The sequence below is a fragment of the Homo sapiens genome, chromosome 15 (assembly GCF_000001405.40).
Source record: "Homo sapiens chromosome 15, GRCh38.p14 Primary Assembly".
Classification (NCBI taxonomy): domain Eukaryota; kingdom Metazoa; phylum Chordata; class Mammalia; order Primates; family Hominidae; genus Homo; species Homo sapiens.
The window spans coordinates 68,901,229-69,147,618 of record NC_000015.10 but is presented as its reverse complement, the minus strand read 5'-3'; the positions used below and the strand labels follow the sequence as shown (position 1 = coordinate 69,147,618).

Below are 246,390 nucleotides of genomic sequence, written 5' to 3'. Positions count from 1 at the left end.
TCCCCTGTCTGTTTCCTCATCTTTCACATGAAGAGGGCTTGGCAGATTGTATATTCTCAAGATAATAACACTATCTCCCGTTCTACATGCTCTTCCTCCACTGTGACATTGATTCTTCTCCCATCTTGTCCCTCCTTTGATCCTGGGTGAAATTTTGGGACTGCCTCAACCAACAGGGCATGGCAGAAGCAACAATATGTAACTTCTGAGTTCAGATGATAAAAATAAAGTGCAATTCTGCCTTGTTCTTGGGACATTAGCCCTTGGAGTTCAGCTGCCATTGTGTGAAGAAGCCCAAACTAGCCCATGTGACAACCCCAGAGAAAGGCTGTGTGTCAGTGTTCCAGTCAATAGCTCAGCTGACGTGAGTAAGGACACATCCAGATGAATCTAGCCCCCGGCTGTTTAGTCACTACCAGCCTTTGGTCTTTCCAGCTGAGGTCTCAGACATTATGGAACAGAGAAGAGCATTTCGTGTTGTGCCCACCCAAATTCCGGAGTCAAAGAATCCGTGAACATAATAAAATGGTTGTCTTGTGCCATAGAGTCTTGAGGTGGTTTTAACACAGCAATAGTTACTGGAATAGTTGGTCATATCTGTCCTAATTACCTTACAAATTGTGAGGACCAAATGAAATTAGAATGTAAGACCATGTTCTGCACAAAATGTGACACATATACACCATGGAATACTATGCAACCATCAAAAAGGATGAGTTCATGTCCTTTGCAGGGACATGGATGAAGCTGGAAACCATCATTCTCAGCAAACTATCACAAGATCAGAAAACCAAACGCCGCATGTGCTCACTCATAAGTGGGAGTTGAACAATGAGAACACATGGACACGGGGATGGGAACATCACACACTAGGGCCTGTCGGGGGATTGGGGGCTATGGGAGGGATAGCATTAGGAGAAATACCTAATGTAAATGATGGGTTGAGGGGTGCAGCAAACCACCATGGCACGTGTAAACCTATGTGACAAACCTGCACGTTCTGCGCATGTACCCTAGAACTTAAAGTATAATAAAAGAAAAATAAAGTAGTCTACTAATAAAATTCAATGAGCCAACATGGAGCAGCTGTGCCTGGAATTTACTAACCTCCTCACCTCTGCCCTTGCAGGAAGCATGCCCTTGCAGGGTCTGAGGTGCCCCTATGAACCCTAACACTCTGAGGAACCTGGTTTGAAAATCACTGTTCTTATCCACTCCTTCATTCTATGGATGAGAAAACTAAGACCCAGAGTGACTTGCCCAAAATCACACAGCTGGCTATGTGCTTGCTCCAATTTGTCATGCTGCCTCCAAAAAGAGAACTATTTAAGGTAGGACCATCCTTGTCTGAGAGCCAAAAAGTTGAAAGCAGGAACAAGCAAGATCATTATGCGATATTTCTCTTCAAGTCTCAAACAGACACTTTGAGCTGTTGCCCAACCATGCCAAAGACAAGCCTATTTCATTTCCCTCGTTCCCTCCCCTGCTCCTCTCCCACTCAGTCCTGGTAGCATAGATCATTTCACTGGGTAAAACAAAGACAGAGCCGCATACTCAACATTGAGCTCTGCAAGCTGTCAGCTCAGTGATGAATGGAGAGCTGAGCTAATGCAAAAGTGCGCCTGGTTTGGGTGAAGCTCTGTTTGATCACCAGTCATTGGCATTCATGGAGAGTTCCTAATTGTCACTTGGTGATGGGGTGCTGCACTGTGGTTAAGTGCGTGGGGGCCTCTCTCAGTTATTAACCTTTATGTTGCCCCTATTGCAGTGAGGGCAAAGACAGCCTGGGATTCTGATCAAGTTATATTTAATGCACTGCCTCTCTTACTCAGCTCATATCCCAGCTATTTCAGTGGAAGAAAGAAAAATAAATAAACCCCCAACGCAAAGCAAGCAGGACGGATAAAGGTGAAAGCTATTGACCCAAGTACAGTAATGTCTTTCCATCAGATGTGGTATGTTCCTATACCTGGGAAGGCCCTGTGGATATTGATGAAGGACCCCTGACATTCTGCAAGCCACAGATACATAAATCATCAAGTTTGAAAGAGGCTTTGGTACCTGTCCCCTGAAATAAGGGTGTCATTCATTTAGGATTTATAGCTCTGGGGAAGACAATTTATCTAAATGGCTCCAGAGAACATTAATGGGAGACTTTAATGTTTCCAGTCCCTTGGGAGCCATGGAGCTGGGAGCGTTACATGGGAACCCAGGAAAACCCAGTTTAAATGAACTTTCAAAAAAATCTATGGATTCAGCAATTACTGAATAATCATTTGGTTGGAATATTTGTGTCTGCATACTGAAGGCAGAGACAATGAATTTTCTTTGAAGACAAAGCAAGAGGTTTATAAATATTGCTTTATGGCAGAGGATGAGCATTTTAAATTTAAAAAATTTTAAATGAACATTTTTATTACTATAAAAGTGTGTGCTCACTGAACATAACTTAGTAAATATAGAAAAGGAAAACTCTAAAGCAAAACTTACCCACATTCTTACTCTGTGATGATAACCATGGTAAATATGCTGTCTTTCCTTCAGTCTTTTTTTCTGTGTGTGTATACTCACATATGATTTTACATAATATATACATACATATAATTTAAAATGACGAACTGTGGTACTATACTTTTTTGCATTCTGCTTCTTTGTTTTGTTTTGGTTGGGGGAGGGTTGTTTTGTTTCGTTTTTGAGACAGGGACTCCCTCTGTCACCCAGGCTGGAGTGCAGTGGTGTGATCACGACTTACCCCAGCCTCAACCTCCCAGGATCAAGCGATCCTCCAGTTCAGCCTCTCAAGTACTGGGACTACAGGCATATACCATCACACTGGCTAATTTCTGTGGGGTTTTTTGTTTGTTTGTTTTTTGTAGAGACAGGTCTTCACCACGTTGCCCAGGCTGGTCTCAAACTCCTGGGCTCAGGTGATCCACCTTCTTTGGCCTCCCAAAGTGCTGGGATTACAGGTGTGAACCACTCACTGCGCCTGGACCACATTCTGCTTCTTGACATTATGTGACATCATTACACATTTTTCAAAAGTACGTTCTGTAAAAGCTACATAACATTTGACCATGTATATGTGTGATAATATATTCAAGAATTCTCCTATTATTTAGACATTTGTTTTCAGTTTTCACTCTGTCTCTGAAATTTTTGTTAGTTTAAACCCTAGAAGAGAGATTACTGGATGAAAAGATACTTTTTTTTTTGTAAGTCACTTGACACAATTGCCTTTAGAGTTTTTCAGTCATTTTCTTTCCTCTTTTCTTTTGTAGCAGGCCACATGTGAGCTATGGGACTTCAGTTGACCTTTTATCCCTTTTCCAAGAATGATCATTGGGTGTTTCATTGCCCCCACCACTCCCTAGCCCCACAATTCCACAGCTTGGATGTTTGCCCTTGGATTTAATTACTCTCATGCTTTACTTGGGAATTTTTTAACTCAGTGTCCCCTGTACCTGTGTTGCCTTTGCCATCTACACTCACTTTCCCTCTTTCTCACCTCCTTCACATCCCACCTACCCTCAGAATCCTGTTTAACTCTCCTCCTTCACAGAGCTTTCCCAGACCACTCCATCCTCAGGCTTCTCTCTTTCTGAACTGCGCCATAATTTATGTTCTTCACACCACTCCTCTGACAATTAATCACCACTTACCAGCTGTATGACCTTCAGTAATCCCAGAGGCTTGTCGTGAGGATTTAATGAGATCAAGCCTATAAAACAAACACCTATCACAGTGTGGGGCACACATTGCAGTTGAGCAATAAATTGAAGCTGTTATTATTATTACAGCCAGTTTGCCTTGTGACGTTTCTTCTGTTTAATGTTACATACGCCCTCCTCTACTGCTATTTAACTGTGTGTGACCTGGATTCCAAATTCCCTGAGGGCAGCTGCTCCACAACACCTGGAGCTGTGTCATCTCCTAAGAAGCTCACAGGGAATATTACTGCTTGTGACCAGAGAGTGGGGTCACCCAAGTATCTCTTCTTTGCTTTCTCCACCCAGTTTACTTCTTAGATGACCCTGGAACCCAAAGCACTGAACTGAACCTCTTGAGTGTCCATCTAACCTGCTGAAGTACATAGCAAGATCCAGCAGGATGCAGTGGTTGAGTGCTTGGAAATTATCCCACTTTTATACTTAATTTGAGCAAGGGGTACAAATGTGACTGCATATGTGGCTCAGAGTTTCTGAATTGGAAGGAAGCTTAAAGATAACATTGTCCCTTGTACTTATTTTCTGGATATGGGAAGACACCTTAGTGCTGTCCTTGGGTTGGTTTCTAGGAGACCTGGTCTCTGGCTCTTCTATTTATAAAGCTTTGTGTCCTGGACAGGTCACTATTCTTTCTGGTTTTCAGCTTCCTCATCTACAAAATGAGAGGATGGCACTAGATAATATCGAAGGTGACTTTCAACTAAATTTTATGATTCTATGAAACTAAAGCCCAGAGAGGTTAAGAAACTTGTGCTAAATTGTAGAAAACAAGGACTAAAATAAAAGTTAAATTCCAGAGCTTTGTCAATCACTCTAGTCTATCTTGCCAACCAGTGGTACTGATCTAGTGCCTTCCTAGAAGGATCACAAACAGGTGTAAGTCAGGGGCCTAGTTCTCACAGAGCTTTTATAGTCTAGCTGGAAACACAGACACAAAGAGAAAATTACAATCCCAAGTAGAAGTTAAGCCTGCTAGGTTGTTCCCCAATACCCATTCTCCCCAACCAGTAGCACAATTAACAGAACCCTCCATTTTTACTAGGCATGTAGTGATGCAAAATAAAGTTAAATCTCTCAACCTTGGTTGCAGCTAAGGGTGGCTATGTGATCAAGTTCTGGACAGTGGAAGGTGATCCTAATTGTTGTGTGCAATTCTTTGTCGTTGCTCTTCCTTACTCCATTTTCCCTTTTTCCAGTGTCTGGTTATGGGCATGGTGATGAGCCGTTTTGGGCTATGAGAACAAAGGCACCACGCTAGGGATGAGCGACAAGATTGCAGGAGCCTGGGTCCCTGATGGACTGATTATTCTGTACCGTGAGAGAAGACAGGGATGTATTTATAGGTGTTAAATGAGGCAAAACTGCTATTTTGGGTCTCTCGGACAGCTTCTAAACTCACATCCTGACTAATATATATCAGTTTAGAGCCAAAGGTGTTAATGGAATACAGATGATGGAGCATTTCTGGAAGCTCTGGGAGCCAAGATCCTTACAGAGGTGATGGAGTGTGAGCTGGATGAGAACAATGGGTGGGAGTAGAAAAAAGCCAATTTAAGTGAAGTCCATGGAATTGAGCAAAGTCACACAAATGGGAATATGGATGGGAATTTGGAAGTGACTTTCTGCACATAACATGATAGTTTCCAAACCAACTGATGATCACAATCACTTGGAAGCCTTAAAAATACAAATAATTGATTCCAGTACCAATTATTTGGATTACAGTAAACCAAGGATGGATTCCAACAATCTGTATTTTAAAGCTTCCAGGTGATTCTGATGATGAAAAACATTGTGTCTGATAAGAAGAATCCAGAATGAGATCAGATCACAAAGGGCCCTAAAGACCATACAAAGAATCCATTGTGCCCTGAGACTGGGCCTGGCACCATCTGCACTTCCCAGATTATGCTTTTAAATGTAATTGTCAGGAAAGAGGAATTCTAAAAGAAATAGCACATGGTATCTTAGAAATGTCAGACCTGGATCTCGTTCCAGCTCTATGCTTTGCCAACTGTATAACCTGAAACATAAGCTTCACTTTCTTTATCAGGAAAAATATGAAAAATAAAAATTGTTTTAGAGATGAAATGGGAAATTGTATGCACAAATAGCTAGCTTGGTGTAAACACCCAATAATGTCACTGAAATGTTAGTTGCCCTCCAGGCACTGTGCTAGAGCTGTGCCTGCTGTACATGGGGTGGGATGATGGCAGGGTGGGGGGGTGGGGGGTGTGTGCACTGGTGCTCTAGAGGCCAGGACTGCAGTCCTCCCTCTGGTGGCCACTCACCTTAGACTTGGGACCCTGGCACTCTTCTAGAAGTGGACCATGCCTCATGAGTCATTGGCCTCTGTATAAATAATTCAACCCTATTATTATTTAGCACTCTGTGGTCACTGCTGGAGACCTGCCAAAGTCAGGCCAGGCCTCTGTGGCACTGAGGGGCTCTTGTGGGCTCCCCGGCAGGCTCAGCCTTCAGCCTTGATTTCCATTAGTTCAGGATGGAGGAGAAAGGGCACATCCTCGAAGCTCCCAGGGTTTTGCATTGTGACTTCGAGAAAATCAAAGGGCATAATTAGTTTGGGCTAAAGTACACAGGCATTTGACATTTTGAAAAATAGTTTTATGACATTTCTTTGATAGGTCTGGACCGAAGGCAGCTGCTTATACTTTAGGGAGGTGACAGAAAAGAAGAAGGAGAGACAAAGCAAGTGAGGAACCTAAGTATTTTAACAATTCTCCCTTATGTTTACAGAGTGCTTTACACTTTTCAAAGAAGCTTTACATTCATTACTAAATTATTTGATTTTTATAGTAACTCAGCAAGGGAGGGCAGAGGGTAAAGAAACTCTGCCACTTACTAACTGGATAAGCCTTGGCAAATTAACTTCTCTGAGGTCAGTTTTCTCTTCTTTGAAATGGGGATATCATCTGCAGGCTTGTGTTGACAGTTAAAAGTAAACGTAAAGGCAAACGTAAATGAAGCCCCTGGCATAGCTGCTAGCACAGAGTAGATGCTTACTAGTCCTGAGTTTCTGTCTCCTCCCATTATATAGATGAGAAAACTAAGGAGAGAATCGTAATGTGAGTCCATAAAGGGATAGGAAACATGTCTGAGTATGCTTGGTTCAGGGATTTTTTTTTTTTTTCTGCAACAGGTAGATTCTCAAGAAAGGCTATTTCACAAAATAAAACAAAACCCTGCTTGGCACATTTGCCCCTAAGTTCCACGCTGGTGGTACAGTTGGGATGGATTGTGGGGCTCCTACCTAACAAGCAGGGCAGGAGGCAAGTGGGAGGAGAGAGACTCACGTGGAAGACATCCGCCAGGCAGACAGGCGAGGGGAGAAGGAAGCGCGCGGTGCGTCTGGCTTCAGACAGTGCGTCTCCTCTGCCAGGTTTGCGGTGGAACACTCTGGCACAGGGCACAGAATGAAAAGCATCCAGAGCTGGAGAAAATTCCATACGTCAGCCCGACACAAGCCTGGGAGGACCTGCCACAGCAATGCCTCACAAAATCAGGCTGGAAATTATCTCGACAGATTGCATGAAATGAATAAGATGAAATCCCAAAGGGCTAAACCCAGGGTCATGCGTTGGGTTCCAACATCCAACAGCATAAAGCACTGCATGAGAAAGACTGACATGAAAGTAGAAGACGCGTTCTATTTACCCTCGAAATGGCTGCCAATCAGGAGGCAGCCTGGTGTTTTAGAAAGAGCACTGGATCAGGAGTTAGGAGTCCCCGCTGTGCCCTACTCCACACAAGCTATGAGCCTTTTCACAGTCCCTTGATCTCTCTGGGCCTCAGTTTCCTTTCCTGTAAAATTAGTAGATTGGACTAGCAGATAATCCTAGTGGGTTATTTTAACCTTAACATATAACGCTATTTTATTTTATTCATGTCAAGAAGACTTGGTAGTTTTATTTGGCTCTAAGTTCAATAAGAGCTAGCAGTATGTAAATCGTAGTTAATGAAAACTTAGGGTGCACAAGTAGGAATAGAGTGGTCACTTAAAACCAGGCAATAACCCAGCTGACCTCAATTGCTGGGCAGCTCTCTTTGTAGTAGTCAGTTTGGGGGAATGGGGCACATTTTGAGGGGTCTCTAGAAAAACTAGAGGCTGTCCAGAGAAACATCTTCAGGATTGTGAGAGGTCAAATTTGAATTTGGAAAAGCTGAGAAACTGGAAATATTTATCCTCAAGAAAATCCTGAAAAGGAACATAATAGCCATAATTCTAAAATCTGAAAGGCTGCAGCTCAAAAGATGAATCAGGATTATTCCAGGCTCTAACTTATGCAGTCCAGACAACGTGGGTCAACTTGAGCTGAACATATGAACGTGCCTTCGTGGGGCAGGACAGGAGGCTCATGAAGCAGAGAGAGCAGGCTGTTGCTGGAGGTGAGGGCCACGGTGAGGGACCAGCTTCTGAGACGCTGTGGATGGGACACCCATGCTGGGCTCTGGATAACCAGAAGCACCCCAAGATCTCTTCTAATTCTGCATTCTGAGGATTCAGATGAGGAAGGAGCAGGGGAGACTGAAGATGAAGCAAGAAGCAGGGCGAAGGGAGGTAGCGAGCAGAGAGTGCCTGTCTCTGCAAATGCCATATTAATTATGTGGCCACTGCAGGCAACCTGTTAGACCAATTAACAAAGAACAAGAGGCAAAACAACATGGGGTTTGGAGGTGGGTTGACCTTCACAACCTGAAGATGGGGCTACTGATCAGGATGGGAGCAACGGGTCAGCAGAGCTCAGTGTTTGCTGGCTTCTGTCCACTTTGTCATTTAGATGTTGGACCCCAGAGAGCAGGGATCTTGCTTAGATCTTTGTGTTTCCCCATCAGTTAGCTTCTGGCACCACATCAGACACACCACCGGTGCTCAATAAGCATCTTGTCAAGTGACTGCATCAATGGACAAAGGAACAGCTGGAGCTCAATAAACAGTTATTGACTCAATTAATTAATGAATTAATTAATGGAAAATTGACCCAGCTTTTCATTCTGATCTCAAGAGAGTGAAATTATGAGAAAGGAACCTCACAATGGAGCCAAAGATGGGGTTGATGAGAACTAAGGAAGAAAAAATATTTGAAGGAAGGAAAAGAGAGAGGGTGGGGAGGAAACAAAATGCAAATAGTAATCAGTATTACAGGACCATCAATGCTGGCTTGCAGGGTGGCACACCATCCATCCATTCATTTACCCACCTATCCATCTGTCCCTCCTTCCTTCTGTTAATTCATTCTTTTGACCAAACTTTTTTGAGGAACTACCATCATACCAGCCTGTACTAGAGACCATGGAGGACACAATGAGACATAAAATCCACGTACTGCTTCTAGGGTCTATACCTTCTAGCTATAGAGGAGAAACCAAAGTGTGTTTTTCCTATTCTCTGCTCACCACAACACAGCACAGAATACTTCTGTGACCCCAGATGTGTGGAGGTATTTCTCCATACACCAAGCCATCTGTAGCAGACGCCAGCTGGGTGTCCTCTAATTCAATTCAGTGCCACACTATTACCTGGAGAGAGTGCCAGATCCCATAAGACTGCCCCCCATTTCAGATACCAGTCACAAGCCCCAGGCTGTTTGCCTGTGCTTCTGACGAACCTACTATAAATCCAGGTTCCCATGACTCCCTCCTTGGGTTTGATTAATTTGCTAAAGAGGATCATAGAACTCAGGGAAAGACTTTACTTACATTTATCAATTTATTATAAAGGATGTTACAAAGCCAGATGGAAGAGATGCTTAGGGAGAGGTATGGCTGAAGGGGCATGAACTTTCTATGCCTTTTCTGGGTAGACCACCCCTCAGGAGCCTCCACATGTTCAGCTCTCTGGAAGTTTCCTGAACCCTGTCCTTTTGGGCTTGTATGGAAGTTTCATTACACAGGCATGAATGATTACATCACCGGCCATTGATGATCAATTTAACCTTCAGCTCCTCTCCCCTCATGGAGGTTGGGGGATGGGGCTGAAAATCCTAACCAGAGGGACTTCCCTGTGACCAGTCCCCATTCTGAAGCCATCTAGGGGCTGCCAGCCACCAGTCATCTCATTAGCGTACAAAAGACACTCTTCTCACTTCAGAGATTCCGGAGGTGACTTATAAATATTTGAAAAATGACATAAGATGCAAAATGGCTCAAGATCATATACTAACTCTGGTTTCCTAGGCCACCAGGGGCTGGATTAGAGGGAGCTCAAGGAATACTATTTTAAAATCTTTCTCTGGCTGCTTCCTACCCATTCTTTGACACTTTAAATTCCCTCCCAGGTTGCTCTGGGGGCTCCCAATGGGTGACTTACTGTGCTTGTGGAGGATTCAGAGCACCTGACACCAGCCCGCTCATTTGTTCTGCCTCACTGCACTGAAATCTTTGGTCACCACCAATAGCACAAGAAGCAGCCACAGAGGGTATCTGCCAATGCCTGGTGCATTGGGGGTGCCACGAAGGGTCCTTCTGTGGCTGGTGCTCTCTGGTGCGTATGCTGAAGCTGCCCATGCTCAACACCTGCCCATGCCCACCACTTGCCGAGTCCAACACCTGGCATGGGAATCTAGGCTGGACGTACTATGTCTGCTCCCATAGTGGAAGCAGTTGCTGGCCCCAAAGCAGCAGCTGTGCTAGACCATCACTATCTATGACCACTATTGAGAAACTACTCCTTTATAATTTTTTTGTAGCCCTTCCTCTAAAAAAGGGCTCAGGCATCTGTCCGGTAGGGATAGGCAGAGGTCATCCTGAGTGGCAGATTCTACATCCCCACCTCCTGCACCATGGACTATTACCTTGAACCTTACTTCTTTGGCTCTCTTCTCTTAGGATAAATTCTTCTCCAGGAGGCTCCTTGGTTCCTGGGAAATAGACCCTAGTGGGCCTGCCCCAACAGTCTATAGAACATTCTGGATCCTACTGGGATCATAGCTTAGGTTCAACTGAGATTCCGCCACCACGAAGGGATGAACTGAAAGAGCTCTGCAGACACTCGTATAGGTCCTAGCAGGTTGTGCAGCCTGGAACACCATGTTGAAGATTTTGGGGCCTCGTTTAAGCTTAGCAGAACAGAGTAGAGTGCAGTGATTGATTACTGATGCCTACCACAGGCACTGGAAGAGAGAGGAGCAGCATGTGTGCCACATCTATGCCCTCCCTTGTCTAGGTTACTGTTTGCCTTTGGAGACTGATATGGTTTGGCTGCGTCCCTACCCAAATCTCATCTTGAATTGCAGCTCCCATAATTCTCATGTGTTGTGGGAGAGACCCAGTGGGAGATAACTGAATCATGGGGGCATTTTCCCCCATACTGTTCTCATGGTAGTGAATAAGATCTGATGATTTTATAAGTGAATGAGATCTGATGGTTTTATAAGTGGAAACCTTTTCAGTTGGCTCTCATTTTCTCTCTTGCCTGCTCCCATATAAGACGTGCCTTTTGCCTTCCACCATGATTGTGAGGCCTCCTCATGTGGAACTGTGGGTCCATTAAACCTCTTTTTCCTGACATATTAACCCAGTCTTGAGTATGTCTTTATTAGCAGCATGAAAATGGACTAATACAGAGACTAATGGTGGACAGGAAGGGAAGGGACTTAAAATTTGCTTATAAAAATATTTAATAGTGGCTATCACATTATATTTCACAACAACACTGAGAAAGAGGTATTATTAGCAATCCTTTTTATAGATGAAAATCGGAGACTCAGAGAAGGTGAGTAATTTGCTTAAGACTAGACAGCTACTAAGTGGCAGAGTCAGGATCCAGACCTAGGTTCCAGATTCCAGAGGCCATGCTTTGTTCTACCACCTCACCCAGTCTCCTAGTGCATAGACTGGAATGGGTTGGATCACAAGACTATTGAGGGCAGCAGTGAGGCTTGTCCTAGACACAGCTTTATCTAAGTACCATACGTAAGCAGGCTTTTCAGGAACCTATGCTGGCAACCATGAAGGCTGATAATGATGATAAACCCTGTGGTAATGATGCCTAGGAGCCCCTTCTCATAAGGGTTTGAACTTCACAGGAGCAAAGAAAGGGTTAGTTGCTCCCAAAGGCATCTTTACATGTGATGGATTATCAGGCTGACTCCTGATCATTTCAAAATGCACATATTCATCAGCATTATCCAAGCCCCACAGGAGCACTCAGCCAGGAGATTCACCTAAATGCTTTTTCTAAAAGCAGACAGTGTCTTTATCCTCCTTGCTAACACCAACCACAGAGGGCCAGTCACCTCTGACTGCTGGCTGCTCTTGATCATCGAGATAACTGTATGCAGATCTACAGCTTTCCCGTGGCATTTTCCAACCTAACAAAATAAGACACATATATGCTTCATTTCCATATGTATCCATCTCCAAATCCAACCTCTTTAATTAAGGAGTGTCAAGGTTTTCAAGGGAGACAAATAGGCTAGGTTCCATGGCCTTCCTACTCCATGGACACATACCTGACAACCTCCGCCCCCCGCATCCTTTCCATGCCCCTCTGGGTGAAGGAAGCGAAGTTACAGCCTAAGTGAGTTACTTTCTTTCAATCAACGATGAATCATCACCGATACACTGAGCATTCAGCCCTGTGGGGAAGACAGAAAAAAATGGAATTCACCGACCTTGCCCTCAAAAAATGAGAAGACCACTGAGGCATAACAACACCATGTAGCGTATAATTAAGTGCTGGATTTCAAAGTCAAAAAAAATTGGAAAAGTCAGAGGTAAATGTAGACTTTCATTCTCAGGGAAGACTTCATGAAAGGTGATAGGGATCAGGGGATTAAACCTGGGTCTTAAAGGAGGTTAGGATTAGAACTTGGAGATAAATCTGGATTTGGGTGTGGGCTCTGCTCTTCACTAACTGGGTGACCTCGGCCATATGCCTGCTCTGAGTCTCAGTTTCCTAATCTACCAAATAGATCATCACACCCCCTCAGAGGACTGTAGTTCCTCTGCTCCAGTGCCCAATAAAGCGTCAGTATGACAACACAGTTCCTTAGCAACAATTCTGATAGCCCTAATGCTCTGAGATCCAAAACTGACTTTCACAACTCATTTTGCAGCCACATCTGACCTGACATGAACACATTAGGTGGTAGAGCCTGGCTTGCATTGATGGGAACATATCTGTGGTCTTATTTATCTTATGTAGAGGGAATAGTTCTACATTTCACTATAGAAAAATGAATGTATTTGATTATGGCATGTTGTCCCAGGCCCTACCATGGGTGATGTCTAATAGAACCATATATGCAGTGCACGTACACTGAAATCCAAGCAGTTCTGAGCTCTGAAACACACCTGGCCACAAGAGACGTGTATTATTACACAGCCTTGGCTAAAAGGAGAGCAGCAGGCAATTCCATAACCCCTATGACTGTGAGAATAGCTATGAAGAGCAGGGCTGAGTAGGCTTTTTCAGTAATGGGCCAGATAGTAAATATTTTAGGTTTTGTGGGCCACATACGGTCTCTGTTGTAACTATTCAACGCTGTAGCATGAAAGCAGCTACAACAAACGGGCATGGCAGTGTTCCAATAAAACTTTATTGGCTAGATTTGGCCTGTGGGCTGTGGTGTGTCAACCTGATGTACAGGAATAGGTTTAAGATCTGAAAAGACCACCCAGAGGTGACCTACTCCATTCCACCTCTATTTCCTAATCTGATCTCTAAGAGAGGTAGGAAAAAGCAGAACCAGGTTCGGAGTCCGAGCCTGTGACTATCTCAATACCCACCTCTTGCTAGATCTCCCTGGCTCCCTGAAGTGGATTCCACCCTGCAGCATAGACCTTCTGACTAGTGGGAGCAGGGCAGAGGGCCAGTGAGCCTCTTTTGACCCTGATCCAGGGTCAGAGAGCATTGGAAGCAGATGAGGATCTGAATTTCCTCATCCAGCAAAATGAAATTGCCAACCCTGAAAACAAAAGCAATGAGAAGTAAAAAACCAAGTCTCACAGCTCCTTGTCTGTACAGGCCATTTGGCTGACTAGCTGGGCTGCAGGGTGGGTGCTGCCAACCAAGCAAGACTGCAGCCAGAGTGAGGGTGGCAGGTGATGGGCCCCCCGGGTCTAGGGCAAGGACAGTTCTGCTCACCATCTGCCACACTCCTTCCCTGTCCTCAGCCAGATGGGGAAGAACCTGGCCTTTTGGCCAGGCCCCACAGGGTGCCACTCTTCCCCCAAACTTCACAACAAGAAGCAGGAAGAAATGACAGATGCTCACTGAAGGCCCTGGGGCAAGTTGGGAAGGCAAAGCTTTGGATGGAAGCCATAGCCTGTGCCTGCTAGTAAAGGGACAGCTGGGGGCAGGAGCTGAGCAGCCAGGCTGGGTCCAGGAAGCCAATGAAAATATGAGGTCCTGGGAACAGTACTGGAATCCTAGAGCCTTAGCAGAAAGGAACTTTAGTGATTCTGCACTCCAACCCCGCTCCTATTTTACAGATGAGAAGACTGAGACCCATCACACACTTGTAAGCTGCAAAGTAGGAGTTACAAGCCATGTGTCCTGATTCTCAGCCCAGGCTCTTTCCACCAACAAATGTTTATCTTATCTTAAAGACTTTTGTCCACAGGGAATGTGTCAATGTGTAAAAATGACCATAATAATAGTATCTACCTCATGGGGTTATTTTGAAGGTTAAATGAATAACTACACAGTATAAGCTTTCTTAGAAGTGGGTTTCATCAGTTGGGCCATCCTGTTGTTCCTCTTTGTTGGTTCAGACTGACTAATTGATTTTTGTGTGTGTGTATGAAAAGAATGCCCTGACTGGGCATTGATCAGCTCAGCATAAAGACTTCTGCCTGTGTATTAGCCAAGAGAGAATGGATGATATGCTGCCGACTCTGTGTGTGTGTGTGTGTGTGTGTGTGTGTGTACATTTTAATATATATTTAACCTTGTCCTGGAGACCAGCTCACTGACAAACAAAACAAAATGCCCTCTCTGCCCTACCCAAGGACAGGAAGAGTATGGGCAGGTATCATAGCATTCTCAAGCACCCCACCCTCTGTGGTAGCCCTTGCTCTCAATTGCCTGGTAGATGCATCCACCTCAAAGCAACAAGTCCCAAATAGCAAGCATCACCTTCCTCATGCTCTGGCTCCCTTTCCTGATAATCCTGATGGAGACAGGATAGCCTAGTGGCTGAGGATACAAGGCCTGCGACGCAGACTGCTGGGTTCACGTTCCAGTTCTACCATTTACTTGCTGGGTGACCTTGGGCTAGTTACTTAAGTCTCTCTGTACCTCAGTTTGCCTATCTGCCTAATGGGGAGAATAGTGGTACCTGCCTCATGGAACTATTCTGAGGATTACATTCGTTAATACACTGTATATACAGATTAAGCACCATACAAATATGAGCTATTAGCATTTCCATGGTTCTGCACACAGGGCCCTTCTGACTCTTCCCAGGCCCAAAATGTGGGGCAGGCTTGGCTCCAGTCACACTAGTTCATGACTCTGGGCCCCAACTACGCTTTATACTTCTGGTCTTGCCTTTGCTTATGCCATAGCCTCTTCTGAGACTGTTTCCCACCCCTTCCCCTATCCTTCATCTTCTCTTCCATTCTGCCTCTCCCTGAGTGGCCCCCGTGGACCCCTGCTGAGGGGGGCTTTCCCTCTTCAGAAATCTTAAAGCAACACCTCCTCCGTCTTTTGCAGGGTTCACTCCCAGGCATGGCCTTGCACTGCCGATTGCCTTCTGTTTTTCATGAAGAAGAAGGGTTCACTTTTCAAAAGTTTAATTTTAGGAGCCTTGAATTTAGCTTCCTACCACTGGGTCGGCTCTCCTAATAGAGTCAGTCGCCACAGATAGTAACACCCTGTTCCTCTTTCCTTCCTTCAATGTTTAAAGTTACTGATTCACTTTCAAGAGTGGCTCTTTTTAAACTGTGTGATGACATTTTCTCCCTAGCAAAGGCCTTGAGGGCATTGTTCAAGCACCTCCCCAGGGTACCTTGAGAACTGCTCAATAAAGATGGCTCTATTGGTTAATCGAGTGACTGGCTGATCAAAAGACCTTCCAACAATCTGTGTGCAGGGCTGTAGAGCCAGCTCAGGGAGCAGGAAGCCTGGTCACAGGGCTGCAGTATCCTGGTCCCAGAGAGGAAGTGAATCTCAACTTCTGTAAGCCCTCCACCCTAGTGTCTCTCATCTTACTGCAGTTTCCCCTTTCCCTGGGGCACACTTAGGTCCCAACTGGCTCCTGCAAGCAACCTGCTGGGCTCCTGCTCCATCAGGGCCAAAAAACCCATCTCCTATAAGTGCTGGTGCTGCCTTGATGAATTCTGCCTGGCAGGAGGACTGTGGCCCGGTTGTCCAATCGATAATGCCCAGCAGAGGCCTTTTGAGAACAGAGCCAAAGAAAAATAGCAAGCGTTGTTTGCTTAGTAAATGAAACTTTGCTAGGGACAGTATTTTCCTTCTTTCTCTTTTTTATCTTAGCAACTTGTCAGTTATTCTTGCTTCTCTTTCCTCTTCTTTTGCCCCTCCTCTGCCTCTTCTCTCTCTCTCAACTCTGTCCTACAGCAGCAAGGCAATAGCTTTTAGCATTGTTACTTGTGCCTCAAATAATTCTTGGAAGATGAAATATAAAATAAATGAATGGATGAGGCCAGGTGTGGTGTCTCACGCCTGTAATCCCAGCACTTTGGGAGGCCGAGGCAGGTGGATTACCTGAGGTCAGGAGTTCAAGACCAGCCTGGTCAATATGGCAAAACCCTGTCTCTACTAAAAATACAAAAATTAGCAAGGCATGGTGGCAGGTGCCTATAATCCCAGCTACTCAGGAGGCTGAGGCAGGAAAATCACTTGAACCCAGGAGGCGGAGGTTGTGGTGAGCCAAGATCGCAACACTGTACTCTTGCCTAGGTGACAGAGCAAGTGTTAAAAAACAAAAAAGAAAAGAAAGAAAAAAAGAGAAAAGAATGGATGAATGGATGGATTAATGCATCACAGTAAGCTGAGCACATGTCACTTGAACTTGTCTGCCCATTTTTTAAAGGGATTCTTTTTTCACCTAGTTTTCCAAAGTCATAAGGATAGAGACAAATTAAATGCTGGACAAACCTTCCTAACAATGCTGTTTTCTTTAAATTAGGGATTTCCTCACTCGTGTTTGTGGGTTGAGTTTGTCAGGCTATTGTGTCCTTCCTGGGTAATTTATCTGTAATCTAGGTATGCTGTCACCAGGAGGTGGGTAGGTGGTGCTCCCCTGTGGCCTGCTATCCAAATGTCTAGGGTTTCCATAGTCAACGTTAAGAAACACAAAGTTAACTTACTTTGTTCAATTCCCTTGTTTAACAGTTGGGGAAACTAAGAGTTAGTGGGATTAGGGGACTGGCCCACAGTCATGCAGTGAGTTAGCAAGAGCCAAGGCTAAGGAAGACAAACAGCATGAGTTTCCTGGAGCCTGGAGCAGGGTTATTTGGGATTGGAATCCATCGAGGGCTGTCTTTGCCTGGAAGGGTAAAGAAAATTCCGATGATCAAAATCTCAAAGGAGCCCCCACACTTAAGCCACCTTCCTCTTCTAATGTCTAATTTCTAGTTTGCTAACATTTGGTTGAACAGGAGAGTGGAGGTTTCTCCTCCTTCAGATGCATTTTTTAAAGGCAAAAGGAAAAATAAAAGAAACAGAAGAGAAAAGGGGCAGTGAAAATCTTCAGACACTGTCTAGAGGGAAAAGAAGCTGGTTTGTAGAAACTGGAAGAAAAAGAGGCTGACATTGTTGAACAGCCCAGCCAACCACTGGCTAAGAAAGGGTCTAAGTCTGAGTTGCTAAGGAATGAGACTAGGTGCTGCTCTGGGCCTAAGCCATGGGCCTTCCTGGCTCCACAGTAACTACTTCCTCCAGTAGAAGGCACCTATGTGTGGCCTCAGTTCCTTCTGTTCATCTTAGTAGCCCTCTGCTTGCCCAGCCCCTAAATGATCTCCCAGAGCATGACACGCTGTTTGAGGAGTCACAGAAAAGAACATCCCTAAAGCTGCCGTGAGTTCTGAAAATTGCCCCATTAGAGGTTCAATCTTTTGCCTAAAGCAAACTTTAGGGCGCATGGGAATCACCTGGATTCCTGTTAAAATGCACATTGCTGCCCCCTCTCCCCTGTCTAGGTGGGAGCCTGAGAATTTGCATTTCTAAGAAGTTCACAGATGATGCGGATGCTGGAAGTCCTCATGCTGAAAATCCCTGGACTGAAGTATTGTCCTTCTCACGGGCCGCATCCTTCAGGAGAAGGGGTGTGCTTAGAAGGGAAGAAGATTCAGTGTGGAATTAGACACGCGAGATTTCTCTCTGGTTAGGTGTCCTTGGGCAAGTCATTTCACCCTCTAGTCTCAGTTTTCTCAGCTGTAAAATGAATACATTGAATATTCTTTCTGAATTTTGTCTTAGACACATTGTGAAATTGATGTGGATTTTTTTCAGTGCTCCTATCCCCCTGAATTGGACTCCGCCAGGCGCTTATTAGAAATACATAATCTTTATTCAACCATCATTTTGACTAGAGACTCATAGTTTTTCTTCCAAAACCCATTCTCCCCATTTCCTTTACTAGCAGACTTGCTGAACTTGCCTGGTCACATAGCACTCAGAATAAAGCCTGTGTCCTTTGCAGTCAAATGTGACCATGTGACTAATTTTGGCTACCAAGATGTGAGTGGATACAATGTTTGCAGCTTCCGGGTTATAGCCATACAGGGAAAGAGTGCGGGCTACATTGTGGCTTTGCCCTGTGCCTGCCAGTACAAAAAGTAGTGAGACAACTTCATTCAATCAATCTCTTTCTCTCTTTCTGTGTCTCTCTCTCTCTCTTGATTGTGTGCCCAGCCAGTCAGCCAAATGGCCTGTACAGACAAGGAGCTCTGAGACTTGGTTTTCTACTTCTCATCACTTTTGATTTCAGAGTTGGCATTTTCATTTTGTTGGATGAGGAAATTCAGATTCTCTTCTGCTTCCAATGCTCTCTGGCCCTGGATCAGGGTCAAAAGAGGCTCACTGGCCCTCTGCCCTGCTCCCATTAGTCAGAAGGGCTGTGCTGCAGGGTGGAATCCACTTCAGGGGGCAGGGGAGATCTAGCAAGAAGTAGGTAGTAAGAGAGTCACAGGCCTGGACTCTGAACCTGGTTCTGCCTTTTCCTGTCCCTCTCAGAGATCAGATTAGGAAATAGAGGTGGAATGGAGGGGGGGCAGAGAGAGAGAAAAAGAGAGAGAGAAAGAGAGAGAGGGTCTGGCTCACCCAGGCTAGAGTGCAGTGGCACGATTATAGCTCACTACAGCCTTGAGCTCCTGGGCTCAAGCCTCTTGAGTAGCTGGAACTACAGGTGTGGGCCACCACACTTGGCTAATTTTTAATTTTATTTATTTATTTATTTATTTATTTATTTATTTATTTATTTATTGAGGCAGAGTCTCGGTCTCTCACCCAGGCTGGAGTGCAATGGTGCAATCTTGGCCCACTGCAACCGGCTCCTGGGTTCAAGTGATTCTCCTGCCTCAGCCTCCCCAGTAGCTGGGATTACAGGTGCCCACCACTGAGCCCAGCTAATTTTTGTATTTTTAGTAGAGACGGGGTTTCACCATGTTGGCTGTGGTTGGCCAGGCTGCTCTCAAACTCCTGAGCTCAGGTGATCTGCCTGCCTCGGCCTCCCAAAGTGCTGAGATTACAGGCGTGAGCCACTGCGCCTGGCCTTATTTTTAAAAAGAAATGTTTTTTTAAAACATTTTTAAATGGGGTCTCATTATGTTACCCAGGCTGGTCTCAAACTCCTTGCCTCAAGCTATCTTCCCTCCTCAGCATCTCAAAGCAAAAAAAAAATTATTATTGCACATCAGGCATTTGCCTGGAACTATTCTAGGCACTTGGGATACACTAGTGAATAAGCAAGACAAAAATCCCTGCCCCAGTGGAGTTTACAGCCCAACAGGTGGAGACATATAATAAACAATAAACATGATACAAACAACCTATATTGTACATTAAAAGATGTGCTATGGGGAAAAAGAAAGAGCTGGGGCACAGATACAGTGCAGGGGGCAGGGGAGGGGCAGGTTGCTATATTAAATCAGTCAACCACAAGGTTGACCTTCATTTGAGGTGACGGTGGAGGCCAGGTCCCTGACACCTGGGAGCCACCTTATCAGCCCTCACTGCTTATGCTCAGACTCTTACATGAGATAGAAATAAACTTCCATTGTGTTTAAGCTGTCTATTGCTATCTGGGGTCTTTGCTGTAGCAGCGGCTCCTGTATCCTAACTCATCCTTGTTTACTGAGTCTGAGCCAATAAGCATGTTAGGCTCTGTATTAGTTTTCTGTGGCTGATGTAACAAATTACTACAATCTTGGTGACTTAAAACAACAAAAATTGATTCTCTCACAGCTCTAAAAGCCAGAAGTCTGAAATCTAGGTGTCCAGAGGGCACATTTCCTCTGGAGGCTCTAGGGGTAAATACTTCCTTGCCTCTTCTAGCTTCTAGCAGCTGTCAGCATTCCTTGTAGCTGTGCTATTCCAATCTCAGCCTCCATTAGCACATGGCCTTTTCTCTGTGTCTTTCCTACTTTTCTTTTCTTTCTTTCTTTTCTTTTTTCCTTTTTCTTTTCTTTTCTTTTTTTTTTTTTTTTTTTGAGACAGGGTCTATCTAGCTCTATTACCCAGGCTGAAGTGCAGTGGTGCAACCTCTGCCTCACTGCAACCTCTGACTCCCAGGCTCAGGTGGTCCTCTCAACTCAGCCTCCCAAGTAGCTGGAACTGCAGGCACACACCACCATGCCTGGCTAATTTTTGCTTTTCTTTTTTTTTGTACAGATGGGGTTTCACCATGTCGCCCAGGCTGCTCTCGAACTCCTGAGCTCAAGTGATCCGCCCTCCTTGGCCTCCCAAAGTGTTGGGATTTCAGGGGTGAGCCACCATGCTGGGCCCTGTGTTTCTCTTTTAATGGTAACAGTTATTGGATTTAGGGCCCACAAAAAAAATCCAGGATGACCTTATCTTGAGATCCTAAACTTAATAACATCTGCAAAGAACCTGCTTCCAAATAAGGTCACATTAATAGGTCCTGGGGGTTAGGACATGGACATACCTTTTAGGGCCCACCATTCAGCCAGCGACAGGCACCGAGAAGCATGGAGTATATAACTTCAAAGTGTGTACTTGGCCACAGTGCTCAGCAAGTCAAATAAAGAGCTGATTCTCTCAGTCTGCAGGGTGGGCTTCTGTGAAATGGGCCAGCCAGTTTTGACTGCTTAACGTACAATGGGGGATGAACCCCAGGGCTGTGTGTGCGCCAGTGTAGACAAATGGCTAGGAATAGCCCCTCCTGCACCGCTCACTTCTTTACAAAATGGGCTCACCTCTTTTCACCTTACCACTTCTGAAGTCAGCCCACAAACAAAATAGGCATAAAACCACATGGAAACCTAAGAACATTTAGAAAGCACACACAAACCAGGTCCCAACCTCAATATCTCAGCTCTCAGTAAAGGAAACAAGGGGTGAAATGGAAAGGTGAAGGAGGATAAATCGCAGCTGGACTTTAACAGGAAAACAAACATGGGAGGCCCCATGCTGTGAAGTATGAGGATTATGAAAGTTATTCTTCCTCTGGTGTTCCAGGAACTGAAGTGCTGGGTGCCTCATGTACGTAATCTTGCATCACCATGGTCAAGGGTAATACTACAGTATTTAACAACCAGTGAGGCCTAGACACCAACCTGTCAGAACTGACCTTGGTTATAGCACTAGAGCTGGATCTGCAGGTTCCTCCCGGGTCAGGCATGACCTGTAGGCTGCTGATTCTGTGGATGTCTGTGGGCCTCAGAGGGGGAAGCTGGAGTGTTTGGGGTGAGGGAAACCCAGGGGCTTAGAGTCCTGGCTTTTCACCAACCAGTATGGATGTATTTGAATACTGTAGCAACTGGAATACCTACACGGATGTGGACGGGCTGAATAGTAGGTGTTGATATCCGCGATTTAGAGATGAGGGTGCCAAGGCTCAGATGGGTGAGATTACCCTGAAGTCCATGGCTAGCAAGTGCAATACTGGGTTGGGAAGAAAACGATATCAGGGTTGCTGAGAGGGTGTGGGAGTGTCTGGGCCACAGTCGTGGAGGGAGTAAAGGATTTGAGCCAGGAAATCTCCCCTGACAGTTTTCATCCAAGGAGCTCAGGGAAAGGCAGCCACTCATCGGAGAGCTTATGAGGGGGATCTCAAAGCAGCTTCTTCCTCCCTAGGGCGCCCCAAGTCTCGTATTAAATATGAGTGAAAACTCATCAGCAGTGCCCAGGTGCTGGGCCTCCCTCCCCTTGGGGGACAGTGCAGTATTCCCAAGCTGGGCAGCCCCGTGTGCAAAAAACGGAGTGCAATGGAATGTCCAGATACCGCCAGGTGGAGGGACATGGAACAGAGCATTTCAACGTGGCGGCAGGAAAGGCCTGGCAGAAATTAAAACAATTGGCTGGTCCTGACTGTTTATGAAATGCATGGCATGTGGAGCATTCAAGGACAGAAGGGTCAGCGGGGAGTCCTTTCAACGGGCTTCAAATCATGCAGCCAGAGGAGAAGGAGGAGGCTGAGGCTCCTTCTGCTTCTGCCACTGCACTCTCTTTCATCTGGTTTATCTATTAGGGTGCTGATTCTAATCGAAGAAAAGGAAAAAGAAAAAATGGCATATCACTGGCTTCATTCACTTGCTACATTTTATGAATGAGGAAACTGAGGCACAGAATGGGAGTGACTGTCACACAGTGAAAGTGGACATGGTCTCTCAACGAACAATCCAATACTCTGTGTTCACTTGGCCTCCCACCTGCTTACCATGTGCCCAGCACTCTGCTAGGCAACGGGTGGGAGAATAAAAAGAAAAACTATATATATATATATATTTGTTATACAGCAACAGATAACTGATATGCTTATTTCTTTTTTCTTTTCTTTTTTTCTTTTCCTTATCCTGTGTTAGGATCATAACATAGATAATGTTCAGAAACCAGCTTTTTTCACTTAAGCAGTATATCATGAACATCTTCCATGTCAGTAAATCCATATCTATAATCATTTTTAACTAGCATTCAGAATTTCATTGAATAAATGTACCACTTTTTTTTTTCTTTGAGACTGAATCTTGCTCTGTCACTCAGACTGGAGTGCAGTGGTGCGATCTCGGCCCACTGCAACCTCCACCTCCTGGGTTCAAGCCATCCTTGTGCCTAAGCCTCCAGAGTAGCTGGGATTACAGGTGTGCACCACCATGGCTGGCTAATTTTTTTTTTTTTTCCAGTAGAGACGGAGTTTCACCATGTTTCCCAGGCTGGTTTATATATATATATATAAAATATGAGCATGGTTGTGAGATATAAATATATGGCCACCAGGATTGCTTGTGTAGTCATCCAAGCCATGGCCACTAGAGTACTTTTATAAACTCCAAACTGGCCTCTATTTCAACATTTGTCCCTGAATTCATTCTCCACATTGAGCCATAGTGATCTTTTAAACATATAACTCAGATCACGTCGTTGTTCTGCTTGAGACTCTTCAGTGGCTCCCTATCATCCTTAGGATAACATCTAAACTCTCTGCATGGCCTGCAAGGTTCCTTGTCACCCAGCCCCTGCCTGCTCCTCTGACATCACCTTCCTCATGCTACCCTTCAGTTACTGACCGCTGTTTACAATTCTTACCTCTTTAGTGTCTCTCCCCTCCCACTGCCCTGGAAGGTAATCTCCAGGAGAAGAGGGATCTTGTCTCTCTTTTTATGGATGTACCCCGAGTAGGGTACCATGAGGATCTGATGCTTGCTTGGTAGGTGCTCAAACACTGTTTATTGAAGGAATGAATACAAACATTCCAGTAGACAGCCTCCAAGATGACCCTCAAGGATCCCTGGCTCCTAGTATTCATGCTGTGGTATAGTCCCCTCCCACACTGAGTAGGGCCAATTTGTATAATCAATAGAATCAAATATTGCAGAAGTGATAGAGTGTGACTTCTGAGGCTAGGTCACGGAAGACATTGCAATCTTTGTCTTGTTTTCTGGGATCACTGGCTCTACGGGAAGCCAGCTGCCAAGCCCCAAGAATACTCACGTAGTTCTACCAAGAGGTCCATGTGGTGAGAAACTGAGGCCTCCTGCCCGCAGCCATGTGAGTGAGCCATCTTGGAAGCAGCCCCTCCAGCCCAGGCAAGCTTCAGGAGACTGCAGCCACAGCTGACATTTTAACGACGACCTCAGGACGGTCCATGAGCCAGAAGCCACTTCTGAATTCCTGACTCACAGAAACTATAAGGTAACATTTGTTATTTTAAGGTGAAAAGTTTGGGGGTAATTTGTTATACAGCAACAGATAACTGATATGCTTATTTCTTTTCTCTTTTCTTTTTTTCTTTTCCTTATCCTGTGTTAGGATCATAACATAGGTAATGTTCAGAAACCAGCTTTTTTCACTTTAGCAGTATATCATGAACATCTTCCATGTCAGTAAATCCATATCTATAATCATTTTTAACTAGCATTCAGAATTTCATTGAATAAATGTACCACTTTTTTTTTCTTTGAGACTGAATCTTGCTCTGTCACTCAGACTGGAGTGCAGTGGTGCAATCTCGGCCCACTGCAACCTCCACCTCCTGGGTTCAAGCCATCCTTGTGCCTAAGCCTCCAGAGTAGCTGGGATTACAGGCGTGCACCACCATGGCTGGCTAATTTTTTTTTTTTTTTTTTTCCAGTAGAGACGGAGTTTCACCATGTTTCCCAGGCTGGTTTAAAACTCCTGGCCTCAAGAGATCCACCCGCCTCAGCCTCTCAAAGTGCTGGGATTACAAACATGAGCCACTACACCTGGCCAAATGTACCACAATTTAGTTAACCACTTCTCTAAGTCTCAAACTTTTCACTATTATAACCAAAATTACAATTTTAGTTGTAATAATTCTGGTATTATTTTGGTGGGTAATTCTGAATGGCATGTGTGATTTCTTAGGATAAATTCTCAAAAGTGGAATTGCTGGGTCCGAGAATATATTTTGGGTTATGTATTTCCAAATTGTGTCTTCAGAAAGTTGGTGTGATTTTTTTCCAGTAGGATTTGAGAGCACCTGTTTAGTAGCCAACTCTTCAAAACCTTTTACTATTTTGCCCATCTGATAAGGTTAAAAAATGGTCTTCGATTATTTGAAGGTGCATTTCTTTGATTCTTAATTACGGCAGCTTTGAGGTCTGGGGTGGGGAGGTCTGAGAGGTAGAGAGGGCTCGGCCAGCCCTTTCTTTTATCCAGCCCACCACTCCACCCTAGTCTTAGATTTCCTTTCCTTTCCTTTTCTTTTCTTTTCCTTTCTTTTCTTTTCTTTTTCTTTTTGTGAGATAGAGTCTTGCTCTATGGCCCAGGGTGGAGTGCAGTGGTGCCATCTTGGCTCACCATGACCTCTGCCTCCCGGGTTCAAGCGATTCTCCTGCCTCAGCCTCCCGAGTAGCTGGGATTATAGGCACCTGCCACCATGCCCAGCCAATTTTTGTATTTTTAGTAGAGACAGGCTTTTACCATGTCGGCCAGGCTGGTTTCGAACTCCTGCCCTCAAGTGATCTGCCTGCCTCAGCCTCCCAAAGTGCTGGGATTACAGCGGTGAGCCACTGCGCCCAGCCTGTTTTCCTCTTTCTAGACCACTCCCTTCTTTTTCTCTCCCAGCAGCATGGGCAGAGTAGGGGTCAGGAGTTTTCTTTCTGAGGCCAGGCCAGGTCCTTGGTTTGTCCCTACAGATGAAGGTGCTGGTATTGGCAGGCCTCAGCCTGCTGTCCCTCCCCTGTAGGCTGGCAGGGTAGGGTCCCGCTGTCTGACTGCTCCACAGCTGGGTGGGGATGGCCACCTAGATCCCAGTCCTCGCAGACTGAGGGAAAGCACTGCCTCCATTGCTCTACACCTAGTCCATCCTATAGAAGCACAAGGAAAAGAAAAGCAATGATATTTAAATCACTGATGCCACTGGCAAAATCTGGGTTGCATCACAGTCAGACTAAGCCATTTAGAGCTCCATTCATCAAAAAGATGATGGATGGTGATGCAGCTGTCCTCAGGAGGCTTCCAAACCCTGTGAGCTTGGGGTCCCCACAGTTGGGAAACCTCCAATGGACGCACTTTTCTCCACTTTCCAGAGGTGAAGAGGAAGAAGAGGAAAAGAGAGGGAAGGGGAGAGGGAAGGTGAGAGAGAGAGAAAGAGGGAAAGGAGGGAGAGAGGGAGAGGGGAAGAGGAGAAAGAGGAAAGGCCAGAGGGGGAGAAAAAAGGGAAAGGGAAATTGAAGGGAGAGAGGAGGGAAGGAGAAGAGAAGTAAAGAAGGAGGAAGCGGAAGAGCATGAGGCAGGTGGGTTATCAGCACACATGCCAGACTTGCTGGCTGTTAGCGGCATCTCCAAAACATGAACTCAACTCCCAAGAGCTGTGGTGATGTTCATTTTATGGCGATGCCTTGGGGAGATGGAGGCAGTTGCATCACACCGCAGACCAGCAGATTATAATCAAACTTTCCTTTGTCCTATTCCCTAACTCTCCCATAGCCTATTTTTGAAAAGTCCCTTAATTTCCAGATTGTTTCAGTTCTTCAACTCAGCTTAGGTACTCACTGAGTAGAACAAGCTCCTGGTCATGCAGGTTGGCCATGTCTCTCACACCTAGTGTCTCTCTGGCCCCCCTCTCCCTCCCTCCCCCGGGTCATTCTAGAAGCCTGCTCAGCACTCTGGCCAGAGCTGTGTGATTCTCTGAAGGCTCCAGTTTCCCTGGAGCCCCCGTAACCCCCCAAAGGCCCAGTTCACTCATCCAGCCTCTTCCTAACTGATTTTTTTCTTAGGAATGGGACAGATGGTGGTTGCCTGGTAGATGTTAGTGTGTCATGGCAACATTCACCCCCGCTCTGGAGCCATCCATTCCTGGAGTATACGGGTCTCCATCTTCCCTCCAGATAATAAGGATTCTGAAGATTCTGACCTTTATTATACCTGTTGCATGTTTACACATGTTCAAGCACTTTACAGCTATTATCTCCTTAGAGCCTAGGACTGAGAAAAGGAGGGGAGGGAAGAACTCAGTCCTCTCCTGCAGTTGTAGGACACTGGACCACAGAGAAAACTGCAACCCCAAATGGATGATTTGCCCAAAGTCATGGGGTCAGTAGGGCCTGAGGTAGAACCGCAGCTTTGTCTTCAGACCCCATTCAAATCTTTTCCAATCCCATGCTTAGGACTGACTGCATTATGACTTCCCTCAGCCCTAGGCACTTTTGCCTTTGGGGGCCCCTTCTGCCATAACAAAATATTAAAAGTTATATTTTATGATTGCATTGGTACAAAGACAAGTATAATGTAGGCTGGATTTATTCTTCTATATCATTATTATTATATTCATTTTTTTCTTCTGATTTTAAAAGAAACCACAATTAAAACAAATTCATGGCCCCTGAAAGTCCTATGGGCCCCAGGCACAAAGCCTGCTGTGCTTAATGGAAACGTGGGCCCTGCCCTGCCCCTTCCATTAAACACTGAATGTATGCACTGCTGCCTGTTTTTCAAAGGGCTTTCACAGGTATGGAAGGAGGCTAGATTATTAGGAAGAAAAAAGATCTAGCTGATTAATAATGTAAAACACCTGCAAGCCTCACAGACGTCCAGCTGGGAAACACACAAAAGCAGCAATTGATATCCAAAATAGCCACGGAGTTAGAGCTCAGGCTCCCCTGGGGTGCTCGATTCCTTTAAGTCCCACCCACCCCTGGGTTCCCAACACTCACCCCACCCTGATGAAACCATCTTCAAGATCTTTCTGGTTCACAGTGTGTCACTGCACTGTGTCTGGTGCTACTACAGAGGGAGTTCTCTTCTCCCTCCTGGAGAGTACACTATTATCAGATTAAGAAGGCTGTGCCTTGTGACTGGGGACAGCTCCAACGTTCCAGAATGATACTGGGAGGCTGTGTTCAATTAAGAGGCTAAGTTACTCTCTCTGTGGGAGCCTTTGAAGATCCCAGGTAATGGCTTCTATAATTCTACTCAGGTAATTGCAAGAGTCACAGCCTGTCTTTTTGCCTTCAGGCAGGAAGCAACTAGAGCAGAGATGGCAAATGTGGCTTGCACATGCTTTCAGGACCCTGCCCACATTGGAGCAGACATTTCCACACTGTCACATGCTGTCTGCCAAGACTGCAGTCAGCTGCCTTGGGATTCTTCACAAACTGACAATGCAGTGTACCTGGGGCACCTCTGAATCCACCCACATTCGTAGGTGAGACCTATTAGCCATCCCCGATCTCAACCATTCCCTTCAGTCTTTACTCCTCCCACTCTTTTTGTAGCTTTAAAGAAATATATTCATAAGAAATCCAAATAGCACTGTACATGTTTAACCCTTGAAATAACGAGCATATATATGTATATGTGTGTCTGTGCGTGTGTGTGTGTATAAAACGCTGTCCCTATTTTACAAAGGCAGAAAGTGAGGCTCGAAGAGTTTAAATATTTAACCCAGAATATAACAACTAACAAATGGTAGAGCTGGGATTTGAATCCAGACTGACTAACCCAAGCCCAGAACACAGCTTAATGGAGATGAAAATTCTCATAGGGATTAAGCCCTTACATAAATGATGAAACACTGACTCTGAAATTCCTGGCAATGGAGAGATAGGGAAATGGGGGTAGAATTGCCCCAGAGCCATATGATGTGAGCCTTCCTAGTGAGACTGAGATCTTAATTTGCTCTGCCATCAAAGGCTCAAGACATCATGTGAAGGCTTTAAAAGAAAGGGAAGCATGCTGTTCTGGGGCACACACATCTGTTTCTCCTTCTCTTAAGACGCTCTCTGCTTCCTGCCTGTTGGCTGTGTCTGAGCAAGGGTCAGGTCACCATGGTGGCCTCTGTACCAACTGTCAGCTCTCTTCTTAACCCTAAAGATCCTGAGTTGCCATAAAGCTCACCATTTGCATATTTCCACCAGTCATCTCCCTGCAGGGAAACTTCAGACCTTTAAGTCATGCACCTGAAAAGGTTAGAATGAGGTAGGAGGAAGGTAAGCAAAGAATCAGCCCTACCCACCATCTGGAAAGGGTGGTGGTGAGACTGGGCCACAGGTTATGAGACCCTGGTCTTAGGACCACCCCCTGCAAAATGGAAGAAACCAGATGAGTTGAGTCTAGGGGAGCTCCTTATTCTCATTTCTCCTCCCCTTTCTGTGTCTTGACATCTCATCCACTTCTAGCCCCTTTCTTTCCTGGTCCATGCCTTTATGATACATGAATCCCCACCTCTGGTACCTTCCCTTCTACCATATGCCAATCAGCATAGACCTCTTCTCTATCAGAGAGGATGTAGGGGTGAGTTGGAGAGAGCAACTGCTCACTCTTTAAGCGCCTATTATGTGCAAAGTACTTTCTATATCTCATTTCATCTTCAGCCCTGTGAGTTGGTTGCACAAGCTGAATTTTGCAGTGGAGCAAAGGAAAGCTGAAAAGATGAAGTAATTTGCCCAGGGCCACAGAGGGAGAAGGAGGAGCTAGGAGTCGATGCCAGGTTGTCTGACTGCTCTACACCAGACAAGACATTCCCTCCCCTCCCCTGTCCCTGTCCCTTTCTGCACCTCCTCACAGTCCATCAAGCTGAGCAGTAAATCAGAGCTATAATGCTGATGAGTACCCCCCTCCTGGGTGACGTGCCCTTCTGTGGGGTTACTAAGGCGTCAGAATCACCCACAGGGCCAGTTAAACACAGATACTCCCTCCTCCAGATTCTGATTCAGGGGGTCTGCGGTGGGGGCCCAAGAATTTGCATTTCTAATAAACTCCCAAGTCATGCAGATGCTGCTGGGGATGGGATGGGGCAGAGACAGACCTCACTTTGAGAACCACTGCTCCAAATGTAAAAAGATTGAGTCTCCAATGATGGCATTCTCAGGTTTATAGCAGGAAAATATTTGGAGCTCAAGAGATTTTTCCAGAGACCCTGAAATTACATCAAGCAGGCAGCCGCCTCCTCATCCCCAGGCAGGCTGCTTTTCTCAAGTCTTTGTTCTTCAAGGTGAGCCAGAGAATGTGTTCTGTAACTTGATCTTTGGAGAAGGGAACCTCAGTGCTTGTGTCTCTAGTGCTGGTCTTGCTGTGCCGAGGGCCAGAACTGCCAAGCACAAAGGAAAAGGAAAAAGAAAACAGAGACAGCAGCTGCGGAGCTACCCCAGAGGCTGTGGCTCTAGGCTTTTCATTAGCTGGGACCCTATCTGCCCTCAGGGTCGAGTCTGACACAGGCTGACAAGCCACAGCAGATGCGTCCACTCACAGCAACTGCCCCCACCTGCCCAGTCATCAACACGGAACAGGGAGGGGGTTAAAAGGCAGAGTGACTGCTCATCTCGCAGCACCCCGCCCAGGATGGGGAAGCTGCCTCCCTGTCTGACACATTCAGGGTGCAAGAGGCAGCATCAGGCTCATGCGGAGTTCCCAGGAACACTATCCTACAGAGAGTGGCAAACCCAGGCAGGTATGCAAAGAGTTAGGTAAGGAGGGCTCTGTCAGAACAACCGTGAAAACTCAAGTCCCAGCCACTGTTCATGCTAATAAGAGCCCACATATTAGTGTTGAGGACTGTAGTTTATGGTTGGCTCCTCACAAGGGACTTGGTGCATATCACAAAGACTTGGAAGAACCTTTTCAATAAAATAATGGTAGCAACAACAATGACCATTTTTGAGCTCCCACTAAGTGCTGGGCCAGGCCAAACATGACTCCTTTAATCCTCACACCAAATTCAAGAGGAAAGCATTATTATTTCAATTTAATGGTGAGGAAATAGAGGCCCAGAGAGGCTACCCAGCCAATAATGGGCAGAACCAGGATTTGAACCCACATTCCAAAGTTTTTTCCACCGGATGAACAGCTTCTACTGAGTATAAGAAGGGAGTCACTGACATGGTAAAGAGAACTTTAGCCTAAAATTCAAGGGGGATGAAAGGAGGCCAGATAAAATGGCCAAACCAGATTCAGTGGAAGCATCCTTTGCTCTTCCACTAATTTTTCTATTTGATCATTAAATGTGTTAAATAACACCTCCCATCTTTAAAGAGCCCTCCCTTGACTCCACTACTCCCTTCAATTACTGCTCCATTTCTCTGCAAACCTCCACAAAGTTGTCTGTACTAGTGTAAGATGTACGCAAAGTGAGCTGAGGAGGAGGGGAGAGGCAACCTCCGCGGTGTCCTTAAAGGCAGAAGCATAGTGGGTGGGGCTAGTCTTGCTTCCCTCTCCCATTTGTCTCTCTGCCTCCTTAGGAAGGGCGCTGTCTACCCTGAGCCTGAGTAAGAGCTCTAGTAATAGGAAAATGAGCTAAGAGCTGATAGAGGGGCCTGGGTCCTGCTCACCTGGAGGTTGGGCATGCAGTCTGAGGTGTGTGTGTTGTTCAGACTTTATTCTCCAGTTCCAGTTATACTCATGGTTATTTCTTTGGGATCTGAAAGAAACAAACATTTGTGGAAAACCCACAGTATGCTAGATATTGTGTTAGATGTTTAATATTCTTTATCTCATTTGCTTCTCAGATAATGTAATAGGCTGTCTTTATTCTACAGAGGAGAAAACTGAGGCACAAAGAGTTTAAGTCCTTTACTAAGGCACCCAGCATGTGTGAAGCCAGAACTTAAATCCAAGAAAGGGACTGGGAAGAGCTTGCCCTGCTGACTTTATCTCAAAGGTATCCCAAAGAGTATATGGGATGGGGGAAAGGCAACACAGCACCCACAATGACCTAAAACCCACCTAGACCCTCATTTTAAGTCTTGACACCCTGAAGAGAGTCTAGCCAGCCAGGCTTGGAGGTGGACAACCTGATTCCTGCCCAAATACTTAGTTCATGGGAAACATGGCATGGTGATCCCGGATCCACACATTTTCATAGCCCACATGTCAGGAGAAGCACCTGATGCCATCATTTTATAACAGGCCAGAAAGAAACGAGTGATGGATGTTGGCAGCAATCCCATGATTTAGGCAACCTGAAGGTGGGGGCCTTCCCAGAGGAGATGGGATTCTGGACCTGTTGGGTTAGGAGGCAGGTTGTGTGGTGGTTGAAAGAGGGGATCTGGCCCAGGCGCAGTGGCTCACGCCTGTAATCCCAGCACTTTGGGAGCCCAAGGCAGGAGGATTGTTTGAGCCCACGAGTTCGCCTTTGGAGCGGCTGCCCATTCTTTGTGTCTTCCAGCAGTGGCGACAGCTCTGAAGAAGTAATGGGGTGGTCTGTAACAGTCAGGGATGTAGTTCAGGCTACCATGCCTGGGCAACATGATGAGACCCTACCTCTACAAAAAAATTAAAAAATTAGCTGGGCATGGTGGCATGTGCCTGTAGTCCTGGCTACTTAGGAGGCTGAGGTGGGAAGATCAAGTAAACCCAAGAAGTCAAGGCTGCAGTGGGCTGTGTTCATGCCACTGCACTTCCAGCCGGGGCAACAGAGAGAGACCCTGTCTCAAAAAAAGAAAGAGGAAATCTGGACTCAGCTCTGCTGACCAGCTGTGTTTGCTAACTGCCCCCAGCCTAAGGAATCCCATCTCTAAAATGAGAACTTTTCTTTGTAGGGTGCTATGAAAATTCGACGAGATAAAATATGTGACGCACTTGGCATGGCTCCTGGCACACAAACGATGGCTTCATAAATGGCAGCTAGCTAGTACCAAGGAGAACTGAGTTGGCTTTTGGAAGCTAAGGGAAGGGAGCTACCGCTCAGAGAGGAGTGAGGCTGTTTCTTTCTATTCTCAGACCTAAGAAGGAACAGGTTCAACATCCGGGCCACATCCCCATGGGGTTCTTAGGGATGAATCCCAATAATTCATGGAGATTCTCCTCAGACCCATAAAGAATTCTGCTGCCAGGCTGCTGAAGGATGGAGGCCTCTTAATGTCTAAGTGTGACTTATTTCCCTGCAGCTCCTCGTGAAGACGGGATAAGAAACTGCCTCTATCTGCAGACCCCTGGCACAGCTAAACACTCCTGTGTCTCCCAGCAGTGGCGGCAGCTCTGGAGAGATAATGGGTGATCTGGAACAGGCAGGGATGTGGTTCAGAACCAAGATTATCTCAGCCAGTGCAGCTGACAAGAGACAGTTTTACCGTGTCCACATGTTGTAATTGCTCCTTGAGGCTGCCTGCCTCACCGTAACCCCGGCCAGCCCACCCACCACACCCTGCTCCAATGCATAGGCTTCCTGGTTCTCACCACAGCTGAGCTGTCCCCCTCAAGACAGTCCTGAACACAGTAGATGAGAGAGATTGGTGCCGTCCTTTTTCAAAAAAGGCTTAGAAAAGCCATTGCCCATTAAGCAAGACTGTCGGCAAGAAGCAGGAACCACAAGGCGTGTCCCTACCTTCAAAGAATGTACAATTCAGCTGAGAGTGCAGAGGAAAATCACAAAGCGTGTTATTAAAGATCAAAAGGAATGTCCCAGGCAATAAGTTCTTGAACCGTTTGAAGCTGACGGATCACTGGAGCCTGGGGTGTGGCAGGGAAGGCTTCCTGGCAGATGTGAGGTTTGAGCTGGGCATTGGGTAAGAAGGATTTTACTAAGAAAGAGAAATGGAAGGTGTTTTCTTTCCAGGTGAGAAGCTGGCAAGAACAAAGGTGTGAGGGCAGGAAAGTGCACAACACGTTTTGGGCTAAGGAGGAGGCTAATTTGAAGTGGGCAACCTGTACTCGAGGGGCACAGAGGCAGAGGAAGTGGGGGAGCCCACGCCCCACAGGTGGTGAGGGGTGGCCTTTGAAGGGAGGCTTGGGCTCAGTCGCAGAGGCAGCAGGGAGCGGCGGCGGGGTCTTGAGTCTGGGAGTGCTCTGTTAAAGCTTGGCAGAAGTGTGCAGGGTGGATTGTGGGGTAGAGGTGAGGTTGCCACAATGCAATGCTGCAACAAAGCAAGTGGCGATGAGGACCCAGACCACTGTGGCCACCACAGACACAAGCAGGAAGAGAGTGGCCGAGTTCGACTGGAAGAAGACTTGAAGAGGTGGCACTGTCTGTGGGAGCTGAGAAGGAGCTGGAGTCTGATGGGACACTCCAGCTCTCCAGCCAGACCAATTGAATAAAAGGTGTCAGAGAATCACGAAAGGAAATAAGGTAGTGAGAGAAGGGGCCGAGTTTTCTGGGAAGTTGACAGGAAATGTAGAATACAAACCATTTTGTGTGAAATAGGGAGCAAGAAATCTGGAGCAGGAGATGGTCTTGAGAAGGTTTCTCCAAGAATCTAGAGACAATAGCAGCAATACCGGACACCCGTGGGGGAAGCCTCAGCTCAAACAACATCCATTTCCCGCTCCTGGGCTCCTCTTATTCCCCAGCCCTTCAGTCATGAGGAGAAGCCCCACTCCACTGCCCTCATCCTGACTCATCATTTAATCCTTTCACTCCCCAGCAATAGGAGCCATGTAACAATGATATTGTTGCACCCAACAGCAATTTAACAGTAAAAAGGTTAATTACATTTTTTTAAAAATCAATGCAAAAGGAAGACATTCAAACAGTTGGGCAGACTAATTGAAAGCTAACGTTGTCACTAAATTGAATTTCAAATGAATTTTACATTCATAGTTCATTTTGCTAATTTCATTCTCTGCATCCTGTAATTTGTTGACAGTGATTGATTATTTAAGTGAATAATCTGTGTACTAGGATCATTTAGTAATAGAAAATGCCACACATGATCACAATGTTAATGAATACTATTTACTTAAATTTCCACTGCCTATTTAGTTTGTAGGACATATTGGACCAACAGACATAGCCCCAAGATTCAGGGGATGAGAATGATCCATAGCCATTGGGGTCACTTTCACAGCATGGGGGTGGATTGGGTCCCTGTACCTTTAAGACAATAGGCCACATTTGTACTTTATTCATGGATCAACTATCATTATTTTTTTTGTTTTTGTTCTTTCAGCAAAGAGAAAACAGAAACACAATATCACCCCCCGCCCATATTTCCGGGATTTGAGATCCAGGAATCTCTTTTGGAGAGATTATTGATTATGTCAGTCTTGAGAAAAACATGACTTGTGTCAGGGGAATAAGGAGGAAGGGTGAAAAGAAGCTTATGATGGAGCTAAAGTAGTGCTACAGTTAACAATTTTAAATATATATATATATTTTCTAGAGCCTACATTTCCGAAATTTCAATGCGTATCAGAATGGCCATTCTGAGTGGCATTGTCAGCTTCTCTTCACTTCAGCAGTCTTTAATCTCCATTCTTATTTGTTGAAAGATAAGAAAACAAATATATTGGCAGGTTGTCATGAAATATTTTCTTCCCAAATCCAATATACTATGTGTGATTCAAATCTATTTATACTCTTAAAAAATGAAAATCAATGCTTCTATTTGAAGCATGGGCATTTGTTGTTATCAAGTTTGCCTTCACAGTGAAGAGTCTGGTGAGAGCTTTCTCTGTTTAGGAAGGTTGTATGTTCTCGCAGGTGGCTGATGGGGCCAAGGTCCTGGCATAGGCAGCGGTGGTCAGTATGAGCAAAGCCAAGGTCAAGAGTGTCAGACTTTTTTGGATTGTCAATTTCATTATATTTTAATGGCCACAGAATATAAGTCCTTGAAATTATGCTTTGGTGGGTATAGAAAGGCAGGAATTTGCCTGCACTACTGGAGTTTTCATTGGTACAGTAAATTCATACATCATTTAAAATGTGCATATCCTCCAACCCAGTCATTCCTTGTATGGGAACAGAACCTACAAATATCCTCACATATGTACACAAAGTATATTGCAAAGATATTACTTGAAGCACTCTTAGTAATAAGCATAAAACTGGAAAAAACATAAGAGTCCACAACACATTTTATGTACCATCTATAAAATGGAATACTCTGGTTCTTAAGAAAGGATGGATGCATTTGCTTGCTAGGGATGCCATAACAAATACCATAAACTGGGTGGCATACACATCAGAAATTTACTTCCTCACAGCTCTGGAGTCTACAAGTCCAAGATCAAGGTATCAGCAGGGTTGGTTTCCTCTGAGGGCCCTCTCCTTGGCTTGCATATGGCAGCCTTCCCACTGTGTCTTCACATAGTCATCTTCTGTGTGGGCATGTCTGGTGTTTCTTTCTATTTGTGTCCTGATCTCCTCTCTTTTTTTTGAGGCAGAGTCTTGCTCTGTCACCCAGGCTGGAGTGTAGTGGCATGATCTCGGCTCACTGCAACCTACACCTCCCGGGTTCAAGCAATTCTCCTGCCTCAGCCTCCTGAGTAGTTGTGATTACGGGTGCCTGCCACCACGCCCAGCTAATTTTTTGTAATTTTAGTAGAGATGGGGTTTCGCCATGTTGTCCAGGCTGGTCTTGAACTCCTGACCTCAAGTGATCACCTGCCTCAGCCTCCTAAAGTGCTGGGATTACAGGTGTGAGCCACTGCACCCGGTCCTGATCTCCTTTTCTTATATGGACATTGGTCATACTGGATTAGGGTCCACCCTAATAATCCCATTTTAACTTAATTACCTCTTTAAAGGTCCTATTTCCACACAGAGTTGCATGCTAAAGTACTGTGGGATTAGGGCTTCAACATCTGAATTTGTGGGTGGGACACAATTCAGCCCATAGCAATGGATTAGCTCCATGTACTCTCACTTGGAAAAGTGGCCATGACACCTGCTTTGAGAAAGAAGCAAGGTGCAGAACAATATGCATAGTATGATCCCAATGTTGCTTTAAAATTGTGTGTGTGTGTGTGTGTGTTTGTGTAGGAAAACATCAGCAAGGGCATGAACCGAACAGTTAACGTGGCTCTTTCTGAAGAGTAGAATGGGAGTGAGGAGGACTCCAACTTTTATTTTAGTTTATAAATGCCTGTATTGTGTTTGCTTTTAAAAATAATGACCATGCAATAAGTTTGTAATTTAATTTTTGCAAATCTGACAGGACAAAAAAAGGAAGGCTGCTTTTGCTCACTGGGAAGATTCACTGACAATACATGTGTCTGGGTATTTTCATCATCACCACTATCATCATTACTATATCAAGTGCCTACTATGTGCCAGGTGTTTTACTCTCAATCTCATTTGGCTCTCACCATAATTCTGTAAGCTATATATTAGTATTTCCTTTTTGTGGATGAAGAACTTGGGCCCAGAGAGGTTAAGCAATTGATCCAAAGCCACAGGGTAAGGTAATTGACCATGCTGGGTCTTCCATTGGCCATCCATTGGGCCACACAGATGGCTTGAACCAAATCTTTCCCTTTGACAGAAAAACAACTTGGAGTGCCTGCTGCTGAGCTTGTTGATGGTAGGAGATTGGTGACATTTCCTTATAAAGAGGTGTTCCCTCTGGCTACTGGGGGCTAGTCCAGGAGATGACCATGACTAGTTCTTCAACTGCTTCTCCTTCAAGCTAACATTCATGAGTGCCCACTACATACCCAGTTCTGTTACAACTGCCTAATATCTACTAATGGGCCCCTCACAACAACCTCATTTATCAATGAAAATAATGAGGCACAAAGAGCTCAAAAAAGGGAGGGAATTTGAGTGAGCATGTGCTGCTGTCTTTATGCAAGCTGCTAAACAGCTTGGTGCTCTGCTCTCAGTTACAATAACAGGGAGGCAGGAAGAGCATCAATGATACAAGTTCCTTGATAAATCAAAGGCTCAACTGAAAAACGTGGGCCAGATGGCAGTGGAAGTAAATGTGTAAATGGGTTCATCATTAAGTGAAACAATGAATGTTGCAGTGCCATGGACAGTGCCTGGCACAGTGTATATCCTCCTGGACAAGCAGGAGCTGTCTCAGACCACAGGCAAATGGCTAGCTGCCTGGGCTGGACACTGGGCAGGGGCCAGTGATCCTGGGGCTGCAGAGTGTGGGCCTATACCCAGGGGTGAACCTGAGACCTAGAACCAAATATACAGTTCAATCAGGAATCATTCTTGGAATTCCAGACCAGAGTGGAGATTTCAGACTTATCTGGAGGACAGCCTGGGGTTTCTTCCTTGGTCACTGGGGCAGAGCTGCTGGAAGGGTCTCTGCATTAGATGGGAAGTGAGAATGAGGGAACTGGGCAGTCTTGAGCTCGTGGCAGGTGCTGAACATAGGCTAGTTTCTTTTTACTCTGAAGGCAAGGGGTGTTCATTAGTGCATTGGTGACATTTGGGGTACCTTGGAGCATCACATTTCTAGCCAAGTTTTTTTGAGACTAGGTTTTAGCTCTGTTGCCCAGGCTGGAGTGCAGTGGCATGATCATAGCTCACTGTAGCCTCAAACTTCTGGGCTCAGGTGATCCTCCCACCTCAGCTTCTCGAGTAGCTGGGACTACAGGCACGTGCCACTCTGCCCTGCTAATTTTAAAAAAATGTTTTTGTAGAGATCAGGGTCTCACTATGTTGTCCAGGCTTAATCAAAAATTGTATTAATGCCTTTAGGACTTGTCAGACTTCACTGAGTTACTGAATCCAGCTGGTGATTTCATGTAAGAAGTAATGTTCAAAGCTGTGCCAAAAGCAGGTTGGGGAAAAATAGCACAAACTCTGTAAGACAGAATGGGGACCAACAGAGATAAATGCAAAGCCATGCAGGTAGGTTCAACGTATCATTGCACAAGATGGTTTGAGAGGTCAGGCTGGACAACACTCACATGAAGACTTGCAGGTCCTTAGCCACCAGTTTCGTGTGAATTTAAAGTATAATATGACACAACTGCTGGAAAAATGATTGCAAATTTAGTCTGCATTCCTAGAAGCGTGGTGTGTAGGTTTAGTGAAGGGTGAGTTCCACTGGCCTTAGACTTCATCAGGGGAGTGAGTCCAGCTGGTGACCAGCAACATCAGTTGTCAAACAGCAGCCCAGGAGCTGGATCCAGCCTGTAGAATATTGTTTCGGCCACACGATACTGTAAAAAAATGAAAAATTGAAAAAAAATCTGATAAAGATGAAAAGTTTTCAAATGAAAACCCAGAGTTCCAGTAGCTTTGGAAAAGCTCAGAGAAGCTGTCACCCTCCTTTACTATAAACACCTGGCAGGCTCTGAGTAGCACCTGTGTCCTTTAGATCAAGCATCTGCTGCCAGTTTGCCAAAGTGCTCACCACTCCCTCTTGTCCCACAGTAGCAAGGTTGAGTGCTCGTTGCCTTTTATCACTGGGTTTGTAGAGGAAAGCATCTCTATATCCATGTCTCTAAGAAAAGTGGGAGAATGAAAGAGTGAGGCAGCCATATGATTTTACCATACCTACCCTGCTCTATTTGTTTTCATTACTATCCTGGTGTCTGTAGAACTTTGAATTTGCGGTCCTTGAATACAGTACACATAGAAGAAGAAACACAGCATTTAAGAAGGGAACGGTTAGTATGGCTGTAGACGTTTAGCATAGAGAAGAAAAAGCTCAGAGGATGCATTATTGGAAGGACTATCGTAGGTCAGAGGAATCAGCCTGTGTTGCTCCAGAGGGTAGACCAGATGATGAGAGATTCAGAAAAGCGGACTTCAACTTAATAGGATGGGTTTTTCAAATAGGAATGAGTTGTCTAGAGGAATGGAGACCTGGAAGAGGTGAGCAGAGATTGTTATGGGATGGGGTCAAAAGAAGTAAGGAGAGGCAATACACATAGCCAGGAAATCTGGTACCCCCATTTATTTACCATGGCCTTGAACAAGTTATTTAACTTGATGTCTGTAAAGTGGACATTAAAATCATACTACCCTTTAGAGATGGGGTGCAGGTAAAATCAAAGATTGCCAGTAAATTATTTTGCATAACACTTAGCATGTGATAAACACTCAATAAATTCTAGCTACTATTATTTGCAATTCAGTGAAAGGCTGGATAATTCATCTCTGAGAGCATTGCCAAGTCTAAGTTCTGTGATATTATGTCTCATTCATCTCCTTTTCCTCTCTCCAAGAAGTTGCTAAAAAGAAAGAAAATGAGTGAATTTCAATCTCATTTTCTTTTATTGCTTCTCCCCCCACTCCCGCCAAGGCGCTTCTAACTCTTGAAATGGCCACAGGCTAACTATGAGAACTGCAAACTTTATATTTAGCTTCTTCTATGACCTCTTCTCTTGTACCAACCATCCTGGAAGTCTGCTAAGTTTTGCAGAAGATATGCTCATTTGAAAATGTTTGCTCATCTCCATTGCTTCCAATTTAAAGTTGATTGCCCTGAAACCTTTTATTAGTAGTGATGGTATCAATGGGCTGCATCAAGTTCAAGATCAATCAGCTCTTTATGAAATGAACCTGGAAGAAGCAGGCAGACAAATACAAAATGCTGAGCCATTAAATCAAGATGAGACCTCTTCCTTCAAACATGGGATAAATGTGTGCTGGCTGTATGGGTTGCTGGGCTTGTGGTTTTATGACTAAATTTGGTACAGAAGGGAAAAATCATGAGAGAAACACGTTTGTTCTTTTTTTAGTAAGACGGCTGTGGCAGACACTGCAAAATATACACCTATTCCTCCCTCTTCCTTACTAGTCAAAAACCCTGTTTTGTTCAGAATACCAATGTGCCCAGTTAATCACACTTCCTCAGTCCCCCTTGGTGCAGCTGGTTCTGACCAATGAAACAAAAGCAGACTTCTTGTTGCCTGAGAATAAGCCTCTTACTTGCTCAAGTCACTATTTATCAGGTGTTCTGTTACGTCTAACCAAACAAGATCCTATCTGATTCATAGGCCAGCTACGTACTAAGTGTTTCTGTTAGTTTTCACTGCTTAACACCAAAGCTTAGGGACTTAAGGCAATCTTTTTATTATGATGATTCTATGGGTTGACTGAGGCTGGGCTAGAGAATTCTTCTGCTGGTCTCTCTTGGGTTGTCATGTAGTTACAACCAGGATCCAAGCTGGCTTTGCTCACATGCCTGGCACCTTTTTTTTTTTTTTTTTTTTTTTTGACATGGAGTTTCACTCTTGTCACCCAGGCTGGAGGGCAATGGTGCGATCTCGGCTCACCGCAACCTCCACCTCCCAGGTTCAAGCGATTCTCCTGCCTCAGCTGAGTAGCTGGGATTACAGGCATGCGCCATCATGCCCGGCTAATTTTGTATTTTTACTAGAGATGGGGTTTCTCCATGTTGGTCAGGCTGGTCTCGAACTCCTGACCTCAGGTGATCCGCCTGCCTTGGCCCCTCCCAAAGTGCTGGGATTACAGGCATGAGCCACCGTGCCCAGCCACATGCCTGGCACTTTGACAGGTATAGTTGAAAGGCTGGGACCTCTCTTTCCTCCATACGTTTCCTCATGGCATTTCCACACAGCAGCTGGATCCCAAGTGAGATGTCCAACAGCGTGCATTTCAGGGTGCAAGTCTTTGACAAGCTTTGCGGGCATCATACCTGCTAATGTCCTGCTGGCCAAGCCCAGTCATTGCGAGAGGGGACTCCACAATGGTCACCAAACTAATAGTGTGGTACACCAGGGATGTTGCAGAGTGATATATTCTTTATACAGAGGAGAAGAGAGCACTGTGTAAACCTCCAAGCTCCGCCTGAGTAGTGAAGTCTTTTCCACCATGTTTTCCATGATTTCATCCTCCTTCCCCATCTTACTCATTTTTTTTCCCTCTCCTTATAAACTACCTGCCCTTCCCTCCTTAAAAAAAAGGGAAAAAATATTGGTCTATTCCCAGTTCCAAAATAACATCCCTATGAATTAGGATTTAAAACTTCTAAACTATTATTGTAAACTGATAGCCTACAGGCATGTTATGATTGGGGCAAAGGTTTTTAAAATAGGGAAATTTTATCTTAGAATCCACATTCCAAGCTTCTTTTGAAAATAAGGAAGGGCAAGCACTCCTGGGCCCACATTCTTTCATGGCAACAACTGGCAAGAGCTGACTTGAGGCCTCCGCTTGTTAGAGGGCCCAGGACTGTCCAGTTTACCACAGTCCTCACCATTCCATATAGTCTCATTCAGATTGGAGCCATGGGTTTTAATGGTGGTCTGGCTTGTCTGCCTGATGCATTTCTGTGATCTGCCTAGCCTTTGAGTTACAACCCCTTCTTTACACTTACTCTGAATTTTCTCCCTTTCACCATTCCCCGCACCCACAATTCACCACAATTCATCTCCTCTCCATCAAATGTGCTTATTGTTATTCTCCACTCACCATAATTCTATCATTGTGTATTATCTAAAGCCTTTCCCAGCTTGAGGCCAGCTCATCAAATAATGCTTTGCCCTTTGTTTAAGTGGTGCCTGAAATCCCATGTCCTTTTAAAATCCTTGCTTTACTTAATAAGGGTAAAATGGCAGTGGATTTATCTGCATTTAACTGTGTTTAAAAACAAAACCCCAGGCTCTACTCCGCCTTCATAATATCTCAAGTCAAAGCTTGATTGATGACAAATGCCACTGTTTCTGGATTATAGAAAGATGCTCAAGACACAAGGATGGAGTCTTCACGTAGAGCAGTGTTGTAATGCGAGGACTGAGAAACACAACTGAGTCCTTTTCAAAGAGTCACATTTGGTCCAGATTTCAGATTTGGAGAATCACCAAAGGCGATGGTTCTCAAAGTGTGGTCCTTAGAGCAGCACCACCTGCAAGCTTGTTAGAAATGCAAAGTCTTAGGCCCTACCCTTGACCTAAGGAATTAGAGACTGTGGGGAGTAGGGCCCAGCAACCTGTGTTTTAGCAAGTTCTCCAGGGCATTCTGATGCACACTTCTATTTGAAAAGCACTGACTTAGAGCCATCTCATATCATTAGGCCTTGTGGCTCCAGTTTGAGCTAAGCTGAGTAGGTGGACCCCTCCCCAAGAAGCAGCTCGTTCTGCTGTCTTTTTTACATTGCCGAAGCCCCTTCTTTCCACAGGTAAGGGATTCCCAAAGTGGCTCAGCATAAGTGCGCCACCTGAGGAGTGACTTCCAGCCTCCCTCCCTACTCTGAATCCGTAGGTCTGGGCTGGAGCCTGGAAATGTGCAGCTCTAACAAACTCCCCAGGTAATACTAGTGATCAGTTGGGTTTGGAAACCATTTGTGGAAAGTACCTGCTAATGGGTTCACTTCTTTCCACCTCCCACTAAGCACAAGTTGGGCAATTTGGTGTGTTCCTGGAAAATGCCTTGAAAGCCTGTCAATTCTACTGCAGGTTTTGGAGGTCCACTGAGAGGCCACTGGGTGTCTAAGGAGTGACACAACTTTTTGCACACTGACCCACTTCCACGTGCAAAGTGCAGCTCTCCCCACCGAACCTCCCCCACCCTAATGCCCACACGGCCACACTCTTTGGTCTTCCAGCCCTTTGGGGCTTTCTGTAATGGCATTTGACCTATAATATGCTTTCCGCCTGGCCACAGGGGATGTTTGCAGACCTTCTGGTGGGTTAATAAATAAATGATGGGCTTCTTTCTGGCCACAGGAAACCATCTCAAGGTCAATGATATTGCAGAGTAGGGTTTTACAGGGCTTGCTAAGATTAAAACATCATCAGTTCCCACTAACCACATCCCCTCTCTTCTGAAACTTTGAAGCTTCGCCGCAGCAAAAAGGAGCACAATTAAGCCTCGATAAAATTTTAATAGCAGGAATTATGCACTCTGCAACCAGCCTACAATTAGCCGTTGCTATGCTACGGGCAGAACCTAATCATGATAATGAGGCAAACAAAGGGAGGGAATTAATCAGGGCTATAAGGTTAGTGCACAGCCGGTTCCATCTCAGAGCTCTGATTTCTGAAACACAGCAGTTGGGCCCCTGGGAAATCTCAGTCCTATGCAAGGTTAGATTAGCTGGTGTGTGTATGCAGTGTGTGTGTGATCTTCCGAGCAAAGAAGGCTATGTGCAATACCATCCCTACCATCATCAAGACGATGCATTCATTTAAAAAAATGGTGGTGTCCCTACTCTGTGCAGGAAACCATGCTAGATCCTGCAAGAGAGATATTGCTACACTAGACATGAGCCTTGCTCTTTAGGACTTTGCTATTCCAAGTGTAATCCTTGGACCAGCAGCATCAGCACCACCTGGGAGCTTGTTGGAAATGCAGAATCTCAGGCCCACCCCAGACCTCCTGAATCACATTGGATTTTAACCAGATCCCCAGGTGATTTGTGTGCACACTAAAGTTGAGGCACCCTCCTCTAGGAGACTTCAACCTAGCAATGATAACTATTCTTATTGTAATTATAATAACTATTATATCCGCCACATTCTGTGCAAGGCATTCAACACATGTGATTATCTCATGTACTTCTCGCCATAACCCTATCAGGCTCCCCTCATTGTGAATGAGAAGTTGAGGTTCAAAAATGTTAAGAGACTTGCCCAAGGTCACTGAACTAGTTAACAGGAGGGAATAGGATTACAATCCCAGGGTTTCCTGATTCCGAAGCCTAGATTCTTAACCTACTGGTATGGAATGGCTCCCATCCCACATAGATCAAAGGTGAATAAAGATAGTCACAATTCAGGTTAACATGTGATAAAGGGTCACAAGTGAGTTTTTTGTTTGTTGTTTGTTTGTTTTTTAAAGAGGATAGTTTTAGATCATAAAGGGGCAGCAGTCCCTTTTAGTATGGGCAATGAGGGATGGAGGAAGTAGCATTGGAGCTGGCATTTGAATGGTGAGCAGGCTTTATACAGACATAATGATGGGAGGGCATTTCATGTAGCAGGCCCAGCACAAGCAAAGCACAATAATTTGAGGGCATGAAGGATGTCCATGGGGCTACTAGGTATAACCTTTAAGTATGATACATGCGTGAGGTAGGGCTGGATTATGGAAGGCCTTAAATGTCAAGACAAGGGTTTGGACTTTATTAGGGGGTGATGAGGATCCATGAGGGGTATCTGAGCCAGAGGCATGACATGGTCAAGCCAATATCTAGACAGATCTGTTCTGGCCATGGTGAGCTGCACAGAGAAGACCACAGAGCCTCAAGCTACTAAGTGGAATCAGAAAGGAAGGGGTGCCAAGAGGTCCTGCCTGAAGAGGGAAGCAGGGCCTGGGGCTGATGGGAGACATGGTCAGGGCGATGGGATGAATCAGAGCCTCCAGTGCCATGAGAACACTGGAGCCAGGGGAAAAATAGTTTGGGGAGAAAATGGCAGCATGGTTTGAGACCTATTACATTTTTCATTCAACAAAAGCTTATTGAGAGGGACAGCAGAGTGAATAAGTCACAGAAGCCAACAACAATGACTGGGCACCATGGGCCAGGTCCCGAACTCAGTGATTTAGAGGCATTGCCCTCTGACCCTCACCAGAGACTCTTAAAGCAACTTGTTCCCCACCAACTCCCAACCCAGGTTGCCTTTTAAAATTACCTACAGAGCTTTAAAACATACCAGTGCCTGAGGCCCGCCCCTCCACGATATGTGAACTGTTACTGAGTCAGGGTCCTGGTTAAAGCTATGAAAGTCTCAGGTGAATCTTGGTGGGACCTCCAATTTTGCCAGTGTCCTGTAATTTACCAAAGACTGCCAGGAACACAGTTAAACCAGTTGGGTTTATCGCTTACTGCAGAGAGGGAGAAGGCACAGCATGGGAAACCATGGGGTGTGTTCTCTCCAAGAGAGGATATTAGAATTGATTATAGAATCTTGGCTTTGATGGGACAACTTGGGAAGGGGTCCAAGGAAGTGAAGGTTACTCTAGATTGGATGCTGTCAGTAAGCAGGGGCAATTCTATGATTGGGTATCTCAATAAATCTCATCTCTAGGGACTATGGGAAAGACTAGAATGAAGATAAAGTTGAAATAGAAAAGAAGTAGCAGTCATTCATCTTGGCCAAGAGAGGGGCTACTTGGTATTTTGTGGGTGGCAGAGTGACCTCATTCTTGTCTGACCTTAGGTAAAATTATGAAGTCACCTTGCTTCATTTCATTTTATCTTGGCCTCGGAGTTAATCTGTCTGAGGCTGGTATGCTGTGAGATTGTTTAGATCCAAGAGGAGAATAGCATGGCTTAGCTGCAAGGGTCAGGCCAGCTTCTAAATGACAGGGGCTGCTTTTCTTTTTTCCCATCACCCATAGTCCCCTCATCATCCCCATTCCTCCCCGCACCAAAGGAAAGAGAAGATGGAGTAGAGGAGAAAGAGAAGAGTGAATGGAGGTTGAAAATTGAGAAAGTGAAAAGAAGAGGGAAAATAAAAAGGTATGAGAGAGTAAACCTTACAGACTTTGCTTCTCAGCTCCAAGCTGAACTATCTTTCAGCTCAATCTGTGGCAGAAAAGTGACGAGAGGGAAGTGATCCATTGATTTTTCACTGCCCTGCAGCCCAGCCCCTCACGCATCAGCAGTGACCTTGCCGCCATCCCCACTCAGAGCAAGAACTCTTTCCCGCCATCTGTTTGGCATCAGGTGATTGGTGGTGCTCAGTTTGGTGTGAAGGGGAACCTGCTCATGGAAGGGCAGGAGGGTGGCAGTGAGATGGTCCAGGGAGCTGTGCCCACAGCTTCTGTGTGTGTATGTGTTTTTGTGTGTGTATACGTGCGTGCATTCGCATCCTTACTTTTGGCCAGACTATGCTAGAAGTAGGTTGTCATCCAAGATGTGTGTGCCAAGGGCACTCCCTGAATCTGGAATGCTGGCCTCAGTCCAGGTGTCTTGTGGCCTCCCCACCTCCACTCCAACCTAACTAGAAGTGGAGGGGCATGTGTCCGAGCCCTTGAGCGCTCCCATCTGGCTCAAGGGGCTGACATCTGAGGGGGTAGAGCCATCCTCCCCTTTGGGGCTGGCTCTATGAAACTCTGATGATTCGAGGGCCCTGGAAGCAGCAGGGCCCAGGTGGCATGGAACATGCCATGTCTTTTGTGCCTTTCTTTACTTGGCTTAGGCTTTTCCCGTACCTGGAATCACTGTGCCTACCCTGCCCTATTCAGCCTTCAAGACTGAATGCAAATGCCTGCCTCTCCCAGCTGAATCAGTATTCCCTCCTCCCTGCTCCCAGAGAGAAGTCTTTGCTCCTCCATCTATGGAAAAACTTCTCACATTGTATTTATTACTATATGTTTCTTACTGGAGTGTCTCTCCTACTGGACAGGGAGCAGGTTTATTTATTGCTCAGTCCTCAGCCCCTGGACTTAGGCAGACTCATAGTAGACATTTGGGAAATGCTTGGGAAAGAAAGGAGGGGAGGAGAGAGGAAGGACTCCATGGCCATGTCTAAATGCCCAGCAATGTCATAGAGGTTATGGGGGTGCAGGAGAAGACACAGCCCTCCCTCTGGCAGCTAGGATAGAGCCTAGCTGCTGTTAAAGACAGGCAGCTCATTCCTCACCTGGGCCAAGCTGCAGCTGGTCATCTCTGCCCCTTTCTCCTTCCATCTTATGGGAGCTTTTATGGAGTCAGAAGTGAGTGAGGCAGACCTGGGAGAGCCCTACACTCAGGAAGAATGTAGGCTGCAGAAAGGAACAGGTGTCCTGGAGTTAGCTCAGGAAGGTCTTGAAGGAAGGGGTTAACTAGCAGATGGCAACCCAGTGACTTTTGTTGCTCTCTGAAGCCACAGAGGAAAACAGTAGCAACAAAATAAAATAAAATAAAATAAAAAATAATAAAAAAGCAAAGTTCCCAAGGAAATAAGATGGGGGAATTGGGAATTTAGAAACATATTACTCACTGCCTGAGCTCCCCTGGGCAAAAGCAGAACTACTTCAGCACTCATTTGGTGTGGCTGGGTTCTCGGGCAGATGCAGGCTGTCACCTCCTGGCTGCTGTCTAGGCCCCAGCAGGGGAGACCTGCACACTGTGACGTTCAGAGGAGCTGAGCCTCCTCTTTGCAAACTTAAATCGTGGAGCTTTTCAATTATGCACTTCAGCACCTGGAGCTTCGGTGGAGATGCTAAATGAAAGTGATGATCCACACATGCATAATGATTCATAGCATTTGTAATTGGTGAAACGCATAAAGAGAATAGGGAGAGGCAATTAAGGTAGGAGAGATTTTTTATTTTATTATTTCAGCTTGAGATGAGCATGTTGGTCAGCACCTCGGGACTTGACAACTTGTCAAATCCTACCTCAAGGCCACAACAGGAACCACAGACAGGCCTTGTTTCAGAAGTTCAGGGATTCAGCCAAGGGGAGCAGGGAGAGATTTGGGAATAACATCTGAAATGTTGCCCTGAGTCCACCCTCATGGGGGCATCAAAATGCACAAGGGGCAAGATCTTGACAGTTGCAATTTCAAAGCATCTCAGCATAGGGGAGTGGCCTATTGGAAGCCACATAGACCAGGGTTCAAATCCCAGCTCCACCAGCTCCACCACCTGCTAATTATGTGATCTTAGACAAGGTTCTTGAGCTCTCCAAACTTCTATTCCATCACTGCAATGAAGAGATCGTGGTTGTTGTGTGAGGCTGGTGGGATCTGGATTAAATTAAAGGATATGCCATATGGAAAGGGAGGGAGCACAAGGCCTGGCATATTAGAGGTGCCCACAAATGGAAGTCCCCTTCCTCCACCCCCATCCCCCTTCACAGGACAAGAACGTGCCTTCCTGGACCCTCCCTGCCAACATACCCAGACCTCACGGTTTCTCATCAAAATGAATTATTCAGGTCTTCACCTGTATCTAGACACTCAGTGAGTGTGTCCTTGGCAAAGGGGAAGCACTTGGCTGGAAGTGGTTGTTGGTGGGTTCTAAATATTGACTTTCTTATGTGTGAAGCAGAACTTCTTCTAATTTGTCCCAAAGAATATCTGCCCAACTGTGGGTTGGGCCTCAAGCTGGAGCAGGCCGGTATTGGATATGAGTCTCTCCTTCCCCATCACGATTTTATCATCTCTAATCGCCTCTCTGTCCAGACTTCCAGGCTCCAAGTTTCCAGCTTCAAGTGATTCATCTTAAAGCCCACCCCCACGGGCCCCTCATCTGCTGTTTAATTGGAGAAGGGGGTGCTAGAGGCCCAGGCGCCTTAATTGCATTTGTTAATGGGTAGGTGCAATTATCCCTGCCACACTCCTGCACGCTGCCAGGCAGACAGAGATGATTAAGGGGGTCTTTACAATTCCAGCTCCCTGCAGCTCTCTCCACTAATTGAGCAGTGGAGGAAGCGATATTGAGCTCCCCTACTCCTTTCTTTAAATTAACTCCTGCCTCCAAAGTCTTCCTTGGAACAGTGCATTGGCCACATGGCTCAGAGCGTTTAGTTCCAACCCCATCCGTCACCTGTCATTTAGGCCCAGGGCCTAGCCAGACCATGAGTTGGTCTATCCATCACCCACAGGCTGGGAGTGGGCTGGTAAGGGGGGGTGCCTTTGTGGCCCCTGGAGGGTGATACCATCCAGCCTGATGATAGCACCTGTCATGGAGACTATAACTGAGAAGTGACTCAAAAGTTTCCACTGTCCTCTGAGCCTTGGCCACCTGAGTTCAGCCCCAGTCTGGACCACCACAGTTGCCTACGAACTGGTCCCCCACTCCCTAGCTCCATGCATTCTCCACCCAGTAGCCAGAATGATCAGCTTGAAATGCAAATGGGGTCAAGCACGAATGTTAAAAACCATTTGATAGCTTCCCAATGTATCCAGAATGCCATCCAAGCTCCATGCCATCGCCTGTAAGGGGCTGTCAACCCAGCGCCTGGCACACTCTCCATCCTCAGCCTGTAGGCCTCTAGCCCTTGCTTACTAAGCTCCAACCACACTGGCCTTCACAGTCCAGCTCCTCAGACATACCAAGTTATTTCCAGCCTCAGGGCCTTTGTACATACTCTTTCCTCTGCCTGGAAGAAGCGGCCCTCACACTTTTTGTGGTCAGCACCTTCTCACCCTTCAGGTCTCCATTTAAAAGTTGCTTGAGAGAGGCCTTCTTTCCTTCTGTGACTGCCATATCTTAAGTAGTTTCCTACCCTCTTAGTTCTGTTTTTTAAAACCTTTGTGTGTTTCCTTCAAAATATATTTCACAATTTTTCATTATTTTAGTTTTGTTCTTTTGCTACATGTTTTTGTAATTGTTTCTGTCTCACTAAAGTCATGGAAGCTATAAATTCCATGAGGTCAGGATCTGTCTTCTGGTTCATCATTGCATCCCAAATGCCTGTTGAAGAGATTGGTACCTCCTCATTCATTCAGCAAATATTTATTGAGCACCTGCTCTGTGCCAGTCACTTCTTTTAGGCATTGGGGAGACAGCAGTGAACAAACAGGAGAAAATCACTGCCCTCCTGGATCTTACACTCTAAAGGGGACAGGGGACAGGGGAGTCATGCAATAAACAACATGGGCTAGGTATGGTGGCTCATACCTTGAATGCCAGCACTTTGGGAAGCTGGGGTAGGAGGATCGCTTGAGAACAGGAGTTTGAGATCAGCCTGGGCAACATAGTGAGACCCGTCTATACAAAAAAAGAACAATTAACAAAAGTAAATCATATAGAATATTAGAAGGTGACTAGGACTCTTTCTACCAATCAAGGCTGGTGACTAATAATTCTCTGGGATCCTGGGAATTCAATACTGGGTAAAGAGAAAAAGAGAGAGATAGTATTGGGATGTGAGAGGTCAGTTAACAGGGTGGTTAACATTGAGATGTAAATGCATTTTGTTCCCATAAAAACGAAGACCATCACTTCCAGCTTCCTTCTTCCCAGTACCCATCTTCTAACCACTGCTGCCTCCTGAGTGGGTCTAGTTCCGTTAGAGAGAGCCATAGAAACTGTCCCACCCTGCAGCCCATCACAGCATGGTGCAGTCAGGTGAGCTTGGGATTCCGCCTGCCTAGGATTCATTCCCCTTTCTTCTGGAAACAGCATCCCAATTTGGAGGGAGGGGCAGTCCCTATCCCATTGAATATAGGCTTGGTAGGACTGTCAATTACAGTAGTCTGTCCTCTTCCAGCCAACAAGTGGCACTGGGCCCAGCTTCCTCCCCAAACCTGAATCCTAAATGGAGAGACAAAAGAATTTAAAAATAGAAGTTTATTTATTCCAATGAAATGATGGTCCGTTCCTGGCACCCAGATCCTGACGCTGCCCTTCTTCCTGTCCTTTCCAATCATGTGTCTTCAGCTTTTCCTTTCCTTCTGGTGTGGCACCACAGTCCTTCAGCAATTTTTTTGCTTGTGATAGTGGGAGTTGGTTTCTGTGGCTTGCAACCAGAGATCCCTGGCTGGTACTGACTGATACTGTGTCAGTACAAACTGATAAGGTGGCAGACCAGTTCTCTTGTTTGTTACCTGGGTGAACTTGGGTTAGATGTCTTTGGGCCTCAATTTCCTTGTCAGTACCACAAGGATAACAATAGCATATTTCTTAGAGTTATTGTGAGGATTAAGAGACTGGGTGTTTGTGTATGAAAGTGCCTGGCAGTCCTGTCCTTTCCCCTCCCCTCCTCCTCCTAACCTCTCTCACGAGTCCAAAAGGAGATGTGGGGAAGCAGGGATGGCAGGTCTCCACAGAGGTTCCTATGGGAACCCTAGCCACATGTGCAGCATCCCTGGGGGTGTCTGGGAGGGGCTAGGCAGCTGCTGGGTGGCTGGCTGAAATGACTCTGCCTTTTGGAGCAGAAAGGCTCAGCTGTTCCTGTCCCCCCAGGTCCTAACTCAGCTCAGTGCATAGAACTCCAAACGGAGCAGATGTTCAGCTTCTGGAGCCTGGAAGAGGAGTGATCTCTGTATGGCTCTCAGCTTTCAGTCTCAGGGGAGGCTGGGAGGGAGGAAGAACAGTACTCAGCTCAGAGTTCTCAGGTTGGAAACAAGCCTTAAGAAGCCATTCAGCTGATCAATCCGACAATGCACCTTCAATGAGCTGGTTCCAGGAGTCCAGCACTGAACTGGATAGGCAGTGAGGGAGATGGAGAATTAAGAAACATGAGTGGAAAGACTTCACTGGAAATAAAAGTAGAAGTTAAAGACAGTAACTATGGCTGTCATCTGTGGAGCGCCCACCATGTTAGCCGTTCAGCTCAGTTATTTATATACATCTCCATGGTCTGAACCATAGATTCTGCCAGGAGATAGAGAGCCCTTTTTTACCTATGTGGAGGCTGAGATCATAGGAGTTACATATAGGACATGCCCAGGTTCTGTAGCCAGAACAATCACCTAGTGTGATCCTGTCTTACAGACTAATTCATTCATTCACTCATACCCAGAAATTTGTTGAGTATCCGATATGTTTTGAGCTCTTTATTTGATGTGCTTGGAGTTGAGTGGCAGAGGCTCATGAGCACACAGGTGACAATGATACCATTGAGAGCCCAAGAAAGGGCTGTGACAGCCATGGGACAGGTCAGTGGCTGTGCCTGGGTTGTCAGGAGGAAGTGGGGAGGTGTTGGCTTAGCTGGCCATGGAGGATGGAGGAGTGGCAGTTCAGCATAGGGAAGGTGGAAGGAGGGAGGAGGGAATTTCACACAGTGAGCCCAGCAACAGCAAAAGTGTGAGGCTTTGCACAGGGTATCTTCATCCTGGAGGCCCTCAGCCAGAGCACTGAGTCCAGGGGACTCCATGCCAGGGCCTGAGGCCAGACTATGGCTGATGCCAGACAGTCAAGGGCCTTATATGGGATGTCAAGTGATTTCAACTTCATCCTGTAGGAAAGGGTTTTAAGCAGTGGGGAGGTGATGTGGTCAGATTTGCTTGATACCCAGATAACTCCTGCTCTTGCATGTAGGATGGGCTTAAGGGTGGGGTAGAGGCGGAGCAGGAATCCTGTGCAGACTTTGCTATTGCCCAGGGGTCTCGGTGGGAGTTTCAGGGACTAGGGATGTGGTGCAGGTGGAGAAGAGGGACAATAAGTAGAGACATTTCAGAGATGGAGTCAGTAGACTCTCACTGGCAGAAAATTGAGGACAAAATAGTGTTCCTTGCCAGACACTTCTGTGTCTCTGCAGTGTTTGTGGGCATAGACATGTGTCCATCTATGTACACATCACATGTGTGCATGCGTGTGCATGCATGTGGGGCTGTCTGGATGCACACTGGCGATCATGCACGTATTTGTGCATGTGAGAGTCTGTGCTCTCAGGCATCCTGCAATCTGCATGACTGTCTTTATATGTCTGTGCCTACGGCCTGTATGTCTGCTGCTCCCAGTCCAGCTGTGAACCCACCCCGCCAGCCCGCTCCCATTGTGCTCCGGGCTCAGCACAAGATTCTGTGTGCCAGGCACCCTCCAGGGCTTCAGCTGCTTTCCAGGCTCCTGCTGCTAAAGCAAGATGCATCTTCCATCCCTGTTTGATGCTGCAACATGAACCCCAAGGCAGTTCTTCAAAGGGAGCCACTAGGAATGGAAAGAAAGAAAGTAAACATCAGGATTAAAACTGTGAACTAAGCCTGCCCCTGCTCTAGATCTGGCCCATGAACCTGCTCCCACAGGCAGGCTTTGATTTGAGGACTGCATTTCCCCAGGCCAGGATCCCAGGGAGAGCAAGAGGTTCTGGAAACACAGAGATGGGCGGGGCTCAGGGAGGGGCTGGGGGACTGCCCTCTCCCACTCAGCAGCTTGCCATAGTTTCATGAGTCCCTCTTCAAATGTGAAACAGCTTCCAATGGGCCTGAGGACTCTGATAGTCCTCAGGGCCATGGATGGAAAGCCCTACCTCCTTTCCTTCCTTCTTTCCTTCCTTCCTTTCTTCCTTCTTTCCTTCCTTCTTTCCCTCCCTCCCTCCCTTCCTTTCTCTCTTCTTCTCTCGCTCCTTCTTCCTTCCTTTTTCCCTCTCTTTCCTTCCCCACCCCTCCCTTCCCTTTTCTCCCCTCCTTCCCCGACCACCATTTCCAGAGGATACCAGGACTTCAAACTGACTCCCACGTGTGTGCTAACTCTGATAGTTAGTGGCTGTGTGATTGTGGGCAATCATGCCTGCTTTATAAGGTAGCTACTCTGACCTCACAGGGTTGGTTGGTTGTTGGGATTTAGTAAATTCAGGCATGGATGTGCACAGCAAATGCCAGCCTGGCTGGAAAAGCTCAGTACATGGCAGCCATCAGAATTGTTGTCACTGTTGTGCAGTGTCAGTGATCAGGAGTGACAAGGCATCTCTTGATCTCAGTCTACTTCTACCAGCAGGTAAACAAAGAGTGTGATGAGAGTTTTATAAAAGGCAGGGTGCTAGGGTGCTTGGAGGGGACTCAGAAGAGCAAGGGCCCAGCCTTCCTGGTAGAAGGGGCAAGATCTGGGAGAGCTTCCTGGAGGAGGTGACTCTCAAGTCTTACAGGATAGCTGGATTTCACCAAATGAGTCCAGGCCAAGGAGAGGCTTTGGCTGAGGTGTGAGAGGCAAACTGCAAAGACCTCTGGTGTGTCCAGGCATTGGATCCTGTGTGGGAAGCCTGTCTGCAGGCTATGATGCAAAGCAGGTCCTATGAGTGCTGGGCACCGCTGGACGAGTTTAACCAGACTAGGAATGCTGGGACTGAGGGATCTGAAAAAAAATCTTTACAGGCCACCAAATCTTCTAAACTCAGGTGGCAGGCTTCCTGTGGTGGTCGCCCAGATCCACTTCAAGGAGGGACATGCTGGGAGAGCTATAGTCAGGCCAGCCCCTTTCAGACGGCCTCAGCTGCAGAGCGCAGCCAGGCCTGAGATCCCTCCTCTTCCTGGGCAGTGCACATTCAGTGACTGACCAATGCTGGGGTATAAAGGTGTGGCCATCACAGCCCAAGTCATGATGACTCTGAGGAACTCATCTAGCTGCAGGACTCCTACAAGGGATTGAGGGATTGGAGAGGCTGTGGCTGGCCTGCACTGAAACCCCACCTCTCCCTCTGCCCCACCTGCTTCCTTCCCTTCCATTCCCTCCCAGAGACTGTCTCTAAATTCCAGTAAACACAGTCGCAGAGTCCCCTACTCACCCCTTTGGGCTGAGCATTGTCTTTCCATACTGCTTTCCCCCTACTGTCCTCTTTTTATTTTTAATTTAATTTCTTTTAAAGACAGGGTCTCCATCTGTCGCCCAGGCTGGAGGCAGCAGTGCGATCACAGCTCACTGCACCCTCTACCTGGGCTCCAGCGATCCTCTCACCTCAGCCTCTGACTAGCTGGGACTAGAGGTGCACACTACTGTACACAGGTAATTTTCTTTAAAAAAATATTTTTATGTTGCCCAGACTAGTCTCAAACTCCTGGGCTCAAGTGATCCTCCTGCCTCAGCCTCCCAAAGTGTTAGGATTACAGGTGTGAGCCACAATGCCCAGCTCTACTTGCCTCCTTTTCAAGTAAACTTCTTTTTTGTTGAAGTATAACATGCATACAGAAAGATGCAAAACTTAACCAATTATGTACAACATAAATCTCTGCAAAGTGAACATAGCCTATAACTGTCACCAGATCAGGAAACAGAATTTTACCAGCACTCCCAGAGTCCCTTTTTGCCCCACTCCTTCTCAAAGGCAACCCCTGTCCTGACTTCTTAACACCACAGACTTAAGGCTTACATGTTTTCAAACTTGAAATTAATGGCGTCAGAGCGTGCTGTCTTACGTATCTGGCTTCTTTCACTCAACATCACCTTCGTGAGATTTGTTCATGTTGTTGCAGGTGACAGTGCTCTATTCATTCTCATTGCTATACACATTTTCATTGTCTAAATTACCCCCACTTTATTTATCTACTCACCACTGATGGGCATTTGGGTGGTTTCCAGTTTATGACTAATACAAACGGCTCTACTATGAACATTCTTGTATCTTGTGTAATTGACTTTTGGTGCCTTTATAAACAAACTTCTGTTAGATATATACCTGGGCTCAGGATTTCCGGAGTAGGCATGAATATATTCAGCTTTAGTGATGCTTCTAAACTGTTCTTCCAAAGGGGCGGTATTAATTTACCCCTTCCGCAGTGCATAGGAGAGTTCCAGTTGTTCTGCATCCCCACCAGCCCTTGATATTGTCAGTCTTTGCACTTTCAGCCATCCTGGTGTAGTTCTAATTTGAATTCCCTGTTGGCTAATGAGATTGAACATATTTTCATATGCTTCTTGGCCATTTGGAGGTGCTCCTTTGTGATGTGGCTCTTCTGAGGTTTTTGCCTATGTATCTAATGAGGTTTTTGCCTTGTTGATTTGGAGGAGTTCTTTATACATGCAAGTGCTTTGTCAGATTCCCATGCTCCCTTTTTGAGATTCAAATATCCCCAGGGTAGGGTGAGGCCTGGCATCACCAATACTTGGGTGGTTCCAAATTACTTTCTCCCTTCTCTGGGCCTGGGAAGCCCTTCCAGAATGGAGGCCTCCTTACTGAGGCTGCATTTCCCTTCCTCTTACCAGTTTTATTCTTTCGGCTGGGAGAAGCTGAAATACAAAAGGGTACACACTAAAAAAAAATCAGGAGCAAAGATCTGGAGTTTTCACAGAGGAGAAAGGAGGCCATGGGAAGAGTTTGACCTCTCCCCTCCACCTGGGCAATCACAAGTGTGAGTATCTCAGTCTGGGCTGTAAGTGAGGAGGTAACTGCAGACAATGCTCTGAGGAGCTCTCAGGCTCAGGATACCTGGCAGGGGACTGGAGGAGGTTGGAAACTCCTCTCTGCTTCCAGAGGGACAGTGCAGAGGAGGTGCCCCAGCCCAGGGGGGATTGGAGGAGGAGATGAGAAGAAAGAAACAGGGGGGTCAGAACGTTTTATGGAAAGATGTGAACCCCTCAGTGGACAGGACTGTCTTCATCTCCAGGTCCCTGGTCCTTAGCATGGTACGTGCCCATGAATGTGCCTACCAGAAAGTAAGGGACACGTGGAACTTTCTGAAGGTAAGCCCTGTGGAAGGAGGGCCTGTGGCTGCTCATCGGTATGGGTTGAATGAATGAAGTTCAAATTATGATGTAAATAATAATAGCTCCATTTCTTGAGCAGCAACTAGGCAAGTGTACTTACTAGCATCACATTTAATCCAACAAGCACTAAATGGAAATTCATATCCAGTTCCATCTGATTCCAGAGCTCACAGGCTTTTTCCCTAAGCTGCACACCTTCTCATGACAGGAACCACAAAGAGTTTACCAAGGTGTTCTCTAGGCAGGAAGTCCACTCTTCTCCCTTCCAGGTGAGGAATCGCAGGCCCAAGAAGAGGGGCTCTGAGAAAAGGAGGCGGAGAAAGGTGAAATTACAGATGCTCCTCTTATCCTGCCCATCACCTCCTTCAAACTGTTTCACTTCCCTTCCTCCCCTCCCTCCCTCCCTCTCTCCTTCCCTTCCCCTCACTTCCCCTCCCCTTCTCTCCCTTCCCTTCCTTTCCCTTCCCTTCCCTTCTTCCTTCCTTCCTTTCTTCCCTCCCTCGCTCCCTCCTCCACAAACATTTCTTGAGCACCTACTGTGTGCTGGACTCTGTACTAAGGCCACAGTGACCAGAACAGACACAAAACCCTGTCTTTATACAGTTTACACTCAGTGGTGAATGCAGAAGACAGTCATTAATCAAATGAAGATGTCATTACACATGGGATGGGGAAACCTGGAGGCAATTGCATGCAGTTTGCTCTTCCAGCTGCAGACACTCCCCTCCCCAGTGTGGGAGAGAGCCCAGCCTCTGTGAGTTCTGTTCTCAGAGGATTTTGTGTTGCTGGGTGAGCCACATCATCCAGCCAAGCCGCTGGCTGCACAGGCTGCTGTTGCCAAGCACCCCAGAACACACCTCCTCCCCTTCCTGGCTTTTGTTTTGTAAAAACACGTTTTCAGGGGAATTATGCTGAATTGTCTGAGAGAGGGAGGGCTTGGAGCAGGTGAGAGGGAAGTAGCTGAAGAAGGGATTTGGGGAGCTTCTCCTCACCAGAAAAAGGGGCAGACAGGCAATAGGGATGGGCGGCGGTGGGGAGACCTTAGAGGGAAGTGGGCAGTGAGGACCCTAGGGTGGTCACGCCTACTTGGCACACAAGGTTCCCAACCTCAACAAAGGTGCAAATAATCCCCCCTATAAACACACACACACACACACACACACACAAACACACACACACTCTCAGGTAAGCCTGGCAGGGACATGGCAGAGCCTCCAGTCTTCAGGGACTAGGAAATCCTGGACAACAGCCATTATCTATGGTGTCCAGGGCAGCTCGCAGTCCAGAGGACCTAGCCTGAGCTATGTGGGTTCCTTAAGCCCTCAGACCCTTGCTTGCGTGGGGAGGAGCCCCAATGTCAACCAAGATGGAGCTGCCCAGTCTTGCAACGCAGCCCCAGTTCATCACCTAGTTTTCCTCCCTTCATCTTCAAACCCCTTCCTGGCCTCTAGACTATCATATTTCCTCTGACCTTTTTCATTTGATCCTTCATTCCCTAACTCCGGTGGGAGACCTCAACCCAGAACTCCTATGTGCTTCTCTAGCATATTCCCCCAAATCTGAGTTGTTTAGCCGAGTGACACTGTGGCAGGGTGGAGGGGTTAATACCAGCGCTACCTCATTAGGAAGTTGTGAGGATTAAACAAGATAATCCACCTGCAGCCTCCAGTGGAGCACCTGAAACACAGGATGTGCCCCGTCAGTGTGAGCTATTGTTGTGAATTACCTTTCCAAGCAGAGGGGAGATAGGAACGCAGGCCCAGAGACCTGGGGGGGCATGGCACAATCGCACAGCTGGAGTTCACACAGCAGTGCTGTCTGAGGATCATAGGAGGGTTGCTGATGCAGGAAGGCCACCCAGGATCTAGAACATGTGTGTGATTATATATGCCATCCTAAGGGGTCTGTGATCTCTTCCTGCAGGCCATGGGAAGTATAAGTGGTTTTTTTTTAATTTTTATTTTTTTTTTAGTTTTTGGAGACAGGGTCTCACTCTGTTGCCTGGGCTGGAGTACAGTGGCTCAATCACAGCTTACTGCAGCCTCCATTTCCTGAGCTCAGGTGATCCTCCCACCTCAGCCTCCCAAGTAGCTGGGACTACAGGTGTGCACCACTATGCCTGGCTCAGTTTTGTAAGTATGAGTGTTTTTTAAGCAGAGATGTGCATTTTAGAGAGCCCACTTGGCCATGGTATGGAAGATGGATCTGAATAGGGAGAGACACACCATTACATACCATTGACCCTGGTGTATAAAGACAGCCCTTCAGCATCTGGGCAGGCAACATAAGGAGAAGGGGAGGATAACCTATTTTCCAACTACATCTCATTTTTAGTGAGTAAGCAACTTTGGAATCATGTTAATTGTATTGCCAGAGAAGTGATACCGCAGGAGAAGAAAAACACTGTAAAGAGATTGCAAAATCGAAAACCTGTTGTGGCTCTGCAGGTGACAGTGATTCAGGGACACAGATGTGTCAAAGTTTCTTAAATCCTGACACCTCCCCTCCCACCCCATTCTGCCCACTGACCCCAGGAGGTCTCTTCTTCAGGTTGTGCATTTATTAGGACTCTGTATTGCGAGTAGCAAAACAAACAAAACCTCAGCTGAGACCGTTTAAACGGGAAAGGGAAGTTATTGACTTGCATAACTGAAAAGCCCAGAGGGAGGTTTGGCTCAGGTGAAGCTTGATCTTGTGGCTCAAACAATGTTATCTACGACCTGATTTCTCTCCGTCCTGCCGTCTACAATACCGGCCTCACCTGCAGGCTTCACTTAGCGGACCCCCAGTAACTCCAAGCTTTCCCTCACAATTGTAAATGGCTGTGTTGGTGCCTGACTTCACATCTCTACCTTACTCTCTCCCACCTGAGGGGGAGTCTCTCCTTCCCACAATAGCCTGCCTTTCCTCCCCTCACTCACATCCATGCCTCCTCGCTGCACATTGGCTCTGAGGGGTCATACAGCCATCCCAAAACCAATGAAGGGGGCGTGGGGCTGGGATCCACAACTGGCTAAGGATCCACCATCCTCATCCACACGGAAGGCAAGGGAGGAAGGCTGCTTTCCCAGAGGAAATTGCCCTGAGAACATGGGATCTGGATAAGGGTGAATCCGATGCCACACTGTGTGTGCATTCTCCTTACTCTCTAGGATTCGTCCTCTAGATTTGGAGGCTCCTCTGTCCCCATCCTTTGAGGATAGGGCCTTCACAGTGCTGTCCTGGTCTCCCTCCTGAGCCATCATCTCACCCTCTTCTGCCCTCCTTGACCACTCATGCATTGCTGACTCCTGAACTCATGTCTCCAGTTCCGATATTTCTCTTGTACCATGAAACCATATATCCACTGCCTGCAGGACTTTCCATTCTGACCTCCCACAGGGGCCTGACACCCAACATGTCTAAAGCCTGATTCATTCTCACTCCTCCCAATGACCCTGCTCCAAAATTCCTTCCCCTTCTATATTGTCACTGTTGCCCCTGAGCTGGAAATCTGATCACCCTTGATCCCTTCCTCTCTCACTCCCTCAAATTTAATCAAGCCCCAGGCCATAAATCCCTGGAATCCATCTACTTCTTTCTCTTCCTTCCCCCAGCCTCTGTTAGGTGCTCCGTGAAGTTCTGCTTGACTGATGCTTTCTATTTTAGCCAAAGCCCCCTCCCCTGTGCTGCGGAGCCTCTTAACTGCTCCCCTGGCCACCAGAGTGGCCTGGCCCTGAGGGCAGGGTCGATATCCTCATCACTGCCACACTGACAAGAGCTCAGGACAGCGCCTGGTGCTTAAAGACTCCCACAGAAATGTGCAGATGAACAAATCAACCTGTGAATGAGAGGGGAAAGGGCAAGAAGATTCTTCTTGGGAAAAAGTCAGTATCTCCAAAGGCCTAGGGAAGCAGGAGCTTCCTCAGACAACTGGCGCTGGCCTGGCAGAGACTGGTCCTTCCTCATTCAAAGCTCATCGGGCAGAGGGCTGCCCAGCTCCGGCCAGGGGTGCAGGACAGCTCCTGACAGGCACTGTCCATCAGAGGAAAGGATTCTTAAAGAGCCTTTGAATCTCCACATTTTGGGATTCCAAATGTTCAGCTTTTCCCTTAAGCTCAGTGCATTTGACCCCAGTTACCACCTGGAGCAACTAAAAGTCCAACTGCTCTCAGAAAACCAGCACGTCGCAACCGGTGCTTCGGGAACAAAGCGTGCTTGTTCTTCCCCCACCCTGGTCATGGGAGGTAGGCACGTGGGTTAACGACACCTAAGACTTCAGCTACTGCAGTGACATTAAAATGTCCGTCGGGGAGAAGGAAAAATGTGCCTGTTTGGCTTTAAAGGGCTCACAAACTTTAATATTCTTCTGTGACTCGGTAGAGAGGGCAAACCGGTGGCAAACACACATATGTGGGAATAGACCTGTGGCTGTGTGTTTTTGCTCTTCTGTATCAGGCTTCTGGGTTTTTATAGACAAAGACTTGCTCTTACCTCTCTTCTGCTGAACAAGGGCCTCCTTCAGTCCTCGACAGGCTTAGAAATAAACATAAGAAAGGAGGAGAAGACTTGGTTTTGTCATGTTCTGGCTTGGGCCCGTGGCCATGCTGGGCATCCCACAGCATGATCTTATTTAAGCCTCATAGTAACCCTGAGAACAAACACCCTCACCACTCCCATTTTGCCAGATGCAGACAAAAGCCTAGAAAAGTCCCTACTTACCCAACGTTGAATGGTTAGTGAGTGACAAACCCCTTTTCCCCTCCTGATGCAGATCTGTTCTCCCCAAAGCCCTAGAGGTACCAGGCTGGTGACACAATCATCTTTAGCTCCGAGGGCCTTGGTAACCATCCTGAGAGAAACCAGGACTATAGAGGGCTGGGGATTTGTCATACTTCTTTTGACACTGGCCCCCCGTTAAAGCTTGAATAGTAACCTCACAGGACAGCCCAGTCTTCCTGTTTGCAAGAATTTTAGTGCATATAGTATATGCCATGGTAGACTCTGGAAGATTTCTCCCTGTGTGACCCACCTTATATAATGCTAATTGGATTTTTTTTTTTTTTAAAGACAAAGAGGCACCAAGAAAAACACAAAAAAAAATGAGTCAAAATCTCCCTGGTCAGATAGCTTTTGTTGACATTAACAAACCCAAGTATAAGGTTAAAAAATTCAAACATCAGGAAAGTTTTAAAAATTAAATACCATTCCCCTCTATTCCTCTCCCAAAGGCAATCTTTGCTAATATTTTCTTGTGATTCTTTCCAGCAAAAACGAGCGTGTAAAATCCTATAGATATGACTCTATTTTGTTTTTGACATGAATGGAGAGAGTACCCCCTGGGTATTCTGCAGCTCACTCCTTTCACTCTAACATGTGTGAGAGAAGCTTCCCATTTTAGCACAAAGCAATCCACTGTTCTTTTCCTGAACTCTACGTGTTCATATTCTTTGCTCATTTAAAAATTTGGCATTTGGTTGTTTTCTTATCAAACTTTTTGTAAATTAATAAGTTTGTGGTCAAGTTTATATGTTAGAAATACGTTTTCTCTGTTTTTCACTGCTGTAACTTCTAATAAATATTAGCATTTCTCCTTTTTAGCCACACAAGGATCACAGAGAGGAGAAGAGAAGACTGTATGAGCTACCTACTGCTACTGTGACAAATTACCACAAACTTAGTGGCTTTAAACAACTCATTTATTGTCTTACAGTTCAGGAGGTCAGAGCTCTAAAGTGGGTGGGCAGGGCTGCATTCCCCTGGTGGCTCTGGGGAGCCTTTTCCAGCTTATACAGACCACCTTGGTTTGTGGTCACCTCCTCCGTCTTCAAAAGCAGCAGCAAAGTGGCCTTTTCTTCCCTGTGTGACCTCTGTTTACACCCTCATGTCTTCTCTGAGCCTCCTAGCTCCCTCTTATAAGGACCCTTGTGATTACACTGGGCCCACCCAGATAATCCAGGGCAACCTCCCCATCTCAACACCTTTAATTTAATCACAATAGCAAAGACACTTTTGGCATGTAAGTTATCATATTCATAAATTCCAGGGATTAGGACATGGACATATTTGGGGATCATTTTTCAGGGAAGAAGGGGAGAAGGGTATGTTGGGGGAAGGGTTGGTAGTATTGCTGCAAATTGTAGCTGTCCCCTCACCTCTGAAAGTCTGGAACCTTCTACACTTGGTGTGATTTAAGCCTCCTAAAAAGTGACATCCCTGCTCTTCAAGGTTATCACATCACAAGGTTTGTTTCTTATCCTCTCCCTGCCCCCAACACATATATCTGGCATGAGGGCAATTTATGAAAATCAAGTACCTGTGCCAGAAAATTAACTCTCGCAGCTGGGTGGTACCTCCTCACCAGGCTATAGGCTCCTGGAAGCCAGAGACCACATCTCAAGCTTTGTTGTTGTTTTATCTTACACAATCTGCCTGGCACAGCACTTCATATGTGATTAGAGAGGGAAAGAGGAAGGAAGGAAGGAAGGAAGGAAGGAAGGAAAGAAGGAAGGAAGGAAGGAAGGAAGGAGAAAGGAAGGAAGGAAGGAGGGAGGGAAGGAAGGAACGGGAAAGAAGGAAGGAAGGGGAAAGAAGGAAGGAAGGAAGGAAGGAAGGAAAAAAGAAGACAAGGAGTCAGTGCTTCTCTGCAGGCCCCAGCTCTCCTTGCACATTCCTGTAGAAATGCTCTCCTGTTCTTCCTCTTCCCTGAGGTCCTCTTCCCCAAGGTCTCCCCCTCCCTGGGACTCAGCTTGACTTCTCTTTCCTTGGATGACTGGGCTTTCCAAGAGGACACTGGCTATAGGCAGGTGGTTGAGCAAAGACTTTGTGGGAAGATCATGCCCTATTTTCCATCCAGCCATTAGTGCCCTATTTTCTATTTAGCAGAACACTGAAAGCAGGAAAGAAGTAAGAATAATTAGCACGAAGTCAAACCTCTTTTGGCATTCTGCTGGGAGTGGAAGGGCAAGGAAGGCAAGGAGCAGTTCTGACATGGTGGGGGGAGAGGGTTCAGATATTGGTCTTATTCAGATACATCCGGAAGGCAGGAGGATGGGCTAGATGACCTCTCAAGGTCCCGTCCAGTCTGAGATGTTCACTGCCACTGTGTCCTCACCCCTGTGAATCTGCCTCTGGCCTCTTACTCCGAAACCTCCAGCCTTATGTCCTCCCTGAGTTGGCCAGGGAACCTTTTCCCCTCCTGATTATAAAAATAGCTCATACTTCCTATTACTGAAAGTTTGACAATTTAAAGAAGCAAGAAAATATGATATCCACAATTCAGCTACCCAGAGGGAAGCATGCTTAATATTTTAGACTATTTTTCTCCTAGTCTTTATTCTATGCATATATATTTGCAACTCCTGCAGTAGGCTTCTTTCTGCAGTTTTCTAGGGAGGGTGCGTTAGGAGATCAGCCTCCCTACCTCCAGGTAGCTTGTCCCTTAATGGATGGCTGCTTCCCATACCCAGTGGCTGCCAATGACGGAGCTGCTTTGGCTCACCCCAACCAAGGAGGCAGCCGGAAAGCCTTCCTCTGCAGTAACTCAGACCTTAAGGGAGGTTTCACTTTGTCATTGAATGAAAACAAGAGAGTGGGCCAGGTGTGGTAGCTCATACCTGTAATCTCAGCACTTTGGGAGGCCAAGGTGGGCAGATCACTTGAGGCCAGGAGTTTGAGACCAGCCTGGTCAATATGGTGAAACCCTGTTTCTACTAAAAATACAAAAATTAGCTGGGTGTGGTGGTGGGTGCCTGTAATCCCAGCTACTTGAGAGTCTGAGGCAGGAGAATCGCTTGAACCCAGGAGGCGGAGGTTGCAGTGAGTCGAGATTGTGCCACTGCACTCTAGCCTGGGCAACAAAGTGAGACTCCGTCAAAAAAAAAAAAAGAACAAGAAGAAGAAGAAAGAAAAGAAAGGAAAGGAAAGAAAGAGAAAAAGAAAAGGAGACTGTCTTCAGGCCTCACAGAATTGGAGTCCTATTGGGGGAAATGGGAGGGTGGAGGCAGGTATCTCATGAAGTCCCACGGACCCACACAAGGTCTCCTGCATGGATCTCTTCCCCATCTCCCCTCTTCCTGTTGCCTCTCTAGCTTTTCACCTCTTTCTCCTCAGTAGCTACTGCTTCAGGAGAGAAGAGGTGAGATCTCTGAGAAGAAAGGTGTGGGGAGAAGGGGCTCCCTGAGGTGCAAGGCAGGAGGTGGGGAAAGGAGGACTTCTGCTTAAACTGTAGCTGCTTCACTCAATGAAGCACTCGTCTAAAATAAAACATATCTCATCCTCTAAAAACTAATCTTTTCCAGGAAAGAAAATACAACTACAGAAATAATATTTGGCCCACATAAGAAATTGATATTCCTCCTATTACTCTACTCATAACTCTATTTCCTGTGAGCAAACACTCTGACCTTATTAGCCCAAGAGAACATTTACATCCTCTCTGTCCAAGGTCAGATGACAAGATATCCTTTATTAACTTGACAAAACAGCATATTGTACTCAAGTTACCGACTCTTGTAATCACTCAGAAAGGAAATAGTGGTGGGTGTGGAATCCTGGGGAAGGCAGGGTAAGAAGTCTCTTTTCACTTGATCACATATTTTTAACGTACACGAAATTACAGTTTTTGTGTTTGTTTTTCACAATATCATAAGCACTGCCCCCCAAGTTTTTTTAAAACTCCCTAAAGACTCTATCTTATCTGAGCACGCTTGCAAATGAATTCATACTATTACATTGTAGAGCACAGCCGTGGTTCTGTGATTTTAGGAACAGAGGTCCTTACAGACCAGAAGACCTCATATTATTCTTGCTAAAATAAATCCTTAAGATTTCCCAATAGCTAGCTTAGTAATTGCTGGTAACTTTCCAAAGACATCACTGATAAGGAGCAGCTTCTGTTAGATGATTGGAAATATTGCCCTGGTTTTCAAAACTGTGTGTAGAAGGCACTGAGGCCAGGTTTGGCAGTAACCACATAAGCGGAGTCAAGAAACATATCCTAGGAGGAGACACAGTATCTGGGTCATTGTTTCCACAGCTGTCAGTCTATCCCAGGGAACAGAACTGAAGACATTTCATCCTGGACACAGGCAGGCAGCTGTGTTACTGCACAAGAGTGGACAGACGTGGAGCCAGCACATTCCTAACTTTGAATTCTGATCATCTCTGAGATTGTGTAGCCCTCAGTTCTCAACCCTGGTTGTACATTAAGGGGGGGAAAAAGCCAGTACTCAGGACTTATTACAGACTGATTAAAGAAAAGAATCTGAGTCTCCCCCCTCTGGAGAATCTGAGAGAGAAAGCTCTCTGTTCAATTTTCGTAGTTTGGATGACCTGGAAAGCCTCTATGGAGGCAGAGAGTGGGTTCTATGACCTCTGTTAGGTCCCCTTTCCCTCCCTGTGTTCCTTAGCCAGGACTTGGCAGGAAACCCTGGGATATCAACAGTTCCACAGAGCATTTTGCGCCCAGTTTTCTTGTTTTTATCTTGAGATCTCATCATCAGGGAGACTTGGAGAATAGGCCGGTAATTTTGAAACCACAACTTGGCTTCTGACTGCCTCAGGCCTTCTTGAAAGTTTCCACCAGCCAAGAGTTTCATCCAGATATCTGCAAGGGACCTTCAAGGGAACGGCTGGGAAGCTCATTGTCCCATTAGGACTCCCTATGACCTTCCCAGAGGGCCCAGCCACACAGATGCAGCCTGGAATGTGGCAGGAAGCTGCAGAACAGGCAGGAAGCCCAGCTCCACGTTACATCGCAAGCAGCCTCCAGCAGCCAGCCCTGAAATATCCCGTTTCTTCCTGATCCACCCCCACTCCCAAACACACATCTAACCAGCCAGTAAGATTCAGCAGTTACCTCTGAAACGCGTCTTGGATCTTCTGTCCTAACACCAACTCCCCAGCGCAGGAGCAATCTCCTAACTGGACTTCCAACCTCCAGTCTCTCCACCTCCAGCCCATTCTCCATGCCATGGCCAACATGATCTTACTAATCTAAGATCTTCTGGTTTGAAGATGGCATAAAGTTAGTAACCCTCCCTTCATTTTCTGGAAGTAATCCAAAAGCAAAAAGGACTTGAGCGATAAAAACACAAATTCCATTTTTAGTAAAAGTAGGAGACACCTAAACCACAAAATAGACGGAAGAGTTGCCAAAAGCAATAGAGCTTCAGCAGAGATGTTGCAGGAAGAAATAGAGCAAGGATGCTGTGCTGCAAAGTCTCTGGGACAGCCTGAAAAAGAATCCTCCAGAAGAGGAGGGGCACACCTGGATGCGGAATGCACAGAGCCCTTGTGTGCAGCAGCAGAAAACGGGTGCAGGTGCTGTGGCCTGAGCTCTGCTGGCTCAGGACTCAGACAAGCCATAGTTGTAGGAAATGGTCTGTTTCTGTGGCAACAGGGGAGGAGAGACTTTGCCTCGGGGAATCTTTGCCATTGGTTGGAAAGAATTCAAGGCTCAGTGAATTTACATCAACCCTGGGTCATAAGGAAAATTTAGCCAACCTGGAAGACAATCTTGGCCTCTCTCACACCTGAGGTCCACGGGGAAGAAAAAACATTACCTTCTTCAATAATGAGTAATATATACAAAGTTTTGACAAGAAACAAAGGAGGAAAAAAGAAAAAGCAAACAGCAAACAGCAGGTAAAGAAGATTCATCAAAAAACATTGTCATGGAGCAGATGACAATTTTAACGAGAAAATTAAGAAAACATAGCAAAGTAATTTCCCCCACAAAGAAAACACGCACATGAGAGATGAGGGAAGAGGTAATGAAACAGTGGGAGGAAATGAATCCTGAGCTGCCAGAGCTTGGGGAAGAAGTGAAAGAAAAAAAGAAAACTATCCAACCTTCACTCTTAAAAAATGAAGCCTCAAATCTGAAGCAGTAAAAGGGGAACACATACTGTGGAAACTCAATGAGAGATAGTGAGAGGAATAAGAAAAGGAGGCAAACTAAATGAAAATAAAGAATTAGAAAACAATAGGTACATTTGAAAGGCAAAGAAGAATTAATTTTATATGCATTAAATATGTCTGAAAGGGGCCGGGCATGGTGGCTCACGCCTGTATTCCCAGCACTTTGGGAGGCCGAGGCAGGCGGATCGCTAGAAGTCAGGAGTTCAAGACCAGCCTGGCCAACATGGTGAAACCCCGTCTCTATTAAAAATACAAAAATTAGCTGGCGCGCTGACACACACCTGTAGTCCCAGCTACGGGGAGGCTGAGGCAGGAAAATGACTTGAATCTGGGAGGTGGAGGTTGCAGTGAGCCGAAATCGCGCCACTGTACTCCAGCTTAGGAAACAGAGTGAGACTCCATCTCAAAGAAAAGGAAAACAAAATTCTGAAAGGGCACACAAGAAATTGATAGTATCAGTTGCTTTTAGGGAAGAAAATTGGGTTGGCCGTGAGGTAGGGTGGAAGGGGTGGAAGGAGGGCCAGGGTGGAAGGGAGATTTTTCACTTTTGTGTTTTTTAAAGTTTTGACTTGTATGAACATATTAGCTCATCAAAAACATTCAAATTAAGCAATACACACCCTGCCTCCAACACACACACACTTTCACAATCTGATTTTGTTACTGTCTGTTTAAAACCCTTCCATTGTTCTCATTTCTCTTAAGATAAAAAGCACATATCTAAAAATGGCTTATTAGTAGGGTGATCATATAATTTATTGTCCAACAGGGCACTTAAGATCAAAAAGATGCACTACAGATGTAAACTGGGACTAAGGCCATCTACTTATGAGGCAGGCCATGATCTGGCCCTTGTTTCCATCTCCAGCCTCATCTGTCACCTTCCAGCCCACAGGCTCTAACTGCAGTCTTACTGAGCTATAAGCAGCCACCCTCTTCCCTCCAGACCTCTCAGCACAAGCTGTCCCCTCTTCACAGTACTTTCCTTCTTCCAAGTCTCCCTACACCCTACACCCTACTCTTTGGCTTATTCTGTATATCCTTCGTGTCTGATTTACCTTACTTATTTAATCAGTTCTAAAATGCATGTTCTGGCCAGGCGCAGTAGCTCATGCCTGTAATTGCAGCATTTTGGTAGGTCAGAGTGGGAGGACTGCATGAGCCCAAGAGTTCGAGACTAGCCTGGGCAACATAGTGAGACATCGTCTTTACAAAAAGTTTAAAAAAAATTATGGTTGAGTGCAGTGGCTTATGTCTGTAATCCTAGCACTTTGGGAGGCTGAGGCAGGTGGATCGCTTGAGCTCAGGAGTTTGAGGCCAGCCCGGGCAACATGGCGAAACCCTGTCTCTACCAAAAAAAAAAAAAAAAAAATTAGCTGGGCGTGGTGGCATGTACCTGTAGTCCCAGCTACTAGGGAGGTTGAGATAAGAGGATTGCCTGAGCCTGGCAGGCAAAGGTTGCAGTGAGCTGAGATCGAGCCACTGCACTCCAGCCTGGGCAGCAACAGAATGAGACCTTGTCTCAACAACAACAAAAAAAAAAGTTAAAAAAAAAAATCCGGGCATGGTGGCTCATGCCTATAGTCCCATCTACTCAGGAGGTGGGAGGATCACTTGAGCCCACGAGGTTGAGGCCGCAGTGAGCTGAGATTGCACCACTACACTCCAGCCTGTGTGAGTGACAAAGACAGACCCTGTCTCTCAAAATAAATAAATAAAATAAAATGCACATTCCTCACCTCCCTACCACCCCGTTACATTTTCACATCTCTGAAATTAGAACAGATCTTGATAAAATCCACAACACGTCACGGTTCAATTGGCAGCATTTTTCTTAGTGGTGCATAAATTAATGATGCATCTTTTTTTTTTTTTTTTTTGAGACAGAGTCTCGCTCTGTTGCCCAGGCTGGAGTGCAGTGGCGCGATCTCAGCTCACTGCAACCTCTGCCTCCTGGGTTCACGCCATTCTCCTGCCTCAGCCTCCAGAGTAACCAGGACTACAGGTGCCCGCCACCACGCCCGGCTAATTTTTTGTATTTTTAGTACAGACGGGGTTTCACTGTGTTAGCCAGGATGGTCTCGATCTCCTGACCTCGTGATCCACCCGCCTTGGCCTCCCAAAGTTTTGGGATTACAGGCGTGAGCCACTGCGCCTGGCCAATGATGCATCTTACAACAGAAGGCATCTTGGGTTTGATGACCGGTGTTATCACACTGTACTGTAACTGCCTAGTTCCATAGCTAGCTTTCCACTTGCTGGGAAAGCTAGTCGTTGAGGGCAGGACTGTGTGTTATTTTTCATTGGGCTCCCACTGGCACTTACTGGAAAAATGGTAGTTCCACGATAAACATTTTCTGAATGTGCATGAATAAATGGATGCAGTTTCATCAACTTTTCTGAAAATACTTTGTATCTTTTTCTGCCTAGGCCCTACTTAACTGGTGACATAAAACTTACAATGAAGCAGAAAATTTCAGAAGAAAAATTTGTTTAAGGACAGGGGGTTTACTCTCAGACATTTCTGCACATTTTTCCCCGTCAACATTTCTGGTTTGCTCTGGGTCTTCAGATCTCCTGAAGACTCTCAATGACTGAATGAAGGCAATCAAGTTCCATATAGAAGAAATCTTTGTGTTTTTAAAAGCAGGACTTTAGATCTATAAAAGTGAAATAAAATTATTGTATACATTTGTATTTTCTTTCAAAGTTTCAATCTCACTCTTTTTTTTTTTTTTTTTGAGACAGAGTCTCACTCTGTCCCCCAGGCTGGAGTGCAGTGGCGCAATCTCGGCTCACTGCAAGCTCCGCCTCCCTGGTTCACGCCATTCTCCTGCCTCAGCCTCCCGAATAGCTGGGACTACAGGCGCCCGCCACCGCGCCCGGCTAATTTTTTGTATTTTTTAGTAGAGACAGGGTTTCACCGTGTTAGCCAGGATGGTCTCGATCTCCTGACCTCATGATCCACCCGCCTCGGCCTCCCAAAGTGCTGGGATTACAGGCTTGAGCCACTGCGCCCGGCCCTCAATCTCACTCTTAACTTGGTTCACAAAGCGGAAGTGACAAATACAAAACAGAAATTCATTTATTTATTCAACAAATATCTGCAGAATCCCCACCACTTGCTTGCATTCTTTTCCATACTGAGAACATCCCAGTGAATGAGACAAGGTCCTTTCCCTCTTGGAGCTTACAATCGAATGATGGTTGAGATACAATGATGTACATACAAATTAAAAACATAATATTTCAGAAGCTGTGACTGCAATGATGATATGTGAATATACCATTTTATTACACTTGTGGGTCCCCAGGCTTATCTGATCATAACAACTGCCAGGGAGCTTGTTCAAAATACAGATTCTTGGGCCCCTGCCAGCTCCACTGAATTAAGATCTACAGCAGAGAGGCTGGGGCAAAACTATTCTAGGGAGTGCTCCAGTAATTCTTGTGATCACCTAGGCTGTGTCAGAACTTTTGAACTTTGGCTGCAAGCTAGAATCACATGGAGAGCTGTGAAGATATGTGACACTGGATCCCTTTCCCATCACTTCTGATTTCACCCATCTGGGATGAGTCCTGCATCTGTATTTCAAAGCTCACCAGATGATGCTAGTGGGCAGCCAGGGTTGAGAATGGAGGGCTACACTGCCTCAGGGATGGTTGGAGGTCAGAATTAACAACTTGCTGCCCACTCCTGCTCAGGAATCAGGAATCAGGATCTTGTATGCAGCTGCTTGCCTGTGTCCAAGATTAAATGTCTTTAGCCTACACCCAGGGACAGATGGGCAGCTAACCCAGGTACTGTGTCTTCTGCGTCTGGCTTTATACCTTTGCCTTGGATGTAGCTCCTCCTTGGATGTGTTTCCTGTACAGAGCCAAGTCTGAGAGGTGACCCCTGCTGTAACATTTCAGCTGGGCCTGGCCTCAATACCCAGCTGTGATAACCTGATGCAACACTTCCACTCACCTAGCACAAGCCATTCTCTCTTAGCAGTTTCTTTGGAATGTCCTCAGTGTATAATTTCCATTAGTAACTTCATTTTGAAATCCCATCAAGCCTACCAGCTGCTATGCCAGGAACCCAAAATGCAAACACTCCAACAGTTCCCCTTTTAAGAAAAGAAGAAAATGTTTTCCTTTTTCAGCTCAAAAATTTCCAAAATCATTATGTCACTACACCTGGCCTCTGAGGGGAGAAGGAGAGGAAAACAAGAAGATGAAAACCCCAGAAAACCCTGGCGTGAGAAGCATTGTCATTCTCTTTTCCTACAACCAGCCCCTGAAGTCCCTACCACTCTAATACATTGTATCCTAACTGGGCACAATAGTAGTTTTTTTTTCCCCCCCAGAGGTAGTAGAGTGCTATGGAAAAAACTCAAGTTCAGGCCTTAGTTGGAGATGTGTGACTTCTGTAAGCCTCAGTTTCCCCATTTGTCAGTTTTGTTGTGAGGATTGGAGGAAGCATAACTAAAGCAGTAAGCATGACACCTGCACATAGTAGGTAGCTATGATTGTTATTGCATCCTCTCTGACTTTCGGTATTTTTCTCCTAGAGAAATGATTATGCTGGGATTTTTTTATGTCATTGCTCAATGAGCTGGAAAAGGCAGCCCTGCTGATTAGAATGCTGGTTTGCAGGAAACAGAGTGGTAGTGTTGACATTTGCAAAAAGCTTTCTTGCTAAACTTTAAACACTTGGCAGATCTAATCCTGCTGGCATTGCCTGTTAGTGATATTTCTATGGCTATAACGGACATGCCGATCAGACACCCAGGGAAAGGGCAGGATAATTGGTTTCCCTCAAGTTTCCAGCAAAGTTACGTGGACGCAAAGTCTATTTTAGCATGGAGGGAACTAATGTGTATTGAGTATTACCTGTCTAGCACATTTGGAGGTGCTCAATAAATGCTGAGAAGCTGAAACTGCATAGGCCAGAATGGACTATGCATTTTTATTCTGTGCTATGTGTTTTGCTATGGATAAATGGTTAATTTCAAATATTGATGTATTTTTTTGAGCAAAGGGTGTGTCAGTCCACATGCTAGGTTCTGGGACCATACCTGTAAGCAAAACAGAAAAGGTGTCTCTGCCTTCTGAGCCCTCAGCACAGAGAGGGTGACAGGGAAGAAACGGGAATATTCTCCTACTCTGTGTGCTAAGTCCTGTGATGGAGAAAGCACTGAAGGCATCTAACACAGCCTGGACTGAAAGCTAGGGAAGTGGAAATATATGCTGGCTCTGGAGGGCAATGGGAAACTCAGGGAAGGACTGAGCCTCGGAGGAACTGGAAACAGGTTAGCCGGCCGGTGCAGGAAGAGGAGAGAGGCAAGGTGAGGAGATCCCAACTGGTTTTGCAAACCTTACTGGATCTTCTGTTGGGCAGGCCAGTGTGCTGCAAGGCAAGGGCTTGTCGTTGCTATTAAAATAATTTCACAGAGGAAAATCGGCTTTTTGGTAAAGTTCCATTTAAAGTTGTTTTTTTTTTAATTACATTGATGGAGATAGTGGGTCTTATAATTTTAGGGCCTCCAAAGGTCTTAATCAGGCTCTGATGGTGAGCTCATTAGGGCAATGGGGAGTTATTGAAGCATTAGCAAGAGGGTGGCGAAAACGCCCTCCTTTCTCTTTGTCTCACCACGTTCCTGAGGACCTCTGTTCAGTAAGCGCAAACGGGCAGGCGTGGCTGCGGAGGTGGAGTCCATCCATTTCCTGGTTTTCTGCTCAGCCTGCGGGAAGGGCAGGGAAAGAGTTGGGGACTTGGTTGCTCCCTGGGCTTGGCACACCAGTTCAGCCTTGGCTTCGGGTCCAGGGTCCCCCACCCAAGCTCCCGTCTCTGGGGAAGCCCAGGCAGGGCGAGGACTAGCGCGGTGATCGGGAGGCTGGATCCTGGAGAGACAGGAGCCTGCTTTCCTGCCCCGAGCGGCCACGACCTCGTAGGGTTGCAAACCGAATCAATCCTCTCCGTGCCACCACCTCCAGTATCTTGTTTGTTCTCTGGACTCGATTCCTCCCTTTATGCAAAATCTGCTGGGACCTCCCGCGCCTGGAGACTCCCGGGGCGGCGTGCTGTCCCCACTGGGCGCGCAGCGCAGAGCGCCCCGGGCAGCGAGAGCGCTCCCTGCACCCAGCCCTGCTCCGGGCTCCCCACCGCGGCCCTTTTCTTAGGTTGTAGACACTCCCGCCCCTGCACGTTCCGAAAGCTGCACATCCAGCGGGAAAAGGCGAGAATGGGGTCGGGCAGTTCCCAACGTCCCCCTCCACAGCCCATCTCCGAGCACCCTAGGGGCAATGCCAAGCAAGCGAAAGACCACAGCGAGGCGGTTCCTCGCTGTTACTTTAAAACAAAGTGTGTGTTTTCTATGTTGGGATGTTAAGGAAAAACAAACAGGTAAAATAAGATGCTTGTAGTCACGACTCAGTGGGTAAAATGCTGTTTCTATTTATCTCCTCTTCCTTCCATCTCTGCTATCTGCCTGCCTCTCTCTCTTTTTATGATTTTCTTTGTTTTATCACACAGGGAATATGCAAATGCATTTTCATTGTAAGAAGTTGAAACAATGCAGGAGATTACAAAGTAAAATGTGAACACCATATTGCAACTCGCCACCCCCATTCCACTTTCCTCCACCCTGGTAAAACCACTGCCTGCCATTTGGTATGCGACATTCACTCCTATTCCACGCATTTACAAGTATGTGAAAGTACACATTCGGATATACACAAATATAACATTATTGCATATATGCACATATGTACATGCACACATAACTTTTTTGCAGTTTTATGTCATGGAGACCATACAGTAAGTGTTCTTCAGATTGTCATTTTCATGTACTAATATGTCTTAAGGAGCTGTCAATGACAGAACATACAGGTCTTTTACGCCATAGCTCTCTTTCTAATAGCTGCAAATTCCAAACTGTGGATTTCTCATGGATTATTTAACCTCCCATTATTTACATTTCTGGTGTTTCTTTTTTTAAATTTTTTATTTTCTTTCTCTTTTTTGTCATTACAAACAGGAAGCAATGATTATTGTATTAGTTATTTACTGCTGCCTAACACAATACTCCAAAAAGTAGTGGCTTAAAAGTATAATAAATATTTATAATCACTCACATTTTTTGCCAGTCAGGAATTCACAGCTTCTTGGGTGGGTGGTTTCTGGCTCAGTGTTTTGCATGGGCTTGCAGTCAAGATGTTGACTGAGGCGTCAGTCAAATGAGGCTTGACTAGGCCTGCAGGATCTATTTGCTCTCAGAGCTGGCAAGTGGATGTGGGCTGTTGGTGGCAGCCCTTAGTTTCTCACCCATGTGGGTCTCTCCACAAGGCTAATTGAGTGTCCTCACAACATGGTGGCTGTTTCCATCATAGCCAGTCATTCGAGAGAGCAAAGTAGAAGCATAGGGCCTTTTATGACCTAGCCTCCGAAGTCACACATTGTCACTTTGGCCACATTCTATTCATTAGGAGTAAGTCATTAAGTGTAGCCCTTTTGTGAAGGGAAGGGTATCAAAGAATTTGTGAACATATTTTAAAACCACTAGTATTACCCTTATACATAATCTTTGTGTAGTTGTGTGACTATTTCCTTAGAATACATTTCTAGAACTGGAATTGCTGGGTCTAGCAATATATGCACTTTTAACTTTGATAATTCCTCCTGTTTGTATTAGAAACTGTTCACTGTCCCCCTACTATCCATTTTCTCTTTTCTTCCTTTTAGCAATGAATCTCCTGAGTTTCAGGTGGGTATGAGTTGAGAATATATTTTCCACCCCCCTTGCTACTACATGGGGACGTGTAACTAAGTTATGACTGATGAGAAGCATTGTGTGCAATTTCTGAATCAGGTCCTTAAAATACGCTGTTTGTTGTACTTCTGCTTTCCCCAGGGAGAAATCTATTCAGAGAACAGATGTGGTAGTGGGAGTCAGCTTCCAGCAGGTGATGCAGGTAACACCCCTGGGGATGGTGGTACAATGTACAGAAAGAACCTGTGTCCTTGTATAACCTTGTGGAGCCGAGCCAGCCTTCTTTCCAGGACTTTCTACTAGCTTAGACTTTTGTATGAGAAAAAAATAAAATAAAGCTTTTATCTTGTTTCAGCCACTGTTACTTACTGATGATTTGCCTCCTCGAAAGCCTCCCCAACAATGTATGAGTATCCATTTCCTCCATCCTTGCCCACACTAGATATTATCAATCTTCAAAAAGCTATCAATCTGATGCCCCCCTAACTTATGACTTCATAATCTCCTTCACGTGCTATTGCTAGGGGCAGGGTGAAGGATATTGATATAAAATTCAAGAAAAAAACCTACCACAATCATATTAATAGAAAACACAAAGATATAATCTTGCTTTTGAGAAAGAAACTGCAATTTCAAAAGGACTCATACATCCCCCCATAGACTCTGCATGGATGCTGTGCCTTCCCTCAAAGGCATTACAGACTAACTGGGAAAAGGTATCTGGACATAGAAAACTAGCAGTACAGAGTGGAACAGTCTGGCTGGCTAATTCCTGGTACTGACCCAGGGAGATTGAGAAGGGAGCTGTGATGGAGGACATTTAGCCTCCCAAAGTCAGTGGTTCATGAATTTCGTATGCTATTCGGGTGAGAAGCAGGGAGAACGGAGTGGACTATCTGGGAGAAAGTTGTGGCAAATGCTAAGGGTACAGGCTCTGGAGTTAGACTGTCTACATTCATGTCCCATCCCTGCCACTTCACTCTGTTGGCACATACTTACTGAGTGCCTTCTGCAAGCAAGATACTATTGGTGAGGCTGGGCATTCCACGAGAAACTCTGCTGTAACTGGATCTTCCTTTCAGAGTGCTGAGACAGATGACGACAGGCTGGGCTTCAGTTCCCTCACCTGGAGAGTGATGAGAACACCAGCGCAAAATTCCAGGGCCATTGGGAAGATGGAATGAAATAGTACATGTAATGGCTCGCATCCATAGTGCCTGGAACATAACAAATGCTCGTAAAGGTAGGTGTTATCATTAAGAAAAGCCATGAAGGAGAAAGTCCCTAGAGCCCCCAAGGTTCCTTTCTGTGCCTTCACTGGTGACTCCCATAAACTTTGTTTTAATGCCCCCGATATAGTGTGGATATTTCTCCCCTCCAAATCTCATGTTGAAGTGTGATCCCAGTGTTGGAGGCGGGGGCTGGTGAGAAGTGTTAGGTCACGGGAGTGGGTCCCTCATAAATGGCTTGGTGCCCTCCCTGTGGTAATGAGTGAGTTTTTGCTCTATTAGTTAGAGTGAGATCTGATTGTATAAAAGAGCCTGGCACCTCTTCCTCCCTCTCTTGCTCCCTCTCCTGCCATGTGACCTGCCTACTCCCCCTTTGCCTTCTGCCATGAGTAAAAGCTTCCTGAGGCCTCACCAGAAGCCGAGCAGATGCCAGTGTCATGCTATCCAGCCTGCAGAACCATGAGCCAAATAAACCTCTTTTCTTTATAAACTACCCAGTCTCAGGTATTCCTTTATAGCAATGCAAAATGGACTAATACAACCCCCCCATAGAAAAACTCCTGCTTTCATAAAAGATATCAGTTCTTTCTCACTGAGGTGAAAATGATTGATGTAGTTTGATGCACTACTTCTGTTGCATTTACACTTTAGTGGAGAACATACTGTGTTTGGTTAAATCACAGGGACGAAAGTCTAATTATGAAATTTCAGGCATCAGCAAAGCTAAACCACAGGCATTTGGGCCAATTGAGGGTGCTTCACTGATGCTGCTGAAATAAACATTTTTAGGGAGCTGGCCCAGTCTTCTCTTCCCTTCCCTTCCCTTCCCTCTCTTCCAGTCCCTTCTTATCTCTCCTCTTCTGTCTCTGCTCCCCTGCCTCCCTTTTCTTTCTCTCCCTCCTCTTCCTCCTCTCCTCTGTCTCCTCTCTGTCTTTCCCTTGCTTAAATGGCTATCTAAGTCCCTGATGATTCAATGTGATTACGTTTCCATAGGCAGGTGTGTGTCTTGTTTAGTCACATTAAAAATAAATCACTTGGCCACACGCAGTCGATGCATCAATCTGTTACTTTCCTCTGCTTTCCAGGAACAGATTGCTCAAAAATCAGACGACTGTTGGGTGAAATGCGAGTGGGGAAAGGAGTGAGATGAAGGGAACAGAGCCCTTCCAAACTCGCCCTTCAGCCTTCCTACCCAATCAGAAAGGAAATCAGTCATGCCCACAATCCTGCCAATAACACAGTGTAGCGGCTGCATTCTTTGGACCAATGACAGTGAGCTGTAGAAGAAATCTCATTTGGAGAAGAGATGGGGGCTTGTGTTTACTGAACATCTACTACGAATCAGGCCCTGTGCTTTTTTTTGCATCTGTTCTCTTCTAAAGGGGAATCAGGATCCTGGCTGAGGGACCCTGGACTATTTCACCTTTCAGGATCTCAGTTTCTTTAGACCAAAAACACTAACTCTTATTTTTTTGTTGCACTTTTTTAAAAAAAATTAAACTTTAAGTTCTGGGGTACATGTGCAGAATGTGCAGGTTTGTTACATAGGTATACAAGTGCCATGGTGGTTTGCTGCACCCATCAACCCATCATCTACACTAGATATTTCAACTGATGCTATCCCTCCCCTAGCCCCCCAACCCCAAGACAGGCCCCAGTGTGTGATGTTCCCTTCCCTGTGTCCATGTGTTCTCATTGTTCAGCTCCCACTTATGAGTGAGAACATGTGGTGTTTGGTTTTCTGTTCTTGTGTTAATTTGCTGAGAAAGATGGTTTCCAGCTTCATCCATGTCCCTGCAAAGGACATGAACTCATCCTTTTTAATGGCTGCATAGTATTCCATGGTGCATATCTGCCACATTTTCTTTATCCAGTCTATCATTGATAGGCATAATTCCTATTCTTTAAAAAATTTTTTTTTGTAGAGATGGGGTCTTGGTATGTTTCCCAGGCTGGTCTCAAACTCCTGGGCTCAAGTGATCCTCCCACCTTGGCCTCCCAAAGTTCTGGGATTATAGGTATGAGCCACCACACTAATTCATATTCTAATAATTCTTTCTGGCATCAGGGACAAGTCTTGGGGTTATTCAGACCTAGCTCCACCCTTTTGGGTAAATTACTTATTATCTCTGAGCCTCAGTTTCTTCATCTCTAAAATGGGGATGGGAATCAAGATCAAATGAAAAAATGTATTTAAGACATCTTTTTAAAATGGACAGCTAATAGTGATGGTGTTTAATCTTTCCTTCATAATATGCACATTTTCACCCTCTTAGAGATTTTTTTATATTTTTTACAGGTTGGAATGGTGGTTTTCCAGGTGGTATGAGTATGTGTGAGTGTGAGTGTGTGTGTGTGTGTGTGTGTGTGTGTGTGTGTGTGTGTGTGTGTGTGTGTTCTTTTTATTCTTGATGAAAATAGTCTGAGGAAGAGACAGCTGAGGTTTTTTATAGTAATCTCGTCACTAATGACAACCAGACCCTGGCCTCCATAAATGCTACTGGGCATTCAGTCAAGGGGTAGCTAGTATCCCAAGATGTTCCCTAGCAAATCAGACCTCCCCTAGTGAATCACATCACCCTTGTGTGATCCCCTCCCACACTGAATCTGAGCTGGCCTGTGACTTGCTTTAACCAATAAAGTGTGTTGGAAGTGACACTAAGCTGTTTGTGGTCTAAGTTTTAAAAATCCTCAAATCTTATACTTTTGTGCTTTGGGGATCCTCAAGTCACTATGTAAGAAGTGTGGTCTCTCTGTGCTGGAGAGATCACATAGAACAAGTGGAGAAGGAGAGACCTTGAGAATATATGGATAGAGGAAGACAGGGAGGAAGGGAGGTCCAACTGTCCCAGCTTCACAACTGAGCCAGGCCTCCATCCACCCCCTCAAGGCACCAGCGAAGTGAGTGACTTATCCTGGATACTTCAGCCCAGTAGTCCCCAGATGACCGCAGCCCCAGCTGCTATCATGTGCAACAGAAGAACCACCCAGCTGATCCCAGTCAACCTTTGGACTCATGAGAGATGACAGAATGGTTGTCTTAAGCCATTCACTTTTGCATTGGTGTATTAAAAAGCAACAGATTATTGAAAAAGTCAGCAATATTTTTGAGCTTTCACTATGTACCAAATCATGGATTCTCATTAGGAGATATATAGAGGAACTGCCCGCAACTTCCCTCAGGAACTTAGTTTGGGCAAGAAGATTGTACAAAGGCAAGTATAAAGATTCTAGACATTTACTAATCCACACACACGTGTGTGTTTGGAAGTATGATGTAAACAGACTGTTTAGTGATGGGGTCATTAGGGTTCAGTTAGGGTCAGGAACACTCCTACAGGGAGAGAGTCTTGAGCTGGATTTTGAAGGAAAGGGCAGGTGCCAGTTCAGACAATGGCTGGGGTTGGAAATGGGGGGCATTGACAGCAACATAGCAATAAAATAGGAGCATGTGGAGTGGGAGCTGAGAAACTCAAGTTTGATATCAGCTGGACATAAAAATAATGGGTCTCAAAGGGGATCTTGCCAAGTCAGGTTCTAGGCCTGCAGCAGGGACCTCAGGAAAGCTGGTTATTTCATGATCTTCATTTTCTTCATTCCGTTTGGTAAAAACATAATTTGTGAATGGCAGCATAATCCCTTTATAAATGCCCCTGATTGTGGAGTCTCCTGGGGGAAACTTCCTCTTCAGCACCCATTGGAGGGGGCTCAGAAAGATGTGTTTAAGCTGTTTATAGAGGACCCTTTTAGGCCTCCCCCAAGGACAGCCCCCAAGGGGTGGGGGTTATAAGGGCCCCTCTGTGTGGCTGATGAGAAGCAGAGACATAAGCTAGGGAAGCACAGCCGAGACCAGAGCTAATTGGTTGGTAGTTGGCAGGTTAATGGCTCACATCAGGGATGATGCAAGGCTGTAGCCATATGGCAGGAATGACTTCAGGGTTTTCCTTTCTTTGCTTCTCTCCCTTCCTGGTCTTTGGTGGGGCTTTGAAGCTCTCCAGTCTGGGAAGATCTGGGTCATACTTGAATCCTCAGCTCTGGGAGTCAAGGCAAGGCCAAAAGGTGATGACCTGTACTATGAAATGTGGACTCATAGGAAAATGAGCCATTCTGCCAGTCCCTTGAGGAAGAGGGGTGCAAGTGCAAGTTGGAGGGGGCAAGGGGCAAGTGGTTCCAGCTCTGGGCAGAGAAAGACTGAGGGGTCAGGAAAACAGGTGGCTCATGACAGCATCTTTCTTCAAATTTTAGGGTGGTACCTTAGTTTATGATTCTACCCAGTTTACTCCATTTATAAACTTAGCATATACTGTTATTATTTTTCACAGTTACTGAGTTAGGCATATGTTCAATTGTAAGTAACAGAACTCCCAGCTAACAGTGGCCTAAGCAATGTAGACCTTCCCTCAGCCCACAAAGGATGATTGAGTGGCCACCACATACCAGGCGCTGTTCTAGGAGCTGGGAAAGAGCAGAGAGAAAAACAAACTTCTTTCCCTCATAGAGCAAGAAGGCAGCCCGGATCAGGGCAGGGCCTTGTCACTGTCCTGAATGCCTGGGGCTTCTGCCTCATGGGCATTGGAGACCTCAGGATGTCCAGGAATCTCAGTCAAGACAGGAAGCAGGAGAAAGAGGTGGATCAGCCTCCCTTGTTCCTTTCAGCAGAAGAGCAAAAGCTTCCCCAGAATCCCCAGCAGATCCCTCCTTACCGTCACTGGAGAACCAGGCCTGTGGCTACCTCAGAATCTTCATGGTTAACTTGGTCACTGTTTATGACCTGGGGCTGCCCAGAACAAGGCAGGGTTCAGTTTGCAAGGGAGAAGGAAATTGGGCAGGTAGTCAGAGTTGGGTTGTCTCTGTGTTTGCAGGGGAGGCAGACACTGGAGAAGGTAAACATTCCATGGCAAATATATCATTGCAAACAGTAAGGAAATAGTGAAATAACTGTAAAATGGCATTGAAACAATCCAAGATGAGGCAAAAAGTCCTTATTGAGTGCTTGCTGTTTCCTACGGTCTTTTCCAAGAAGGACATGTGAAGAGGGAAGGAAGGATCCAGCCTCGGGGGGCTTTCAGACTGGCAGGAGATGACACGCACACATCTGAAACAACCCGTGCCCAGAGAAAGTGAAAAGGGATCTGGTGGCAACTGAATACGCAGTTCAAAGCAGTCATTGTCATAGGCACTTTCCCTGCCTGTCCTGCCCATGCTCCTTCTAGGGAACATGCCCTGCTCACAGCTGTTAAAGGTGTTGACCCATGACGTCCAGGCCCATCCCCATCCCACTAAAAGGTGTTAAAACAAGGAATATCCACTAAAAGGTGTTAAAGCAAGGGTGTGTCTGGTCTCATCGCCTGATTTTAGTGCTTTTAACGCTAAAAGGTATTAAAAGCAAGGAAGATTCACTAAAAGGTAGATGGGACCAAACATGCCCTTGCTTTACACCTTTTAGTGGATCTTCCTTGCTTTCAGATTAAAGACAGACTCCTTGGCACAGCCTCGAGGTCCATCACTGCGCCTGTGCTCCTCTCTCGCTGCCTCCTGACCTGGCCTCCAGCCACCCCAGGATGGGCTGATCCCACCCAGCAACTCACACTTCTGGGTCTTTTCACACGCCTGGACTCGTGTGCACAGATATACCCTCCCCCTCCCCTGTTTTCCAGCTGGTGAAGTCTCATTTCTCCTTCAAGACCACCGCCTGGGGTCATCTCGCCCCCACCCTGACCTTGCTTCCTCTCTCCTTCATGCTGCCCCAGCACCTCATGAGGACTGTGCTGGCATCTGCCCCTTGTATTGGCACTATGGGCCTGTGTGTTTCCCTCTCACTCTAGGGCAGGGCCTATGCTTCATCTTGGTATCCTTGTTAACTGATACAGTGCCTGACACGAGGCGGACACTCAGCCAATGCCTGTGGGGTGAATGAATGAATGAGTGGTTCTCTAATGGTGACAGAGTAGGTCTCACCTGATTTAGTAGGGCTTTTCTCCCTGGGAGTTTAGCCTCAGTGTGGCTCTGGGTCGGGGGTCAGGGGCTTTATGGAGCCCTTCTGCCCTCTGCCCCTAAAGCCAACCTTATTTCCTGCTCACTGTCACCATCATCCTCTTCTCTAGAGCCGGAATCCCCTAGGAGCATTTCCTTGTTTTCCTCCTCTGGAGAAGAAGAGCCCAGAGCCAAGGAGCAGAGGGCTGCAGAGCATGGCTCAGATTTGATAAACAGGCAGGAGATTTCAGCAGCAATCAGGAGAGGAAATCACACACATTATCCCCGGAATTCATAATGCACCGCTAATGAGCTGGAGGGGCTGGGAGTGGATCTCCACCCACCTCTTGCAGCCCAGGATCATCAGTGTTTGGAGAAGGATGCAGGGAGGGGCAGTGCCATAGCCTGATGGTCCTCTCAGGAAGGGAAGGCATTTATTAGGCCTCCAAATGTGGCTTGGTCACAAAGGACGTGAAGATGAGGGGCTGCAGAGACCTCCAGGGGGCAGTGGAGCTGCGGAGGGGTGCATGCAAGGTGGGGGACCCACAGCGACCTCCCTGTTGAATAACCTTTCCCTGAGAAAGTCCTAACATCTGGGAAATTTCTAAATCACATTATCATTGAATTAGTATCTATTGAGGCTTGTCATAGGCAGGAACAATGATCAGCATTTATTGAACCTTTGTGCCCCAATGCTGATAGTTTACAGTTGTACCTTATCCAATTCTCTACCTCCTCCCCAAATGCACATACTCACACCACGTGCACTCACATACATTCTCACACACTATGCCCCCTCCCACACACACTCTCCATGGTGAGGTGGGCATTGCTGCCCTCACTTTACGGGGTAAAGGAAGAACTAAAACACCAAGCATTTCATGACTTCCTGTCATCACACAACTCCTGGCATGTGCGCCCCAGGGGATTGACTCCAGGTACCCGTGCTCCTGTCTGCACTTACTGTCTGCCGCTTCCCTGTTTTATTTTCTGAGAGCACTTACTCTCCGTAATGTCATTGTTTATTCATCTGTTTACTTGGTTTTTGCCTGCCTGCCTCCATAGAACGTAATTGTGATGAGGATGATGACAGACAACATTGACTGAAATATACTACATGCCAGGCACTGCGTTAAGCACCTCATGTACATTCACTCATTTAATCCTTGCCATTACTCTACCTAATAGTACCAATCTTATGATCATCCCCATTTTACAGGTGAGAATGCATTCACTAGGCCAAGGCCTGGAATACAGGAATGAGTATGGCTTGGATCCCCATCTGATCAAATGAGGCAGTGGCTTCTTCCCTCAGGGTAGCAACGCCTTGGGGAGAACAGGCTCCTGCCACGCCCCTGTCAGTCATATCTCCCTCCTCCCACTCTTGGCCCGCCCTAGAATGGGGCTTTCAGGGGGCTCTGTTGAGTAAAGCAGGTCAGTAAAGCCCTCTCAGGCCTTTGGGCTAACTGTCCCCATTCAGTGTCCCTCTGGCCTCTTTCCTCTGTGGCATCTGGCAAGGGCCCCAGGCTCCTGGCCTGGTTGTTCACGCACAGAGATATCCACAGACACCAACTGCTGGGTCCCCCGCCTGCCCCATTCTGCTAGGTGATTGATGGGGCCACTCTTGCTCTCAGTCCCAGAGAGCTCCTTTGAATAATAACTTAGCAAAATTACCTCTCTTTTTGCTTTCCCTATCTCTGATTCATTTGCTTTTTAAGTCATTCATCTCTTTTGAGTTAGAAGAAGAATGAGGAAGAGAAGGAGGAGGTAGCACAAAGGAACCAGCCACCATGAGCCCCGCCTCCTCATTTTTTTTTTTTTTTTTTTTTGAGAGGGAGTCTCCCTCTGTCCCCCAGGCTGGAGTGCAGTGGCGCTATCTCTGCTCACTGCAAGCTCCGCCTCCCAGGTTCACACCATTCTCCTGCCTCAGCCTCCCAAGTAGCTGGGACTACAGGTGCCAGCCACCACGCCTGGCTAATTTTTTTGTATTTTTAGTAGAGACGGGGTTTCACTGTGTTAGCCACAGCGGTCTCGATCTCCTGACCTTGTGATCCGCCTGTCTCGGCCTCCAAAGTGCTGGGATTACAGGTGTAAGCCACCACACCCGGCCCCCACCTCCTCATTTTACCAAGGGGGAGCTGGGAGCAGCTCTGTCACCAGCCTGTCCCATCTTAGTGTGATTTTAAGGTGGAGTGCACATCTGCCAGTGGATTTCTAGGGTTTGCAAATTCAACCTGATCCCTGGCTATGGAATGAAAGCATGTGTGAGAGATCTAGAGCTAGAGCTGGGGGGAGGCGGGATGTTTCTAGGGCCCCTGAAGGTGCACCTTGAAAGGCAGCCAGCTGCTCTACCCACCTGTACCACTGGTCCTGTCTGCCTGCGGGTATGGTGGGATGTTCTCACCCTTGCAGGGGAGCAGCAGAGAAAATAGGGAAAGGAATGAGAAGGAGGCTCAAAGGAGTCACAGCAGCTCACCAACACTTATTCTGATCACTAGGCACTGGGGAGACAAAGCCCACAAGGAGTTCACAGACAAGTAAGTAGGCAAATACAATACCGTCCAATACATGTGTAGGTACAAGTAGGTACGTACAGTACAATCCTACGGAGCAGGCTGTTTATTCTGCGATGGGAGGGACCAGCAAGGAAGTCTTTACAGATAGGCTGATGATAAAGTGTTCCGAAGTCTCAATCTGAAAGTGGAGAAGGGTGCTCCAAGTGTCAGGCGATGCAGAAGCAAAGGCTTGGAGGTGCGAAGCTGCACAGTGTCCTGGGGGAGCACGAAATGATGCTATTTAAAGTAAAAAAAGCAAGGTGGACATTGCCAAGACCTGAGAGGTAGGCAAGGGCCAGGTAATACTGGCTGTAATGGTAGCAGATCTTCATCTAGGGCTTATGTTGGGGGGGCCTTGTGTAGCAGACTCAGGAGTTTGATGGCTATAATAGGAGAGTCCTCCAAAAAGAAGGTGTGCAGTCAGACCCACAGCAGTGTGTGGAGGATGGATCAGAGCCAGGCTGGAGAAAGGAAGACCAGTTAGCTGGGTGGTCTTCCAAGCTTCCTTTCTGGCTAACTGGTCTTCCTTTCTCCAGCCTGTCTCTGATGCACCAATTCAGGCAATAGGCAATTTAAGGACTGAACCAAGGCAGGGCCAGTGGGGAAGGAAATGTGCTTGAGAAGCATTTAGAATGCCATGTTGACAGGCTTGATGATTGGCTGAAGGAGGAAGATGGGGGAGATAGAGGAGCCAAGGGTACCTCATGGGGTCACCAGCTGAAACAGACCATAGCAGTGGAAACATTCATGAAACACGCCAAGCACCTACTAGGTGGTGACGCTATTCTAGTCACTGGGGACACAGAGACAAATCATTCACTGTTCTTGAACATTCTTTAGGGTTATTTAAAGACAAGCTTAATCTGTATTTATAAACTCATGTCCAGCCAAATTTGGGTAAATCTCAGAATTTTTTTTTCCTTTACCAAAAAATGCATCCTTTTCTTCCCTGCCACACTAAAACTCACTACCTGTCTTTCTTTGTTTCTCCAGCAGGCTACACTCACACAGCTAGGGTAGTTTAAGAGGGCCCATTTGTCCCTGAGTAGTATTAGGGCAGCCCTTTTGGGGCCATGGCTGGGTGGCTAAGGTTGGAGGCTGGAAGCTTCCTTGAGAGTCAAGTCTCTTTCCAGCCATTTCTGCCATTCAGGTTGAGTATTTTTCCCCCTGGGATGAATTTCCTCATAAAATAAATGTCTTGTCTGAATTAATCTTATTTTTAAAAGGAGAGAGTCATCATATTGTAAAGACAGATCATAAAAAGATGCATCAATCTGTCAGGAAGGCTGGTTAATATGAGTATTTGTTTAGCACAGACAGTGTGCCCTGAGGCATCTCAACTCCCAGGCTGGGCTGGTGCTGGGCTTAGCCCCTGTGCACACAATTTCACGTGTATGCCCACGGCCTCCACAGTCCTTCTGGACTAGTTTTGGGCCTAGACAGGGCATTTTATTTTAATACTTAGGCCATTCAGGGCCAGCAGCATATTGATAATGGGCACTATAGGAGCCTCCCTTATTGAAGAGCCCACGGAGTGACCCCTGACGGGGAGGGCCAGTCCCCTGGCTTAGGCCCGAAATACTTTCACTTGATACCAAATCAATATTCAGGATCTTAGACAACACTGCAGATAATCTCTGCATTTTGTTTTACTCTTAAAAAATAGATACAAGCCATACAAAAGTACATAAATTAAAAAGTAAAATATCACATGAGTAATACAGGAAGTGAAACCTTACTCAGGTAACACACAAATACAGGAAACAGATAAGAGGAAAACATTCAAGTCCTCCTTTGCCTCCTCCACAGTTAACCACTGCGAACTGCTTAGCATTTGGGCATCATCGGCCATCAGCAAGAAAACGCATCAGGATGGCTGGCTGACTTTTCTCCTTTCACCAGATGTTAACAATGCTGTAGACACATCTGGGCCCCCAACAGATAAGGGCTGTCTGGGCCCAAGACAGATTAAGGCTGGCTTCTAACTGTCTTTCCGTGTATTTTTATCTATTTATCCCCACATGATATACATATGTCATTTATTTTCTGTGTTATAAATAGGATTATATCAAACACTTGGTACTTGTTTTTTCTTTTCTTTTACATGACATCCTATTTGGGGTTTCTTTTTAAAATAAAACTATAATATTAATAAAAACTTAAACTTTACAGAAGGGCAAAAAGTAAAACAAAAACAAAAACACAAAATCCTTTCCTTCATTGTATCCCTCCATTCCCACTCCCCAGAGCACACAGATAAATATACTTTCATGTATCCTTTTAGAAATGACAAGTGCTTAAACGCATACATACTTGATCTGTTCACTTTATAATAAGAAAGTGAGAACTCAGAGAGGTCAAATGATACACCCAAGGTCACACAGCAGACTGTGGCAGAGGCAAGTGTAGGACTCAGTGCCCTGCCTCCCAGAGGGCAAAGGTTTGTCCACTGTGTCTCCAACAGGTTGGCCCAGAGCCAGTCTCGGCTAATGTTCCTCATCCCTCCCTACCTTCAACCTTGTCTGCCAGCCTGGTGACTCTCCATGTTGCCCATGCCCCCTCCCCTCCCACGAATGCCCCAGCTCAGTGTATTAATAGCCTGCACTTGTGCCGCTCGTCCAGGAGGGCCCTGCCTGATTGGTCATTTCAGGAATGCCTGCTGTCTCCGTCAGCGCTGTCCTCACAGAACAGTGCAATGGCACCTGGCAAAGTGGTTCAGTGGGCTTGTGTTTGTGCTTTTGTTCCCCAAATTACAAGTGACAATTAGGTGCAAAAGACTCTTTGTAAGGATAATTCCATTTAAGTAACCCCTTGCCCTGGGAGGAACCGACATCTGGTCTACACTCTGTGCTAGGCTTTGGGTCCCCATGTCTGGCCTTGGGGAGTTTGCAGCTTCATGGGGGAGGATGGGCACACGTGCCGATAACTGGCCTTGCTCCTTCTCTCTTCTCTTTGCATGTGTCAGCCTTATCTGTCGTGGGCCCAGATGTTTCTACAGCATTGGCAACATCTGGTGAGAGAAGAAAAGTCAGCCAGTCATCCGGATGCATTTTCCTGTTGATGGCCGATGATGCCCATCTGCACATCTGGGAAACATCCAGATGGTCAGACCATGCGTGCTGTACACTCACATGTGTGGTCCTGCTGCCTTCGATGACATGTCCACCGAGGCAGACAGAACCTGGACCTGTGAACTCTCCCCAAGCCAGGCCTGTTCAGTTCAACTTGACCTCACCGATGGACATTTTGTTGCAAGCAGAAAAGAGGAAAGCCCAGAACTGGACACTGGGTATGGGGAGGGTAGAGTTTCTGGGGGAAGGCAGCGGCAGTGAGAAGCTGCCAGCTAGAGAAACTGACCTTGAACATGAAGTCTCTTGACTTCACAGAGATGGAGCCTGGAGGTTTTGCCTCTAGTGGGGAGCTTTGGAACAGGGCGTTGTCTTCCCAGCCCCTTTCCCTTTGATTAACTGCCACTCACGGACCAGTCTCACTTCCTGGGAAACAAACCCGCTTGAGATCCGTGATTCTGCAGCGCCCTCTCGTGGGCAACTGGAATCTGTCTGGAGAGAAAACCTCAGGACACGGGCATATGGTCGTCACACATGTGGGCATTCACGGATTTTAGAATCGTATGTCCAAGTCCTTCCACCTGCTCCCACCCACTATATTATTAAGTCCTAAACGAACAGCTGACTATTTGTATATGCGGGTGGGAGCCTGGTGGAAATCTGTTACGAGAGGGCAAAGGACTGAGGGCAGGGCTCAAATGTGTTAAGGCGGTGTAGACAGAGATGGGAAAGAATCCAAAACGGTGACATGCATGTGTGTGTGTGCATTGAGTGCATGTGTGAGACATCCTGTGCTAAACAGATTCTGCCACGTTTCCAAATGATTTGGCACAGCCTGTTTACATCCTCCAACCTTAAGTCAGAACACCCTCTTTAGTTTCCTTCTGTGCCCCAGAGAGCGTTTTGTCCAAGCCTTCCCAAGCCTGATGAAGAGGGGAAAGTACAGACTCAACAGAGGGAAAGAGGTTCCAAGAGTGTGTGGCCTCAGGCTGGTAAAACTCCAGGTGTGAGTTTCCCTGGTGAGTTGTGTGCCTCCCCAGGCTTGCTGGAAATTAAACACGATCTGGTTGGAAGGCCCCAACACCAGGTCTCCTGGCCTTGCTGACTCCCAGTCCAGGGAGATGGAGGCTTGGTGCAAGCACGAGCCCCGCTTTCCACCCACCCAAACCGAATTAGCCTCTCCTTGACTGCAGGCCCCACTCCTCCTCTCGTATTCTTCTTCCCGTTCCTCCTCACATCTTAAAGATGACATCCTCACTCCCATCCTGCTCTGTCCCAGTCCTCAGGGTATGTTTTGCCTTCCCCTTCCCAGGGCCTGCCTCAGCGTCTTCCTCCACCATCCCCTTCCTATTGCCCCTTTCAGAAGAGAGCTTTCCCCCACCTTCATTCTTCCATCCACCCAACTGGCTCATCCCCTGCAGGTCACACCCACCCCTACTGCTGCATCCCAGCCCCACCTTAGATAAGGGACATCATCATCCAGGTTATGATCCGGCTTCTTTACCTCCCCCTTTGCAACCATGGACTTCCAACCCATGGAAAAGAAAGGTGCCAGCTACAATCCCATTGGAAAGTGCCTGGTTCCAACCCCATGATGGCAGCCTTGGGGAAGGGTGCTTTACACTGTCAAGAAGAGAACCTATCAGGACTGACTGCAAGGTGGAGGATGCCCAGGAAATGTGGGGCTCACAGGAGCTCATGGTGTGGCACAGATGGAAATGTCCAGCTCAGATGGAGGAGGTGAGGCCCACCCTGTCCTCTGCCCAGGGCCGCTCCTCCCCACAGTATGTGCTGAGAGAGCCTTTGCTGCCTCTGCTGTTCCCTCCTGCCCAGACAGGGACAGACGCAAACAGAGGCTGGAAAACAGAGACAGAGGGAGCCAGGATAAAGAGAAATGATGTAGATGCACGAAAGCCTGGAGCAGCAAGGAGCTGAACTGAGGTGGAATGTCTTGAGCACTTGGCGTCTCATGTCACCTCACAGCAACTGTGACTGACGGATGGCATCAGCTTATTTCACAGATGAAAATAACAGACATGGGGAAGCTTCCAGGGCCACACAGCCAGAGTGTGGCTGAGCTGAGCTTCCAGGCTTAGCCCGCTTCATCCCCAGGCACTTGGCCTTTCCACGACAGAGAGAGGCACACAAAGAGGCTGTCTCCATCCTGTTTCTCAAGCGACTCAGCACACAGAGAGAAGGAAGAGGCCAGCATACAGAGCCCAGAGAGGCTCTGAGGGACGCGCCAGGAGAGAGGGAGATGGGGAGACAAAGACACAAGGAGGGGCAGGGAAAGATGCTGCTTATTTCTCCCTATGCAAATGGATTTGGTGGAAAATACATATTTCAGGTTTCATTCCCAGATCATCAGAATCAGAATTTCTGGTAGTGGGACCAAGGAATGTGCATTTGAAGAAGGCTCCTCCAAGTAGCAAGGTGTGCTGAGATATTTGCACCTAACTTGAAAATGCATCCAAAAAATCAGATAAATTGACAGATGGAAAGAGGGAGGAGGAACTGATGGATAATATGTGATAAACAGAGCAAATTATTAACTGAGGAGTCTAGAAAGTAGGTAACACTGTTCACTGTATGATTCTTCTCACTTTTTGTAGGTTTGAACAATTTTATAAGATGCCGGAGAAATAAGCTTCCAAATGACTGTGATGATTGGGCAGGTTTGGGACCATGGATGTGGGGGAAGGCTCCGTCGGAAAATGTTTGGAGGAGTGGTTGCCCTCTGCCCCCTCGAACCCCACCCCCAAGCTCCCGTGACCAGCCTCTGGTTCCCTCACTTTCACAGAAACCCCAGAATCTACAGCAGACTGAACAAGGCACTGTCCCTTCCCCTGGGTTCTAGAGGAAGTTCATCTGCCCCTTGGGGTCTCCTGTTCTCTCTGTTGAGCAGGATTAGGGGGTCCCTAGGCTTTGTCTTATTGGGTGGGTCATCTGAGGCTGGTCCCTGTGGGGGCATTTATACTAATGCAATGAAGCAGACCCATGGTGTGGACTTGGGGCAGAGCTTGGAGAGGTGAGGCTAGAAATTCTCTTGGAAAAATCTGAAGCCGAACTTCTCACAATGGCCCTTCAGCACCTTGGCCAGAGCTGGGGAGCCACAGAAGAAGACCTGCACCTTGCCCTTCTTCTCAGCAGCCACTTTCTGGAACACCTGGAGTCAGTGGGGTTGAGGAAGAGAAGAGGGAAGATAGGTGGAGCTGCTGACTCACCAGTGACACAACCACCTGGAGGTAACAGCATAACGGGTCGGCAGCAATGAGCATTCCCATTTTACACAGGGAGCTGCATGGCACAGCTGCTGGGTTTTACAGCAGAGTTCAACACTCAGCCATTCAACTAAGAGCCATTTGTTCAGCTGGCAACATGACCCAGAACCCCAGGTAGAGGACCAGGGCCAGAAATAAATAAGACCCAGGCCCTCCACTCAAGGATCTGCAACTGTGGGAGACAGGCACTAAATCAGACACGCAGAGAGATGCATACAGTGCTCTGGGACTCCCATGGGAGTCTGAACCTGGTGTTAGTCCCCAGGGCTGGCCACCCTGCTGTGATTTAAATATCCTTCCTGATGTCAGTCTTTCCCCCAGTGAGGACCCTTTTCTACCCCAAATTCTGCTTATGAATTGCCTTTTTCTGAAAGTCCTCTTTGATGCCCAAGCACTCACCACAGACATTCCCCTCCCACTCAGCTGTCATGACCCAGGCATGGGGTCATCTGCAGCACTTTTAAAAGCAGCACCTTCTGGGCCACTTCCTGCAAACCGCAAACCCTGACAAGTAAGTGTTCAGGAAAGAAAAATAATAAAACCAATCTGAGAAATAAAATAAAAGGATTGCAAACGATTTCATGTCTCTGTGCCTCAGTTTCCCCATTTGTAACAGGAGATGATAAGATTTGTTGTTTTTCCAGGTCCCTGTCCACTCAGGCCTTTTGACACTGGTCCATAGGGAGTCAAGGCTGCAGGGGTCTTTGAGGTCATAGAGACTAACTTCCTCTCTGAACAGATGGAGAAACTGAGGCTAATGATGGAACAAAGGTTAGTGATAAAGCCAGTGTAGGTGCCCTGTTTACCTTTCACACCACGAGGTCCCTTCTGGACTCTGGACTTAACCTCACACTTTGCCCCTGACAGCTTGGGCCTCGTCTCCCCACCGCTGCCTCGAGCTCTCAGCTTCATCCATACCTGCAAGCTGCAGGGCTCCAGTTGGCATTACCTTGCTCCAGTCAGGCCGCCCAGGCTGGGTGCGCGTCTGCAGCCCCGTGATGGAGTCTTTCTTCTCCTTGTTGGCCAGGAGGTCAAGGGCCATCTGCAGGCCAATGGCCTTCATGTCATTCTTGCCCAGTGCAGATGTCATGTACATATGCAGCTCCAGGAAGCGGCCTGTTGGGCAGGGGACAAGGGCTGCACTGAGGGTCTAGTACCCATCATGGGCGCAGGGCAGGATGCCAACCACTACCTTACCCTGGGGCTTGGAAGGAGACCCATAGGTCTTTTGCCCAGGATCTGTTGTGTAACCAGTGCCATGGAGAGGAAAGGCAGCCCATTGCTTGAGCTGGGCCTACTATGTACATGGCACACATTGGTTACTTTATATGCACTAAGGTGAACCTCACAACCACTCCAAGAGTTAGATCTTTTATATTTATTTATTTAGTATTTTTGTGGAGATAGGATTTCACTATGTTGCTCAGGCTGGTCTTGAACTCAAGCAATCCACCCGCCTCAGCCTCCCAAAGTGCTGGGATTACAGGTGTGAGCCACCATGCCTGGCCAAGACTTTTTGTATTTATAGAAGAAGAAATGCATCCCAGGGAAGTGAGCATGGCAGTCCCTGGGCTCCAAAGCTCATGCCCTTCCATGCCTCACATGTCTGTCCTCAGCCTGGCTGGGGACACAAGCCACACACACATGAAAAGGTAATTTGGACTAAAGGGTCAAGGGTCGAGTGAATGGATCATAGCGTGAAGGCTACTGATATGCAGGGAAGGGCTGATGCAGACAGAGCTGCTTCCCAGAAGGGATGGGGACTGGGTTAGGTCTGGGACAAGGGGTGAGAGTAAAGGCAGAGGTGAAGGGAAGGCATGCTAAGAAGGACTAGTGTGAGTACAGAGTGAGAGGCTAGAACAAACGCGATGTTTGCGGGGCAAGGTGTGGTGCCCGGCTGGAGCCGCATCCTCGGATGGGAGCAAAAGGAAATGGGACTAGAAACAGATTGAGGCCAGAATGAGAAGGGTCTTGAATGCCCAGCTAGGAGACAGGGGAAGGTTGAGAGTAACTGAGTAGGGTGTGACATAATGAAACAGCACTTTAGGAAGGGCATCAGAGAGCTGAAGAGATGGGGAAGGAGACTGGGACGAAGGAGCCCACAAGGCCAGAGCACCCGCAGTTCTGCGCCACAAAGTTATAGGTCTGCTGGGATACTGATGTTTCAGCACTCAGGGGCTCCCAGGTGGGCACCTCCGTGTTCCATAACCAGACATGACATATGAATGTTATCATTTTTATGTATGCCATGGTGAGAAAAAGATTGGTGAGTGCTGCCTTAGGCTTGAGCGTCGGTTCAAGCCAGAGTTGGCAGGGCCTGATCTAGGATGTGGGAAGGAGCATTTCTGAGCTGACTGACGATCACCTCATCCTTCTCCTCTCCCTCTCTTCCTCTACACCCAGACTAAAGGAGCTTTGCCATTCCAACCTGCTCTCTATTGTTTCCTAAGTCACCATCAGCTCATTTTTCATTTGGCCTAAGGTCTCAGCTGCTGTTACAATGCAAATGGCCCTAGGAGGGCTAGCACATTTCATGTCACATGTCACTTAACCCCTAGTCGTGCTGGATGGTGTGGGAGGGAGGGAGATGTATTATGAGATGCCCACCTGGGGGACCCCCTGCTTCTTACCCTCCCTCAGAGTCACCATACCCCAGAGAGGGGTAAGAGGAGAGAAGGGGAGACACCATGGTGGGAGGGAGAAGATAAAGGGGCTGTGGAGGATGACCTGGCATGGTTCTCACTCTCTCCATCCAGCTGTGTTTGAGATAGCCATCTCATTTCTGGGACACTTTCCTAAGAAAATCATCCAAAGCAAGGAAAAAAACTATGTGCACAAATATATTAATTTTGGCATTTTTATGATTATGGAGAATGAGGAATAAACAAAATGTACAGTAGTAGGAGCTTGGTTAAATAATTTACGGTATAACCACTAACTATACCACTCATTATATAGCCATTAAATACTACTACTACTTTTATTAAACACTTATTACTACTAGCACTTCTACTACAAATAAATGTATTAAGCAGTTACTATTACCACCACCACCACCACTAAATTTATCAAGCAGTTTATTAAGCTCCAGTCACTGTTCTATGTGTTCTGCAGATGACATCTCATCTAATTCCCATGACAATCCTATGAGGTGGGTACTAGTAGCATCCAGATTTTTCAGATAACTGCTTTCAAGGCAAACTAGTTAAATAATATGCCCAAGGTCCTATACCTATTAAGGGTAGAGTAAAGATACAAACTTAGACAGAATAATTGACGCTTAAGCTATAGCAATGAAAAATTATAAACCAAAAATTATTTAATGCAAACCTTGACGTATAATTAAAGTTGAAATCAGAAGCCACAAGTTTCAGCTGCAGTTAATGAGAAACCCTGAAAGAAATTTGATGTGATAGAGTTGTTGACTCGAGTGGCTTTGAGAATGCAAAGCACTGGGTTAGCTGTTACCCTTTGTTTACACAGATTAGGAAGAAGCAAACAGCAAATATTTATGTGCCAGTAACTAGAAAATTTAAATTAAATTTAAACTTTTCCTTTAGCTTGTCATCATAAAATTGAGTTTCTAATGAATTAATATACGTAAAAGCATTTAGAAAAATGAAGTCAATGTTATATAAATATTTGCTGTAATTGTTATTTACAAGAAAGGGCAAGGAGCTTTACTGAACTAGTCTAAGCTTGAAGAGTTATCTTCCAAAGACTGTTGACTTGAACTTTAAGGCTCTGAATGTTTGTTATAGTAAACTAGATCTGTTTGGATAGTTTCTTGTAGAAAATTGTGTTTGATTCCTTGAATGTATAAACTGTGTTTATCATAGGAATTTGAATTCACTCATGACAACCTTGTGATAATTAAATAGTCAAATACGATCTAGTTCTAATGAACTCAACAAGTCTAAAACACTATGCCAATTCTCTTAAAAAGTTAGAAACATATCTAAAGATATTTCTTCTTGTATAAATTATAAGGAAAACAAAACAATGACTTTAACAGATTAACATTTAAATACAGTGTAAACCCTCAGTATTCCACAAAGATGTCCCATGAAGACTATGATATGATCCAGAGAAATATTTTATCATACTTAACAATGATGAGAGTAAATGCTTAGTAAAAAATGTAGAATACAGCAAACACTTAGGCAGTGAGGAGGGAGAGGTTGGAGAGGTTGAGGGGAGGACATTCAAACCTTCTATTTTTTTTTTTTTTTGAGACAGGGTCTTACTCTGTTGCCCAAGCTGGAGTGCAGTAGGGCTATCATGGCTCGCTGCAGCCTCAAACTCTTGGCCTCAAGTGATCCTCCCACCTCAGCCTCCCAAGTAGCTAGGGCTACAGGTGCATACCACCATGCCTAGCTAGTTTTTTAAAAAACATTTTTTGTAGAGACAGCATGTGCCTGTGTTGCCCAGGCTGGTCTCAAACTTGACCTCAAGCAATATTCCTACCTTGGCCTCCCAAAGCACTGAGATTACAGGCGTGAGCCACCAGGCCAAACATTCATTTTTGATAAAAGTATAAAAGAAGGGACCAAACAGTTAATGACTTCATGTATGTTAAGGTATTTAATCTTTTTTTAAAAAAAAAACAGGAATGGAAGGAAAAAGGGTGTCTAATCTTTATCTTAGATCACTCTCTAAACTTTTTATTCTCATTTCATCAGAAAAAAGGTTGAGCACTCACCCCCCATAAATATATATCTGTATCCATGTTTGTCTCTACTCACAGCTTGTGTACATCAAAAATGTATGTTGCAGGCCAGGTGCAGTGGTGCATGCCTGTAATCCCAGCACTTTGGGAGGCCAAAGCTGGTAGATCACTTGAGCTCAGGAGTTCAAGACCAGCCTGAGTAACCTGGAGAAATCTCATCTACAAAAAATGAGATTAGCTGGGCATGGTGGCGCACACTTGTACTCTCAGTTACTTAGCAGGCTGAGATGGGAGGATCGCTTGAGCCCGGGAGGCAGAGGTGGCAGTGAGCGCCACTGCACTCCAGCCTGGGTGATGGAGACACACTCTGTCTCAAAAAAAAAAAGAAAAATTTACATTGCCGTAAAATGAACCACATTTACCCTTCCACCTGAAACAACCAGAAAAATGGACAAAACACATGAAACAATGGTTTCCAGACATTGATCAGCAGGTGGCACGGGACTATCATTGCTGAGAGAAGAGAAACAGACGAAGTAAGCCCTACAACAGCCCCGCTTATTGCCTGATGCAGTCTCCTGAGGAGAGGAGAGGAGACAGAAACTGGCATTCACAGAGGCCAGGACAGCCAGAATGTTAAGCACAAGACTGGAAAAGTGAACTGCAGAAAGGAAGAGAGGGAAGGTGAGAAGGAGAGAAGGAGAGATGCAGGGAGGAGGGGAGGCAGGGAGGAGGCTACTCACTTGCTCTGAAAATCTGCATAGTTTCTCCTAAGTCTCTGGCTGAGCATTAATTTGAATGTGTGAAAGAAAATGACCAGAAAAACTAGGATAAACGATACCTCGAGCTTAAACAGCTGGGAATAGTTGGTGTTCTCACTAAAAGCGAAGAGGCTTTGCCGTATATAGCGCATTAGGTGGAGTCCTCAGAAGTGTATCACCTTAGTACTGGGGTTAAATTAATCCCGCACTAAAGGCTGCTCTAGACTCACCCCAATAAAAGTTAAAAGTGAGCCTCAAGAAGATCCACAGTCTTACATAATTTAACTGTGCACCAGAACGAAGTGCAGTACTATTTAAAGAAATAACATAAAATCCAGGCCGGTGGCTCACACCTGTAATTCCAGCACTTTGGGAGGCTGAAGCAGGTGGATCACTTGAGGTCAGGAGTTTGAGACCAGCCTGGCCAACATGGTAAAACCCCTCTCTACTAAAAACACAAAATTAGCCTGGCGTGGAGGCGGGCGCTTGTAATCCCAGCTACTTGGGAGACTGAGGCAGAAGAATTGCTTGAACCTGGGAGGTGGAGGTTGCAGTGAGCCGAGATTGCACCTGGGTGACAGAGCTAAGGTGTTTGCAGTGAAAAGCCAAAAGAGTTTCTCACCAGCAGACCTGCATTACAAAGAACCATCAGTTCTTCAAGCAGAAGGAAAACTTTCCCAGATGGAAATCTCAATCCAGGCACAAAAAGTGAAAAGACCCCAGAAATGGTAAATATATGTATAAAAATAAAAAATTTGCTTTTCTGATTTTTAAATTTCTTTTTAAAAGATAATTGGACAAATGGTGGTACACCCATAGAATGGAATACTACTCAGCAATGAAAAGGAATGAATGGACTTACTGATATATGCAACAACACGGATAAATCTTGAAGGTATTATGCTAAGTGAAAGACGTCAGACGGAACAGACTACGTATTATATGATTCCATTTATGTAAAATTCTGTAAAAGGCAAAATTGTAGTGATAGAAAGCAGACCAGTGGTTGCCAGGGGTTACAAGTCAGGGGAGGGTGTTGACTGCAAAACAGGAAGAGGAAATTTTCAGGAGGAATGGAAAGAAATGCTCCATATTTTGATTGCAGTGGTGGTTACACTACTGTATGCATTTGTCAAAATGTCATTGTATTTATTGTACGCTTAAATTGGTAAATTTTATTGTATGTAAATTATACTTCAAAAGCCAAACACAAATTAGTGTGAATAAGAATCGTTTGAGGAGCATGTTAAAATGTACATCCCTGAGCCTGACTCTCAGAGAATCTATCTGATTTGGAAGATCTGGGGTGAGGCCTAGGAATTTAAATTTTCAACATGTGCCTATTCTGAATTAAAAGATATGTCATGAAAAAGATAAATTACAAAAATAAAGAAATATATTTTTATAAAATATGAATAAGAAAACAAAAATTGGAAGGGAATCCTTTAAAATGCCTGATGTCATCTGGATAGCCTGGATAGCTGGATGAGATTATGAGGGCTTTTTTTTCCCCCTTCTATTTTTCAACTTTACAAAATGTTACATTTTAATAGAATCTCCCCCCATCCTACTTCTCCAGAAATGGAATAAACACCTCTTAAAAAGACTCTGAATTAGCCTGGGCAATATAAGGAGATTTCATCTCTACGAGAAAAAAAAAAAATTAGCGGAAGTGGTGGCCTGCACCTGTGGTTCCAGCTGCTCTGGAGGCCAAGGTGGAGGATTGCTTGAGCCTGGGAGGTGGAGGCTGCAGCGAGCCATAATCGTGCTACTGCACTTCAGCTTGGGCGACAGAGTGAGACCTTGTCTCAAAAAAAAAAAAAAAAAGACTCTGGGTTCACTTTAATGGTTAAATGGTTCATTTTAGGTTACGTGAGTTTCATATCAATAAATTATTTTTTTAAAGAAGCTGAAGGCCCCTGCCCTACTCCTACTGCCCTCAGGCCCTGTCCCTCTCTTACCGTATTGAGCCTCCTCGGCCTGGTCCATCTCCAGTTTAGTCAGCAGGCTCACAAACCACTCGAAAGACCGCTGGTCTCTGTTGATCCAGATAAAGTCCACCTACGGAGAGAGGCCCTTCAGCTCAGAGGCTGGGTCTCCCTGATTTGCAGGAGGCTCACATCTGTAATCCCTGGGACCCATATGACCACCCTGAAGTAAGCAGGGAACATTCAGATACCCATTTAAGGGAGGGAAAAATCAAGGCTCATAGAGGTGAGCAGCCATGCCCAGATCACAGAGCAGCATGGGACCAGAACCAGGTTTCTGACCCCAAGGCGGGGATTTTCTCTAATATCTTCTATTGTTTACAACAAACAGTGTGTTGAAATACTAGCTTAGGATAGCCAGAAAAACATAAATTACTTTTTAAGAAACTCTTCTAAGTGGCCTATACAGGATGATGAATTTTCAAAAGGCAAACATGTTTCCATTATTATTTGATTATATTATTTTAATTATTATTATTATTTTTATTATTTCTTTTTTGAGACAGAGTCTCACTCTGTCACTCAGGCTGGAGTGCAGTGGTGTGGTCTTAGCTCACTGCAACCTCTGCCTCCTGGGCTCAAGTGATCCTCCCACCTCAGTCTCCCAAGTAGCTGGGACCACAGGTGCTCACCACCACACCCAACTAATTTTTGTATTTTTGTTAGAGATGGGGTTTCGCCATGTTGCCCAGGCTGGTCTTGAGCTCTTGGGCTCAAGTGATCTGCCTGCCTTGGCCTCCCAAAGTGCTAGGATTACAGGCATGAGCCACCATGCCCAGCCAGTATGTTTTCATTCTTAAAACCACCATAGGGTCATGGATAGGTAGCATCATGGCTGTAACTGAATCCAGACTGCCTAGCTGTCAAGCTTTGCAACATTTAATGAAATGTTAAGAACATCTCTCAGAAGTGATGGGAATGTTGAAGCAGGGGCGGAGCTCAGACATTCAGGAGGCACCGGGATAACTCATTTAAGAGAATTCAGGGTATTGTGGGGAAAGAAAGATCCCATTAGGGATCACCTATCCGCTCCCACCTTTGCACAGGAGGATGGGCTCCTATTTTAGGAGTTGTCCAGGGGAGAAGGTCTGGAGGCCTGCCTGCAGGAGGTGGTACTCACCTTATGGAGCTTCATGTTGTCTTGGACACCTTCGATCCAGGAGTGCTGGCAGCTGGGGCAAGTATGCTTTCTTTTCTGGTGCCTGAGGGGAGGCAGGAGGAAGGGGTTGTAAATTTGGGGTGAGACTTTTCAGGACCCCAGAGAACAGTTCAGGGGACAGGGAGCAAGGATGGGGTGGCAGAGCCCACTCTATGAGGAAGGGGAGGGATGAGACACAAAAAGGAGAGGGGGGCAGAGCAGGAGAGGAAAGAGAGAGAAGAGCAGAGAGAGACAGGTGAAAGGAGAGGAAGGAGAAGGAATAAAGGGAGGAGGAGCAGGGAGGGCGCCTTGGGGCTCTGACCCAGGATGCAGGCAGGAGCACACTGTTCACCCACCTGTACATGATACTCTGCAGAATGGAAGCAAAGGGGGTGATGCCGATGCCTGCCCCGATGAGCACGGCATGCTCAGAGGCAAAGATCCTGCGGGTGGGGGTCCCATAAGGCCCATCGATGTAGCACTGTGCACAAGAGGGCATCAGAGAAGAGAGATGGGGGGTGACGCTGGTCTCCCCTGCTACCAGGGGATGTCCCCAGGGCTTCAGAACCCCCTTTATATATAGAAAGACATCTCCTGGGCTGGAAGCCAGGTCTAAGTGGCTCCCACTCCAGTGCTCTTTCCACATCCTGTGCTCTCAGCACCAGTCTGGGGAGAGCTCTAGGTGTTACAGTGCAGAGCTAGTGAAAACAAGGACCCAATTCGCATCCCTGGGGTGTGTGCCGTGGGTGCCCAGGAGACAGGGATGGAGAGCACGTAGGCCTATACACTGTACACCCATCCCTGCTCCTGGTGAAGAGACAGGCTGAGGGTGAGGCTGAGCACCCTTGGATATAAAGAGCAGGGGGAGGGATGTGGTTACATGACCCGGATACCTGGATGTCAGCCCATGAGGATTTGAGGAGCTTGAGTACCCACAACCACAACAGCCCCTCCTTAAAGGCAAAGACTTCATTTCCTTTGGTTGGGGCAGGCATTATTGCTCACGTCCACCCCTGCAGCCTCTCACCTTGATGTTACAGAATTTGTGTTTCTCCAAAAGTATCTCAGAGCCCTGCAGGGAGTAGAGCAGAGAGTTATGGGTCTTGGAATGGACAGTGTTAGGGATTTCTTAGAAGTTTCTTGCCCTTGCCAGTCTGAGCAACTTTATAAAAAGGGAATTGCTTTTTCTGCCCAAACCATTCAGGGAACACGAAGCTCTTTTGAAAGAGAACATCAGGGATGTGCTGGTAAACTGACTTCTGGCGAAGGGATAACAGTCTTGATTGTTAGCTTCTGCCCATTTCTGTGGTGTAAATCCTGCCCACCATGGCTCCCACCATAACAACTGTGTTTAACAACCAGCTCATGAAATTCCTGAAAATTTAACAGTGGCTCCTATGGTCCAGCACAAGTCAGTTTCAGGGTGTGACTGGAGAGCATTCCCCTACTAGCCTGGAATATTCTTTTCCCTCTGCCTGAAACACCCTTTCCTCTTCCCCAGCTGTCAAATTCTGTCAGTGTACACTGTATCCTTCATTGTCCAGCTCATTTGAAGTTGCTATTCCTCTTCAAAGCTCTTCCCACCTTCTCCAAGCAGAGAAGCCAGGGCCTCCCCTGGCTCACAGCTCCCCAGGCCCTAGGGCTTTGCTCTGGGGTTCAGACAGTGTGCTCCTCGGGGAAGAGAGCAGGCCTCCTCTGTCTTCCTCAGGACTTAGAGCGTGGTAGACAGTCAGACAGCCCTGTCCAAGTCAATGCCTTTCCTTCTGGAAGGTGAAGGAAGCAGACCCCAGAACAGGCCTGAAGGAGCCTGTGCTATTTCCCGCTCTGGTGCAGGAGGCAGAGTTAGGAGTGACCTTCGCAGTCATCCAGGCTGAAAGCATGGGAAGGACGTGCCCACATTCCCACAGAGCTCGGGTAGAGCCTGGGTCTCCTGCTGCCTGTCCAGGATTGTGACATCACGCTGTGTTGCTTCTTTGTCCCGAGATGACTGAAGGCTGCTCCCCCTGGTGTGGGGCATGAACTCCTGGCGGTGGTTTGAGAGTTATGCTGTGAGACAGCTCTTCTCCTTTTAATTTTCTTTAGTCCTTCTGATGGCAACGAGAAAGCCTTCCATTCTGGCTAATGCATCTTTTAACCTCTCTAACACTTACTAATCTCTTCTCTTTTTTCCTTCCTTTTTACAAAGTGAGAAAGGAAAGAAAGAAAAGAAAGAAAGAGTGAAAGAAAGAAAGAGAGAGGGAGGGAGGGGGAGAGAGAGAAGGAAGGAAGGAAGGAGAGAGAGAGAGAAAAAAAAAAGAAAGAAAGAAAGAAAAGAAAGAAAGGGAAGAAAGAAAGAAAGAAAGAAAGAAAGAAAGAAAAAAGAAAGGAAGAGAAAGAAAGAAAGAAGGGAGAGGGAGGGAGGGAGGAAGGGAGGAAGGGAGGGAAGGAAGGAGTAAGAGTGTGGAGCACCACCTCTGGCATGGAGCCTTAGCAGACAGGCCATCTAGCAAGAATTTAATAACATTGATTCTCATTGTTTTTACTTTCAGAGCTATCCTGTGCAGCATGCGATACTAGTTTTCCATTAGAGATAATAATCTTATGACTTGTTTTGAATACAATTAAGTTTAAAGTAATGTTGGGATGTAAGAGAAATACTAAGTAGAAAGTATTACTGGGGCAGTTCTTACGCAAAAGTTAGGAAGGTAGCAGGCAGATGATTGGCTTCAGAGACATCCAAGTGATGTGTCATACTTCCTGAACATGGCTTTGCCCTTAAGGCATGTTGCAAGGACCCACGATCCCTGGGAAGATAAGCCAGCTGGCCCTCCTGTCTCTAGTCCCACCTTCCTCAGCCTTACTAGGCCACTGTCTTCAGAAGAAGTTTCCCACTGTGTGTGAGTCTCCTCCTTTGTCTTCGTGTACACCAGGTCTTCGTCCTGCGGCCAGGGATCTCCCTTGGGCCTATAGGACGTCAGCTCCAGTGACATCCTTGGATGCCACAACTCCCTGTGCTGAGATGCAGGACTGGATGAGTGGGGGCTGTACACTCTGCTTTGTTTCAAAACAGAAATTTCTTTATTATTTAAATCACAAATCGATAATGTTAGCTTTAAAAATGCAGATATAGAAACTATTAAACAATAGTGAAAAAAGTATCAGAGCACATAACTACTCAACATTTTCTCTATGCCCTTACAGATTTTTTTCTAACACAGACATACACAACACTTTTACATAAATGGAGCATACTTTTTAGTAACCTGCTTTTTCCACTTACTACATCTTGACTGGTTTTCCAGGTAAATACATTTAAATTGACCAAATCATTTTTTTTAGGAGACTTAATATTCTATTGTAAAGGTGATCAGCAATTTATTTAGGTATTTTCCTATTGTTCGGCATTTTGATTAGCCTCATTTTCTCATTATTGAGAACAACCACCCTCTCTGAAATAGCACTTTTCCCATCCCTACCTCTTGACACTGACTTATTTATCTTTATAGCATTTATTATCACCTGAGATGTTATGCATATATTTATTTGTTCATTGTCTGTCTCCCCACCAGAAGGTAAGCAGTGACTATGCCTATGTTGCTTACTGATAGATCTCCAGCATCTAGAACAGAACCTGGAAAATAGCAGATGCTGTGCTTCATAAATATTTGCTAAATGAACAAGGAAATTACTATGTTTTGTGTGCACCTGTCCAATTAGCTTTTTTTTTTTTTTAGTTGGAGCCTCATTCTGTTGCCCAGGCTGGAGTACAGTGGTGTAATCTCGACTCACTGCAACCTCTGCCTCCTGGGTTCAAGAGATTCTCCTGCCCCAGCCTCCCGAGTAGCTGGGACTACAGGCACGCACCACCACGCCTGGCTAATTTTTGTGTTTTTAGTAGAGACGTGGTTTCACCATGTTGGCCAGGATGGTCTCAATCTCCTGACCTCATGATCCGCCAGCCTCGGCCTCCCAAAGTGCTGGGATTACAGGCGTGAGCCACCGTGCCCGGCCCCCAATTAGCTTTTAAGAATACATCTCTAAAATGGAGTTGCTGGGTGTGTAGGTATACATATTTAAAATGCTGACACATATGGCCAGGCTGCCTGCCAGAAAGTTGCGCCAATTTATAGTGGCAGAGGTGACTGAGGTCCCAAGAAAACAGCTTTTAGTGTATCTAGCCCATTGATCCACAGTGTGCCATGACTCATCTGATTTTGAAAGTCAGCTTCCTCCTTCAGGAAGTTTCCCTGATTAACAGCCGAGAACGTTCTGCTTCTCCTACCTATCCCTGCATATCCCAGACCTTTGCTCCTGGTGTGGTCCTGGAAAGGTCCTCTGGTCTGGCCAAGCAGGATCTCACCTGGATTTCAACTCTGGATTTTAAATTCCCCAATGGCAAGGTAGGGTTGGGCCAGGCCTGGGAACGTCTCCTATGGCAGGGTTTTCATATGTTAACCTGTATCCCAGTCAGGAGGCACAGTCTACTTAGTTTGAGTTCAGCCACCCTCGGCCTCAGCGTCTATTCTTATTTCTTTAGCAGTTGCTCTGTCTCTCTCTGTTCCTCCAAAGCCTTGATGACACCAGCAACTCATCAGCTTTATAGGTTTCATCAAGGCTCAAAAGAGAATAACATTGCTGATGGTGATGATGATGATGAGGGGCCCACCTGGACCAGGCTGCCTATTTCAAGCAATACTTTATGTGCATTCATTCAGTTGGTTTTTAAAATAGTCACAGGAGAAAGGTAAGTAACAGAGGAAACGACTTCTATTTTATAGATGAACAAACCAAAAGACATGCCCAAGCCCACACAGTTAGAAAGTATTAGAGCAGAGACCTGGAGATGGGATTTTCTGATTTCAATTTCCACTCTCTTTCTGTTGCTCTCTCCCCCTTCTAATGGGGGACATCAGACTGGGAAGGATCTGGAGTGGTCAGACTTCGAGAAGGTTCTTGGACCACGGAGTTAGCAGTTGCCTAACCCCCTTGTGCTGCCATCTATGTACACAGCAGTTGCTCAATAATTGATGCTCACTGAGAAGAAGGAGGCAACTTGGTCTCTGTGGACTTGCCAGCAGAGTGGACCCCTTCCCTCCAGTAGCCACCTACCTTGGACGACCTTTGACTCTTTCTCATTGTCACACTCCTCGACAGCCTCTTAGAACCACGGCCCAGTGGGTCTGATGCCTTGAAGGACTCATACAGCCTGTTTGTCCACTGGCCTTGGGACCGAATGTGCAGCCAGATAGTGTCTGAGAAAGAGAAGAGTGGGAGGGGAAAGGAGGTCCATAGTGACCGGCACCAGGGAGCAAGCCTCACCCCACTGGAGGGATTGCTGCTGGGCCTCAGCCCTCCAAGTCCTGGTTTGAATGTCCTTCCTCAGGACCAGACTAGCAGCCATAGCCACAGGACTTGGAGAGCTGATCTCTGTGGGGCAGACCTTGAGATCTTTCTTGATGAAGTCAACCTGAGCTTAATAAGGGTACAGACTCCTGTACCAAAGAAAGGATCAGAGCAGCTCACTAGGAATTTTCTAAAGGCAGGGACTCTGCCACCTTCATCAGGCCAAGGACTCACCAAAACAGGCCCTCCTGCTATTCAATGGTTGTGCACACAGTAGGCGCTCAGTCCATGGTGGTACCAACTGCTTTCATGATACCCATGCCTGGGATGTAGCAGGTGCTTACTAAGGTCATCTGTTGAATGAATGACTGATGGAAATGTGGTGTGAGGTGACGTGACTCTTCTGCTGAGTGGTACCAAATAGAATCCACAACATCAGAGTGAGGAGGATGCAAGAGATCTCCTGCTTTGAACTCTTGCCCTTTTCCTTTTTTTTTTTTTTTAAACCAGGGATTCTTTTAGCAGTCCTGTGAAGGCAGTGGATAGTCTCCTTCTCAGAATAAGGGTCTAAATACACGAAGCAGGGATGGCCAATCTTTTGGCTTCCCTGGGTCACATTGGGAGTACAAGAATTGTCTTGGGCCACACATAAAATACACTAACACTAACAATAGCTGATGAACTAAAAAGAAAAAAAAAATCACACAAACAAAAAAATCTCATCATGTTTTAAGAAAGTTTATGAATTTGTGTTGGGCCACATTCAAAGCCGTCCTGGGCCCCATGCGGCCCAAGGGCCACAGGTTGGACAAGCTTGACATAAAGTAATATACAGAGAAATTACATATGAATCCAGTTATAATTAGTTATCAAAATGTTAAAAAAAATTTGTGACTTAGGAATCCATGTGCTTCTTTGTTAATACATGAATTAATGAGCTGTAGCAGGACCCAACGAGCCCTGGGAATCAGAAGTAGTAGTGAGCATAAATACTCTTGAAGCATTGGCCACAACTGTAACATACAGAAAGGCATCCATGGTTTTTACCGTGAAAAAGTCAGAGGTATCATTAATGCTCCTGGGGTTTGTTGCTCACATTTATCATTGAAGAAAATGCTAAATTTCAGTTAGAGGTTAGTAAAAATAAAGATGTTCCATTCAAGTTGATGAAGGAATTCATGACCTGGTGTTACTCTGCATTTTACAGAGGCTTAGAGAGGTGCTTCATAGTTTATGAGGAGTGGATTGAAAAGTCAGGACTGGAGCTCAAGTTCTAGGATCCTAGCTCCATCCACCTCTCTGAGGTTTCCTCCTTCATTAAGGCATCAGCATCCCAAGTCGCTTGAAGTGCCTCAAGCAATGACTCAGACCTAGGAGGTCTCCAAGAATGGTGGTTGAATTCATTCAGCCACAGCTGCTAAACTGAGTCCCACTCCTGACTCCAGTAAACAAGCTCTGTAAACGAAGTTGGTATATTATCAGCCCCCACATGAACCCTCTCAGCTCAGGGCAGGAGACTCTCCCAGGGTCCAAGGACAGGCAGATTCCAAACTGAGACCCAGAAGAAATCCCTTCAAGAACTGGTGAAGGTGGGGCACAGTGGCTTATGCCTGTAATCCCAGCACTTTGGAAAAGGTGGGTGGATCACCTGAGGTCAGGAGTTCAAGACCAGCCTGGCCAACGTGGTGAAATCCAGACTCTACTAAAAATACAAAAATACAAAAAAATTAGCCATGCATGGTGGCACGTGCCTGTAATCCCAGCTACTCAGGAGGCTAAAGCAGAAGAACCCGGGAGGCGGAGGCTGCAGTGAGCCAAGATCACACCACTGCACTCCAGCTTGGGTGACAGAATGAGACTCTAAAAAAAAAAGAACTGGTGAAATATAACAAGTTTGGAAAGTTAGGGGAGAAAAAGAATTGGTGAAATACATGACACGCCCATATAATATTAATAATAGTCAATAACCATATTAGTATCCACACACTGGAATACCATGCAGCCACAAAAAGGAAAAGCTGTATATTCACTGATATGCAAAGATCTCCATGACATACTGTTCACTAAGAAAAAGTGTGCTGCTATGAAACACTGCCTGTAGTGTGAGCCCATGTATACAAAATCTCTCCATCTGATTAGCCATGTAGATAGATAGATAGAGAGAGAGAGCTGGAAGCCTATTCACCAAATAATTGGCAATGGTTTTCCTTGGATAAAATTATTTGAAGGATTCTCATTTTCTTCTGTACATATTTTGATATTGTCTGAGTTCTCTGAGAGCATAGACGTTCTTTACAAAGTAGAAAAGAAAAGGAAAAAAATAGGGAGAAAATAGCTTCACCCTCTCCAACCTCTAACTTTGTTCCGTGGTACATTGAGGGCACAATTCAGGTGATTCCAAGGTAGGGGGTATGCAGCCCCACATGGGGAAACCCTGGCCTTGGGTCTACATCGTGAGCTGAGGGATCTGGGCCAGGGGTCCTGCTGGGCTGGGTCTGGGAGGCATCCTGAGTGACACTAAAGCTTGTAACCAGGATGAGTCAGAGAACCCCCAGCACCCAGGGCTGGATACCCCTCATGAAGCCAAGCCAGGGTCTTACTGTAATAGGTCACTCAAGGCCTTCCCTGTTGGAAATGTCAGTGCAAGCCACACTTGTCATACTTGGAGGCACCTCTCGTGGTGGGAAGGCCAATCATTGGCCTGGCCAGAAGGGCAGAGGTCCAGGTAGCAGCTCTAAAAACAGCCTGGGACCAGAAGGAAGGCACGTGCACGGGTGAGAGTCAGAGGACAGCTGAGCAAAGCATCAGCTGAACTGTTCTGTGTGTGCTGGGAACCCAAAAAGCAGTGGGAATAGTTCAGGGCTGGAGAAGGGTGTGAGGGATTCTGCTGCCTTGGGGCTCTATAAGGCCCAAGTCCAGGTGGGAGTAGGGAAGCCTGGTCTCCCATCGCAGCCCTCTTAAAAATGCCTATATCCTCTCCTGAGCTGGCTACTCCTCTGCTTAAGAACCATTCCTGGCTCCCAATTGGCTGCTCCATCCATCTGGATTCCAACTTTGCTTCTGAAGTCCTCCTTAGTCCCATCCTAGCTCTAACTGGCTTTGCCAGCCACATCACCTGCCTTTCATGCTCTTTTTCTCTCTCTGTATGTCCCTCCCTTCTTTCCTTGCTACTCCACCTGCCTACCCCCCGCCACCCCCCATAGCTCTAGTTACAGAAGACTCTTCTGAGTTTCCAGGTCCTCATGTTTTTACTTCTGCTTTTCCCTCTGCCTCCTCCCCATCTCCTTCCCTATCTGGTAAACTCCTGCTAACCATTCAAAGTCCAGCTGAATGCCCCTGTGTCTGCAAAGGCTTCTCTCCACCAAGCCAGGCCCTCCCTGTAAGACTTCAGTGCAGCTGGTACAGCCCTTGCCATGCCAATCGGTGTCTGCATGCCTGCTCCCACTTCAAAGAGAGCTTTTTGAGGCTGACTTTGTGTTTCTGGCCTTGTTCAGTGCTGTGTTCCGAGTTTCCAGCCTGTACTTGGCCCACGGTAGGAACTCAGTGAATATGTGCAGAGTGACTGGAGGAGGTGGCCATTACCTTTCTGCTCAGGAGCACTGCTGATGGTGAAGGGGTGCCACTCATAGCGAGCAATGGTGGGGATGTTCAGATACAAGTAGTCACCAGGTCTATAGTGAAAAAAAGGGGGCCGCTTGATGAGGAGATGAGTGACCTGGGAAAGAGGAAGGAGATCTGCATCATTCCTGCAGGCCCAAAGCCACCAGGGGCTACAGGACAAGAGGGCAGAAGCTGGGCTGCCCTCCTCCTCCATAAAACAGGCATGCCCCGAGACATGACACTCTTCTGTGCTTCTGAGTGGTGGCCCACCTCAGCAGCCAACCTGCCAATCTGGAAGTGGGCAACAATCCTAGAGGGGGCAGCCAGGCTGTGTCTGAATTGGGGCCCCTGGTTTTACCCTGCCTCTCAGGGTGTAAGCACTGCTTTTTAGTGGACCCTCTGTGACGTATCCCTGTGATGCCTCCCTGGCTACTCCAGCCCTTTCTTGGAACTTCAGCCAGAGTGTGGCTAGCATTCTAACCATCAATGGGCATCTCTCCTTGGATAACAACATCTTTCCAGACAATTGCTTTGGAGCACTGTGTTATCTCTAGGCCTCACAGCAGTTGTATGACGTGGATATTATTTTCTCTCTACTTTAGGGACAAGAAGAGGAGGCTCAGAGAGGTTAAATAACTTCCCAAGGCCACTGGGTAAGAAACCGTGGGATCTGAATGCAGCTGAGGCTGTTGGATGCCAGAGCCTAGACACAGAGCACAGCCTCATTCTTCAGCCTCCCAGGTCCTCTAACGCAGTGTGTCCAGAGCTGAGCCCGCCTAGAACTGCCTTCCTTTTCTCAGACACCTGGGAGACGTCCTAGACTCCATCCTCTCTGTTGCCGCAAAACATAACCAGTTGCTTCTTGAGTCTTTCTGTGATGTGCACCTGCCTCCATCCCATGGCCACTGCCTCAGTGTCAAGGCCCTCATGAACTCTCATCTTTGTATTTGCAAGAACCTCCCCACAAGCCCCCTCCAAGCTACCTTCCACAGAGCAACTAAAGAAATCTAACTAGAATATTAATGGTCACAGCTTAATACCACCATCTCCTCCCAGCGTGCTCAGGGGTTCCCCATGGCCTGCGGGGTTGGTCTCCCAGCTCAGGAGGCCCTTCATAATCAGGCCTTCCTCACCTCTCTGGCTTCCTCCTGGCAACTTGGCTCCAGCTATGCCAAATTACCTGTGGTCCCCCAAGCACAGTATACCCTTTCACAATTCTGTGTCTTTACTGTGCTGTTCCTCCTGCCAGCAATACCCTTCCTTGTCTTCTCTATCCAACAAACTCTTATTCATCCCTCAAAACCCTGATATGGCATCTTCTCCCTTATTCTGAAGCTTTTTCTGACCTCCCAAAGACAAAGGGTTTAATACCTCCAGCAACACAGCCCTGCACTGTAATGAAAGGGCTGGCTCCCCTAGAAAGCAGGACAGTGCAGAACCTTCTCTATTTCTCTGTAACCTAGTTCAGGGCCTGGCACCCTGTAGGCACTAATAAACGCTTACTGAGCTGAAGGAGACTGTTCTCCCCAAAATCGGATTTTAGAGGTTTATTGCCTGCCCTGCCATTCATCTTCCTAAAGCTTCCCTCCTGGAGGGCTGGACTGGGTCTTGCATTTTGCTTCTCTCCTCCATAGCAATGGGGCTGCAGCTACACTATTCTCTATTTCCTTGGGGGTCTGACAGGGTATCCAGCTGCTCCACCCCACAAACTGTCCCTTGGGGTGAGTTGGAAAAGCACCTCCCCATCCCCCACCTTTGTACCTTGGAGGGGAGGAGGTTGACTTCCATGATGCACACGGCTGCCATGCGGGACACTGCCAGTCCGATGGCCTTCTCCAGGAAAAACAAGATTCCAGGCACCAGCAGCCACTTCCAGAAGTTGGGCCCATGAAAGATGAGCAGAAGCCACACGAGGAGGTAGGACAGGTGAGTCCAATAGAACACCTATGGGGGTAGGGGGGGCAGTCAACTTCCAGAGCTCAAGGCCTGGGGGGTGGAACAGAGCCAGGACTCAGGGTTATCCTCAAAGCCAGGGCAGTGCTCAGAGCCTTGACTCTCTCCCGGGGATGGAGTTGGGTAAGATGTTGGGGCTGGGAAGCTTCTTTTTCTGGGTGCTTGGCCAAAGGAGGCTGTAAGGGAAGATTCCTGATACCAGAGGCAAACATCTGAAATATCTGCCTGGGGAGGTTCTGGGCAGAGTGGACTGCCCCCACAGGGATCATGAGCATCAGTATCGCTACCCCCGACCCATTCTCAGAAGGAAGAAAGGAAAGACAGCAATGGCTTCCTGGGAGTGGAGAAGAAATAGCAGAAGACAATTTTAGCACCTTCTGAAGCTTTGTGATCTTGGGCAATTTCATTACTTTTCTGAGTGTGAAATTCCTCATGGGTCAAATGAGGATTCTGATTCCTACTTCAAAGGCTTGTTGCTGGCCCAGAGTAGGTACGTGCTCAGTATATGTCTATTTCTGATGTGGTCAGGCCACAAGATAGTCAAGCTCTCCAAACCAAGTCCTCTGTGACTTTCTGCATCTTGAGGAGGCTGGAGAGACAGAAGCAAAGATGGAACTAACATTTTCAGAGCACCTATGTGCTAGGATGTAGTTAGTGGTTTTACATGTATTATCGCCTATAATTCCTAAAATAACATAGAGAATTACACCTCCATTTTACAGATGAGAGAACTGAGGCTTGGAAAGGTTGAGCGACCAGTAAGCAGTGGAGTGGGGATTCAAAACCTGCTGAGCCTATGTTCCTTCCCCTCCCTGTACTGTTTTAAGCCCAACTTAATCCAAATAGGCTAAAGGGATAAGCCAGCAAAAAGGCAGACTCTTCCGCAGCAAAACATCTACACTTGGCAGACATAAACTACAGTCCAGTGGCAGAACACAGCAGCAGGTCCCAAATCACATGCAAATAATATGCAGACCAGCTTGGGACCTTCCTGGGCTCTGGAGTAAATCAGAGGGGACACAGAAAGAAATGAAAGTAGGACCCTGGCCTTGGGGGAAGCAAAAGGGCAGCAACTGGGGCACCTCAAAGTGGCCACTCCTGCGGATGCAGGAACTGGAGCAGATGAACATGAGGAGGAGCAGCAGCAGCAGAGCGACACCTGTCGGGGAGGCCGAACCGTGTACCCAGCCAATGCCAGGCCTCGTGGTGAGCAGCAGCTCCCAGAACTGGAAAGGGCTGGCCTCCGCCTGAGCCTGGAGTACTGGAAACAAGCTCAGAAAGGTTGAGTGACTGCAAGACCAGCTCTTCCCACTCCACCTTCCCATTGGGATCCCCACCCTGCACCATCAGATACTAGCACGGGCAGAAACTTTTGTCCAGAGCGTTGGCTTATCCAGGGCACCCCTTCTCTGCCCTTTGGGCAGGCAGTACACACAGGGGCTGGGCCCTGCATTCTGGGCTTGAGGCTGCTCAAGCTTCTCCCCGACCCAACCCTGCCCCAGATCACTCACCAAAGTTCACAGTGTGAGCCACGGTGTGCACGAGGGACAGCCCCACTACCACGTAGCCCATAAGCTGGTGGAACTGGATGTTCTGGTCCAGTGGTAGGACTTGAGCCAGCCACGTGGCCCGCAGCCAGGTGAGGCAGCGTCTGAGCATCAGCACCTGGCCAGGCAGAGTGGGAGAGAGCCCTGCCTCACTCTCTGTCTGCCTTGTCCTCTTTTCCCAGCCACCTCCCTGCATCCTCCTGAGCTAGCTGTGCTTTCTGAACAGGACACTCACCAAAGTCCCCTGCCCCCATGCCTTGTTGCTTCCCTGGATTCATACCTGGGGTCTCTAGAGGAGGATCTCCAGAATTGTGGCGGGAAGAGAAAGTTACAGAATGTCTATTTGTATTAATTTTTGTCTAAACACATGAGAAACATCTATGCTTTTACTAATATTTAATATATGGGCCAGGCGCAGTGGCTCACTCCACTAATCTCAGCACTTTGGAAGGCTGAGACAGTAGGATCACTGGAGCCTAGGAGTTTGAGACCAGCCTGGGCAACACAGCGAGACCCCTGTCTCTATAGAAAAAAAAAATTGTTTAATTAGCTGGGCATGGTGGCACACACCTGTAATCCTAGCTACTTAGGGGGCTGAGGCAGGAGGACTGCTTGAGCCCAGGATTGCTTGAGCCCAGGCGTTTGAGGTTACAGCAACCTATGATCAGTCCACTGCACTCCAGCCTGGGTGACAAAGACCATGTCTCAAATAAATAAATAAATAAATAAAATATCTCTGTTGACTTGGTGCCCTCATTTAGTCCATATGTCAGATGGGCACGTGTTGTGTTAGTTCTCGAGGTGCCTTGCAGGAGCCAAATCCAGAGTGGTTAACCAGGGTTCTCTCATTGCTCATTTGCTTTCAGTATATTTATGTTTGCCAAGGATGTGGACTTGTAGGTTACAGTATTTGACTTTACCAAAACTAAGCTAACTACCCCTCACAGGAAGGACAAGTAGCTTTAAAAGTTTCCCAGCAGAGAAACCACAGATTAACAGTTGTGTTAGTAATACATGAGCAAGTGACCAAGAAAATGAATCACACGTCTCCCACTCCTGGAATGAAGTCTTTGTTAGCTCGTTGAGCCATTAAGACAAAACCCACTTTAGGGATGGGTACCCCATTTTGCAAGATGTGATTATTACACATTGCATGTATCGAAACATCCCATGTATCAAAACATCCCATGTACCCCATAAATATATACACCTACTATGTGCCCACAAAAATTAAGATTAATAATTAAAAATAATAAAAATAAATTTAAAATAAAACCTATAAAACCCACTCTAATGAGAAGCTCATATCCAGAAGCGTATCTGAGCTAGAGATGGGCATCCCTGCTCATCAATGATGAATCTTCCCCTGTAGTTACTTTGTGCCATAAGTCTATTAGCTAATGATAATAGAGCATGCATATAAGCATAAGAGGGCTTTTGTTTTAATGGTAGGAGTTGTGTGATCAAAAACTCTTAGAGGTCAGGCGTGGTGGCTCATGCCCATAATCCCAGCACTTTGGGAGGCCGAGGAGGGTGGATCACCTGAGGTCAGGAGTTCGAGACCAGCCTGGCCAAAATGGTGAAACCCCATCTCTACTAAAAATATAAAAATTAGCTGGGCATGGTGGCGGTTGCCTGTAATTCCAGCTACGGGGAGGCTGAGGCAGGAGGATCGCTTGAACCCGGGAGGCAAAAGTTGCAGTGAGCTGAGATCGTGCCATTCCAGCTGGGCAACAAGAGCAAAATTCCGTCTCAAAAAAAAAAAAAAAAGAAAAAAAAGAAAGAAAAAAAAAAACACCTCTTAGAGGCCTCATCCATGAGCCAGAGAACCACATTCCAACTCCATGGTCTGGTATTCAAAGCCTCTTCTAGGGTTTCCTCTTGAAGGTGCTCCTGCACAGGGGTCCACTATAGGGGAGTTGTGAAGATCAAATGGAGCGTGCTCAGCACCGTGCCTGGTGCATAGTGCACAAAAATGCCAGTTATGTTATTATTTACTGGCTGTGTGACTGTGGACAAGCTACTGTCCCTCTCTGGGCGGCGTCCTCCAACTCTGAGCGTTGGCCCAGCTGATTTCTAAGGTGCCACCCTGCCCTGGCATTCCAGGTGTCCTCTGTGGGTCGCTCTGTCTAGGAGGAGCCCACCTCGGCTCCTAATTAACATTTTCAGAGCACCGTGTGCTGGCAGAGCCTACCGCGATGAAGCTGCAGTCGAAGTTGAGGCACTGGCCGCAGCCCTTGGCCACCATGACGCTGGCGCCGAGGTCCCGGTGCGCGCTGGCCGCCAGCCCGAAGAGCAGCACGTGGAGGCCTGCATAGGTGGCCAGGCAGAACAGCTGGCTGCGGTGGTTGTGCCAGTAGGCGCGGGTCAGCTGGCGCGGCCGGCGCGGGCGTGGGCGGGGGGCGGGGGCCGTCAGCCAGTGGGCAGCGCTGCGAGAGAGGCGGGTTCCGCTCAGAGGCGAGCGGTGGGGCGGGGACCACCTGTGTCTTAACTTAAAGACCCCCTTCAAGCTATGGCCGACCAAGTCTGGCAAGCAGGCCGGCTTTCTTCACACCAGGAAACAGAGAGGTCAAGTGGCTTGGTCACAGTCGCACAGCTCCGCGGAGCTGAAAGGGGACTCCGGTCTGCCTAATGCCACAACCACCGCTATTTTTATTACTTCTCTTTACTTTCCAATTTTAAAAGAAGCAGTCGAAAAGGATGGAAGAATCTGAAATATGTTTTGGTAAGTAAGCCCCAAGAAAGTTAATAGGCAGGTAGGTGCCCAGTGCAGTGGCTCACGTCTGTAATCCCAACACTTTGTGAACCCAAGGCGGGCGGATCACCTGAGGTCAGGAGTTCGAGACCAGCCTGGCCAAGATGGCGAAACCCCGTCTCTACTAAAAATACAAAAACTAGCTGGGCGTGGTGGCTGGCACCTATAATACCAGCTACTCGGGAGGATGAGTCAGGAGAATCGCTTGAACCCGGGAGGCGGAGGTTGCGGTGAGCCGAGATCATACCACTGCACCCCAGCCTGGGCGACAGAGTGAGACTCCGTCTCAGAAAAAAAAAAAAAAAAAGTTAATACACAGGAAGAATGAACTACAAAACCGGCTCTATTCAGAGCCTGGAGTCGGACAGACTTGGGTCTTGCTGTTACACTCTTATTTTCTCCACAGCACTTATTAATTTTGTGCTTCTCTAGTTTGTGTGTTTATTGGTGTAAATGACATGTCTCTTCGTCTGGAATGGAGCCCCAGCAGGGTGGAGACCTCATTCACTGCATTAATCAGAACAGTGCCTGCTGCATAGAAGCTGCTCAAACATTTATTGCATAAATACCTTTGTTAATTATTTGTGTGATCCTAGGCAACTTACTTCAGGCGAAGTAATTTCCTTTTGTAAAACGAGTATTGCTATAAAATGCACTGGTATATGCAAAAGTGCTCAGCACACAGTAGGTGCCTCAGACCTTGAGTTGATTCTGCAGAGACACTGCAGGAAGTGGAGGCAATGAAGACAGCTGCCCTGCAGTACACTCAAGAGTGGGCTAAACTGGGGAGGGGCGGGGCAGGGCGGGGTAGGGCAGAGTGGATCCGCGGTGAGTTCCTGCCACACTTCCGACCAGGAGTCTAACGCCGCCGTGGACAGTGCCAATGCCCGAGACCCGGCCGTACCTGATGGTCAGGTTCTCCATGACTCCGGGGAAGCGCTGCAGCTCGTCCCGGAGCTCCTCGAAGGTGATGGCCCCGTTGCCGTCCGCGTCGGCCGATTCGAAGAGCGCCAGCGTCAGCTGGTCCAGCTTCTCGTCAGGCAGCGAGATGGCGCTCTCGCGCAGACACGACTGCAGCACAGTGCGCAGCTCATCCGGGTCAATGGAGCCACTGCCTGTCCCGAGTGGGGATGAAGCCCAGTGCGGGCCTGCCCCAGCACCCCACTCTGTACCTGCAGACGCCCCCTGCCGTGCACACACTGCAAGAAGTGGTGGGCCTCTTCTGTTTACCCACCTCCAGCTTTCTGCCAGTCAGCTTTCCTTGGGGGTATAGACCATGCAACTGAAGGACCAAATGTCACCCTCAGCTCAGAAACCTTCCATGTTCCCGACTGCCTAGCTCAACAGCAATGGACACCTCCCCACGGGTGGAGAATCTTTGGCTTCAGTGGTTGCCTGTCTCCAGAATCGGTAACTCCCTAAGTACTACTCAACTTCCAAGACTATCTGCCCAGAAAATACACCTGCTTACTTAATCTATAAGGGGCGGTGTGCCCACAGCCTCAGTTATCCAAAGGCACACTGTATGTGGGTTAGCGCTGAGGGAGTGTGCCTTGTTGTTCAACTTGGAGCAAATGCTCTGTTTATCATGTTGTCTTGAGAGGGGCCACAGCTAGGCATTCCAGCCCAGCAGTGTGGCCTTATGTAAACATGGGTGGTTGAAAGTGATGGGATAAGGAAGCCAAAACTACCAACAGAGATGAGATTTTTCTGTATTTTATTCTTCCTGAGCAGCAGAGCCCGTGATTAATGATTTCTTGGCCTGCTTTGGATATGGACACACCCAGTGTGGCATCCTGCTCCTGCCCCTCCTTAACTGTGCAATAGTGGGCTCTAAGTCCTCTGGGGTAGTGGACCTCACTTTGCTCATCTCTAAAATGAGAGTAATCATTTCTCCCTCTCAGAACTAGCTCAAGGAAACTCGATAATGGTAAAACACCTAACGCAGTATCTGGGAGAAGGAAATTGCATATACATGGAAATTCTCATTGGTGTTGTGATCATCATTCCGGCCCAAATCACATTACGATGCAGAATCAATTAGAGTATATTATACCACTCTCCAGTCACACCGCCTGTTCTGCTTTCCTAGTCAACAGCCAAGATGACAGCAGGTTTCTGGACTCATCCAGAGGACCAGTCTCCCCCTGGCCCCTTCATGGCCTCTTCTATCTGCTTTAATCTCTCTGTTGGCCAATTTCAAATCCAGGGTCCTCCCTCACAATAATTCTCATGTGCACATTCTCCTTCCTTCTCCCTCTAACCTTCCATTCTACTGACTCTAAGAATATCCCATCCCTGGGTGAAGCCAGCTACCTGTTTTCCGCCCTCTGGCACCAGGGCAGCAAAATGAACATTGCTGAAGAAAAGCTTTTCAGAATGCAGGTCCATCCCTGCGAATCCCTTGCTCAACACACTTTGATGGCTCCCCGTCGCGCGTAAGTTAACTAATTTAACCTTCATCTCAACCCCATGAGTATGAAATATTATTATCATAATTCCTATTTGATAAATAAATTGAGGTACAGAGAAGTTAAGTAACTAGTCTAAGATCATATAATAAGTGATGGAACTGAGATTTGAACTTAGGTAGCTTGTGCTTAGAGTCTTAAATACTACACGATGCTGCATGATACATACAGTGGAGTATAATGCAGCCACTAAAAATGACACTATAAGTACAGTGAGTTACCACTTCACACCCATTAGGATGGCTATTATCAAAAAGCAGAATATAAGGCTGAGCACAGTGGCTCACGCCTGTAATCCCAGCACTTTGGGAGGCCAAGGCGGGTGGATCACTTGAGGCCAGGAGTTCGAGACGAGCCTGGCCAACATGGTGAAACCCTATCTCTATGAAAAATACAAAAATTAGTGGGCATGGTGGTAGGTGCCTGTAGTCCCAGCTACTCGGGAGACTGAGGCTGGAGAATCACTTGAACCTGGGAGGTGGAGGCTGCAATGAGCTGAGATCATGCCACTGCTCTCCAGTCTGGGCAACAGAGTGAGACTCCATCTCAGAAAAAAAAAAAAAAGCAGAAAATTACAAGTGTTAGCAAGAATGTGGAGAACTTGGACCACCTGTACATTACTGGTAGGAATGTAAAATAATGCAGCCACTGTGGAAAACAGTATGGCAGTTCCTCAAAAAATTAAAAATAGAATTACCAGAATTACCATGTCATCCAGCAATTCCCCTTCTGGATATATACCCGGAAGAATTGAAAGCAGGAACTCAAACAGATATCTGTGCACCAATGTTCATAGCAGCATTAATCACGATAGTTAAAACGTAGAAACAGCCCAAATGTCCACTAATTGGTGAATGGATAAACAAAATATGGCATATACCTACAATGGAATATTATTCAGCCTTAAAAGGAATAAAATTCTGTCACATGCTATGACACAGATGAAGCTTGAGGATACTATACTAAGTGACATAAGCCAGATACAAAATGACAAATATTGTATAATCCCACTTAGATGAGGTGCCTAGAGAAGTCAGATTCTTAGAGACAGAATGTATGAATAGAATGGTGGTTGCCAGGGACTAGGGGAGGAGGCATGGGGATTCAGTGTTCAGTGGGCAAGGAGTTTCAATGGAAGGATGAAAAGGTTCTGGAGATGGAGGGTGGTGATGGTGGCACAGCAATGTGAATGTACTTAATTAATGCCACTGACCTGTACACTTAAAAATGGTTAAGATGGCAAATTTTACATTATGTATATTTTACCACAATAAAAATGACACTGTAAAGCAATATATTTTTACATTTCAAAATGTTCATTTTTGTAAGTGAAAAAGTTCATTTTTGTAAGTGAAAAATCCCATTAAAAAATGGGATTCATTTTTTAATCCCATTTTGTTAAAAAAAAAAAGGTGTGTGGCGTGTGTATGTGCAACCAGTTAGAAGGCAATATAGCAAAATGTTACGGGTGATTTTTGTATTCTTTTTTATACCACTCTGTATTGTCTAAAATGTTCATAGTGAGCTTATACTATGAGGAAAAGGAAAAAACAACAGAGATTTTCTTTTTCAGACATAGAAAAGATCAGAAAAAGGTTCTGGCCTCTGGTAAGTTGAATAGAAGGCATTTGTCTCCTGTGCCAGAGTCCCTCCTTTTCTCCCTGCTGCCCCAGAAAGGGGGGCAGGGATTAGACAGAGAGACTGGGGACTGGGAGAGAGATGTGAGGAAAGGAAGTGTCAGCCTCACCTGGAGAAACCAGTCCCAGGCTGGGCTCAGGAGGCCGGGATGGCACCTCCAGGCCTGCCAAGGTGAAATGGCCAGTTCTCACTGAGGCCCACTGATCTCCCCACCCCAGCCCACACCCAGGAAGAGCCCTTACCATCGATGTCATACACCTGGAAGAGGAATTTGAGTTTGTCCATGGGGCTGCCATGGATGAGCAGGGTCAGTGCCTCCTGCAGCTCCTGGAGGGTGATGGTGCCACTTCTATCGGAGTCAAATAGGGCAAAGAATCGCTCTGCAAAGAAGGACTGTGGGCGAGAAGGGTGGAAGACAGCACAACTGTGGCCGCAGGGCCTGGGCTTTGAATTTGTTCACTGTCTCCCTGTGTCTGGGGTGGTGGTGGGGGGGTGCACCACAGAGTGGCGGTATTCAGGCAGAACTCAGGTGCCTGAACACCCATCGTGATCTGCTCTAATGGAAGACCTGTTCCGATCCCTGCAGTAAGGATGGGCTTGGTTTGGACTTCAGGCCCCCTTCAGGCACTGGACTTTGTAATTTGCATGGGCTCTCTGTCCCCTACATACAATCACCCCCATCAGCCTTTAAATCCCAGCCTCTGGGTGGCCCCTTAACCAACATGGGAAAGGGTCAGACAGAGGGTCCTCCTGCAGGCTCCTTCCAGCCCTGTCTCACCCCACTTGGGGTGAGCGCAAGGGATGAGTGAATCTGGGAAGGACTTATAGATTCCACTGGAAGATCTGAGTCCTTTCTTTTGCTTGTTCTTAAGGCTGCCTACATTTTATACTTAAGGCTTGTTCTTAATCACCAGTTCACTCATTCATTCACTGAGCAGTCTTGTACTGTGTAGCCTCTGCCTGCCAGGCCTGGTGTTAGACCCTGGGAGCACAGAAATTAAGAAGACAGGCTTGGATGATGGGTGTCCCAAAGATGCTGTGTCCTGGGATGCTCCCCTCAAGGCAGGGGGAGGACCCTGTGGAGCTCTAGTGTCTGACTTAATAAAACTATGAGGGGTTCACAAGTATGAGGTATAGGCCGAAGTCCGCTGTGGACTGACAAAACTGCCACCTTGCCTTGGCTTTCTTCTTCATCCCCAGGATCCCTGGGTAGTACCTTTATCACTCTCTACCATCCCGAATGCTCTTTGTCTTAAGATGTTTTACACCCTCCCATTTGGATGGGATTGTATCATTAGGGAGAATGGGATTTTTTCCTTCCCCATATTTGCTGTGAAAGGAGGCGTGGCGTTAGAGTTCTTAGTAGTATCCCCAGGACCAGCAGGGGAGGGTCCTTCTGATTCAAGCAGGGCATTCAGATGCTCATCGGCTAGTCCCTGTCAAGGACCAGGCCACTATTCAATGCCAGTCCCAAGGACAGCTAGGAGAGGCTGGCATTTCAGACTCAGTCCTCCCTTCCGTGCTGATGTCTCCTCTGTGTGTCAGGGCATGCAGGCTGTGTGGGGTGGGCAGGGTAGCTATGGAGTCTGGAGGACTGGGAACAGTGTGCCACAGCAGACAGGACTTTAATAGGTATAGACCATTGACAAGCTTATCTTGAGAGGAAGCTTAAGTCAGAGCATCAGCTCTGCCCATGAGCCTAGTGGAAATTGTGAGGTTAATCATATTGCTTAAGATTTGACAAGCTACTGACTTCCAACTTCATGTGTTGAAGACCCAGGAGGCCATGACTATTAAGAGGAATGGGAGGGTGCCATAAACATCCCGCCAGCCCGCTACAAGGTGGAGACCTCAGGAACCCCAGGGAGTTCCCTTTCCCTCCCTGTAAGGGCTATGCCCTGAGAACCAGGCCACATAACGATAAATGCAGGGCTTCCACCTTGGCCCAACACTTGCCTCTTTCACATGCAGAGCTGCTTTGAATTCTTGCAGGCTGATCTCCCCATCTTCTCCTGCAATGGTCTTAAACTGCTGAGTCACCCACCGGAGCCACCTGGCATCCTCCTCGGCACTCATGGTGCTGGGAGGCAAAGGAAACAGGTTTATGGGCTTGGGGTGGCCAAAGCCTTATGAGGTCTCATGGTGGTCCCAGGGCCTCTGCCTTGCTCTAACTAGGGCCCTGAGCCTCCCTGAGTTGAATCGGGTCAATCAGTTCTGGCTGTGGATTGGAGCTTCCCACAGCCGTTTCTCCTCCTCCCTATGCCTCAGTCTCTTCCTCTTATCCTGAGTTGGCTGGCCCAGGCTTGCTTCTCTTTAGGTTCTGAAATGACAGGGCCCGAGTGAGGTGGACCCACACTGTGGGGATCAGGTCAGAGAGTGGCATGCTGCGACTGCATTAATTAACATCATGACAATGACTTTCCATCTTGCCTTTACACAGATCTTTACTGCTTTCCAAATATTTCCCACCACCACTACTTCCTTTGGTCTCTCTGACAGCCTGGTGGGCCAGGACATTTTGCAGAGAAGAAATAGGCTCAGAGCAATTAGGTAACTTAGCTAAATGTATTCAGCAAGTTAGAGACAGAGTTCAAATTCAAGTCCAGTGTTTTTTTCCATTCTGCCCCAAAGCCTCCACCCTCTGCTTAAATGCTTGTGATACAAGATGGATCAAGCCAGGATTCAGCCCTCAGGTCTTAACTCTTCAGGCCCAGGTTGTCTTCTATGATGTCACCAGGGTATTGGCTGTCTAAAACCCTCACAGATGGGCTGTCTGTACTATGATCTAAACAGAGGTGAGTGATGAAATTAGGACACTTCCCTAGCATTAGGACCCAGGAAACCAAAATTGAGGCAGTGAGTGAGGAGTTACAGATTCTTGTTGCTGTAAATGACTCCCTGGGAGAATGGCCTTGTCTATAGCTCATGAGTGTAACATAACCCTAAATGACTTAGCTACAGTAATCCTCATTCTTTGTGGATTTTGTATTTGCAAACCTGCCTACTTCCTAAAATTGATGTGTAACCCCTGAATCAGTACTCACAGCCCATCCGTAGTCATCTGTGGACATGCACAGAGCAGTGGAAACTGAGTCACCCAATGGCTTGCTCCCCACTGAGGCTGAGCAAGGCGACGATGCCTGCCTTCTTGTTTCAGCTCTCAGACAGTGAGTGTCCTTTTCATGATCTATCTAGTACTACATTTTTCACATTTTTGTGCTTTTTGTTGGTGTTTTCACTGTTTAAAACGGCTCCCAACCATAATGTTGCGGTGCTCTCTAGCATTTCTAAGCGAGCAAAGGCTGTACTGTGCAGTATGGAGGAAATACGTGTTAGGAAAGCTTCATTCAGGAACAAGTGACAGTGCTGTTGGCCATGAGTTCAATGTCAACGAATCAACAATACATATTTTAAAGGTGTCTTTAAATAGAAACACACATAAAACAAGGCAACTTATTGATCGTTTGACAAAAATATTGTGCCCTGAGGCTCACATGAGCCTAACTCTATATTTCCTTCTAAGAACAATGGTTCTGAATTCGCTAATTCAGCGTTTGCAGTGACTTTATAGAACATAAATGAGAATTGATTTTATTTTTAAAGACTAAATAAATATTAAAAATAAATGTAATAGTTTTCACATAAGCAACTAGACAAAGAATGAAATACATATCACACACATGTAAGTACATACTACTAAATATAAAGTCAGAAATTAAGGTATTAGAAAACCAAAAAAAGTCAAAATGATACATTTATTTCAATTATGGAAATGGTTTTACAGATGTATGCATATAATACTTCTCCCTTATCTGTGGGGGGATACTTTTTAAGCCCCTTAGTGGATGCCTGAAACTGCAAATAGTAGCAAACCCTATATAGACTATGTGTTTCCTATATAATACATACTTATGATAAAGTTTAATTTGTAAATTAGCTACAGTAAGAAATTAACAATAACTAGTAATAAAATAGAACAATTATAACAATATATAACAATATACTGTAATACAAGTTAAGTAAATGTGGTCTCTCTGAAAATATGTGGTTTTACTGTACTAACCCTTCTTCTTCTTGAGATCTGTGGATCTGATAACCGAGACAGCGACTAAGTGACTGAGGGATGGGCAGCGTGTATAGTGTGGATTCACTGAACCAAGGTGGGACAGAGCAGAAAGGCTCAAGATTTCATCAGGCTACTCAGAATGGCTGCAATTTAAAACCTATGAACTGTTGATTCTAGAATTTTTCATTGGGTATTTTTGACCTTGGTTGACCATGGGCAACAAACCATAGAAAGTGAAACCATGTGTAACAGGGCTGTACTGTCTCTCGACACTCATCAAATTATTCTTTTCCTTTTTATTTTTTAAAAATTATGGTCTCATTTTTTATGTGAGGACACATCATAGTAAATTAAAGGGAAATGTAAGAATATTTTAAAAGAAATAACAATTTTAGGTAGGCAAATCAGGAAGATAACCATACAAGCCACGGTTATATGATTCTTCCACAAGCCCCAGGGTAAGACATTGATGGCTGGTTTATCAAATATTCCTTGCCAGTACATATTGGGGAGCCACAGTATTGTTTACTATTTCACGGAGTCCTGGGCAGAAGTTTTGTTCCAAAAATTCGTTAGGCAGCAAAGCTGTAAAACTGGAATGCTGAAGTACTTAAACCATAACAGCCAAGATGCAATGGTTGCGAGATTTACTAATAGACCTGAAAAAACCATTATAAATACAAAAGAGATGGTCAGGAGAAGCATTGCTATGGAAACCACACTGACCTGCTGCTATGGCCAGTGCTAAATAAGTCACCATCATGAGGGAAAACATCATGATGATGAAGGTGTCCACCTTTGTCTTTAATCCTAACAAGATTAGGATTATTATACAGCATTATTTTTATAATGCACGTATTATTATAGAGGTAAATATAATGCTTGGTAACATCTTCCTGGTAGTAAATTAGATAACAGTTTTCCAAAGAAATAAGATGACACTCTGTAGTATCCACTAATATATTTGTGTATAAAGATCTTCTCTAGCACAAAGAGCTCTATGACCGACACACTGCTGAAACACCAGCTGGTGGTCAAGAAGACAACCCTGGCTCTATTCGGGATTTCAGTAGAATCATTTTTTAGCCCAAAGTAAATGGCACCTATAATCAGCCTCAGTATGGTTGTGACAATTACCTGAGCTATAGAGGCCTGGGATTTACCCAGCAGGTTTTTGAATAAATGCATGGAAACCCATCTGAGAGAATGAAGTGGCATTAGGTGATCTTGAAAGCTGAGATCCTCTTCTTTTTCTTACCCTCTGAGAGTTGATCTAATTCAGCTTTTGTTTCTCTGTTGAAGGAGGAGTTGACATAAAACTCAGCTAATTTTTCTGTGAGTGACTTATCTCTCTTAGCGGTCTCTACAGTCTCCGTGGCTTCAGTCTTCTTCCTCTCTGTTTAATACCACAGCAGTGAATCTCCATTAATGACACCCAGGAAGAAGTCTGCAGGGTTATTATTGAACTCACAGTGGTAACCAGTTGATGCAAAGTACCCCAAGCCCTCTTAAGCAGGCCCATGGAACATTCCTCTTTGTGAGGCCATTAAGGTGAGGCTATCAAACAACTTGAAGATGGAATACCAAGGCTGGTGAATGGGAAGAAGATGATTGTTCGTCCCTACTTAGACATCCTTTTCAGGAGCAAAAAGGTCAGCATTTGCTGTGCTTGAGTCCAGTCCAGTTGTGGGCTCATCCAGGAACAAGATGAGAGGATCAGTAATAGGCTCCATTCCTATATTAGTCCTGTTTCTTTTTCCTTCTGACACACTGCAGATGAATTGAATTCTAACCTTGAAATCTGCTGCTTTATCCAGACCTAACTCTTGAATGACCATATTTATCTATTCATTTTTTTTTCACAATTCATCACAGTTGTTGGAAGCTGAAGAGCTTCTGAGAACTGTAAATGTTCTCTCACTGTTGGGGTACTCATCATGACATCATCCTGTACCATGTAACCTGAATTACATTTGAAATTGGCAGGTTGAGGTGCTGTGTTTATCAGAACATCTCCAGATAATACATGTGGGTCTTTCCTTGAAACTAAGACATCTAATAATGCCTCCACTTGCGGGTCCCAGAATGGCATTGAGGCCAGGTTTCACGATCCCATTGATATTCAATTGTATTTCTTTCTCAACTGGTTTTTGACCATGTAGAAAGCTGCTCTTCACTTTTTCTTGATAACAGATGTTATGAAAGCACAGCTCTTTCAGTAAATGCTTTCAGGTCTTTGAGGTCACCTTGGGTAAGCCATTGGTGTTTCCTTGTGACATTGGGATAAAAACTTCGACATTATTGGAAGACATCTGGAGAGTTTCTGCCTTTCTTTCCAGACACACACTCTCAGCGCAAATGGCTTTCACTATTTACTCACTCTGCTTAATAGCACTTGGGTTTAACCAAAGTTTCCAATCTCAGGATCCATGTGCTCAGAGGCAGAACACTGACAATCATTGATATAAATGTTGAGATGAGTCAGCTGGACCTTCCAAACAAACCCTAAAGAAGCAGCTTCCACTTAATAATGCCACCAAGCATGTGCACTGTGCTTTCTAAATCATGAAGAGCTTTCACAAATTCTCCCAGGCTCCTCTCTAGGCTGCCACCTTCCATGTCAAAATATCCATTTTAAATATGCAGATTATGGCACATCATTTATGCCTCAATATAGTGAAAAACAAGTTGGTTCTTTTAAAAAACTAAGAAGAAAAGCATGATTAAGGATAAAAGAGAGAATAAAACCCCCAAATATACATTAATACTGAGAAAGGCAATAGAATTACAGATAAGGAAAGGGCTACTGAAATACAAGAGTACTGTGTGCAAATGTTTGGTGGATTTAAGAGAAATGAATTAGCTCCCAAAGAAGGTAACAATCTGAATGGACCAATAATTATTTAAGAATTCAAAATGACAGTTAGGCTAGGTGCGGTGGCTCACACCTATAATCCCAGCACTTTGGGAGGCCAAGGCAGGTGGATCATGAGGTCAAGAGATTGAGACCATCCTGGCCAACATGGTGAAACCCCATCTCTACTAAAAATACAAAAATTAGCTGGGCGTGGTGGCACATGCCTGTAGTCCCAGCTACTGGGGAGGCTGAGGCAGGAGAATCACTTGAACCCAGGAGGCAGAGGTTGCAGTGAGTTGAGATCACAGATGCTGTCTCAAAAAAAAAAAAAAAAAGAATTCAAAAGGGCAGTTAAATGTCAACCATTGAAAATAATGTCAGGGCCAGCTTGTTTTTAGAGCTGAGTTCTATCTAATCTTCAAAGAATGATAAACCCAATGGTAAACCATCTTAGATCATAGAAAGAGATAGTAAGATTCCCAATTCATTTTACAAAGCAAGCTTTACCCAAATCCAATGAAAAGAGCATATGAAAAGGAAATTCTATACAAGTTTAACTTATACAAAGCTTTAACTAAAATATAACTGAATTAAATCTAGAAGGTCACTTTAAAAAAAAAACAAACCCAACCTTAGTTTAGTTAGTTAGAACCTAATTAGTTAGTTAGAACTTAGTTTAGTAATGTAAGGATGGTTCATTATTAAGACGCCTATCAACGTAATTTTTGATATCAACAAATTAAAGAAGAAAAATAGTTTTTATTATGTCAATAAATGCTAAGGAAGCACCTGATAAAGTTCAAAATTCATTCTTAATTAAAACTATAAGAAAAATGGGAGGAAATTACCTAGTTTACAAACTAGTAATTTTCTCTCTTGTTCTATGATATTTGCAATGTTTATTTAGTTTCTCTAGTTTAATGCATTAAATTCAATCTCCAAATACTAGGTATTAGTGATGGCTAGTTTCTGGGCTCAAGGGAAACAGACCAAAATCAATGATCTATATCTATCTATATTTATATGCATATAAAAATTGATATCTATATATATATATTCATATTTATTTACATCTTTACCATCTATCTTATTAGCCAAAGCAGTTACAAATGGAAATTTTAAAAAATTGTATTTATAATTGTTATTAAAAGTTGGATAATTAAATAAATGCTTTTGGCAAAATGTCTACACAGAATAAAATAATTAGATAACTACAGTATACTATTTTATTTACATTTTCTGATCAAATTATAAATGCCTAAATGTAAAAATAAATAAAATAATGAGAATTAGCAGAAATTATAGGAAATTTGTATCATCTTTAAGTAGGGGCACAAGATAGGGATCCCAAAAACATTAAGGAAAATGATCTGTAGATCTGCATATGTAAAAATTAATTTCTGCATGACAGAAGACAACAAATTCAAAAGGCAATAGGCTGAAGGAAAATATTTGCAATAAGCATGATGGAATGGTCACACCTGTTATAAAATAACAACAACTAAAAGGGCAACAATAACAGTAAATGCTTTTATTAGGTATTGATAAATTGCAGCTGTGTTAGTGTTCTTTTAACATAGAAGTCCTATAGGTTTGACAGAAGCAAAAACAAACAAACAGAAACCAGCAATGGAAAGTAGCAAAAGATATAAAAGGACAATTCATAAGAGAGAACTTATATTGGTTGATAAACATTTGAAAAGATGTTCAATTCACTTCTCATGCCTGGGGAAATGGGATTTATAACAATTATATCTTTTGTAGTTGGGGGAAGTGGTATCAGAATGCCAAAAATCAAAAGATTGGTAATATCCAATATAAACAGTGCTGGTGAGAACATGAATTGTACTATCTTTCAGGCAATTCAATTTTTAGGAATGTATCCTACAAAAATAAAAGTGTTACTGCATAATGGCCCATATCCATCATCCACCACTGTGTACTAGATTGCCATTCAAAACAGCTAAGCCCGCCCACGTTATCTATAATAGGTGTGAATTGATTTGAATAAATACAGTAGCACTGTGTGGAAGGGAATCATCAGGCTGTCAGCACTGGTCCTTAAAGAGGCAGGACTGGAGGGGAGAAAGAGGATTTCAGTTCTGTATTGCTTTACGCCTCAGTATGATTGATCTGATGGTATCCATGAGCATACACCATTCTTGTGATAATCTTTGAAAACTCTTCATTTTGAGATAATTATGGATTCACATACAGGTATGAGCCATAATGTAGAGATTTCTTTATTCCGTTTCTCCCAATTGTAATATCTCACAAAATTGTAGTACAATATCACAAAGAGGATACTGACATTGATAGAGTCAAGATACAGAACTTTCCACCACAAGACTCTCTCAAGTTGCCGGTTCACAGCCACACCTACATCCCTCCCTGCCCCCTTCCATGGCAGGTGGGCAGTGGGCAAAGTCCTGACTCTCCACTGGGCCTCCTCTGACCATCCCAGTCGGGAGGAGGAGGGAGTACCTCGTTACTGCCGGGTATGACAATTAAAAAGCAAGCAAGGCCGGGGGTGGTGGCTCATGCCTGTAATCCTAATACACTGGGAGGCTGAGGCAGGAGGACTGCTTGAGTTAAGGAGTTTGAGACCAGCCTGCGCAACATAGTGAAACCTCATCTCTACAAAAATTTAAAAAATTAGCCAGGCATGATAGCATGCACCTGTGATCCCAGCTACTCTAGCAGCTGAGGTGGGAGGATGGCTTGAGCCTAGAAGGTCGAAGCTAAAGTGAACTTTAATCACACCATTGCACTCCAGCCTGGGCAACAGAGAACCCATCCCTTATAACATAATAAAATATAAAATAGAATAGAATAGAGCAAACAAAAAATCCCTCTCCATCCCCTGACCTTTAATCCTGTGCCATCAGTGAGCTCTGGCCCGGGATGTGGCTCCCCAGGGCAGCTTCTCCAAAAGGTGATATCAAGGGTGTTACTGGCCTCTTATCCCCCAGCAAATTAATACCTTAGTAAAACAAACATTTTACACGGCACAACCTCATCCCAGAACACACCTGTGAGGCAAGTGGCTCAACAGGTACAGCCCACTGATCAGATGAGAATCCGCCCTCTGAAGCACGGTTCCCAGCTTTGGGCGTCCAGTAACACAAAAGAGTCTTGTGGGGGTGGGGGTGGGGGTGGTCCTCACTTGGTGGGAGAGGTGCACTGTCAGCATCTCCCTAGGTTGTGTCCCAGCTAACTGTAATTCCCTATCAGAGCAGCGTTTTCTAGGTTAAAATAAGGGCTTATGGAGACCAAGCTTTCATCATTCAGGTAAAGCCTCCACGTAGCAGGCTTCAAAGACAACAGAGTGTAAATGTTTCTTATCAGACTTAAAGAGTCTGTTGCTGGCTCACACCAACTCCGCCAGCTGCCTCTCACCTGCCTGAGCAAGTACCCGGTCCCCAGGCCTGGCCCTGCAGCCTCCTTGCCCATTCTCCCTGCCAATCCCTAGGAATCCCACCTGCTGCTTGTTCCTCTTTCTCTGAAACCCAAATGGGAGTTGGAGTTTCCCTAGGATGCCTGAGCAACCGGCGCCTCTGGGGCTCCATGAGTGCGGTCCGGTCCATGGACCGCCCACAATTGCATCATCTCAAGAGTTGAAAGTGCACATTCTCTGCAGCCCCAGATCTTCAGGACCAGAAGCTCTGAGGTTTGGGCCCTGGGAGTGTGAATTCTAGCAAGCATTCTCAGAGCCGCTGGTATTACTGAGTGAAAAGAAACCCTCAGACAGCACTTCCATGGTTTTCTAAAGTGCCTCGTGCCTGCTGGGTGATCCTGTGCCAGTTATTTGACCTCTGTTTCTCTGTTTGACCTCTTTATAGGCATGTGTCTTATGCTATATATGTGTGGCATGTATTTGAGTGTGTGTGTGTGTGTGTGTGTGTGTGTATAAAATATATCAACAAAGAGTCAAACTATAAAATACTTGAAGATACTTACTCTGAGCCAAATACGAGTGACCAATGGCCTGTGACACAGCCCTCAAGCTATCCTGAGAACATATACCCAAGGCTGTTGGGTCACAACTTGGTTTTGTACATTTTAGCAAGACATAAAACATCAATCAATACATGTAAGTTGTACATTGGTTCTGTCCGGAAAGGTGGGACAGCTGGAAGCAGGGGCTTCCGGGTCGTAGGTAGATTCAAAGATTTTTCTGATTGGCAATTGGTTAAAAGAATTAAGTTTTTGTCTAAAGACTTAGGAACGTCTGGCCGGCCGCAGTGGCTCATGCCTGTAATCCCAGTACTTTGGGGGGCCGAGGCAGATGGATCACTTGAGGTCAGGAGTTCGAGACCAGCCTGTTCAACATGGCAAAACCCCATTTCTACTAAAAATACAAAAATTAGCCTGGTGTGGTGGCATGCACCTGTAATCCCAACTACTTGGGAGGCTGAGGCATGAGAACTGCTTGAGCCCAGGAGGTGGAGGTTGTAGTGAGCCAAGATCACGCCACTGCACTCCAGCCTGGGTGACAGAGTGAGGCTCTGTCTCAGAAAATAAATAAATAAATAAATAAATAAATACTTAGAAATTTCTATGTTAAAATAAGGGGTTATGGAGACCAAGGTTTCGTCATTCAGGTAAAGCCTCCAGGTAGCAGGCTTCAAAGACAATAGAGTATAAATGTTTCTCATCAGACTTAAAGGGTCTGTTCTATCAGTAATCCCACAAGGGAGGAGAGTATAATGAGGCATGTCTGGTCCCTCCTTCCCATGATGGCCTGAACTAGTTTTTCAGGCTAACTTTGGAATGCCCTTTGCTGAGAGGAGGGGTCCATTCAGATGGCTGAGGGGATTAGATTTTTATTTTTGGTTTACAAATATATGTTTTAGTGTGTGTATGTATGTATGTATATATATATATGCATATGTCATATATGCTTTAGTGTGTGTGTGTATGTGTGTGTGTGCATGCATGCTTCAGTTTCCTCATTTATTAAAAGCGTTAGTGATAGCTCACCTTGCAGAGTTGTGACAGGGCATAGGATGTCTGTCTAGCACATGATGATTAGGTATGTACACCTTTCTCTTCTCTTTTTCATGCCTATTAACTCACGTCACTTTCCAAGTCAGCAAGTCCTAGATGGATTCCCATTTCCCACAGGGAGCACAGACAGATGTCCTCTCAGGGCCCCTGCATTGACTTGGGGCAGAGCCAGGCCTAAGTCCCAGGCTTCAGACTCCTCAGGTTCTTCTTGCGGACCACCTGTCTAGGTTCTCACTCTCTCCTCGCCTATAAATGTGTGGTCCTAGTAAGTCACTGGAGCTGCAGGCAGCAAGGAGGGTGCTCCAGGCAGCCCCTGCCAGAGGCCAGTCCAAAGCTCCCAGGGCCCAACTCACTGTGGAGGAGGGGGGTGAGATGAGGCATGGAGAGAACCTGTAGCTGGGAGTGTCAAGGGCCAGGGCAATGCCCCCACCCAGCCTCCCACTGAGATAGGCCAGCTCCTGCACGCTCCCAAGGCAGGGGCTCCAGGCCCTCCAGTGTGCCAGCCACTTTATTTAGTATATTGGCCCCTTCTGTCTTTGGTGCAGCCCAGTGAGGTAGGTATTATTACTATCCCTGTGTACCAGAAGCAGCCCACAGCTGGAAAAGAGGAAGAGAGCTTCGCATCAGACCTTCTCATCCCTCGTGGCTTCAACATCAGCCAAGGAGCCTCTTTTAAGAGCTTCCTAGGTTTTTTCACACCAGCCCCAGAGAACCACTGTCCTGGGCCCAGCCCCACACACTTCTCCCCACCCCCGACCCAACAATGACTCTGCTTCGACCTTCACTGATGGGCGTTCACTGCCTGTGCAGACTCCAAGCTTCGAGTGCCTGCTTCTCATGTCCCTGAGCTGAAGCCGCCTTCCCATCACTGCCCCCCCAAAGACATTCACACCTCCCACTGACTTATAGCCACCCTTTGGTGGTTTCAAGGCAGCCCTCCACGGCCCAAAAGAGCACTCACCTAATGACTAGTGGTTCCCAAACTGCAATATGTTCTTGCCAGAAACATGAGAGTTTGTAAAAATGTGCATTCTGACTCGCCAACCTTGGTGGGGAGGAGGCAGGAATCTGCACATTTCACCTGCACCCCGGATCTTGTGACCCACGCATGGGTGACCCACCCATGCACCTGGAGAAATGCTGCCCTAGGGGTTAAACAGCCTCCACTTTCTTCATCTCTCGGGACCCTCGGGAAGGCATTCCACAAAGCAGAGAGAATTCTGGAAAAAGGGCTGCATGCAAGTGCTAACGCAGGGAAGGCAGGGAGGAGGTATCTGCTGTTCACCTCCCACTTTTCAGAAACAAGATCAGTGTGGTGGGCCTGTGCAAGGGGAGAGGTAACTCTGGGAAGGGGCTGAGAAGAGACTGGGACAGCCAGAGTGATCTAGGTGGTGAGGGAATAGGGTGGGAAGGAAGGTAACACTGTAGGTAGCAGGAAGGAGCGGGAATCTTCAGATTTCAGAGCTCAAGGGGAACAATGTGCTCACCAGAGGCCAGAATTTACCCCAGGAGACCAGGATTTTAGGTCCAGCCTTGCTTTGCACCAGCTGAATGACCAGCCCACAAGCATCTCTCCAACAAAGGGCTATGAGGACCAAATGAGATGCTGTTTGGAAAAGTACAACTGGAAAGCATTGTACAAATGCTGGGTATTGCTATTACACTGACTTGGCCAGTTCTTTATTTTACAGATGAGAAAACAGACCCAGAGAGGGCTGGTGACTTATCCAAGATTGCCCAGCTTGCTAGTAGCAAGGCAAGAATAGAGCTCAGATCTTCTGATTTCTGCCCAAGGCAGACACAGTTACCTTTTGTAGATCCCACAAAGGCAAATAATCCCACCTTTCCCTTGTCCCTGGCATGGAAAGCTGGACAAATGAGCCACTCACCCTCTACAGCCTTCAGGGCCCGTCTGGGCTGGGTCTCCAGATGTGTTCATCTTCTCCTGTCTTCTAGATCACAGGTCCCAGAAAGACTGCTGTCCATTGAGCTGCCTGCACTGTGTAGCCACCCCCCTGACTCCTCCTCTTCCTGACTCCTAAAGACCTGCTCACACCCACAGTCCCTCATAAAACTGGTGGCTGAGTTGGTCTAGAAAAATCCCAACCAGGAAGCATGGAATGCAATGGGGCAAGAGTTTTATTAGGAAGGATGAGCTGTCTTCCATCTGGCCCAGTATCTTCTCTTTCCTTTCCTCAAAAATACTATGGTGAAGCTAGGTTATCTAGGAACATACTGTGAAAAAAATCACCAACAACTCCAGGCAGGCCCTGCTTATAAGTCAAGCAAGACTTCGCCAATAACAATAATATCAATTATCAACAAAAATGTTTAAGCACTTACTCTGAGCCATGCACTGTGCTAAGAACTTTGCACGTATTGCTCAGTTTAATTCGTAACACAGCCCTATCTGGTGGGTGTTGGCATCATTCTATTGATTAGGGAAGTGAAACAGAGAGGTGAAGTAATGTGTCCAGTGGGCTCAGCACAAATTTTACAACTACATTGGGCTGACTGTGGAGATTGTATAGTTAACCACCCATGGAGCTATACTCAGTCTCAACATATTGTGTACAACTATATTGAAACAGTCACCTGCAGAGGTTCCTAGCCCATAGAGCCTAGGGAAAAAAGTGGGACCTGCAAGCTATTTTGTTTTAAACTTAAGGGAAATTGTATAATTACTTAGGTAATACTGCTCTGCGATTAAAATTCAAAGTGTTTATACTTTTTGTTTTGCCTGGAAAGAGATCAGCTTTGGCTGATAACCCTGGCCATCTGGTGCAGATTGGGATGTCCTAGTGGTGATTTTAGATGTCTCTGGTTAATTTCCAAAATCAGGGAAATGATTAGTTATCATTATGGTTTTGTTTTAAAGCAGAGTGCTACAAGAAATTTCTCCCAGTATGTGGCTCATGGTGGGGGTACCCTAAAGGGATCCTTTGGTGCTGGCCATGTCAAGTCTTCTGAACCAGCAGGGGCTCACTGGAAGCCTCTTTGCTGTCACTCACATATTTTTCTACCCACAGATTCAGCCAGTTCTCATTTGTTTGGGGCCAGTCCCAAGACAAGTTCTACAGAATTTCAGTGATCTTTTGGTAATCTCTGGAAATGGGGTGCTCCCATGCCTGGAGAGCAGCAATTTTGGAGGCTACTTTGACTGTTTCAATAGTTTTCCTGGCAAAGTAAAGAGAGAAATACAAACACATTTCATTAAATCAGTTCAGGAATAATATGTAGGAAACAGAAAATTCTTTTGAGGAAATAAGCCAAGCAGTAAATATGAATTATACTTTCAAGTTATGGCCAGTTAAGGGAAAAAAGCAAGAATGAGAAGATGTGAGACAGAGCTGCCGGTACCCACTGTAATTGTAACTATCTGTGTGTGTCTCTTTCTGTCCCTCTGGACTGTGAGCCCCTAAAGGCAAGATCTGTGCCTCATTAGTTTTGAATCCCAGGAAACTAGCACAGTGCTCACTATATCATGGGCATTCCATGTATGTTTGTGGAATGAATAAACCTGCCTCAATTCAACAAATACTTAGGAAACACTATATCCAGGCCCTGATTGTATACACAGAGACAAGTAAGATAATCCAGCATGGTAAATGAAGATACAGAAGTGTGTTGTGAGACAGCATTGGGAAGGGAGAACCGAGGAGACTTCCCAGTGAAAGTGACTGATCTGTAGTGGGTTTTAGAACATGAGTAGGAGTTTGCCAGGTGGAAACGGAAAAGGACATTCTGGGCAGCTAGAAGATCGTGTAGAAAGGCATGAAATGAGAATGCATTCTGTGTCCTGGGAACTATAAGCAGTTCAGGTAATGACCTGGAGACGCACACATTTGAAAGCAGAACTGGAGCAGGGAGCAGGAGTCAGGTCATGACAAATTTGGCAGGAAGAGAGCTAAAGGCCTAGGATTACCTAGGAGCTAGGAAGCCAGTAAGCAATGCTAAGCAATGGAGCAACACATCAATACTTGCCAAAGTTCTGACAACAATCTAGTTCATATCCTAGTATCTGGACAAAATGCAAGTTTTTAAAGGGAAGTAATAAACATGAAAAAAAATTTTTTTTTTTTTTGAGACGAAGTCTCACTCTGTTGCCCAGGCTGGAGTGCAGTGGCATGATCTTGGCTTACTGCAACCTCCGTGTCCTGGACTCAAGTGATTTTCCTGCCTCAGCCTCCCTAGTAGCTGGGATTACAGGCATGCACCACCAGGCCCAGCCAATTTTTGTATTTTTAGTACAGGTGGGGTTTCACCATGTTGGGCAGACTGGTCTCGAACTCCTGACCTCAAGTGATACACCTGCTTCAGCCTCCCAAAGTGCTGGGACTACAGGTGTAAGCCACCGCACCTCGCCAGAAAATGTATTTTTAAAAGCGTCTTTTTTCTAACAAAACTTTTGGAAGGAGAGATTTTTTTCTCTCAATGACACTTTTTTATAATTACACAAATTATAAACATTAATTATTAGGCCAAGGTTTGTGGATCACTTGAGCTCAGGAATTCGAGACCAGCCTGGGCAACATGGCGAAAACCCATCTCCACCAAAAATACAAAAACATTAGCTGGGTGTGGTGGTGTGCACCTATAGTCCCAGCTACTCAGGAGGCTGAGATGGGAGGATCGCTTGAGCCCAGGAGGCAGAGGCTGCAGTGAGCCAAGATCACACCACTGCACTCCAGCCTGGGTGACAGAGTGAGACCCCATCTTGATTTTAAAAAATAATAATTATTATTATTTAAAAATTAGAAAAAAAGCCTAAAAGCACAAAAAAAGAGTAAAAATCGGTGTAATCCACTTGCCCAGATTAAAATCACTGCTAAAATGGAATGTTTGTTTATTTCCAGTTGCATGCAGAAGGTAGCCCAGCGTGGGATTCAGAGTGGGGTTGTGTCTGACAAGCTCACTTGCCTGAGCTAGTTTGCCTTGTTGAGGCCGATTTGCCACTAAGGAGGAAGTTGGATTGGGGGGCTTCAGATAGTTCCTGGGGAACAAGGGAGAGTGTGAGTCTCTTCTCCAGCTTTGCCCTGGAACTCTGATCTGAGACCCTGAAGAAAGAAGGTGGGGGGCTCTCCCTAATTTTGCAGGGAATTTGGTGTGGTTCTGGTATTATTTGGTTATTCAGGGGTCGTGAATTTTGGAGGCCCAGGGGAGAGCCCCTGCACTGGGAGGTGCTTTCCAAAGAGACACAAACTATGGGACAATGGAAGAAGAGATCCCCTCCAAAGGCTGTCAGAGTGACTGGATGTGAGTGGCCGGCTTGTGAGTGCCTGTGAGGTGCCTACCCAGGAAATAGCTGGGGAGAACTGACAGTTGGCTGAGGGAGCCTGAGACCCTGCAGTCAGCCAAAGGGGTACATCCATGCTAATGTCCCTTCCTTCACACCCACAAGCTGGAGCCAGAAAAGTAAGAAGTGGTCACTCGGGACTTCTGGTTGAGATGCATCAAGTTTACTCTGAGTTCACCCTTTGAGACCTCCCCATCTGTGCCATACACAAAGCGATGAGAGATAAAGTCTTTTTTTTTTTTTCAGATGGAGTTTGGCTCTTGTTGCCCAGGCTGGAGTGCAGTGGTGTGATCTCGACTCACTGCAACCTCCACTTCTGGGGTTCAAACGACCCTCCTGCCTCAGTCTCCCGAGTAGCTGGGATTACAGGTGCCTGCCACCACTCTCAGCTAATTCTTTGAATTTTTAGTAGAGATGGGGTTTCATCATATTGGCCAGGCTGGTCTCTAACTCCTGACCTCAGGTGATCCACCTGCCTTGGCCTCCCAAAGTGCTGGGATTACAGGTGTGAGCCACCGCGCCCGGTTTAAAAGACTGCCTGCTCTTGAAAAACAGATAAACATCTCTATTGACCAGAGATAAGGCAGAAATATGCAATGGCAAGTGAAACTGAAGCTACAGTTCTGCGCAGCTCCAAGTCCAGAGGCAAGTAGAGGCTGCTGCAGGTGAAGGGATGTGAACCCCTCATCTGAGGGTGCAGCTTGTGGCTGCAGTGAGTGCCAAGAATGAAGTACTCAGACAATTCCAGCTGAGCAGGGCGGGGAGCAGCTCCTCTGAGAGAGTGCCGCTCCAAGGTCTGTCCACCGAATATTTATTGAGAGAGCTTGTTTAAACTACAATTCAAACAAAAGGCATCCACCAGGCGGCTCTTTGCAGTTGGGCCATGAGGCACATATGGCCTTGGAAATACACATAGACCATAGTCTCAGGAGGCTGTTTTCAGCGCTCCTTACTACACATTCCTTTCCTTGCCCTGTTTTCAGGGTCAAGGAGTTTCAGTCGCATGCACAAACAACATGCACACAGTGCCTCGGTACTTTTCCATTCCTCGACCTCAAATGCCTTGTACATAAGCTTGAATATATTGCCATGCACCCTCCACAGAGGGGACCCTGCCTATGGCAGAGCACTGAAAAGAGCTAGGACTGGCCATTGTTGGGACAATGATTTATATCTTGTATCTAGGAGAGAAGAAGAAATTCACAAAGCCTGATAGTGAAGAAGTAGACTAGGCCAACTGCTCCTTGGTGATTGGACCCACAATAGCCTCAGGATTTCCATGGACAGGAGCCTTGAGACACCAATACAAAGCCAGAATTGAACTAGGGAGCCCAGGAAGTGGGGTGAAAGCTACCGCAAAACTTTTAGATGAGGACTGAACACTAACATGCACATGCCTCCACACACACATGCACGCATGCATACCCACACATGCACTCACACAATTACCATTCAAGGTGAACCAGTAAGCTGGCATTCCAAAAGATCTGAAAAAGAATATCAAGAATGCTAAGAAAGACAGCCAATCAAACCAAAAATAGGGAGAAGAACTCATACTTTAAGAAGTGAAAATCATAGACTTTAAGCATGTTTAGAATCCTCAAAAAAGAAAGGAAAGAAAAACATGCATTAAAAAAATAATAAGAACTTATAAGATGGGCAGCACTGAAGTGAAACAGCCAGTCACGAAAAGATATTGTATGATTCCAATTACATGAGGTACCTGGAGGAGTCAAATTCATAGACACAGAAAGTAGAATGGTGCTTACCAGAGGCCGAGGGAAGAGGGGAATGGGGAGTTACGGCTTAATCATACAGTTTCAGTTTTGCAAGACGAAAAAAGTTCTGAAGATAGATGGTAGTGATGGTTGCACAATGTATTAATACAACAAAACCAGGAAGTATTAACTTTCTGAAGCCTTTTGACATAGCCAAATAGCTTTCCAAGAATTCTGAAACAGCTGAAGGTGAAAAAAAAAAGAAACTATTCTGGCCGGGTGCAGTAGCTCATGCCTGTAATCCCAGCACTTTGGGAGGCTGAGGCAGGTGGATCACCTGAGGTCAGGAGTTTGAGACCAGCCTGGCCAACATGGTGAAACCCCATCTCTACTAAAAATACAAAAATTAGCCAGGCATGGTGGCATATGCCTGTAATCCCAGCTACTCGGGAGGCTGAGGCAGGAGAACTGCTTGAACCTGGGAAGCGGAAGTTGCAGTGAACCAAGATTGTGTCACTGCACTCCAGCCTGGGAGACAGAGCAAGACTCTGGCTCAGAAAAAAGCTATTCTGAATAAAGTGTTTATAAACGATATGTGCACAGGTGTAAAGTAGGCTCACTTCTTTTCCCGATCTATCCATGCTGAGTCCAGGGATAGAGAATGATTTCTATGCCCTATTTCTTAATGGACTCCACCCTAAACTCAGTAATTTTAGCTAACAACAGCTAAGTTTAAAAGATCACCTATTGAACTAAAATACATATTTCTGGCATTTAACTGGCTATCTGTAAACACTTTTATAGGAGAAATTTAAATCTATGAAGGAAATTTCCATTTGTAAAGGTGTCTGAGAGGGAGGCCTGGGTCACTAGAAACTGTTACCATTGTTTGAAATTTACATGACAGGTCTTTGTTACGGCGCCTATCCTGGCCATCTTGTCTTAACTGGGCCTTTACATGCAACCTTTTTTCCTTGGTTTAAGCAAATGATGGTACAATATTTAGGCCCAAACAGAGCTAAGAACAGGTCTTAGCTCTATTCTTTTGAGATATACATTTTCTACCTTGTTTAACCTGTTGAGTCATCTTTTTAAAAGGCAAATTGTTGCATAGCTAACAATTGCTTAGGGCAATAAAACAAGTAATTAAAAGATTAACAGTCTAAATGGGGACAAAAACTAAAAGCTGGCAAGTAAGAATTACTTATAAAAACTATAAGATCTGCTTCTGTTTGTGTTTGTATGACTATATGTCACTATGTGGCATGTGTATATGATAATATTTGATAAATAAAGCTAGATTTTAAATGTTAGTAAAATAGAAATGGCTCCAAAATTATCAGTTAAATATAATTCAGACATTTTTGCCTGGGTTTACTGGTCAGACAGGCTTATGCTGCCTTTGTTACATGTTTTAAGGTCATAATACTACTGCTTCTGTAATATTTTTGATATTTGTTTGATTTGACTTTGAGCTTATATTTTGAGTTTTAAACACCTGGATTCTGAATAGGTCATCATGGTGAGGCCTGTTTATATATAAAGTTTTGGAGCCACAAAAGGAATAGCACTCAAATATAAAATTTTCTTTTTAATTCTCAGCAAGGCAAGGTACTTCTATATAGAAAGGTGCGCCCTTACAGATGGAAAAATGGTGAGTGCACACTCAGACAAGGGAGGGGAAGGGGTTCTTATCCCTGATGCACATGACCCCTGCTGCTGTGTTGTTCCCCTATTGGCTAGGGTTAGACTGCACAGGCTAAACTAATTCCGATTGGCTAATTTAAAGAGAATGATGGGGTGAGTGCTTTGGCAGGAGTCAGGGCAGAGCAGGTAGCAGATAATCAGAATGAGTTAGGGTGGAGCAGGTGATTGGAATGAGTCAGGGTGGAGTAGGTGATTGAAAAAGATTGCTTTATGAGGAAGTTAAGTTTAAAAGTAGAAGGCAAAGAATTTAACATATTGACATATTAATTCTCTGAAAAGAAATTTAGAACTCATATCTAACAGGCCTGGGAACATGTTCTCAGTGCCTAGACTAGCAGCTATGAGGCAGAATCAAGCCTAATATGGCCCCTTCTTCTCTGCCCCAGCTTTACCTCCTGGCTATTCTGAGAGGGGTTTGATCCTCCAGGCACCATCTTCACAGCAATGTCTTCTGTCTTGAACTCTATACCTGGCATATAAATTCAGGACTCAGGCCCTCCTCTTTATAGCCATCCTGGGTGCTGTGTAGCTACTTGAGACCCAGGATGACTAAAAAAGACATTAGGGAGGGTACCTGTGTTATAGTTCCAAAATTACTTTCAAAAACTTAAAATATTAAATTATATTATGTTAGATAATAGATCATTATAAAGTATCTGAGTCATTTTAAGGTTAAAATACCAAAATATTAATTAAACATAAGTTTATATACTTTGGCATCTTATTTTTATATGGTATTAAAAAGCTAAATATATTTAAATGTAATAAAGAGTAATTTGAAGAAACACCTTTCTAAAAAATTATAAAATGGTTTTCATCTACAAATACTGATATAAGACAGTTCAAAATTACTTCCTAGAATTTTCACTAGAAATTAGGGTTACTAAGAGTTAAAATTATTGAAAATATATGTAATCAGAACCACTAGATATGAGAAAAACAATTTTTTATACAGAGTGTATAAACAACAGAAAGACGTGGTTTTGATAAAAAGTTATAAAGGCATAAAATATATTTGTTAAAACAATAATATTTTCTGGTTTAAAAGTTACTTAAAAGTTGTTTCAAATTTAAAAAATAGATAACACTAGCTAATGCAAAGAATTGAGAAGAGAAAATATTTTAAAAATCATAAGAGATTATAAAAGGTTTATAAAAATCTGTTGTGGTCAAAAGCTAACTAAGATTAGATAGATTTATTTATAAGGTTTATTAAAATTAACTTTAGTGTTAATAATACATAAATACAAAAGTAAAATTCAGTTTTCTCTTTTAAACAAAAATTTCATGTAGTATTAATAAGTCACAGTAAAATATTTTTGTTCACCTTTTTTATAAACTGAAAAAAAGAGAGGGAGAGTGGAGAGAAGAAAAGAAATATTCTGACTCATGCTGTTTTTCTTTGATTGGAAAACTGAGTCTCCTCTCTATTAAAAAGTTTTTGCTTTGTAAAATCTTTGAATTATCACTTTGGCTAAATAAATAACTATTATTTAATAGTGACCTGTGATCCTATTTTGATTGTTTTAAACCTTTTATATATTTGATAGATTTCCCAAATCAAATTTAAAATTTAAAATTAAGTATTTTTTTGGCCTCAAACTAACTTTGTGATGCTACAGAGAGCCCCCGCAGCATCCAACAAAGAGATAAACAGGATTAATTAGTATATTAAATTCCAGGGGAGGCATTGTCAAATAAGAAATGATGTTTAACCTTCTTCAAAATAGATTTTTATAAATATGTTATTAATATATGTTACAAAATTGTATGGGATTCCTAAAAATCTGATATATCTGGGTATATTCTATCACTTATAATTATGGTTATATTAAATTATTGTAGGTATAAAAAGTAAAAAATTTCCTCTTCAAAGTTCCCCTTCTTGTTAAAGAATAAATCATAAGTGTTAGAAACAATAGTTTCTTTTAAAGATTAACTTTCTTCAAGCCTCCTTGCTTTGTGCTAATAACTCTTTGTTAAGCCCTATCCTATGTAACTGTTGGACATGCTCACAGGCACATTCAAGCTCACAGCCTATGCCCCTTCCTTATATGGAAATGTTACTGCTTCCTTAAACCTTTTGTAAGCAACTTCTTTGCTCTTCCTTGCACTTACCTATTTAGGAAAGTTTTAGGCTATTAGCAAATCGGGTATCAGTTTAAGACTGTGAGGTCCCGCTCTAGCCAATGGATGCAGGACAAAGCAGTAAGGACAACCCAAATGCATAAGGGATAAATATGTCTGCTTTTCCTTTGTTCAAGTGTGCTCTTGCCATTTTTCCATCTGTGATTAAGCAACGTTTCTGCAGAAAGTAAAGATGGCCTTGCTGAGAGATCTTTGGTCTCTGTGCTGACTTTTCTTTGTGGCACCGATTATCTATTTCTAACAATTTTGGTATTTCTAACAGTAGGTCACAAAAATGACCAAATTTCTTTGTCTATTGTATCTTTCACTATGACCATTTTAAATCACTTTTATAGTTAATTGCTTAATTCTGATGCAGTTTCTGTAAACTCTTCACAAGCAAAGTAAAATCCTAGATCATTGTGTCTTCAAGGAGGTTCATAAAAAGGATGAGAAGGACACTGAAAAGCACTCTTAAATACTGGTTTTTGGTCATTTTAGGATCATATCATTTGGACTGGGTAAGAATTCCCAGAACTCCAAGAAAGGAGCTGGCTTATAAAACTGCTAATGCAAGCAGGACAAGAATTAATTGAATACCAAGAAAACACTCTTCCAGATTTTCATGTTAAATCAACCAGTACTAAAGTTTAGATATGCAATTTAAATAAACTCCATGGTCCAAGCCAAATTACTTATGATAACTCATCTAATAAACAGTGCTATGCACCTAAATTGTAGAAACAAAATTGGTATTTAAGAGGATATAAGTCTAACATTAAGCATGGACTAATGGAGAGCCTGGACAGCTGCCTGGTCCTTCCTGAGTCCCTAAAGCTTCCATTATTAAAAGTTCTGCATTCCATGACTCATCACGGAAGAGACAAAATAATCCAAATGAAACATATATGTATATATATATTTACCTGATTGGCCATTTAAACATTTATAGAGGGATTTCATTCATCAGTTTCAATGCATGTTTTCTGGTTATGTAAAAGCTTTCCTATGCAAGAGGGATGATATATAAACAGTAGCTAAAAGGTTATTAGGAAATGTGTTTTCCTTATGGGGTATTCCTGGACAAATCTCCAGTGATAGAGGTACTTGCTTTACTGAACAAGTTGTATAATAGTTAAATAAGGTATTACTGACACAATAGCATTAGGCAAAGCCAACTGAATTGACTGGATTGCCTTGGTCAAAAGTATTGTGGATTCATGACAATCAGATCCACTTCCAGTGGAATAGTCACTGTAATGCCTATGCACCTAGTAATAGAATTTCATGTATCTTCTGCTACTAAACTCTGATATGACTAAATGCTGCAAGGCTTTATTACATTGTGCCAAAGTGTATTTTCACCAGATAAAAGAAGCTTTTCATGGTCCTCAGAAAACATGGACAATCAAACCATTCACAATCTCACTCACTCTCTAACTCCTCAGCTTGTCTCTTTATTTAATCTTTATGTTAAAGATTGGATCTTTCATAGAGAGATTGGATCTTCTGAAAAATGACATCAGAGAAAGACTGCCCTACCCACACTGCAAAAAAACTCAGGACCTTAACCTTTGGGTTCATAGTTTCACAGCTCAGAAGGGCCTGTCCAGACTCTTGGAACTATACACCCATTGAAGACATTAAGATAAAGCTAACCAGCTTCTCACTAGAAGCAGATAGCATCCTAGACGTCAACAGCCTTTTCCCAAGATCATGGATCAAGGCTTCTCTGCTATCACAAGACTATCGTCTCTCATTTTTTTCCTTGCTTATCTCTCTATGAACAACAGAACTAAAAAGGGGATCTCTTGTGTTCACTCATGGGGTATACTTTTCTTTGCAAGGGATTTTACGATAGCCTTATGCCCTGGTAGACAGAAGACAAAGGGCCAATGTGGGTAAACAAATTTTAATGATACTTTGGTGATTCATAGTCAGAAACAGAACACTGATCCACTCCTCTTAACCTACATCATGGGTTAAAGAGAACATTGCCAGCATAGGTTAAAGAGAACATTGTTTGGAGGCCTTCACTCTTCTAGATGGACAAGACTTGTTAAGTCTCTTTTTCCATGGTTTGGAGTAAATGAGACAATAATTCAAAATTTCTCCCTCGTAAATAGGCTCTATAGCATATTCTGCTATAAAGCCTATGGTTACACAGTAGACTTTAAATTCTCTTGCTAAAGTTGTGCTGAATAATAGACTCACTCTAGATTACCTCCTTGCTAAACAGAAAAGTATCACTTTAGATTACCTCCTTGCTAAACAGAAAAGTATCTGTGCAGTTGCTGATACTTCTTGTTACACATGGAGGAATACATCAAGTATTATGGAAATTCAATTGTAAGGGATTAATGAAAAGGCTGCTTGGTTAAAACAAGTAGACTCTTTATCTAGCTTGTTATTTAATCTATTTAATTTTAGTTGGTTTCATTCATGGAGACCCTGGTTACGGAGCACATTCTAAACTCTTGATATTATCCTCTTGATAGTCATAATGGTAACCTCCCTGGTGCACTGTATTCTCTCAAAAGTTTTAAATGTTTGCATACAGCCATCTGTAAAGATTCAAATTATCTCTCTTCAACTGGACCAACAAAAATTCAAATAAATGTGTTATCATAAGGACACCGTAATCTATAAATAATGTGCTGAGACCAAAAACCCAAAATGGTGATACCTGAGAGTGGTGTTAAAGACCTGTTAGTTATACTCTCACTTAATTGAGAACTTAACCAAAGGGAGGCCATTCTTTCGAATTGATTTTGTGAACTAGGCCCCAGCTGACAAGACCAAAACAAAATGGAGTCATTCATGCTAAATGCAAAATAATCAAACTGAAACTTTAATACATCCTAAAACAGATCAAATTTTGTTTTTCTCCAGTAAATAGGAGATTCCAGCACAAGGAAGTGTCCTCTACTCTAATCCTTACTCGCCTTAGAGAACACACTGTTCTGATTATTTCCCAGTGGGATTTGAGACGAAGTAAATACATTTATGATGGCAACGAAGTGATATCAATGCCTGAAATTTTGGTCAATGTCTCAATTTTGTGGGGGGAATTGTTAAGTTTAGCCTAAAGCTGCCTCCTTACCTATTTTAAGTTTGGCCCTAAAGGTTTCTCCATACATAGTAAACTGCAACCTAACTGAATGTGTGAACAAACTATAACCTATTCTTGGCCAATGGCCAACTATAACCGAGTTTCAGCCAATCAAAGGTGGCTAACTGTTCAAATTTTGTTCAAGAAAAGCAAACCCCCAGTTATAACCAATCCAGCTGTTTCCGTACCTCATTTCTGTTTTCTGAACCTCATGCTCTTTATTCTGTCTATAAGTCTTCAACCACACAGCAGCGCCAGAGTCTCTCTAGTTGTATTCTGGCCCTGGGGCTGCCTAATTCACGAATTGTTCTTTGCTCAATTAAGCTCTGTTAAATTTAATTCATCTAAGGCTTTCTTTTAACAAATAGTTGCTGGGCTATAGTAGCCACACAATTGCTATTAGGTGAATGAAGTGGGCTAGCTGCAGCAGCACCCTACAGAGGATGCCCCCACTCCAGTCAACTGCTTACAATGCCCCTGTCCAGTTCTAAGGAGCAATCAGGAGAGGTGCTTCCACTCCCAGGCTGCTAACTCACTGCATGATCTGGGCAAGGTCACCTTCTCTCTACAGGACCCAGTACTTCGTCTGCTCAATGGAGATTTTCTTCCTTTGCTCCCTGCCTCGGGACACTGTGTAAGAGCAGACATAGGGATATATAGACATGTGTTTTTTGTTTGTTTGTTTTTGAGATGGAATCTCACTCTGTCACCCAGACTGGAGTGCAATGACATGATCTCAGCTCACTGCAACCTCCACCTCCCAGGTACAAACAATTCTCCTGCCTCAGCCTCTCAAGTAGCTGGGATTACAGGCGTGTACCACCATGCCCAGCTAACTTTCGAATTTTTAGTAGGGATGGGGTTTCACCATGTTGGCCAGGCTGCTCTCAAACTCCTCTCCTCAAGTGATGCACCCACCTCAGCCTCCCAAAGTGCTGGGTTTATAGGCGTGAGCCACTGTGCCTGGCCAGCATTTGTTTGTTTCGTTTTGTTTTGTTTTTTAAGCCCAAACAGTTGTCTTTGTCTGAGAGACTCAAAAGGAACTGTTTACTGGCAATTTGCTGAAGAGAATTTTCCTTGTGGAGGTCTGACAACCAGTGTGGCATCCCTTGGGGCCAAAAAAATATGCAGAAGCTCTGTCTTTCTGGAGATGTAACTGGAGTTTATTCTAATGAGATGAAATGTGGCCTACCCCTGCCCCCTCAAATGACCTTCTCGTGGAAATCAGAGCAGGTAAGATTCCCTAAGATCATTCCAGACAAGTTCTATTATTATTTTGAACTTATACACAAGATTTCAGAGGAAATTAAGTTTTCATCAGTTTCTTCTTATCTTGTTTGTTTAAGCCCTGGAAGCCTGGAACATGTCTTCTTTCTCTTGTATCCCCTGAGAGCTTGGCTGGCAGTAGCAGCTCCCTCAGCAGCTACTGCTTTGGTTCCGGTCAGTTTCCTGTTCCCTGGATCACCATCCCTCATCTTGAGGAAAATACGGAGATGGCAAAAATTCTGTCTGCTTTGGGAGGAGGTTCTGCAGGGAGCTCTGGGGTCATGGTGAGCAATCCCCTGAGTAAGAAGACAGCTCTCAGTTGCAAAATGCGTATATGCAAACACATCCCAGGAAATCCCAACCAGACCCCAAGCAGGTAGATATTCTGAGGCTCCATCTGTCAGACAGAGAAACTGGAGACAGAGTGGGTGAGTCACTGAGTCAGCTCACAGAGTGAGCTGAGGGGCCCAGCCTGGACCACAACACTCAGCCCCACTAGCACCTGCTCAGGCTCCCTTCTTCCTATGGCAGAGACACAGCCTCTGTTTGAACTTGCCTTGCTCACTCCCAGAATAGAGCCTTTGCAGCAACTGCCTCTCCTGTGGGATGCCTCTGAGGGTTCTCAGCACTCAAGAGTCAGCTAAAAGCCCACCTCCTCCTGGAGGCCCCTCCTGCTACCTCCAGCCCTGAGTTACAATAAATTCCTGCAGACTTTACTATTTGCAACACAAATGTGACCTGACATGCTGTGCTGTCATCAACATCTTGTGCCCTTGCTCTGTGTGGTAACTTGGTCCTTGGGTCATCATTATACTTTACATGTGTGGTGTGTGTACCTCATCTCCCCAGCTAGCAGGTCAGCTCTAGATAGGCAGGAACCACCTCCACACATTCACAATTTCATTCATGCATTCATTTAAGAAATATTCTCTGCTATTCCAAGGATAAATCAATAATTAAGCAAGACGTGCTTCCAGCCCTCGCAGTGCTTACAATTCTTATTCCCTGCAGGACCCAGCATAACCTGCTTGTAGCCAGCAGGCACGAGTTAACAGGGACAGCCTCTGGCCAACAAGTTCCAGCAGTGTCTGTCTCTTTGATCTGGTCAAAGCCCTGCAAGGACTATTTTTAAGTAGAAAAGCAGGAAGGACCACAGAGACAGAGGCTGTGGAACAGCTTTTGAATGTAATGCATTCGTAGAAAGGAATTCCTTTAGGCCCTGCTCCTGGGATACATCGGGAGCCCCACCCATAAAAGGGTGGAAGAGCCCTTATGCCCAGAATAGACCTCTAAGCTGTAACCAAAAATAAAATTCTGAGGCTCCTCCAACCATCTGAATGGACTTTCTCCTCTGCCAGGGCACTTTCAAAATTTAACCTGAGAGACTGGTTCAAGCTATGATGTGAAGTGGGGGCTCTGACATGGCTTATTACACATCTCTGGCTCCGGCATTAACATTAACATAGACCTGATGTCTGATGAGAAGCATTTATAGTCTATTCTCTCTGAAGCCTGCTCCCTAGAGGCTTCAGCTGCATGATTAAACTTTAGTCTTGGCCAGGCGCAGTGGCTCACACCTGTAATCCCCGCACTTTGGGACGCTGAGGTGGGTGGATCGCCTGAGGTCAGGAGTCCAAGACCAGCCTGGCCAACTTGGTGAAACCCCATCTCTACTAAAAATACAAAAAAATAGCTGGGAATGGTGGCAGGCACCTGTAATCCTAGCTACTCGGGAGGCTGAGGCAGGAGAATTGCTTGAATCTGGGAGGTGGAGGCTGCAGTGAGCCGAGATCGCACCATTGCACTCCAGCCTGGGCAATAAGAATGAGATTTCATCTCAAAAGCAAACAAACATAAAAACACTTTAGTCTCCACAACCTCCTATAGCAACCCAGACATTTCCTTTCTACTGATCCCAGGTCTTTAGATAAACTCAACCAATTGTCAATCAAAAAAATTTAAATCTGCCTATAACCTGAAAGCTCCTCCCCCACCTTCGAGTTGTCCCACCTTTCTAGATGGAACCAATGTATTTTTAAAATGTATTTGATTGAAATCTCATGCCTCCCTAAAATGTATAGCACCAAGCTGCACCGCGACTACCTTGGGCACATGGACATATGGACACATGTTCTCAGGACCTCCTGAGGGCTGTGTCACGGGCCATGCTCACTCATATTTGGCTCAGAATAAATCTTTTCAAATATTTTACAGAATTCAATTCTTTTGGGCGACAAGACTCTCTAGGAGATCGCTTTATGGCACAGATGGGGACACTGAGGCAGAGTGGGTTTGTGGCTGATCTGGTACTAAACTGTTAGCACAGTGCTTTCATCCTGGTACCCACTGAGGCATGAATTCCTGCTGAAGGAGAAGAGCTGTTTTCCCACTTAGCAGCTGGGAGTAACCCTGGCACACAGGAGCATATAGGTGGAGAAAATAAAAGAGCATGAGAGAGAGAAAAATAGAGAGAGAGAGGTTCTGGCCATCTACTCTGCCAGGCGTTGGACCAGGGACTGGGGCAGATGGTGACTAACACGTGGTTCTGACCTTGAGCAACTCAGTGGGACAATGAGCTATTTAGCAAGTATGGTTCATGGCCCCATGATGGGTATGGGACCTGGGAGACAGTGAAATGGACCTCTCTGAGCCTGAGTTCCCTGCAGCCATGGGGGTCCTGTCTGTTCCGCCCACCTGACCACCTGGTTGTGAGGATTAAATGAAATAACATAGGAGGAAGCACCTAGTCCATAACAGACACTCAACTCATTTTCACTCATTCAGAAGGTTGTTTTGGTTCTTCTCAACCACCTCCTTTGTTCCTCAAGTTCCAGTAAAAGAATGCTAATTAGTCTTCTTGAAGCAGAAATAGCTGAGTGTGCATGACCCTAAATGACCCCCCGGGGGTTATTGTTCTGAGGCTCCAGCTCACCCCACCACCCACAGAATTGACAGCTTTGGCTCATCCCTTAATGCCTGAGGCCAATGTGCTTCCTTTCCTATTTTTCATTTTTCTTATCTCTAAAAAGGGCCTGTTAAGACCTATCCCCATAATGTTGTTAGGCTCCATTGAGACATCACATGTACAGCCCCTAGCAGGTTGCACTGGACACGTGGTAGTTCCTGTCCCCTTCTTTCTCCCTCCTACTGAAGGGGTCCTGCTGCTGACAGCAGGGAATTGTCCTCCATAGAGTGTGGGGCAGAGATCTGAGTTGGGCAGGAGCCTCTCCTCCATGGCTGCCCCTGTGCCCTCATATCCTCCTCCAGCATCCTTAGCACAAGAGTCTCACTTTCTGTTCTGGGTACCAGAGACACACGTGGTGAGGGCACCACCACTCAGCTTGGCACATGTGAGGCACAACAGGCAATGGGTGAGGGCAGCTACTGTGGGAACCCAGATGCAGAAAGAATTCTGTTTCTCTCCTCCTTCCTGCATCCCACCTTTGAGCTTGGAGAAGTCTAGAGACTCCCAGAAAATAGGTCTGAGTACAGATGTGGAGATTCCTTATTCCATTGGCTTCTGAACACTTAAAATTCATTTTCAGTCATGTGGGTAAAATTTTAACTGACCCTCCAAAACATGTGTGTGCAGATATTCTTCTGCAAAAGATCTGGTGGTAGCTTTCATTTCTAGATGGAGAAATGGAGGTGCTTCCCACTGCCCTCCACCGGAGGAGGTAACTGAAGAATGCAAGGCTCAGCTCTGCACCTGAAATATAAGGAGGAAAAAGGCAGGGTGGAGTGCTTTGTGGCTTTGGTGGGGAAAGAATCTTGGGTGACCCAGGAACTCTGTAAACTTATGTCTGAATCCAACTTCCTAAGAATCAGTCCTTGGCGTAAGATGAGTAGCTATAAATCCAGACTTTGTACTGGAAGAAGTAAAAATATGATTACTTTTTGTTTTTAAGAGATGCCAAGAACTATCAGGCCTTGGGAATCTCAGAGGAAGGAAATGTAAGCCTCCACGTCTGTCTCTGGTCCCCACTGTGAGCCAAGGCCTGTGATCCTCACCAAAGCAGAACTGACTTCCCTTTCCCCGCCTTTCCCCAACTTGCCTTGCCTTTCTTTGCTTTTTCCTCTGCTTCCTTCCCTTTCCTTCCTCTAATCATATTATTGGCACCCACAGGAATCACAGCATGAATGACAAGGCCTTCCTTTAGAGCAGCAGTCCCAGCCTGTTCCCAGAACACTGGCTCCACAGGAGAAGCATGGGGCATCTGGTGATTCCGTCCACACTGGCGTATTACAGCCTCCATCTTGACCACTCAAGTCCCAGACAGCTGCCAAAAGAGCATCCTCTCACTAAAGACTCTGAGTTCACCTGGACCTACTCTTTAAATCCTAGAGATGCAGAGGAATTGGGGCCGCTGTAGCTTGGTATAGTTTGGGCAATCTCTGGATAGAGTCAGGTCCTTGGATTTAGCACCAAGTTTTGATAGCTCTCCTCATTTCTTCACCTGGTGAATTCCTACTCAACCTTCAGGTACCACCACAAGCACAAGTGTTCCCTTTTCCAGTCCACTCCTCCCCAAGAGAGCTAATTTAGTTCTCTCCTCTAGTTCTCACTACACTGTACTTTTACTCTTTTTTTTTTTTTTTTTTGAGACAAAGTCTCACTCTGTTGCCCAGGCTAGAATGCAGTGGCACAATCTCGGCCCACTGCAACCTCCGCCTCCTGGGTTTAAGTGATTCTCCTGCCTCAGCCTCCCGAGTAGCTGGGCTTACAAGCATGTGCCACCACACCCAGCTAATTTTTGTATTATTAGTAAAGACGGGGTTTCACCATGTTGGTCAGGCTGGTCTTGAACTCCTGACCTCAGGTGATTCACCCGCCTCGGCTTCCCAAAGTGCCGGGATTACAGGCGTGAGCCACCATGCCCAGCCTACTGTACTTTTACTCTATCAGGATATACCTGAATTGAAGAAGAGGAACTCATTGAAAATGTAATGTATAGTAATAACTCACTGAGAAATTAATTTATGTCATTTATTGCTGCTGTCGGCTCACAAGGAAAGAAAAAAAGCTATCCAGAGCTTCACCTATTGGAGGGTGGCATGATTTTCTTCCTAGAGGCAACAAGGATTCTCCAACCCCCTAAGGAGCAATAGACAATTCTTTCTGTTTCTGGGTCTGAGAGAGGAAGCTGAGTAGGCATGGAGGGGCCCTGGTGTGAGAATGGCCAGCCCTGAAGACAACCTCTAAACAAGACTGTGTTTAGAGACCACTGGAGGCAGTTAAGCCAGATTATCCCAGAGGGAAATGAGAATAAAGGCAGTACTGCAAGGTAGAGGGTGAAGATGTTTTTAGGTAAAGAACATTTGTTTTTCCTAAGTGTATAGCACAGAGTGCTGAACGTATTTTCTTCCTAAAGTAACACCGTAGTGTGACACCAACACACTGGCACTGCGAGAGACATTATCTCAACATTTGGGACCCAGGTTGGTGGTGGGATGCTGCATACAGAGCTGGGAAGCCTAGGCCTGCATCTTGCGATCACTAGGAGCAACAGCTGTCATGGCGACCAGAAGCTGCAAGACCCCCTTTCCAGATGGCTAAGTCCCTAGGGGGGGCCTTTGACAAACCCAGGAGAATTCAAGGATATGATGATACAAGACTTCTGGTCAGTCTTGCTTAAAGAGGGTCCAAACAGGATTTAATCTTCTTTTAATAAAAATAAGTCACGCACATAGTGAAAACTGAAACAGTGAGAGAGTAAACAAGGAAAAGAGGGTCTCCCTCCCTCTTCAGGCCCTGGTCTCGCTTTGCAGAGGTAACACCATTAGCAGGGTTTGTTTTTTTTTTATGTACAGATACATGATATGTACAATTATAAAGCTGCCTAAACACACACACACACACACACACACACACACAGGAGTACACTGTGTTGCCCTTAGCCTTTCACCGCCTACTCTGAGGATCATTCTGTATCAGCTTACTCAGCACCAACACATTCTTTTTTAATGGTGGAAAGGATCCCATTTCTCGTCCCCATTCAGTGGAACTTAGACATCCTAGAAACACTACATCAACTGCACCCCAAGTGTCATGGTATAATTTCATTCCTATATTTATACAGGCATGGAAAAAGATCTGAGAGCTGGCCGAGGCTAGAGAGAGATTAATGTCCATGGTACAAAAGGAAAGGGCACTGGAAGGATGAATGTCCAGAGAATAATAATAAAGAGAATGGCCAGGGCCGTGGTATGGGAAAGCCACCAGCCGAGGGCTACCGCACCCAGGAGAAACCCGACACTGACCTGATTGGGTTGGCAGGGGCTGAAGGATATGAGGACTAGGACAGACTGGGCTCCTTCTCATTGGGCCTCCAGGAGCCCATGGTCACATTAGAAGTTGGAGGCCAGCTGATGGACTTTATGGTAGACACCGAGGCTGAACACTCAGTAGTAACCTGACCTATAGGGCCACTATCCAAGAACTGTGCAACTACTGTAGGAGCCACCAGAGTCTCAGAGAAAGGGCCTTTCTGTCAGTCAAGGATGTGCATGATAGTAGGAGAAGAAGTTTAGCATGACTTCCTATACCTCCCAAACTGCCCAGTTCTCTTGCTAGAAAGAGACCTCCTCCAAAAACTGCAAGCACAGATTACATATGGGCCACAAGGGAATGTAACTTTAAACCTAGCTCACCTGGAGACTATGGTATTAACCCTTACTGTCCCACAGGCTGAGGAATGGAGGCTATATGCAAAAAGACTCTGGAACCAGGGGTAAATGAAATGCATGGGGTGCTTACTAAAATTCCTGGAGTTTGGGCTGAAAGTAATCCACTTGGACTGGCTGTAAATCAGGCACCAGTTGTGGTAGAGTTAAAACCGGGAGCAACTCCAGTTCAGGTTCACCAATACCCACTACTCCCCGATGCCATACGGGGTGTCCACAAGCACTTAGAGTGGCTTCATAAGCATGGAATCATAGTCAAATGTGAGTGATCCTGGAACACCCCTCTCTTGCCAGTGCAGAAGGCGTCTGGAGAATATAGGCCAGTGCAGGACTTGCATGCTGTAAACCAGGCCAAAGTGACCATGCACCCAGTGGTGCCAAACCTGTATTCTTTAATGGGACATATTCTGGCAAGTGCTGCCTGGTTTACAGTCCTAGACTTAAAAGATGCATTTTTCTGTCTCTGGCTGGCACCGATTAGTCAGCCTATTTTTGCTTTTCAATGAGGTGAATCACAGTACATTTGGACAAGACTCCCACAGGAATTTAAAAACTCTCCTACAATCTTTGAAGAGGCACTGGCCTCAGACCTTAAAGCCTACACTGCACCAAATAGTGACTGTGTCTTGCTTCACTACATAGATGACCTTCTTCTAGCAGCCCCAACACGAGAGGACTGCTTCCAAGGAACCCAAGACCTCCTGCACCTGCTGTGGAAGGAAGGATATAAAATGTCAGGGAAAAGGCTCAAATTTGCTTTGAAAGTGTCCAGTATTTAGGCTTCTATATAAGCGAAGGGGAAAGATGGCTTGGTAGTGAACAAAAGCAGGCTGTTTGGACACTTTCCACTCCAATCACCTGGTGACAAATAAGAGAATTCCTAGGGGCAGCAGGGTTCTGCCATATCTGCCTCCCAAATTTCTCGCTCATGGCTAAGCCATTATATGAAGCCACAAAGTGGGGAGAGAAGGAACCCCTCCTCTTGGAGGCCAACCAGGAGAAGGCCTTTAAAGAAATCAAAGAAGCCTTAACTCAGGCCCTGGGCAGGGGGCTATCAGTACATGTAGGTGTTCATTTGCACCTTTTCAGGATGGGTTGAGGTTTTCCCCACCAGAACACAGAAAGCACAAGAAGTGACTAAGGTGTTGTTAAAAGACATTATTCTTAGATTTGGACTACTCCTGACTCTGGGGTCAGACAGTGGACCAGCATTTGTAGCTGAAATAGTTCAAGACTTAACTCAACTATTAAAAATAAAACAGAAGCTACACACAGCCTACCGGCTGCAGAGCTCAGGAAAAGTGGAGCGCATGAACCAGACACTCAAGCAGCTGCTGAAGAAATTTTGTCTGGAGACTCTTCCGCGATGGGATCAGGTCTTGCCAGTGGTCCTCCTCGGAGTCAGGTGTACCCCCACAAAACAAACTGGGTATTCACCCTATAAGGTCTTGTTCCGCCAGCCACCCCCAATTATAAGTCAGGTTAAAGGTGATCTCTGTGAGCTAGGAGAATTAACTTTAAGGAGGCAAATGCAGGCTTTAGGGATGGCCATGCAGAAAGTGCATGGCTGGGTGTGGGAAAGAATGCCTATAAGTCTGACAGACCCAGTACACCCTTTCAAACCTGGGGACTTTGTTTTGGTTAAGAAATGGAATCCAACCACTCTGGGACCCATATGCGATGGGCCCCATACTGTAATCTTGTCCACTCCCACTGCTGTTAAAGTTGCAGGAATCGTGCCTTAGATCCACCACAGTTGGCTGAAACTGGCATCCCAGGACCAGTGGACCTGCCAGCAGGACCCAGACCATCTGACCAGGCTGATCCTGTGACAAGACCAAGTTGCCACTGAGAACAACAACAGCCCTGCTCTGGTCACTCCGAAAGCTGACCAGTCTACACACGGCGGAAACTTGAGGAAACAGCAAACCCTGCTCTAGTCACCCCAGAAGCTGACTAGTCTACACACGGCTGAAGCTTGAGGAGTCATCATCAAATGAGTAAATGTGGCTGGAAATCTTAGGCCCAATAATCTTTCCTATATTATTAATTGTACTTCTGTTGTTCTGTTGCTTTAGCCAACCCCCTCCCCTGGGAAAACATCTCTTCTGCCCATGCTGGGTGTAAGAATGCTACTCTTTGCTTTACTTTTGATGGTCCCCATATCCATGCTAGAAGGAGAAGGGCCCATAGAAGGATGCCCTCACTGCATGCATACTACATGGATAGGAAACACAGTAGTTAAGACTTTATTGTACCATAGAAGTCTTAGTGGACAAAACAACCACCACTCAACTAATGGCTCTAACAAAGTATAAACCTTTGCCAAAGAGAGAAGATCTGCCTTGTCATGAAGGACTAAATAATAGTGATGCTTTCTATTAAATTCCATTTATAGGAAACATCAAAGGGGGGAAATGAGGCAGGAAATTCAAGAAAAATAAAATTAAAAAGAGAAAAATAAGCTTTCTATATTAGGCTGACATCCCAGAGGCAGTAGCAGGCAAAGCCCAGACCCAGGCAGTCTTGATAACATTTTCAAAGAAGCCAGGGCTCAAAGGGATGTGCTCTGGAGACTCTCCCAGCACTCCCTCAACATAAGGATAAGAAAAAGTGAAGTTCCCCCTCAAATCCCACTCCCCTCTGTGTGATTGTACCTTGCTCTTCAAGCTTTATGAGTTTATAGATTCCTGTTTTCTCTAACTAGTAACTTCAAGTATTCTGTTTTATCTGAGGAGCACAGTGAAGGTTATAAGACATGCCTGAGCAGGCCTAGGCTGCGGCCGTCTGGGTGCCAGAGCGAACATTATGAGATAAGCCCATGCAAGGCTCTTTTGAGTAAGCCTAGATAACAGCCATCTGGACCGCACAGCAAGAGTTGCATGTAATCCTGGGTTATGAACCTGTCACAGTTTGATTAGCTGCCTTTGTTCTGCCTCTGTTCTGCCTCTGTATCCTGGCTTTTGCACCACTACACTTCATATCACTGTAAGCTTGTTTCAAGCTAGCACCTTTCAAAGGTGTGTATATAAGCCAAACCCTGTCTTTGTTCAGGGCCCAGTTTTTGGATGTTAAACCACTGGGTCTGAGTGTATTCAATAAACCCTCCTGTCTCACTCCATGGTCTCTCCAGCCTCCTGATTCCCACAACACAGGTTCTGACCTTGGCTGTTCAACTTCTCTATCAATTCCATGAACAGTCCCCCAGCCCAAAGTCTTCCAATCAGTGCTGCTTAAGTTACCCAGAGCTGGTTTCTGTTGCTGATAATCTAAAATCTTGACTGAAAGATGGTAGGGAAATGGTTGGAAATAGGTCACTGTCTAGAGGATTCTTGGCAGGGGCCACCCCAGGGCCCTTCACGTCTATCAAGACAGCATGCTCCAGATGGTTGCCTCCCTGCCCGGGGTCCAGCTCCTCTGTGGTTCCTTAGAGCTCTCAAGAGAGGGCTGCTCAGGACCAGAACCAGAGACAAAGTTCCCCTCTACTCTCACACAGGAGCTCACTGGGACCCAGACTGCCCCCATGCCTGCCTGCTGAGGTAGGGATAATCATGATTGCAGCAGAGCAGGGCGGAGGTTGGGAGTCCAGGCTGTCCAGTGGGCATGCCTGAATTCTGAATCCTAGTGCTATCCCTTTCAGCTGAATGTACTTAGGGCTCTGATTCCTTTTCTGTGAAATATAACAGCACCAACCTGACAGATTGTGCTGAGGATCAACAAGCTGTTGCCTGTAGAGTGCGTATTTCGGTCTGTGCCTAGCTGTTTGAAGGGTAGGTGGAGTTGGTTCTACTCAAGTATGACATGACACGCAGACACTAAAGTGACCATTAGGAAGGGGGACGTTTGTTACCTATACAGATCCCTAGAAGCAGGAGGCGCCGCCCACCACTCAGAGCCACATGAGAAAGTGCCAGTTGCTCAAGAGCCAGAGAGGAGCAGGAGAAACGTGGGCAAGAGACTCTGTCATGACTTCCACAAGAAGGAATGAGCAAGGCAGGGTTGGCACACTTAGGATTGATTCTTTTAAGTAATTTCAGAGGGCTCTGGGACACAGGGGCTGTCCCTTGTTGTCTGGTACCCAGCTCATGGGTGACTAAGGCAGGGGGATAGTGGCCTGCAGTACAAAGGCCTGATAAAGGAGGAGGGTGGGGGTAAGAGCAAGGGTTTGGTTAGTTTGCATATGAAAGTCATGTTCTAGGCAAATTGTTTGCTCTCTGTAGGAACTGGCTAACCCTAGGAGGGGCAGTCCCTCCAGGGTCAGCAAGGATGCAAAGCATCAAAATACAGAAAATAAAAAGACATAGCCAATGGCCAATACACTGAGAAATGCATTTTTCTGCCATGGGCCATGTGCCTGCCATATGACCACAGACTTTGTCTTGTGCCTTCCTGACGAAAGCTCTGTGAAGCTGTCAACAGAAAGATTGATTTCCGTAGAAAAGTTAAAAGCTCATCTAAGAATCTGCAGGCAAGGGGGCAAGGATAAGGATCATCCTTTTTCACAGATGAAGAAACTGAGGGTTGGGGAGATCAAGCAATTTACCCAGAGTTACAAACCCAGTAAGGGGCAGAGCCAGGATTTGAAGCTGTCTGACCCCCAATCCTGTGTTCCTGCACTCTGTGCTGTATCAGCATAGGTCCTTACTTGAGTCCTCTGGCCTGTGCCAGGACCTGGAGGGCCTTGTTTTTGTCAACACAGAAGGTTGCCTTTGTGTTCAGTTTCCCTGTTTCCCATCAGACCTTACTATTTAAAGTGGCTCTTGTACTTTTATCTGAACTGGTTTCCACCCAGCTGACCACACCTCCACCCCAGTTCAGGCCCCTCAGGGGGAGACGTAGCAATTCTTTAGTCCCCAAAGGTCAACACCAGCAGATCTGTGAGACCAGGGAGGCTGTTAGAGCTGAAAGCCATTTTCCTCAAGTGTCTAAGCTCTCCTTTGTACATCTGGAAGCTGGGCAGGGACTGTGGTCTTGGACAGAAGAGCAGCAAAGTCAAGTGGCCTCAGGGATGTGCAGGAGAGAAGGAGAGGAGTGGCCAAGTGTATGTGCATGCATGCATGCATGTATGTGCACGTGTGTGTGTATGCACAATGTGTTGAGTGGTGGAGGGTGGGCAGCCAGGGCCTTGTGGGGTGAATGTATTAAAGTGTCTAGAACACACTTCCAGGTCCTTCCCTCACTGTGTCCAGCTGAAGGTCTGTTTTGTACATTCTACAGGGCCCCATACATGAGCATCATTGTTCAATAGCAAACTTACCTAATAATGGGCTGTATGTATCATTACTTTCTGGAGTTCCTCTTATTTTGATGGGAACTTGCCTGCTTGGCTAAAACAGAAATGGCAGCTTCTCTCTGTTCTCTCTGTGTATGAGTCTTGTCTTCTCACAACATCAGATAGCCCATCATTCACCTGAGATAGGGACAAAGCACTTGGGCTCAGGCAAAACCATTGCTTATATTTCATCTGTTGAGCAATATCAGTGTGGGGGCCCTTGAAGACAAGCAGGAAGTAGAAGGACTCCCCACTTTTCTTTTTTGAGAGAGAGTTTCACTCTTGTTGCCCAGGCTGGAGTGCAATGGTGCAATCTCAGCTCACTGTAACCTCTGCCTCCCGGTTCAAGCAATTCTCCTGCCTCAGCCTCCCGAGTAGCTGGGATTACAGGCATGCGCCACCACACCCAGCTAATTTTGTATTTTTAGTAGAGATGGGGTTTCTCTATGTTGATCAGGCTGGTCTGGAATGAAAAAAGGGAGTCCTGGCTGGGGGGGGTGGCTCACGCCTGTAATCCCAGCACTTTGGGAGGCTGAGGCAGTGGATTGTGGGTGAATAATCAGGCAGGCATCCCTGCAATGATTAAACACCAAGGGAAGGCTATCTTCCCGAGTCCGTGACCGGCACTGGAGTTTTGGGTCCATGGATAAAATGTGTCTCCTTTGTCTCTACTAGAGAGGAAAAAGAACTGGAATTGGAAGGACAGGGAGATTGAAGTGTAGTGAGAGAGGAAGATTGAAGGGTAGCAAGAGAGGCTGGAGAAGAGAGTGAAAAGACTGCTTACCCAATTTGAAATTGGTGAGATGTTCCTTGGGCTGGTTGGTCTGAGGACCCAAGGTCATAGGTGGATCTCTTCACGGAGTGAGGGTGAGGACAGGGGACTGGTCTCCGGAAGGAGTCCCTCTGACCCGGGTCTTTAGCACCAAATTTCTCAAGTGCATCCGTGTGAAGAGAGTCCACCAAACAGGCTTTGTGTGAGCAACAAGGCTGTTTATTTCACTTGGGTGCAGGCTGGCTGAGTCAGAAAAGAGAGTCAGCAAAGGGTGGTGGGATTATCATTAGTTCTTATAGGTTTGGGGATAGGCGGTGGAGTTAGGAGCAATATTTTGTGGGCAGGGGGTGGATCTCACAAAGTACATTCTCAAGGGTGGGGAGAATTACCAAGAACCTGCTTAAGGGTGGGGGAGATTACAAAGAACCTTCTTAATGGTGGGGGAGATGACAAAGTACATTGATCAGTTAGGATGGGGCAGAAACAAATCACAATGGTGGAATGTCATCAGTTAAGGCTGTTTTCACTTCTTTTGTGGATCTTCAGTTGCTTCAGGCCATCTGGATGTATACGTGCAGGTTACAGGGGATATGATGGCTTAGCTTGGGCTCAGACAGTCCCTGCTCCTCAAACACTTTCCCGGGGCTTGGAAGTGAAGTGGCAGGGAGCAGAGCTCTCCTGTGTGACCTGCCAGGGACTTCACTGAGGTGTTGCACATATGTGTCACTTGCAGCTTCCTGAGAAGTAGCTCTTAGTGTCAGCAGCAGGCTGTGTTTTCCAGTAGTTTGGGTTAGATCCCCCCTAGCTGGAGATATTCAGAGGGTCCCCAAGGGACCAGAAAATCATGTTTATGGAATGACATGAGGTCAGAAAAGAAATCAAATTCTTATGAAGGGTGGGATTTTGTTGGCCTGAGACAAGACATGTGACAGAATGCTCCAGGAGGTGAGTGGCATGCATGTTTTTGGCACGCATGTTTTTAATAAAGGAAGACAAGAATAGACTCCTGCCCCAAGATGGCTGCATGCTCAGGCAGTGGTCCCTGCCCAAGATTGCCAAATGAAACTTACCAGAGGATGCAGGGCGCTGCTGGAGTAGAATCCGGAACACCAGAAAGACTGAGGTAGAAAAGTTAAAAGCTTAGCTAAGAATCTGCAAGCAGGGGGCAAGGATAAGGAACATGGGTCTGAAAAGATTCAGAAGCAAGTTAAGTTGCTCAGCCCGGCTTAAGCTGAATGACAGAGAAGCAGGAGGAGAGAACCTAGAGAAGGTGCGGCCCTGAGTCCTGGGAGAGGAAGCCTCCACAGTGGGAAGAAACCACCTCCTTCCTGAGAACTAAAACCCCCATCTGACCCACGTCTTGCGCTGATGCAGAGCTTAATGGTTGACAAAAGCCTCCATGAGCATGCGATCATTTGGTTTGGTCTTCAAGCCACCCCTTGATGTGGAAGGCAATGGTTACCCCATTTTATAGGTGACAGCAAGAGAAGCACTCCCATAGCAAGATGAGCCTCTGTGAGAAATCAAATGCAGGTGACTAAGCCAGGGAGGTCTCCCATCTAAGCACTCTCTGGAACCTTGGCCACGATCATCTCAGCCTCCTTTATATGATATTGTGACAGTGGTTTGTCCAAGCCGCCCAAATTGTCCATTCTTATCTGCAAAACCTTCAAAAATCAACCCACACTGCCCCTTAACCCTAAAGCAGAAACATCATCACTGAATGTACGTATGTGTGTGTTGTATGTATGTACAATATGTATGTATTGCTACTATTCAGGGGAGAATTTGGGAACAGTGTGAACAAATCTGGCAAGAGGCTCATGTCAGCCTGAAAACCCTCAGGGGTCACAAAGCCTAGCAGAGGATGCACTTTGACATTCATGTCAACAGATTTATACAGACTGATTGGAGACCAGCTACGAGGCAGACTCTGGAGAGACACAAAAATCAGTAAGACACACATCATAGGTGTAGGAAGCTTCCTACCCAGAAGGGAGGTGAACACAAAAAGGGCCAAGAGTCCTCACAGTAGCCAGTCGACACTTCTTGGGTGTCTACTGGCTGCAGATACTGTGGCAGCAAGTTGCTTGTGTTACCCACTTAACTCTCACTACAACCTGATGAGATGGGTACTTCAATCAAACGTGGTCATGCCCATGAAGCACTGGGCTTGGGTAGCAGTAAGCAGTTAACACATGCGAGCTCTCATTACACATAATTACTATCCCTGTGTTAGAGAAATGAGGCTTAAAGAGGTTACGTGATAGGCCCAGGATCCCACGCTCTATACTGTTTGATTCCAAAGTACCTTAACTTTGACCACTGATAGTGATTTTTAAACTTGTGTGCTAGTTAGAAATACAGCTTTTTTAGCTCTCTGTTGGAGATTTATTTTTAGCAAGTCTAAGGTGAGGAAGTTATTATGACAAGAAAGAGGCACACCTAGTGTTTAAGAGCATGGGCTTTGGAGTCAGACACTCGGGTTTGAGATCTAATTTTGCTTGTTACTAGCCTTGTGACCTTGCTTAATCTCATCAGGATGCAGTTCCTTGATCTGTAAATGGTGTAATAATGTTAACCATTATGTTAATATACATTAAAGGCAGTTTAATAAAGTCTTTGAGAGCATAAACTCTGAAGTCAGACGGCCTGACTTAAATTATGGCTCCAATACTTACCACTCTTGACACTGAGAGAGAAAATTGCTTTACCTCTTTGTGCCTCAGCTTCCTCATTTATAAAACTAGAGTGATACTAATTCCTTCCCCAAAGGGCTGTTTGATTTTAAAGTGTTCATACTTGTAAAGCCTAGAATAGGGCTTGAAGAGTGGGAAGGGCTCAATCAGGGTTAGCTGCTGCTATTATTAATATTGTCATCGCCATCATCAACATCGTGGCAAAAAAAAAAAAAAAAAAAAAAAACAGCTTTAACCAGGGCAATGGTAGGAGGACTAGATCTAATGGAATACACATGTAAAATCCAACAGATAAGCACTTAGGAGCAGCAAGAATGAGAAAAGGGAAGTGTGATGCCCTTCGTCCAAAGAGTGGGGAGGGTTGTGGGTGGGCTTGGGGCTAGTCCTGGATGTGCCACCAGCATGCAGGGTGACCATGAGCAAGGTCCTCCCCTCCCTTGGCCTCAGTTTTATGATCTGTAAAATGGGGGGCTTGCATTAGTTTAGCTCGTAGATCTCCTCTGATTTTAACACACTAAGATTCTGAGAGATTTCACGCAGATGCTTTCAATTTTTTTTTTTCTTATTTGCTGGTGGGTTAGGGCATCCTCTTGTGTTTCTAAGTTGTCACATTTTAGGCTTTTTTGAAGGACATGTTGATTTTCAACACCACACTGTCACAGTTCCTATGGATCCTGGGCAGAGAGGACGTTTCTATGACTGAAAGTGAAGCCCAAAGTCCACTGGTTGGCACCTCCTTCACATGCCGTCTTGGTGACCCTGACCAGAAAGTCCATCTGCCCTCCTCTGACATAGCAATGTCAGCTGCTCATGGAGAAGAGCTCTCCGTGTCTTCACGTCTTTGACATAGACTCAGCACTCGATTACCGGGAGCTCTCCAAATTTTTGTTTTGAGACAGGATCTTGCTGTGTTACCCAGGCTGGTCTTGAACTCCTGGGCTAAAGTGATCCTCTCGCCTCAGCCTCCCAAAGTGCTGGGACTACAGGCGTGAGCCACCGGGCCCAGCCAAGCTCTCCAAATTAAATTCCATGTAACATAGATAAGTAATACAAATGTGATAATCTGGAGTTTACATATGGAATATTAAACACAACAGAATCACAGCAATTGCTTAGAACTTGGACCTACAGATTTTGGAGAAGGAAGTAGTATTCTATGTCAAGCGCATACAAGGGAAGGCAAAGCATGATTCAGCGAGTAAAAATACAGTGAGCTACTTTCAGATTCAGACAGTTTATTACTCACATAGACAACTCTGAAATAAAGAGTAGGCAAATATGCCACTCCCCCAAAGATCCTTGTCCTACACACCAGAAAGGATGACACCGAAACAAAATGGGCCAGATGACTGGACCATGAGTTGTGGTGTTGTGGGACAATCAAAGATGGGAGAGAATGAACAGAGTTCAGGAGAGTCCTTTATTAAAAGGTGATCATCTGGCTCAGGTGGACTAGCGTCCAGGAAAGTCTGAGCCCTGGACAAAGAAAGCAGCCACCTTTTAAGCAGTCAGTGGCCCAGAGCTACATGATGCAGGAAGCATACTTACAGAAGCGAGAACAAAGGCAGTTGTTATTTCACGTCTTACATTCTTGGGAATACATGGTTCTGTAACATATACTTATCAATCTTATGACCTTGCAGCTGTGCTGGGGAGGTAAGCAAGAACTTGCTGAGCCTCAAGGAATGTGAAACCAGTGAGAACAGATAAGGCTCACTGAGCACAGAAGGAAAAATAGGCAGTTAGTATTCTTCTCTAACTTAGAATATGGTGGGGGGGTGGGGGATGCTACACTACACTAAGCCCTGAGGGGAAAGTTAATTTTCTGGCTTTACATAGTGTAAAATTCATGAATTCCTTCTTCAGTGGGATATACTCTCACCGAGGAGCCAGTTCTAGACTGGTTCTTTTAAAGCTATTTTGTTTCCTTTTAAGCAATGTGTACTGGATTTATCTCTTCAGGCCTACTATCTGCCTGTCTCCACCCTAGAAATGAGCGACCCAGGAGGCTGACCTGGATAAGCAGCATCAGTGGGCTCCCTTGCTCTCTGGACAGGCAGCATCAGTGGGCTCCCTTGCTCTCAGGCAGTTAACCAGTGGGCACAGGAGATCAGAGAGATGGAGAGTGAGGCCAGGTACTTACACCCCTGGCTTCCCTCTGGAAGAATCATAGCTGGCTAGCTGCTCTTCTCTATCTAAGGGGGCAGCTCCTATTAGGCGGATCTATTAGTTGGTCCTCTCCACACAGTTCTGTCTCCAGGTTCTGGTAAAGGCTCCTTCTCCTCCCTCCATGTAGTTAAAGGAAGTAATGATATCTCTGCTGTTATTCACCATAAGATACCACACTCTTCTTTGTGGTATCCCTCTCCATAACTTTGTAAAAAGTATCTTTATTAACTCTCTTTAAATCGCCTAATTTGGGAAGGTCATCTGTTTTCCTAAGTTTTACAGAAAGTGGCCCCAAAGAACAGACCCTCAGAATGTGATTCTAGAATTGGATTGCTCACATATTTGAGAAGTGCAAGGATGTACACTCCTTGCCTGGGAGAAATGAGAAAGCAGTTAATCCATGGCATATGGTGGCATCATAAGTACTCAAGTTATTACTAGTAATGACACAGAGTAGATTAGAAGGTGTTGTTGGTACTCCATGCCATATCTTCTCAGCCCAGCTCTAATGTCAGCCACAGCTGTGCAGGACAGTCCCAGGCACACTGATGGCTTCCCATCTGAAACACTCACCATTCTTCGGCCTCAGAGCTTTCTCCAGAACCATAAGAACATGCTCAGCCTGCTGGAATGCACAGCCTCTTATTGCAAGGGAGTTTCCCCTCCACAAATGGGATAATTCCGAGGTACATAATTCATGATTTCTCAGGGTTATTAAACCTCAGTTCCCCACAGAGATAACAACTCAGAAATACTCCTTCACTTGCAGTCTTACTCTCCAAACTCTCTTATCACTGCTTTCTTGGATTATTGACTCTTCTATGGTTTGGATGAGATATAAGAGGCAGAGGAAGGGCCGGGCGCGGTGGCTCACGCCTGTAATCCCAGCACTTTGGGAGGCCGAGGCGAGTGGATCATGAGGTCAGGAGATCGAGACCATCCTGGCTAACAAGGTGAAACCCCGTCTCTACTAAAAATACAAAAAATTAGCCGGGCGCGGTGGCGGGCGCCTGTAGTCCCAGCTACTCGGGAGGCTGAGGCAGGAGAATGGCGTGAACCCGGGAAGCGGAGCTTGCAGTGAGCCGAGATTGCGCCGCTGCAGTCCGCAGTCCGGCCTGGGCGACAGAGCGAGACTCCGTCTCAAAAAAAAAAAAAAAAAAAGAGGCAGAGGAGGTACTGGGATGTGCAGTACCTTTATACTTGAATATAGGACCAGGACTAGGGTGAGACAAACAAGGTGCTGAGGTCACAACATTTGAGGAAGCACTCACTCTCAGGGTTGTGCAAGTGCAGGTTTGGCACTTGTGAGTATTTCCTTAAAACTTGCATGCTAGGTGCTCATTTGCCTCACCCTAGTCCTGGCCCTGCACGGTGATAAATTGAGTCCTTGCTCAAGTCTATCTCGCCGTGGTTCTAAAGGGTCCATAACATCCCCTTCTGGTGATTTCCCCAATGTTGAGTATATAATTGACATGGATTTTCTTAGCAACTCTTAGTCCTCACATTGTTTTCCTGACCTGGGGCATTAGCGTCATTATACAGGAAGGGCAAGCGAAAGCTCCTAAGTTAGCACCCTCCCTCAACAACCAAGATGGCAAATCAATAGAAATAATGAATCTTTGAGCATTTGCTGAGTCACTCTAGAAAATTTAAAGGATGTTGGGGTGATAATTCCCATCGCACCTCCCCATTCAATTCACTCGTATGGTTCCTGCAAAACATAAACAGATGGTGGAGGATAATGATGTACTACTGAAAACTTAACCAAGTGGTAGCTCCAATTACAGCTGCCATGCCAGCTGCTACATGTTTATTACAACAGATCTAATGTTTGGGCAAATGTAATTTTTAAAATCTCCATCAATAAAGAAGGACAAATGAAGATAATACATATGGAAAGGACAGAGATACAAATTTATCCTCTCACCCCAGGGCTATGTTAGCTCTCTTGTTCTCTGTTACAATATAGTCCACAGGGACTTTGATCATTTTTACATTGCACAGAATATTGTGCTCATCCACCATAATGATAAAACATCATATTAATTAGATATGGTGAACAAGAAGCAGAAAATTTTCAGGAATTGTGCTAGAGGGTAAGAGATAAACCTCACCAAGATGCAGGAGACGATCATATTCATGAATACCCTGGGCACAAAAAAGCTACATAAACAGGTGACCCAAACCTCCAAGCCTCCCCCATTCATTGCATCAACACCTTAGCTCAAACCTTGTAAATTTTCCCTATGACCAGATAAAGGAGGAAGAAAACACCTGGGTCTAATTCATGAATGGGTCAGGCTAGCATGCTGGCATGAGCCAATAAGGACTACTGCTGCTACTGCTGCAGAACATCTGTTGTGTCTAAAGTACAATATCGGGTGGTGCAGTGGGGAGGAGAAATCTTACAGGTGGAGCTTTAAGAACACTTAATCATCAATTTTATAAGGAGGGAGTAATAACCTGAAGTAAGGATATACATGGACTCCTGTGTAATGACAAATGAACTAAAAGGAGCAAGAGTAGAGACTAGGAGATGTGGGAAAGAGACATATAGATGACCTGTGAGGGTGGGCATAAGCTTGTGGAACTATGTCTGTCCATCAATGTCTACCTGAGAGTATCCACTTCAGAGGAGATACTGAAAAACCAGTGAATAAGATGGTACATCCAGTGGATGTCAGCTAGCCTCTGTCTTTGGCTACCTCAGTGCTTATAAAATGATTCCAAGAATGGAGTAAACCATAGTGGCAGGGGTGAGACCATGTTTTAGCCCAAAAACATAAGCTTTCTCTTACCAAAGTTGATCTAATTATTGCCACTACTGACTGAGTGATTATAGAGCTACATAGACTGGACCTGAGCCACCAGTAGGGTGCCATCTCTTGAATAGAGCAGCCAGCTAATCACATGAAACCCCTCCATCATGCAGGAAGCAGTGATTCATCCCTCCTGGGACTGGCATCTTCTTTGGATATGGGTTTTTCTTCTCTATCCATTGTATTTTTTTTCTTCTCTATGCAATGTATCCACTGTATCCATTTTTGTTTTCTATCCAGCATTACCATCTGAGGGCTTACACATGCCTGCTTTATAAAAGGGTATCCTATATAACATCACCCTGGACTAAGGTACCCATTTTATGATAAAGGAGGTGTGACAATGGACACATGACCTTGGGATCCACTGGTCCTAATACATCCCTGGAAGCAGCTGAATTCATTAACTTGAGTGCACTCACTCAAGTTCAGGAATTAATATGATGGCTTAAGCACTGGAGAGGGGCACAAATAGTCTGCGAGATTCTCTAAATGAAGCCTGAACTCGACAGTGACCAATGCTGTCCTTAGACCTGCTCCTCTCCCAGGCCCTTCCTCATGGAGCAGTGCCACCATGCTCCATAGTGGAATTCCAAAGTTTCTCTGAGAATCCTAAGTATGAACATTCTAAACTGTAACATTTTTCAAGGTAGAAGGACAAAACATTTTATTTGTTTTTTATCCTGATTTACAAATATATGTATGTGACCCTCCATTTGTACCCTTTTCCTGGTCACCACAAATGTTAGGAGCAAGCTTAATACTGGTCTATGGGTAATGACAAGATTCCTGGCACATGGAAAGGGTCCAAAGATTCAGAGATAGGAAAAATTCCCCTAGGATACATAAAAGATCCAAAGATTCACAAGGATCTGTTTTGTGCAATCTGCTTAGCATCCCTTCTTCATCAACCATATTCCTTGGGATGGCCTGGAAGACACTCCCTTCACCAAGGTACCTTGAAGAGGGAGATGCCAGCATCCTTGAATAGTTTTGCTTTGGTTGTGCTCTCCAAGGTGATGACACTAGTGAGAGATTACGAAATTACATTCTTTGCTCACAGTGGGTATAGTGAGATTCTGAAGTAGCAGAGGCCAGATGGCAGTGCTCTACTATCACAGACCAAGTGGGCACAATTATCACAATAAGTACAGGGATGGGGTGGTAAACAAAGGGCTTTGGCCTGCACAGATCTGTGGCAATGGCTAATTAATTGCTGGATCCTAAAATGTGACCCAGTAAGCAGTCTACTAAAAGGTTGCTTAACATGTGCATGCAGGAAAATTCTGGGTCTGGGGGAACAGAAATCTTACTTGAATATGATGATTTATATCCTCTTACTCAGGTCCTAGACCTAAGCTAGTCCACAGATCACAAGTTCTTTGGCCAAAAAACAGACCAGGTCTTTTTGAGGAAGGACTCTGCAACAAGATTGTGTGAATCTCCCCTAGGTCTTCTCCAGAGTCATTTAACAGAGTGACTGAGCACTGAGCACTATGGAAAAGAGAATACCCATATCTTCTAAGGGTTGTTAGAGACTGTTCCTGAGTGATGCTAATCCACAGATACCTAAAATGCCACTGCCTGTCAAGAGTGGGTCTTAAGTATAGCTAGGGAGGTTTAAATGGAAGCCTCTATAATTGCAACTCCCACTGAGATAGTAAACTAACAGCAACACCACATCGCTGGAATTGCAGAGATTAGTGCCACCATCACAGACCTGAAAGATGCAGGCACAGTGGTTCCCATTGCATCCCCAAATGCAATGATGGTTTTTATCTTTGGCTGGTGCAAAAAGCCTGATGAATTGTGGAAGATAACAGCAGATCTTCACACACAATCAGATGGTGATGTCACTTGCAGAAATTCCAGATGGTATCTTTACTGGAGCAGATGAACACAGCCCCTAGCTCCCTAGCTGTGTTGATGAAACAAATGGATTTTCCCTCTTCTCCGTTAGTTAAAGAAAAAAATGAGAAGCAGTTCACCTTCACGTAGCAGGGACTATAGAACATTATAATACTATGGTCCAGAAGTATCCTGATCATCTTGATATCCCAAAGGACATCATGCAGGTCCACTGCTTTGGTGACAGAATGCCTATTGGACTTGCGAGTGGAACGTAGCAAGCACCCTAGATGCCTTATGACACGTCAGCCAGCAGTTGGAAATAATTCCTCCAAAGCTCAGTGGCCAATCACATCAATGAAGTTCCAAGGAGTTCAAGGGTCTGGTGTATATTGGAATATCTTGTTTAAAGTAAGACACAATTTTCCTGCCACCATAAAGGGGAAAGCACAAAGCAGGGTGGCCTCTTTGCATCTTGAAGGCAACCCATGTGACAGTTGGACATGCTGCTACAATCTATTTAGTGGGTTAAAGTAAGGCTTTTCCATGACATGATTGCCTATGAAGAAAATTCTGAGAAATAAACCTCCAAAATCCTCTTAGAACTAATAAGCAAGTGTAGTAAGGTCAAAGGATATAAGACCAACACACAATAATCAATTCCATTTCTATATACTAACAATGAACAGGAAAACAAATATTAAAAACTCAGTACTATTTACAATCACTCCAAAGATAATGAAATACTTAGGTACAGGATTGTATGATGAAAATTACAAATTGCTGATGAAAAAAACAAAGACATGCAAGTACTTGGGGAGACATACTGTGTTCATGGATTGGAAGACTTACCTAGTGAAGATGCCAGTTCCCCCCAGATTGATCTATATATTTAACACAATTCCTATCAAAATTTCAGCAAGGTTGTTTTTGTAGACATAGACAAGCTTATTCTAAAACTTATGTGGAAGGGACTGACTCTAGAATTTGTTGCGGGACATCAGGGACCCTGAATGGAGGGACTGGCTGAAGCCGTGGCAGAAGAACATAAATTGTGAAGATTTCATGGACATTTATTAGTTCCCCAAACTAATACTTTTATAATTTCTTACACCTATCTTTACTGCAATCTCTGAACATAAATTGTGAAGATTTAATGGACATTTATCACTTCCCCAATCAATATTCTTGTGATTTCCTATGCCTGTCTTTACTTTAATCTCTTAATCTCATCATCTTCATAAGCTGAGGATGTATGTCGCCTCAGCACCCTGTGATGATTGCATTAACTGCACAAATTGTTTAAACAATATGAAATCTGGGCGCCTTGAAAAAAGAACAGGATAATAGTGATGTTCAGGGAACAAGAGAGATAACCATTAGATCTGGCTGCCTGAGAGCCAGGTGGAACAGAGCCATATTTCTCTTCTTTCAAAAGCAAATAGGAGAAATATCGCTGAATTCTTTTTCTCAGCAAGGAACAGCCCTGAGAGAGGGAATGTGTTCCTAGGGGTAGGTCTCTGAAATGGCCGCTCTGGGAACGTCTGTCTTCTACGCTTGCAGATAAGGGATGAAATAAGCCCCAGTCTCCCATAGCACGCCCCGGTCTCCAGTAGCGCTCCCAGGCCTATCAGGACGAGGAAATTCCCACCTAATAAATTTTGGTCAGACCGGTTGTCTGCTTTCAAACCCTGTCTCCTGATAAGATGTTACCAAAGACAATGCATACCCAAAACTTCATTAGCAATTTTAATTTCGCCCCGGTCCTGTGATCTTACCCTGCTTCCATTTGCCTTGTAATATTTTATTACCTTGTGAAGCATGTGAGCTCTGTGACCCACACCCTATTCGTACACTCCCTCCCCTTTGAAAATCACTAATAAAAACTTTCTGGTTTTGCAGATTGGGGGACATCATGGAACCTGCCAACATGTGGTGTCTCCTCTGGATACCCAGCTTTAAAATTTCTCTCTTTTGTACTCTTTCCCTTTATTTCTCAGACCAGCTGACACTTAAGGAAATAGAAAAGAACCTACGTGAAATAACGTTGAATTATCAGGGGTGGGTTCCCCTGATAAGAATTGTCAAAACTATTTTGAAAAGAAGAATAGGGTGGGAGGAATCACTTCTCCCTGTGTCAAGGCTTACTATGTAAGTATAGTGATCAAGAGTGGTACTTGGAGAAGGATAGTTGCATAGACCAATGAAGAACCTAGACATAGGTGTACAGAAATGTACCAAATTAATCTTTAGCAAAATAGCAATAGCATTTCAAATGAAGAAGGAGAGCCTTTTTAATAAATGATGCTGAAGCAACTGGACATCCATGTTGGGGGAAAACAAAAACTTTGATAAAATCCTATACATTACACAAATGAACTCATAATGAATCATGGACCTAAATGGAAAATGTAAAACTCTAAAAGAACTAGGCAGAGAGTTCTTAGACTTAACACCAAAAACACATCTATAAAAGAAAAAAATTGAAAAATTGGACTTCATCAAAATGTAAAGCAATATTTAAAACCCTATTAAGATAATGAAAAGACAATTATGGGCTGGAAAAAAATTTCAAAATCTCATATTTGACCAAAAATTTGCGCCTAAAAATATATTAAAAACTTTCAAAATTCAACATTAAAAAAAAAAAACAATCCAAGTGACACTTCACCAAAGAGGACACAAAGGGGTAAAATAAACACATGAAAAGATGTCCATGGCCGGGCACAGTGGTTCACACCTGTAATCCCACCACTTTGGAAAACCAAGGTGAGAGATCACTTGAGCCTAGGAGTTTGAGACCAGCCTGGGCAACATAGCAAAACCCCATCTCTATAAAAAATACAATTAGCTGGGTATGGTGGCATGCACCTATAATCCTAGCTCCTCAGGAAGCTGAGGTGGGATCACCTTAGCCCGGGAAGTTGAGGCTGCAGTGAGCCATGGTCACATTGACAGGTGACAGCGTGCTGGCAGCCCTCGCAGCCCTCGCTCGCTCTTGGAGCCTCCTCTGCCTGGGCTCCCACTTTGGCGGCACTTGAGGAGCGCTTCAGCCCACCGCTGCACTGTGGGAGCCCCTTTCTGGGCTGGCCAAGGCCAGAGCTGGCTCCCTCAACTTGCAGGGAGGTGTGGAGGGAGAGGCACGAGCAGGAACCGGGGCTGCGGCAGCGCTTGTGGGCCAGCTGGAGTTCTGGGTGGGCATGGGCTTGGCGGGCCCCACACTCGGAGCGGCCAGCCAGCCCTGCCGGTCCCAGGCAGTGAGGGGTTTAGCACCCGGGCCAGTGGCTGCGGAGGGTGTGCTGGGTCCCCCAGCAGTGCTGGCCCACTGGTGCTGCACTCGATTTCTCGCCAGGCCTTAGCTGCCTCCCCGTGGGGCAGGGCTCGGGACCTGCAACCCACCATGCCTGAGCTTCCCCCACACACCATGGGTTCCTGCATGGCCCGAGCCTCCCCAACGAGCGCCGTCCCCTACTCCACGGCGCCCAGTCCCATAGACCACCCAAGGGCTGAGGAGTGCGGGCGCATGGCACGGGACTGGCAGGCAGCTCCACCTGCAGCCCCGGTGCGGGGTCCACTGGGTGGAGACAGCTGGGCTCCTGAGTCTGGTGGCGACTCGGAGAACCTTTATGTCTAGATAAGGGATGGTAAATACACCAATCGGCACTCTGTAACTAGCTCAAGGTTTGTAAACACACCAATCAGCACCCTGTGTCTAGCTCAGGGTTTGTGAATGCACCAATCAACACTCTGTATCTAGCTACTCTGGTGGGCACATGGAGAACTTTTGTGTCGACACTCTGTGTCTAGCTAATCTAGTGGGGACGTGGAGAACTTTTGTGTCTAGCTCAGGGATTGTAAATACACCAATCAGCACCCTGTCAAAACAGACCAATCAGTGCTCTGTAAAATGGACCAATCAGCTCTCTGTAAAATGGACCAATCAGCAGGATGTGGGTGTGGCCCAATAAGAGAATAAAAGCAGGCTGCCTGAGCCAGCAGTGGCAACCTGCTCAGGTCCCCTTCCACACTGTGGAAGCTTTGTTCTTTCACTCTTTGCAATAAATCTTGCTGCTGCTCCCTCTTTGGGTCCACACTGCCTTTATGAGCTGTAACACTCACCGCAAAGGTCTGCAGCTTCACTCCTGAAGCCAGTGAGACCACGAACCCACCAGGAGGAATGAACAACTCCAGATGCGCCGCCCAAAGAGCTGTAACACTCACCACGAAGGTGTGTAACTTCACTCCTGAGCCAGCGAGACCACAAACCCACCAGAAAGAAGAAACTCCGAGCACATCCGAACGTCAGAAGGAACAAATCCTGGACACGCCACCTTTAAGAACTGTAACACTCACCACGAGGGTCTGCGGCTTCATTCTTGAAGTCAGTGAGACCAAGAACCCACCAATTCCAGATACAACATGACTGCATACCAGCCTGGGCGCAATGGATTGAGACCCTGTCTCAAAGAAAAAAGAAAAGATGTTTATTGTCATTAGGCAAGAGGGAAATGGAAATTAAGACCACAATGAGCTATCACTACACACACAGCAGAATGACTAAAATAGAAATAGTGGCAGCAAATGCTGGCCAGGAGGTAGAGAAACTGATCACTTATACACTGTTGGTGGGAATGTAAAATGGTATAGCCCCTCTGGAAAATAGTTTGGTAGTAGTTTCTTATGAAACTAAACATGCAACTACAGTACAACCCAACAATTGCAGTCTTGGGCATTTACCTCAGAGAAATGAAAAAACATTTATATTCACACAAAAACCTGCACCCAAATGTTCATAGCAGTTTTATTTGTAATAGCTCAATCCTGGAAACTACCCAAATGTTGTTCAACTAAAGAATGGTTAAACAAACTGGTGAATCCATACTGTGGAATACTACTCAACAACAAAAAGAAACAAACTGTTGATACATGCAACAATTTGGATGAATCCCAAGGAAATTATGCTGAGTGAAAAAAAAAAAAAAGCCAACCTCAAGAGGATACATACTGTATGGCTCCATTTACACAGCATTTGTGAAATAATAAAATTATAAAGATAACAGATTTGTAGTTGCAAGGGTTAGGGATATGGGAGGGGAGAAGGTAGATATGGCTGTAAAGAGGTATTACGAGGGAATCTTGCAGTGATAACAGAGTTAAGCATCTTGATTGTGGTAATGGTTACATGAAGCTACACATGTGATAGAAATACATAGAGCTATACATCCCACCCTCATACACACATAGAGACACACAATCAAATGAGTACTCAAATAATGGGTGAAATCTGCATAAGCTCTGTGGATTGTACCAATGTCGATTTCTTAACTTGATATTGTACTATAGTTACACCAGATGTCAACATTGGGGGAGGTTGGAGGAAAGATGCACAGAACTTCTCTGTACATTTCTTTGCAACTTCATGCAAACCTATAATTACTTTAAAATTTAAAAATAAAAGTAATGTTGGCCGGGCAGGGTGGCTCATGCCTGTAATCCCAGCACTTTGGGAGGCCGAGGTGGGTGGATCATGAGGTCGGAAGATTGAGACCATCCTGGCTAACATGGTGAAACCCTGTCTCTACTAAAAATACAAAAAATTAGCCGGGCGTAGTGGCAGGTGCCTGTAGTCCCAGCTACTCTGGAGGCTGAGGCAGGAGAATGGCATGAACCCGGGAGGCGGAGCTTGCAGTGAGCCGAGATTGCACCATTGCACTGCAGCTTGGGCGACAGAGTGAGGCGCCATCTCAAAAATAAATAAATAAATACATACATACATAAAAGTAATGTTGCCCATTTTGAATAAGCAAGGATTCTGTCGCAGGTCCAGGGTACTGTACAAGCTGCCCTAACTCTTGTACCTTAGGACTCAGTGGATCCGATGATATTGGAAGAGTCTGTGGTGGCAGAGATGCTACACAGAGGTTGGCAAACACAGTAAGAAGCACTCAGCAGACCACACAAACTTCGAAGTAAAGCCACACCATCCTCTGCCCACACTTTCCTCCATTGGAAGGGCAGAGCCTGGCCTGTGACAGGCCCTGGCAGTGACTAAAGGCTTGACCATGAACCATCCACAACGAACTGATTATGATCCAAAAAGCATAAAACTGGATAAGGATAGCAGTGTCCCCCGACAAAATGGAAACAATTTACATTAGACCCAGCCCAAGCAGGTCTGAAATGCCTAAGGAAATTCCATGAGCAGGTGGCTCAGCCTCCCCTATGGCCCTGCCTCTGTCTTTGCTGGGGAGTTCCCTAAGATCACTAATGAAGGAAGAAAAACACAGTTCTTCTTTACAGCTCTGTATACCGGCACCAGCCAGAAGTAGGCAGCCACTGTCCTGTTGTGGGTTGAACTGTGTCCCTCAAAAGAGATATTGCAGATTCCTAAACCCCAGTGCCTCAGAATGTGACCTTATTTGGAGATAGGATCTTTACAGAGATAAACAAGTTAAAATTGGGTCGTTAGAGTGGGCCCTAATCCAAAATGACTGGTGTCCTTATGAAAAGGGGAAATTTGGACACACACACACACACAGGGAGGATGCCATGTGAAGATGAAGGCAGAGATCAGGGTGATGTTTCTATAAACCAAGGAATGCCAAAGCTTGCCAGCAACCCCCAAGAAGCTAGCACAGAGGAGCTCAGGAAGAGGCATGGAACAGATCCTTCCTTCATAGCCCTCAGAAGAGATCAACCCTGCCCACACCTTCATTTTGGACTTCCTGTCTCCAGAACTGTGAAATAATACCTTGCTGTTATCTAAGCCACCCAGTTTGTGGTACGTTATTATGGCAGCCTTAGAAGACTACCACAAATCCTCCTCCCAGGTGGCTCTGAAAGGCAGTGGTGAAGAGAAATTCTCTCAGTGGGCAGAACTCTGAGCAGTACACATGGTTATCCATGTTGTGAGGAAGGAGAGATGGCCTGAGGTCTGGCTCTATACCTAATCATGAGCAGTGACTAACAGATAGGAATGGTTTTATAAAAAAAATTTTTAAGAGAACTCTACCAAAGATAAAAACCCATTTGCTTTTAATTTCATACGTAACTCTCACTCTGTTATCTGGGTTTCCTAGCCCAGCCCATTTTTGAAACAGACAACAGAGAGGTAATTGGAGGTAGACGCATTACATGATGGGGAGAAAACATAAATAAGAATATTAACAAATACTCCCCAAAAGTACAGCATACTGGAACCGCTTAGCATGGTTGTAAAAAGCCTTTACATCTTACTAGCTTCAGGTACTATTATTAGCTCTCCAGGTACCATTATAATCCCACACAACACATTGTTTAAAATGATGACAAGGTCCTGAGTCAAGGAAAGATCAACTTCTGTTCAGAATACTTTTTTATTAAGGCAGAGAAAGTGTTCAATATACTTTGCTTAAGAGTAAAATGTCCTCAAAAATGCCAAAATAAAAGTATGTACTTAAAGGCATAAAATTTGGTTATCTGGAAAATTAATTTTTTATGAAATAGTCCAAAAAGTCCAACATTTAGGCATAACTTTTTAGTTTTGCCATGAAATTACAGATAAATTTAGCTATCTAAAATAATAAGCTGAGATACAGATGAATTAACATTTCATACTGTTTATATATTGTTCTGAATTATCTTACTGTTCTAATTTTGAAATTGCTATTTTAATCAGGAATTTAAATTGAAAAATCAGAATACTATTAGAGATTCAACAATATTCTTTTAACTCTATTCTGGATAAGTTTTGCTATAATGCCTGCTAATATGTATATGAAACTAATTACAGTTATTCTATCTAAAAGAATTAGTCACTATCATTATCTATGAGTGAAAGTTTAAAAGGATGATCATATGTACAAAGGTCAACAGTGAAAATGCAAAAATGAAATGAGTTGTTTTCTCTGCATTTTAAAAAAATTTCTATTCTGCTATATTGTGGCCATTATTAAATATTAAAATATGTTTAGGAGTCTTAAACCTTATTCTTATGGTCAGGGGTGGTAGATTTATAATAATGGAAAGGTTAAATATAACCTAATTAGAAAATAACTTGGAAAAGCATATTAAAGATCATGATTTAACCCTTCTCCAGGAGTTTAATCCTAAGAAATTATTTTTTAAAAGAAGTCAGACTGTTAAAAATGATCCATACAGTTGTATTATTTTTAAAACTAGGAAAACCTAATTTCTAATAATTAGGGATTGGTGCAGTATATAATAACATGTAAACTCAATGGAGTATTATGTAAACATTAAAAATGATTAAGTAGTGACAAAATAATGTGTACTTGATGGAAAGGCAGCATTGCAATATAAGCAGTATAATTTGATTTGCAATAATGTATCCATATAAGCAAGGACTAAAATAAACTAAAGAGAAATATTTCTATTGAGGCAAGGGGATGATTGTAAATTTTTCCTTATATTATGTTTATACTATGAATAAAAATTGGGGAAGGGAAAACCCATTGTAGGAAAATAAGGGAGTTTAAAATTAGATGGCAGAAACAGTAATAGACTGGAAATCAGAAACTGTAGATTATCATGTTGTCTCTACCATCACTTAGGATTGTGTCTTTGGACATGTTATTTTATTTCTTTGAACATCCCCTTGCCTCATATTTTTTCATCTTTTTTTCACTTTCAACCTATTTGTGTCTTTGGATCTAAAGTGAACCTCTTTTAGATACCATATAGTTTAGTCCTGTTTAGTTGTATTCATTCATTCTACAAACCTCTGCTTTGTGGTTGGAGAATTTAACTCATTTACATGTAAATTAATTACTGATAAAGAAGGATTTACTTCTGCCTCTTTTTTTGTTTGTTTTCTGTATGCTTTATATACCTTTGTCTCTCATTTCCTCTATTCCTGTCTCATTTTGTGTTTAGCTGATTTTTTTGTAGTGAACAATATTGATTCCTGTCTCATTTCCTTTTGTGTATACTTTCTGGATATTTTCTTAGTGGCTATAAGAGGGATAATACTTAACATCTTAAATTTGTAGCAATCTTGTTTGAATTGATACCAACTTAACTTCAATAACATACAAAAACCCTGCTCCTATACAGCTCTGTCTCTGTCCCTTTATGTTGTTGTTGTCACAAATTATATCTTTATACGTTGTGTAACTAATAACTGATTTTAAATGCATTTGTCTTTTATTATGTAAGAAATAAAAATAGAGTTAGAAACTAAAAATAAAATAATGCTGACTTTTATATCTACCTATACAGTTACCCTTACTACAGATCAACATGTTTTCCATACAGCTTTGAGTTACTGTCTAGTGTCCTTTTATTTCAGCTGGAAGAATTCCCAGTATTTCTTATAACTCAGGTCTACTGGTAAACTCCCTCAGGTTTTGTTTATCAGTGAATGTCTTAATTTCTCCTTTACTTTCAAAGAATAGTTCTGTTGAATATAAAATTATAGGTGCAGTTTTTGTTTACTTTCAGCATTTAAATATGTCAGCCCATTGCCTTCTGGCTCCATGTTTTCTGAGGAGAAATACCTGATAACCTTAGTTAGAATCCCTTGTATATAATGAGTCACTTCTCCCTTGCTGCTTTTAAGATTTTCTCTTTGTCTTTTCCTTTCAACAATTGGATTATAACATGTCTCAGTGCAGATCTCTTTGAGTTTATCTTGGTTAGAGTTATTGAGCTTCTAGGACATGAAGATTCATGTCTTTCATCAAATTCTGGGCACCTGCAGATATTATTTTTTCAAATAGTCTACCTACTTCTCTTATATGCTGGGACTCCAAAAATACATATGTTGGTACACTTAATGATGTCCCATGGGTCCCTTAGGCTCTGTTCACCTCTTCTTTTTTTCCTTTCTACTCTCCTCAGACTTGGGTGATGTCAGTAATCCTATCTTCAAGTTCACTGATTCATTCTTCTGCCTAATTAAATCTGCCTAATCAAATTGAATCTTTCTAGTGAGTATACTATTTGTTATTGCACTTTTCAGCTCCAGAATTTCTATTTGGTTTCTTTTTGTAATTTCTATCTCTTTGCTGATATTCTCATTTTGTTCTTACTTAATAGTTTCCTTTAGTTCTTTGTCCATGGTTTCCTTTCATTCTTAGAGCATATTCAAGACAGTCGACAAAAATTCTTTGTCTAGTAAATCCAATGCCTGGACTTACTATTTCTTTGTATGTCTTTTGGTTTTTGTTGAAAACTCAACATTTGACTATTATCATGTGGTAACTATGGAAATCAGATATTTCCTTTCCCAGAGTTTGTCATTTTTTTATTGTTGAAGGCTGAAGTCAGCCATTGTTTAGTGACTTTTCCAGATTATTTTTGCAAAGACTGTATTCCTTGTCATATTTAGTGACTAAAGTCTATGTTTCTTTAGCTTGTGTTTAACTAGTGTTTTGACACAGATTTTCTTAAGTGCCAGTAGCTAAAAACAAACAAATAAATTTAAAAACCACTTCTATTCTTTGCAGATTATCTCTGTGCAGTGGCACTCCTTCAACACTTAGCCAGGCTGTTTACAACTCTGCCGTAGCCTTCACTTCTTGCTTGTACTGAACCTAGAGATCAGTCAGAGTGAAAGCTTAGGGTCCTCTCAGGTCTTTTCTGAGCATGTGTATGTTTTTCTAGATTCATCAAAATACACAGGCATTTTTGAAAGTCCTAATTTTTCAAAGACATTCTTCCTATCTTTTCCTCCCAGGCTTTAGGTGGCCTATTTTGTCTTTTGCCCCAGGTTGCTGTATGGTTTTCATTTGTCTTACAATGTTTTTGACAGTGCCTACTGCTTTTCCACCTGATGAGTTCTGAGTTAAGTATAACACACAAGGGCACCTCATATCAGTCATTCAGTGAGTCCTTACATAGGTTAGAATAGGCAAACACAATAATGTGTGAATAAGGTCTTCTGTGCTCCCTCTGGAATCAGGAAACAGGGTCCCTCACTGGCAATGTGAACTGCCATCTTCAAGACCATGGCTGAGCTAGGGAGGGGCTGAAGCAGGGAAAAGTTAAAACACCACAAAACCTCCCCACCATTTAAAAGTTGCCTTTTTCCTGATTCAGCACTTTTACTTATTTGCTATAAAATTTTGTTTTCCAGAATTCTGATACAGTTGGCTCTGACAGTTTCTGCTTGTATTGTTGTTTCTGTGCAGTGAAGAGACCTTGCCATTTTGTTGATCAATCATATTATTTTTAATATTAAGAAGATCAAGATATTTTTCCTTCTGTTTTGGATTATATGAATTCAAAAATTTTTAAATATTTTGTAAATGTTAATGATCAATACTCTTCTAATGCAAATAGATTAAAATAAAAGGCTCAGAAAATATGACAACTGAAAAGGACCTGAGAAACTATCTAACTCGACCAAGCAGAAAAAAAGAATTTCAGAGCTCAAAGAACAGGCTTTCAAATTAAAAGAATTTTAAAAATAAATGAAGTCTTCAAGAAATATGGAATTATGTAAAACAACCAAACCTATGACTTACAGGCATTTCTGAAAGAAAAGAAGAAAAAGTAAGCAACTTGGAAAACAAATTTGAAGGAATAATTCAGGAAAATTTCCCTACTCTTGATAGAGAGGTAGACATCCAGATGTAAGAAATTCAGAGAACACCTGCAAGATACCATAAAAGATGAAAATCACCAAGGCCAAGGTCAACATTAAATAAAAAATTTTAAAGGCAGCTAGAGAAAAGGGCCAAATATGGTGTCATTGCAAGATTAACCCTGAATGTAAACAGCCTAAATTCTCCACTTAAAAGATACAGATTGGCAAATTGGATGAAAAAACAAGAGCCAATCGTCTGCTGCCTCCAGGACACCCAACTAGTGTGTAATGACACTCACATTTGGTCCTTTGCCCTAGCTGCCTTTAACAGACTAACTGTGGACTTCTCCACAGAAGCCGTACAAGCAGAAAAGATTGGGAGCCTATTTTTAGCCTTTTAAAAGAAAACAAATGCCAGCCAAAAATGTAATATCCTGTCAAACTAAACTTTATAAACAAAGAAGAAATTATTTCCCAGATAATCAAATGCTAAGGAAATTCTTCACCACCAGACCGGATTTACAAGATATGCTCAAGGGCATTCTAAACGTGGAAACAGAAGGACAATACTGGCTACCGTAAAAGCACATATAAGTACAAAGTTCATAGAACCTATAAAGCAATTACAAAATTAAGACTACAAAACGATAACAACACCATGACAGTAACAAAATCTCACACATTGATATTAAGATTGAATGTAAACAACCTATAAATGCTCCACTTAAAAGATACAGATTGGCAAATTGGATGAAAAAACAACACCTAATCATTTGCTGCCTGCAAGAGATCCACCTAAAGTGTAATGACATCCACAGGCTCAAAGTAAAAGGGTGGAAGAAGACATATCATGGAAATGGAAAACAAAAGCACAGGAGTTGCTAGTCTTGTATCAGATAAAATCAGCTTTAAACCAACAGTTAAAAATATGCAAAAGAACATTACATAATGATAAAGGTTCAATTCAACAAGAAAATTTAACTATCCTAAATGTGTATGCACCCAACACTGGAGCATGCAGATTTATAAAACAAATACTACTAGACCTAAGAAATGAGATAGACAGCCATACAATAATAGTGGGTGACTTCAACATCCCACTGACAGATCACTGAGGCAGAAAACTAACAAACTCTGGACTTAAATTGGACTCTTGAGGAAATAGACCTAATAGACATTTACAGAACATCCCACTCAACAACTGCAGAATATACATTTTTCTCATTTGTGCACAAAACATTCTCTAAAATTTGCCATATGCTTGGTCATTAAAAAAAGTCTCAATAATTTTTGAAAAATCAAAATTATATTAAGCACCTTCTCAGACCACAGTGGAATAAAATTAGAAATCAATACCAAGAAGAACTCTCAAAACCACATGGGTACATAAAAACTAAACAACTTGTTCCTGAACAACTTCTAGCTAAACAATGAAATTAAGGCAGAAATAAACATTTTTTTTTGGAAACAAGTGAAAACAGAGACACAACATACCAAAACCTCTGGGATACAGCAAAAAAAAAGAGAAGAAAGTGTTAAGAGGGAAGTTTATAGTGCCAAATGCCTACATCAAAAAGACAAAAAGACTTCAAATTAACAACTTAATGTTGCACTTCAAGGAAGTAGAAAAATAGGAACAAACCAAACCCCAAGCCAGCAGAAGAAATCACAAAGATAAGAGCAGAACTAAATGAAACTGACACAAAAAATATCATATAAAAGGTCAATAAAATGAACAGTTGATTCTTTGAAAGAATAAACAAAATTGATAGACCACTAGCTACATTAACCAAGAAATCAGGAAAGAAGATCCAAATAAGCACAGTCAGAAATTGCAAAGATGACATTATAACTGAAACCACAGAAATACTAAAGATCCTCAGAGACTCCTATGAACATCTTTATGCACACAAACTAGAAAACCTAGAGGACATGGATAAATTCCTGGAAACATACAGCCCCCAAGATTGATCCAGAAGTTGAAATCCTGAACAGACCAGTAACAAGTTATGAAATTGAATCAGTAATAAAAAAATCTACCAACTAGCTGTCCCTGTCCCTGTCCCTGTCCCTCTGCCTCTCCCTCTCCCCATGGTCTCCCTCTCCCTCTCCCTCTCCCTCTCCCCACGGTCTCCCTCTCCCTCTCTTTCCACGGTCTCCCTCTGATGCCGAGCCGAAGCTGGACTGTACTGCTGCCATCTCGGCTCACTACAACCTCCCTGCCTGATTCTCCTGCCTCAGCCTGCCGAGTGCCTGCCATTGCAGGCGCGCGCCACCACGCCTGACTGGTTTTCATATTTTTTTTTGGTGGAGACGGGGTTTCACTGTGTTGGCCGGGCTGGTCTCCAGCTCCTAACCGCGAGTGATCCGCCAGCCTCGGCCTCCCGAGGTGCCGGGATTGCAGACGGAGTCTCATTCACTCAGTGCTCAATGGTGCCCAGGCTGGAGTGCAGTGGCATGATCTCGGCTCGCTACAACCTCCACCTCCCAGCCGCCTGCCTTGGCCTCCCAAAGTGCCAAGATTGCAGCCTCTGCCCAGCCGCCACCCCGTCTGGGAAGTGAGGAGCGTCTCTGCCTGGCCACCCATCGTCTGGGATGTGAGGAGCCCCTCTGCCTGGCGCCCAGTCTGGAAAGTGAGGAGCGTCTCTGCCCGGCCGCCATCCCATCTAGGAAGTGAGGAGCGCCTCTGCCCGGCCGCCATCCCATCTAGGAAGTGAGGAGCGTCTCTGCCCGGCCGCCCATCGTCTGAGATGTGGGGAGCACCTCTGCCCCGCTGCCCCGTCTGGGATGTGAGGAGCGCCTCTGCCCGGCCGTGACCCCGTCTGGGAGGTGAGGAGCGTCTCTGCCCGGCCGCCCCATCTGAGAAGTGAGGAGACCCTCTGCCTGGCAACCACCCCGTCTGAGAAGTGAGGAGCCCCTCCGCCCGGCAGCCACCCCGTCTGGGAAGTGAAGAGCGTCTCCGCCCGGCAGCCACCCCGTCCGGGAGGGAGGTGGGGGTCAGCCCCCGCCAGGCCAGCCGCCCCGTCCGGGAGGGAGGTGGGGGGTCAGCCCCCTGCCCGGCCAGCCGCCCTGTCCGGGAGGTGAGGGGCGCCTCTGCCCGGCCGCCCCTACTGGGAAGTGAGGAGCCCCTCTGCCCGGCCAGCCGCCCCGTCCGGGAGGGAGGGGGGGGGGTCAGCCCCCCGCCCGGCCAGCCACCCCGTCCGGGAGGTGAGGGGCGCCTCTGCCCGGCCGCCCCTACTGGGAAGTGAGGAGTCCCTCTGCCCGGCCAGCCGCCCCGTCCAGGAGGGAGGTGGGGGGGTCAGCCCCCCGCCTGGCCAGCCACCCCGTCCGGGAGGGAGGTGGGGGGGTCAGCCCCCCGCCCGGCCAGCCGCCCCGTCCGGGAGGTGAGGGGCACCTCTGCCTGGCCGCCCCTACTGGGAAGTGAGGAGCCCCTCTGCCCGGCCACCACCCCGTCTGGGAGGTGTGCCCAACAGCTCATTGAGAACGGGCCATGATGACAATGGCGGTTTTGTGGAATAGAAAGGGGGGAAAGGTGGGGAAAAGATTGAGAAATCGGATGGTTGCCGTGTCTGTGTAGAAAGAGGTAGACATGGGAGACTCTTCATTTTGTTCTGTACTAGGAAAAACTCTTCTGCCTTGGGATCCTGTTGATCTGGGACCTTACCCCCAACCCTGTGCTCTCTGAAACATGTGCTGTGTCCACTCAGGGTTAAATGGATTAAGGGCGGTGAAAGATGTGCTTTGTTAAACAGATGCTTGAAGGCAGCATGCTCGTTAAGAGTCATCACCACTCCCTAATCTCAAGTACCCAGGGACACAAACACTGCGGAAGGCCGCAGGGTCCTCTGCGTAGGAAAACCAGAGACCTTTGTTCACTTGTTTATCTGCTGACCTTCCCTCCACTATTGTCCTATGACCCTGCCAAATACCCCTCTGCGAGAAACACCCAAGAATGATCAATAAAAAAAAAAAACAAAAAATCTACCAACTAAAAAAAGCTCAGGACCGGATGGAGTCACAGCCAAATTCTACTAGACATATAAAGAAGAGCTGGTACCAATCTTACTGAAACAATTCACAAAATCAGAGAGGAGGGATTCCCCTAACTCACTTTATAAAACCAGTATCATTCTGATACCAAAATCTGGCAAGGACACAACAAAAAAAGAAAACTGCGGACCAGTATCTGTAATAAACATAGATGCAAAATCCTCAACAAAAGACTAGCAAAGCAAATCTAGAAGCACACAAAAAGATCATTCATCATAGCCAGACATGGTGGCTTATGCCTGTAATCCCAGCACTTTGGGAGTCAAAGGCAGAAGGATTGCTTGAGCTCAGGAGTTCAAGACCAGCCTGGACAACATAGTGAGACCTCATCTCTACTAAAATTCAAAAAAATTAGCTGGATGTGGTGGCACATGCCTGTAGTCCCAGTTAGTTGGGGGGCTAAAGCAAGAGAAGCACTCAAGCCCACAAAGTCAAGGCTGCTGTGAGCCCTGATTGGGCCACTGCACTCCAACCCAGGATAGGGAGAGACCCTGTCTCAAAAAATAAAGGAATAAAATAAAATGAAAAAATTATTCATCACGATAATTATTCCAGGGATCGCAAGGATGATTTAACATATGCAAGTCAATAAATGATTCACCACATAAACAGAATTAAAAACAAAAACCATATGATCATCTCAATAAATGCAGAAAAAGCATTTGATAAAATCCAATATCCCTTCATAAGAAAAACTCTCAACACACTGGGCATTGAAGGAACAAACTTTAAAATAGTAAGAGCCATCTATGACAAACCCACAACCAACATCATACTGAACAGGGAAAAGTTGAAAGGATTCCTCCTAAGAGTTGGAACAAGGCAAGGATATCCATTCTCACCACTCCTATTCAATATAGTACTGGAAGTCCTAGCCAGGGCAATCAGGCAAGACAAAGAAATAAAAGGAGGTACCCAAATAGAAAAAGAGGAAGTCAATTTATCATTGTTTGCCGAATGACATAAACTTATACCAAACTAGGAAACCAAAGATTCCTCCAAAAGACTTCTAGACCTGATAAACAACTTCAGTAAAGTTTCAGGTTCCAAATTAATGCACAAAAACCAATTGTATTGCTATACACCAACAATGCTCAAGCTAAGAACCAAATCAAGAACTCAATCCCCTTTACAATGGCCACAAAAAAATACAATATCTAGAAATACATTTAACCAAGGAGGTGAAAGACATCTACAAGGAGAACCTCAAAATATAGACAAAAGTAATTGTAAATGACACAAACAAATGGAGAAACATCCCATGCTCATGGGTAGAAAGAATCAATATTGATAAAGTGACTATACCGCCCAAAGCAATCTACAGATTTAATGAAATTCTATCAAACCACCAACATCATTTTCCACAGAATTAGAAAAAACAATTCTAAAATTCATATGGAACCAAAAAAGAGTCCAAATAGCCAAAGCAGTACTAAGCAAAAATAACAGAATAGAGAACCCTGAAATAACGCCACACCCCTACAACCAACTTCAACAAATGGAGGAAGGGACACCCTATTCAATAAATGGTACTGGAAAAAATGGCTAGTCATATGCAGAAGAATGAAACTGGATCTTTATCTCTTACCATATACAAAAAATTAACTCAGGATGGATTAAAGACTTAACCGTAAGATTTGAAGCTATAAAAATCTTGACAGACATAGAGTAAGCCAAGAGATTGAATCAGCAACCAAAAACCTCTCAAGAAAGAAAGGTTCAGGACCAGATGGCTTCACTGGTGAATTCTACCCAAACATTAAGCATGAATTAACACTAATCCTTCACAAATTCAAAAAACAGAAGAGGAAGGGACTGGGGCAAGGCTGAACCTGCAGGAAAGCATCAAAGGAGATTTAAACAATAATGTGTTACATTCTTGAAAATTGCTAAGAGAGTAGATTTTAAGTGTTCTCATCTCAAAAAAATAAGTGTGTGAGGTAATGCATATCTTAATTACCTCAATTTAATTCTCTTCCATGTTTATATATTTCAAAACATGTTATACATGATAATTATATACAATTTTTGTCAGTTTAAAAAACCCTTTTTAAGGGTTTTATTTAACTAGGAACTAAACAAGAAGTTGGCTACATTTTAAAACACTGCATTAAAGAAAAAAAAAAGAATCCCATCTAAAAGTGGTCAAAGGACATGAATAGACATTTCTCAAAGGAAGATATACAAACAGCCAACAAATGTATGGAAAAATGCTCAGCATCACTAATCATCAGGGAAACGCAAATTAAAACCACAGTGAGATACCACCTTACTCCAGAAAGAATGGCCAAAATTATTTTTTTTTGTTTTTAAAATGGCCGTAATTAAAAAGTCAAAAAACAATATATTGGTGTGAATGTGGTGAAAAGGGAACACTTCTACACTACTGTTGGGAATGTAATTTAGTACAACCACTATGGAAAACAGTATGGTGATTCCTTAAAGAACTAAAAGTAGATCTAGCATTTGATCCAGCAATCCCACTACTGGGTATCTACCTAATGGAAAAAAAGTCATTACATGAAAAAGACACACACACATGCATGGATACCTCAGCAAGATGTGCAATTGCAAAGATGTAAAACCAACCTAAGTGCCAAGTGAATAAAGAGAATGTGGCATATATACATCGTGGAATACTACTCAGCCATAAAAAAGAACAAAATAATGTCTTTTGCAGCAACCTGAATGGAGCTGGAGGTCATTATTCTAAATGAAGTAACTCAGGAATGGGAAAACCAAATGCCCTATGTTCTCACTTATAAGTGGGAGCTAAGCTGTGAGGACATGAAGACATACGGAATAATGTAATGCACTTTGGGGACGCCAAGGGGAGCAGGACATGGAGGGGAGTTAGGGATAAAAGATTACATATTGGGTACAGTGTACACTGCTTGGGTGACGAGTGCACTAAGATCTCAGAATTCACCACTATAGGACTTAACCACATTACCAAAAACCACCTGTACTCCAAAAACTATTGAAATAATAAAATAAAGTAATGCATCTCACCAAAATATGAACAAATAAAACAGATAAAGCAGTATTTTACAATGCTTTAGTCCAATGTAACCACTTTCTCAAAGTTGAGTTTCAAGCACTTTGGCAGACCTACAAAGAAAATATTTTAAATGTTCTCAAATCACATTATACTGTACTAATGCTATAATCATACAAAACCTTTCTAAAACTGCAAGTAACACAAAGCTACTATTTATTAAGCACCTACTACATGCTAGGCCCTTCATATATGCTGTCTTTTTTTAAACCTTATAACTTAATCTGAACAGATATCAATTTCTACACCGTTAAAAAAATGTTTAGAAGCTACAATCTGGAATTCCTTCAATTTTTGCTACCAAACCTTCAGACTTACCTTTATCTGTATTCATTTCTTCTCCTTCCCTCCTATTACTCTCTGCACCCCATCTTCAACCTCTCCTTTTCTACTGGCTCTTTCTCATCAGCTGCTAAACATGGTCTAGTCTCGTGTCCAGAGTTGGTTCCTTCGGGTGGGGTCATGATGTCTCTGACTTAAAGAATGAAGCCACGGACCTTTGCGGTGTTAGGGCTCCAGATGGTGTGGACCTAAAGAGTGAGCAGCAGCAAGATTTACTGTGGAGAGCAAAAGACCAAACCTTCCTCAGCATGGAAGGGGACCTGAGCCGGTTGCTGCTGCTGGCTGGGGTGGCTAGCTTTTATTCTCTTGTCTCCGTCCATGTCCTGCTGATTGGTCCATTTTATAGAGTGCTGATTGGTCCATTTTACAGAGCACTGATTGTTCCATTTTACAGTGTGCTGATTGGTCTATTTTATAAACCTCTAGCTAGCCACAAAGAGCTGATTGGTATGTTTTACAATGTATTGGTGGTACATTTTATAAACTTCTAGCTAGCCACAGAGCACTGATTGGTGCGTTTTACAATTCTAGCTTCAGAGTGCTGATTGGTGCATTTTACAATCCTCTTGTAAGACAGAAAAGTTCTCCAAGTCCCCACCTGACCTAGAAGTCCAGCTGGCTTCACCTCTCAGTCTCACCTATCTGAAAATAACAAACTAATATTCTCCCTGGGCTTTACATTCCCCCCACCCCCATCACCTTTTTCTCTCATTCTAGTCACTTAAATATTTCAAGAATTGTCTCTACTTTTTGTCTCCATTTTCTTTTCTTTTTTTTTTTTGAGACGGAGTCTCTCTCTGTCACCCAGGCTGGAGTGCAGTGGCGCAATCTCGGCTCACTGCAAGCTCTGCCTCCCAGGTTCAGGCCATTCTCCTGCCTCAGCCTCCTGAGTAGCTGGGACTACAGGCGCCCGCCACCACGCCTGGCTAATTTTTTGTATTTTAGTAGAGATGGGGTTTCACTGTGTTTGCCAGGATGGTTTCGATCTCCTGACCTCGTGATCCGCCTGCCTCGGCCTCCCAAAGTGGTGGGATTGCAGGTGTGAGCCACTGCGCCCGGCCTCCATTTTCTTACCTTAACTCATTCTTCCAGTATGGCTTATCTCCAAACCTATCAAAACCGTTTTTGCACTAATCCAGTGGATGATTTTTAGTCTTTATCTCGTTTGATTTTTGAGTTACAACAGTGTCAAATCCTCCCTCTTTTTTAAACACTCTTTCTTCCTTTGACATCTATTTAACCACACTTTTCCTGGTGTGGTTAAATACAGGAGAAATATTTCAAATGTTTTAATATTTTTAAGCACTTTTCTAACTATTCTTACTTGGTCACTTTGGTAGGTGCTTTTCTTCATTTTTCCCTCTAAATTAGAGATATTTAAAGCTTAGTTCTAGGTCTTCTCCTCTTCTCTGTACACTCTATAAAGAATGTCTCCACTGCAATAGCTTAAATTTCCATTTAGCTTCCAGATAGCTCCATTTAGCTTCCAGGTAGCTCCAAAATCGTTATTTGTAGATCTCTTAAGCTCCAGACTAATATATCTAACTGGATATGTCTCATAGGCAACTTAAATTTAATATATTCAAAAATGAGATTTCTAAAATCATCTTCTCCATAAGCATGCTTCCCCTTTTAAATATATCATAATGCATTAATATTTATTGAGCATATAATTACAGGCCAGACATTGTGCTAGCTGCTGAGAGTACAGCAGTGAACAAAATTCTTATTACTCCTTCTCTTATAGACTTACAATCTGGTAAAGAGAGACAAACATTAAACAAATAATCATATAAATAACTATAAAATTATAATACAATGTTGATACATGCTATAAAAAAGACAAGGTACACTACCACCCACAAAGTAGCTCAAGTCGGAAACAGAAGTTATTCCTTACCGCTTTCTTTATCTTGCACATCAAATTGTTAGCAGCAGTGAATCGTATGGGTCTGCAGCAACCTCAATTCTTGCCTCCTCAGAAGAAATAATTCGACCAGCGGACAGAAGGCAGAAGGAGAGACTGAGGCAAGTTTTAGAGCATGCGTGAACGTTTATGAAAAACTTTTAGAGCAGGAATAAAAGGAAGTAAACTTGTAAGAGGGCCAAGGAGAAAACTTGAGAGATCCAAGTGACTTCATCAGCCCTTGACTTGGGGTTTTATACACTGGCATGGCTCTGGGGTCTTCTTTCCTCCTTCCTTGATTCTTCTCTGGGGGTGGGTCATGCACATGTGCAGTGGCCTGCCAGCACTTGAGAGGGGCCACATACTAAGTGTGATTACTGAAGTTGTACACATACTCAGTCGAGGTGTTTTTCCCTTACCTGTCGAGTGTTTAAACTCCATCATGTTACCTCTTAGTGCACATACTTGAGCCCACTTCCCCAGCTCTTGAGATTTTGCTGGGAAGTTGCTGATCACCAGTGTCAGGTTTTTTCTATCTACTGGGAGAATGCCTTTTCCCGGCACTGGTTGCAACCAAGTATTATTTTAGAGAGACAGTTTAACAACCACCTGACCATCATCTAATGGTCGCCTGACATTCCTGGTGGGGTCGGGAGAGGGCTTTCCTACCCTGTTCATGTCTAACTACCTACAGTAACAAAATAATCACCAAATTCTTGGTTCTTAATTCCTAAATATCTCTCAAATTTACTACTTATTTCCATCTCCTCTGTTACCATCCAAGTCCAGGAGATCATCATCTTTCACCAGATTTTTATGACAGTCTCCTAACTGGCCTCTACTCTCAGTCTTGCTCCTTCCTTTCCTTTATCTACACTGAAGCCATTTAAAGTGACTTGCAAAAAATGCTTAAAATCTTTCAAAATATGTTCATTGTCTTAAGAATAAAGTACAATCTCCAACATACAAATAAAGGTCCTGCATATTATATATAAAACAAATATAAGATAACTGTAAAAGGTGAAGAAAAAAAGCCAAACTGGCTAAAGACTTCTGAACCCAAGGAATGACACGGTGGTGCATTCTCTGAATTTTCTTTTAGCCTCATATATCCCAAACTTGGAGCTAGAGAAGCTGACAACCCAGAAACATGAACAGGCACAGACATAAAATCCCCAACAAAAGCCTCTTCCCTCTAGCCAAAGGATTGAGAGAGGGATCGGGGACAACACAGAAAACTTTTAGACAGTAACCATTCTATTCCAGCCAAACACTACAGAAAAACTGTGACCCCCATCCAATCTCCATCCGCACTAGCAAAAGCCAAGTTGGGAACCTAGATTTCCATACTCACCAAGCTGTAAGGGCGTGTTGGAGAAGGCTGAGTAGGGATACAGGACTTTCATCTCTGTTGGATGTATGAATTCTCCACTTTATATTAGTGAAGACCAGGTGAAAAGCCTAGACTTTCACCCCCACCCAGCCTTAATGAGTCATTCCTCCCCCTCACCACTACAGTAGTATCAGAGGAGCCCTAATGGTGAGCCAGGATTTTTACCACTACTCAATGGAGAAAATAATCAATAGATGTCAACACCAAGATGACAGAGATGTTGAATTATATGACAAAGATTTTAAATCAGCCATCATAAAAATGCTTCAGTGAACAATTATAAACATGCTTGAAATCCATTAAAAAGTATAAAAACTTCCCCTCCCCCAAAAAAATAGAGTCTTAGCAAAGAATTAGGAAATATAAAGAAGTACCAGGCCGAGCGCAGTGGCTCACACCTGTAATCCCAGCACTTTGGGAGGCCGAGGCGGGTGGGTCACAAGGTCAGGAGTTCAAGACCAGCCTGGCCAATGTGTTGAAACCCCATCTCTACTAAAAATACAAAAATTAGCTGGGTGTGGTGGCATGTGCCTGTAGTCCCAGCTACTCGGGAGGCTGAAGCAGGAGAATCACTTGAACTCGGGAGGTGGAGGTTGCAGTGAGCCAAGATTGTGCCACTGCCCTCCAGCCTGGGTGACAGAGCGAGACTCCATCTCAAAAAAAAAAAAAAAAAAAAGAAGTACCAAATGGAAATTTTAGAACTGAAAAATACAATAATTGAAATACAAAGCTCAGTGGATGTGCTCAACAGAAGGATGGGGAGAACAGATGAAATAATAAGTATCCTTGAAGATAGAACAATAGAAATTACCCAATCTGATCAATAAAGAGAAAATAGACTGGGAAAAGTTTGGGAGCAAAAATGAATGGAATGAGCCTCAGGGACCCAAGGGGCTATAATGAAAGATCTACCATTCATGTCACTGGAGTTTCATAAAAAGAGGAGAAAAGGAAAGAGTTGAAAACATCCTCAAAAGAATGGATACAGTGTCTAAATTTGGCAAAAGGCATAAACCTACAGATTCCAGAAGCTGAGCAAATCTCAAGCAGGATAAATACAAAGAAATCCATACCAAGGCACATTATATCCAAACTTCTGAAAATTAAAGTCAGAGAAAAAAAAAACCCTTGAAAGCAGTGAGAGAGAGATTACATTTTACCAATAAGAAAAAGCAATAGAAATGACAGTGGATCTCTCATCAAAAACCATGAAGGCAGGGAAAAAAGTAGCACAACATTTTTCAATTGATGAAAGGAAAGATCAACCTGGAACCCTATATCATGTAAAAACATCCTTCAGGAATAAAGAATAAATTAAGATATTTTCAGACAAAGGAAAACTAAGGGAATTTGTCACTGGAAGATCTACACTAAAAGAATGGATAAGGAAGTTTTCTATATGAGAAAGAAATCATAAAGCAAGGAGTCGTGGAACATAAAGAAGAAAATAATGGCTAGAGCAAAAATGTGAGTAGATACAATAGATTTTTCTTTACTTTTGTGTTTTCTAAATTATGTTTGATGTTAAATCAAAATTTATAATCCTGTCTGATGTGGTTCTAAATGTATGTAGAGGAAATAGTTAAGACAATTCTAAGTTGGAGAGGATAAAGGGATCTAAAGAGAGGTAAGGTTTCTACTCTTCACTCAAACTGTTAAATGATGACACCAGTACACTGTCTTAAGTTATGTATATGTAATATGCTACCTAGAGTAACTGCTACAAATCTATTCAAATAAAACATAAATAAATCAAAATAAAATTCCAAAAAATGTTCAAGTAATCCACTGGAGGGCAGGAAAGAGAAAACAGAGAAACAAAAATCAGAGAGAACAAACATGAAACAAAAATAAAATAAACTAAAATAGCAAAATGAGCCCTAATATGCCAGTAATTATACTAAATTTAAATGGCCCAATTAAAAGGCAGAGATTGCAGAATGAATTATAAAACATGACCCAGGTTACACTTTCTACAAGAGACTCACTTCAAACATAATGATATAGGCAGGTTGAAAGTAAAAGGATAAAAAACAATATATCAAGTAAACATTAATCAAAGGAAAGCAAGAATGGCTATATTAATATCAAATAAGGTAGAATTCATAACAAAGAAAATTACCAGAGGCATAAATGGACATTATACAAGGATTAAATGTTCAGTCCATCAAAAAGACATAACAATCCTAAATGTACATGCAATAAACAACGGACCTGCAAAGTATGTGAAGCAAAAACTGATAGAACTGAAAGGAAAAATTCACAAATCCACAATTACAGTTGGAGACCTCAGCACTCCTCTTTCAACAATTGATAGAAAATCAGAAAGATTACAGAATAAATCAACAACAGACAATAGGATCTAATTAACATTTATAAAATCCTCCAACCAACAGAATATACATTATTTTCTATACGTATATACCATATCCTGGATCATAAATGAACCTTAACAATTTTAAAAGAATTAAATCATATATAGTTTTTTCTCTGACTGCAATAGAATCAAACTAGAAATCAGTGATGGAAGGATTACAGTAAACTCCCCCAACACTTAGAAACTATATGACATACTTTAAAATAATCCGTGGGCCAAAGAGGAAGTCTCAAAGAGGAAAATGTACACATGGCCAATAGGCAAACAAAAAGTTCAACGTCATTAAATAAAATGAAAAATACATTAAATTGAAGGAAAAGAAAATACAGCATATCAAAAGTTATAAGACATGGAAAAAACAATGCTTATAAGAAAATGTATAGTGTTAAATTCATACATTAGAAAAGAGAAAAAGTCTAACACCAAGAACCTAGAAAAATAAGAGCAAAATCCCCAAAGCAAGCAGAAGGAATGAAATGATAAAGAGCAGAAATCAATAAAATTTAACACAGAAAACAATAAAGAAAAATTAATGAAACAAATTTTTATTGGTTTGCTCTTTGAAAAGATAAAATCCACAAGCCTCTAGCAAGACTGAAAAAGGTAAAAAGAAGAAAGACACAAATTATTACCAGGAATGAAACAAGTTATTTCACTAAAGACTGTAAACATCAAAAAGATAAAAAGGAATATTACGAACAACTTTAAAAACATAAATTTGAGAAGTTGGATGTAATAGACCAATTCCTCAAAAAACATGAACAGTTACATCTCACCTAACATAAAATAATTTCAATAACCCTAAAACTATTAAGGAAATTGAATTTATAGAGGTAAAACTCTCAAAACAGAAACCTCCAGGCCCAGATGGTTCACTGGCGATGATTCTACCAAATGTTGAAAGAAGAATTAACACCAATTTACAAAATCTTTTCCATAAAATAGAAGAGAGAGGAATACTCCTCAATTCATTTGATAAAGATAATATCCTGATACCAAAACCAGAGAAGGACAGTACAAAAACAAAAAGAAAACTATAGGCCAATATCCCTCATTAATACATGCAAGAATCCATAATAAATTTCAGCACACAGAATTAAGCACACAGAAACTCATACACTGCTGGTGGTTATGTTAAATGGTACAGCCACTCTGGAAAAGAGTTGGGCAGTTTCTTATAAGACTGAATATGCAACTGCCACACTGCACAACAATGGCACTCCTGGGCATTTATCCCAGAGAAATGAAAACTTATGTTCACACAAACACCTGTATATGAATGTCAGATTATATATAATCTGTATCAGATATATAATTTGCAAATATTTTCTCCCATTCTGTCAGCAGCTTTTCTTTTCTAATAGCCAAGACATGGAAACAATCCAGAAATTCTGAAACAAGTAAATGGTTAAACTGTGGAGTACCACTCAGCAATAAAAAGGAATGAGTTGATACATGCAAAAATCTTGATAAATCTCTAGAGAGTTAAGCTAATGAAAAAAAATTAGTCCCAAAAAGATTATGTACTGTATGATGCCATTCATACAACATTCTTGAAATGACAAAATTATGGAAATGGAGAACAGAATAGTGATTACCGGTGGTTAGACAGGGAGGGGGGAAGTGGTGTGGCTATAAAACAGCAACATGAGAGATTTTTATGATGATGGAAATGTTCTGTATCTTGTACCAATATCTATATGTTGGCTGTTATATTGTACTCTAATTTAACTACATTTGGGTGAAATAGGGAAAGGGTACATTTAACTAGATCTCTCTGCATTATTTTTTACAACTATAAGACATGTGAATCTATATCACAAAATAAGGTTAAAAAGCAATAGATCATAACAATAAGATATCACTACACACCTACTAGAATGGCCAAAATGCAGAATACTAACAACACTAAATGCTGGCGGGTATGTGAAGTAACAGAAACTCTCATTCGTTTGGTGGGAATGCAAACATGGTACAGCCGCTTTGGAAGACAGTTTGGCAATTTCTTGCACAGCTAAACATACTCTTACCACGTTGTATTAGTCCATTCTTGCATTGCTATAAAGAAGTACCTGAGGCTGGGTAATTTATAAGAAAAAAGGTTTAATTGGCCCCCGGTTCCACAGGCTGTACAGGAAGTGTAGTGCAAGCATCTACTTCTGGTGAGGGCCTGAGGGAGCTTACAATCGTGGCACAAAGTGACAGAGAGCTAGCATATCACATGGCGAGAGTGGGAGCAAGACAGCAAGGAGGGGAGGTCCCAGACTTTTAAACAGCCAGATCTCACATGAACTAACTGAGCAAGAGTTCACTTATCACCAAAGGGATCATGCTAAATCATTCATAAGGGATCTGCCCCTGTGATCCAGTCATCTCCCACCAAGCCCCATCTACAACATTGGGAATCACATTTCAACATGAGATTTAGAGGGGACACACATTCAAACCGTATCACGTATGATTCAGCAATCATGCTCCTTGGTGTTTACCCAAAGGAGTTGAAAACTTCTGTCCACACAAAAACCTGCACATAAACGTTTACGTCAGCTTTATTCATAATTGTCAAAACTTAGAAGCAACCAAGATGTCCTTCAGTAGGTGAATGAATAAATAAATTGTGGTACATCTAGACAATAGAATATTATTCAACACCAAAAAGAAATAAACTATCAAGTCATTAAAAGACACAGAGGAAACTTACATGTGTATTACTAAATGAAAGAAACCAGTCTGAAAAGGCTACAGACTGCATTGATTCCAACTACAGACTGAGCATCCGTAATCTGAAAATCCAAAATCCAAAATGGGCTGGGCGCTGTGGCTCAGGCCCGTAATCCCAGCACTTTGGGACGCCGAGGCCAGCGGATCACTTGAGATCAGGAGTTTGATACCAGCCTGGCCAACATAGTAAAACCCTGACTCTACTAAAAAAAATACACACAAAAAAAATTTGGCCAGGTATAGGGGCACGTGCCTGTAGTCCCAGCTACTCAGGAAGCTGAGGCAGGAGAATTGCTTGAACCCAAGAGGCGGAGGTTGCAGTGAGCAAGATCGCACCATTGCACTCCAGCCTGGGAAACAGAGTGAGACTCTGTCTCAAAACAAAAAGCAAAAAAACAAAACAAAACAAAAATCCAAAATGTTCCAAAATCTGAAAGCTTTTGAATGCTGACAGGACATCTCAAGTGAAAAATTCCACAACTGACACATTATTTTTTCACTGTATTAATAGTATGTCATGTTTTTACTGTCAAGTACTTATGTGTGCATAAGTGTAAGAAAATAATCGCTTATCAGTAGCAAATAAATTCAGAGTCAGAAATGATAGTGATGCTAAGTAACCACAGACTGTCCACATGGGTGGCTGAGATATTGACACCTTTGCTTTCTGATGGGTCATGTACACAAACCTTATTTCATGTTCAAAATTATTAAAAGTACTATAGAAAATTACCTTCAAGCTCTGTGCATAAACTATATATGAAACATAAATGAATTTCATGTTTAGACTTGGATCCTATCCCCAAGATATCTCATTATGTATATGCAAATACCAAAATCTGAAAAAAAAACAAAATTCAAAACACTTCTGGTCCTACACATTTCAAATAAGTTACTCAACTATATATACATTCTGGAAAAGGCAAAATTATGGAAAAAAAAAAAAAAAAGCAGTGGTTGCCAGCCAGAAGTTAGGGGAGAGAGAGGCATGAATAGATGAAACACAGAGGGTTTTAGGGCAGTGAAACTACTCTGTGTGATACTATAACGGTGGACACATGTACAATTGTCCAAATGCATAAAATGTAAAACACCAAGAGCGAATCTTAGTATAAACTATGGAGTTTAGGTGATGATGATGTGTCAATGTAGGTTCATTAATTATAACAAATGTACCACACCAATACAAGATGTGTCAGGGAGGAGAGAGACGGATGTGAGAACTCTGTACTTTCTGATCAATTTCTCTGTAAAACTAAAATTGTTTGAAAAAAATAAAGGCTACTAATAAAATAGAGTATCATTGGAGATTCTATGAACTAATTATTCTGGAAATTATTAAGCAAAGGGATTCAAGCATTTGATGTCTTTCCAATACACACTAGACCACTGGGGAATCAAATAATAGATGAAAGTTTCTCTTTATAGACACATTCCAGATAATAATGGAAGGAATGATGTCTCTACTTTGTATCACCTGATCAATTAATCTATCTAGGCAATGACCATAAAAGTCTGCTAAAAATACAAAAAGAGACCCAACCATATGGAAGAATAAAACAGCATCTTGCCAAAAAAAAAAAAAAAAAAAAAAAAGAAGAAAGAGAAAGAAAAAAAAAAACCTCAGTTTGATGAAGCCTCTCTAGATCCAACTACCAATTTATAGAAAAGATAGAGGATAGGAGAACATGCTAAATGGCACTATGGGGATGCAATTAGCAAAATCCATATTGTGGGAAACTATAGGACAAATGACCAATTTCTTCAGTAAATAAACCTAAAGGGGAAAAAAAAGAGGTATAAAGGAATACTTTAGATTAAAAGAGACTTATTAGTCAAATCAACCAATTTTAATGTGTGAACTTTATTTAATCTCGATTCATATAAACCCTAAATTTTAAAAATTATTTCACAATTGGGAATTTGAACATTGACTAGATATTTGATGATAGTAAAAATCATTAAACTTTTTTTTTTTTGAGATGGAGTCTCCCTCTGTTGCCCATGCTGGAGCACAGTTACATGATCTCAGCTCACTGCAACCTGTCTCCTGGGTCCAAGCTATTCTCCTGCCTCAGCCTCCTGAGTGGCTGGGATGACAGGCATGCACCACCACACCCAGCTATGTTTTATATTTTTAGTAGAGACAGGGTTTCACCATATTGGCCAGGCTGGTCTTGAACTCCTGACCACAAATGATCCTCCTGCCTTGGCCTCCCAAAGTGCTGGGATTACTGGCGTGAGCCACTGCACCCAGCCAGAAATCATTAAACCTTTATGTGTGATATTGTGGTTATGTTTTTTTTTTTTTAAAAAAAAAACTTACAGAGCTTCACATTGTTATATTTTTACTGATGAAATGATAAAGTATCCGTGATTTAATTCAACATAAAATAGGAAGAGGGGAAAGGGGTAGGGATATAGATGAAAGAAGATTAGTCTTTAGATGATTGTTGAGACTAGATGATGGGTATGTGGAAGTGAACAATAACAAAATGGAGTCACTTATGTCAAAGCCCTAATCAAAAATGGGAGCTGGGGAGGTCATAAAGAAAAAATCCTCCTGCTTACATTCTTGAAATACCTATACATCTTGGATGTATCCTGTAATCAGAGCTTATTCTCAGGCATTTCCTTGGCCTTCAGCATTTCTGATATGATCTGACCAGGACAGGCGCCTACCAAGGCCTATCTCCTGCAGTGAGCTTTGTTTCAAAGCAGTTTGTGTGGACTCCTGCTTTAAAAACTCCCTTTGTCCTGATTTTCCTGGTGTGTGTGCTTATGATTTTCATGGCTTGTGTACCCTAAATTGCAACGCTTTTTTATTCCCAATTAAAATCTTTTGTTTCAGAGAGCTTGTCTCTATGAGGTCTTTTTTTAAGGTTGACATGTACATGGATTCATTATATTATTCTTTACTTTTGCAAATTTTTGAAATTTTCCAAAGTAAAATTATTTTATAAATAACAGTAAAAGAGTATTTTTAGTAAACAAAGCCTATATATAATACTTTTTACAATACAACTAATTGTGGGAATTATTTTTGGTCCCTGCTATTAGCACAGTCCCCATATCCATTCAATCACCAAATCTTGTTGATTCTCCCTCTTCCCCCCCCCACCCAAAACAGTCTTGCTCTGTCACCCAGGCTGGAGTTCAGTGGCGCAATCTTGGCTCACTGCAACTCGGCTCACTGCAATCTCAGCTCACTGCAATCTCGGCTCACTGCAACCTCCACCTCCCACGTTCAAGCAATTCTCCTGCCTCAGCCTCCCAAGTAGCTGGGATTACAGGCTCCCACCATCACGCCCAGCTAATTTTTGTATTTTTAGTAGAGACGGGGTTTTACCATGTTGGCCAGGCTGGTCTTGAACTCCTGACCTCAGGTGATCCGCCCACCTTGGCCTCCCAAAGTGCTGGGATTACAGGCGTGAGCCACTGCGCCCGGCCTGATTCTCCCTCTTAATTGCCAATTCTTTCCACCTACTCCAAGCAACATTTGGCCTGTGCACAGTGCGCTTCTACTTTTGCCCACTTCCAAAACTGCAGCGAGTGGGTTTGGTTGTTGTTAACAGATATTTGAACATACTAGTCCTTTTTGCTTAAAATCCACTAATGGCTTCTCATTGATCACAGGGTAAAGGCTAAAACATTTAATAACGCACTGAAGGCGCCACAGGATATATTCTGACCTGGTGTATATGTCACCAGATCCATCTTGTGATGCTCTTTCTTGCCTTTCTATACTCCAGGTACTTCCTGAACTTCTCATCCTTATTTTTAACTCACAGTATTCATACCTGCTGTTCCCTCTCCCTGGAATGTTCACTTTCTCCTTACACACACCCTAATCTTTCAGACTATACCTTAATTGCCACTTTCTCAGGGTAGCTTTCCCATTATTCTTGGTCTAAGTGAGGTCAAACACCTCACACCTTCATAATAATTTGTCACAACTGAAATTTAAAAATTCTTGAAATTATTTGTTTAGTGTGTATCTTTCCCGCTATAATATAATGTCAAAGAGAAAAGAAAGTAGGTCTTATTTTTGTATCCCCAAAGCCTAGCATCTATTGTGTCCTGCACATAGTAAAAGGTCAATAAATCTTTATCAAACTATAAATGAATGTCTTGATGAACAAATAAATAAATGTATTTGAATATAATACTGGTCAAATCATAAACAGAATTACCTGAGCCATTATTATAATACTACACAGTTAACCTTAATGGTGTCAGTCATACTCTCTTGACAAAAGATTTGAAAATCTTCAATGTGTATGTACACAAAGAAAGGAAATGAGAATGACTTCATTACATATCCAGGTTACAGTCCCTCATTGATACTCCAAAAGTACTTAATGACAAAAGAATAGAGATGTATCTTAATATAGTATCTACATTTTAAAGGAGGCACACCTATATCCAAATAAAAGTGCAGATACAAGCTCCAAGTTATGCTATTAAGACAGAAAACTCGCTGGGCGCACTGGCTCACGCCTGTAATCCCAGTACTTTGGGAGCCCGAGGAGGGTGGATTGCCTAAGGTCAGGAGTTTGAGACCAGCCTGGCCAACATGGTGAAACCCCGTCTCTACTAAAAATATAAAAATTAGCCAAGCGTGGTCATGGGTGCCTGTAATCCCAGCTACTCAGGAGGCTGAGGCAGGAGAATCACTTGAACCCGGGAGGCAGAGGTTGCAGTGAGCCAAGATCGCACCACTGCACTCGAGCCTGCGTGACAGACTGAGACTCTGTCTCAAAAAAAAAAAAGACAACTCAGATTATCTGAAAGAATAAGAAAGACCATATGCCCCAAAATTTTACACTGTATGTCTATAGAATTATTTTATTTAAAACTAGCTATAGAGTGAGAGAGAGCACAGTCTCTTAACTCATAAAATGAATGAATTTAACTAATCTATTCAAGTAAAATCAAAGCTTAAACATCGTAAAGGTCTTCACAACATTTAAAATTAATGAGAAAAAACTACAAACTCCTGAACCAAAATTTTATTTTAAATTAGGTTTTTAGTGCATATGAAAATTGTTCATAACACATGACACATAAAGATGTTGGCACATTTGAACTACAATAGAAAATATTTTTATACAACTTTTGAAATTACGAATATGATTATTTCTCCTGTGAAAAAATGCAGTTTGCTTAAATCAGCTTTGTTATGGAATATCAAGTAGGTTTAAAATTTTTATATTATTGTTTAATAAACTTTTAATAAGGCTGTGACTCTCCTTGATCTACACATATTTTTTAATGTATTGAATACTGTAGCAGCTTTTTCTCTCATCTCTGGTGGAACACATTTAATATCTAAATATTCATAGAGTTTAGATCTAGAATTACACAGCATGTTAATAACAGTTTCGATGTCATCAATTTTATTACTTGTTCGTCCTACTGGCAATAACTGGGACTTATACATTGTTTTTAATTTATGTTCTGCTGCTGCTGCTAGAGCAAGGCTTCGTTTTAGGTGATCTTTAGAGGCTTCAATATCTTCTCTATATGCTGGGTTGCTGGTGTCACTAAGAAGTGCCTGTTGCACTTGTGAATTAATATCTAAAATTTTTTTCAAAATGTCATCATTATTCCAACTCTCTGGGTGCTTTCCAAACTCTTCGGGTTTTTCTATCGCAGTTTCACCTGAGAGCTGAGGAACATCTTCTGATTCTGTAGAGATCCCAATGCCAGTGCTCTTATCTAAAGTGGTGACAGGTGACTTGTATGAGGTAACATATGGACTTGTAGATGATTCAGTAACAACTGGCAACATTCTTGGTGCCTCAGTTTGTTTTGCAGCTGGCTCCGGCTCTGGCTCTGGCTCTTCATTTTCAATATAAGGTTCCTCTGCATGCAAAACAATGGAAACATTGTTTGGTTTGATCGACCAGAATGGGGTACTTTCCGTGTGTTTTTTCTTTCCTATTTCCGGTGTGAAGCCTCCTGTAGGGAAAGTTGTAGTTTCTTCACTGATAGGATTGGTTAAAACATCATTCTCAGTTGAAGCGTCTCCATGTGTAACTAGCTCCTTAAATTTTGATCCCTTTGATGCTATAGAATAAACATGTTTTGGAGAGTTAGATTTTTTCTCACGACCTGGCTCCCCAGAGGGAACACTTCGTACTAGGTTCTCTAAAACTTGTATATAATGATTCAAGTTTTGCTCTTCATCAGGTGTCACAGTTATGCCTTCAGGGAAAAAATCAAATAAATAATAAGTAACATTTATTATTATATATGACACACTGACAGAATCTACTGACCAAAATTTATTTCATATGCTATCACTTAAAAATTGAAATAAAGAACCAATATGCAAAGCACCTTTGACACAGAGTCAACTTTCACTTAAATAAACAAAATTATTTCTTCAGGTTCTTATTAAAACAGTTGAGCAAGATTAGTGCAAAAGTTGCATATTAACACCATTCTCTCTATATTTTTGCTTTTATTCTCCCATATAACTTATGATTCAACAGGCAACTTATTAAACGAAAATTCTTGATTATGTCCTCTAACACAGTGGTGTGCTGGAGTAGGCTTATACTGGTTGACTAGAGCCCATTGTTAAATTTTTATGAATTTTGTGAGCCAGATGTTAAACACAGACATTATTTAACAATTAACTTATCTACATTTACAATCAAATAAATTATATTAAAAGCAAAGGTAATAAATATCCCAAACTCATCACTTTCTAATTATTTTACTATTTTCTATGCTTGTGAGGTTATTTACATCTAGTGTATCTGTATGATGAAAATGCATATAATGGTGTGCTACTGTGCATCTCTACCTCCCTGCTCAGTGATGTCAACTTGGTAGTTTGAAATCAACCATGGTTGGAGTATCTACGCCATGTAAATGAGCAAATGCTACAAATCAGAGTTTCCTCCTCTCTCCGAAAAGCCAGTTTTAAATATTTACCAGTATACTACTGCCTTCAACCCAACAAAGATCTAACTATAGTCTGTGACTCATATCCACTCAACTGTTTTAGTAAGTAACGTTTTATTGGAACCCAATGAGTCTTGCCTATTTGTTTGTGTATTATCTACAGGTGCTTTTGCCTGCAACACTAGAGTAATTGTAAGAGACCACATGGCCTGCAAAGCTGAAAATACTATATTACCCTTTACAGAAAAAGTTTGTGAGTTCCTGGTCTAAATCATCAGCATTTCACTCTTAACAACAAAATGGTAGTTCTACTTCATGAACCGCTGGCAGCACCTTCCTTCTCCTCACCTGCCCCCGGATCAAAAATATATATATATTCTTGACTAAAGTCTAGTCAGGAAATATTTCCTGTCTTTTATTTTAAGCATCAAATTGTTTTAGTTGACTTAAAAAAGAAAAAATACAGAAAAGACAAAAAAAGCCCAAGGGTATTGTTGGGGCGTCTATCTAATGTGGAGAGTCTTTTTTTGAGGGGTCTCCTAAAATAAAATATTTTGATAAGCAAAAAAAAAAAAAAAAGGTAGTTCTATTTATACTCCTATTTTGCAGCATCTGAGCAGTAAAGCCTCTCATTTCCAACGTGGAGAACAGAAAAGATAGTAAGATATTAAGATATTCTGGAATTCTGTTCAACTACTCCTGAACCAGGGTATTTTAATTTTAAGTGCTATGGTTTTTTACCATGGGCAATTTTAAGGTTTGCCATTTTCAAGTATACAAATTGATTTAATTCAGGGAAGTAAATCACTTTTTACCAAACACTAATGCATTACGCCTACCTGAACCATCCCCCTGCAGGCTAAATAAAGTAAACTTTCTGTTCAGGAGGCACTTTTATTTAGCTTTTTGGTAAGCACAAAATACTCAAAAACTGCTTTGTATTTACATGTTTCTCCTCTCTTCTTTATTCTGTTACAACTTAGAAAGACCAGATCGACGTTTAATCAAAATTGAAGGCATATTTCTAAATCTTAAAAAATTCTTTTTTTTTTTGAGTTTTAAGGAGGCCAGCTTTATTTACTAGAAGCACCATTTGTAATTAGCATTAACAGTTTTACAAAATCTCTTTCGTACTGCTAGCATATTCCTACTTTATTCACAGAGAGTATAAACCTTTAACAGTGGCCAGAATAGATTGGTTTTGAACAGAACAGCCATCAGAAAAGAGCCCCAAACAAAATGAACCCCCAAAAACTGTAAAATCAGGGGGTGGCTGCTTGAGGTGGAAGTTCTGCATTTACGCCCAATGAGAAAACAGATATAATTTATATTAACCCATTTCACCTCAAAAACAGATGCTGATCAATGAAATTACACTAGATTCCACAGCTGATTATTAAAAAATTCTTAATGAGAACAGTTTAGTGAGCCAATGTGGTTAGTGGAAAGATACCACACGTCTGGAGGTCTTGATTCTAAAAGTAAATTCTGCATTTTATGTAATGCTTAGAAAAACCTTGTATACTCCTAAGATCCATATGATGATGATAAGTGAAAAAGAAAGCATAAAACATAGAGTTTGATGTTATCCTTATAATACTTTTTAAAAATCACTCACATAGTATCATATATTTTGTCTGTGAACTGCAGATTTTTTTAATGGACTGTAATGATAATGTACTAAACTCATATGGGCAGTTGCCTCTAAGGAGAGGCAGTGGGACTCAATTTGGTCAGTAGAGGAGACTTTAGACTTTAACTATAATGTTTTACTCACTAAACACACACACATACACACACACACACACACACACACCAATCATTTAATATAGTAAACCATTATAAGTCACATTTATTTTTTTAAGTTTCAAGAATTTTTTCTCCTTTATTTTTTAATGGCAAACCAAAATTGTATAAAAATCACATTTTAAAAAGGAAAATAACTTATTTATGTAAACTCATAAAATGCATTGTCCTGAATCAGAGTCTTCATGAAGGAAAATAATTGAGTAAAATGAATATGCCTTGTGCAGTGAAAATAAAATATTTGATCCTGGTCCTGGCTCTACCAATTTATAGCAGCATGACCTTAGGTAATTATTTAACTTATCTGGATATTCACTTAACTATAAAGCTAAGATACTACACTTGCCTTTTTATCTCACTGAACCAAATAAATTAGATATTTTAAAACACTTTCAAAGCTACAGATCACTAATAAGATATTATTCTTTATAAAGGTAACTGCTTACATTTCTCATTTTAAATATAAATTTCCCTTAAAATTATATAGAAAAACATGTTCCCTAAAAAGAACATTAAAATATACTTTGTATCTTATTTAGTGGGAAACAGTAGAAGCTTTTCCACTAAAGACAGGAACAAGATAAGAATACCTAATATCTTCATTACTGTTAATATTTAACATCATGTTGGAGATACTAGTCAATGCAATTAGATGAGGGAAAATAATTGGAGACATAAGAATTGGACAGAAAGAGGTAAAACTATGTTTACATACAGATGATAGAATTATAAATACAGATAACACAAAAGAATCCATTGAAAAGCTACTACAATTAGTAAGAGAATTTCATAAATAGCAAGTCATAAAAATCAATATACCAAAATGAATATATAAATATAAACTGCTTAGAAGATATAAGAAATAAGCACTCCAGCCTGGGCGACAGAGCGAGACTCCGTCTCAAAAAAAAAAAAGAAATAAGATGTTGTTTACATAACAGAAAAAATGAAACAAAATATTGGCTGTGTGCAGTGATTCACACCTGTAATCCCAGCACTTTGAGAGGCCGAGGCAGGTGGATGGCTTGAGCCCAGGGGTTCGAGACCAGCCTGGGAAACATGGTGAAACCCCAACTGTATAAAAGTACAAGAATTAGCTGGGCATGGTGGCACATACCTGTATTCCCAGCTAGTGGGAAGGCTGAAGTGAAAGGATTGCTTGAGCCTAGGGAGGCTGAGGCTGCAGTGAGCCATGATCTTTCCACTGTACTGCAGCCTGGCATTATATATATACATAACCATAAAATATTAAAAACATGCCAAAATCAATATGAAGAGTTATAGTAGGCTAAATAATGAATATTCAAAGATATCACCCTAGAACCTGTAAATATTACCTTAAGAAAGAAGTGTCTTTGCAGATGTGGTTAAATTAAGTTTCTTGACATGGGGCAATTATTCTGGATTACCTGGGTGGACTCTAAATCCAGTCACAAATGTTCTTATAAGAGATAGACACAGAGAGATTTGACACACACCCAGAAGAGGAAGAGGTAATGTGGAGGAAGAGGCAGAGATTAGACTGATGTGGCCACAAGTCATGGAATGTAGGCAGCCACCAGAAACTAGAAGACGCAAGGAGCGTATTTTTCCCTTGAGTTTCCAGAAGGAGCATAGCCCAGTCTATGCCTTGATTTTGGCTCAGGGAAATGGATTCCAGACTTCTGGCCTCTAGAACTGTGAGAATAAATTTTTGCTGTTTTAAACCATCAAGTTTGTGGTAATTTGTTATAGGAGCTACAGTAAACTAATACAGGAATATAATAAAATCTTTTGAAAGACATAAATATCAACAAATAGAAAGCTATACCATGTTCTCAGATGAAAAGATTCAGCATCATAAAGATGCTTAGATGTCATATCCTCTCTTTTAATTTATACATTTAATATGTTTCTAAAAATGTCAATTTTTTTCTGGAGTTAGAAAATTTTATTATAAAGTTTATTTGGAAGAACAAATAAGAACAGCCAGGAAAACAAAGCCTAGCCTTATCAGATATTAAAATCAAATATTTAAATATATTATAAAGCCTCTATTATGAAAAATAGTATAGCATTGGCCATGAACAGATGAATGGAGCAGAACAGAAAATATAGAAATAGACCCAATTGCATATGGAAAAATAGCTCAAAAGGAAGAAAGGTTTCAATCTGTAAACTATTTCAGCTAATAATTAAAGAAGCCGTTTATAATTAAAATATGATCATTTTGCAATAATTTTCTATGGCTATGTATACCTAAAAAGGCAAAAAATCCGACGTTATGTATTTCTTGATGGAAGAACACAACACCACCTATGAAGTAGTCTTGCAAAAAAAAAAAAAAAAGTCAAATCTGAATCCAGTAGGTCTCCCTAGATATAACTAACAATATACAGAAAATATATAGGACAATAAGGGAAATATTAAACTACACCATGGGGGTGTAATCAGCAAAACCTAGACTGTGAAAAACTAAAGGATGTATGACCCAGTTTCTTCAACAATTAAATTGCAAGGGAAAAAACAGAGATGGAGGAAGAACTATAGATTAAAAGAGAATTAACAGGTATATCAATAAGTTACATGTATAAATCTTACTTGAATTCTGATTCTATCAAACTGGAAAAAGAGAAAGACAATCAGAAACACTAACCAGATATTTGATAATATTAAGGAATTATTTTTATAAGTAAAAAATTACATTGTTTTGTGTTTTGTAAAGTCCTTATATTTTAGTGCTTCATGCTGAAGTATTTGCTGATAAAATTATAGGATGTCTAGAATTCGCTTCTACATAATCCAAGCCCGAGAAATTGGGGAGAGTGTCCAGGGAAGTGAGAGGAAAAGGAATGTGGGTAGAGCTATCAATGAAATAGGATTAATCATGAATTAATAATAACTAAAGCTAGAAATCACCACTAAAGAACTTACCCATGTAACCAAAAACCACCTGTTCCCCAAAAACTACTGAAATGCTAATAATAGTAATAATAACTGAAGCTATTATAAATATGTGGAGATTATGTAATTCTTTGTACTTGTGTACATATTTAAATTTTTCCGTAATAAAATGTTTTTTTAATCTGAAAAAGATTTTAATTCTGAGCAACTATAATAAGTAAATCTAAAATGTAAAACCAACAAAGGTTTCAACGCTTTTAGAAAGACATTGCCATTAGATTATAGGCTGCTAAACACTTGCTTTTCAACCATTTAGCTTGCCTCTTCTCAAAGTAGTAAATAAGATACCCAGGTGGATATTAGGTGAGTTAGAGTGCCAAAGGACAGGAAAAGGAGATACTTACTACTAGCTGATTCCTTAACAAACTGAAATATTTATTATCCCCTTCTATTGTTACTCAGGCAACACCCAAAAGCCTGTTCTTGGCTGCCTAGCAACAGAGTGCACTACCTCCTACCTCGATTTTCCTCTGTTCTTCATGTACCCTTGGCTCCATATTTTTCTATTGTTAATTCCATCCTCTCTCCACACACCTTCTACCTCCTGCTTTTGTCCCCTAAAACATCTCCCTATTTCATGTTGACCTTCTCAGTTCTACTAATCAGGTCTGCTCTTGCAAATCAATTTGATCTTTATAAAAATGTTTGTAGGTCAAGGTAGTAAAAGATAGTGGAGCCTCAACTGTCCCTACAGATGGCTGTGGCCACTGTGAAAACCTGTTTTTCTCCATTCTTCAGGAGGTGCTAGAAAGCTGAACAAAATTCAAATTCTTACAAGGAACAGACAATCTTGCTAGAAGTTGTGTTATTATACTTGGATATTCATAGTCTACACTGGTATACTTTATAATATCCCATCTATTTTTACCAGTAAGTGATTAAAGCAAACATGGCAATGTCCTAGAACATGGCTCTGGCCCAGGTAAGAATCTTCAGCTTGGGAAACCATGATGCTGCTCTCCAGTTCCTCTTATAAGCAGGATGGCTAACTGCTAAGCAGGCTTGAGATTTTGCTGGAATCTCAGATATGGGGCCTGAAGGTGAGCCTGAGGTTGCCTGCACTTCTCTTCTTGAAATAGTACAGGAAGAACTGTCACACAACAGAAATGGTAAGAAAGTAAACAAAATGGTACTAAATAACTGTAGGAACAAAAGTGGTAGGAAATCCAAAGGGGAAATGGAAGATAATGATTTAAAAGATCCTAATAGCTTCCACTGATTGAATGATCACTATGTGCCAGGCACTATACCCAGAGCTTTGACTGTGAGAAGTACTTTGTCAAAGAAGAAAAGGAAGAGACTTAGAAAGGATAAGCAATTTGCTTAAGATTATATTCAACTTATAAGTAAGGATGAGATTTGAACACAGGCTGCCTTACTTCAAAGCAGGTGCTTGTAACAACCACACAATGTTGTCATAAAGAAATGACACAAGGATGCTGGCAAAGCTGTATTAGTGTTGTGATAAAATTATTCTGCAGGGATACTACTCTGTTTTAAAATACATGTGAACATTAAATAAAATCAAATAAATAAATATAGTATCCGAAATTGTGCTGTCAACTGGACCAAAATATTTTAAACTACATGTAAATATTAAAATTAAATTAAATTAAATATGACCAAATTTTGTTCTATCATCAAATGGACCAAAATGCATCCCTTTCGCATATTAAGATGTATCTAGTAATATTGAAAATAATCCAAATACAGTATTTTCTTACTACAAAGTACAAGTAACTGACAATCAATGACTTACAAAAAAATACATCCCGTTCACACAGAAATAAAAGGCAAGTTAATTACTTTTGAGTTTATTATGAGGAAAATAATAAAATCATGATTTAAAATGAGCAATGAAATATAAAATTTCAGGCTGCGCTTGGTGGCCCACGCCTGTAATCTCAGCACTTTGGGTGGGTCAACTAAGGTCAGGAGTTCGAGACCAGCCTGGCCAACATGGTGAAATCTCATCTCTACTAAAAATACAAAAATTAACTGGGCATGGTGACATGCACCTGTAGTCCCAGCTACTCTCGAGGCTGAGGCAGGAGAATCGCTTGAACCCAGGAGGCAGAGGTTGCAGTAAGCCAAGGTTGTGCCATTGCACTCCAGCCTGGGGGACAAGAGTGAAACTCCATTTCAAAAAAATAAAATAAAATAATAGATAAATAAATAAAATTTAAAACTTCACTCAATAAATAATACATGTGAAATATATTTCCTTTTCATAGAATGACCAATTAAAGGAGGAAGAGAATAACATAAAAGCCAATTTGCATGAAAACTTGCTAAAATTCATTGTTCATAAAAGATATGCAAATTAAAAACAATTTTTGTTTTGCCAGTCAAGTAGGCAAATATTTTTAAATGATAAAACCTAGGACTGGCATGTGTATATGTTACTTCCTTAGTAAAATAAGTTCCCTCCTACCCAGAGAGGAGAACAATAAAACCCATTTCCCATATCCCCTATACCCCAGCCCCTGGAGAACACACACCACCGCCTGTTGGTGGGTGGGGGGTGAGGGGAGGGAACTTAAAGGATGGGCCAATAGATGCAGCAAACCACCATGGCACACGTATGCCTATGTAAGAAACTGCACGTTCTACACATGGATCCTGTTTTTTTTTTAGAAGAAATAAAGAAAAAAAATAATAAGTTCCATCCTTACTCCCCTTTTGATCCCTAGATCCTTCTTTAGTCTCTCTCTAGCATACTGATCTTTTCTTTATAGAATTTAGACAGTTCTAACTGTATTTGTTAGTTTAATATTTGTTAACTGTTACACTTAGTAAGCTCTTTGAGAGCTGTGACACATCTAATTTGTTCATTATATACTCTGTTTTACCCAGTGCCTAGAACCATACTAGACAGTCAAAAAGTATGAATAACTGAATGAATGAACAGAATGCTGGAAGGTATGTAAATTAATTGCACTTCTAGTAATTTATCTTACTAAGATAATCACAGGTAAAACATTTCTACAGAAGAATACAGAGGAAGAAAACTAGACTTCATGTTATGTTTAAAAATAAATCTGTTAGTCTAAAAACTATTGTGTGGGGAGCAGTTTCTGGCTAATTGTCCAATAATTATTACAGAGAAAATTTTAAATGAGTAATAAGAATGTTCTTTTATTTTAGGCAAAGTAAGCAGTTTTTTATAATAAAAGACACAGCTTACTACGTCTTTCTAAATTTCTAAGTGTGAAGTTTATATAAAATAACATCATAAACATCATGGTGAAATAGCTCCATTTCTCAGAGAGCCCCCATACTTCTTGTAACTGCCCCTTACTAAATAGCCTAATGTAAGTTTAGATCACATAAACTTATGTTCTACTAATTACCTTTCATTGAATTTTATCAATCTCTAAAGTAATACTGCATTGACATAATTTTAATGTAAGTAAATCACAATCTTAATATTAAAATACCTCCATAATTTACCTTTTATTTATCTTAAAGTATGAAATTCAATGGTTTTCAGTATGTCCAGAGTGGTGCAATCACCACCACAATCTAAGTTTAAAACAGTTTTGTCATCCCACAGTAAAATCCATTTCCCATATCCCTTATCCCCCAGACCCTGGACAACCACTAATCTACTTTCTGTAGCTACGCATTTGCCTATGCTAGACATTTCATATAAATGGACTCATACGATATGTGTCCTTTTGTGAGTGGCTTCTTATACTTAGCGTAATGTCTTCAAGATCATCTATGTTGTAGCATGTATCGGTACTTCATTGATTTTTATGGCCAAATAATATTTCATTGTGTAGATACACATACATTTCTACTTTGCCCTTGGCCAGTAGCCTTGATATGGCAACTGCTGATTGCACCCAAAATTTAATCACCAATTATGGATGCTCATTTTGTTAAAGATTTGAATATAACTAGGATTTTTATTACAATGATAGTGAAAACAAAATGGCTTTATCCATAAAGAACTCATGTATATAAAACTTAAACATATACCCAAGCATCCATCACTTATAGATGGTCCACACACTCTGGCTGAATGTCCATAACTTTGGAGAACAAATTGCTTGTATTTTCTATACATACCATGAAGTGGACTCATAAAGAATAAACTTCCCTTATTCTACAGCAGTTAAGTACTAAAGTAAGAATTAATAACTGAAAGCTGTAATAATGCAAGAACTACCAGTTAAAATATCCAACACCTTCAAATTAAAATGAACTTTTATGAAGGTTAAAATTTTAAAACGAACTGAGCTGGAGTACTGTATTTCCAACTCAAAGTAGTAATAATTGTGCTTAATTACTGAGGTGTACTCAAGGAATGGTCATAAAAGGAAATATTAAATCTTCTTATTCATCCAGCAATTTTCTTATAATTTATTATTACACAAATCTTAATTTTTGCTGACAGGTAAATAAACAAGTAATTATGTTCATATTAATCAAGTGTTCCAGTTAAAGAAATGTAACTTTATGGCTTTACACTTCCTGCTATTCATGTTCTTGGGTAGTGTCTTCTGACATTGGATATGGGCTTGCCCCATGTGACTTGTCTTGGCCTATAGGACATTAGCAAGTCTGATACAGTGTAGGCTTCGTAAGAGCATCCATGTTGGGGCTTATAAATCTCCTTCTTGGAAGCAAGCTGCCATGGTGTAAAGAAACTTGGGCTAGAGTACTGAAAGATGAGAAGTCATGTAAAGACCCTGGAGGATGAGAGGCCATCTGGGATGTTCCTATCCATTTGAACTTCCAGCTGAATGCAGCTGCATGAGTGACCTCAGCTATACCATATGAAGCAGAGCTGCCCAGCTGAGTCTAGTGAACCCATAGAATCATGAAAAATGATAAATTTGGGGAGCAGTCATTTTTGCCACAATACACAACCAAAATAGCCTTATTAAATTATGTTACAATTCTAGTGCGGATAAAGAGTTAAAAATCAAGATGCATCCTATGAGTAATGTTATAATTGAAACCAAAATAAACTCATTATTTTAAATCTTTCTCTTCTAGTTCTGTTCACTAAAATGACAAAAATAACAATATTTCCCCACTGCAGTAGTCTAGTATGTATCGCAGGCACTTTGGTCTCTCATACCATGTTCTCCATCCCCTTGGAAAGACAGTTAATTCCATTCAGAGTGAGAAAGATAGAGTGGGAAAGACACAAAGTGGGCTTGGAACAATCAGTTAACATCAGAAAACAAGAAGTCTTTAAAAATATATGGGATCCTATCAAAAGAACAAGAGAAGACAGCTTACAATGGCTCCAAATGGTCAAGGTATGAATATTTGAGGCTCGGAAAAAACTATACTTAGGTTAAATAAATTGTGTGTTTTTAAAATGCTTCAAATATATAGTGATACTAAAAAAAAAAGAAAATATTTTCTTTTCAAATAACTAGTATTTTATTTGGAGATAAAAAATGTTGCTTAAGTTTAATTTCACATATATTATCAAGAGATTAAAGTATATCCATTTAAGGGATAATATGATCAACAGAACAGAAAGACAGGACTTTTTTCCCCCATAAAACATCAATGGACAGGCTAATGAAACTTCCTGCTACTCCCCCACAGAATACTCTCTTGACACTTGCCTATTGGATGACATGCTCCTCATTATCTCAAACATTAACAAAGTGTGTCATGACAGTTTATTCACAGGTTTGAGAGACCTTTTAAATGCTGTAGCCTTGGGCACTAGCTAAGTGAACTTGCAGCACCAGAACTCAGTGAACTTTACCTTTAGAATGTATTTGAAATAAAAGAATATTCTTTTCCTCTTAATTTATTTGGTGATAGATTCAAACAATTGTTGCTGGTTGCTGCCTTATTGTTTCCCTTACCTTCTGTGGTTCATTAGGACAAAATCCTTCCTAAACACAATGACAGAAGCCAAAGACTGATACATTGAGCCTTCTTATAATACCAATCTAGAAATAAGAGCTTTTGTAATCCTAGACTAACCCTATTTTTCCTAGTCTATACCAAGAGATGATCTAGAGGAAATAATTTATTTGGGAGATACCCCAAAATTAATATTTTAATTTTATTTATACTTATTATGCAAAGTTTGAATCATTTAAAAATTAACATATATTAATATTAAATTAATATTAACACACTTTAATTTTAATTAGTTTGCACTGCCAGCCCATGAATATTTGATGACTTAAAATTTAAAAAGGCCAATTATATAATTTTAATAGTAGTTGATATTATTTAAATATGTAACTATTATGTTAATATTACTTTAGAAGTTACTGTGCTTTTTTTTTTTTTTGAGACAAGGTCTCACTCTGTCAGCCAGGCTGGAATGCAGTGGCGCCATCTCAGCTCACTGCAACCTCTACCTCCTGGGCTCAGGTGATCCTCCCACCTCAGCCTCCCGAATAGCTGGGACTACAGGCCTGCCCCACCACATCTGGCTAATTTTTGTATTTTTTGTAAAGACGGGGTTTCGCCATGTTGCCCAGCCTGGTCTTGAATTTCTGGGCTCAGGTGATCTGCCCGCCTCAGCCTCCCAAAGTGCTGGGATTACAGGTGTAAGACACCGTGCCCGGCCTGTGCATTTTTTTTTTTTTAAAGCAAAAAGAATTCTCATTAAAAAGTAAAGTAAGTTGCACAGTGCAAATACATTAAAGAGGGAATACATTAAATACTTTCCCATTCAAAAATTTAAAAATGGCAAAGTATTTAAAACTATGGAAAAATCAGGTAGAGGAAACTGAATGTATAAAAATTTTATATAGTAAAACGTTGTTTCTCCAGCACCATCAGGATGTGTGTGTGTGTATGTAAAGGAGTGCCGACTTCTGTATACCCAAGCTGCATTTATGTCTAACTGAATTTAGATTAAACAAATACTAGCTAAGCTTGGATTGGGCCTGTTAGAAAGGTATAGGCAGATACAAGAAGTACTGAGGTTTTCAATAAATGCAATTACTTAATACACCCGTGATGTTTGCGTAATAACCTCAAAACTGTCTAGTAGTCTAGAAAAAATGTGTCAAAGCTGCACTTTTCATTATAAAAACCTATGTACCTTATCTTTTGCATCTCGCCAACAATTGTTTGAATAGTGGCCATATAAAAGAATGCATAGCTGATTTACATCAAGCTCAATGATATACGCATTTTGGTATACTTATTTTAAAAACAAAATTAAAATTAGAGAAAAAGTAGAGAGACAGATACAGAGAAAGCAGCCATGTACCACTGCCTGCTCTATATATTCCTTAATCCACTTCTGTAGAAGAAAGGTAATTACATATTCCAAGACATCTTCTATGATTACAACCTGTATATAGTTTCCTTATGTCTTATAACATCTATATATTCAACACAAAATCACTCCTTTTTTCTGGGAAGCGTCTTTTCATTTCCTACAACCCTTTTCTTTCTTCCCAAGAAAGATTAGGGAATAGGGTGCTAAGAAAGACAACAGGCTGGCTGGGCACAGTGGCTCAAGCCTGTAATCCCAGCACTTTGCAAGGCCGAGGCGGATGGATCATTTGAGGTCAGGAGCTCGAGACCAGCCTGGCCAACATGGTGAAACCCCGTCTCTACTAGAAATACAAAAATTAGCCAGGCGGTAGTGGCGTGCGCCTATAATCCCAGCTACTCAGGAGGCTGAGGTGGGAGAATCCCTCGAGCCTGGGAGGCAGAGGTTGCGGTGAGCCGAGATCGGGCCACTGCACTCTAGTCTGAGCTAGAGAGTGAGACCCTGTCTCAGGCAAAAAAAAAAGGGGGGGAAAAGGGAAGGGGAGGGGGAGGGGAAAATTATGGTGTTAGGCAAGAGACTGCACTGAGTTAAGTGGGTGTCCAGGGACTCCTACCTAGCAGTCCCAGAGTGTACTGTGTGACAGTGTTAAAGTCACTTCAGTTAAAGTCTCCATATATGTTAGTCACTTGTGACTTGCTGATCTACAACTACCAAAATGCAATAACTGGTGTTAGTAATAATGATCATCAGACATCAAGAAAAGATAGTAGCATCTTCATTATGTTCTGGTCCTCTATGTCAAGGAAGAAAAATTTTACAAAACTTTTTATTAAAAACAGCTACAAATCATAAATGCTAGTATTTAAAGAGCTAACTTTAGTTACCTAGAACTTCATCTAGAACTTTTCCCATTACTATTCATAATTTAGATTGTGTTGTATTTTCAGTTTTTAAATTTGATTTTTAACTAAGATCGTTTAGCAATTCTGAAAAATAGATTTGCATAATCAGCATGCACGATAGCGCTTTTTTTACACCTGTTAAATTGTATTTATTGATTTAAGTGAAACCAAACTCCAACATTACTAAATGCCACAATGAACTACAGTTAGACTAAATGGGGAAGCCTCACCTACCTGACTTAAATACTAAGTGCCTTAAGGTGCCCACATGATATTGTTAATATAGTAAAGTCTTAGCACCCCTGAATTTGACCTTATTGGTTTTCAGCTTTCGGGGAGGGACAAAAATTGCTCCTTGGCAGGTCTTAAGTTATAATCCTGCTTAACTAAGGCTTTGAATGCCGTGTGCGCAAGCATGCTCTCTGGGAGCGCATCCTCAGGTGAGTGTCCCAGACCGCGACCCACAATCCACATGCTCTCCAAATTTTACCGTACGGGTCAACCTTTTTTTCTGTACAGGGCCAGAGAGTAAATACTTCAGTCTTTGCAGACCAGACTGTGTGGCAACCACTTAACCCCGTTGTTCTAACGTGGGAAAGCAGCCATGGGCAATACGTAAAGGAATGAGCGTGGTGGTGTGCCAGTAAAACTTTATTCACGAACAATGAAATGTGAGCGTCATGCTTTTCCACAAGTCATGAAAGAGTACATTTCATATTTACTTTGAAAATGCAAAAATAGAACATCACACACCAGGGCCTGCCGTGGGGTGGGGGGAGGGGGGAGGGATAGCATTAGGAGATATACCTAATGTAAATGACAAGTTATGGGTGCAGCACACCAATATGGCACATGGATACATATGTAACAAACCTGCACGCTGTGCACATGTACCCTAGAACTTAAAGTATAATAATTAAAAAAAAAGGAAGAAAATGTAAAAATCATTCCTAGCTGGCCAGCAGCTGTCACACGACCCCTGCACGGTCACACGCCCAATGGCTGGGGAAGGATCGGGTGGGCAGAGGAAGGCCTCCGGTGAGGTGAGGGGGTTCCACCCGCGCCCACGGCCCGCAGGCGCTTCCCGTCTCATCTGGGCCGCGCCGCCTCAGTTGCTGCGTTCCCTGACCAGGAGAGGAGAGGGACACCCCTCGGCGTCGAGGCCAGGACCCCGGACAGTGGGGGAGGGAGGCATGTAGGACCAGGGAGAAGGAAGGGCCAGGCTTCGAGGTCGCGGAGCTCGGGAAGTTCCCCCAGGGTGTCCCCGGTCCGCTGCCTCCTCAGGCCCGTCACTCACTCGGATAAGCCGGCACAGACGAAGGCCATAGCAAAAGCGCAACTAGAAGGACTAAGGGCTTCATAGGCGTCGTCCGTAGCACTCTGCCATGCGACCGGAACGTCCTGGGGCCACCAGGCTGGGAACCTCAAGGCCGAAAGGGAAGGTGTCAGCGGAGTACCGTCCTGCCTCAGGCCCTGGGACACCCAGCAACGGTTGTCCCCAGCGCGCAAGCGCAGCGGCATGGGGGAGGGGAGAGCGAGCGGCCAAGGCCCGCCCCTCCTGGGACCGCGTGCAGGGGGCGGGGGATCGCGCGCGCCCCGCCCCGCCCCTTCCTAGTGCGCATGCTCGCTCCGCCTTCGTAGGTCCGCGCCTGGTGTGGGCTGGGAACGCCTCGACGCCCGGCTACTGCGTGCGGGGTGCTGCCTCGGGGCGTGCGGGGCTCGGCCCATCCTGCGCGGTAGGGATACCGCCGTGGTTTAAACGCGGTCCCTGTGAGGAAGGAACTGTAATGGGAGAGGCAGATAACCTGGCAATTACCACAGCGTGAAAGGGGGCTGTAGTGGGGGAAGCGCTAGGTACTGTTGTGCACAGTGGAAACCCACCCCCGGAAGCGGGTGGGGAGCTTGGCTAAGTGGAGGACAGCTTGGAGCACCCCAAGAACTGAGCATAGTTCCGGCGAGTTGCATTGTGGGGCTTGGGAGGGCAGTTGTTGGAGGACAGGGAGGAGAGGTAGGCAAGGGCATTAAAAACGCCCTAAGGGGCTTGGGTGTTTTTGTTTTTCAAAAGATCACATTCCATTTCTTTGACCTTCTTAAAAAGATAGGGGTAGGGATGAGGGAGAGTACGACTATGAAAGGATAGCATGAGGTTGTTTTGGGGACTAATAGATGGCAGTGGCCACAAGAATCTATACATGTGTTAAAATTCACAGAAGGCCGGGCACGGTGGCTCACTCCTGTAATCCCAGCACTTTGGGAGGCCGAGGTGGGCGGACCACCTGAGGTCAGGAGTTCGAGACCAGCCTGACCAACATAGTGAAACTTCGTGGCTACTAAAAATACAAAATTAGCCAGGCGTGGGTGGTGGCACACGCCTGTAGTCCCAGCTACTTGGGAGACTGAGGCAGGAGAATCACTTGAACCCGGGAAGCAGAGGTTGCAGTGAGCCGAGATCGTGCCACTGCACTCCAGCCTGGGCGACAGAGCAAGACTCCACCTCAAAAAAATAAATAAAAATAAAAATTCGCAGAACTGCACATCCCAAAGAATCTGTTTTTCTGTATGGTTATTTTTAAAAATTCACGTACACTCATCTCTGCCTCAGGAAGCAAGGGGCTTGGATTTTAGTCTGAGGCACCAGTACTAGAGTACTGCTAGGTTTTGAGCTGGGAACGGTTGTGATTAGATTTGTATTCCAGAAAACTCACTCTTCCTGTAGCATGAAGAATGGACTGGAGGGAAGCAAGACTAGAGGCGCCGGCGGAAACTGAGACTGCGCACGGCGCTTGCGGGCCAGCCCGAGTTCCGGGTGGGCGTGGGCTCGGCGGGCTCGGTGGGCCCGGCACTCAGCGCGGCCGGCCGTCCCCGCTGGCCACGGGCAGTTGGGGGGAGCTTAGCACCTGGGCCAGGAGCTGCTGTGCTCGATTTCTCGCCAGGCCTTAGCTGCCTCCCCGCAGGGCAGGGCTCGGGACCTGCAGCCTGCCATGCCTGAGCCTCCCTGAGGAGCGCCGCTCCCTGCTCCACGGCGCCCAGTCCCATCGACCGCCCAAGGGCTGAGGAGTGCGGGCGCAGGGCCGGGGACTGGCAGGCAGCTCCACCTGCGCCTGGGTGTGGGATCCACTGGGTGAAGCCAGCTGGGCTCCTGAGTCTGGTGGGGACTTGGAGAACCTTTATGTCTAGCTAAGGGATTGTGAATGCACCAATGGGCACTCTGTGTCTAGCTCAAGGTTTGTAAATGCACCAATCAGCACCCCGTGTCTAGCTAATCTAGTGGGGACTTGGAGAACTTTTGTGTCTAGCTCAGGGATTGTAAATGCACCAATCAGCACCCTGTCAAAACGGACCAATCAGCTCTCTGTAAAGTGAACCAATCAGCAGGATGTGGGTGGGGCCAGATAAGGGAATAAAAGCAGGCTGCCCGAGCCAGCAGTAGTAACCCTATGGAGTCTCTTTCTGTCGTGTGGAAGGTTTGTTCTTTCGCTTTTTGCAATAACTCTTGCTGCTGTTTACTCTGGGCCCACACTGCCTTTATAAGCTGTAACACTCGCTGCGAAGGTCTGCCGCTTCACTCCTGAAGCCAGTGAGACCACGAACCCACCGGGATGAATGAACAACTCAGATGGGCCACCATAAGAGCTGTAACACTCACCATGAGGGTCTACAGCTTCACTCCTGGTCCAGCTAGACCACGAATCCACCAGAAGGAAGAAACTCCAAACACATCCGAACATCAGAAGGAACAAATTCCGGACATGCTGCCTTTAAGAACTGTGACACTCACCACGAGGATCCACGGCTTCATTCTTTAAGTTAGACCAAGAACCCACCAATTCCGGACACATGTTGAGGAACCAATGTCTCCAGCCAACAGCCAGTAAGGACCTGAGGCCTGACAACAATCAGGTGAGTGAACTTGGTAATAGATTCTCCCCAGGTGAGCCTGGAGTTGACCACAGCCCGGCTGACATCTTGATTGTAGCTGCCTGAGAAACCCAGAGATGGAGGCACCCAGCTAAGCCACGCTTAGATTCCTGACTCACAGAAACTGTAAGACAGTAAGTGCTTGTTAAATGGAGGAGGAGAAAGCATTTGCGTAAGCAATAGCTACATACAAGGGTCTCTGTTGATTTGTTCCTTGAAAGAGACCATGCTTGGAAAGGCACCTGCAGTTGGGTACACTACTTAATTGAGTTAATAATTGTCAGTCATTCTTCCAGGTCCATCTGTTTTCATTACCAGTCAAGCTGGAAGGCAGGTATAAATTAAGATAATTGATTCAGATATTTTAGGGTGACACTATAGCTAGTCAACAAGGGATTGTTATAACTTGTGCATTACTATTTTGATTGGGGGTTGGAGAGTGTAATAAAGCTCTGTGGATTCTTCATAGTCTTTTCTATCTTGCTCACCCTTGTTCTAAAGGTTAGGAAACCAATGTGAAGATTCTGCCTTATGTCCTTTAAATGTACACTCAGGAATTGGGGAAAAAACACTGGAAGGGTTTAGGGTTCCATCGAACTTACTGTAAGGTGGACTTGGGTTAAAATTCCTTTAATTACTTCACCCCTGTAAACCCCACTCTAACCAGTGAACTACTGTGGCATACTGCGATTTTCCTTTTTTTTCAGTGCATATTTATCCCTAGATGATCACTGGTCCCTTTGGAGAAGGCTAGGAGTTAAGAATCACAGCACATACTTATCTCATTGTATTACTACTGAATTCGTCAAGGGTTTCCTGCTTTCCCTTCACTTAGGAGACTGGATTTGTGAAACACACTGCAGTTTGGGGATTGAATGAGGAACTGCAAGTGAGAGGTTCAAGTAGGATGTCTTTTAGGCCCAGAGTTGGAGTCGTTTTTCCCTTGTTTGGTTATAAAAACCCCAATAAGACTTTAGCAGTTTTCATCTTGTTAACCATTAAAAAGGAAACGGTGAAATAGCCAAGGTATATCCTAATTGTGGAATTCCAGTTTAAAAAAAAAAATGTTGTAGCTCTGTACTCCATGGTCTATGTGCTAACATATAAAATTCTCTAAAATATGGTGTTGAGTAAAAAAGTTCAGAAAAACACATATATCCACTTATGCAAAATTACACCAGTTACATATTTCCATGAATTCATCTGAAATCATTCTGGAAGGAAACACAGTAAGCTGATAATAGTGCTTACTTCCAGAAAGAGAAATGAGATTGGAGGAGAACAGGGGATTTTGAAGGGAGAATTTTGCTTTTTACTTTTTCTTATCCCTTGAATTTTTTGAAGCAAGATTACTCATGTAATTAAAAATAGAAACAGTAACTTTTTACAAAATCTAGTGAAGAAAGGAGGGCTAGTGGTAGAAATGTCTTATTATGCCTCATGTTTTCCTTTACTGACTTCACTGAAATATTTTTGAAGTGGCTAATTCACTACCCAGAGAAAAGTAGCCTGCATTTCTGCTTCACCTCTGGATTCTGTAGACTGTTTTGATAGGTAATCAAACAGTATCATTTACTGTTATGACTTTTTTTCAGGGATGTATTTTATCTCCCCTTTATAGTTGTTTTTATGCTGTCTATTTTACACAACACCTTGCTGGTGCTCAATAAAGACTTAATAAATAGCAACACATGCTCTTCCAACCTAAAGGAAAAGAATCCTTCCCCACTTTCCCCCACCCTCTTCCCCTAGAGCTGTCAAAATTCTGTTTCAAGGCTCAAATGCCACATCTGCTGGGAATCTCCCCTCCATCATCCCTCCAGTTAGAATGTATCATATCTTCCCTATCCCATATTTTCATAATGCTGTATTGTAGCCATTATTTCACCATAAATTCTGTATTTTATGTTTTTACAAGCCAGGCTTCTCTAGACCAAGGTCTTTGAGGGAAGGAATCTGATCTGAGTTATCCCTGCATCACAACCTCCTAAAACCCAGCCAAAGTAGTGTGCATTCATCAGGTGCTCAATAAATGCATATTTGAGTTCAATTGAAATCAAAAGACTGGGAATTTTTATAGAATCTTAAAAAGATCGCTGGGAATCTTGTAGAATTTTTACAGACCCTTAAAAAGAGCTAACAATACTAACCCAGCTACAGTGACAACTTCCAGCACAATCTTCAATCTCCAGAAGAAACTCCTCATCTCGAAGTGTCTTAACTCTATTATTTAAGTCCAGGTGAAACGAATAACAGGTGGTCTCATCTGTTCTTCTCTCTGTATATCATGCAAGTAATTCTAGACAATAAATTCCTGATTGTGAAACCACTATGTCAAAATAAATGTACCAGTTTGCATATCCATCAATAGTATAGTAACTAATACTGAGTGGCATCATCTTTGAAGACCAGTCACGTCAAGTGCCATATCTTGTTTTAACCTGTTTGACTTTGTTTTTCAGTGTAGCAAAGTGTTCTGCCTACTCTCCCTGTTCCCACCTTGGATTTTCCCTGTATTCCTTCTAGTATACATCTAACCCCACACTTACTGTTTTTTATTCTTTCTCCTGTTAACCCAAGTGATGAGTTAATAGGCTATGGGTTAGCCAGAGCTATATTTGTCTCCCTAGAAGAAGTATATTTGGGAAGTCCCTCCCCTCTTATCTTAGGTCACTTCCTTAATCCTTTCTTACCCCGCCCACCCCACCCCCCTCCCCGCCCCGTCCCGCCCCGCCCCATTCTCCTGGGACCAATGCACTGAGCAGCTAGGACCACAGCTCTAGCTTAATTAACACCAATGCAGTTTTTTACATCTCAGATCTCAAACATCATGTCTTAACAGCTCTTGGCCCCATGTGTGGAAAAATAGTTGAAATTAAATACTATTAAATGAATGAATACCCCAATCCCTCCATGCATTTATCCATCCATCCAACTATTCATACATCCACTCTGCCCTTGTAAAAATCACTGTAACATTATCAGCATGAGAGCACCGGCAGCTTTGTCAGAGAAGGACTTCAGCCACCCGGGGGCAGTAGAGCCTCACCAGTGGCTGGGATGGCACTTGTGGTTACATCAGAGCATCTCTCCAGCTGTGACTCTAGAAACTGAATTTTGATTTTGCTGCAGTAGATCATGTTTTGCTATTGTGTGTTTTGCTTTACTCTCATGCACTTGGAACGTACCAAATAGCATGTAATAATGTTTAAGTGATTTAATAGTAATAGCCTTTGTTTTCCAAAGAAGATTTTCTTCAGTGCCGGCTACGTAGAAGAATGTTACATCCAGTCTTTTCTCTGACAAAGCTAGTCCACATGCAGTTACATTATAGATAGTCCTTGGCTGAAATCAATTCATGAAATGAGACCTGGGAGCACACAGAAGAAGCAGGCTGACCCTTGGGAATGCCCACTGTCTGCACGATCTGCCCCACCTGATGTAGGCAATATACACTTTTTAAATTTTTTAAAAATTGTATTTTTTTAACTTTTATTTTATATTCGGGGGCACATGTGCAGGTTTGTTACATAGGTAAACTCGTGTCATGGGAGTTTGTTGTATACATTATTTTATCACCCAGATACTAAGCCTGACATCTGGGCCCTGAATAGGCTCTGTGGGATGTTTTTGATTAATAAATGGATGGCAGAGGAATCCTGGAGTGTAGATGGTGATCGCTGGGAAGGGGTTACAAGTGTGTGAACCTCACAGGATTTTTAGCTCTGTCCAGGAAAACCCTCTTTCCTGTTGACTCTACCAAAGTCAGTGTGCATCCCTGTGAAAGTCTGAAAGTATAGCTGGGGACTTACAGAGATGCTAGGACAATGATTTATTGTCCTGTGGACTCATCCAACTAGGAGGGTCCTGGAATTCTAAAGGAATACTCAATACAAATTTAATTTGTATTCACTTAGCTTTTGTAAAATTATGTCCTCACTAAATAGAAAGATTCTTAAGGCAGAGACCATGTCTTTTTGTGTTTGTACCCCAGGGACTTTTCACAGTGCCTGGCAGAGTTTGGACACTACGTATGTGCTGAATAATATGTGAAATTTTCTGATGGGTGCCACGAAGTCAAATAGAAGATGACTTTGGGTAAGGAGAACCTTAATCTCTGAATCTCATTGTGCTTATCCCTAAAATAAGAACCCTTTGTATTTGAATTATGCTTAAGTCTAAACCTTACATATAGATCAAATATATTTCCTTTTACACTCACAAGCATACTGGGAGGGTAGGCTAAACAAGTGCTGTATGAGCATCCCAGTTCCACAGGTGAGAAAACTGGGACTCAGACTAAAAGACCTAGCCAGGTCACTCAGCCACATCCTGATGAGCTGAGACTACAAGACCCAGGTCTTTTGACTCTCAGTACAGCACACTTTGACTATACCTTTGTGGATTACAGGGGATAATTGGACTAGTCAGTCTCTTGGAGACTTTCTTCTAGCTTCAGAAATGGTTCTCAGGCCACACTGAGAATTAGTTCAGAAACTTTTTAAACATAACCAATAATCAAGACTGTGTGGTATTGGCAGAGGAGTAGACACATGTATCAATGGAACAGAATAGAAAAATCCAGAAATAGACTACACAAATATGTCCAAGTGATTTTTCACAAAATGCAAATGCAATTAAATAAAGGAAGGATTGCCTTTTCAATAAATGGTACTGGAGCAATTGGATGTGCACAGGTAAAAACATGAACATCAACCTAAATTTCACACTTTATATAAAAATTAACTCAAAATGGATCACAGGTATAAATCCATAAAACTTTAAGAGAAAAATAGGAGAAAATTGTTATCAGCCAGGTCCAGGTCTGTTCTGCCCATGCACAGTAAGTCAGTCACAGTCACCTGGATTTGCAAAAGACAAAATATTTATTTACAAAGCTGCCAGGTGAGGAGGTGGGAGACCAGCTCTCAAATCTGCCTCCCCAAAGATGAGGCTTAGGGATATTTATGGGTTAGGGAAGTGGGGTGGTCTAAGGTGTGGGGAAAGGTGATTGACAGTGGGGGAAAAATGAAGTGGCAGGTTCTGCACAAGTGTCATTTCATGGAACATATGCACAGAAAATGCCAGCATTAGCATGATCCGAGGGAGAAGCTTTGGCCCTCTAACATCAAAAGGCCACCTCTCCAGCACCTGCACAAGCCCAGTTGAAGGGGCAGTGGCCTCAACCAGTTCAAACTGGACAGGAGCTGGCCCAAGTTCCTGAAAAACAACTGAAGTGACCATTACCATGGTGACCCATGAGTTACCGATAAAGGAGCCAAGGAAGGATAAATTTCAGTGTGCAGCAGCAAGGGCTTCAGCTACTGAGGCCTTCAGCTTCATGGAAAAAGGAAGGAAAAAAAATAACAAGAAGCAAGCGACCAAAAAAACCAAGCAGGGTAGGCAGACCTGATCAAATTAACACCTGGGTTTTGAAATCTTCAGGATCTATGATTAGGCAAAAAGTTTTTAGACTTGACAACAAAAGCATAATTCATAAAACTGATAAATTGGACTGCATCACAATTTAAAATGTTTGCTCTGAGAAAGACCCTGTTAGGATGAAAGACAAATTACAAATTTCTTTTAAAATCTGCAAACCACAAATCTGACAAAGGACTAGTGTCTAGAATATAGAGAATTCTCAAAACTCAACAGTGAGAAGTATCAGTTAGAAAATGGGCAAAAGACAGACATTCACTGAAGAGAATACACAGATGCAAATAATGCACATGAAAAGGTGTTCAGCATCGTTAGCCACCAGGGAAATGTGAATTAAAACTACATGAGTTATCACTACACACATATCAGGATGACTAAAATGAAAATAGTGACAACACCAAATGCTGTTGAGGATGCAGAGAAACTGGATCACTTATAAATTGCTGGTGGATTTATTCCAGCAGCCACCTCTGCAAGGCAGTTTGGCATTTTCTTATGAAACTAAATATGCAAAAACCATACAACTCAACAATTGCACTCTTGGGCACTTCTCCAAGAAAATGAAAACTTATGCCCACACAAAAACCTATACATGAGTAATCATAGCAGCTTTATTCATCATAACCAAAAAAAAATCTGGAAGCAACCGAGCTGTCCTTCAGTGGGCAAATGGTTATACACACTGTGATGCACCCACACCATGGACTACTATTCAGCAATGAAAGAAATGAACTTTTGATACATGCAACGATACATGCAATGACTTAGATGAACCTTCAGTGAATGACGCTGAGTGAAAAAAGTCAATCCCCAAAGATTACATATTGTATGATTCTATTTATATAACATTCTTAAAATGACAATTATAGAAATAAAGTAAGGTTAGTTGTTGTGAGGGTAGGAGATGGGAGAGGAAAGAGAAGTGGGAGGTAAGGAGGTGTGGTTAAAAATGGGCTACACAAGGGATCCTTTGGTGATGGAAATGTTTTGTGCCTTTATTATAGCAATCTCAATATCCTGGTGGAGAGCCAGGTATGGTGGCTCATGCCTGTAATCCCAGCACTTTGGGAAGCTGAGGCAGGCGGATCCCTTGAGCCTAGGAGTTCAAGACCAGCCTTGGCAACATGATGAAAACTCACCTCCCCGAAAAAATACAAAAATTAGCCAGGCATGGTTGCCCACACCTGTTGTCCCAATTACTTGGGAGGCTGAGGTGAGAGAAAGGCTTGAGCCCAGGAGGTTGAGGCTGCAGTGAGCCTTAATCATGCCACTGCACTCCAACCTGGGTGACAAAGCAAGACCCTGTCTCAAAAAAAAAAAAAAAATCCTGATCCTGGTGGTGAAATTATACACATCTTGTACATATCTTGTTTTGCAAGATGCTACCATTGTGGAGAAAACTGGGTAAAAGGGTATGTTGAATCACTGTATTATTTTCTACACAAATACATATGAATCTACAATTATTTCAAAAGTTTAATTTAAAAAAAAGCTCTATCCCCAACCAATTGAATCAGAATTTTTCAGGTGGAGTCTGGACATTGGGATTTTTAAAAAAATAGAGTACAAAAGATTTTAGATAATTAACTCTAATACACAACTAGGGCTGAGAAGCCCTGTACTGTAGGGGGACAAATGCAGCAGGTGGCTCTAGTAAGTAGAGTTTGAACGAAGATGAAGAACTTTCCACATCTTTTTTTTTTTTTTTTTTTTGAAACAGAGTCTTGCTCTGTTGCCCACGCTGGTGTGCAATGGCACAATCTTGGCTTAATGCAACCTCCACCTCCCAGATTCAAGTGATTCTCCTGCCTCAGCCTCCCGAGTAGCTGGGATTACAGGCATGTACCACCACGCCCAGCTAATTTTTGTATTTTTAGTAGAGATGGGGTTTTGCCATGTTGGCCAGGCTGGTCTTGAACTCCTGGTCTCAAGTGACCCACCGGCCTTGGCCTCCAAAAGTGCTGGGATTACAGGCATGAGCCACCACACCCAGCCCACCACTTTCATTTTATTTCAATGTCAGTGAACTATATTTACCATCACAGAGAATAAATGCTTAATTTTTGATGTTGAAATTGGCAAATACTGCTAGTGGTCTCTGAGGTGGTCAGTGCAGCCTAGAGAAGGTTTAGTAGTGACCACACAAAGGCAGACCCGATTTTTAGGGCTTTTTTCCCCTTACTCCTTACTCTTACTCTGAGTAGTTGATTGAAGAAGAGTAGAAGTCAGCATCTCATTGATGCTTATTTTTTTTAACTGAGGTGAACGTCACATACATAAAATTAGCCATTTTAAAGTGCACAATTTGGTGGCATTTAGTACATTCACAATGTTGTGTAATTACTCCTCCGATCTAGTTTCAAAACACTTTATTGGTGGGGTATGGTGGCTCATGCCTGTAATCCCAGCACTTTGAGAGGCCTAGGAAGGAGGATCACTTGATCCCATGAGTCCAAGACCAGCCTGGGCAACACAGTGAGACTCCATTTTTACAAACAAACATTTTATCTCCCCAAAAGAAAACTCCATACCTGGTAAGCAGTTATTTCTCATTTCCCTCTCATTGCATCCCCTGGAAAACAACAATCTGCTTTGTCTCTTTGGATTTGCCTATTGTTAATATTTTATATAAATGGACTGATACAATATGTAGGCTTTTGTGACTGGCTTCTTTCACTTAGCATATTATTTTTGAGGTTCATTCACATTGTAGCATGTATCAGCATTTAATTCTTATGGTAAAATAACATTCCATTATATGTGTGTACCACAATTTGTTTATCCTTTTATCTGTTGATGGACATTTGGGTTTTTTCCAACCTTTCAGCTGTCGTGAATAGTGCTGCTGTGGACATGCACGTAAATGTATTTGTCTGAGTATCTGTTTTCAATTATTGGGACTATTATTTGAAACTACTGGATCAAACTGAAATTCTGTATGTTACTTTTTGAGGAATCGCCAAACTTTTCCACAACAGCTAGACATTTTGCATTCCCACTAGCAATATACAAGGGTTTGGTTTTTTTCACATCCTTACCAAGACTCCTTATTTTCTGGTTTGTTTGTTTTAATTATAGTTACTGTAAGGGGTGTGAAGTTTCTTTTTTTTTTAATTTAACTTTTTGGTACATGTGCACAACGTGCAGGTTTGTTACATATGTATACATGTGCCATGTTGGTGTGCTGCACCCATTAACTTGTCATTTAGCATTAGGTATGTCTCCTAATGCTATCCCTCCCCCCTCCCCCCACCGCACAACAGTCCCCGGTGTGTGATGTTCCCCTTCCTGTGTCCATGTGTTCTCATTGTTCTATTCCCACCTATGAGTGAGAACATATGGTGTTTGGTTTTTTGTCCTTGCAATAGTTTGCTGAGAATGATGGTTTCCAGCTTCATCCATGTCCCTACAAAGGACATGAACTCATCATTTTTTATGGCTGCATAGTATTCCATGGTGTATATGTGCCACATTTTCTTAATCCAGTCTATTGTTGTTGGACATTTGGGTTGGTTCCAAGTCTTTGCTATTGTGAATAGTGCCACAATAAACATACGTGTGCATGTGTCTTTATAGCAGCATGATTTATAATCCTTTGGGTATATACCCAGTAATGGGATGGCTGGGTCAAATGGTATTTCTAGTTCTAGTTCCCTGAGGAATTGCCACACTGACTTCCACAATGGTTGAACTAGTTTACAGTCCCACCAACAGTGTAAAAGTGTTCCTTTTTCTCCACATCCTCTCCAGCACCTGTTGTTTCCTGACTTTTTAATGATTGCCATTCTAACTGGTGTGAGATGGTATCTCATTGTGGTTTTGATTTGCATTTCTCTGATGGCCAGTGATGATGAGCATGTGTCTTTTGGCTGCATAAATGTCTTCTTTTGAGAAGTGTCTGTTCATATCCCTTGCTCACTTTTTGATGGGGTTGTTTTTTTCTTGTAAATTTGTTTGAGTTCATTGTAGATTCTGGATATTAGCCCTTTGTCAGATGAGTAGGTGCAAAAATTTTCTCCCATTCTGTAGGTTGCCTGTTCACTCTGATGGTGGTTTCTTTTGCTGTGCAGAAGCTCTTTAGTTTAATTAGATCCCATTTGTCAATTTTGGCTTTTGTTGCCATTGCTTTTGGTGTTTTAGACATGAAGTCCTTGCCCATGCCTATGTCCTGAATGGTATTGCCTAGGTTTTCTTCTAGGGTTTTTATGGTTTTAGGTCTAACATTTAAGTCTTTAATCCATCTTGAATTAATTTTTGTATAAGGTGTAAGGAAGGGATCCAGTTTCAGCTTTCTACATATGGCTAGCCAGTTTTCCCAGCACCATTTATTAAATAGGGAATCCTTTCCCCATTGCTTGTTTTTGTCAGGTTTGTCAAAGATCAGATAGTTGTAGATATGTGGCATTATTTCTGAGGGCTCTGTTTTGTTCCATTGGTCTATATCTCTGTTTTGGTACCAGTAGCATGCTCTTTTGGTTACTGTAGCCTTGTAGTATAGTTTGAAGTCAAGTAGCGTGATGCCTCCTGCTTTGTTCTTTTGGCTTAGGATTGACTTGGCAATGCGGGCTCTTTTTTGGTTCCATATGAATTTTAAAGTAGTTTTTTCCAATTCTGTGAAGAAAGTCATTGGTAGCTTGATGGGGATGGCATTGAATCTGTAAATTACCTTGGGCAGTATGGCCATTTTCATGATATTGATTCTTCCTACCCATGAGCATGGAATGTTCTTCCATTTGTTTGTGTCCTCTTTTATTTCATTGAGCAGTGGTTTGTAGTTCTCCTTGAAGAGGTCCTTCACATCCCTTGTAAGGTGGATTCCTAGGTATTTTATTCTCTTTGAAGCAATTGAGAATGGGAGTTCACTCATGATTTGGCTCTCTGTTTGTCTGTTATTGGTGTATAAGAATGTTTGTGATTTTTGCACATTGATTTTGTATCCTGAGACTTTGCTGAAGTTGCTTATCTGTTTAAGGAGATTTTGGGCTGAGATGTTGGGGTTTTCTAGATATACAATCATGTCATCTGCAAACAGGGACAATTTGACTTCCTCTTTTCCTAATTGAATTCCCTTTATTTCCTTCTCCTGCCTGATTGCCCTGGCCAGAACCTCCAACACTATGTTGAATAGGAGTGGTGAGAGAGGGCATCCCTGTCTTGTGCCAGTTTTCAAAGGGAATGCTTCCAGTTTTTGTCCATTCAGTATGATATTGGCTGTGGGTTTGTCATAGATAGCTCTTATTATTTTGAGATACGTCCCATCAATACCTAATTTATTGAGAGTTTTTAGCATGAAGGGTTATTGAATTTTGTCAAAGGCCTTTTCTGCATCTATTGAGATAATCATGTGGTTTTTATCTTTGGTTCTGTTTATATGCTGGATTACGTTTATTGATTTTCATATGTCGAACCAGCCTTGCATCCCAGGGATGAAGCCCACTTGATCATGGTGGATAAGCTTTTTGATGTGTTGCTGGATTTGGTTTGCCAGTATTTTATTGAGGATTTTTGCGTCGATGTTCATCAAGGATATTGGCCTAAAATTCTCTTTTTTTTTTTTTTGTTGTGTCTCTGCCAGGCTTTGGTATCAGGATGATGCTGGCCTCATAAAATGAGTTAGGGAGGATTCCCTCTTTTTCTATTGATTGGAATAGTTTCAGAAGGAATGGTACCAGCTCCTCCTTGTACCTCTGGTGGAATTCGGCTGTGAATCCATCTGGTCCTGGACTTTTTTTGGTTGGTAAGCTATTAATTATTGCCTCAATTTCAGAGCCTGTTATTGGTCTATTCAGAGATTCAGCTTCTTCCTGGTTTAGTCTTGGGAGAGTGTATGTGTCGAGGAATTTATCCATTTCTTCTAGATTTTCTAGTTTATTTGCGTAGAGGTGTTTATAGTATTCTCTGATGGTAGTTTGTATTTCTGTGGGATTGGTGGTGATATCCCCTTTGTCATTTTTTATTGCGTCTATTTGATTCTTCTCTCTTTTCTTTATTAGTCTTGCTAGTGGTCTATCAATTTTGTTGATCTTTTCAAAAAACCAGCTCCTGGATTCATTGATTTTTTTGAAGGGCTTTTTGTGTCTCCATTTCCGGGTGTGAAGTTTCATTGAGATTTTGATTTGCATTTTCCAAATGACTAATGATATTGCACAGTTTTTCAGGGGCATTTTGGCCACTTATATATCCTCTTTGGAGAAATGTGTATTCAAGTTTTTTCCCCATTTTTTAATTGGGTTTTTTCTCTTTTTGTTGTTGAGTTGCAAGAATTCTTTATATATTCTAGACAGTAGACTCTTATCAGGGATATGGTTTGCAGATATTTTCCCCCATTCTATGGGTTGTCTTTTCTCTTTCTAAATAACGTCTTTAATGCGCAAAAGTTTTTAATTTTGATGAAGTCCAATTTGTCTATATTTTTCCTCTGGTTGCTCATGCTTCTGATATCATATTTATGAACCCATTGCCAGATCTAAAGTCATGAAGATATACCTCTGTTTTCTTCTAAGGATTTTATAGTTTTAGCCTTTATATTTAGATTGTTGATCCATTTTAAGTTGATTTTTAAAATATGGTGTGAGGTAGGGATCCAACTTAATTCTTTTGCATATGGACAGCCAGTTGTCCCAGCACCATTAGTTGAAACACTGTTCTTTCCCTATTGAACAGTCTTGGCACTCTTGCCAAAAATCAATTGGCCATAGATGTGTGGGCTTATTTCTCAACTCTTGATTTCATTCCACTGGCCTATATGTCTATTCTTATGGCAGTATCACAGTTTTGATTACTGTAGCTGTGTAGTAAGTTTTGAAATCTAAAAGTGTGAGTCCTGCAACTTTTTCAAGATTGTTTCAGCTCTTCAGGGCTCTCTGTGTGTTATGATCCATGAACACAGTTGTCTTTTCATTTATTTAGGTCTTTTTAAATTTCTTTCAGCAGTGTTTTATAGTTTTTAGTGTACAAGTCTTTCACCTTTTTGGTAAAATTTATTCCTAGGTATTTTATTTTTTGATGCTATTGTAAATGTAATTGTCCTCTCTCAATTTTCTGTTCAAATTGTTCATTGCTTATATATAGAAATATGGCTAAATTTTGTGTTTTGATCTTGTACCATGCAACTTTATCAAATTTGTTTCTATTAGTCCCACTTCACTCCCCCAGGCCATTTGGAACCTTCCAGAAATAACATTTATTTTAGAGCCATTCACAGACAGCTTCTGCTTCCTGTTTTAAAAATATCTGAAAATTTACTTGGATGGTGTCTAGAGAGAGACAGATGTAGGCTTGGGAAAACCCAAGAGAGTAAGAAATAACTTAGGGAAGAAGGAAAAGCATTCTTTATTCTTTTTATCCTCCATATTTAAAATAGAGCAATATGAATAGGCCCAAACACATAACTTTAGTTCTTTAGACAATATATTAGCTTTATTTGATAAGTGACTTTAATATTACCTAAGTGAACCCTTTTCCTCAAAATATAGTAGGATAGATAAGGTGTTTGTTTGTTCATTTGTTTTCTGAGATGGTGTGGAGAGCCTGGTTTGTCACCAGTGGCAGTCACCACTGCTTTTTGTCTCTTATGTAGACAATGCAAGTACATGGTATTCAGAGTAAGGACCTAACAACAGCTCCCTGATTCTAAAAAAAAAAAAACAAATAAAAATAAAAAAAAGTGTTTTTAAAGACATTCTGGCCAGACACGGTGGCTCATGCCTGTAATCCCAGCACTTTGGGAGGCCAAGGCAGGTGGATCACTTGAGGTCAGGAGTTCGAGACCAGCCTGGCCAACATGGCGAAACCCCATCTCTACTAAAAATACAAAAATTAGCCAGACCTGGCACACACCTGCAATCCCAGCTACTTGGGAGGCTGAATCAGGAGAATTGCTTGAACCAAGGAGACGGAGATTGCAGTGAGCCGAGATTGTGCCACTGCACTCCAGCCTGAGCAACAGAGTGAAACTCTGTCTCAAAAAAAAAAAAAAAATTCTGCCTTAAAAAACAGAAACTAATATAAGCACACCCTAAAAAAATTCAAATGAAATACTTCCAGTCCCATTCCCAAGTACTAACCACCCTTGACAATTTGCTGGGAATATAGTATTTCCTGTATTATTTATGAGCATACATATACACATGTATTCAGATTGTTTTATTTTTTAACTTATTTTAATACTGTACATGCCTGTAACTTGTTTTCTTCTCCCCAGTTTATTCCCAACTTACTTCCATGTCAGTGTATACAAAACACCTCAATGAAGTTTTTAACTCTATTGTTAAATATCTAGGTTGTCAACTTTTAACTATTACAAATGTTACAGATATTCAGCAATAAGCTTTCCTTGTTCATATATTTTTGCAAATTTGTGTAAATATTCAGTGTGCTGGGTTCTCAGAAATGACCTTACTCAATCAGAGTATATGCGTATTTAAAATTCTGTATATGGGGTCAAATTGCCCTCCAAAAAGCTTGTATCCGTTTACTTTTCCACAAATGCAGACATGATTACTGTCTTCCCCACATCCTTTTGGTGAGACTTTTTATCTGACTCTCCACTTTGATAAAAGTAATCTATTTTCAGTCATTCATGAGCTCCAATTGCCTTTGTTTTAACTGACCTTGCAGTTGAAATCTCACTGGTGCTGTGAATGGCCAAGTCTTAAGTGGTTAATTAATGAAGCTGCCGTAACTTTTTTGTTTATTTTACCATTTTGATTCTTTTCTTTCAGGTCTAGAAGTCTTTTTTGTTTTGATTTGGTTTAGTTTTGTTTTTCAAGTAGCAACAGGCAAATATGTTAATCAAACTTGATCACAAATGACTTTATTTCAAGACTTAAGTTCTACTATAAATCATTATTTATAGATTCTGCAGACCATGCCATTGGTTAAAGGACAACATGCAATCTATGAGAAACACCACTATTCTCTTTTACTATTATTTGTTTCAGCACTAAACCTCCAACAATACAGTAGTTTGGCTGTTGGTAATGTGTATTGATTTTTTAGTAATGCGATTCACTTGGGGTACAGTTTCAGCAGGGCTGTAATACTCTCTGAACCTTTTATTTCGTTCCATATTCAAAAATATTTCTTAGATCTCTGGATACTTACATTTCAGCCCTGGAACCCCAAATCTAGGGCTTTCTGAATTTATGCCACAGAGGTGTGGCAACAGCCTCCAGGTAATTTTGAGAAAGGTAAGTCTCTCTCAGGTCAGAAAGAAAATTGCAAATTTTCTATGGCCATTTTGATTTTAGTTTATAAAACACTCTACTCTGAGTTATATAAAGGACATTATGTAATTGCATTTGTTGTTGTTGTTGTCCGGTAGTCTATTTGAGTTAGAGATTGGTTTAGAAAGATGTGGGCAGAGGGTTGTGGAGGCCTCCGTTCCTCTAAGCTGAACTCTTCTAGTTTGAGTGCCTGTTTCAGCATGAAGGGAAAACATCTATCTTCTGTTCTTTACCAGAAAAAATCTCCAGACTCAGCAGTAAGAAACCAGGCATCCTCTAAGATTAGGGTGTGCTGTACTCTGAAGGGCCTACGTCAGTAACCAACCATCCTGGTTTACCTGGACAGGACTGTCTGGGTTTTAGCACTGACAGCCCTGCATCCCGTGAAATCCTGTAGTTCTGTGCAACCCAGAGGGTTGGTTGCTTTAGCAGTGCAAACAGGCTCAATGGCATCTATTACTTTGTCATTTTGTAGAAATGGCAAAATGGTTATAAAAGTTGCGATCTGTTTTAACATTTAAATTTTTTAAATTAACCCATTTAAAACACCCCAAATGTACAATTTATTATACTTGTGCTATTTATAAAAATAATCTCAGAGTTTTTAACAATATTAATTTACACATAGCAGTCCACTAACGGCATAAGTTAAACATTGTAAGGTGAACATCTCCTTCCTTCATTCTTGTTGGTCTGTCTCTGACTACAGAAATAGCCTCATATAAATGGCATGTCCACATTCTAAATTCAAGGCCCTCTGTGAAAGTGAGTTCTGGCCGTGGCAGCTCTGATGAGGTGGGAGGAGTCATTTTGCCACTAAAGTGGCAAAATGTAAGACATTCAAGAGGGTGGAGTGCCAAGAACAAGGTAAGCCTGCCCGTGGTGCAGGCAAGAGGGAACATCGAAAAAAAATTTATAAAGTAACAAAACCAATGGAAAGTTGACCTACTTTTTATTGTCACTACTCCCTGGCAATTATAAAAAATGTCAATGGTAAGGCCAGGCACGTTGGCTCACACCTGTAATCCCAGCACTTTGGGAGGCCAAGGCAGGCGGACCACCTGAGGTCAGGAGTTTGAAACCAGCCTGGCCAACATGGCGAAATCCTGTCTCTACTAAAAGTACAAAAATTAGCCAGATGTGGTGGCACATGCCTGTAATCCCAGCTACTTGGGAGGCTGAGGCAAGAGAATCACTTGAACTAGGGAGGCGGAGGTTGCACTGAGCCAACAATGCACCACTGCACTCCAGCCTGGGCGACAGAGCAAGACTCTGTCTAAAAAAAAAAAAAAAAAAAAAAAAAAAGTCAATAATAAAACACTCCTACCTAAAAACAAAATTATTGGTCTGCACTCTATACAATAGCAGTGATTACTGGTGAGTTTTAAGAATATACATGTAATCTGTCAATTAGTACATCTGTTTACCGCTTATACTTGAGAATTGTTCCAGCTGTCTGGCACAGTGTGTGCCTGAATCCGGCTCAAGTGATAAACACATTCCTGCATTGAGATGGTAGATTTGACATCAGCAATGATGGCACAGCCTTATAGATGAAGAAGCAAAACCTGAGTTACTTCAATCATGTCAGTCTTTGTGACCTCTTAGCGTTTTCATTTGTATTTAAAGTTGAAAACAGGCCAGGTGCGGTGGCTCATGCCTGTAATTCCAGCACTTTGGGAGGCTGAGGCAGGCAGATCACCTGAGGTCAGGAGTTTGAGACCAGCCTGGCCAACGCAGCAAAAACCCATCTCTACTAAAAATACAAAAACTAGCTGGGCATGGTGACATGTGCCTGTAATTCCAGCTACTTTGGAAGACTGAGGTAAGAGAATCACTTAAACTTGAGAGGCAGAGGTTGCAGTTAGCCGAGATCATGCCACCGCACTCCAACCTGGGTGACGGAGCAAGACTCCATCTCAAAAAATAAAAGGAAAAAAATAATAAAGTTGGAAACAGTAAAGTAGGGCAAATTGTGAGATATATTTTTGTTGTTAACACAAATTTTATTTCATATGTGAAATATCTTTAAAATGTATACTCTTTTAGTAGTTGTTATAAAACTAAAGAACAAATCAAGAGAATCATTATTACTGATTATTACAGAAGGTAATCTTGCCCTATAGAGGATCGGGGATGTTGAATATATTAGGTATGCCATCAACTGCCCCCTAACAAAACAAAAAGTGAGAAGAGGCCTGCCAGAAGCACTGCTCCAAAACATTAACTCTGCAAGGAATATTTAAGGAGCTTTGGAATTGGGCGTTGGGCATTGCAGTGTTACCAGCTGTCTTTTTTTTTTTTGTTTTTTTTTTTTTTTCAACATTTTCCCACCAAAAGGCATACAGATACTGTAATAAGCACATTCAGCAGTTTGTTCTAGGTCAAATCTTGGGAACATTACGCTAAGTGAAATAAGACAGTCACAAAAAGACAAATACTACATGATTCCACTTAAATGTGGTTTTAAAGAAACCAGACTCTTAGAAACAAGCAGAATTGTTGCTAGGGACTGGGGAAAGGGGAGAGGGGGAGTTGCTGTTTAATAGGTATAGAGCTTCAGTTTTGCAAGATGAAAAAGCTTTTAGAAATCTGTTGCACAACAATATGAAAATAGCTGACACTACTGAACTTCACACTTAAAAATGGTTAAGATGATACATTTTATACTGTTTAGCACAAAAATAATTTTATAAAAATGTACCTTTTGAAGGTTTTTTTATCTGATATGTGTAATACATAAAGCCAATTCTATCTAGATCCAGTCTTTATATTCTTTTTTTAATATACAGACAGGGTCTCACTCTGTTGCCCAGGCTAGAGTGCAGTGTTGTGATCATAGCTCATTGCAGCCTCAAACTCTTGGGCTCAAAAGATCCTCTTGCCTCAGCCTCCTGAGTAGCTAGGACTACAGGTGCATGCTACCACACCCAGCTAACTTTTTAATTTTTTGTAGAGACAGGGTCTTGCTGTGTTGTCCAGTGTTTACATTCTAAAGACACTGTATGTTGTCTGTCTAGAAATAATATGCTTTGGAGTGACCCAAACTGCAGTTAATGACATTAACAGGTAGAGGTGTTTTACATACCCAATGAAGGGATACACCTTTGCAAACTTTTCTATATTCTTCACAGATGCAGTCTGGCCTGGTGCTATCATGAAGCACATGTTCTCTCTCTGCTTTCAAGGACAGACATTTATGGGTTTATGATCTTCTCTCTATAGAGTAGGAAATATGTCATAGAGTTACAATACAAACTCACATTCACTAAAGAACAATTTAATAAGCAGTTTCTTTATTTTCATTGTTAAAACATAACAAATTGAGGTGCCTGTATTATTCTAATTTTAATTTACAAAATTCTAATCTAGCTCACAGTAGGACCCTAAGGAAACATGTTTGAATTTTTGTTATCTTTCCAAAAGGCTGAATGTTTTGGCTTAAACAGTTTGACTTTTTTTTCATTTGTTTACTAATTTGTAATGTAATTTAATACATTGCCACTGATATGGACAGTAGACTCTTTTAGGCACTAGATAAAAAGCACAGCCTCTGTGGTCCATGCTCCAGATTATTTTTCTACTCAGTCCTAACACCTGTGACCACCTGGCTGCTTGCTCAAATATAACAAGCTGGAATGAGAATGAGACTTAGATATGATAGACTTGGCATGTATCCTCAGTGTGTGGGCTGGTGGGAGGGATCATTTGATAAACAGTTAACCCCTCAACAACACAGATTTGAACTACATGAGTCCACTTCTATGTGGGTTTTTAAAATAAATACATTAGAAAATGTGTTCTACATTTCCAACAATTTGAAAAAACTTTGATGTGAACCATGTAGCTTAAAAATAATGAAAAAATTAAGAAAGTTAAGTATGTCATAAATGTATAAAATATACGTCGATATTGGTCCATTTTATCATTTATTACCATAAAATGAGTCCATTATAATATGTTAAAATTTATAAAAACTTATGCACACACTTACAGACGGTAGATGACACAATTCAGTCAAGAGAAATGTAAACAAATATAAGATGCAGTATTAAATCGTAATGCACCAAATGAACTGTGGTATATACTGTACTACTGTAAAAACTTCATAGCCACCTCCTGTTGCTATTGTGGGGAGCTCAACTGTCGTGAGTATCTGCTTAACTCAAGTGATGCAGGTCATCTCCAGGTGAGCAGTTTCTCCCTGCAGACCATTGGAACCACAGTACATGTGATCTCTCATGGTTCTCACATAGCTTTCATTATGTTTAGTTCAATACTGTAAACCTTGACTCACACCATGGAATCCATACAAAGTGCCCCTAGTGATGCTGGAAGTGTCTCAAGAAGCAGAGAAAATTCATGACATTACAAGAAAAAGTTAGATTGCTTGATACGTACTGTGGATTGAGGTCTGCAGCTATGGTTGCCATTTCAGAAAGACAATTCACCTTGTAAACAGTTAACTTACAATACAGATAAATATAGTAGAGTACTGTCAATGGATTTTCCTTAGGATTTTTTAAATAACATTTTCTTTTGTTCTAGCTTACTTTAAGAATATAGTATATAATATATCTAATATACTAAATATGTGTTAATTGACTGTTTATGTTATCAGTAAGGCTATCAGTAGTTAAGTTTTGGGTGAGTCAAAAGTTACACATGGATTTTTGACTGAGCAGGGGGTAGGCACCCCTAACCCCTGCATCATTTAAGGATCAGCTGTATTTAAAACTCAGAGTTATGTTTTCACAAATTTGGAATTTTGTTACCAACCACTCTGAAATCCAGCCTCACTGGGCTTTCCCTGAGCCCCACCGCTTCTCTAAAATGCTTTGCCAGACCATTTCCACACCAGCCTTCCTCTCACTCCTCCACTCTTGCTGTACCCACTTTCTGCAACCCCACAACTCCTGCTCCAGTGAGAACTTACCTTTTCTTCTTCACAGACAACTACCCCTATAAACCTTTCGGCTGGTATTTATTTATTTTTCCTTTTAATACTTTGATTTCTTTTAACCATTGAACTTTTCAAAGGAATGCAATGTTTATATAGAACTGGCCAGAATTTCAGTTACAGTTATTTTAAAAACTGGATTTGTTAATGGAAGAGTGTTTTCCAACTAGACAAATAGAAGGCAAAATGGATTGCCATTAATACAAGTGAAATACTACTAGTTATTTTGACCTGGGTAGAAGTTACACGGGTGTTCCTTTTGTGACCAATCACTGAGCTCTTCATTTCTGTCTTATACACTTCTCTGTAAATTATATTTCAAAATTACATACTTTTAAAATGTTGATATACACTGTCAAATTGCCCTTCAAAAATTCTGTGCAAATCTACATTCAGACCCCCCAGTGAGCCAAGCACTTCTTCCACATGGCGCCCTTGCCAGTTGTACAGTAGATTTCTGCCTGCACAAAGCTCATCTACTTTCAATCATTTACTGAGAACATTTTGCAGTTGTGCAGTTTCCAGGTCTTCATCTATGCTATCGATAATTGTGAAATTATGAAACATGCCATAACCATCTGCAGAAACTTTGTCCTTCCAGTCTTCCATCTTGTTTTGCCATTTTGCCATTCCATCTTATCTGCATTTGAAAATACTTCATTTCATCCTCGCGTGAAATTAGTGAGATAACTTCACATATTGGGAATATCATAAAAGTTAGCAATTCTGACATCTTTAAAAAGCTGGGACCAAATTAGTTTCTTATCTTGCAGAAATACCAGGAGTTGGTGTTTGCAGAGAATGTTTATTCTCTGCAGAATTCTCCACTCAGCAACCATCATACCTCATCATACAACACCACTTGTTTATGATTAGCTTCCATATGATCACAGAATAGCCTCACATTTAACACATAATCCTTTATGTAACTCACAATTTTAACTATGCTGCTAAGACACTATTGGTTCAGCTGGTTTTTTTGTTTGTTTGTTTGATAGCAAGACTTTCTCAATGAAGGAACAGCATGTTGGTTTATATTCTGGCCCAGCTCTTTTCTCTGGATTAACTACTCCAGAATGCTTACCTGTCATTACATCTGTGCATCAAAAATACTTCTACCCCTAATCTCCAAACCACATAGACAGTGTAATCTATCATCATTTTATACAGTTCTGAGTTCTGTTTATGGTAATGAAGTTGGAAAAAAAAATTCTACTTTCATATTACCATCATGCTCAAATAACACATATACTAAAAGAATTGCTTTGTTAGCGTTACCTGTGCATCAGGTTTCATTAAAAAATAGTTTGCTGGCTTTATTTGTACCATAAATTGGTCTTCCACATAATTAGATAGTTTTAAAATACATTAATCTATAGTTTCATTGGAAAACAGTCTTCACAGTATCTTCTTTGCTCAAGATTCCCCCATCATTTCCAAGCAAACATTTTTTATGAAGTTTTTTGCTAATGTCACCACAATTTAATTTTTTGTCCTAGTCATGCAAAGTGCTACTTGATAAGAAGCCTGAAAAGTACTACTCACTCTTCATATATGAAATATTGAACATCTTCTTCCATTAACTTTTTAATTCAATATTCCTTCTTTCAAACAATTCTTTTCATTGTGAATGTGTGTCTTTATGAGTTGCGTATGCATGTTGCCTATAGTTTGACGGTGAATTGCTTACATTAGCCAGTATATCTCTGCAAATAACACATTCAAATTTTAGTGCTTCTCAATTAATTAGAGCAGTGCAACTGAACTCAGTATGTAAAGGATTATACTTCTGAGTCAATCTAGCAGAAACTCTTTTGGTTGTCATGTCTTCAAAATTACTTTCATCGTTATTATTTGATTTACTACTCGTGCTACATTTAGAAAAGGTATGTATTTTCTAGATTTTTAAAAATTCCAATGAAAGTTAATTCTAGTAAATTATGGCTAAAAAGAAATGACACAAATTTTACTGCCCTAAATTGACTAATAATGTTATATTATAAATTAAATAGTAGACTTGATTAAAAATTAGGCTGATTATAAAAACAAGTTATCAAAATGCTTACTTTTTTCAGATTTTTATGTATTTTTGCATCACAGTTAACCACCTAACCTTAAACTATCACACAATGCAATTTGGTCCTACTGTTCATGAAAACATGAACCTTGCCCATTCTGAGTTGAAAAGATATAAGAAGAGTCTAATTATGTCTAAAGGAGTCAAGCAGGCCCAGGGAGTGGAGGGAGATGGGGACAGCGGGAAGACAGCTCCAGCTTCTCCTTGAGTGGCTGACCTGAGGCTGGAGAACTCTCTGAATGTTGGAAATTGGGCCACTCCCAACACAGAACCTGTGAATAGCATGGCTTTCCCAGAAGCCTGGATGAAATGTCCACTGATTTAATAACAAAATTGTTTTTGCAAAAGTAAGGACTGCCACTTTAAAGAAACACACTGATTAAATAAAAATGAATACATCAAATTTCAGAAATGCTAATACCTGAAAAGCCATACTTCTTAGAATCTAGGAAATGCCATGAGGATATTTTACTAAGTCTGTGCCTGCTTTTTCTAAGTGTGTGTGTGTATGTGTGTGTGTAAGAGGCTGTAGCTTCTCTCATTGGCAGGGCTGTTGTGCAAAAAGTGCTCACTGCTAAAGACCTGGAATACAGGCATCAAGGAAGTGGAGGAGTGGGGTCTCCTGAGCCATGGATGCTAACATTCCTTTCACATGCCCAGATTTTACTTTCCCATCTGTGACACAATGTCATAAACAGTATGTGCTGCCTAGCATTTTTTTTCAAGTCTTCTACTGACCTAGAACAAAGCAAAAATATGTTGATGCACTTGGGAAGCTATAACTCCATTGGTAAGGGAAAAGTCTTTGAAGTTCTACATGTGTGTTTTAAGACTAAAGTTTGCCCTATAAGACCCCACATCCTCTGGGGACAACAGTGGCTTTCTGGGTTGCTGTGAATTAAGGTATCTGGGTACTTCCCAAAATCTGGGTACTTCTCTTTTCTCACCACACAGTTAGCTGGTTAATTGTTTATTCCATTAGAAATGAACTGGAGTTGGACCCTGAGTACATACTTGTGGCATTTTAGTTATTTGTTCCTCAAGGGTATCCAGCTTCCTCTTTTTTCAAAGGGCTCTTGGTCTGTGAACCGGGTCAGAATTAGACAAAAGGAGGCTTTAGTCCTTGTTTGTAATGTTGTTATACAAATCAAGGAGAGCCTCAAGAGGCTAACCATTTTTGATCCATCAGTGTGGTTATAGATAACGAAGGTACATCCAAAATATGGAAAATTAGTTTAAAAGAAGTACGTATTCCGGCCGGGTGTGGTGGCTCACACCTGTAATCTCAGCACTTTGGGAGGCCGAAGCAGGCGGATCACTTGAGGTCAGGAATTCAAGACCAGCCTGGCCAACATGGTGAAACCCTGTTCTACCGAAAATACAAAAATTAGCTGGGCCTGGTGGCGGGCACTTGTAGTCCCAGCTACTTGAGAGGCTGAGGCATGAGAATTGCTTGAACCCAGGTGGCGGAGGTTGCAGTGAGCTATTGAGATCACGCCACTGCAGTCCAGCCTGGGCGACAGAGTGAGACTCAGTCTCAAAAAAAAAAACATGTATGGAGACATCAATATATATGTAGATGCATATAGATACCTAGGTATATATTTTATAGACAGATGGAGATCATATATATACATACAGATATAAAAATAGGAATAGTTATAGATGTTTGAGTGCATTCACATATTTGTGAGTATGTATGTGCTGAGGTTTGAATATGTCCCCTCCAAAATTTAAGTGTTGAAACTTAATGGCCAATGTGATGGTATTAAGAGGTGGAGCCTCCAAGAGCTGATTAGGCCATGGAGGCTCCTCCCTCGTGAATGGATTAATGTCCTTTATAAAAGAGGCTTCATTCAGGTTCAGCCCTCTTGCCCTTCTGCCTTCTGCCATGTGAGGACATAGCATTCCTCACCTCCAGAGGATCCAGTACCACGGTGCCATCGTGGAAGCAGAGAGGAGCTCTCACTAAACAACTGAGTCTGCTAGTGCCTTGATCTTGGATTTCCCAGCCTTCAGAGCGTCTATTTCCTAGCGTTGTCCACTGACAGGGCCTAGAAGCAATGGCACTTCAATGGTAATGAGCACATCTGGTTTTCCAGTGTTGGTTCCTAAATTACATTCTTACTAAAAGGTACCAGTGTTCCTTGTGGAAATGGCTAGTTCTAGGGCTGGAGCAGGGAAAGGACAAGACAGGACTGGAACCTTATATTGTGTCAGAAAGTGAAGAAATGCTCAATGACAGATGGACATATATCAAAAGGACATAGGAACTGGCTTGACAGAGTTCCCATTGGCCAAAACAGGGACAATCTGAACAAATAAGAATCTGAACAATCAGAATAAATACGGATAGTAATGAATTACAACCTACCGAATAAAATAGGAGACCATGAATCCATACTGATATAAACATATAAATAAATAAGGTGGGGTCAAAGCTCTTCTTTACAGTAGAATGCCATCGAATACACGTAGAATGGAAATAGAAAACCAGCATTGGCAACCATCATGGGGATGCCCAGTTGAAGTGAGAATTGTCGATCAGTGCTAAAGCTGGGTGGAAGTTTGATGGGGAACAAGATATTGCAATAATCTCCGAACACCTCTTTACAAAATACTATGGTATTGTCAAGGGAAGAATCATGACCTTATGGTGAAGAAATGGGGCAGACAATGACACAACTAGGTAATCAGTGCTAACATCACCAGCGTCAGGATGGGTCAACACGGTGTGCTTCTGGAAGGAATGCCTTGAGAGGAACACAGTAGCAGATCTTGGTGTACCTGAATCTAGACATAAGGAAATATCCCATGTTGAAGGCCATCCCACAGAATGGAAGTCCTGTACTTAGTTTCTGTCAAGGACATAGAAAACAGGAAAAGGCAAAAGACCTGTTGCAGATTTACAAGTCTGAGGATACATGACAATTAAATGCAATATACATTTCCTGGACCAGACAGGAAATAGAGACATTGTTAGGACAGGTGGCAAATGTGAATGAGGACTATGGATTGGACAGCAGTGGGGAACCAATGTTAATGTCCTCATTTGGAGGTTGTATACTGGTTTTATATCCTAGTGTTTTAGAAAATATACAAAGGTTCCTTAAAAGACTAATAATGGGTATATATAAGTACAGAGAGAGAGTAATAGAGAAAATTTAGTGGCATCAGCAATTGGGTAAAGTAATATGGGAGTTATTTGCAATTTTTGGAAGTTTGAAATTATTTCTAAATATGATTTTTTTAGGAAAAAAGATCTACATGTACCAACATAGAAAGATCACATGGACAGGATCAGTAACAGTCACCTGCTCATCCATATTGAAGCCCAAAGCCAAAGGAACACTCAGTAATAGAGATCCAGTCTTTAAGGTTTTGATATTTTGTTCAATATACATTTTTGGTGCTGATTTAGATTTTTTTTTAATATTGCACTAAAATTTATCTCGATTACTGAGCTTTTGGCAATCCCTTCAGTTGTTGTGGGGACTCCCTTAAATTGTGTGCCAAAATGCCTCACTCGCCTCACCTTCATCCTGACCGCAAAATAATATAATTGTTGAATAAAAGAAAAGAAATTGCAGATGAACGTGAAGAGTATGCAAAAACACAGACAAATAGAACAACTATTCACTTGTTTCTGGAAATAAGTGTTTATAAATGCAAAGAAAAACTTCCGGAAAGAAACACAGCCAGCTGTGAATGATGATCCCTCTAGGGAGAGAAGAGCGATTGGAAACAAGATATGTGGTAAAGGGAGGCTTTGGTTGGCACTCTTTATACTGTTATTGCTTAATATACTGTTATTGCTTAAACATTTTTGCAACAAGAATGTTTTCAGATTTTATGCACGTAATTTTATTTTTTTTAATCAAATATTTTTAATCCAGAACCTTGTGGGAAGGTAGGGGGAGAAGTAATCTATTCCTCCCTTTGCCTCTACTAGGTTTAGCTGACTTCTTCCCACTGGCTAATTTGCTACAGATGTTTGGGCAGCAGTTCTGCCTCATCTCTGCATCCTTCAGATTGTATTAATTCTTTTTTGTTTGTTTTGGTGTTGCCCTTTTTTTTTTATTTTTGGAGACAGAGTCTTGCTATGTCACCCAGGCAGGAGTGCAGCCTGGACCTTCCGGGCTCAAGTGATCCTCCCACCTCAGCCTTCCAAGTAGCAGGGACTACAGGCATGTACCACTACGCCTAGCCAATTTTTGTGTTTTGTAGAGACAGGGGCTCTCTAGGCTGGTCTCGAACTCCTGGGCTCAAGCAATCCTCCTGCCTTGGTCTCCCAAAGTGCTGAGATTATAGGTGTGAGCCCTGTGTTTGGCTGTTTTAATTATTTAGTACATGATACATGAATAACATATTCTTTCCTCACAATGGGTTTTGTCTCTTTTGAAAGTCCCTAGAGTCTACATTTTTCATATTTTATTCATTCTCCTATTACTGGAAAATAGGAGTTATTTCCCATGGAATTATTGGGAGATAGACATTGGTCAGTCAGATATATGGCTATCCCTTGGTGAGTGAGTATTGGAAAGAGAGAGGTACACCAGGGAGCTTCTAATGGATCACTTTTCTAATCCTCTTACCCCTTCCCTCCCTATCTGCCCAAGCACCATGTACATTTTTTTATTTTTTTGAGACAGAGTCTTGCTCTATCACTCAGGCTGGAGTGCAGTGGCACTATCAGCTCACTGCAACCTCCACCTCCTAGGTTCATGCAATTCTCCTGCCTCAGCCTCCTGAGTAGCTGGGATTACAGGCGCCCACCACCAAACCCGGCTAATTTTTGTATTTTTAGTAGAGATGGGGTTTCACCATGTTGGCCAGACTGGTCTCGAACTCCTGACCTCAAGTGATCTACCCGTCTTCGCCTCCCAGAGTGCTGGGATTACAGGCGTGCACCACCAACGCCCAGCCCCAAGCACCATGTACTTTTATAATTCCAAATTATTTGCTTATGTAATTATCTGACGAATATCTGTAATGTTTATGAGAGTAAGAGCCTTGCCTGTTTCTGTTCATTAGTGCTTCAGTGCCTGGCATATACCAGGAGCTCAAGAAGTGGAAGACATAAATCAATCAACAATTTTACATGAAATCGGTATAGCACTTGGTTCTGACTTGGGTGCACATCACAATCACCTGGGGAGTTT

The 246,390-nt window shown here is 43.6% G+C and overlaps 3 protein-coding genes, 3 long non-coding RNA genes and 1 pseudogene across 9 annotated transcripts, besides 14 other annotated features; 1 reads left to right on the top strand and 6 right to left on the bottom strand.

Annotated features, from left to right (window-relative positions):
* Positions 8,333-8,834: an enhancer, noted in NCBI's record as "NANOG hESC enhancer chr15:69431124-69431625 (GRCh37/hg19 assembly coordinates)". NCBI's record gives its function as "activates a minimal SCP1, AML or CMV promoter by ChIP-STARR-seq in naive H9 embryonic stem cells {active_cell/tissue: H9 hESC(naive)}" and the evidence as "EXISTENCE:reporter gene assay evidence [ECO:0000049][PMID:30033119]".
* Positions 13,835-14,129: a silencer, noted in NCBI's record as "tiled region #1691; K562 Repressive non-DNase unmatched - State 21:Repr". NCBI's record gives its function as "represses a minimal TATA promoter and a strong SV40 promoter by Sharpr-MPRA in K562 cells {active_cell/tissue: K562}" and the evidence as "EXISTENCE:reporter gene assay evidence [ECO:0000049][PMID:27701403]".
* Positions 27,033-27,958: an enhancer, noted in NCBI's record as "OCT4-NANOG hESC enhancer chr15:69412000-69412925 (GRCh37/hg19 assembly coordinates)". NCBI's record gives its function as "activates a minimal SCP1, AML or CMV promoter by ChIP-STARR-seq in naive and primed H9 embryonic stem cells {active_cell/tissue: H9 hESC(naive and primed)}" and the evidence as "EXISTENCE:reporter gene assay evidence [ECO:0000049][PMID:30033119]".
* Positions 29,528-30,502: an enhancer, noted in NCBI's record as "NANOG-H3K27ac-H3K4me1 hESC enhancer chr15:69409457-69410430 (GRCh37/hg19 assembly coordinates)". NCBI's record gives its function as "activates a minimal SCP1, AML or CMV promoter by ChIP-STARR-seq in naive H9 embryonic stem cells {active_cell/tissue: H9 hESC(naive)}" and the evidence as "EXISTENCE:reporter gene assay evidence [ECO:0000049][PMID:30033119]".
* Positions 30,503-31,477: an enhancer, noted in NCBI's record as "H3K27ac-H3K4me1 hESC enhancer chr15:69408482-69409456 (GRCh37/hg19 assembly coordinates)". NCBI's record gives its function as "activates a minimal SCP1, AML or CMV promoter by ChIP-STARR-seq in naive H9 embryonic stem cells {active_cell/tissue: H9 hESC(naive)}" and the evidence as "EXISTENCE:reporter gene assay evidence [ECO:0000049][PMID:30033119]".
* Positions 47,625-50,035, bottom strand: LOC124903516 (uncharacterized). The gene is made up of 2 exons (XR_007064693.1): positions 49,946-50,035; positions 47,625-48,023 (listed from the first exon to the last, which is right to left on the bottom strand). It is a non-coding gene; the product is annotated as an uncharacterized LOC124903516 (long non-coding RNA).
* Positions 50,036-51,794: 1,759 nt separating this feature from the next.
* Positions 51,795-66,769, bottom strand: EWSAT1 (Ewing sarcoma associated transcript 1). Its single transcript, NR_026949.1, has 4 exons — positions 66,243-66,769; positions 56,505-56,704; positions 55,252-55,927; positions 51,795-52,918 (listed from the first exon to the last, which is right to left on the bottom strand). It is a non-coding gene; the product is annotated as an Ewing sarcoma associated transcript 1 (long non-coding RNA).
* Positions 53,686-54,186: an enhancer, noted in NCBI's record as "H3K4me1 hESC enhancer chr15:69385773-69386273 (GRCh37/hg19 assembly coordinates)". NCBI's record gives its function as "activates a minimal SCP1, AML or CMV promoter by ChIP-STARR-seq in primed H9 embryonic stem cells {active_cell/tissue: H9 hESC(primed)}" and the evidence as "EXISTENCE:reporter gene assay evidence [ECO:0000049][PMID:30033119]".
* Positions 57,427-57,928: an enhancer, noted in NCBI's record as "H3K27ac hESC enhancer chr15:69382031-69382532 (GRCh37/hg19 assembly coordinates)". NCBI's record gives its function as "activates a minimal SCP1, AML or CMV promoter by ChIP-STARR-seq in primed H9 embryonic stem cells {active_cell/tissue: H9 hESC(primed)}" and the evidence as "EXISTENCE:reporter gene assay evidence [ECO:0000049][PMID:30033119]".
* Positions 60,681-61,275: an enhancer, noted in NCBI's record as "OCT4-NANOG-H3K27ac-H3K4me1 hESC enhancer chr15:69378684-69379278 (GRCh37/hg19 assembly coordinates)". NCBI's record gives its function as "activates a minimal SCP1, AML or CMV promoter by ChIP-STARR-seq in naive H9 embryonic stem cells {active_cell/tissue: H9 hESC(naive)}" and the evidence as "EXISTENCE:reporter gene assay evidence [ECO:0000049][PMID:30033119]".
* Positions 66,770-73,399: 6,630 nt separating the features above from the next.
* LOC124903515 (uncharacterized) lies at positions 73,400-78,950 on the top strand. The gene is made up of 2 exons (XR_007064692.1): positions 73,400-76,306; positions 77,378-78,950. It is a non-coding gene; the product is annotated as an uncharacterized LOC124903515 (long non-coding RNA).
* On the bottom strand, positions 84,857-132,924 carry NOX5 (NADPH oxidase 5). 2 transcript variants are annotated; one of them, NM_024505.4, is made up of 16 exons: positions 132,834-132,924; positions 120,968-121,091; positions 119,254-119,404; positions 115,807-116,101; positions 114,342-114,576; positions 112,112-112,265; positions 111,683-111,861; positions 110,409-110,591; positions 108,630-108,762; positions 104,814-104,956; positions 100,753-100,797; positions 100,082-100,206; positions 99,708-99,789; positions 98,561-98,660; positions 92,119-92,285; positions 84,857-91,054 (listed from the first exon to the last, which is right to left on the bottom strand). In NM_024505.4, the coding sequence occupies exons 1-16, from the start codon at positions 132,881-132,883 to the stop codon at positions 90,923-90,925; spliced, it is 2,298 nt and encodes a 765-aa protein (NP_078781.3). In that variant the 5' UTR covers positions 132,884-132,924; the 3' UTR covers positions 84,857-90,922. The 2 variants fall into 2 exon arrangements, with proteins under 2 accessions (NP_078781.3, NP_001171708.1); NM_001184779.2 differs by having other exon boundaries at positions 115,807-116,017.
* On the bottom strand, positions 84,857-217,094 carry SPESP1-NOX5 (SPESP1-NOX5 readthrough). 3 transcript variants are annotated; one of them, NR_033671.3, is made up of 17 exons: positions 216,902-217,094; positions 172,787-172,890; positions 120,968-121,091; positions 119,254-119,404; positions 115,807-116,101; positions 114,342-114,576; positions 112,112-112,265; positions 111,683-111,861; positions 110,409-110,591; positions 108,630-108,762; positions 104,814-104,956; positions 100,753-100,797; positions 100,082-100,206; positions 99,708-99,789; positions 98,561-98,660; positions 92,119-92,285; positions 84,857-91,054 (listed from the first exon to the last, which is right to left on the bottom strand). NR_033671.3 is itself a non-coding variant. In NM_001184780.2 (16 exons), exons 1-16 carry the CDS (start codon positions 216,928-216,930, stop codon positions 90,923-90,925), a joined length of 2,193 nt encoding a protein of 730 aa, NP_001171709.1. In that variant the 5' UTR covers positions 216,931-217,094; the 3' UTR covers positions 84,857-90,922. The 3 variants fall into 3 exon arrangements, 1 of the variants encoding a protein (NP_001171709.1); NR_033672.2 differs by having other exon boundaries at positions 115,807-116,017; NM_001184780.2 differs by lacking the exon at positions 172,787-172,890 and having other exon boundaries at positions 115,807-116,017.
* Positions 87,139-87,638: an enhancer, noted in NCBI's record as "NANOG-H3K4me1 hESC enhancer chr15:69352321-69352820 (GRCh37/hg19 assembly coordinates)". NCBI's record gives its function as "activates a minimal SCP1, AML or CMV promoter by ChIP-STARR-seq in naive H9 embryonic stem cells {active_cell/tissue: H9 hESC(naive)}" and the evidence as "EXISTENCE:reporter gene assay evidence [ECO:0000049][PMID:30033119]".
* Positions 98,522-98,703: a silencer, noted in NCBI's record as "fragment chr15:69341256-69341437 (GRCh37/hg19 assembly coordinates)". NCBI's record gives its function as "represses an EF-1alpha promoter that drives an FKBP-Casp9 reporter gene in an ReSE screen in phorbol 12-myristate 13-acetate-treated (for megakaryocytic differentiation) K562 erythroleukemia cells {active_cell/tissue: K562(+PMA)}" and the evidence as "EXISTENCE:reporter gene assay evidence [ECO:0000049][PMID:32094911]".
* Positions 110,339-111,538: an enhancer, noted in NCBI's record as "CDK7 strongly-dependent group 2 enhancer chr15:69328421-69329620 (GRCh37/hg19 assembly coordinates)". NCBI's record gives its function as "activates an origin of replication core promoter dependent on BRD2, BRD4, P300/CBP, MED14 and CDK7 cofactors, with strong dependence on CDK7, by STARR-seq in HCT116 cells {active_cell/tissue: HCT116}" and the evidence as "EXISTENCE:reporter gene assay evidence [ECO:0000049][PMID:35650434]".
* Positions 121,063-121,563: an enhancer, noted in NCBI's record as "H3K27ac hESC enhancer chr15:69318396-69318896 (GRCh37/hg19 assembly coordinates)". NCBI's record gives its function as "activates a minimal SCP1, AML or CMV promoter by ChIP-STARR-seq in primed H9 embryonic stem cells {active_cell/tissue: H9 hESC(primed)}" and the evidence as "EXISTENCE:reporter gene assay evidence [ECO:0000049][PMID:30033119]".
* On the bottom strand, positions 123,940-125,410 carry LOC100422194 (ATP binding cassette subfamily G member 2 (JR blood group) pseudogene; annotated as a pseudogene).
* Positions 131,316-131,817: an enhancer, noted in NCBI's record as "H3K4me1 hESC enhancer chr15:69308141-69308642 (GRCh37/hg19 assembly coordinates)". NCBI's record gives its function as "activates a minimal SCP1, AML or CMV promoter by ChIP-STARR-seq in naive and primed H9 embryonic stem cells {active_cell/tissue: H9 hESC(naive and primed)}" and the evidence as "EXISTENCE:reporter gene assay evidence [ECO:0000049][PMID:30033119]".
* SPESP1 (sperm equatorial segment protein 1) lies at positions 200,808-217,094 on the bottom strand. The gene is made up of 2 exons (NM_145658.4): positions 216,902-217,094; positions 200,808-202,020 (listed from the first exon to the last, which is right to left on the bottom strand). The coding sequence occupies exons 1-2, from the start codon at positions 216,963-216,965 to the stop codon at positions 201,032-201,034; spliced, it is 1,053 nt and encodes a 350-aa protein (NP_663633.1). The 5' UTR covers positions 216,966-217,094; the 3' UTR covers positions 200,808-201,031.
* Positions 220,218-220,418: a silencer, noted in NCBI's record as "peak2374 fragment used in MPRA reporter construct". NCBI's record gives its function as "represses an SCP1 promoter by STARR-seq MPRAs in K562 erythroleukemia cells {active_cell/tissue: K562}" and the evidence as "EXISTENCE:reporter gene assay evidence [ECO:0000049][PMID:32103011]".

What these genes read in the sequence shown, in the direction of transcription:
- SPESP1-NOX5 (NM_001184780.2), bottom strand. Translation starts at nt 216,930, where the DNA reads ATGGCCTTCGTCTGTGCCGGCTTATCCGA. An exon ending in ACAAATTCTGTAACATCAAG is followed by an intron (nt 100,207 to 100,752) that starts GTGAGAGGCTGC and finishes TCTTGTGCACAG; the next exon opens with TGCTACATCGATGGGCCTTA. An exon ending in GGCGGCCTGACTGGAGCAAG is followed by an intron (nt 91,055 to 92,118) that starts GTAATGCCAACT and finishes CACTGACTCCAG; the next exon opens with GTGTTCCAGAAAGTGGCTGC.
- NOX5 (NM_024505.4), bottom strand. Translation starts at nt 132,883, where the DNA reads ATGAACACATCTGGAGACCCAGCCCAGACGGGCCCTGAAGGCTGTAGA. An exon ending in CAGCTCTGCATGTGAAAGAG is followed by an intron (nt 119,405 to 120,967) that starts GCAAGTGTTGGG and finishes TCTCGCCCACAG; the next exon opens with TCCTTCTTTGCAGAGCGATT. An exon ending in ACAAATTCTGTAACATCAAG is followed by an intron (nt 100,207 to 100,752) that starts GTGAGAGGCTGC and finishes TCTTGTGCACAG; the next exon opens with TGCTACATCGATGGGCCTTA.
- SPESP1 (NM_145658.4), bottom strand. Translation starts at nt 216,965, where the DNA reads ATGAAGCCCTTAGTCCTTCTAGTTGCGCTTTTGCTATGGCCTTCGTCT. An exon ending in GTCTGTGCCGGCTTATCCGA is followed by an intron (nt 202,021 to 216,901) that starts GTGAGTGACGGG and finishes TTTTCCCTGAAG; the next exon opens with GCATAACTGTGACACCTGAT.